The sequence below is a fragment of the Pelmatolapia mariae genome, linkage group LG13 (assembly GCF_036321145.2).
Source record: "Pelmatolapia mariae isolate MD_Pm_ZW linkage group LG13, Pm_UMD_F_2, whole genome shotgun sequence".
NCBI lineage: Eukaryota > Metazoa > Chordata > Actinopteri > Cichliformes > Cichlidae > Pelmatolapia > Pelmatolapia mariae.
In genome coordinates, this window is record NC_086238.1 from 3714156 (window position 1) to 4002513 (window position 288358).

The window sequence follows — 288358 nt, forward strand, 5'->3', positions numbered from 1 at the left end:
CCAGACCTTCGCCCCAGCTCAGATGGGGTGAAAATGAGATTGCCATTCTAATAAACATGTTGTAAACTGAGCTTTGTGTAATGTCAAAGCACAAATGAACATTCTGGATGTGTTTTATGTGGAAAATAAGAGATTAGTCTCTCTTAAGTAATGAATATATTTAGACTGCTCAAAGAGACATAAATGAAGAGGATAGCGTGTCATAGTGGCGGGAATACACGCATTACAAATTAAATTATCATTTTAAACCTTCTGCTTTCAGAAATAGATTTTTACAAAACAGCTTTAAAGAACAGACTGTGCTCACCATCATACCTTTCCCTTTTGGGAAAACATATTTTATTCAAGTTTTAAGAGTCTCATATTTTTAAAATCTCAAGTTAAAAAGCTGCAGATTCCATGTGGTGGAGGAATAATTATATCATTCTTCAAATATCCTAATAGAATTTGTTCTTTGAATTAATTTGATTATTTAAGCATTCTGGTGAAGGTTGGGTCTGTCCTCTGTTATTTTGGTCAGCAGGCTGGTTATATACTGTATATATATATATAAATCTTTGTCAGTTAAATTTACATAATTTTGAGGTCTATCTTAACTGCAAAGTCATTTTAGGTTGGATCTGCGACACTATTATAGGGATATATTTTAATTGTTTTGAAAAGATTTATTTTAACAATAATTTGTTGCTTTGATTGCAGCCACTTACTGACTCTTTTACTCTGTGACTCTAGCCTTTTTTCCTGTAGTCCTGAACTCTTGACCCCAGTCTGTGACAGACTGCTGCATCTCTCCCAGGACTCCCACTGTCCTCAGAGAGATGACTCCTGTATCATCTGCTTCATGACACAGGTGGCCCCTCTTAACCTCCTTGTGCTGTCACACCAGTGAGTCACACAAACAAATACATATACACACATCCAAAGTCACCCAAAATAACGGTGCAGACCATCTGTCCTAAAATATGTTATACAACAGGTCACTCAAACTAAGCTCTGATTGGTCAGAGACTAATACTTCAGTTCACTGGTTGCTATGCAAACATGGACCTTTCCTCCTGTATAAGAACTTACTGTATTTCAGGTGGTTTCATCTTAAACCAACCACTAAATAAATAAAAAGTCTTTACCATTAATGATGCTTTAATGTCCTCAGCGAACCTTATATTACTTATGTAATTGTACAGTACCTTCATTACTCCGATATTTACCAGGAAAAGTGCTTTTTTAAATGTTTAAAATGTAGTAAAAAGTTTAACAAAGCTGACAGTCTATGCCATTATAGCTTCCAATACTGAACTAAAGGTTAAAGTGAACGTGCTACATGTTACATACTCTCAGTGCAAATGTGTTGCTGGTATGTTTGCCATAATCACAATCTTAGATCAGCATATTGGTACTCTACAGTGTATGCTGATTAATAAAGACGACTTTTTTTAATTCCACTTATGTCGAGGGAGAACATGACTGCCACTGCAATCATTGCGTGTTCCATTCAATAGCTGTAAAGAAATGTCAATACAAAGGCCAACCTTGCTGGTAGCAGGATTCATCATCAAGTGATATGATTATTTGTACAAAATGTTGTTCGACCTGCAAAGCCTCAGCTCTGTGTAATCAGTCCAGCACTGAGAAAATTGAGTCTGGGCCAAAGTGGTTAGGTGATGAATGGAGTGACATTCGTATAGCACTTTGTTAGTTTTACTGACGACTTAAAGCAATATGAGTCACATTCATTCATATACTTTACTCTGTGCATCCGGCACCTCTGTCTATCCTGCACAGATGAAATTGGGAAATTTAGGATTTGGCTCTTGCAAAAGGACACTTCAACATGTGGACCACAGAAGCTCAGACTCAAACCACCGACCATGGTGACTAGTGAACAAGCCACTCTGTTTCCTGAGTCACAGTTCTGGACCTAACTGGAATAACTAAAGTGTCCTGAATATTTTGACCATGAACATCTTCATAGGATAAATGAAATTGTGGGATAATGAGTTTAATGAATTGTTCTTTTTCACGTAGATTTATGTTGAATTAAGGCCTTAATAGCAGATAGTTTTTCAGTTACTTTACAAGACCGAACCTGCTTTAAACTCTGAGTAATCTGATAATTCCACTGCTTCCAGGAATAAATCCTTAGCCAAAAACCGCAACTAGCTTATATTTAAATAAGCACATCTTTCTCTTCCACAGTATGTCTTTTATCCTGTCTTCCTGCTCTCACCCCAACCGGTTGCTTGTTGCTCATATAGGGTCATATGATTGTTGGGTTTTTCTCTGTATGTATTATTGTAGGGTCTGCCTTACAATATTAAGCAGCTTGAGGCGACTGTGGTTTTGATTTGGTGGTGTATAAATATAATTGAATTGAATTGAGTTGAGCTGAGTTGAAAGAAAATCTGCATGCTTGTTTGCAATATTTTCAAGGAGTGTGGCGCTTTATTTATTTTATTTTTTCTTGTATCAGGTTTGCGATCAGTCTACATGCATTATTTCTTTAATCCTCACGGTGGCACTCTCCACTGACTGTATCACCACACAGCTTTTGTAGTTCATTTTTGATGAGTCCAAGCCAGCACTCATTCTCCTCGAGGGAAACGTCTGATAGGATGGAAAGGTCCAGGCTTTAAAAAGGACGAGGAGGAGGACACAGAAAAGTTTAACCAAAGTTTGTGAATCTGACATAAGGCCACCAGCATCCTCCATGTGGGAGGTTTGTTTGATGTGATGAGCCTGAGTAATCCTTCAACCCCTCAGCCTCTTCTTGTCAATCCATCTCGGTGTAAGGTGAGGAGAATAGGGAGTGGATTGAGTTTCTGCTGGCTGCAAGATGATCCTTGAGTATTTGAGGAGCAGCAGAGCCAGGGTTTCTGTCAGTGTCACCTTCACGGCTGGTGGGAGTGACAGTGTTTGTGTGATATCTCAGAGCCCATATCTGCCAGCTCCACTGGTGTACTGAAGAGGCAATGTTTTGATCACTTAGGTTTAGATGGCAAATTCCGTGTTTATTTTGCTATGTGCGTCTATGTGCATAGGTTCAGTGCAGTTATGTGTTAATACTGAACATGACTTGAACTGAAAGCCTATTTCCTCACTTTAGTGACAAGTTTTGATAGAAAACACCTTAAAACTGTATATGGCACAAAGCTTATTAGACAAAAGTTCAGTTATAATTATTAGCTGCTATTACAGTAAGTTAACTCTCAACTTTGGTCCAGACTGATATATATTTTGAGTACAATGAAGGATGGAGCCTACTGTCATATTTAATTTTTCATGTAGCACCACCATAAGGTTGACACTGTTATCTTTTACTGAAATGCATTGGATTGCCAATAAATTCGGTTCAGATATCCATGGTGCCCTGGGTTTGAACCCTAACATTAATAACTGCAGACTTTTTCTGTAGCGCCAGCAGCTATAGTCAAACTTATTCTTGATTTATCATGTGAAATATTAAATTGCTTCTCATGCTGAGGTTTATTATAGACATCCATGCTGCCATCAGGATATTGGCAATAACTTTGATGCCTTTCTGGCTTCCTCTAATTTTATCAACTGGTGAAGGCTGCAGATTGTTTAATACTTTGTTTTATGATCAGCCCACTCACTAATGTCAGTAAGTTACTTTGTGAGATGCCTCAGAGTGAAGTGATTTCCCAAGGACCAGCTAAAGCTGGGGATTGAACCTTCAAACTCTGCTTGGTTGTAGAATATGACCCACTCTATTGTCCGGTCGAGGAAGTAGAGCAGTCATAAATTTCAAGGAAAGAACATAGCACATATATATATGATATGTTAGCATTTGGTTAATGTTATGTGTCTGACCATAACATTACTCACCCATGATTTAGGAAAAGACTATATATAAAAGACAGACAGATCCACTTATAACTCTATTTTGTTTGTGGACAAAATTTGTGTTTGAAGACACCACACACTCCTACAGTAGAGATTCTTCAATTGTAAGATAGCCAACCTTAAAGCATGGCTTGCTTTATTGTTTATTTTTCTCTAGATGGGATCATAATGTACAAGAATGTGCACCATGCTTGAATAAAGACAACTTAAAACTAGCAAAAGACATCATAAACTAATCCGTTTATGATCTCTTTTGCTAGTTTATTTAATCAAGGCTGCATTCAAAATTACAAATAATAATAAAAATCAGAAACTTAAATTTGCACCTAATAATATACCAAATCTATACTATTTCCAGAGGAATATATTTTAATACATTGTATAATTTACTTACATAAATTGTTTGCAAGCACAGGATACTATAAACATCCAACTCAGTATACAGAGCTGTACTGACATGGCTGGAGAGCGGCTGAGGCAGCTGAGAGCTAACCTCAAAAATTTTTCAGTTAGTGTTGTAAATACAAAAGTTTTTAATTTGCCAGAAATAATAATTTATTTCTTTTTTTTCAAATTTGCAAATCTTAAAACAGGTCAGATTAGGAAACATGACTCATATAAACATGTCTTTAACTTGCAACACACCTCAATGGAGGTGATACATAATGAGCTAAATAGCACATCCAAAAAGACACATATTGGAATACATTCAACGTTATGTAGAACATAACTGAGTATCTAGTTCAAAGACACTCAAAGACACTCAAATGAAAATATTTTTTAATACAGCTGTACTTTTTTCTTAAAACGTTTTACTTGTGCCCTGTGTTAAATCACTTAGTATTGCCTTTAGTACTAGACCCAGAGGCTAAGGCAGTCTTTGCTTTTAGCTCTAGTTTGATCTCCACTAACACCTGAGAGAATTATCTGGCTCAGCTGCTAAACAAGCAGAGATTGTTTGCCAAACTAAAGTAAAACTTCATAACTCATAGCTTGTAGTCAACTTCTAGCTAAATCAATTTCAGGTGTTGTGAAAGTGCAGTGCCAGGATGCCACACCAGATTTTCATGTTATGTGGACTAGACACATTTCTGTGATAATTTGATAAAAAATAGCTTTCTAGTTGTTGTTGTTGTTTTGTTTTGTTTTTCTATTTCTGTTTTTCTTCAGACTTTTGCAGCTACACAGGTGCATTTTTCACATTTTTTTTCAGTGTTTTAGTGATAATCTGTTTATTCATGACAAACTAATTGTAAATGCAACATACATGCTGTGCCATGAATACTTTTCTTACTGGATAGTACTGCAAGTTTCGGTCATAGTGCAGTAGTACAGAAGACGTGGTTATTTTTGGCAAATATGATTTCCCTTCCATCATGTCACACTGCAGCAGTGCTAGTAACTGAGTTTTAAATCGTAATTCAGACCCATCAAAATGCAAAATTGTGAGTTGTAGTTCTGATTGCATCTGCAGATTTTAGAGAGCCAATGTTCCATTTTTTTTAGCATGTCATCTGTAAGTTTCATTTACATGATTTGCCCTTCGCTTGCACTGACGTCATTCTACTGAACCACAAATGAGCGTATATATTGGATTGTGGATTTGAAATACGATAAAGAGTCTCAAGTGGGTAACTTTTAATATAGAAGGCTCTTTATGTTGGATCATGACTTCAAAATGAAAGTCATATTCAGACAGACTTACACACATACACACATTTCCTCACCTTAGATCCAGCTTAAGAGTGTCTCCAGCTCAAGTGAGTCACTTATTCGTCATCATGAATAAATCACAGCAACTCCTACTCCCTTCTACCCTGCACCACTGCCTTTTCCAAAACACACCCGCATGCAAACACACACTGTTAAAACACACACTGGGTTTGCATGGTTTGCTTGTTTTACCTACACACCAGATTCCCCAGTACTGTCATTCAGAAAGGGATTTTTCCCCTCACTTACACATTATTCTTGACAATGCGAGCCCTGAAAAAGTAAAAGCGTCAACTATAAACTGAACCTTTTTGTAGATTGTTCGTTTTATTTTCATCTTTCATCATTGTGGGTCTTTAAAATGCACTTCTGCAGCCCACATAGTATGTAGAAAAGAATCTATAACACCAGTTTTTGATAGCACCATGTCTTTGTGTCTCCTCAGACAGCTGAGGAAAGAGTACAATCCCTTACTGTCTACTCCTCAAGAAGACATTTGTCACTTTCCATTTTTACAGCCCCTTCTCCCTCTCGTCTCCCTCCTCTTAGTGGTAGAACAGAGTTCATGTCGTCCTGCATTTCCCCGAAACAAACTGATGGCTACACCCAGAGACCTCGACGTACACACACACAAGACAAAGTGACTGCTCCTTTTATGCCACTTTGTTTATCTTGTACTCTTAGACACTGAAGCTTTTTCTGCCCACTGCTTTTCCTTTTTCTTCCCCCCTCTTCTTTCCTGTACCCCCTTGACACTTTAACTTTATAATATATAGTCCTTTGTTTACATGTTCACATTTCCCACAAATCATTTCATCATTCTTAGTGAAAGATGATACTGAGGTAAGAATGAGGAAAGAATCTCCCCAGTGGATGCTTCACTTTCACCATGGGTAAAAAGCCTGTGAAATTACATAACTTTGCCTCCATACGGTAGGAAATGGACTCGTATGTGAGGCATTGATTTTCTCTCAGCATTGTGGGGTGCAGATGGCAGTGAGGTGAAGACTAAGAGCACAGTGGTCAATAAATATTCTCATCACAATTCCGGAAGCTTTCCTTTGGCCGGATAGGTTTCGATGCCATCGCACAGGCAGTAATTGTTAACAGGTATTAAATGAGCTGCGCCAATCAATGAAAGAAAAATTAAAGAGGCTAAAGGATTTATAGTGTAGTTAGGGATAAACAGCACAGAAAATAATCTAAATATTGGCTGAAAAGTTTTAATATAAGTTTGGGAACATCAGAGTAGTTCAACAACAAGGGCCACCCACTGTAGTGAAACGAATAATGTTATTTTCTTCTCCGATAATGAATTTTTTGCAGGATTTATGTCCACTCCCCAAAGATGGGTTACAAAGTGGCTTGCAGCTGCACAACAACTGTGGGCAGGCCAAAGCAGCTGAAACAGAGGTAATAGATGTTTGAGTCTTTGGAGCTGCTTTTGATAGATTAGCTCGCTGCCAGCTCAGTACAACACAAGCCAGAAGGATGTTGCTGTTTATTAAAGAAAAAAAACACAGAGGTTTTATAGTGAAGTCATTTTATAGTCCAGCACTGGTAACCAAGTGTTTTCCTGGCGTGGCTCTACCTGAAGGAAAGAAAAGTATTTAAGTGTCAAAATGTGAATTTCGGGTCAAGAAAGTGCATCATATGTGTTGCATTCTGCGTAAATCTTCCGTGTTCCTGCTGTCAAAACACGAGTTCATGGACTTTTTTTCACAGACTTGTGAAAAGACATCTTGTATGTGAGTGACATAGAGCAGCTTGAGTTGGCTAAAGCTGCTTGTAGGATTCACTTTATTAATGATTCTTCTGATCCAGTGCACGTCCTCATTTGACAGTCTTATAAGTTAAACCCCTGTATAAAAAGTCAGAATTAGTGTCACTCTTTTTTTTTTCTTTTTTTCTTTTTTTTGCTGCTGTTCCTGTTTCATCACCAATATGGCTACATATAGCCCAAGCTATCCTCTTATAAAAGTGCCACCTCGTCACAGTAAACCAAATTTTTGTACAGTTATCTTTCTGAAAATCTGTTGCTTTACAATTGCTTAAACTCTTGGTTGTTTGACATAGTTACCACAAGTACAAAGGTTTATGCTGCAAAAACGTAAACCTCTCTGTCTCTCTCTCAAACTCTCACCTCTGCCAGTTTCTTGCACCTCTTAGAGACAGACTTTTTCTCCACCCACCACAGAAGCTGGCACCAGTTCAGCTCCAGCTTACAAAACCAAGAATAAGCCCCAGAAAAAGACAGCAGCCCATACTTAATGGATAGATAAGACTTTTGGACAAGCTCTTTGAGACCACAGATCTGCCCGTTCTGCAAATGTGATCTGGCTGGAGATTTATTAACTGCAGACTAAGCAGAAATACGAAGAAAAAATCAGCTTTGAGTAAATATTAGTTACAAGGCATTGCTCGAGATGACGGGAAGAAGCTCCTCTTTGTTTATTCTTGTGATTGGTGCAACCTTGTTCTTTAGCCTTGCCTGTCAGGATGAAGACACGTTTATGGAAAGTGTGAAAACAGAGGAGGTTGAAAAGCCCAGGCTACCTCACTTTATCTTCATTATGTTGGACGACCAGGGCTATGGAGACATTGGTTACCACGGCTCAGACATCCACACTCCAGTACTGGACCAGCTGGCAGCAGAGGGGGTTAAACTGGAAAATTATTATGTCCAACCTATCTGCTCACCTTCTCGCAGTCAACTCATGACAGGGCGGTGAGTTTCCTCATTACATGATTATTCCGGCAGTATAATTATTCATTTACAGCTTCTGTTTGCAGCTGAAGTAATTAATCGTATCATCAACAGGCTTTTTGTCTTGTGGTAATGAAGTACCATCTGTGTTTATATCAAGGAGCAAAGAGATTGTTTGCCTTCTGAAATCCACTTTATTGGAATTTTGATTGATCATGTTGGCTATAAAAGGAGACGTGATTCTTTTTATTGACTTTATATCTCTTAGCCCTTACTACATTACCACTAAGGTGTTTTGCTGAAGTATATGATATCATATATATATAAATATATATAGAGAGAGAGGGAGACAGGGAGAGAGAGAGAGAGAGAGAGAGTATCATATATAAACTAAGACTTTAAAAATACCCCACCTTCACTACAATGGTGTGTAGCAGTCTATGAGTATCCAAAGGTGCAATATTGGTTATACAACCTTTCCCAGTATAGCTTCATAATATATGTAGCAATATACTGTAACATCTTTTCTCACACTCTCCCTACTCAATTTTGCCAGCTACCAAATTCACACTGGACTCCAGCATTCAATCATCCGCCCACGTCAACCGCTGTGCCTGCCCCCTGATATTCCCACCCTGCCAGAGCGTCTGGCTGAAGCCGGATACGCCACACACGGTGGGTAAGTGGCACCTGGGCTTCTGCAGGCCAAGCTGCTTGCCAACAGGATGTGGCTTTCAGAGTTTCCTGGGCACATTGACTGGCAGTGGAGATCATTTCTCCTATCAGAGATGTGACGGGGCAGAAGCTTGTGGATTTGACCTGCATGATGGAGACAGGCCTGCCTGGGAGATGGCTGGGAACTACTCCACTCTCTTCTACATAGACAGGTAAGTATCCTGGTGCATGTAAAAAAAAGAAATCCTACAGAAATACAGTCATTAAATTCTTGTAAATCTTCCATTTGTACAACCAGAGTGAAGCAGATCTTGAAGAGACACGACCCACATACACCACTCTTCCTCTATCTCTCCCTTCAGGCCGCCCATACGCCGTAGGAGGTACCAGACCATTTTCTTCACCTTTATGATTCCCAGTGCAATCGTCTCAGGCGTCATTATGCAGCCATGCTGAGCTGCCTGGACAGCAGGGTTGCACAAGTGGTCCAGGAACTAAAGACTCAAGTGCTCTATGAAAACTCTGTACTCATCTACTCTTCTGATAACGGTGGGCAGCCACTCTCGGGGGGAAGCAACTGGCCACTGAGAGGTGGCAAAGGAACCTACTGGGAAGGGGGTATTTGGGCTGTGGAAAGGTATAGTAAGCAGAGCACTGATTCATGTCTCTGACTGGTATCCTACTTTACTGGGGCTTGCTGGAGCCCGGCAGTCCCACCATGGCCTTGATGGTCATGATGTTTGGGGAAGCATCAGTGAAGGTCTTCCCTGTCCTCGCACTGAAATTCTTTTCAACATTGACCCAGTTTCTAGGAAAGCTGGGGAACCATATGACAAGGCATTGATACTCAATGGCTTTGGGATCTGGGACACAGCCGTGAGGGCAGCATTGAGGCTGGTGACTGGAAGTTGTTGACAGGAAATGTGGGTGATGGGGACTAGATACCACCACAAGCACTTCCTGGTGGTCCAGAACGTTGGAAGAAACTTGAGAAGAGACGCAATGAGCTGGGGAAGTCAGTGTGGCTTTTTAATGTCAGTGCAGACCCTTACGAGAGGTATGATTTGGCAGAAGCTCATCCAGAGGTAGTAAAACATCTCCTGACCAGGCTGGCAGAGTACAACCAGACAACTGTGATGGCCAGGAATCCACCAGATGATCCAATGGCTGACCCAGAGCTCCATGGAGGGGCATGGAGCCCCTGGCTGGGCCTGGAAGGGGATAATGAAAAGGAGGAGAGCAGGAAAGAAAAGATGATAAAGATTAGGCACTGCAAATTATGTAAGTTAAAAGCCCTCTTCAAAAAGGTGGGATCATGCCTGCAGAGGAAGGCCTCATTCTAAAGGTTTCTTCTAGTAGCATTAACTGTGCCAAAGGTTCAATAGTGCCTCAAAGGAGCTAGGAAGTGTTATCAACATTTTAATTACTGTTTTCTAAGGACCACAATCATAGATGGAATAAGTTATCTATCCAATGTTCCTCTCCTCTTTTCCGTTCAGTTCAATTCCCTTTTAATTATATAGGACAAATTCACAGTAGTCACCTGAGTATGCTGAGTATATCATAAGGTAAAGACTACAATAGTTTCGGAAAATAGAAAAAAATAGAGTACAAATATTAGTCATTTGAGGGCATAAGGGTTCTGTGACACTATTTCATGATCTGAAAGCATCTTCCCCTTAAAGTATACTTAGTGTGGGAATGAAAAATAGATAAAGAAATAATATAGACAAGCAGAAATGCACACGGGTCAGATAGACTAGACAGACCTACAGTCAAATACTGAAGGTCGGCAGATAAACAGGCATCCTGAAAGACAAAGCAGACAGGACTGTGTGGCTGGCTGAGCAAGCTGACTCACTCGCTGTCCTGCGGCCAAACTGCAGCAGGGAGACTGTGGGTCATCGTAGGACTGCTTAGGGAGCAATGTGCGTGTCACTGTGCATGTATGCCTGCATTCATGAACAGTTCGATTAATAGACATAGAGATGGAGTGCATGCATGTGGAAGTGAGGCCTGTGGTGACCTCTCAATGTCTCATCTCTTAATCATCCGAGAGGACCCTTTAAGGATGCCACAAAAACACCCACAGGGCTTGTTTTTGTCAAATGTCACCTTGTTCTTTTGTTCTTAAGGGTTATACAGATTCACTTCTGCTTAGAGTATACCCCCATGCCTTTGAAAGACCTCACCCCCACACAGTCTTCTGTCCCTGCAAACAAACCAACAAAGACTCCATAGCTGTTGCTTTTCTGGACTTTTAAATGTCACTTAAACACATCATTTTTTGACTCTATTAAATACTTGGACTTGAATTTCATTGTTTCAATAAAATCTCGAATAAAGAAGAAAAACAAGAAAAATGGTGCAGGGATACTGCAGATTAATTGTTTCTTGAATCTTAGTTGTGCTCACATCCAAACCTTAAAAATTAAATCTATCACTAAGCATAAAATTCAATATGTGTGTTTAATTTATACATAAACATTTACTAGACCTGCTATTTAAATTTCAATGTATATGTATCTATTTTTTTCTCAGTTAGTGCCAAACTGAATCATACTGTCTTAGAAATGAAGCCAACCCCAAATGTGGGCAGAAAAGCTATTTTTCACATCCATGTGATGCTTGTTATGGCTGTTCTGTGAAAAACATATTTGTCATTACAAACACTCTGTATCTGTATGCTTGTATTATGTGGAAGACCGAAGATGATTATCAGCAAAAAAAAGATGAATTTGTAAAACCTAAGATTATGAATCCTTTCCAAAATTCTTGCTTTCTGTGTGGACTCTGCAGCATTGTTAAGACGGTGGTTCTTGAACTTAAGGGCAGTACTTCCTGCTGGGGCATGAAGCCATTGCATGTGAGTAATTGGATGCAAATTGGAACATCTGTGATTTAATATAATAAATGCAAGTAAAACAAGCAAGTGAAAATTCCAATTGAATTATTTCTGTTATTGTTAATGGCTGATAAAAAAATTCAGGGATGTAGGTTGTGAACTCAAGGAGAACATGACAGAAAAGCTCTTAGCTAAGGTTAGGAAAATATGATGGTTAAATATGATTAAGAAATAATAATAAACTTCTTTTTAACCAACTTTCTACTGAAAATAGTCAAACTTAGTAGCATAATGTTTGCTGAACTCTTGCTTTAAAAATAATATGTGGTATATAAGAAATTAATAGCTTTGTCTTTTATATTCACTTTGTGCTGCCTGCATGCAACCCAGAGAGTGTTAAATCTGGTATAGGCAATATGATTTTGGTATCAGTGGATAAAAAAAATCATAATAACCATTTAGCATATTGGAAATCCAGAGGGAGCTGTGACCTTAACCTCTTCTGGTTTTATCGTCTCTGAATTTAGACTAGGAGACAGGAGATTTTTGGAAATTAGAGATCTTTTAAGTCCAGATCAGTTGAGCAATAAGCAAGAAAGTCTTCCTAAGATGTAAAATCAGCCACTTTGCAGTGTTTTAAGCATAAGGCTTTCTCCTGAGAAAATGGGGTTTAGCACTTAAAATCAATATTTTCTTTTTCAGCCCAAATGAGGGCAAGTGGCAGATGTTTGCCTTTGGGGTCTTTTTGCTGAAATCTTTATATTCTTTTCAGTTTTCAGTCACGTTTTGGCTCATTTTAGAAAAGATGATAATTCTAGTAAAAATACCAGGTAAAAAAAATTTCAAAAATGTTACTCTTGTCCTACTGTACAGAAACTTCCTGGCAGAAAGTGCTTCTCCAGTATGTAAATGAACATGTGAAAAAGACACTGCGCTGTCTTTTAATTCTAAGGTTTCATGTTAAGAGAAAAATCATGTGTTCCTTAGCATGGTTTAAAAATTCTTGATGCATGCTCAATCATCTGGGTAAGGAAATCCCAAAAAGTTGATTCAGTTTATCTGGACGTAGCGTTTTCACTGGGAGAAATGTTTCATCATCCAAGTCTTGGACCCATTGATCAATGGCCACTGATCAGTGATCAGTAGTTGTTGATCAGTGGTGATGACAAATTGCATATTAATTATGAAGAAACTGACCTAACAGCCCAATGTTCATCAGTGGTGCTAGTTTCAGTCATTATGCAAATATTCTGTTTAAATGGTTGGGGAAACCTGCAGTCAGCTGAGACTGAAGAAATGTGAAAAACTACATTAAATTGATTTCATAGAAATTAAGAGGGTAAGTAAAAGGCAGGTGTTGCTTATCAAATGCACATGATTAACTGATAGTCAGCATCAGCAAATATGACCTTCTCTGTAAAAGCCTAAATCTTGGCAGTTTGGTCATCTTGAGTATTCAGGTGTGTTTTAACAAAATGTTAAGGAGCAACGACTTCAGCACTGGTCTTAGAGAAACTGTTGTTCTTTCTGAGAAGGGTTAAAAGGGTATTTTCCAAAAAAAACCAAAGATGATTCACAAGTGGGAAACATGCAAAAGAGTTTCCAAATTTCAACTTTACCTCAAGGTCAGATTGTGCAATGCACAGAAAATTGCAGAAAACCCATCTCTGACTCTACAGTCTTCAGTCAGCATGTTTAATGTTAAAGTTCAGAACAGTACAAGACTGAACAAGTGTGGCTTTCTTGGAAAGGCTGCCAGCAGAAAGCTGAAAAAAAGAATCAAGGTTTTGCAACAATCCAGTAAAAGTAAAGACCTCGGCCTAATTGAAATGCTTTGTCAGGACCTTAACAGACCTCTGCATAAACTAATGCCTGCAAAGCTTATTGAAATGAAGCAACAATGTAAAGAGGAGTGGGCCAAAATTCCCCCATAACAATGTGCAATGCTGATAAAGTCATACAGAAAATAATAATTTCAAGTTATTGCTTCTAAATGTGGATTTACAAGATACTGAATCATGGTGTGTACTCAGTTTGTACTTTGACTCAGAGTGTAACTTGTATTCGTGTACTTAAGAATCGCCAGTCAATAAGGTAGAAGTGGACCAGACCTTTGTGCCTCACTCCTCATTTCTACTTGAAACTATATTTGTACATTTGTCAAGGCTCCCAGTCATGTTGCATTACAGGTAACAAAGACAGTCTGAAATGTAAAAATCTGTGTTATAGTAGTGTTGTACATCTCAAATCCAGTGCTAAATAAGGGAGGCACTTTTTTTAGAAGATTAGGAAACCACAACAAACCACACAAGTAGGGATTAAAAAAGAAATATTGCTTGAAATAGTATTTACCCATCAGCTAACTCACTACATAAAAGCAGTGGACCTGACTTGTGAGGTGAAGAATCATCCAGTATAGACTTAATTCCTCGAGACACTAGGCTGGGGGAGTCATAGTTTAGCCTCATGCTGTCTGATCCTGTGTGATGTATCCTCCCGCTGGGGCGACTGCCACTGTGTAGTGATATATCTTGATAGGAGCAGATCCGGGATGGTACTGTTGGTCACCAACAGCATGAACATCTATAGACAGCACTGTTTGTGTGCAGCAGCTCACTCTTTGACCTAAGCCTTTAGGTGTGATTCTTAATCTGTGTGTGTGTGTGTGTGTGTGTGTGTGTGTGTGTGTGTGTGTGTGTGTGTGTGTGTGTGTGTGTGTGTGTGTGTGTGTGTAGAAGTGTTTCTGGGTGTGAGTGCTGTAAATTTCTCCCTAGTGGCATAATAATGAATATTCAGCTGTCCTTCTCCTGCATCTCTTCTCCCTCTGGTCAGCTCTCACTCTTTCCTCCTCCTCCCTGATACTTTTATCCCTCAGCTCTTTGCTCATTCCCTCAGCAAACCACCCTCCATGTCTTTCTTTTTCATTTTGTTCCCCATCCTACTCACTTGTTCGTGCTCATTTGGAAGATTGAGTTAGAGGTATTAGCCATGTTTTGCTCAGAGCTCTGTGGCATACCGTTAAATAGAAAGAGTGGAGGAGGGAAGAGAGAGTTCCTTTGAGGCTACAGATGGCTGTCGTGTCTGCAGTGCTTGTAGATCAGCTTAAAAAGCCTTGTTTGGTGAAAAAGCTTCACTGCATAACACAATGTCTTGTTAAAGTAAAATAAAGCCAAAGGATAAGCCTGTAGATATTTTATATGATGTCTAAATTACCTGTTAAACCCATTCTGGTTTCCCTTCTCTCTGGCTTACAGCTCCAAAGCTATTGCAGTTTTTGGAAAATAATTCTTAAGTAGGAGTGTTATACAGACAGTATAGTTTATAGGATCAATTTATAAGCTTTTTGGCATCTGTTGTTAAAAAACATCAGGAAACTCAATAGGGTAGTTCACTGGGAAATAACATGAGTAAAGTGAATTGTTTTTCAATCAGGAACATTATAGTAATGAGAGGACTGTTATTTCCACCTGCACTAATTCATATTCCATGGTATAGCTCTCTTCTGGGAATTCCCTCTGCTTCCATATGCATACATGGAAAGCTGGAGGTTGGGAGAGCAGCAGCAGTGAGACCCCTGCACATTAGATTACATCCTTCTGCATTCCCTTTTTATCCTATTTATATTTGCATCATAGATCAAGTTTTATTGAAAGCTTAATGCTATTAATGCTCCTGCTACTGTTAAAAACCGTGGCATTACACACATAATGTAGAATAAAGTATGTTCTGTGGTTTGGCCTTTTGTCTTCCAGTGACATTAATGAAAAATATTTTATTGTTGATTTATTTTTGTATGTATTTTTATTTGTTATAGCTCAGAATGGTAAAGATGATACAAGAAGCAGAGGTAATGAAGGTGGTTGAGATTATATACCTGGGGTCAACCATCCAAAGAAGAAGAGGGTGGGTAGAGGTGATTGTCAGGTGGTCTGAAGTGCTTGAAAAAAAGGCAACTGGACTTATTTAGAGTTCAGCAATGGTTGTTCATTTCAGCATTAGAAATGAGTACATTAGGGGAGGCTAACTGGTTTGGAGACAAAGGTTAGAGAGTCGAGATCGAGAGGGATATTGGATATATTGGGAAAAAGATGCTGAAGATGGAGGAAAGAGGAAAAGAGGAAGACCACAGAGAAGATTCACATATACAGTGAAGGAGGACACACAGAGGGTTGGTGTGACAGAAGAGAATAAAAGGAGATGGAGAACATTTGAGGCATTGAAGCAGCAGCATCTTGTCCAGTCTGGGGCAGAAAGCATTCTAGCATCTGTGCTAGCTGTAACAACGTGGTAAAATTTTCTTTTACTTTAGGTGCTTTAAAGACTGAAAAATCTGCAGGACTGCCAATCAGAGACCATTTTTATTTTTAAATGAATTCAAGAGAGCTTTCACAAGCCAGGAAAAAGTTTGTTTCCTTTTGTGGTCATTTTTATGTAAACCACTTGGATTCAAACGAATTGAGGCTTTCTGTTCTCAACGAGTTTCCTTTTGCACAGAGTTCATCACTTGTGTATCACCTCGCCAAGGAGCATTGAAGCTGAAGGCACTTCCTCTATATTCGCATATACACAGAAAAAACAATCCTCACAGCATCAAAACTGCTGATGAGCCTTTTGATGAGGTACTGGTGAAGACAGTCGTTAGATGCCCACACATCTGATTCCCAGTACACCGTGATGGCCTGCAGAATTCAGGCACTGTCAGAGGATATAAATCATGGAGGAGGTGTCCCACCAACACACACACATATGAACACACACGGCTGTTCAGTACGTGGGAGGGAGCTGTCATATCCACTGTTGGATAATCACATGAATGTAAGGCTACCTTTCAGATCTTCAGAATTTTCTTTCTTTTCTCTTGTTGAAGTTGTGCAGTTAAACACAGTAGGCTCGTGTTTCTGTCTTAAATAGAACTTGTTATCCTCTTGTGATGGACACTGTGTTCTAGATATGGCTAATGGTTCCACATAGAAAATGAATGCAGTCCTTTCTCTTCACTCATTCAAAGAGAATGGTATCAACGACTCGATTGGGACACACTGAATAGAGTCTCTGGCACCATAACTTGCAGGGCTATTAAGCACAGAAATTGCTCTGATGTGCTATTAAATGCTTACTTGCAACAATGTGACGATCTGGTAATCGGCAAGAAAAGATAATACATCTACTCTAATGGACTATCCATGACAGATTGATCCCCAGGAAACAGTAAAGGTTATGATTTGAAAAAAGACTCACTGAATTGTAGCCAGCGAGCTGTCTCAACAGCAGACAGGAATGTTTGACACCCCCAAGGCTTTTTGTAGACACACAAACACCTCAAAATCTTGAAAGTCTTGTGATATGACAGTGCAAGGGTGGAGAGATACGTAGAGCAGCCACGGGCCGAGCTGAACGCATTCTTGCTGAATGAGTCACTCCCCTTTGGCCTGTGTGGCTCCACAACACTGCTTCTACAGTATCATGACTTTTAGACCATGTGGAGCTGCAGAGGTACATATTTTACCTTGTAAAAAGGTACTTCAGTTCATCCTGCCATCAACTGGAAATCCTGTATTAAAATACACTCTGCTTAAGTGTGTGTGTTAGTAACAACAAAAAAAAAAAACACCTTTCTTTTGACCTTGTCCAGGCAATTTGTCCACAACAGCTTTTCTAGTCCATTTTTTCTAGTCTTCAGGGTTCTTGATAGTTTTGCTATAACTTAATAATTTACATGAATCCCAGTATACCTTTACACAACCTCAACAGCTCGGGGCGCACAGTGCAGAATAATGCACTAATCATAAATGTTAGCAGTGGAGTAAGAAGTACAAGATTTCCATTTGAAACATAATAGAATGAACTGGATATTTTCAGGTAAAGTATACTTACCTTAAAATTGCACTTAAGGACAGTACTTGTATAAATGATCTTAGTTAAATTCCTCTGCTGTAATTAATGTAAAACACTTACCATAACTGTAAACCATTGCTCATGTATTAATGATATACACTCACCGCTGGAGAGTTTATTTTTCCAATCTTAAATAATTTAGAGTCGTATGACGAGAAGAGGCAAGGTAATCCAAACAGGATGTCGGGACAGCAACTTATGGGAGGCAATTATCTCTCTAAAATGGAGAAGTGGATGTGAGGGATTGGAAGCTAACTCTCTAAGGATGTGATATATTTAAAAAAAAAAAGAAAAAAAAAAAGATCTGAACCCTTGTGCAATCTAATGCACGCCTATGCAGCAGCATTTAACATTTTGCTCATTTTTGTTTTTGACATCGTTGTCAGAGGGGTGTGGTGTTGTGGTTACATTTTGGTTTGGTTTAGTTGCTGAAACAATATGACAATTGTAACAGAAAGATCATGATTGGGTGTTTTCTCAATGTGAGATTTTTCTTAAACTCTCAGACAGAACTTGTGTCTTCAAAGGCACTTACAATCACTGGCTACTTCATTAGGTACACCTCTATAACTACTAGCACTACTAGTACAAATATCTTATTGGCCAGTCACATCTTTCGACATGTACACATGGCAGTGATGACCTCCCAAAGTTTAAATTGTGTGTCAGAATGAGGAAGAAATGTGTTTTTATAGTCAGACTGGTTGGTTTGAGTATTTCAAAAATAACAAGGATTGTAATATCTTCCAACTATTTTTAAGAGTTTACTGAGAATGGTCTAAAAAAGAAGAAAGAAAAAATATCCAGTGGCCAGATGTCTTTGAGCTGATTGCGAGGCAACAATAGGTCAAATAACCACTTGTTTTAGCCAAGGTCTGCAGACGAGCATCTCTAAATGTGCAACGCTGAAGCAGATATAGCAGCAGAAGACAACACTAAATGTCACGCCTGCTACAACTCAGCTGCACGAAGGCTCCTCAAAAGTGGACAATAGAATTTTGGAAACATGTTGCCTTTTCTGATGAATCTCAACTTCTAATGTAAAATTCAGAAGGCAGAGTCAGAATGTGGCCTGAACAAGTTCCTTACCATGTGGATCCTTTAATGACCACCCATCTTCTCATGCCTGCCAGGTTATGTGCCATGTCACAATCCTCAAATCATCTTAAAGTTGTGTCCTGAACATAACGATGAGCTCACTGATTTTAAATGGCCTCCACAGTCACCAGATCTCAATCCAGTAGTTATTTTGGGATGTGATGGAACAAGAGATTCACATCGTGGATATGCAGCTGACAAATCTGCAGCAAATGCCTGATGAGATCATGTCAATGTGGACCAAAAACTCGGAGGAGGGGTTCCAGCACCTTGTTGAAACTATGCCATAAAGAATTAACAAAACTGGGAAGGCAAATGGGGGCTGAATCTGGTACTAGCAGACACCAGGCATTTGTTCATAAATCAGCCTGATTTAACGAAGTCTGTGACATTCTGGTGACCAAGATGCATCCCACCTCTTTTCCTATGACAGCTGGGTAGGTGCCAGCCTGATCGACAAAACCCTGAATTAGATAAGCAGAAGATGAATGGATGGATGGATGTTTACCAAGTGTTAAAAATAAGCTATTTGTGAAAACTCTGTAGCAACAAAATGAAACAGGTTAAATGATGGTTAATTAGCTGATTTAAATGTTCAACCCAGCATAACTAGTTAAAGTAACTGGGAGAAGCTATTTACAAGGATCTGCCTGGAAAATAATAGGAAATTTAATAACACACTACTCTAAACCTCATTCCAAAACACACAGAAACTACTCACATTTAGGTGGAATGATATTAAATGTTGAATTGGGTCTAAAAATGTTAACATAATGAGCTTTAAATACTGGAAGTCAGTATTTTTTACTGGTAGAAGAAAGGGGGTAACAGATAACCCTGAGAGGTCGTGACTTGATTAGCAAAAGAAAAATATTGTTATAATGACTTAAAATTATATATACTTGTGGAAGTTTTATTTCTGATTGATTACTAGACGGTTTTTGATTTTCCATCCTCTTATAATTATTCTACTGAAATGAAGCAGTCACCCTACAGGGGAAGACATCTTGGTTGGACAGTTGGATTTCTCTGAAGTTGCAGGGTGAAAAGGATTTGAAAGCTTCATTTTAAGGGGTCGCGAGCCTGATAGTTTGGGACCTGCTGCTCTATACTCACTGTATCCACCCACCATCCAACCTGCCACAGGACTGCCTGTCCAAGACTCATCTGACAGCACATCACAGAGAAACACAGCAATTAATAGGATGGTACCTCTGCACCCTCGCTAATTAGGCTTTCATATCAGAGCGGCTCCCTGTAATTATGGCAGAAACTGGTCGCGCTGCTCTTATGCTCACTGCAAACACTCATTAATTGCCGGCAGTGAGCTCTAAACTCTGTGCCAGATATTCGCTCACAGTTCAGAGGCAGAAAGAACCCATAGTACACATACTGAACATGAGATATACACAGTACTGTGTGATTTAAATGCATAACAACTCCAGGGTTAAATTATTTTCCATTTTCAATTATTCCAAGGTATTTTGACTTTGGAATTGAACTGCAGATGTTTCAGTTTAAATTATATTTTGCAGACTTTGAGTATCATATGGGTGGATAAAGCATGTGTTTTCATACAATACAGGATTATTGTCCATCTGTTATCAATCAAAAAGACTTCCAAGAGGAAACAAACCTAGATTCAGCCACACCGACAAAGGAGGAAGGTGAAAAGGGTGACAAGTTTACACAACAGACATGCTGGCACACAATGCCTGAATAGAAACATTTAATATTTGGCAAAGAAAAGAGGATGAACAGGCCACTAATTTTAGCAGCTAGATTAATGACTGAAAGGAGAGAAGCTGTGAAGAAAGACAGCATTGGGTGATGATGAGCAGGAATTTAACAGGATGACTAGTGGATATGCAATGTTGTGACTCAGACGCAAGCAAAGAACCACAACGGAAAATGTATGATTTTGCAAGCATGCTAAGTCCCTTTGGCAAAGTGGAAAACATGTGAAATTGCTGTTTTTGGTCCTATAGGCCACCTTTTGAATTGCATTAGCTCATCTAGCAGAACCAGACTGCAGCACGATCCACAAGAAAACAAAAGCAATAAATTCTACACCAAACTCACCACCACTACAATAATCGTTTTCACCGCAGTACAAGCAGGCATTTTCTATTATTAAAGTGGAGCCTGTAGTGCATGATGGATAAAGCATCTTTGTGCTTTACTTGTGCTGGGTTCAGTAAGGAAAAGTTGCAGTTGAGAACTTTTTAACATCAGTGTTTACTGATTCATTGTTTATAAGAGTATTTTTAACCCTGTAATTTACTTTTTGTGAAGCTAATGTTGCCTGTGGGGATTGGTGCATATTTGGTGGATATTTTTCAGGCTTAAGTGACACACATTGAGTTATTAAATACTATTTTTTAAAGAAGCTTTTAAAATCTGAGGAGATTGAGATTTCCATCTCCTGATGAAGCTGATGTGCTATGACACATAGATGCACAACAGCTACTAAACTGATTTTGTGCCACCACTGTAAATATTGCACTTTAAACATCGAGAGTATAAAAAAGAAAAATCACACATGACTATAGAAAAATCCACATCATGAAATGTTACTAAGCTCGTGAGCTTATCACATCACCCCACAACAGTGTTGAACCGCTGCAATGCACACATACACGTTTAAACATGCGTGGAGAATATATTAATACCCTTCATGAGATATTTATGAAAGCAATTAAACCTTTACAGCATAGCAGACCATTACATACAGTAACTCGTATATTTCCCCATCTTAGATACAATTCTGCCTCTTACAGCCAAAATCCGTAAAACTGCATATGAGTTGACATGAGTACATTTTATGACTTCTCTCTCTTTCTTTTATATTGATGTTAGTTTATAGTAGAAGTGTTGTGATAATGATTAAATCCAGGTGACAGTCCAATGTTTGCTTGTTCAGTGTTAGGCAGCATAAAAAAGTGATCACTATAGATACCTTATAAAGAAATAACGCAATAAAATGCTAAAAGAACATCATGAAGATCAGTTAATAGGGCAAAGTCTATAATGTATTTCAATTAGAGCTGTTCCTGCAGCATCTGTGTCACTTCCTGCTTAATCCCTTCTTATCCACGTGTAAAAATGAAATTAAAATAAAAAGGAAGAAACACTGAGCATTCTGGTAATAATAATACTTTTGAACGAGCTTTGACAGCAATAAAAAAAAAGAGACCACAGTTGTACGGGTAATAGGATCAATGATGTATTTAAAGCTCTAGCTCCAGTCTCAGATCAGTCTGAGTGCTCCTCAGATATATCAGCAACGGGAAAACATTTCAAATTCTCTTCAGGAAAACGGCACTGTTTCTGCTTCAAGACGAATGTATCATCGAAGAAGATGTTGCAAGCACATGTGCTAAATGAAAAGAAAAATGTCTTGAAGGAGGAGTGCATTAGTATAATAAAATCATAGTGTACGCAGGGAATGGTTATTGTCACCAGGTGCCACATTTTGAAGTGGCTGATTCTCTTTTTCGGAGAGGCCCAGTTACAAACCGAATGCCATAATTTAGTGGGCATGCAGCTCATTGCTTTGTGCCAATATTAAAATATTGCGGCATCGCATCTCAGCGCGTGCCGTGATGGATGCTGCGCGCACGAGCTGTTCTGGTGTCAGCTTTAAACCTCGTGTACGCAAACTCCAAATGGACCGGAGACGTTGTGAAACTGAACCGCGATCTGCAGCTCCTAGTACACCAGAAAAGATCTCGCGTGGCTTGCATCCCACCTCCACCACTACTGCCGGAGGGAGAGAGTGGAAAGAGGTCTCACTCCGCTATTTTTTTCGTTTTTCTCTGCTTTGTGAAAAACCTCAAAACAAAACGAAACGGCCAGAAGAGGAAACATTAATTCAGTCTAGACCACAGCTTTTATGCACCAGTAGAAACATAATTTTGTCAATTATTCCAGTGTGTTCTATAGGGATGTCAAAATGTAACTAGATTATCATTTGTATTATTTTATATTATTAATACATATAATATATATTATGTAATTCGGTTTTTTAAATTACTTTATATTTATATATTCAGACATTAGGCAAAGGCATACACACAATCATTGAGTTTGCTAGCCTATAATAATATAAAATTAAGCATTGATTGCATAGACGCTAGTAGATATTGCTTTTCTTTTTTGTAGAGGCTTAATATAAGTTTGGCATACTATTACCACAGCAAGAGGATGAAGTGTGTCAGTCAAGTATTTTTGATTTGTGGATTCTTTTAGCTCAACCCAATTTTTTCAAGACAGTTTTATTTATATAACACCACAACAACAGTTGCCTCAAGCTGCTTTATATTGTAAGGAAGATACACTGCAATAATAGGTCATGTCGACTGTTCACTGCAGGCCAAAATCAGCTCATGTCAGCTGGTGGAAAGATGTTCTCAAAATTAATTATGTTCATAAAACATTAAGTTATGATTTATCGTTCTTCACCTGATAAAATGTTAAGACATAACTTCCACAGGCTGCTTATGTGAAGTGATCTCCTGAATATGTATATATATATATATATATATATATATATATATATATATGCTGGTTCTGTTAAAAAGGGGAGCTATTGAGCATTTATGAACTCTACCAGAATGGCTATTCATTTTTAAAATCTCTTAATAATGTTATTTTATGTTTTATTTGTTTATTTTTAATTTGCTACAGCAAAACCTCACACAAAAAAACATACAAGAGGGTCCCCACACACAAAAAATACATGGAGAATTAAAGACAATGCAGTTGCCACGGCATACCCTGAGTATCTTGTTTACACATAAATAATTCCTCCATTTGTATAATGAATAAATGCTAAACACACTGGTATTAATGGCAATTTTCTACTCAATTTGAGCAAACACTTTGTTCCTACAAGCCTCATTCATACATTCATACAACCCTTTGTTTAAGCACATTTAACCAAACATTCACATACTCACACTCCAATGCATCAGGGGCAGCTCTACGTTCAGTATTTTGCCCAAGGATACTGAGACTGACATACAGGTTAGAAGAGCCAGGGAATCGGATCACTGACCTTTCAATTAGCCACTCCTGTGGCTCCCGATCAAGTGTGCAGAGGTAGAAAAGGTAAACTTCCAAGTTGGGAGAATAACTTTTTTGCCAAAGCCACTGAAAAATATCTGTCCAAATCATTTATCTTTTACGTGGCCTGTGCTGCCTCAGGTTATCTTATGTCTGAAAAGTTTTAACTGTTCTCCCTTTAAATCATTTTTTCTTGTTTCTGATTGGCTACCGGTTGCAAACACGAGAGATACACAAAACACAAGGTTTGAACGAGAGATGAGTGGGGCTCAGAGCTACAGCTGTGTACCTCACCAGGTGCTCTTCTAACTCATCTACGTGACATTTTGTAGAGGGTAGCCTGTAGCACCTGTGGCAGTAGTTTGAGTTTACCCTTTTTCTTAAAAGAATATTTCGAGTTTAATGTCAAAATAACGCTAATTAGTTTTTTTTTGATGTGGCCCCAAATACGCTGTCATCCTTGACATGACACAGAGCCAAGAGCAGGGAAAAATAAAATAAAAACTGAATAATTGAATCAATCTGCAGCCAGGAGTTTTGTTTCACAAGGATTAATTGCATACTTGCTGAACGTATCTCAATAAAATATATTTTTTTAAAAATGACTAATCTGTCACGCACATGTATTTGCGCACAGTAATAAAGCCTATCTCAATTTTACACTCCCTCGTCGTGCTTTTTTTTCGGCACAGCGTGACTCTTCCTCTCAATAGCAGATCTCCGTTACTACAGCTACCCCTCTCTCTCTCTCCTCCCTCCTCCTACTCCCAGCTCCTCTCTGTGAGCTCGAGCCACTCTTCCCTTTTGAGCCTTCACTAGTTCTCCTCCCGAAACCTGCGCGAGGCGGCCACTGAAGCGCGAGGCGACTTCCCCCCCTCTCCCCTTGACTCCAGTCAACATGGCTACAGTTGTAACCTCGACCAGATTCACAGACGAATATCAGCTGTACGAGGAACTCGGAAAGTAAGCGACCGTCAACGCCGCCGTTGCTGCTGCTGTTCTTCTTGTTGCATTTAGTGTATGCTTGTGTGTATATGTGTGTGTGTGTGTGTGTGTGTGTTTGCACGCCCCCCCTCTCCGCTGCTGCCGTTGTGTTGACAGCGCACGAGAGGGGCTGTCAAAAACGAGAGAGCGAGAAAAAAAACAGGAAAGGGGTAGGCACCCTCCTGAGCAACAAAGAGCTGTCGGCAGGTTCATGTTAGCGCTGCAGAGGCTTGTAGTTAATCCTGCATGTGCGTTTAATTGTGCGTGGCAGCGTTGTGGCTCTCTTTGTAAGCTCAGAAGGTGGGAAACATCCCCCCCCCCCCCCCCCCCGTAGGAGCAACTTGCGAGTCAGTTGATGTGCAGGTAGCACGCGTCGAAAAGTCGTTTGTATGTGCTGGTTGCCTGGTGGCATCTCCGGGGTCCTGCTCAGCTCTGTTTTTGTGCATTTCTAAGCAGACTGCAGGGCTCTTGTGTATGCCAAAAATTAAATAAAATAAAAAAACAGAAGAAGAACGAGAAACGGGCTTTGCTGCAATAAGATTTGCGCTTGCAAAACGTCTATATATATATATATATATATATATATATATATATATATATATATATATATATATATATATATAATGTGTGTGTGTGTGTGTGTGTGTGATCCTGGCTGTATATATATATATATATATATATATATATATGTTCTGGCAGAGATTAGATCACATCTAATCTCTGCATGTGGCTAATAGAGCTGCTCCACCTACCAATACAGCCAGCAGCATGAGGTTTAAGGAGGTATCTGTGCAAAAAAAAAGTAAATAAACTAAAATAATGAAGTCAGGTTGAGAAAAAAAAATGCTAATAACACTTTTCAGTGGCTTCATTCTCCTGCAGCCTTACTCATGTTTCTTCCTGGCAGCTATGACTGGCTCCTTTCGCATTGAGCCCCATCACACACTAGTAGCCGGGACCTCTTGTCGTACACAGAATATCAGGCCGTGTTAATAATGCATGTGACTTCCTTTCCCCTTTCTTTAAGACTATGTGATTCATGCATGCCCTTACTGTGTGTGTGTGCGTGCATGTGTGTGTATGTGTGTGTGTGAGAGAGACAGACAGACAAGTTCAGTGCACTTTTCCCTGTGACACACTCATGTTTGTTATGTTTGAAGTGGTTTTAAACTGATCTCTCATGTGTGGATCTGTCTTGCTTCAGGGGTGCCTTCTCCGTCGTTCGTCGATGTATCAAGAAGTCCACCGGCCAGGAGTATGCCGCAAAAATTATCAACACAAAAAAGCTCTCGGCCAGAGGTGAGCGCAGCAGATATGCATTGTGCAGCTCAGCGTAACAGTCAAGTAGCAACATGAATTTATGCAAAATGAACGCTGACAACAGTAGGCTTCTGTAGTTGCTCACTGAAGTCAGTTTATTTCCTTAAGAGCAGCGAGACAGGCATTCTGTCATGTCCTTGACAGCAGAGATTCCTGAAAAGCTGGAGGCCACTTGGCAGAGCTGGGCTGCCATGGTTTAGGTCGCAACAGAGGGGTTAGCGGGCTTTGGTGGTTGTTCGCAACCATTTTTGGTTTGTTACAGTTACTGCTGATCTCTAGCAAAGGATTGCACCAGCTCCAAGCTTGAGCCTAAAATATCCACAGAGGCATGCACGATGCAATGCAGGGTAGTTTTGGTTTATTTTAATAGGGTTGCCTTTATTGGTGATGATAATGTTGCACTTACAGTCAGCTTCTGCAAAGAGGTCAAAACAGAGCAAAAAACATGAGTAATCACATGACCAGGCAGGTTTTAAAGAAGCCTTTAGAGTGGCCACACTAACAGAGTGACTTCCTGAAATTGCATAAAAGGATTTCATTAGCTCCATTTTCTTAGTCTCTGTAATTGTTACACATTTGAGTCATGAAGCCAGCCTTTAATATGTCCGAGTATGTATGAAGTATTGAATGTCTTAGTTACTGAAAGCAAACCAGTGTTGTTGAGATATTTCAGGAATCTCTAAAGAGTTAGTTCCATTTCTGAATTCAAATTGCCAAACATGACTCATCTCACACATTTGTAGACATTTTATTGTCTATGAAATATATAAAAAAAGGAGAGTAATCGGGTCGATCAAAAAATGTTCTTGTCAGATGAATACACTTTGGATTGGAGTCATTTCTTACTGGATGAAAATACAGTTGTGTCATGAAGTTGAGTTAGTTTTCTCTTTTATGCGTTGTGACGCATTTTGATTGACAGTATATCTACATACATATTTCCAGCTCTTCTTTCATCTGAATTTAAAGTTACGCTCATCATCAAATCAAACGAATCAAACGAGTGGTCCAGAAAAGGTGTAAAAAGCAGATGTCAGAGTACACGCAACTTGTTAGTATTATAAGGAAGCAAAGAAAAAATAACAGCCTCACATAACATAGATCATGTAAGAAATATTGTAAAAGCTGTATGCTGTATTTTCATAGATTTGTGTGTTTATTAGATTAGTGTAGTTTCATGTCTGAGAGGTGCACAGGCAGCAGCAGAATGTGCTGTTTACATGTGAGACTGGTAGGCTGGTCATGTCATGGCCTATCTACTCATTGCGTATCTAATTTTTACCATTCAGTGCTGTCACTTCAAAGATTGAGTTTCACTCAATTCCAATTGACATACAATGTATCACAGATTCTGTTTGTGTTGGGCACATGCACACTGTCTTAGATTAATTATTAACCATTGCATTTTATTAATAGAATCACATAATCATCAGTTCCTTCAGTCATTTTCTTTCCTCTGGATAGACTCCAGCTCTTCGATCATTCACTGATGCACACAGTGGTGATTCTCGTTCTGCTCTGAAGCCTTTGTGAGCATGGTGTAGCAGCCCATGAAACTGGTCTCCACCTGCTGCAGGTTCTGGTTAGAATGGCCCTCCAGCCTGCAGCAGAATCAGGACCATCACTGGCAGCTGTAGTCCAAAACTGTCTTACCAACTGCTGGATGAGAGAGTCACTGGAGAGGCAGCTGAATGATACTGAGGGCTGCCCCAACATCAGCTTACATTAGATCAATTAGGAAACCACAGGAAGGCTAGGACACCCTGGTTAGAGATGATGCATTGCAAAAAAGGCCGATCTATCCAGTTCATTGTGATTACAAGAGCAACAGCATAAAACGATATAAAGCTATTTTAAATACCCAATTCAAACATCAGTGTTAACTGACTGAAGACGGTGAAGTGCTGTACACATACATAGACTATTTTGAATTTAAAAATATTGTCACCAATGGACTATTATATTTGACCAAAATGTTTGTGAAATGAGGGACAGTCAAACAGAGCTGTTAGCAACCCTTGCAGTCTTTTCAACTTTGGTTTTTTAAATGTGGTTACACTGCTGTCTTGTCTTCCAACTGTTCATGTGTCTGTCAGATTCTGTTGCAGTGATCTTGCCATGTTTCCAAACCTCTCTTGTTCCTCCAGTAACGTACGACCCAAGTTGTAAAAACCTGGATTTATTCCTTAAGCTATTGTATAATCTGCAAGTCTGTGTGTGTGTGTGTGTGTTCACATGCAGCAGCTTAACACATGTTGAAATGCCACCACCTGTGTTTCGGTATTTGTGGCAGATTTGTTGTCATCGTCAGCCTGCTCGTGTCAAAGCATTTCATCTGCCATGTAGCTGAATCCAAGCATCACTTGTCTGTTGTTTGTTTTGGTTACCACATGTGTTTGTGTTTTCACATGTATCTCACTGTATCTCACTGGATCTCACTGGATCTCATCGTGTTTTTGTGTATGTCGCAGACTGATTGTGTGTGTGTGTGTGTGTGTGCGCGTGTGCTGCATATTTGTCCAAGTAAGCATCAGACCAGGCCACCGAAAGGTTGAGTGGTGATGTGAGCTGCAGATCAGGGCCAGTTTTGGACTGATTGGTCTTGTTTTTTTCCCCAGGGGATGCAGGCTGAATTGCTCTGTCTCCCCTTCAGTCTCGCTCGCACACCCCCGCCCATGTCATTTTCCTTCTTTTTCAAGTTGTTTTTCTCCTGCCCACCCTCTCCCTTCTCTATAAACAAAAAATTGATTTGAGCAAAGATCTTAAAACTCTTTTCCGCAGCCGATTTGATCGTGTGTGTGGCTGCGTTGGCAGTGGTCCGGAGCTAGTAACCCGGCAACAGCAGGGGTGAAACTCTTCATCCCATAGGCTGTCTGGCAGGGAGACCGATCGCTGTGTGTGTGTATTTGTTGGATGTGGTTATAATTATCATGCAAACATGCACACTTGCAGACAACTTCTCATTTCTCATGACACGAAAACAGTTGCGCACTTTTTTTTCTCACCTCCTTAATGGTCTCACACTAAACTGTATGCATACAGGGCTTCTCTCTTAATAGTTTCACATTGTGACAGAGAATACATAATAGTGCCACCTTCTGTCATTAATCAGGCCTGAAATGTTCACAAACATGAAGCTTTGTATGTGTGAAACCCCGAATCTTAACCACACCATGTAAGGATTTTAAAGAATAAATTTGCTTTATTTGAACTTCTTTTAATTGTTTAGGCCACCATTTCTCAATTTCTTTATGTCAGTAACCACACTTGCCAAATTAATCTGATCTGATCTGGGAAAGCAGCAAACTTCTTGTCAGGAAGGACGAGCCTTCGCCTGATCAGACGGGCGTGTAACCAGTGAATGCTTCAGACAAGGCAAATAGATTTCAGGTGAAAAAGAATTGCAATTGATACCATTTTTGCTCAAACTGTTGTTCTAAACATTTTGCAGATGAACCTGAATCTAGTGTTTGTTTTTGGCCAGAGCCAATAGTTCACTGATTACATTTAATTTAATTCTTTTTAAAACAAAAGTCTTATATACACTTTTTATAATGTGTTCCACAAGAAGCCTTCAGCCAGTCTACAAAGACATTTGTTACGCTTAATTTAGTCAAGTAAAAGAATGCATTCTGATTACACTTCTAGAGCAATTGTAGCAATATGTAGCAAACAAGCTATAACAAGCCTGAATTTAATAGCTAAAAGTAGAATACAGCGTTTAAATCAAAACGATACTGACATAAAGGGTGAAAAATTAAACCTTAATTTTAGTCGTCTCACTGGTCGAAACAAGTTTAATTCCAGATAAAAAGTATAAGATCTCTGATAACGAATCATACAGCCTGGCTGTCTGCCATGAAACTGGCAGCACGTAAAAAGGAAACTTGCCTTAACAGCTCAGTCACTTTTTGGATTGGGTTGTAGAAACATAGATAACTTTTGTTGTAGTTTCATGCCTCTTTACAGTTCAGTAACTTTCTGAAGCCTCTGTTCGCTGTCTACGACTAAACACCTTTGCTGGAATGTGTTTTCAAACATCAGCATGATAACTAGATGTAAATGATATATAGGTCTCGGTTTGCAGTCAATAAACATGTGGACTACTTAGCTTCCCACCTCAGCATCAGCTACCCTGTTTGTTGCGCATGACTTTGCAGACATTTGGACCAAACTTATTTTCTAATATATAATGTTTATGCATTGAATAAGTACACTTAATCTAGGAGGTTGCAGATTGTGCAGTTGTGGCTTTACTGTATGCTGTACAGTTGTATCACTATCCCAGTGGCATAATCTGTCTATACATTGACATGTGCAAGGAACTGCCTTGGTGGTAGTTTCTAATACAGTAGATTACACCAGGACTGCATTTTATAGTATCACACAGACATACACAAACTCACACAGGTAGACTCAAGGTAAACATAATAGCAGCCATCCTGTTGTGCGTGGTAATTAAAGTGTTGTAAGCATGCATCACAATCTTGTTAGTTAGCTTGAGCCTAGTGTCTGACCAGCGGTACGTTGGTGGGTCCATTTCACAAGTTGCAACTTATAAATTGAGATATTGCTGCAACACCTTCTTCAGATTAAGACCAAGATCAGGCTTGTGATCTGTAACTGAAAGGAAACTAGTAGTGCTTTGCAGTCAGCTGTGGTTTATGTAATTGAAAGTATGTACCATTTGGATTTTGTATTAAAAAAAGTTTATAGTAAAATTTAGTGAAATGGACCCTGATCAGTGTCTGTGAAGTGAACTCATGATCTTTTGTAATTTAGGGCGGCTTGTTTTGGTGAAGCAGGTTGATCTCGATGAAGTTTTGTTATTATCATTTCACTCAAGTCATGTCATTTTGAATAATCGTTTAAAGAAAAAAACATTTAATTGAAATGGTGCATGTTTACTGATCCTGCAATGTCTCTACGTTTCAAGTATCTCTATTGATTGAGGTTTTATTATTATGTATTTATTATTGAATTCCGATAAATAAAAAATGAACTCACTAACATCTATAATATTAGCAGAGGCGATTATTATTTTAGGCTGGATGGTGAGCTTGCTATACTTTTAAATAAAAATATTTAGATCGTGTTGCTGAGCGTTGCCTTGTTTGTAACGTTGTCCAAACATTTGCGTTCCTCGTGTCTGCTGTGTTGTAGAGACGTCTCTGTGTTCTCAGATCTCAGCAGTTACCTTTTATACAATGTGAGAATGAATTGCTAGAGGGATCATGTCTTCATTAAAAGTGGACACAGTGCTTGGTTGCATTTATACACCACTGCAGCAGCTAGAGGTTCAGTGCCTTACTCTCTGGATCTGTTCACAACTAGAAATTAACACACACTTTATATATCGTCTGATCTCTGCCTGTGAGCTCCCTCTCAGCTTTTACAGATGCTGACCGTACAGGATATCAGCTCTGATTGTTTGATGTCTGAGAACACGCCGTAGTATTGACTCTACTTACTTGTGTTTAGGCGGCATTAAACCCTATTCTCTGTGGCTCAGCCAAGGCACAATGGCAGTGAGGTCAGTTACGGCTGGATCATGTGGCATCACGTGCTTGCTCATTGTTGCCGTAGCACACAAATGACATGCAGTGTGCTTATAGTTTAGAGGTGCTGGTAGGTAGATTTTCCTTCCATTGGATAGAGATTGGGTAGCACCTTTTTCAAGAATGTACTGTTGCTCTTTGTCATTACTTTTTAGCAACATTTGGCTGAGCCAAGCTGTAATGATGTGCATTTGTGCTACAGCCTCACATTAGAGTTTACCTGCACCGCTGCAGCCCTGCATGGTGATGGTCAACACCTGATAGTCTCCTGCTTTGCTCTTCTGTAGCTTTTTAACTTGTCTGTGCTGGAGACTGTGGAGAAAACTCTATTTTAAAAAGCTTTGTGTATTTCACTTTCAGTACATTTAGAGGATTTCAAGGTTTCAAGGTAGTTTAGCACTTGTGTTCCTGTTCACTTTCATGTCATCCTTATTTTAGTGTTTACTGATTGCTTTAAAAAAAGTTTGAGCTTGAGTAAGTTGCTGCTGATGTGCTGCTGTTCCTGCTTCAACAAGCAAGTTAGAGTCTTAAACAATGTGAAGTCAGTGAAAAGTGGTTCCACACATGTGTAGATTGTCCCCACAGCCCCTATACTGAGTAGGCTACATTCCTTTTAGAAGATAAGAAACTTTAGCATCAGTTTACAGAAGTAGATGATGATGATTACTGGTAGCCTGAGGGAACAGTGAATACCTGATAAAAATCGTAGGAAGCAGAAGCTAAGAGAGGAAGTGTTGCTTTTGCTTTAGTGGGAAAGGATTTCTGCATGTTTTTGTGCACAATTTGATAAAAAGGGGAGATAGGGTGATCTCCACCGCTTTGTGATGAGCCATGGTTTCTGTACATCTCATGTATCGCATTCAGAATTCATTCTGTATCAAAATAAAGTGCTAGAAGATAGTAGTTAGATTTTAAAAATACAGTAGCAAATACATTTATATGATATTTTCATATCTCTTTTATGGTAAGAGGTTCGTTACAATAGCTCGTTTCACTGCCTATCTCAGAATTGTATATTGAGGAAGTAAGAATTTGCTTAACTTTCATCTTTACATACCATTTATAGAGCTCACATTTGTTACCAATTGTTTGTTTTCGTGGGAATCAGGTCTGAAGTTGCAGTAAAGTTGCTAAATCCCCTGTCTGAAACAGTCGTATCTTCACTATCACTGGGTTGGAACTTCATACGTTTTCAACATTTTCAAGTCTGCAGAAGCTTAAGGTTAAATATGCAGAATTAGTGTTGCGTTATCTCAGTCTTTATTTCTCATGTACAAAGAAAACACTAGTTTAAAACCTTTCCCCTTGCATTACATTTTTTCATTCAGACTTGTTCTGCACCGTGAGGGCAGATTATATCATATTCCAAAGTGAGTAAAGGATTTGGTCTGTACTAAATCTTTAGTGAAAAAAAGTCAGGAAGAACATCCCTTTCGCATACGATGGTCATTAAAACTGATAGCAAAACTGATTTTATCTGGCTTGTGAGTGATTGTGAAACTCGGGTTCTCTGTCCTTGATATTATAATGCATATATCTCAGCTCTGCTTCTTTGAGCTCCAGGTAACAGATATCTTTGTGGGAATTTTCTCTTTTCAAAAATGCACTGTCATTTGTGGGGGGAAAAAAAACATAAAGACCATGCGTGAAAGACAAGCTCTCAAAACTGAGCTGTATGGGGCTTAAGTCCTCAATAAATTCAGCAGGTTGATTGAGAAATTATTAGAAACAAAAAGGCTGATTAAAGAAACAGTGTTAAAGTTGTCTTAAAGCAGTGTTTTAAATAGATGTGCTTATGGTGGAAACTGTGCAACTGTAGTATGCACAGGGGTGTGGTTCATGGGTTTTGAGGAGGGCCCTTGTCTCTGTTTTTGCATGCAAGTTTAAAATAGAAGCTAATTATCATAATGTTGCAATTCATATACGGTGCAAACATCAAGTAGGTCTTCAGAGGAAATTTTACTATACACGTATAATAGTTTTAGGCTATATCTAAATATGTCACAATGTGGCCTGAAAATTTACACTGCAGGACAACCACAGTTACCATAAGTCTTTCTCTCCAGCAGAATAAAACTTAATATAGAGTTAACAAACTCTAAATGTGCCAAAATCATTTATCAAATGCTGAACTGCTGGCATGTCACACAGTAAAGGTGTCAAACTGTCACTGTGACTGTGGGAAAATGTGCACGCTAACATTTCCATGTAACCAGGAATTAACTTCCTGGTTGTCTCATACTAAGGGTTTTCGTTCAAAAAAACATATATAATACACGTGAAAACCAGTTTTTAACTTCACTCATGGGATTCACTCAGCACAGAAGGTGACCAGATGCCCCACTTATTGTGGGGATGCACAGCATTTCTCACTTTTCCACTTATTGAGACGGGACATATAAAAGGACAGGACATGCACTCTTTTGAAATCTAGTTTTTACCAAAGGGGTATGAAGAAAATGAGGCGAGCTTCGCGTCATGTTGAAGTGCAGGGTAGCCTGTCTTATGGCACCAATTCTGTGCCAAATGGGGAAACTTTTAAATCACACAGAGTCACAAGTTGTGCATATTTGTTCACATTATGGTGCAGATTATCACAAAAAATGTAAGCTAGAGTTATTTTTCATTTTGCACAAAGTAAAATATAGTGTAAAAAAAAATATGACACTGTATGCCCGAGTTCCAAAATTGTTAGAATTGTGTCTCAAAAGAGATGTGCAAATCCATGGATGCATTCCTACTGAAACCCAGAGATCACTACCAGACATAACAGAAGCTGAAATAAATTTCCAGCATTTTTAATAATTATTGAGTCAGAAGGCAAATAAAACACACACTACATGCTGAAACTTGCAATTGGCTTGCCTTACTGTGTATTTATCTTAGGTTCTATCTCAAAATTTCAGATTGACTCTTACCAGTAGTAACATGTCCCTCATTGTTCTGCATAAACATGCTCTTTGGCTTGTTTCCAGTTACCCAATCTGTGAGTCAGAAGTTATAGTCAAAGTATTAAATGTTTAGTAGGGGAAGAATTGTGAATATCTATAAACAATGCAAAGCACATGAACTATGTTGCTATACCTTATAGTTTAAAAATATAAAAATTCACCTATTTGATTAATATATCATGATCCAACGGTGGCTTACAGGACTCAGGGACAGGTTTTACAACTTTAGAAATGTATCATGGTGGCAACCTCTGTTCAGTAGAGCTGCTATGAGGTAAAATGTAGTATTAGGTTGCTAGTTTACTGAAGAATTTTCCGTGAGTGTGTACATGGAGTTTATATTTATTGACTCATGTAATCCTTCAGCAGATAATGCTGTAAAAGTTGAGCTACCTGTTTTCTTGGAGTATCCTTCATTAGCTTAGCTGATCCTGTCAGGTTGTAAGGAAGAAAAATGATTTTAGCAACCGTAAAGCTACTCCAGGCAAAACAGATGGGAAGATGTGGGTTATATTAGTTTTCTACATAACTTTCTAAATTGTATTCATTTTTTGTTAATGTTAGATTGTAGTCATCTGTGAATCATCCTTAATTACACGAATCTGCGTGAGCAGTGCCATATGAGTAAAGATTGGTTGTTTGATCAGATTAGTATTTAGACCTCGGTGGTTAGGTGATAAATTAAGAGCTTGATGAATGGAAACATGAATCTGTGAATGGACCAATTGTAAAATTCTGAGCATATATTTAAGTCTTTTTTTTATTTGCAACATTCGTTAAACAGTACATTTGCACATACTGAAAGTAGCCTCACACACCCAAGTTTATGCTTCAGCCACTGCCCAAGCCACGTAACGGTTGGCCTGTCGGTATCTATCGGCTGCCTCCATAGTCCCACAGGCTAACGAAGACCAGTAGGACTCCTTCTTCTGGTGGTTTCTTCCATCTCCGGTGTCCACCATCTGGTTTGGGGTTACCCCCACGACAGGCACCAACCACCCAGCTGCAGCTCAGTGCAGCAGCTTGAGCAATGTCCACTTATGGACACCTTTATGTTCAAAATGGTGTTTGTTATGGAAAAACCGTTGTTTGCACAGAAGTCCAGTAACAGAACAGTGCTCGGTTTCAGATCTGGTAGACCATTCCTCCCAGTCACTCCCCTCTAAGTCTCACTGCTGTTGCTCACATGAGCATTGAAGTCTCCCAGTAGGATGACAGTCCTACTGAATCCCCAGGTGAAGCACCCCCAAGAACCCCACCCAGGCACTCAAGGAAGGTCGGGTACTCTAAGCTGTCGTTTGGTGCACAAGTGCAGACGACCGTAAAGCTACTCCAGGCAAAACAAATGGGAAGATGTGGGTTATATCAGTGCAGGTGCAGGGAGCAAACCCTCTAGTCCACTGAGGAAAAACTCTAAACTCCCATGGCAAATTGGGAGTTTGGTGAGGGACCAGACAAAGAGCAATTCAAAAACCCCTATTAGTGTGAAATCTATGGAACAGTTCACCCTTCCCAGGATTAGCGCTACTGGGGTCCCATTCTGGAGCCAGGCCCGGGGGTGAACACCTGGTGGCCTTGCCTTTGCCTATGGGGCACAGCCTGAATAGGGGGCCTGGATCCACCCTCCAGTAGGCCCACCACCTGCAGGAAGCGCTGAGGGGTTTGTGCAGTGTGTGTTGGGCGGCAGCCAGGGTTGGAGACCCTGGCGGACCCATCCCCTGTTACCAAGTCATGTCACCTTTCTGGTGGGAAGGAGCCTGGGCTAGTGGGTGAGGATAAAAGGTACCGACTAGATATAGTTGGGCTCACCTCAACACATGGCTTGGGCTCTGGGACCAGTCTCCTGGAGAGGGCTGGACCAATTTGCCACGGGAGACCTTACCAGGGGTAAGGTAGCGATTCACAAAGGGGATGTATGAATAATTCATCATTACCGTCATAAATGTCATCTTGCCCCATTTATACCTGTCATTATTTGGTCATGTTATCTGTTGCTTGTTGTGTGTGATCACATATCACATCAAAATGTCAGTAAGTTCACATCTTGAATGTAGGTCAGTATTGTAGCGGGGCGTCAGAGCCCAACATGCAGCCAACGTAGCTGAAGACGCAGAATGTAAGAAAATAGACGTGAAGCCCAACAATGCATTTAGGGTTTCACAATATGATTTTTTTTTTTACCAATTGTTTGAAACATTTTCTGTGTAGACACTAAAGAAAAGACTGTTCAGAGTGATCTATCCCGACAGTGTTTCATGTTATTTTTAGCTATAATTATGTGTTGAACTGTGAAGAGAGTGTATTTTTACGCTGTTATTAGGTAAGGCTTGTGATGTCAGGAAAAGAAAGAGGGTAGGCTGGCAGGCGGCACTTGTCCTGCTGTTGAATTATTGAGGCACAAGCATACTCTACTCTTACTGTTCATGGGCAAGAGCTGAGGAATAGACCCCCAGACTCCTTTTTTTGCTACCTTTATTCATCTGATTTTCTTTCATGTCTTATTTCTCCCTTAGCCACCATTTCCTTTCTTTTTTATGCTTCTCTTTTTTGCCAGCTTTTCCTCCCCGTTTCTAGTCATGTCCTTCCCTCTCCGCTCTCTGCAAAGCTGCCGCATCGCAGACCATGCAGGCAGACGTGTGTGTGTGTGTGTGTGTGTGTGTGTGTGTGTGTGTGTGTGTGTGTGTGTGTGTGTGTGTGTGTGTTTTAGTTTTCAGGCTTTTGGTGGGCTTCTGGTGCGCCGCTGCAGGCTGATTGGCAGAGGCCAGATAAACGTAGCAGCGCTGCGTGGTGAATGTTTAATGGGACCAACTGTGAATATTTGATGAGAAAAAGAGAGTGAGAGAGTCTTATATGGAAGCAGAAAGATGTAGATATGGAAATGGAGAACGGGGCGGTCAGCGTTATACTCGCCAAAGCAAGAATAGTTGATGGTGTTAGTCTTTTCACAGCATGCAAACCTTCCTCTTTTCTTATTAAGACTTTGACAGTGTGTGTATATGTGTGTCAGTGTGTGTATCTGGAGGTAGTAACGTTTTCCAAGACTGTCCTTCTGTCATATTCATGTTGCCCGCATTTTTTTCCTCTTTTTTTGCCTCTCGTGCCCATCATTATCCTTCCTGTCTGAATGACATATGGCATCATGTGGCAGCCAACTTGAATAACATTTTCATTCACCATATAGTGCCAGCCAGTTTGGTCTAAAACTAAGAGTAAGATCTAGACTAAGATTGTCACTTTTGAGGAGATTAACTATTGCTATTAGGCCAGTCTAGTCAGTTGGATTGCAAGTGATGACATATGATATTATAGTGCAGATTCTTTCCAAATTTCCAGGAAAAGCCCCCTGACATTAAAAATTTTAGATCAGCTGTGCAGAACCATTGTATATTCAAACTATGGTAATATGTAGGCAAATCCAAGCTTTTTTCAGCAATTAATTTGGCAATTTTGCTCAGAATTATTATTCCATTATTAAAATAGTTGCAAAAAATAGTGAAAATGGTAAAAACTACCCACATCAAACCCAAGGTAAGATCTTTTATGGGGCTATTTTGTCCAATAGTCCAAACTATTGATGGATAAAATGGATAATGGGTCTTCAACCCCTCCTATTTCACAAGCATGAAACCAGAATATCTCAGAAATGCCATTTTGCACTTACAACATTTTTGGAACAAGAGTTTGTGCAGTCGTAACAAGGTTGTGCATACGCAGTAGCCATTTCCAGCTCCTGGTAAATACTCTGCAGACTGTGGTTCCAAATCACATCATCTGCACAACATGGAGGTGCCCATTTTCTGTTATATTTGGTTTTAATTTTAGAGAGCTATCAAGATGTCTGTCTTTATTTACAGGCTGTGGTCCAAACCTTAAAGTCATAAGATTTTGAAATGATGGATCATACATGATCTTAAACTGGCAATTTTCTGACGGCTGTTTATTTTATTGCAGCATTGTTGCCCTGTTCAGTTTGATTTGATACTCTTTATCCAGTAGTTAAGAAGATGAGTAAGTGAGTGGAAACATATGCAGCCAGAACATGAGTGTGCTAGTCTGTGTTTGATGTCAGCTGCATAACTTTGAAGTCACTACTGTATGTTTTGGCATTGTCAAACTAAAACAGTTAGTTGATTATACGATGTGAGAAAATAAATATGGTAATGAAATATGAGTTTTGCAACAATGAAAATGATTGTGTTAATCAGTTAAAGGAATAAAAATTCCTTTAAATTCCTTTAAAATTCCTTTAATTATGCTGCTGTGTTAATCTATGTTCTGTCTGTTGCCATCTGTCCACCACTTTAATTTGATTACGGTACTTTGATTACATTGCAGTGAGTATGCATATCATAGTACTAGTCGCATTCCATAAGGGCAAGCAGGGCAAGCAGTGCTTGTCTGATGAAAAGCAAAAACAGAGATTGTTTTCACTTTTTTTATTGATGTCTATGCTTGCATCTCAAACATCATTCTTTCATACAGCTTCTTATCTTTTTGTATCATCCATTAAATTACTACTGTCTCATGGCCTTCATTGGCTATTGTTTCTAGAATCAACTTTCCTCCGATTCCTCTGAAATGCTCATGGGCATGTCCATGTCCTGTTAACAAAGGCTTGAGTTAGGCAAGCTGAAAAGTCAGCAGCTTTTTCTGTTTTTGTTGTTTCTGTTTATTGTCTGTGCTTGCCTTTCTGTAAAAGTCACCACACACTATTGTGTTATGCATAATTAAAGTAAGAATAATACGTTTGAATAGAATTTCTGGCACAGACTGACAAGAGCAGCAAAATTTAAATGTTTTGTCGATTAGTGGTGCAAATCCCGACATAAGATCTGGAACTTTCAAGACAGTTTCTCATATGTTTCTCACATGTTGATAATATTGGTCTTCAGTTTGTAATTTTTTCCAACCCCTTTTTTATTTTCTGTAACTGATCATTTAACCATTCGTCAGTTAAATATTTGATTAAATAATTAGATAGGCTGGAATTCTTTGACTTTCTATGACCAATTGTATTTAATAAATTAATTATTTTTATTGAAATGATTAATTATTAATATTTGACTCTGGTAGGATTACATCTGGAAAACCAAACCAATTATGTGGATGGATCCACTGTGGCAACCCTGTGACCTCTCTAGTTTTCAATCATTTTTTATCTAGAAAGAGTTAATCTGTCTTATGTCCATCATATCACCTGTTTTCATTGTCACAAATATTTGCCTCAAGGCTTCTGCAAGATTTATTATTATGCTACCCTAGCTCAGTAAGCCATGGCTCAATTCAGAACATTATGATGTAGTTATTAGCAGTGGATAACTGCGATAAAATCAAAGTCCCATATTAAAGAAAGGAGGGAAACCAATTTTTCTGGGATAATCGCAGACACACAAATAGCTTTCTGTTATCCCTACCACACCAATTCATGAACTTGTGGTTTTTTTTCTTTTTTTCAAGTCAATTAACCAAAAAATCTAGGAATTATTTTTTGCAATTTTAAAAAGTCAGAATGGCAAATTGGACTGAAATTAACAGGTGAACCATTTATAAAAAATAATTATTAGTTGAAACCATTATCCAATTCAACTTACCCTACATGTGAGAGAAACATCAGGAAGGCTGTAGATGATTGTTTGTAGTTGTGTGCCAGATATAATGAGATGCTTGAGATGAAGCAGGTACAGCACCAGAGGTGGCTAAATGCAGAATGCGTTTTTGTCAGCGAATAAGGTCTCACACTCATACACACAGAGACTAATGTTTATCTATGTGATCTGTGAAGTAATTAAACTTTATTGGTGAGTAAGTTACAGTAAAATACTGTTTCGTAAATAGAGAGGTTTTTATTGAGATTATTTATAGCCACAATTGAAAGACTGAAAAGGCAATAAAGCAGGGTACACACATGGGAGAGGCATCAGGCAAAAATGTGTGTGATAGTGTGTTAGTCTCTCTGTATATGTGTGACAGCGAGATGACATCAAGCCTCCAGAGCTCTCACGAGTTTTACTTTTCATGTCTTTTTATTGCTTGGTTCACTTCTTCTCTTCTACAAATAAATTGACCTTACCAAATTGATGTTTTTTTGTGTTAGGGATATGTTCAAGGTAATACAAACCTAGAGCTAGCTTACTAGATCCAAGGTGACTCCTTACTGATTCTCAGAATCAGACTGTCGAGTTTAAGCTTAAAGCCCCAGTCTCACAGGGCTAGAGACCAATTGGCAATCACTGACAGCCTCAGGTTGCTAAGGAAAATGTGTATTCCCTGGCTATTTGGCAAGTAGATGCTGACAGTGGGTAGTTAAGTTAAAGTTAAAGTAGTAGTTAAAATTGGGTACAAGAAGTATACGGCACTGCAGCTCCTTTTCCCTCTAGTTTGTATAATACACTATGGAGTAGTGTTGTAATTAGCAAGTGTTTGCAGACAACTCGGGGTCTTCTGTGCAAATGTTAGATGGCCAAAACAATTAGTTTGTGTTGCAGAATCTTACTGGCCACTGATTTGACCTAGCAAGCGACTTTAAACAGCCACTTGCCAATCTATCGGAGAACAAACAAACCTTGTAGTGACCAGTGATTTCCAGGGTGAAGTTTCTGAGCCTGTATGACTGAGGCTTGATCTATCTTATTAGCCTACTGTTCCTGTTACCTGCTTAAATCAAAAATAGTTGAGAAAAAAAACTCTGAAATTCAAGGTTGTGGAGAGAGCTGGAGGCTAAACCACCTGAAATAGGTCACAGGTCTATACTGTACTGTTTGAGCTGAAAATAAACAAGTATTTTTATAGATGAAAGTGGTTTTAATGGTTTACCTTTAGTGCGAAAGCTGGTCCTTTTTGGGTTGTATTGGTGGAGATCAATCACAGGATTTTTATGATGGTTAACGCAGTATATAACTGTACAACTTAGGTTCATTTTTAGTCTGATTTCACAGCTAAACTGTTATAATGCTACAGACACTTAAAGAAATTCACCCTCATAAACAATGCTTTATACTAGTCGGCCTATTGTAATGTACACTCAAGGGCATACTTTGGTAATTGAATATAACAACAACAACATTTGTGTAAAATGATCATGATGTTGAGTAGAGTAAATTTAAATGAAAAACAAAATCTGATTTAACGTTAGATTAATCAGATAAAGTGACTGAAATGGTCATTAATGCTGTCTGTGGGTAAAGTACGTATGTGTGTCTGCCGGCTACTCTTCAGGGATAATCCACTCTTAATCGCATGCTTACTGTCATGCTGTCAATCACACAGCTTTTCACCGTGGTAACAACTACCTTACATTTCATGCAGTCCTTAACACCGGATGGCTAAGATTACATCACCTTTGTCACCATATATTTAATGGTAACTTGGATTGCAATTCACAACACAAACTCCTCAGGCGTGAGGTCGGCCAATCAGAAGGCAGTGCTGTCGGTCAGATTGATGGTTTTCAGAAAATGCATTTAAAGGATGTGACCTTTTGTCCACTTATAATATGACAGCAGCCACCAAAGCAAATTCAAATTGAAACTCCCTCAACAGGGATTGAGTACACACTCATTAACATTCATTTCATAGAACCTGTGATGTCAACACAGTGAACTCCAGGCATAAACTGTAATGGCTCAATTCAAAGTGCTGACATGATCAGTGTCTGTGGCTTTGAGCAAATGCCAAATGCTAATTCACGACATAGAACAATGAGCCAAGAAAAATAAAAGTACACTTGCTCCATATTTAATATCATAACTAGTAGAGAGATGTACCTGCCTGTTGAAACTCTTCTCAACCTCTATTGTGCACATTTGTCAGCATAATGACATGAGGAGATTTTGGCCGTTCATTGAAATCTATAGATTTTGATTCTGTATTCTTTAAAGTGCAATTTATCTCTGTTTTATTTTGATGTAAACCAAATGCATGATGCAGATTATTCTATTTCATAGTGGCGAAACATGCAAGCTAATGCTGCACCATAGATTTGTATTTTTTTGTTGTCTTTTTTGTGGAGGTCTGTTGTACAAAGAAACACTGAACACACAGAAAAAACTTGTTGGAAAGATCGATTTACTGACAAACTGCACTGCACCGTTGAATTCGAGTGGGTTGTGAGGTTGGAGACAGTGTTAAGTAGGTGGGAGAGGAAAATGGGAAGCCCTTAAAGCAGTTGGACAGCAAACAGATGAAGTCACCTTAAAAACATTTTAGGTATGGCACAGAGAGAAGGTTTTTGAATTGCTTAGCCAGTTATGGTGGCTTTTTGATATTCATCCTGCCAAATTAGACTTTTTTTATGAGCTACATATTTCTAAACACATTTATTTCTTGCCTCATTTAACTTCTTTCACCACATTTCACCCTCATTTCAGTTAGTAATCTCCTCTTTAAAGCTGGTTATTTATCCAGGCAGCAGACGGTTGACTCTTCAACACACCACTTTACGTATCTAATTATTTTATTGGTGTATGCTTTTGAGTGCTCGTTTTACAAGATGCAAACCAGCCATACCCAGAAAACCACTCTGACATCTCTGCTAGGCTCTAAATGAAGAAGAAAAAAAGGACACAAACATGCATGCGCACACATAGGATGGTGATCTGTGTAAATATTTGTTCACCGTTGTTGTCATTATCTCCATTTGCACTTAGGGTTCTTTGATCAAGGCTGCTATTTTCCCAGGAGGAGGATGTTTGACAAGCGACACAGACACACACACCCAGAGTAGATCAAAATTACAAAGTCTGTTTCACTATTTTCTATGTAGTGCCTTTTTAGTGCTATCTGTTTAATAGTAACAAATGACACCTGTCCGCAAGTTCCCGGCCAAGTTAAAATGATTAAATAATCCCCACTTAAATCCGCTCTGTAGCTCCAACAACAGCTTGTAGTACTCTAATAAACGTGTTCAGTGGAGTCGAAGGCACAGCCACATCGTTTGGTTGAAGTGTGTCCTCCTTTCGACTGGCACATCACCAGCATGGTTGTTGCGTTTGTGTCTGCTTCCAAGGTTACAATCAAAACAGCCTTTCATAATAAAAGCCTGCTCACAATAAACGTCCTATTCAGGGCCTGCTGCTGCCTTGACACACTTGTGTGTCGGTGTGAGCAACGATGGTTTTGTGCAGCCTTTAATGGAATGAAGCACTCGATCATCTGTGAATTATAATTACAAAATGAGCTGCTATAATATCAGAGCACTTGATGTCACCACTTAGTGCTTACAGTGATGCAGTGAAATTGGATCATTTTAGGTTAAGAATAGTAACTTGTGCATTCCAGTCTTCATAATTGGCTAAAATTAAAGACACCTTGTGCAGGGTTTTGTCCAAGTCAGAGTCTCTTAATCACTTTTATCCTGCAGCATTTTTGGAGTATAATTGTGGCAACATTTGTCAACTTAACAATGATTTCAGTCACTGAGAAGTGGTCATAACATAGTGTGCATGTGAACAAAATAAACCATTCAGACTTGCTCTGCTACTGCAAAAAAAACACATGGAGGGAAATGTGATAACAGCACAGTTAACTCATTGTTTACACAACACTTTCTGAGCCTGTACTGGCCACAGCTGAGCTTTTATGGTTTCTGATCCTGTGTGTTAAGGCTAATCCGTCCATATACAACAAACTATTAGCTCATTGCATCACTGAGCCGTTCACACTTTAAAAATTCCAATTTGCTTAACAGAAAAAATTAAAAATTAACGTTTCATCAAGATTAATACACAGAGAATGTTTACATTTGAACATCATGCAACATTTAAAATTAAATGCCAAAGAACAGTGAAAGTATTTTGAGAAATTTATGTTCCTTATATAAAATGTCAGATTAGCCGAAGTTAGCTGTGGCTATCAGGTTTTGAGTTGGCTGAACAATAAACAGGAAGGTTTTTAACTATGATGAAATTATGATAAAAGAGGTGTAGTTAGAAAATTAATGCTGTTTTTAATGTGTAGTTAAATCATTCGGCTAAAAAAATGAATTCTAGGGTTCCATACGTTTCCATCTATTTGCTATACTAACCTGTTACCAGCTTTCACTTTATGGGTCAGAAAGAGCACATGGAGAGTAGATGTAATTGTGTGCTTTTTGTAAATATTGAGTAGTAGTGATCATGTTATTTGTTTGAAAATACAGTTCAGTTCATGTGTTTCTGGCTATAGTCTTAATTTAGTTCTTTGCTCAAAGTACTTGAGGGTTTTTACTTTTGTTTAAAAAAACCCACTAAATTATGAGCTCCTTATATCAATAGTGCATTCACATTTTGTTAACCTCATGACCTGCGTTAGTTATCACAGTCTGAATAGTTGGTTGTTTAAACTCGCAGCAGGGATGTGTTCAACAGCTCCTACAGCTGCGATGCTGTTACGTGTTCAGATGTCTTTAATAACATGTGGCATAGTGAGCTGTCAGAGTAGTTCTGATAAATCTAATTTACCTTTTAATCTTGAGTTGTATTTGCTTAGCTACGCCACAGTGTAGCTGAGATAACATGAAGAAAAAAACCATTGTGTAGCAATGACTGAAATGACTATTTATATTTAAATGTGCCACTATTTTTTTTCACCATGACTTCACTTTTTCGTTTCTGCTACTGACTGTAAGACTTTTACATGCTGCATAGCTTTCTGCTTTGATCCATTATTCTAAAAGACCAGTGATATTAAGAACATTATTTTGGGGTCACTGGACAAAAATGATGAGATGATGATGCAGCACTAATGATGGGATTTTCTCAGTTTAAGTGATATGGAAGTGAAGGTTAAAAAGGGATTCTGCACGATACTAGAAAACCTTTTTTACAACAAACATCTTTCTTTTTTTTGTTGTTGTTGCAGATGACGTTATTACTTTATGGAGAGAAATTTGCCTCAAAAGTGTTGCATATGCATACGATATGTCCACAAGCGTAAACTAAGACTTACAAATGTGTGCGATGATTTGTGTGTAACTTTTAATGGCCTCACGAGCGAGTGCTTCAATCCACACACAAATACAAAGCAATTTGACTACACGTAAAACTATTTTACAAATGGGTACATCAAAACCTGAAGAAATACTAATACAATTTATTAAGTTCAACTCACAAATCCGATAACTTTACCTTATGAAGACCGTTCTGTGCGTCTGTTTCTAAAAACACACCTAACATCTGTCTCGCTCACTCCAAAACCTTAAATATAAATCGCATAGCACAAATTGCCTACTATGCACAGATCTGTCTCATGCATAGATCCACAAATGTAAGATGGATTCAGTTAACATCTGCCATTCAGTTAACAGCTTCCACTGCATACATGCCCCCCCCCCCCCCCCAGTAAAGTGGACGTTTGTTTTTCTAAGTAAACAGAACGACTCGTAGCAACAAGAAAACACAGATTTACCAGTTATAGATACTACACAGTAGCCTATAAAGGTTAATATAAGGTTTAAATAATCTGCTGGACGTTCTTCTGCTGGGAAAAGTCAGTCAGTGCTCAGCTGCAGATGGGGGTTGTACATCACTGTGGATCATCCTCTGCAGTGAGTATATGCTAACTAATCTCTGTATATTTTGCATATAGATATAAGCCAGGTAAAATGGAATAACACTTTGATGTTAATTTTACCATTCTGTAATGAAAACAGGCTGACATCCTGAACATTAGCGTAAAGAGTAACCCTGAACAGGCTACTTTGTCGTGTTTGTAGTTGGTAAATCTGTGTTTTCTAGTGAAGGGGTTACAAACTGTTCTGTTTATTTAGAAAAAGAAACTCATGTATGAACTGGGCCAGATGTCCCAGTATGACAATGGGACAGAATACATCTTACATTGGTGGATCTATGCGAAGCTGGCAGTGTGAAATTTGTCTCAAAACCCAACGTGGGCTTGCAACGTGATCTGTGCATATCAGGTGAGTGAGAGAGATGTTACATATAGTTTTAGAAACTACTTTTAAACTTTTAAGATTCTGCTCTTTTCAGTGTCAGGCTGACCTGCTGAATGAAATGTTCCATAGTGTTATTTTCTGTTTCAATATAAACTATAAAAAAAGACAGCTAGTGCCTTTTTTATGTGTAGCTGCACTTAATTGTTTAATAGAACATTTACTGAATTAACAAGACATTGCATTTATGAGAGCAAGAGTTACTTCTTTATTTCGTCTGCAAAATCTCTCACACGTGCCTGGTCTGCAAAGTATCATTATCCAGGTTTAAGTCGTTCTGACCCCCTGGTTGCTCAGTCGTTTAAAATTATGTTATTGACATAAATCAGATGTTTATATTTTGAAATGTGCTCAAGATAAACTTGCATTTATGAGAGCAAGAGTTACTCTGTTGTTTTCTGTTCTCAGATGTAGGGTAAAAAAACAGAATAGAGCATTTACTGAATTAACGAGACAGAAACAAATCTGCAAATATTTTTGTCACATTATTTGGAGTTCGAAGTCTGTGTGAGGTTGCAAAGCATTGCCATTGTCAGTTGTGTCTTCTGTAAGTTGGATAACCTAGAAATATTATGAACATATTCAGATAAACTACACCAATCAGACGTCTTGGCCCACTTTCAAAAGGAAGCTGAAAGTTACAGGGCAGACAGTGACACAAGCAATCTCCAAAATGGAGCCTAAAACAGCACAATTTGCATTTATTTTTTATCTCTCTTCTCAGAAACACATTTGGGATCCCAAAAGATCCTCAAAACATTACACAAAATCTCCAAAAATATTTGTTGCATGCTAGGAGAGAACAATTCTGCTACAACTCTACCACATAAAATCTGTGATTTCAGATGTTTAAACATCCTGTGGCAGGTATGTGCCATTTCATTTAATCCCCACCTTTACTTATTTATTTTCAAAATGCAAGCTTTTAGATTTGTATTATAGAAAGTAATCTGCTTTGTTTCTGGTGGCGCTTTTCTTTAAGGAAACGCCAACTTCTGGCAGCTACAAACAAATGGCAGTACTCGGAAAAAAGCCAGTCAAATTTCAGGATGTTAACTGGCAGTCAGTCCCACTTGGCATCAGATTTGTGTCTTCTGCTTTCATTGCCAAAGGCTTAGACATACATATTGTTGTTTACCCACACTCAAGAAACTTGATAATAAGAGAAATGCTCTCCCTTTTTACATGGTGGGCACTGGAGCAAAAACACTAAAACACCACTTCAAAGCTTTTCTGTCCAACTACTGACCTTTGAAATTGTGAAACAAAACTAAATGTCATGAATTAAAGCAGCATTTTATTAACCTAGATTACATGTGCCATTAAAACTACCCCATGACACATCACTTCTGGGCTCAGGATGCTAATATACACATTTTTTCAATGTTGCTTGATATTTCTTTACTCCTGAAAACAGCTAGATGTTGAATAGCATGCCCTGATCTACTGAGCACACAAATGTTTAATGGGTCCTAGCCAATCAAGGTTGCTAGGACCCATTTAAACATTTGTGTGCTCAGGTATACTTTTTTTCGTTAATTATTTTGATATATTTTAAATGTCCCAGTGGCAGATATAATTGAGAAGTAGAGTGATGGGAACTCATTGTCACACATATGTTCAGGATGTGTCCAGTTAGCAAAGCAATTAGCAAATACATTTTTTAATTGCTGGAAAAATTGAGAGAAAGCAAAAACATTTCTTGTGGAGCGTAACTTTAATGTACTCTCATAAAACGTCATGGGAGATCTGTAGAAGTTGGGAGAAACCACTAGCTGAGTTAGTGTAGAGGAAAGAGAAGCTACTGTATTCAGCCAATGAGGCACATTTATGTACACCCATGCTTTTGTTTATTTGATTTCAAAAAGTGCATTTTAAGAGAAAAGTAAAACCAAAAACTTCTGTTGTTGTTTGGGTAGACATCCAGCTACACATATTCAGTGCCCATTTTTCATCCAGCCCATTTTAGTGGAAATATTAATGGGGATCCCTGATATCCTCCATGCCCATAAAACTAAACAGAAGAATTTTTCCACCCGGTCACAAATGTTTAGATGAAACTGCTTCCTCCCCATTTTTATGTAACATATTTCATTAATTTAATGAGGCAGGTCTGGCCTTAACTTTGAACTAGTGCAGTGTCTACAGCATAGCGCCGCTTCTTTATTTCGTCTGCAAAATCTCTCACACGTGCCTGGTCTGCAAAGTATCATTATCCAGGTTTAAGTCGTTCTGACCCCCTGGTTGCTCAGTCGTTTAAAATTATGTTATTGACATAAATCAGATGTTTATATTTTGAAATGTGCTCAAGATAAACTTGCATTTATGAGAGCAAGAGTTACTCTGTTGTTTTCTGTTCTCAGATGTAGGGTAAAAAAACAGAATAGAGCATTTACTGAATTAACGAGACAGAAACAAATCTGCAAATATTTTTGTCACATTATTTGGAGTTCGAAGTCTGTGTGAGGTTGCAAAGCATTGCCATTGTCAGTTGTGTCTTCTGTAAGTTGGATAACCTAGAAATATTATGAACATATTCAGATAAACTACACCAATCAGACGTCTTGGCCCACTTTCAAAAGGAAGCTGAAAGTTACAGGGCAGACAGTGACACAAGCAATCTCCAAAATGGAGCCTAAAACAGCACAATTTGCATTTATTTTTTATCTCTCTTCTCAGAAACACATTTGGGATCCCAAAAGATCCTCAAAACATTACACAAAATCTCCAAAAATATTTGTTGCATGCTAGGAGAGAACAATTCTGCTACAACTCTACCACATAAAATCTGTGATTTCAGATGTTTAAACATCCTGTGGCAGGTATGTGCCATTTCATTTAATCCCCACCTTTACTTATTTATTTTCAAAATGCAAGCTTTTAGATTTGTATTATAGAAAGTAATCTGCTTTGTTTCTGGTGGCGCTTTTCTTTAAGGAAACGCCAACTTCTGGCAGCTACAAACAAATGGCAGTACTCGGAAAAAAGCCAGTCAAATTTCAGGATGTTAACTGGCAGTCAGTCCCACTTGGCATCAGATTTGTGTCTTCTGCTTTCATTGCCAAAGGCTTAGACATACATATTGTTGTTTACCCACACTCAAGAAACTTGATAATAAGAGAAATGCTCTCCCTTTTTACATGGTGGGCACTGGAGCAAAAACACTAAAACACCACTTCAAAGCTTTTCTGTCCAACTACTGACCTTTGAAATTGTGAAACAAAACTAAATGTCATGAATTAAAGCAGCATTTTATTAACCTAGATTACATGTGCCATTAAAACTACCCCATGACACATCACTTCTGGGCTCAGGATGCTAATATACACATTTTTTCAATGTTGCTTGATATTTCTTTACTCCTGAAAACAGCTAGATGTTGAATAGCATGCCCTGATCTACTGAGCACACAAATGTTTAATGGGTCCTAGCCAATCAAGGTTGCTAGGACCCATTTAAACATTTGTGTGCTCAGGTATACTTTTTTTCGTTAATTATTTTGATATATTTTAAATGTCCCAGTGGCAGATATAATTGAGAAGTAGAGTGATGGGAACTCATTGTCACACATATGTTCAGGATGTGTCCAGTTAGCAAAGCAATTAGCAAATACATTTTTTAATTGCTGGAAAAATTGAGAGAAAGCAAAAACATTTCTTGTGGAGCGTAACTTTAATGTACTCTCATAAAACGTCATGGGAGATCTGTAGAAGTTGGGAGAAACCACTAGCTGAGTTAGTGTAGAGGAAAGAGAAGCTACTGTATTCAGCCAATGAGGCACATTTATGTACACCCATGCTTTTGTTTATTTGATTTCAAAAAGTGCATTTTAAGAGAAAAGTAAAACCAAAAACTTCTGTTGTTGTTTGGGTAGACATCCAGCTACACATATTCAGTGCCCATTTTTCATCCAGCCCATTTTAGTGGAAATATTAATGGGGATCCCTGATATCCTCCATGCCCATAAAACTAAACAGAAGAATTTTTCCACCCGGTCACAAATGTTTAGATGAAACTGCTTCCTCCCCATTTTTATGTAACATATTTCATTAATTTAATGAGGCAGGTCTGGCCTTAACTTTGAACTAGTGCAGTGTCTACAGCATAGCGCCGCTTCTTTATTTCGTCTGCAAAATCTCTCACACGTGCCTGGTCTGCAAAGTATCATTATCCAGGTTTAAGTCGTTCTGACCCCCTGGTTGCTCAGTCGTTTAAAATTATGTTATTGACATAAATCAGATGTTTATATTTTGAAATGTGCTCAAGATAAACTTGCATTTATGAGAGCAAGAGTTACTCTGTTGTTTTCTGTTCTCAGATGTAGGGTAAAAAAACAGAATAGAGTATTTACTGAATTAACAAGACAAACAAATCTGCAAATATTTTTGTCACATTATTTGGAATTCGAAGTATATGTGTGAGGTTGCAAAGCATTGCCATTGTCAGTTCTGTCTACTGTAAGTTGGATAACCTAGAAATATTATGAGCATATTCAGATAAACTACACCAATCAGACGTCTTGGCCCACTTTCAAAAGGAAGCTGAAAGTTACAGGGCAGACAGTGACACAAGAAATCTCCAAAAGTGGAGTTTTCTGATCGTTTTCTGTTATGTATTGGGGTCTGAGAGGTATCAGAGTAGCTCAGCCAAAACATGTAGTGACACACTATGTGTCCCTATTTCCCTCATTTTGTTTTTTAATGTAACATTGTCTGTTTTATGATGTTCATCACATGAAAGGGAAATTTCTTTAGTTGGTGTGTATGGCTTACTGTGTGTTACGTTTAGCCGCTCTGTGAAATTTAAGGAGGCCTTAGCTGACCTGCTGGCAGAGACCATTAACATCAGGTTGCAGCACACCATGGTGAATGGAGTCTGTGTCTTTGTGCCAGGACCCCATACAGCGTTTAGTTAGAAAAGTTCTCTTTGACCAATGGGATAACAACTATTACCACAACTTCAACTCCTTTAAACTTGCCCCTGTGGGAAACTTGCAGAAAGGTGTGTAGACTCCCAAAAGCTAGAGGAGTTTGACAGCATGGGAAGAGCGGCACTTTATCATGCATGCAGTAACACTAGTAGGGTTTTGGGATTTCTGTCTTTGTCTAAAAAGACTTAAGTAGATCTATCTTACCAGACAACCTCAGAGCAGTCTTTATTAGTAAAATACACTCACTGGCCACTTTGTTGGTTACACCTAGCTAGTACTGGACCCCTTTTGCCTTAATTCTTTATGGCATAGATTCAACAAGGTGTTGGAAACTGATACTTTGGTCTGTATTGACTCGACAACGTCACACAGTTACTGCATATTTGTACGTCTATGACGCAAATCTCCAGTTCCACCACATCCTAAAGGGGCTCTATTGGTTTGAGATCTGTTCACTATGGAGGCAATCTGAGTACAGTGAAACAAGCTGAGCTTTGTGACATTTTGCCGCTCACTGAATATTTTCTCATTTTCAGACCCATTCTCTGTTAATCCTAGTAATGGCTGTGTGGGAAAATCCCAGTAGATCAGCATTTTCTTAAACATGTTAAAAGTCACTGAAACCATCTTTCTGAGGCTGTTCCATTTATACTTCAGCAGGTCATCTTGAGCATGTCTGCATCCCTAAATGTAGTGAGTTACCTAATCAACCAGAGCCTGGATTGTGAGACAAGCTTTATGTGTGGACATGGCTTAAGGCTTGTTTCTTGTTGCTTTTTTTTTTTTTCATTTTGCTCTTGGCTGACTTAGTGCACTAGGTCAGTCTCTGGGGTCCAGTAGAGCAGCGATGGTGTCTGTTTTTGCCTAATTAGCATAGTGCAGAGGCGGATAAAAAAAGAGGCTAATCAAGAGTGAAGGGTTTTGAGGACTGAGTGCAGTCCTGACTGCCCTTTTAGCTGAAGAGGAGTGGAGAACTAAAACTCCCAGATTACTAAAGTTATTTAGCTGTATGTATCATATCTTGAGTTTCATAAAACTCATTTGTAGCATCACCATTATCTCTCCAATATATTTCTTTCCTCCATGCCCATTATGGGCTTCTTATCGTATTTACATCATTCCGCTGTTGGCTTTGAGTAGACAACCTGATCCTCTGTATCGGCCCACTGACACAACACTGACCTCTCACACCGACGAGATGTCTGACTAGAGTCACCTGTTGTCGCAAGAAGCTAAGAGAGATCTTTTAAAATCAGTGTCAGAAAATTGCATCTGCCTTTTCTTTGTTTCATTTGATTCTCTGTACATCTTTGTCAGTCTGTCTCCGCTTCTGTTTCTCTGTCTGGCTCACTCTCTGTCTCATTGTATTTCTGTCTCTCAGCTTGCTGATGCGGGGCGGGCCAGGTCAGTGTGATTCAAGGCTGTAAGCCGGAGGAGGATTGGATCTATTTATAGGCTTGTCTGCTCTGGGCCACACTGACCCAAAGTCTATGTCTCTCTTTTCTTTCTGCCTGTTGAGTTCTGTCAGCCTGCCATTCAATTAGCTCATCATCAGTTGGTCTACCCTAAAATAGGAAAGTAATGCCTTCCAGAGTTTAACAAGCTCAGTGCCTTTGACAGCAGCAATGTCTTTGAGAGGCTGAAACTTTTTTTTGTTCATTGATCAGCTGATTGACTTGTTTGCAAAAGAAAAAGAAAGAAAATCTAAAAAGACAACCTTTAAATGCCCAGAGTCCAAATTGACAGTTAAGAAATTCAGGTATTTAAATCAGTCTGTTTGATAAATTATTGAGTTAATTACCCAAAATTTGGTTGAATAAAAAAACCCATCTGAATGAAGCAATTGTTTTGTTGTCTTTAATCAAGAACTGTATTTTTTGTTTGTTCTTTGTTGAATTTGTCTACCAAAAAATGCTAAAACTGTTTATTTGGATCTGAGCCACTTAAATAAATCATTGTATTAAAATGAATGCACTCAGGCAGTAAACTGCATTTATCCTATAGTTTGTGTAAGATGAACACACGAAGCTGCTCGCTGTGCATAAGAACTTAAAGAGGATTAGTCAAGTCCACGTTCCTTCTGTCATTGATTTAGTCCTGTTTATATGGACTGTAAATCATAAAAATCATTTAGTCCCATTCATGCAGACAGTAAATCATAACCAGCAGCAGCAATAGAAAGTCTGGAGGATCAGCCAAGAAGTTTAGACTGCATGAGTCACTGCTCTTTTGACTGGACTTCTTAAGACTTATATATTGTCAGCAACATTTGTGAGACACCAGGACGTTTTTCTTTTTCTTCATATTGAGCAAAAATGCAAAGGCTGCTTGATCTGCCAACCTTTCTGCCTGCCAAGTAGAGCTGACTGTGGCTGAAGACGTCTGCAGTGCAGAAGACCCCGACACAGCTCAATGACTAGGCCTGAGATGTATTCATTTTCCTAGAAAAGTGTGGTCTCACCAGAGCCCATAAATGTCACAGAGTGAATAGGAATTTGCTGTGAGATAGAGCGCTACATGAAATGAGGTGTGTGCGTTCAGTATTGACAAAAGATGGCAGGAATAGATTAGTCACATACCTTGACTAATTGCAGTATTTGTCATGCAAGTCCTAGCATGACCGCCACTGCAGGGTGATTCAATAGGAACACATAATATAATGCATAACATAAGGCTCTATAACAGTGTCGACATAACCACAGTGGTGTTAGCATTTTGGCTGCTAGTTAGACTTTTCAAGCTGGAAGTCACCAGAGCGTAGAGTGGGGTTCTGTCAGCTAATACTAGCAAGCTTGGTTAACAAACTGATTTCATAAGCTCTGAAAGGCCCTTTCAGACTGGACGTGTAAAATCGTGTGAATATTTCGTGCATTAGAAATATTTTCACCTATTCTTAATTCCATTGTTCACCATGTAACTTCACTGGATGAATTTGCAGCATTTACTTTTTCAAACCAAGTTTGATTTTTTCGGATGTTTTGGATTCGAATAAACAGCTCAAATTCCGCAACTGTGCTGAATATACAATGACACTGAAACAGTAAAATGATACTGTTTTACCTCAGACACACAGCTAAACACTGCTTCAGCTCACTCGACTCTCTGAAATGATTTCTCTACCTCCCCAGGTGTGGTCCCAGCTCTGCTAACATGACCTAAAACTGCCCCACTGACATCCTGAAATATGTACGAAATTGACCGTGATACAGCTTTAACTCCTAGATCAAACCATAATATTCTTGCTGCTCCTATGTTCTCGTGAGAGTTGGATGAACCCAGAATCTCTGTTTCTTCCTTTTGTCGTTTTGGAACATCAGGATCAGCTCATGGTCACTTCATGTCAGCTTTGTTTTTTTCTACATTCCATTTTTTGAGGAGAAATGTTCGGCAAAAACACAACACATTCTGTGTTTTTACAGGTTATACATCAGGTTCAGATCTGTAAAATTACACAACCCGTTCAGTGTGTAAAAGTCTTTATAGTGCCACCCACAACCACAGATACCTGGTAATTAAGCTGACTAATGCTAACAGACTAATTATATACAATAATTTCACTCAACAAGACTCTGAAGCACTTGGAAGTTAAGAAGTTAAGATCATTTTTTCAGATAATGGCAATAAAATCTTCAAAAAAGCACCAGTACCACAAACAGTTTAATTAGTGCTGTCAACATTAACCTTGTTAAAATGACGTTAACGCCATAACCGCATTAATGCAGCAAATCTCCGTTACCGCGGCTCGCCTTGTGCGTGGGGCTGGACGGCGTCAACGCGTTAACGAGCTAACCGCGCTAATGCGTTGACGCCGTGCAGGTTGTCCTTTTCTAGGACTTACCATGAGAGTTTATTGACTCACTTTTTGAAGGGACTGGCTTCATATTTCCTTAGGGTTTTACTTGAGGCATACCAGATGGGCAAAGGATATGTAGAAACTCAGGTGGACACATTGTGATCCAGACTGATTGCAAAATATCTGTCATAGCTTCTGTTAACCTTGCCGACTTCTTAGTTTGCCTGAGCACAGGATAATATTCTGAATTTTATTTGATTATTAATGCTTGAATTTCAGAATGATCGCTTGTAGACCCAACTGTAACCCAACTTACGATTTATTATCAAGAATGACCAAATTCCCACTAGCCAGTATCAGAAAATCTAGGATCGGCAGGAGCCCAAGGTATAAACATCAATAAGGAGGGACCACACCAGAGTAGACTGTTCACAAATTTGTTATATTTGACACACAGCAGCAGCAAACAAATGTAATGAAAGCAATATTTCCCCCCAAAATAACAAACTAAATAAAAGTGCGCGCATACAGCTTTCTCTACAGCAAATCCTATTCACTTTTGGGTTGGCTCGCCATCCAGTTAACTGGAACTGTGGAATTGCTGCTCCTCGATGGAGGCTTGCTTCAGACTAGGTCCATCTGTCGAGTCATCCTTTTACCAGATAATGAAAAAAACCTGACCGATGACAGGGTGAAACTCTGAACGACCAAAAAAAACTGCAGCAGGCTCACTTGCAACTCCTAGCAATTCGACTTCGGTAACATTAGTTTCTGGGGCACATGGCATTGTATGAACAAGAACGAAAATGGCAACTACGGAAAGTCATGTGATCAAGGTCAACAGCAAGGGTCGCTGGGAGCTCACTGCTGATTGGCCAAGTTATACGACAACAGATAATCTTATTTGTCCACATCTTCCTTTAAACAAAAAAAAAAGGAAGAAATGACTAAATTGTTTACATCATACACCGAAAAATTACTTTCCACTGCTCTTTTTTTCTAGCTGGGCTACACAACGTTAACATACATAGGGTGAAACGTAGCTGTTTAGCCTTACCAAATGCTGCCAAACATTTTAGATTTAAGATCTTCCACCTTCACATGCACTCCTTTACAGGAATAAATATGGCTGTGGTTCAGGACACGCCCTGTGGCATTTAGGTTGTTTGTTTCAGGACAATAAAATTAGAGCATCCAAAAGTGGTCTGTGTGGATTTAGGCTGTGTTGTTTTGCATGTTGGTTTGTGCACAATAAGGAAACAAGGCTGAGAGCCATGCTTTTAGTTGTGCTCACAGCGCTCTTTTCATTGACTTGACTGTAACTTTGCTAAAGGCTTCAAATGGAATTGTGAGGTTGTCTAATGGCTTTGTCGAGTCAAAAAATGTGTGTGTAACAACAGCCCATACACACAGATGCTCTCTCATACATTATACTACTTACAGTAAGTGTAAGCATACAGTGAGAAACAAAAGGCAAAGGTAGAACGTTGTTTTCGTGGTCTCTGTTTTTCCCTTTCACAGTTCATCATGTTGAAGCATAGAAAGTTGGATGTCTTACATACTAACAGTAGGTTCTTGGTGCATCAGCTTTAGAAACATAGTACCTGCCTGTGGGTATTTTTTGGGCTGAAGTTGTTTCACATGAAGAGTCTAATCAGGGGTTCATCACACTAATATCTGTGGTTAGGAAGCAGGTTGTCATGTTTGCTCGAATCATCTGATGAAGAACAATTGTGATGTATTGTTGACTGAGGATGAAGGATCCCTGACAGTCTTGACAGAGCTGCTAACTGACATCTTGAGTACTTAAATACATAATCATAAAATATGTAACTTATGATGTGCATGCTGTTCTACTTGGAATATATTTGTTAAGAGTTTGAAGATAGAACAAAAAGTCAGAATCAAAATGTTTGCCAGCTAGCCATGTTGTTTACTCTCGTTATTGCATCTATTAAAGCATTATCTGTATTCTGCCATGTGAGTGGAAGATAATTGATGTACATGGTCCATGGGGTTTGGATCGTTCTTCAAAAAGTTAATGTATGCTGAAAGATGACATCTATTCTGTCTATCCATTCATCCACTCCCCCTGTCTGTTTGGAGCTTCTAGATGAGAGAGTAATAAGCAGAGGGCTGGCTGGATAAATGAATATGATGATGTGCTGCACTGTCAGGCATCACTCAGTCCAATTGGGCTAAGTGCTGTGTGCTCTTCACTTTGGAGCAGACAGTGTGATATCACAGCATCTCTCTGGGAAGCAGTCAAAAGGGTGGGCTTGCATATGTAAGAGGGTGGGGATGGTAAACTCTGGGGGTTTGTCTAGATGGTGGAACAAACATGCACACGACTTCTTCCTCTATATATGATTCATCATTAGGGCCTGTGCCAATAAGTGTCAATGTGGTATTTTTTTCTCTTTGTGTTAATTTCATAGAAAAAATAGCATGTGCAGAAAATGGATATTTTTAATGTAACAATGTTCAGAATTGTTTAACGCTTTCTAGTCTGTACAAGGACTGCTTCATTTGTCATTAAAACTTAACTCTAACTGTTTTTGTTGTCTTTTGTTAATATAGAGTTGTTTATTTGGTTAACTTTTGTGTCTGTGGCGACTTGGGACTTGGATGGACATGGATTTCACTGTACTGCATTTGTGTCTGTTTATGTTGGTATTTGGTTTATCATATCATAAGTGAAGTATGGGCCGTGGGCTGTGTAGTGATTCAAACCTCTATAACATCAGGGCGACCGTGGCTCAGGGGGTTGGGAAGCTCATCTGTAACCGGAAGGTTGCCGGTTCGATCCCCCTGCTCTCTCTGTCCTGGTAGTTGTATCCTTGGGCAAGACACTTTACCCTACTGCCTACTGGTGTTGGGGCCGATGGCGCGATATGGCAGCCTCGCTTCTGTCAGTCTGCCCCAGGGCAGCTGTGGCTACAACTGTAGCTTGTGCAGTGTGACTGTGAGAGTGAATGGTGGAATTGTAAAGCGCTTTGGGTGCCTAGAAAAGCGCTATATAAATGCAATCCATTATTATTATTAACATATTGTATCTATAAAACTCAACAACTCTTATTTCTGAAGTTAGTTTTTTACTCTAAGCCGCAAAAGGCTGATGGGATATTACCATCTTTGCGTGGGTGGGCAGACAGCGTGGCAACCAAGTTTAAGAATGAGATAACTCAAGAATGTGGTGAGGTAAGATTTTGAATTTGATAGCAATGCTGTACCTGCATCTACTAAAAATCTCAGATGATTTATAATCTCAGTGACCTTGACCTCAAGGTAAAGGGTAGAGGTCAAGTTTTCAGAATCTTATAACACAATAAATTGAGAACAGTGTCACCTAGATTTTCAAAATGATACCGTAGGTGAATCTGCTATGAGACTGAGGGATAGTACTGGTGGCCACCAGTATTTTTTAACTTCCTGGTTTTTGTAACTCTGCTGTTTTAAAACTGTTGTTGCTGTTGCTACAGACATGTCTGAATGTATTCCTACTCATAGAGTCGCCTTTGTTAGACTCATGGGAAACTTTTTTGGTGCGATTGCAAATTGCCTTTCAAGCATACGGAGTAAAACACAACATACGGTTGATAGAGACTTTGTTCCAAGGCTGGCTAGTTATTAGTGTAGTTGCACATGTCTTGAAAGACATTTTCTTACTTCTACAATGGTTCCATTTTTACTTAAACTGTGTGTCACTGCACAGAATTAAACACACTATGTATATGTTTTTCCCATTTAGAAATACCAGATTTAGAGAGTTAATTCTCTAAACTTTAGGTCGCCTGTTCAACTCTCAGAACCTGTATAACAGCCCGTCTGTCTTATTTCTAATGACTTATTAGCTGGTCATGTTGGTTCTAGAAAAAGCCTACAGTTACCTTTCTGTCAGTCACTTTCTTTTCTATAAAATTTGTCTTTTTGACGCCAACTCTTCTCACGTTGTTTTGTTTTTTGCTGATACTCCTCAGTCAGTTTGCAGTGTTTCTAAGCAGACTGGGTGCCAAGCTTGTCTGCCATCACAAGCGTAATAAAGTCGTCATATCAGGCCAGCATCGAAAAATAGTCCTATTTTTGCAAGCAGATCCAACTTCTAAGAATACAACCAGCCAAAATAGCCCATTATGGCTTTGAGAAGAAGGTTGTGGAATGTCTGTAGACTGCTTTGATATTTTCTTTTTCTCTGAAAATGCTGGACTTATCAAAACTTGTGTGTCTGTGAAGTCTAAGCAAAAAGCATAGATATTGAACTGAACAGGACAGGTATACACTGTGTATGCTGTGCAGAGATATGTAGGAGAAACACTACAGCTGACTGGCTTGTTGTTTCAGAGTTGTGGGGTTAAATGTAGGGTACTGTTACATCCCTTACTGTATTTTCCTGTAGTATCTTGTTGCTGACGAGTGCAACAGATTTCACAGGAAATTCATAATTTCGGACCTGTGTGCAATTAAGGAAGAAGAGACAAAGGTTACAGCTTTAAATTATCAAATAACCTGAAACAATTCTCACTTTTTATTTTTATTTAAGCAAGTTAATGTTCATAGGTCTGCAAAAACTTTGAAAATACGAACTGTTTAAAATGTACACAACGAGTCATCTGGCCACCCTTTTCTCAATACTTGGGATTACATTTAAACATTGTTATTAACATTCAGAGGGAATTAAAAAGTTGTATTTTTTATTTCAAATGTATTGTATTGTGTTTGATATACACAAATAAAAAAGGTTCAAGGGGATGGTTTAATAAGTTTTTGTCTGGAAATGTCCAGAAGATATTCATGAATATTTAGGGACTTCAGCGCATCATCAATTATTGGAATTCATGATTATTTATGTTCTTTTCCATGACTGATTGACTTCCTCAGTTTCTCATAGCATAGCTAAATCAAGTCCCGAAGACAAAGAACAGTAGTTTAGCAACAGCAGATATATATAATATTATTTTTTTTGTATATATTTAGTTGAATTGGCTGTATCCATGTAATATTAGCTTTCAACAATGATATTGAAGTATTACTGCTGTCATTTGTGTCTTGCTGTGAGTGCCAAGTCAAATATAGAAGTGTAATTTGATTTCGTAATATTTTGTAGGCACACAAGTCCACAAATTATGTATTTACATGGTAGCCACCGAATTGATTTTCCACTGACTCTACAGTCCCCTCTGTGTTTGCTGTGGAGGAAGGAAGTATTTCCTATTCACTTTTCCTGTAAGTGTTTTTCCAGCCTGTTCTGAGATTTGATCCAACTGAAGCCTTCTCTGACCTCTGAGGTACCTCCACCCTATGAGCTTAGCTCACTGATTACAGCTTTTTGTCTGGTAAAAGTGTGGGGATTTCTGTGTGAACATGCCAGCTGGCACAGCTGATTGACAGTTTTGCCACCAAATCTGCTAATGACTGAAAGTTTACACTATGCTTTCACCTATAGTTCTAGTATATTAATGATTGCTTCAGTTTTCTCCTGACAGTATTAACAAGAATCTTTTGTTGTCTTCTTAGGTTTCCTCCCGTCTGTTGTTGTGTTCCTCTTTTTCTCCCTTTTTCTTTCTTTTTTTCATCTTAGATGTGTCACTCATTGCAGAAAAGTAAGTTAAATAAAATGGAAGCCAGTCCTTGTTTCCATCAGCTACCTTTATAAAAATATGGTGTATTTGAGGACATGAGATAATTACCCATGACATAACAGTACAACTAATTCCTCAACTACAACTGTCTGATGTTAACATGTCATCTTTGATTGGCTTGTACCATTTTTTTTTTATTATATTATGACATGCAACAAACATCAGCATTGAATTTGCAGTTACGTACCCACTGCGTATAATAGGCACAGACAGAGTGTTTTTTATTTTAATTTAATCTTTTGTGTCCTACCTACACCACGCTGTGTGGTGCCATGGTGTTGTGTAACAAGCCAGTGGCTCTTTGTGCAGTGAAATGCAGGAAATGTAATTGGTCTGTATCGCACCTCCAAATCTTTATCATTATAGGGACTCACAGATCATACTTTCCTCTCCTGTTAGTTTTAACTAACGTTGACTGTTATTAAGATCAGTATCAGTAGTATTTATAGTATGTGATGACTTTTCATATGTTTTGACATTTGAACGTTCAAAAATTCATTTTATTAAAATAAAAATGTGCGTCGAATAAAGAGAGATGAAAATACATTGATAGTAGACCACATGAGCGCTTCTTGATTTTGCACCAAACCATTTACTTTGACACAGTGTGAATGCATACGTGTTCCACTGCGAATGATGCATGCTACAGCAGGTATCAGTATGTTTACTCATTCAGGCTCTATCAACATGTACATAGGTATTTTGGAAAGTCTGCGTTTTTAGATGCATTATGGCCTTTCGTTCATGGTTAAACCACATTTTAAGTAACTGGAAACTGACCTTTAGAAAAAACTCTTTCCGCAGTGAGGGTTTTTCATCTGCTAATTTATAACACATGTATTGCTTCAGCATGGCATTAATTACTTCCTTGATATGTTTTTGTGTTTTCATGTGGTGGAGACATAACAGAACTGGAAAATTCCTGTTTTTAAAAAATACCTAAGATGTTCCAACACCTCTCAAAGCTTTGGCTGGACACTGATTATGACAGTCTACCATGACTGACTGGCCGTTAGACCAGAGCATGTCACCTCAAGGTTTTTTCTTTATTTAGTGCATAGATTTACACTCACCATCTCATTTTTTTTTTTAGGTAAATCCAGCTAGTACCGGGTTAGACTTCCTTTTGCTTTCAGGAAGTCTAACCCTGTACTACCCTAATTCTTCATAACATAGATTCATCATGGAGCTGGAAACATTTCCCAGAGATTTGGTGCATATTGATACGATAGCGTCACTACAGATTGATTGAGTGCACATCCATGATGCAGATGCACCACATTCCATAGGTGCTCTATTGGATTGAGATCTAGTCTGTGGACGCCTTGTGAGTACAGTGAATTAATGTTCAAAGTCTGAGATGGTTTGAGCTTTGTGACAGTGGTGTGTTTTTGTAATCTTCTGTTGTTGGATATTGGTGAGTACAGAAAATAGGATAATTACTCAACTATTGCACCCATTCTGGCCTTCTTCAACGTTCAATGTGTTGTTCATTCAGAGATGCTCTCTGCATGCCTTGGTTCTAACAAGTGATTATTTTTGTCACTATTTCTCAGTTTCAGATCATTCTCTGTAAACCCTAGAAATTTTGTGTGAAAAAGTCTCAGTAGTAGTAGTTTCTAAAACACTCAGACCTATCTTTCTTGCAAAACAACAATGTCATGTTTAAAGACACCTAAATTGTATCTACTGTATCTGTGCAGCTGCATACACACACATTTAAAAAACAGCTTAAAACTCATGTTTTTAAACTTGCTTTTGGTTGATTTTTGTTTTTATGTTTTAGCTTCTCTGAAGCACTTTGTGATTTTATTCTCGAAAGGTGCGATATAAATAAAATTTTACTTACTTACATCTTCATTCCGATGTTCGACTTAAATTTCAGCAGGTCGTCTGGACCGTGCTTGCCCTCCTAAATGCATTAAGTTGTTGAACAGATGTTTACAATGAAGTGTCTGGTGAATGTATATTGATAGCCATATAAGTTGGGCAGAACAAGTGGTGTTCACAACAGGAGCCATAGTTCTGCTTAGAGTTGTACATATCTGTAGCTTTTATGATAGAAAACAAATAACTCATTTTTGTTTCCAATTAGGTTTATTTGATGTGTTTATGTAGTGTATATAGTACAACGTTAGTTTCCCCCCGATACTAAATTCGAAGGTTTTCTAAAGGTTTACAAAAAAAGCAGTAAGGAATTGGTGACTGATTTTCTGCTTCAATTAAAAAAGATATTGCCACACAATATAAAGATATATCAAGAAGATAATCTAATATGCAATTAAAAAATGATGGTCAAACTAATATTTTTGGGATTAGGGATGTCCAGTGTCTCTAACCCTCTGTCGCGAACTCGAACCGAAACACATAGGGGCACACACAGAGGTCTGTGCACCCACGTAAGCACTCCATCTGTCCACTGAGACCAGCAGCTGGTTGGTGGCAGGAAAGCCCAACATAAACCTGACCTCTTAGACCCTGCAACAGGACATGCCATCCATTGTATCTACTGTATCTGTGCAACCAATCTGCCTGAAACATGCAGCTGCATACACACATGCATGGACATCCTCCCCTTGCCATTAGAATCATTATCTGGACACTGATTGTATTAAGGGCAGACCCACAAGACTAATTTCACTAAGTGCAAAAAGCTTGTGCTTATTTTGTGTATGTCTGTGTTTGTGTACACTATACAGCTGTTTGTCTGCTTGTGTAATCATGCATTAGTTTACGGTCTCTGTTTTGGCCTCTTACATCATCGGGCTCTGCTACGATGAAGTGTTTTGCTGTCGTCTCCAGTTCAAGTTGATTGATTTTGGTCAGGTTTAGACGAAGAAAAATGATTGTTCTCAGTGGAGTGGGAGGAGCAGGAGAGATTGGAGAGAAAAAGAAATGAAGCATGTTTATATGTTTGTGTGTAACCAGTTCACAGTTGAAAGAACATTTTTAATCAAGTCGCAAAGTCGCTGGTGCAGGCAGTTCTGAAGTCCTACCAAACAAGATATCAACTTTTAATGTTTGCAAAAATCTTTTCTTTAGAAAAAGAAATAAATCATTTATTAGCACTTAAATTGTGAACATATGTTAAAAAGTTCTGCAGAAAAAGCTGTTTTCAAAGCGTGCTTTTGGAGAAGTGATGTTGAACACGGCCTGCAGTCAGTTGAGTGAATGTTATGGCTCCCTTTTTTTGTGTACTTCAGCATTACGCCATTCTGTGTCCACTTACTCAGTGGATTTTGAGAAAGGGGTCTGTTCTGCATGCTGGACAAAAACAAAGTGACTTCTCCTCCTGGTATTATTACTGAGTGTTTACCATTTCCTCTCTGCTCTTTTCTATCCTCAGATCACCAGAAATTGGAGCGGGAGGCGAGGATCTGTCGCCTGCTGAAACATCCAAACATAGGTGAGTGACCTTTGGGAGCCAAGAGATTAAATGATTAGTGGCACAGCTGTGATAATGCAGATGTTTCATGAAAACATCTGTAGAAATTTTGAAAAAAACAAAAGCTACAGCCTTTTTTTTGTTTCAGTTTTATTCAGACCAGAGATCAGAGTAGATCAAAATTTAATGCTGTTGTATTTAATACAGTGTGTTACTTAAATAGGCCGTACATCGTCATTTGCTACAGAGATTTTGCCCTTAAGAATAACTGTATGTGTGCTGTAAAAGTTACGTGTGAGTAAATGCTTGACTGCTTTGATTGTTAGGCATCACCTCAGCTAATTTGAGGCTGTTAACTGGACCTCTTCATCATGTTTGTGTTTTTGGTGCTCATAAATTAGCACCTTGAGGTAACTTTTGTTGTGATTTGGTGTTATATAAATATAGTTGAATTGGATTGAACTGAATATTAGCACCCTTTAGCAGCTGTCGGTGTCTCAATGTTTATTTGAGTAACGGTTAAATGGGTACAGTCAGATACAAATAATGGACCTTAATGCAACAGCCCTGTAATAAATTCTGTCTTTCAGAACTTGTCGTGAGCACTTTTGGATAAATAGTTCTAGAAACAGTTCTCAGTTCACTTTCATTAACATCTTAGAAGCTTCAGTTTGTGAACATGTGTTTTGATAATCATATTCAAGCCATTCCTATCAGGGAGGATGGGCTTAATAACAGAAAACGTGTTACAGCCATATTCACTTCTGGTTTTTCAGGGGCTTTTTGCTTTATACCTATACTTCATAAACGTGAAACATGTTCAGTTGCTTACAGATCAGATTTGGCCAATATGAATGTGAAAACCAACAGTTTCCCTTAAAGCTGAAACCTTGTGGTTGCCCAGTTTTTTATATAGAACCAAAACAGCAACAACAACTGCACCAAAGTTGGGTTTCATTTCAGTGTTGTTCAGTTTAATAATAACTTTGAAGCAAATGGCCCCAGGTGATATGCAAATCAGCCAGTTACCTGGCCTGTCACTGTGTGGGATATTTGCATGGTGCAACTGGCCAGCAGCCAACAAGACAAAGTGAGTCTGAACGCCAACACATGCTCAGTCAGCTGGTCGCACTAATGCGATCAGCGCTGTTTACTTTGTGTACTGTGCGTCATTGTTTTGTGTATGTGACACTGAATAGTTAATGGCCACTAGATATTTCCCTCAAAATTACCACCAAGTAAACAGAGAGCAAAGACACTAAAAATAGTTCTTTATTTGATCCTTACACTGAAGCTTGCAAAAAAAACCTGTATTACCACTTGATTTGCAGTTTGCAAGCTTGATGGTCTTGGTGTGGTAATCTGCAACACAGAGTGAAAGAATCTCAAAACCCGTCCTAAAGAGTCAAACTGCTTTGTTTAGGCAGATAAAATAATTATTTTGTCCCTTAATGTGTGACTCTCATATATCCTGAGATTCATTACATCAGTTTTACTACTACCTTTCAGTTAAAAATCCAAACAAAAAGGCAGGGGCCCTTTTGTTAAGAAAGTACTACTAAATGTCTTATCTTGGTATGCCGGCCAGTGAAACTACACACACATACAAATAGAGTGTGATAACAACAATAACAGGCGTGTTTTCAGCGTTTTATTCGTCCTGCTAGAATTCTGCTTCTTTATCATCCTCCTCTGCATTTTTCCCTTTGTCTGCTGCTCTTTTCTTTTCTTTATCCTGATCTCAGGGAGGCTTAAACAGTAACTCAGTTAAAGAAAGAATAAGAAGAGTAAAATAGCACATTTTGTGGCTTTATTCTGGAGCTCAAGGTCCTTCACCCACCTTGACATGAGCAGATTTTTAATCAGCCTGTGAAAACAGAGTTGGTGGTATTTTAAAACTCTGTTGAATTGAAGTTGTGCTTTTGGTAACACATCCTCGTTTGTGAAGAAAGAAGTTTAGCCAATATGCATATGGTACAGTAATCAGCCAAAAAAGGGATATAGTAGTATCAAACTAATTATAAATAATGAAAACAGGGAGCAGGTCTCTTACGGTTTGTATCCAAAAGGTATTTTGTTTGTTGCCAATCTGCCAGGCGGCACTGTGACTTCAGACTGTACCGTCTCATCATTTCAGATAGGTACCCGGTGCTCCGGGAAGACTGAGACACCTTCTATCACTGACCTTGTGTGTGTTTGCAAAGCCATAATAATATTGTCATTTAACTGTGTATGTTTTCCTGGCTTTGTTCCCAAGCTAGCAATTAATAACTTTCATTATTATCATTTTTATTAAACAAAATAAAAAAAATAGAAGAAGTTTGCTGACTGTCTTGGAAGGATTTGAATGCTTTCCTTGGGATTTATTTAAATATATGAGCATGTCTGTTTAGCCATGCATGAGTCCCTGAGCTGTTTTTACTTTGACCCACTGCTGATGGAAAAAGTTGTAAAACAGGCATCATTGACTCAGGTGAAGACTTGTTGGATAACAGCTTTCAGCCTGCCAGTATGAAAAATGGCACCTTCTGCTGTTCCTTACCTGACTTATGAAACTGATCATGGTGGCTCATATTACTACAGGTGTTACTGCATGGTGCTGCAGTACCTGTATCTTTGGCATAATGAGGCCCCAACCTTTTATTTTATTATTATTATTATTTTATTTTATTCGTCTAATACAATTTTTACTATCTTCTATAGAGTCTCAGTGATGTGTAGAGGCTTTCTGAGCCAGGTTTAGCTGATTAAGGACATTATCAAATAACGATCGACTACTCAGTTTCTAGAACCAAAGTTTCCTAAAGACATCGAGAATTTTTGTAGATTAGCCTACCTCTTTACAAACCTACATCTACATACCCAGGCCTACAGGGCACCCGCTTTTAATTTACTTTAAGCTCCATTTACACAGGCCTACACCACTAAGTGATTCGTGGCAAGCCAAAATCATTATAAACTTCAGCAACTGGTAAATGACTGAAATTCACGTTTTCGTTCACTAGGTGTTTAGCATTGGGAATTACAGTTTTGACCAGGAGGTTACAAACTGGTTTCTAGACCTTTTTGACTTGGCTTATAGTTGTTATACATCTGCAAATGCCTTTGCAAACCCACCTCCAAACCAGCTTCTTCTTTGATGTTTTATTTTTTTATTTTTTTATTTATCAATGCCATATCTGTTGCCATCACTGCATCAGTCCATCTCTGTTGTACCCAGGGGTTTTTGCTGCTGCCTCCCCAACCTGTGCTTTCCACCTAAAGATCAATTCTCAAGTTTCTTTTCCTCTTATGTTTCTTTTTTACGTAAAATCTAGACTAGACGGGTGTTTCCCTGTATTACTCCAACTGAACATACAATTGTTTAGATATATATATATTTTTAATACAGCTGCTATAGCTCCTTACACATGAAATCTCAGCTTGTGGGGGTGATGGTGACGTTTAGGACAAAACTGTGTCATCAGTGGCAACTCATTCTTAGTCATAAATGTTGTGCATGGTGACTTAAAAGCCGTCAGCTGTTTTATACACATTACTTATTATAAGAGAAATGAATAAGTATTGTGATAGCAATTGCTTATTATGGAGATTAATTAGTCACCTGCAGAAGTGCATTACATTACTTGCAGCTGCGCTGAGCACTGTCAAAAATGCTTGGAGACATTTCTTAAGCCTGCACAAACTCATTTAGCATGCAGGCATCTGGACAGTTCAGGGGGGGTTTACTGACTATCAACTAACAAGCCTGAAGTGACTGCATGCAACCTCCAACCTAAACACCTAAAGTTGATTTGCAGATTTTTAATTGATGGCTCTTTCTGTTTCTTTCTGTGTTTCTCTCCCTCACTAGTACGACTCCATGACAGCATCGCAGAGGAAGGCTTCCATTACCTTGTCTTTGACCTGTGAGTTAATCACAGTACCACACAAACACACACATGCACAGATTACCAGTTCAGGCCTTTCTTTCTCTGTTGAGCAATTTTTGTTTATTGTCTAGAGGTAATGACTCCAACTTCACAAAAATAACTCACTTTTTCTCATGTGTTAGTCCACAAATAGCAGTTAATTGGGGTAAAAATGAAAAAAAAAGACAAACTGATCTTTAAAAAAGCATGTTTTGGTGATATTGTCTGCAGTATGCTTGTTTTCCATCTGTGCTGGGGATCTTCACTCAGAAATAAACACAAAATGCAAAGTTTTTATTTTTCATGTATGTTTCCGCAGAGTCACTGGAGGCGAGCTGTTTGAGGACATTGTTGCCAGAGAGTACTACAGTGAAGCAGATGCCAGGTACACTAAGTTAGCACAAAATTGATCTTTGTGCCTTTTTGTTTTTGGTTGCTTTGAACTGTCATAAAATGTTTTGCGATTTGAATCTGTGTTAATGTACTTTGTGCTGTAGTAGCAGAACCAGGGCTTTCTGGCACAACCTGTATACACTTTATTTTGGACCAAGTGACTCAGTCCTTTTAAATTTCATTAATAAACAATGACAAAGTTGTCCTCTGAGTTTAAAACTTATTTTTAGTTTGTTGTCCGAAGTTGAGGTTGGTTTTTCTTCTGAAGCGCATTACCTACATGCCTAAGCGCTCAACCATGACGTAAAAGCTTTCAATCAGTTAGATAATGACTTAAATAGCAGAATTAAAAAAAATATGTCAAAACTTGCAATAGAGAATGTGAAAGGGAATCAATAGAGTTAAGGTAAGTACAAGAGGAAAATAGTACAATAGGCATTATGTTAGATTAGCCTGAAGATAAAATAGGCTCAGTAACACATGTAAAATAATAAATGTCATATATGTGTATGAGGAAGCTGGGTAGGGACAGAATAAATGGCGGGATAAATTTTAAGTCCTGTTGTGCTCTAATTTGAACACTCTTGATTCTCTCTTGCAGAGAGACGACAATACTCCCTAAATCTGTCTCTGTGCCCCCTCCCACTGCTGTCCCTTACTTCACCTTTACTAAATGCCAAGCTCAATTTATTTTAAGAGAAATAATAGCAACTTTAACTGAGCAGAAAGAATTGTAGATATGCATGCTGAGGACAAGCTTACATAAGACTCCCCCCTCACACCCTGCCCACTTCATTTCTTTCGTCACATTCATTTACTTAAAAAATGCACCACATACTTCTTGCACCACTTATCCTCTGCTCCAAGTACATAGAAATGTTGCTCAAAGATTGCAGGTACATTTATAAATCTTACATGGCTCATGGGGGGTTCATAAATAAATCAGGTGTCTAGATTGGTGTAATGTGGGGCTTCAGTCAGCCAAATTGTTGGTTGACTGAACTGTTACCTTCTACCTAATCAGTTGATCTGTTGCTGGGGTGGGTTTGATTATGCACTTAATCTCTAGTTTGACTACATCTGTCACAATGTGTTGAGTGCACTCTACCTTCTAGCCTTTTTAGCCTGATCTAATTATAAAGAGATATAAAAAGCTAGAATATTAAATCATTTAAAAAGTGTTATTTTAAGCAAAAATAACCACAGACTCTGAGCCACTTTTTCCATTTAGATTGGAGAGTTTAGATCCTTGGATGAACTATTGACATCATGGCTGGATACAGTTTACTTTTGAAAATAGTAACAAGACCAAACAACAGTTTCAATGTGTTCACACATACAGAAAGCCTAAAACCTTACCTTGCTCTTAGTTAAGTGCTTTCATCATCGTTTTACAGAAAAACTTCAGTAAATGCAAACATTTTAAGCTGTTAGTCGCTCTTAGATTGGGCATCTACAGTCATGTGAACAGGCAGGTGTTTTTCATTTGGAGTCTTTTCCTCAGCTATCGAAAATAATGAATCAGGCCAAAAGCTGTCAATGCTGCACTTTTCTCTTTGAGAGTATACCCCTGTATATCCAAATAATAATAATTTTTATTGACTTGTGTTTTTGCACCTTTGTTAGATAGCACAGTAAAGAGAGACCGGAAGGCAGGGAGAAAGAGGAAGACATGCAGCAAAAAGCCACGGGTCAGAATCAAACTACTGCATTCAGCCTTGCGGCATATGACTGAGACTACAGCCTCAGTGTCAAAATGAGCAACAGGAAATGATTTCGTGTTGCCCATCAACCACTAGAATGTTGCAAATTTGGTGAAAAAGACCCTGGTTGCAAGGATTTAGTCGATCAGCCAAAAAAAGTTCTGCTGTAAGGGCGAGGTAAATGTGATTTACGGGCACATTTTCTGACAGGGTCTCCTTCAAGGCATTGATAGTGTTTCTCTTGCTGAAGTAGTCGCACAGCAACCATAACTAGAGAGCAGCTCTTTTCTCACCTCTACACTGCTGGTGTGAAGGGGATGTGAATGCCAGTTTAGCATCTGAAACACTCACTCACACACACGCGCACACACACACCCCTACACCCTTCCTGTGTTGCATTGTGGGTGTCTGTTGCCACGGACCCACAGCCACTAATGATCTGACATTTGTAGCCACTTTGTGATTGGCCAGCTGAGCAGAACTAAGGAAGCAGTGGGAGAACAGAGCATTGTATTCCTCTTTGTAGCCCTTTGTTCTCTGTAACAGGTTGCAGTGTCTCTTTAGAAAGAGTGTCTGGAAATGGGTCCCTGTATTTTCTGTACCCACTTTCTTTTTCACCGTGTCATCCATGGGCCACTTGGGATGACTGAGGCCATAACCTGGCTCTTAATGCAGGGTTAAGGCTCTGGGTGTTTTTGGTTGCATATAATAATGGCAAAGCTTAAAGCGCTTCGTAATTTCGTTATGTGCCCAGTGGAAGAGCTGTCTACCAATTTACTTTAATACTGTGACACTATACAGTGTGAACAGCAGAAACCTGTTCAACCATATCCTCTTTTTTATCTTTTTTCTGGCATTTCTGTCTTTACTCGTATGCTCGTCGTGTACGTTAACTGTCACGTAATATGAATTCCACCCTAAACTAGTTTCTTCTTCTTCTTTTTTAAAACTTCTGCTTCAGTCTGCATTTGTGATCTATAACTGTTGTGGATTGATGAATGTGTCTGTCTTGTGCGCCTCATCCTTCTCTGTCTCTTCCAGCCACTGCATTAATCAGATCCTGGAGAGCGTCAGCCACATCCACCAGCACGATATTGTCCACAGGGACCTCAAGGTGAGTGATCGCACACCTCTGGTGAATATGGAAGTACCTTGTATACTATATAAATCACTTGAATAGTGACTAGCACTTTGTTGTAAATGAAGATTAAAGACGTGTGGAAATTCACATCATGTCTGAGCGCTCTTGCACACACACACGCACAGACGTCACGCAGTGACGTTTAGACCAACTTAAGGGATGAGCGTCATCCTTCTGCTCACCGGCTTTCTTCTGCATTCCCAATCCTCTGCCTACACCCCTCCTCCCTTTTATCCGTCTCCCTCTTTCCTCTCTATTGCTCTCTGCCCCCCTCCCCCTCTCCCTCCTGCACTGCTGAGGAGTGACGAAAGCAAACCAGCTGCTATTAATAGCGGGTCGGTGGGTGAGATGACGGCCAGTGACGATTTCCCTTGCAGCAAGTCTGTGCACCCCTGGCAGAAACCAAAACCGCTCTGCAGCTGTGTGCTTTCAAATTTCGTTAATTTTAACGTTAATACAATAATATTAAATAAAGACAAGACTAATCTGAGATCTAAACACCTGGATAATTGTACCAGTACTAAGTTCAGAGCCCTAAACTTTAAATAGGTTACTTAACTGTCTGTCTACTTTTATGTGACAGTGTAAAATTAAGCCATTACTCTGAGGGTAAATAGACGAACATAATTGGACGATGCACAATCATTTTTTATGCGAGTGGTGTAAAATGGACTTGTGTTACTTCTCATTGATTTTTTTTATTTATTTTTTTATTTATTTTTTTTTTAGCTTGCCAGTGGATGTCAGTATCAAATGCACTTGGAGAGGGAAGAGGTTTAGAAAGATGATAATGATGATAGATGATGAGGGCTGTGGACAGCAATGTATTAGATTAGTTGTTAATGTACAACTCCCTTTTCATGTTTCATAACTGCTTTCATGCTGCACCATTATAGTCTTCTCAAATGGTACACTAGCATACAATTATACACTCCGATGACCTGCTGGTGGGGCAGCTATTACAAACCCATTCTTTAATGTCTGGATATTGTTCCAAAATCCTAAACATATCAGGCTGAATTTGCAAATAACTACTTGAAATATTTCTGTTTTATAGAATAAACACTATCAAAACTTGAAGTCTTGGATATTTTATATAGTACAGACTTCATTATATATCACATTGTATGCATTTGGCATGCATTTGCCCAAAGCAATTTACAGTAAGTGCATTATCATCATAGTTGCTTAAATGATGAGCTGGAAAAAACTGACTCAGGGAAAATACTGGAACTGTCTGGCAGAGTGCTTAAAAATTATTTTTAGCCAACTGTGAACCTGTAGAAGTCGAGATTTTTGCCATTAGGGCTAAAGCTTGCATACTGATGTAGTGAATTTATTAGTAAATGATTGTTAATTTCCACATGCCAGTGATTACAGAGCAGCACGATGACTCATCCAGAGTTATTTTAGTGTTGATGAGTGTAAGGCTATTATTCACTATCTTTTAGCTCGGTTTTTGGTCTCTACTATCACACATTTTCTATCAGCAAGTTTCTTATTGTGTCTCTTTTATCCGGGTTGGTTGTGCAGAACAAGTGTTGAGGCTAGCTAAGGTGAGAGAGAGCACCAGACACTGTGGCAACTAAAAATGTGTTCATCACGACTAAAGGGTCCCTTTCATGGTGACACAGTTTCACTTTGATTTGACACATTGTTATTATAAATATATAGATATATTTTTTAGCAGCTGTCAAACTACTGATCTGGAAAGCTTTACACTGTCAGTGACTAATTGCTATCTTAGTGACTAATGTAGTCATGTATTTAACAACGCAGAGTGAATATCAGAATCAAAAACTCCAGTGTCACTCTGCATTTGCTTGATGCACAAACAACTTTTTACAACACATTTGCCATCTCCAACTTGCTGAAGTATTTTCTGTCTGTGCATTTGTTTTTCAATGAAGAGGGTCTTAAAATCATTACAATCCCTGATTTCATCACATAGGAAATACTATGATTTTATTTATTTTTGTTTTTGTTTAGTTTTTTACCCACAAGAGCATCCAGGGGATAGAGCTGCTGAATGCAGTACCTGCATTCAGCATTCGAGCCATAAAAATACCAATAATAGCATTGAAGTGTGCCATGGAGAGGTATGACCTCACTCGCAGACGCACGTCATATTTTTCGCCTCCCTGTCATCCTGGAAGGGCCACTCGCTCAAGGGAAAACAAGAATTCGAGAGAAAGAGTTGAGTGCTGTCAGCTGGTGGCAGGCTGGGTTGTCATGGTAACTATAGGGTGAGGTCACCCGGCTGCTGCAGCACCAGCGTAGGGACTCATTATGCCACCTCCCATTTATCTATCTCTATCTGTCTGTCCCTCTGTTCTTCTGTTGCTTTTACTTGCCCCCTTTTTGGTCTCTTTTTCCCATTATTTCAGCTCTGCCCTGTTGGGTGGGTTGTGGCGTGGTGGGAGCAGGGGTGAGGGGTGGAAAAATACACGGGGAGGGATAGACTGACAGATAAGAAGAGACGGACTAAGAGCCCAGCGACTGCTGGTACAAGCTTCTGACATCCACCCATCCATCCATCTGTCCAGTTATGAGGCAATGAGGACTGCTAACAACTACAAAGACTTCTGCCCTCCACACACACACGCACACACACACAAACATAGACACATCAGGCCTGACACTTGGGACTTGTAGTCTTGAGTGCAGAGCCGCACCATTTATCCTGTTCAGGCTCACCATTAGACCCCAGTAACACCTGGGATTAAGTTGACATTATCTGGATCTGATCATGGGCATTGCTACATCTTGGAGGTTAAGCTTTTAGCAGTGGCATTGTGGTGCAGTGGTTACTGCTGTTGCCTCAAAGCAAGAAGGTTCTGAGGCGTTTCCACGTGGAGTTTGCATGTTCTCTCTGCACCTGCATGGGTACAACTTTCTGCCACAGTCAAAAGGCATGTGTGTGTTTGAGGGTGTAGTTGTACATGTCACCATGACTGACTTGCAGCCTTTGCAGTGTTGACCCCACGTTTTTGCCCAGTGTGAGTGGGGATAGGCTTCCAGCCTGATCCAACCCTGAATTGGAGAAGCAGTTAGGAAAATTGGGGAAAGCTTTACCTGGACAAACTTAACTGTGGTTTTAACTTGAAATGATGAATCAGGTTTCTGAAGAACAAGGTTAGACTGTACGGACTCGTTTCACACGTGGTTGAGATCAGAATGCTGGCTGGATGTGACGTTGCAGTTTCGATTGCATATGTGAAAGTAACCCCTGTGAGTCATAATTTCAGGCTACAGACTCCTCTAAATGCTCTGTTTAAGACATGGGTTATCCTTAATATTGGCCAGGTCTCTCTTGAAAAATAGATTTTAATCTCAATGAGACTTTTTACCTGGATAAGACCTGCTTATCTACGATCTGATTATAAGGCGCAGCCATCAGAATAAAGTTGATTTAAAAGAAGGAAATGATGTGTTTAAATGATGTTTTTCAAACACAGGATGAACTAATGTGCTGCATCAAGGCCCAGTATAAGAATAATGAGGGTATTTTAACTTTAAGTCATGCAGAGCTACTGTTCTAAGCTGGTCCCAGTTAAAGTCTGAGAGGGCTAAAGGTAGATACTGCCACTTGGACAGAGACAACCCATAAATTATGTTTACCTGGTGTTGAGAATGAAAAACCTGAAACAAGTTGAAATAAAACACTGCCAGCCATAATCAAGTAACATGATTAATCTATTTTAAGAAAAGCTGTGACATAAGGGAAAGAGGCAAAAGAGGAAATGAGTTAAAACACACTTGATGCATCCTTATGCTTGCCAAGTCTTGACCTTTTGCACGATAGTGTCATCAGAGGGACCGAGTAAAAATGCTGTGTTAAATCCTGTGACAGCTGATTGAAAAGGTCTTTGCTTTGGGGAAAACCATTGTAGCCAACTTGACAGCATCATGGCTCATTACTACTGTAGATGTCATAATGCTCCTGCGGCCCATTCAGTCATCCAGACAGAAAGGACATTTCTCTAAGTCATGGACATGCTCATCTCTGTTGCCTCTAATCAAGTGTGTTTTTAATCACATAAAACAAGTTTGTTCAAGTATAGGTGTACCAATCTGGTATTATATTCATTATTTTTATTATGTTGAGGAATAGAAATATTTTATCACAGGCTATCAAAAGGTGAGGATTTGTTTGTCCTTTATTTAATAAAGAATACAGTTTATAACTTTTTTGTTTGTCTGTCTGACAAAAATAATAATAATAAAATCAGTCACTAGGGTAAAGGTATTCCTCATTCTAAAGAATTATTTGTGTCTCTGTATTTCAGCCAGAAAATTTGCTCCTAGCCAGTAAGATGAAGGGAGCGGCGGTGAAGCTTGCAGATTTTGGCCTCGCTATTGAGGTTCAAGGGGACCAGCAGGCGTGGTTTGGTAAGAAAGATCATTTATTAAACATAACCTGTAGCATTTCAAATGATGTGTTGTTGATGTTCAGGTGTCATCATAAATATTAGGTTTACATTTAAAACCGCGTCAAACAGGATAGTCTTCAAGTGATATACAGTGCTGTGCAAAAGTCTTAGGGCAGCCCTCATATCTTTATTATTTGCAAGGAAAATTGGAACTTATTGAAATGTGTAAACATACATGGAAATACAGTATTTAATGCCAAAACAAAGTTTACACAATTCTAACAAACTTTGCATTACCACCCTTAGGCTACGTTCACACTGCAGGCGAAAGCGCATCAAATCCGATTTTTTTTGACCCTATGCGACCCATATCCGATCATTGTATGACAGTGTGAACGGCACAAATCCGATATTTTCAAATCCGATCTGGGTCACTTTCGTATGTGGTACTGAATCCGATACATATCCGATGTTTTAGAAAGCGACTGCTGTTTGAATGGTCATGTCGCATTAAATCCGTCTTTTACGTCACTGACACAAGACAGACGCCAATTATCAGCACCGGAGAAGCACCCGATAAGACATCGCGAACACTTCCTGGCCATCCAGTGTAGATGTCAGTGAAACTGTTGGGAAGACAACGTTGGAGAAACGTGAACATTTTATTTATACTGTATAATCTGCAGATTCTGATAGAAATCTGCAACTATCCTTTGAAGCACTGCTCCTCTAAAACAGCAATAAGGATAAATATTAGGTTATTTACATTATTATGTAAATAACAAAATAACTTGAAGCAAAAATTGGGAAAAGTAAAGTCCGAAGTCTTTATATTAAGGGCCATCAGTCAAACAATATTGTTTGCTCTGGGTCTAAACAGAGCGCGTTGTGTGTGACATCTTCTTTTGCGCATGCGGGCCGCTTTGAGCGTTCACACTAGAGCGCGTTTGCTGTCGCATTTTATTTGTAGTATGAACAAGCAGACAAAAAAATCGGATTTGATCAAAAAAATCGGAATTGAGCATTAAGACCTGCAGTGTGAACGTAGCCTTATTCTTCAACATGGTCTGAAATCTCTTACACAGGCTTTCTTGTAAGTTATTTACCTTTTTCAGTCCAGGCTTCTTGAAGGACATGCAAAGCCCTTCTTTGGCTGTTGGCTGCCATTTGTTCCATTCTCTGTCAAGATGATCTCACACTGTTTCAATAACTTTGGGAAGGCCAATCAATGACTGATAGTCTTCCACTGTCACTATTCGGGAATGCTTTAATGCAAAGAATGTAGTAAAAATGAGTGAAAAAGAAGACAATCTCCAAAGAAGAACTTGGATAGCTATTGCTCAAGTCCACTTCACAAAAATACAAGAAAGACTGTCTTCTTGGAAGGAAAATATAAAGAAATTAGGAGAAGATCAAGACTTATGCACAGTTCTGTGGGAGTTAAGTAGCACAAAGAGATGAAGACTGTGAATGTTTAGATCATGTCAGCTCGCTAATTTGTTTAAAACACAGCACTGGCACAAAGCACAGAAAGACGTATGAAACCTGTCATAATGTAGTAGTAGTAATCAGAAGTCACACTGTGTACTGCATATAGGTATAACATGCTTGTATTTTTCTATATTTGCAGGTTTTGCAGGAACTCCGGGGTATCTGTCCCCAGAGGTGTTGAGAAAGGACCCATATGGCAAGCCGGTGGACATATGGGCATGTGGTCAGTCCTAAAGTTTTCAGACTGTAGGCACAGTCATTTCCTAGCAGACCTGTTTTCACCATTTTTGTTAGATATGGGTTCACTACAGCATTACCATGTCTTTCACAACTCATGTGACTTTGCAATCTTTAAGCAACAACTTCATGAAATGTTCCTGTAGCAGTCTTTGCCGTGCAGCAAGTTTTAGTTAAATATTTGATTGAGAGTTATGCTATATTCGGCCGAAACACAACCAGTCAGATTCATAAACGGCAGCCCACATCATTTTAAGTGATAAATGCCCTTAACTCTGCTATAAGCCCAAATAAACATTTTTTTTATTTTAAACTGTGTATGTACAGTATGTTTTTTTACATTTGTGTGTGTCAGGTGTGATCCTGTATATCTTGCTGGTGGGCTACCCTCCATTCTGGGATGAGGACCAACACAAACTCTACCAACAAATTAAGGCTGGTGCTTATGATGTAAGTACTCACATTCTTGTATTAACCACCCTCTCCTTTTGAACTATATTGTCATATGTGCAGACAGTTATGATGCAGAATAATGACTGCATTGTGCAGAACTGAATTCCAGCATGGCATTGTCAGTGGACGGAGAATATCACTTTGACTGTGTGTTTATTTTCTGTATACTGCAGACACAGCCAGCTACACAAACGACACAAGACTTTGTAATGTTTACATTTCCTAGGGAGGGACAAATCCCTATGACTCTCTGTGTCTGCTTTGGATTGTTGGTGTCGTGTTTGCAGGATTCTGAGCCATCAGAGTTACATTTTTTAACCCTAACCTTGCATATAGTTTATAAATATATACTGAAGTACTAGTTGTGTGAACACAAGTTAAGTTTTTAACTCCTCCCAGAGTGCAACATCAGGCTGGAGACACAGTGTTTACAATTATGACATATTAGAGCTGATTTAAAACAAACAGATCCAGCATACACAGGATAACCTTGGCCTAAATATTGTATTTTATATAAGAGTCAGCCGCTTGGTGAGTTAAACACTGATATTCTCTTTTTAGTGCTTTTTCCATGCACATCCATGCTTTTGCTATGCTAAACTATAGATAGATGCCTGAAGGTTTGTTAGTATAATTTTTCAAGTGACAGTTCCTTAGTAATCAGACCATAAAGCTTGTAAAACCTGTATTTAAATTATAAGTGAGTGTGTAAATAAGAGCCAGAGGCACTGTCAGCAGAGACAAACAAATGACGCTCACTAATAAAGGCTGTGCAAACAGACACACTGGGGGTGGAATTACCTGCAACCTGCATATGGTAAAAATTCGGTAGGATATGTATTTCTATAGCACTTTCTCATCAAACTTCAGATTACTTTGTTGCTAGATTCAGCAACTTTTCTTGGGATAAATAAAGTAGAAAAACATTGACAAATCTGTGGTTTACTGTTTCATGATCTGGTCATTGTGTGAGAGAAAGGTACTTTTTTGCTTCTATATTTCTCTATCATTGATCATTTTACTCCTTAAAAAAGCTCAAATCATAGCACAGCAATTATTATTAGGGTGTGTGGTAATTTTGTAGGATGATGCGGTTACAGGATTTGACCCAATCCACGTGCAAAATGATACTTGAAATTTGATCAAATCTCCCAATTTGGAAAAAAATCATAATCTGGGACCTCTTCTCCTGTCTTATACTGTAATCCTTATTTTGAGCAAGTTTATTTTCCATCTGGAGCATCAGAAACTTGGGATTGGGATTTTTTCTTGGTTTTGCTGTCAAAGACTCAGCTCTGCTCCTAGCTGAATTAGCCATTTCATTCTCCACTGTTTTATGTAAGGCATATCCCTGTAACATGCACTTGTTGGCAACTTTATTAAGTACGGCTGTTTAACAGCTTGTTAAAGTGAGTAATTAATCATCCCGTCATATGGCAGCAACTCATTCAGATGTGTAGACATGGTCAAGACGACCTGCTGAAGTTCAAACTGAGGAGAAAAGGGTGAATTAAGTGACTCGGTATGTGGCTTGGTTGCTTCTGCAATATGGGCTGGTGTAAGTTCTTCAGATACTGCTGATCTACTGGGATTTTACAGTCATCTGTGGGGTTTACAGATAACGGTCTGAAAAAGAGAAAAATGTCCAGTGAGCACCAGTTCTATGTTACATGATGACTGACATGCAGCTTCAGGCTGATGGGAAGTAACAAATAACCACTCATTATAACCAAAGTATGCAGAAGACCATCTCTGAACAGAAAACCTGTTGAACCATGAAGCACATGTACTACAGCAGCAGAAGACCACACTGGTTCCCACTCCTGTCAGCTGAGAACAAGGGACTGAAGCTGGAGCTGAAAAAGGCTCATCAACATTGCTCAATGGCTGATTGTAAAAGTGTGGCATGATGTGATGACTCTCAATTTGTGCTGCAACATTCTGACGGTAATGTTGGGATCTGGTGTAACAACATGAAAGTATGGAGCCATTCTGCCTTGTATCAACTGTTCAGGCTGCAGATGAAGGTGTAATGATATGGGGGAAGGGGATATATATATATACTTGGCACACTTTAGCCCACTTTAGTATCAGTTGAGCACAACCTTCCTGAGTATTGTTGCCAACCATGTCCATCCCTCTATGACCGCAGTGTCTTCTGATGGCTGCTTCCAGTTGAAAAATGCACACAAAGATCATCTCAAACTGTTTTCCAACATGCCTATAAGTTCATTGTACTCAGATGGCCTCCACAGATCCTAATCCAGTAGAGCATCTTTGGGATCATTCGTCATGGACGTGCAGCCGACAAATCTGCAGCAACTTTGAAATGAAATGTCACATCAGTATGGATCAAACTCTCAAACTGTTTCCAGCACCTTGTTGAATCTATGCCATAAAGAATTAAGGCAGTTCTGAAGGCAAGAGGGGGTCTTTACTTTAAAAGTACTGTTTAAGAATTTACATTTTATTCAGAATATTACAAAAACCTCATTAACTAGAGCTTCAATAAGCGCTTTAGTCTTTAATGGAACACATAGTTTTGGGCGTATTCAGGTTAGAGCAGGCGTTTTGCATTGTTTTTGTACCTGCATCTATGGAAATCCGACTTAAGTTTCATGACATCTGTGAGGGAATTTGACCTGAATTCATGAAACTTTAATTGTGATACTCTGATCTTCATTTCCTGTTTCCAAATTAATTAATGTGAATTCGTAAATACAAGGCCGGAGCATCGAGATGAGCTCTGCAGGACACCATCACTTCAAGTGTTGTCAAATAACATGCTCTAAATTCTGTCATGCAAGTAATTTAGAAATTTAATTTTAGTTTTTAATGGCTTGCTACTTGGCATTGTATAACTTTCATCTTGCTGCAGAAAAAATAACTGATACACTATGGGAGAGCAATGGGCTTATTCATCAGCTCTCGTCATTGTCCTCTGGGAGATAGGAATTTATTACCCATATTAATTTACATAATTGGAAGCAACCACATCTAATGAATGTGCATAATATGAACAATAATATGAAGTGACTGTGACAAGCACTTATAATAATGTGCACTTCTTGGATATCATCACTGTCACACAGATACCTTGATTTTCTGCTATATCTTTCATCGGTAACTGACATCTGATATGTTTGAAGTAAAAGTCTGTTGAAAGCTTGCTTTGACTTTTAGCAGTAAACATGTCTGCTGACTCCACCCTTTTGTTATACCACTGAAATTGCCCATCAAAGACAGACAAATCGTTGCTCAACTTCACATATTAAGACTGTTCCAAAACAAATGAAGTCAAATTTGTTTTAAAGAGAAACAAGCAAAATGTTCTTTTTCCAGTTTTTTTTTTAAATCACAAAAACAGTCACCTAAAGGTGTTGTATGTTGTTTGTAAGGTAAAGACCCTACAATGATATATACAGACATAAGAGGGAAATAACCGTTCCCCACAGGAGTGTGTACATGTATATCTTATTGGAGAGGTATGTGCTGTTTGTTGTTGCAGGGTATCTACACAACACTTTTGTGTACAATATTGTGTTTCCTGTCTATGTGCGTATGTTCTGGTGCTAACTGTTGTTTGTTTGTACATGTGTGCTGCTCCTTCAACTGTGTACAAGACAAATTAATCCTCAGAGAGAAAACAAAGGCCAATTTAACCTAATCTGTTCATGGGGGTGTTGTGATAGTGTTTTAATATGACAAATTAAAGATACACAAATTACACACATGTCGTGGATGTTATTATGAGGTAACATTGATCAGCTGCTCATAGCCTGTAAAAATTTATGGACATGTTTGATTAGCACAAACAAAGTTATATTTATTAATGGATAAGAGCTGTCTGTAAATCTGCGTTTAGAGTATTACTTTTCATTGCTACAACCTCCCTTATGACTTGTGTTTGTTCCTGGTCTTGAGAGAGGTGTGGATATTTGCCCTACAGAGCTAAAAGTTGCAAGTTGCACAACCTTAATTCACTCAACCTGCCTCTGTAAATATCTTTCGCTGGAAATTTTCCCTACCCTCCTTTGAATGCATTCACAATGAGGAGAGAGCTGCACCTTCTAAATGATCATACAGTTTGCAGCTCTAATCTGTTACATGTTGGGTGCAAACACTGTATGAAATCAGGTTCAGTCATTTAAATATAACAGTCAATAAAAAGAAAAGCTATTACTACCATCTTTTTTGGATCTTGTATCTGCGTAAGCATTCTTCGGGCTCTGCAAACTATGTTTTGGTTTTTTTATTGCTCAGTTGTGCTGGAATGCCAGTGTTAAAATTTAAAATACATGCTAAATATAGAAATGTCTAATCAATGCTAAACAACAGCAAGTTAATCATGGTTTGGAAACATCAGTTTTTGTTTTACCAGTTTTTCAGTGATAGTGATATGTTTCTTCCTCCTCCTCGCCTTCCTTCAGTTTCCGTCTCCTGAGTGGGACACCGTGACCCCTGAGGCCAAGAATTTGATCAATCAGATGTTAACGATTAACCCCGCCAAAAGAATCACTGCTGACCAGGCCCTCAAGCATCCCTGGGTCTGCGTAAGTCACACTTGTCTTTATCTTTGTTTTTTACGTAGTTTTTCTTGCCAGCTTTAAACAAATCATGTCGCAGTTTTTCTTTCTTAAGCACTCTTACATCAGCACAGCCCAGGAACACCTGTCTTACATTGTATTTCATTTCTAACACGGCTATTCAGAATAACAGCACATCTTTGATCCAAATGGCTAGTTTTAAAAACATGCACAGAATTACGTTATATACTAGAGCAGAATTTGTAGTTTTATGTAGGTTGAGACATAAAAGTTTGGGTTTATTTGTCTCACATTTGGACAAGACGCACATTTAAGGAACTCAGAAAAGACCTGTAAAGTCATAAGTCATAATTTTAACACCAATAACAATTTTACAGCATAAATGTAGTTTGTTATCAGATAAAGCACAAGGACAATAATTTCCATTTTTATTGTTAAGGAGTTGAGTGAGGAGTCGCCTAGATAATGTAAGAGCCCCGTAGGCTTATCTTACAGCTCCCACTTCTTAAAGTTTTCATTTATAAGTCCCTGACAAAGCAGGCTTTTTCATTCTGTTTGGTATCACAGAGGAGTTGGAATACACACGAACCGCTCCTGCCTGTTGATGAAAAGCTACTCAGGGGAGCATATCAGAGCTGTAGAGCATTAAAAAGAATTCATTGTTGCAGTTGTACACAATGCCATTATTGTCATAGCCTCAAAATGGTGATTAAATGTTTCTTACCAGAATGCACCTTTGGAGTCACGGCCCCTTTCTCTTATATTTTAATAAGAGACAAAGACATTTTCTAAAGCAGTTCTTCATCTCGTCCCATCATATATCTGTGAGTTCAATCTCAAGTCAACGATACATATACAGGCTCTATAAAGAAGATGGATGCTTACACAGAGATGCTTCAGTGTCAGTGCTATAGAAGAGGTGGTGTATGTGACCACCACCGCCTCTTCTATATCCACTATATTTAGACAAGAGGGTGGAGTGCTAAGTTACCAGCTAAGATTGGTTAGGCCTCAGTCACAGAGACCTAGAGACCAGTCGCTAAGGAAAAGTGTGCATTTCCCTACTGATTGGCAAATGGTTGCTGGCAAAGCGGGTGCTTCATCAAAAACCTCCTTGTAATTGCTTTTCTCGCAGGTGGATTTTCAAAGTCACCAGTAGTTTGCATGGAAGTTGCCGACTTGTACACAAACACTCAACAACTGACTTGGTAGTGAAACTTAAATTGCTATGCATACTGAAAATGGAGAACATTTGCCTTCAGAGTAAATGTTGTGCCCTACTGCTGAAACCATTATGTTTTAAAAGGTGCGGCTTTTACTTTGTTGGGAAACTGTCCCCATTTCCAGTTTCATTACAGCTTAGTTGGCAGGTGTTTGCAGACAAGCAGGCATCCTCTACACAGACTACGGGTGACCATGGAAATCTGCTAGTGACCAAAGCTATCACAAGGAGATTATTAGTGCAGCACCCTCTTTGTGACTCACTTTGCCACCGGTTTCTTTACAAAGATAGCAAGCAGCCTCCCACAACCAACTGCCAACTGGTAATACACATTTTTATTTGACAACCGGTGGTTACCAGGTGGTAACTATGTGATAAACGATAAAATATTCCAAAAGCACAGATATGATTAAAAGGTCTTGTTCAGAATAGCACCGGTGAGGCCTAACAGACAGTGACTGGGTACATCTGCCTGTGTAAGAATACCTGTCTGTCCAATATGGCCGCACCCCTAACTTTAGGTCTTACCAGTATAAAAATGGACGAGTTATTAAAAAAGGGGCATTGACGGTGTAGCAGTGATATACTTAATGTTGCCCTTTCCTCTTTACTTAAAGCAACGATCCACTGTGGCCTCCATGATGCACCGTCAAGAGACTGTGGAATGTCTGCGCAAGTTCAATGCCAGAAGGAAGCTTAAAGTAAGCACGAACACAGTTAAACATACACATACACATAACTCACTAGCTTATGCTTATAATCTTGTATATTATTTGCCTTGACTCTAGGGAGCTATCCTCACTACGATGCTCGTGTCCAGGAACTTTTCAGGTGAGCTTTTGTAGTTAGCTTAAAATTGTCAACACTCTTTAGGAGCGCACTTCTTTCCGGATCCTATCTCTCATAGAAGCCAAGTGATACATGTCACTGTTGTTCTGCTACTGTATCTCCAGTCTACCATCTTCTTCCCTTGGCCACACCGATTGGATTTGATTTTGCACTTCAGGGGTTTGGCTTGGATTTCATCCTCATAAGCAGTTTGATCACAGTGCACTTTTGATTGAACAACCTATTTGCGGGCTGGACAATGGACTAGCAAGCTAATGCACTAATGCTATCGGCCCGTGTTTATATGCCTTCATGTAAGCAAAGCAGCTCCATTGGATTATGTCCATCTACTTTGTAAAGGCTAAGACTGATCCAGACTGAAGTAAGCAGACCAGCCAGACCTCTGAAATGCTTTGTTCGTACGCCTAGGCTTGTTTATTCACTGTAGAATAAACAAAGAAGTAAAATCTAAGAAGTAAGTTGGGGCTCAGGCATTTTATTTCTGACAAGATTTTCCCATCTGTTGCTTCACTTCATCCTAATAAAAATGGAGTTTGGTATTACATAATTTTATTGATTAAATTAAAATGTCAAAAACACTAAGCAGGTCTCTGGGAAGCACAAAAAGTTATTAAAGAAAGAAGAAGAAGGAGACTTTCATGGTTTAGTGGGGCTCTCTCCCAGTACCGCACTGAATTCCTCTTTGTCTAATAGTGGGACGGCAGCACACCAGTCCTGCCGCTACCACCAGCACGGCCGCAATGGCTCAGGAAGGTACGTTTGCTAGAGGGGGTGTTGGAGACGGGCACTGCCAGCTTCGTGCTGAGGTTTTTGGCATGTGGCCTGGGCTGCTTGAACCCTCCCCTCCCCCCGCCACCACAACCACCTGCTGCCTGCACACTGATGGATGACTTTTATGTGGTCATCACTGCACTGGGGCATCTTACAGTCACATATAAACATATAAATAAAAGCCACAGATGAAGCTCAGCTACTGACCTTTCAGTACTCCTGGGCTTCCTAATGGTCTAATAAACAGACCTCCTCTCAAGGACTGGATATTTAATTTCCTGTGTCGAACACAACAGCCATTTAAATGACACCCAGCATGACCCTCTGACCTCCTTCCAACCACCCCAGCTGTCACCAAGCAAAGCTCAGGTTATATATCTTTGCATTAGCACAAATATCACAGGTTGTTTTTCTCTGCTGCATCGCCATTTACATTACCAATATAAACAGAAATTCCAGTATTTAACTCATAACTCTTGCAGCTTTGCCTTCTTCAAATTGATCTGGATCCACAGTACTGATGCCCAGTCGATGCCTGCCTGTGCTCGCTGCAACCTTCCCTTGGCATGGCTCTGGCACCAACAGCCAGCCAAGCATGTTTATGAGCGTACAGTGCAGTTTGCCAGCCTGCATGGGAAGCTGGATAAACAGAATGCAAAGTGTCCTGTGTTAACTATTTTCTTTGTCTCCTCTCTCCTGCCTGCTCTTGTTTTTGTTTGAACAAATACAACTAAAAAGGAAAAAAAATTCAGTGTGCTTCAAACAAAGTGCTTATGCCGTTATCAGGTCATCATTATGCAGATATATATTAACACAAGCACAGCGATATCGCTTAGTGGGGTATCAGCACATGGATGGCTTTGGTTTGTGGTTTCACATTACTGATATTTTTTAACTAAGACAGATCACATTTACAGCTAATGATTTTTCATTTAGTTAAAATCTCCCAATAAACCTTTACATTACCTAAGAGATTACATCTTGTTCTCCAGTGGCAAACTTTTAGCTCTACCTCCGAGGGTGATGATTCAGGATAGCTTTGTTTTCAGGCATGCTCAGACTAATTAGTTTGTTTGAAGCATACTGAACCTTTAACACGTGTGGGTCATATGACAGCGCTGGCTGCTTGCTTAAAGAGGACTTATTAAGCTTTTCTTTCAGCTGTATATTTTTGTTTTTGGAATTCATAGTTAAAAGTTCCTTAATCTTATACAGAGGACACTTAGTTCATCATTTGACTGAAGCTAGCAGCTTTAACTCTTCTCCCTGTAAGACAGTCACTGCTTTAACATTGCTTTCCTCTGATTGGCTGCACCTCACAAACAGAAGTTTGAACAGCAGGTAGGCGGGGCTGCTATACTCAAAAGTAGACATTACTGTATTAGGAATATCCACTCTTTGAGATCATACAAAACCAAATTTAAAACTGAGTGCTTAGAGCTCACTTGTACATTCGCTGATGATACAAGTGATGTGCCACATTTCATAAGAACCCTTGCAACATTATGTAAGTAACAGAAAATAAGGAAAAGTGTAATGGGTCCCCTTTAAAGGCTGGTCATACAGGAAAAAACAGTCTGATTAACAAGAGGATGCTTTGCCAATAAAATGTTAATGACTTTCCCTTTATTGCTCAATTGCAACTGTCAAATTTCTTCACTTAACAAGACGCAGTGTTGTCACATACAGTGTTACTGTGAAGAAATCAGACTTGAATTTGTACAGATGACATCCTGAAGTTAAAGGTTTCTGCTGAGAATGCACCACTCGGCTCCTTTTATGAGGGAAAACTTTGAAGTTGATGTTGCATGCCAGACATTTTGATGACTGCATGAACCATCACCTCTGTGAAAATGATTAAAGAATGCCTTTTAACGCGCAGTAACAGCCTGACAGGTGTTGCCTGCAGTTGTCATCTTTCAGTTCAGATGTTAAGATGCAGATATTAAATACATTACTGTTCTCTTACCTTTTTCATCGCCATCCTTCCTTCTTTTTGAATGGAAGGTAAGGGTGAATCATTGGAACATGGCTCAAATACAAATAATTGTTGGTAAAATGTTTATTTTTAGTCAGTGTCTGTGTGTTAATGCATGTGTTTTATTACATTTCCTTTTTGTCAGGTGGAGTGGTGTCATTTGTGTGTTGTTAAAACTGTCTGGTCAGGTTTTCAGGTTCACATACATGCCTCCTAACATAAACTAGATTATAGGGATGAAGGTGGCGTTTGACGTGGCCAAAGTGATCTTATTAAATAAATTATCAGCAGTTCTGTAATTGACATTAAACATAAAAGTATATTTTCCTTGTTTCAACAAAAAACAAGGTAAAGATAAAAAAAAAAAATGGCTCTTTTACTCATTCATAAGCTTATTCATGTATTAATTCTCATTTGCCCCCTGAAAGCAGACGAATAAAATCAAACACTAGAGCAGGATATATGAAATATTAGAAGTGTTATGAACTGAGCTCAAACTGATGTTATCATTGTGGAAAGTGAACAAAAAGTGTTTATTGTTTAACATTTTGACAGTTTAGAGGATTATTGGACCCAAAATTATGGTTGAGCCAGAAATCCACACAGTACCATAAACAAATGAAACCAAATTTAAAATGAGCTTTAAAGCTCAGAAAATTAACATGTGGTTTTCCTAGGAACTCGTAATGCTGACCTGCTCTCACAATCAGAATCACCTTTTTTGAGTTTTTTAATTGTTTCCCTGTATTAATTTTTTAATGATTTTACTGTTTTAGAATTTGGATTCTCCATGCAATAGTTGTGAATTACTGACATTTATTTTTTTTAACTAAATAATTTTTACAATCTTGGTGTAAAAACTGTAACAATGCAGTGGAAATAAAATGCAGAACTTGCACGTTACTGGGCAAAACAATCTGCATAGTCACTGTAGTGTACATTATAATGAAAAATAATTATGAATGGGGCTACGTCGATGTGTCTGTTTTTATACAATGATTTCAATTTTGCCAACAAGTTATGTTTTTGATTTTCACGTTATCATTTTGCTTTGTCTGTGTCATCACTACTGAAGTCTCTTTAATTCCCTGTTTATCCACAGTGGTTCATAAAGTAAACTTTTTGATGGGATCGTCCGTCATACAACAGCTCTGCTGTTAGAAATATCAATGTGAAGTCAGTTTTGTCAAACCTGATAAACTCTTAGGCCGTCTTTTGTCGTGCTGACTGAGTGATTTCAGCTCTTCTGTTGATTGGACAGCTGTCCCCCTTAAACTGCGTCCTCATCATCTTTTCTCACTTTCTTTCAGCGTGTAAAACCTTACTAAACAAAAAGTCGGACGGTGTGAAGGTAAGCTCTCTGACCCATGAGGGTTTTCTTGACGTGACTTATGTACTTAACTTACTCTCCTTATCTTTTATCTCCTTTTGGTCTGTCCCCCTAATTACTGTCTGAGAACATTTTTAACTGTGATATGATGGAACAAGATCAATTAGATCACCTCTGTGCTCTGGTGCAACATAGTCTTTTTTTCTAAAGTCTGTTTAATGTATTTTAAAGATTTTTGTGACTTAGGGGATAGGATTTATTTTAGAAATGAACTAGGTACTTGATTATGTTCATAAGAAATCAGTTAACTCACATTGAGATTAAAGTAGATCTAACGAGCTTACCTAAAGATTAAAAAGCTTTTAAAATGGTGTTTTTAACCAGCCGTTTTTCTTTGACTCACAGCGATTTTTGTTTTGATCAACAGTCAGCGTCAGTGCATGCAATGAACTGCCGTACTCACCAAGGGCAAAACAAAACTCCCATTACATACAGTAACTTAAACAGTAACTAAACCCCTAAACATTAGAAAATGCACAACCAGTTATTGAACACTAATAAAATAATTCCCAATATTTTTTTTTTTAACCCCCCCCCTTTTTATTTGCAGCTGATTCAGATTTTTCTGAATCCCTTTATCTCATCTTTATTCCTGTGTAAGCTTGTACAGCTGTTTTGTTTTTTACTCTCTTTCTGGGATCAATCTGGCAGCTTCACTTTTTTGTCTTTTTTGATTAGTTCCCGATGAATCCTTATTTTTTTCCCTCCTCTTTTCCATTGCTGTCTGTCAGAAAAGGAAGTCCAGCTCAAGTGTTTGTTTGATGGTGAGATCGGCTCTGTCGTTTTTGTTCATTTTTTTTATTTTTTACTTTTTTTTGTCCGTCTTCTTTGCAAGTCTTTGCCCCTCCAGCTCTCCCTTTACCCTCTGTTTCATTTTTTTTCCCTTTTGTGCAGAGATGCTTTAGGGGTCGTTTATGGCAATTTTTGTTGGATTTTTCCAAATTCATACAACATCCCTGCATTCCCTTCCTCTGGAAGTGCCACCAAAACCATTTAAAGAAATAATACACACACGCGCGCTTCACTATCCAGTTACCCCCTTCTGATGTGTGACTCATTTACCCATGGATCTGCATTTTCGCTTCATACCTGACCATCACCGTGGGACAACTGAATCCCTGCTAATCTCAAGATACCACCATTTTTCTTTTTTTCAGTTGTTGCATGTTTATCGTACCCTCATTATGTTTCATTTAAGTGAATTCTTCTTTCCCCTTTTTACCGTAAATAAAACAGCTGTCTTTGTCACCTGCAGATAATTTCTCCCATATGAGCTAGAGAAAGTGTGAGCTTCTAAATTCTGAATATAAAATAATCAAGTAAAAAGATTGTTTTTTTATTTTTCAGGTCTGTTGATCTGTTTGGATGGTTACATTTTTCCCTCACTACATTTTTTTTCCAAAGTAAAAGTGATACAAAACTAGTTAATAGTGTATATTTATTAGTGGTAGGTTTGCATATCTGTGGAAAACATACCAAAATAATTGTCTTAGCTGCTTTTAAATACAAAGTCCAGTTTATCCTCATCTCTGCCAAAAGGCGTCACCCTTTCAAAAGAACATAAAACTTTATTAATAGAAAAGTACTACACAGTTTTGTTTATTTTTGTAGATGGAAACTGAGGTTCAAGATTTCAGGTTGCACTAAGAAATATCTCAGTTTGAGGCCTAATTAGCATTTTCAGACATTAATAACATGCTGTTCTGAATATTTTGATTCTGGTAAACAGCCTTTTTGAGAAGGCTTGGGGGGGAATAATCTTAAAAGGACCTCATGTTTGTGTTTCTGTGCTTTTCTATTCCAAATTCTGCTCAAGTTGTTTTAATAGCACTGAAGTGCTCAGACTCACCAAGTTAACAGATATGGGTTTTTTTGAAAGAGGAACAAGGCTACATGTCGGCTCATGACCTTGATCAGTTAGGTCCAAACAAAGTGGCTCCACAATGCTGTCATGATTGCGGATCATGTTATGGAAGTATATTTTTTTATATTTGAACTTCTTGAAAGTTAAATGTTTCTTATTCATGAGAAATGTTTCTCTGCCAGCCCTGAAATGCAGTAAAAGATGTCAAATCTGTAATCTGCCTTGTTGATGGTGTCAGCATTGCACATTAGTTATTCTGTTAGAAGTTGTTCCTAGTAGGCCTCAGAGACTGCCAAAAATACTGTTTAAAGTCACACTGGGGTAATTTGCTCTTCTGAGAGTTGCAGAAAAACAGCTAAAAACTCCCAGCACTTTGGCCTTAATCTTTCACTGACGTAATCCATTCGTCCACACCTCTCAACTTTCCTGTGGGAATATTTGTATTCCCCTTTCCCTCAAGTTAGCTCGAGGCCAAAAGGAGAGTCCAGCTGAAACAGTGTTCTCTTGTTCACATCATACATTCCAGCCTCAGTCTGCAGCTGTAACATAACCTATATCTTAGTGATCCAGCGGAAACATTACTACAGCTTTTAGGAGCAAGCGAGTGAAAAATTATGTTAACTCATAAGCAAGACATTAAAAGGACAGAAATATCCAAACGTGTAGTCCTTATGGTTTTTAAGCTCTCTAAACACATAGATCCTACATTTTCCATAATGCAATCAACACCATCTTTTTGTCATACCCTCTCTGCCTGCTGAATAATTTTTTACTGTACCTGGTTGTTTTGTTTTTTTGTTTTGTTTTTGCTTACAAAAGCTAATTTTTGGCGAGTTTTGCAGAACGTTTTTTTATGGCTTGCACAAATCACCACAGTGAAGTAAGAAACACACTGTAAATGTGTCTCCTACCTTGGATTACACTTCATGACTTTAATTATATTAGTAGATTCCATGGACCATGGAGACCAAAGTTTCTGAATGCGATAACTCCAGAATGAAAAAACTCAGGAGCTTAAATTCCCACCGTAGGTGTATTTACTAAAAAAGTTGTGACCTCAACCTTAATGCCATGTAATAACTTGAGAACAAGGCAATGTATGATTTTCAAATTGATACCACACGTGTATCCACTAGGAGGCTGAGGGGGTATCGTTGGCCGCTGTATTTTGTTTTCTTTAAAATTAAAATTTAAATGTTGCTGTGAGTATTTTTTAAATTAGCAGCCAACATTTGAAAAAGGTTTAGACAGATTTCACTTTTTAAAACTCAAAGCCATAAATAGGATCTGTTCAAGATGATCCTTTAAGTAGTTTTGTGGGTAAAATAGGCTTTACTGTTATCTTTGCGTGAGCTAATGAAGGGGAAAAACGGCTTAAACCACATATCTGTTGCATGCGTTCACACAGTAGAGAAAAACCTGCTACCCAAGGCCTTTCACTGCATGCACAGACCTGGACTGCTGAGCTCGCGTTAGATACAGACTGATTTCTCTTTCTATCTCAGCAAATGATTCACATTTTTTTAAGTGCTGGGTAAAAAAAAAATAAGTCATTCACCCTTAATATATGCTTATTGTTAAAATGCACTTTTCTGTTAACAATTCACAATTTTATTAAAGGCATAAAAAGATTTTTGTTTTGGTTACTTTGTATCTATGAGTTCTTGATCATGAAAAGAAACGTTAAAACTACATGCAGAGCAGAAATACTGATGATTGCACCTGCCCTTTAAAATGCAAAGATAGGAAGGTGCAGATGCAGATAAATAAATGAAGTTTAACATCTGCACATACAGCTCTTGTCCTGACTGTGCAGCATATAGTCCGTGTAATGGCTCCATTCCTATATTCCACCTATGATTCCCATAGCTTGGTTTATGGCTTAGTGGGAGGAGTGGGAGTCACTCTGTGTTGTGTTTCTTTGCCCCAGTCGCAGGGAAACAACAGTAAAAACAGTGTAGTAAGCAGCAGCAGCACCAAAGACAGCAGCATGTCATCTTCAGCACCAATGGTACCTCATCTCTATTTGGTTTCTTTGCTTTTAATAGCATCATTTCATTGTTTCCCATCTTCTTATCGTTTAGTTCTATCCCCTCATAATCTTTTTGTCGCTTCCCATGTTAAGTAAAACCTTTTCCTTGTCCTCTGTCTCATCGATCATTGTCTGCCTCTCTGCTTCCGTTTCGAACACAAACTGTGATCTTGGCGGTGAATTTGATGACTTTAAAATTAAATGACTGGCTTGCTCCTTTGAGTTTGTCTCTCCTGGCTTGTGTTTTACCCATACCTCCGTGGACACACCTTCATATATTTACCCGGTGCATAACCCTGACAGGTAGACAAATGACTTTCATTTTCCAGTACAACAGCAGACACTTCAATCAAGTTCTGCTCAACCACATCCTCGTGACTCCTTTGTGTGTTCAACTATGTCACCAGAGCTTTGTTGATGCTTTGCCTTTAAAGTGGAGGTTATTGCCTCTACATCAAAAGATGACCTTTCACAAATTGCTCTTCAATTTCTGAATGGTAAATGATGGGGGCTTCTGGGTAAAACAGCAGCCTGAGTTGACAAATGAAAAACAAGCCATATTTTTGCAAGAGGATGCAGCCCCTGTGTTTGTGGGATCGAGTCATTTATACAACACACAAGAGTTTGTACGATGTTTGTCTCAGGTTGGGTAAATGGAAACGATGGCAACATAACACACGACAAGGAAATCTGCACTTAATGTGTACTTCATTTCTAATTAATACAAAAACTTTCTGTCTCCTGATAGTTTGATCTGGCTACTTGAATTTAAAAAAACCCTAAAATGATCAGAAATGGTCCATTGCATTAGTGGGAAAGAAATAAATATCATGCCTATCATGTCTTAAGCCTAGCATAAGACTGTAAACCAAAACATCTAAGTAACAAAATCTAGCACAAATAGGCGTTTTGAAGACTTAAGAATGTTTCCAGTAATTAACTTTCTCTATAAATTCAAAATGTCATTTGATACTGTTTGTTTTTTTAACAAGATATTTCCAGTCTTTATTGCTAGCTTTTAGTCTTATTTTTTTACTATCTATAGTAAAAAAAAGATTTGGTATTTTATTGTTGTAATTTTGTCATGCTCGTCTGAATGTCAGTGGGATTACTTGTAAAAATAAAGATTACATTAAAACAAAGAAGACCTTTTTGCTAAATTTAGTCCCAAATAATGTCAAAAAGAAGGATGAGGGAAGATAAACTTATCGTACCTTAGCTTGCCTTTTCTTGTCAGAGCCAGCCCTCACACTCTCCAGTTTCAAAACAGAAGATGGCAACAGTCAAAATCCTCAGTTTAAAGCTTTATAAAAGGCTTCCATCATTTATATACAGTATACGACATTTACCACACAAACAGAACAGCATCAGTATTTTTATTTTAATCTGCAAGAATGCATTCGTGTTATTTTTATATATATATATATATATATATATATATATATATATATCTATATATTTGATTCTTATAGAGCCCAGACTGCCTTCCCAGCAACTGGACCAGTCCCCATAAGAGTTTACAACCTGGGACTGTCGTCTCGCTGCCGTTACTTGTAATACTTTAAATTCTGCATAATCCCATATGTCACTGAAGGGGCTGCATCTTCTAAAAGTTGGGTCCAGGGTTGGTGGAGATCATGCAAGTGCTCCTGACTGACTAAACCAGGATACCGTGGGTTTGTTTTCCAAACTGTCCAGTACTTGAGCTATTGAATTGCTTTGTGCTAAATGTTTATGTCACAGGGTCAAGGCTGGGGATGAGGAGTTGTTGCACAATTCACCATTAAACCAGTCTTCAGCCCACATGGGATGGAGGGTTGAGATGTGAAAGATTATCTAGTATTTATCCATTTACTAGCTTAGCTTTAAAGTCACTATAGCTATGTGTAGGTTTTTTTTTAATATGGTTTACAAATTGCAAACCCCTGCTCCTCAGTCATGGCCTTGGCTGGTGGTGGATATGTGTATAGCTGTGTTCATGGCTGTTTTCATCCATTTCGGAGGTTCTAAAACAGCCCTGTAGGCCACAGTGCTGGTGAATGGGGAAACAGACTGATACTGAGCGCCTTGACATCGACAATCATGGATTTTTATCACCATAAATGTTCCACAGCCTCTGTACTGTGCTTTGTTTTGGTGTGCCCTCATGCGTCTGTCGTCATGATATTCCCTGGCATCTTTTGCTGATGCCCACCCCCTCCCTATCATACACTCCCTGCATGGTAAAGTGTCTCCTACCTCCCCCCAGGAAGCCCAGACAACTGTTGTACACAACCCAGCTGACGGCACCAAGGTAAGCTGCTTCTACTCCAGCCTCAAGCCACCAGCCACTACTACTAACACTCGTGGAGGATTTTCTCTAATATTTCTGCATACACCACCATTAAAATGATTATACACTTCATGTTTAAGGTGATATTCTGCTTATGTAAGAACACAGGAATACAACCTTTGATATTTACATATGTTTTTTTTTTATTATTTTCAATCTGCTTCCCTTTGAGATGGTTTAGTTGATCCTCAGGTTTTTTTCCCCTTAGAGCACCTGATATTGACAGACTACAAACTTTTCATTGCCTTTTCCAAACTTGCAAATACTCATGCTACCCTACTACTACTCTTTATGTGAAAGAGAAAATCCTACACGCACTGTATTTAAAAGCAGCACAAACAGACTCTTTCTAAAACAGGAACCAAGTGCCGCACAGCTTTCACTGTTGTGTTGGTGCACACACGTTTGTTAAATACCAGTGTCACTACATATTCAAATGCTGATGGTGTTGCACTATTTCCTGTACACTGAAACTTTTCTCACGTTGCCACATGGGCATGTTTCCTCTCGAGAAGCGGTTCTGCACTAATCTTCTCTTACACACTCCTTCCTGTTAAAAATTCATTTTAAACTGCTCCCACACGTTGCCGTTTGTAATGTGTGGCTCTTTGCGCTTCTCTTCGCTGCTGTTCTGGCTGGTTTGTGCTCCTGGGAGGGAGTCATGTACCCATCCATCTGTCCATCAGGTTGTCTCTGTGTTTTTATAGGTGTCCAAAGCATCCCAAACCTGTCTCAGCTACAAATTAAAAGATGATTGTCCACCTCTCCCTTATCCAACTTTTTCCTCTTCCACCCACTCCTCTCTCTATCCACCTCTCTTTATGTCTCACCCCTTTTGTGTTTGACAGGGCTCCACTGAGAGCTGTAATAACATAGAAGAGGAGGAGATGAAAGGTAGGAAAGGTACTTGTCCAACTTTCACCTACTCTGCATGCCTCTTCTGGTTCACTTTGCATCCAATCCAGATCAGATAGATTTAAAAAAAATGACAAAATATTTATTTCCTCGCTTTATGTTAAGGTGATGCATGTCTGCTAGGTAGAGCTTTCAGGAATCTGTCAACTCTTTTTTTTCCACTACAAAGAGCTTCCGTCAGAGCACTTCAGGCTGGGATAGTCAGTACGTTTTGGAGTTGGAGGAGCATTGCAGGAAAGAAACGCTACGTCTGAACGCTGTGCTGTGCATGTTGACTGACTTAAACAGTACTGCTATGCCAGATAATATGCTTTTTCTGTTGTCTCGACTAATTCCTGTAGGAGGGCCTCAATGGTGCACTCACGTTAGGGAAAATGACCAAAAATATTGCAAGCATGTGAACTTGTGATCTTGTTGGCGTCGAAATAGATGCTATAAGACGGGGACCAGGTGTGTGACTAGTCAGTTGCAGTAAGTTGCAGTCGTCAAAGAAACTTTGGTGTATCAGAACGGCAATGTAATGACAGAGGAGTCAGTCCTGATTGAATAATGTCGGCAATTAAATGCAGTCTGCTTGTGATGATATGGGAGTTAACGGTGACAAGTCGGCACAAATCTGTTGCTTCATACACACAGAAATTCACATTAACTACTTATACTCAGAAGATTTCTCCATAAAGAGAGATGTATTGCTCCAGGACAGATATTTAACTGCAACCTTGCTTTTATAAAGCATTATAACCAGAATACAACCATTTGGCAACCAGTTGATTTGGGTCCTTGCTGTAAAAAGACATGCCGCAGACGAGTTGCGGTCATTGATGCTGACTGACTCAGATTGATGACAATGTTTGTTTGTGAATCAGATGGAAATTATATACACATTTACTAATCTGTCCTGAGAAGGATTGCAGTCGGTCTGAGTCAGAAGCATCCCACCAGGTGACCTGTGCAATCATACGGGTAATCAGTTGCCAAATAAAATTCAGTGCAATGAACCACTGTTTTTTTTTAATTCTTAGTTGCAAGGTTCATATTTCTACTTAAGTGACTGAGCTATAAGAAAGTTAAATATCAAAGCAGGATGAAGGTTTGCAGTCCTACCATTTTTTTGGGATAGATTGTTCTACAAACAACAAATGAAACGAACGTTAATAAAAAACTTAAAAGTTATTTTTTGTCTTTTCTGGAGGATTATCTGCAAATGTTTTGAAAGATGCTGTAATCACTTTAAAGTTCTGCCCTTTGTGACTTTTAATCACAGTTGTATTAGAAAGTGAAAGCCATGGCTTTGGTGAGCAGTACCTCATGGATCAGCGGCAGGGATTAGAAAGAATGACTGAGAGTAAACACTGCTGTGTGTAGAGAACAGGAGTATTCTGCTCTTACAGTAATTACATCATCATCTGAATAAGTCCAAACAAAGGATCCCTTGGTAATGACACCTCCAAAGCTTACTGTTGTATGTTCCAGTATCTTTGCCTCATTTTGATTGTTGGTTTGCGTGAGTGTGTGCATGCTGCCATCAAACACCACTTAAGCCTTTAATTAAGCCATCTTCAGCCTCAGGGATGACCTTTTAAGGTTTCTCAGTTGAATGAAGTAGCACAGAGCTACCTGCAGCTTTCCAGAAAGGACTTAATCCTGTTACTTAAGGCGATGTTCATGGATTTACTACCACTTGATCTTAAAAAGCATCATTACTAACATGCAATCAAGACACCTTTGTTTATCGTGTCTCTATTGTCTTTCTCTGAGTTTGAATGCTTTTATAATTTGTTGGATGAAAGAATCTGCTTGATTAGTGTTAGTTCTTTTGTCTACTCTGGATGTTAAATCTTCAGGTTGTGCGCAGTGGTTTGCACCATCCCTTCACAGCAAGAACATTCTGGGGTTGAATCTCCGGGCTCTTGCTGTGTTTCCATCTGGTAATCTGGACAAAGACATGCATATTAAATTGGCTGGAGTTGTGAATAGTATAGATAGAAATGCGTAAATACGTAGAATAAAGTGATGTGTGACTATGGTAAAATTGACTTGTGGTTTTAAGTGCTTCAAGTGAACAGTAAGAAAAGCTTGTGTCTAACACAAAACACAAGAAGAAAACAGGAAAGGCCTTAAAGATAAAGAACAAATAAAATATATCGAGCAGATTGTGTTCAGATTTCCAATCCTCTGCAACACGGTGAACTAAAACTCTTCACTTTAAACTTAGTTGTGCTGCAGTCTCCTAAAACCAACTGTAGTTAAACCTTTGCTGCAGAATCTTATGCCATTTTGTCCTGGACTTGTATTTGCTGCACATTTGAGGCCAGTAATAAATTCAGTTGTTGAAGGTTGTGTTGTGTGTGATCTTTCTCATTTCAAACTTAATCTCTGAAATTAGACATCAGGCTGCTGTGTCTTGATGCTGAAAGCGCGCTCACTTCGGAGCACAAGTGTAGCGCGTGTGTCATGTCCAGCTTGTGTTTCTTTGTAGTTTCTGGTTTGTGCAGCTGGTTTCTATGTTGCAGATCAGCTCTTTGTGCGCAGCAATAGCTTGTAGTGCCAAAACATTTTAGCCAGCTAAAAAAGAAGTCATTTTGCAGTATAGCATTCAATAAACTTGATGATTTGCTGCTTTCCTTTGGTTTACGTGAGGCTTAAAATTGCATACCTTTCAAAGATGTGATTGACACTGGCAGCCAGTGAGTTTAAGGTGGATTAATGGATGGACAAATGATGAGTTCCTCTCAGATTTTAGGAATATCCTGTGGCCTGCCAATCAGCATGTTTCTGTATGTTTGTTTGTATGTGTGTCCTGTGATGAGTGCAGCGGCCACCAGTGAATCTACCAGTACAGACAGTGCAGGGTTAACACAGTCCAGCACTATTGAGGAGCAGGCGCAGACCCCGTCTCCTCAGTGCCCACCACTCACCTGTAAGTCAGCTGCAGTTCACCTGATTCGCCTCTCAGCTCTGACCTTTCTGTCCTGGCCTTTTCCTGTCGCACCAGACAACAATATTTCAAGACCAAAATAAAACAAGCAACACAAGACATTATGGTGGTAAAACAGCGACACATGAATAGGAATATTAGCTCTTCGAGCCATCACTGGCGCTTGTACCATTTCCAGCCCTACTGTGCTGCCATCTACTGGCGCTCTAATATAACTACAGTTTACTGCTTCCCTTCTGTACTATATCTGTATCCAGCTTCTTCAACCCACTATTTCATATATTCCAAAGTCATGTATATAACCTTATTTTACCGGGATGACTGTATCTACCTGCAGCTGGTCCCCTGCAGGAGGCTGTTAGCAGCCCCAGTGTTCCTGTAGCTCAGCCCAGCCCAGCTCAGAGCTCGTGTCCTGCACCAGAGTTCACTCTTTCACCCCCCACAGGCAGCAGCAACGTGCAGCAGAGTAAGTGACAGGCAGGTTTTGGTGTGTTTGTGCAAAGGCTCTGAAAGCCTTTTGTTCAAACTGTGCGTCATTTGTTGACAGAAGACTTTATGGACATGCAGGTCTGTGTTTTGCTGGACTTTCTGGCTTAGCTGCTGCATGTTAGCTGATGTCAATTACAACATGAGAATCCATAAAGTCTGGTGTGTGAAAATCTCTGCTGGTTACGCTGTGAGTGCGTACATGGAGTTAGTGGCTTTTTGATCATCTCTTCTACAGATTCACTTAATAACTGGTGTTTTTGACGATGATTAACCTTCTCCTGCAGTATTTTTGGTGCTCTCAAATTCAAAAACTGTAGTAAATGGTCGGTTTTGTTTGTGAAATATTTTTGGAATTTCTTCAGTCAAGAGAAGTTAGCTTAGGTGTTTGTTTTAGAGATTTCAGGGTTCAGCGGCCTGTTGAACATTGCATATAGCTTCAAATACTCTTGATTCTGTGTTCAGTATTGAAGTGTGTGATGTGTTTGGGTGACCTTAAATGTCACTGTCATTTATACCAGAGGCAGTGTTCCCGTGTGTAGAGCTTATTTCAAATGTCAGGCAGTAAGTTAAGGGAAAGCATGCGGTGTGGGATGTGCATGTTCAGCCTCCAAATGATCCCTGACAATCTGTGACCTCTTTTGTGTGCCCGCCCTCCTCTTCCTCCTCCTCCTCCTCTCTCTGCTTGCAGCTCGTAAACAGGAGATAATAAAGATGACTGAACAGCTGATTGAAGCCATCAACAATGGAGATTTTGAGGCTTACACGTAAGTTTATATATATATATATAAAAATCAATAGAATTTTGTGTGTCATCAGTGTTCAAGTGCTCTTACAGCTCTGTGCTAAAGTTTTGAGCTAGTACCACTAATTGAGCAATAGTTCTCCAGGCTGTCTTGAGGTCTTTCAAAGCTTAGATGCTTTTTTTCAGTCCAGTATGTGACCATTTTGAAAGGAATGTTTTGGGGGGTGGGGGGTTTTCCTTGCTGTATTAAGCCACTTAACACTCACTTGTGAATCATTCACATATAGTGTCTACACAGACAACTTAGCAGAGAACCAACTGAAAATTTTATCTTTAGGCACTTTGTTTCTGGCAGCCTGTGACAAAAATACAGTTTGTTCCCATTTGTTATGTTGAATTTAAGGAAAAAGCCATCAATAACATAGTTACACAAGAATTAAAAAAAGAGCTATTAGCACAAAGAGCTATTAGCTGCAAATGTGTTGCATCTCAGAAGGGTGTGCAGTGTGTCCATAAAAGATTGATAAGTGTTGGACAAAAACAAGAAGTGGCAAACTTAAAAATGTATCTACAAGAGATGAACAGTATTTGAAAGACCTGACACAGAACCTGAGAGATGCCTCATCTCTAATGGTTTAAATGAAAGGATGGCTGTAAGAAGCCATTCTTACCTCAGAGAAATTGGAAGAAAAGGCTGCTGAATGCCAAATTTCACAAGAACTGGGCTAAAAGTCAGTGCCAACAGCTTTTATGGCATTGTGAATCCAAATTTGACATTTTTGGTTCAACTTGTCGTCAAAATGAATGGAGGAGGTTAGGAAAGAGGTTCAATAGTGAGGCCATCAGAGTCTGATTTAACATGTATTACCATCTGGAAAGTATCTGATTGGCAACAGCTTCATTTGCACTATCAGTGCAGTAAAAGCATACCTGAATAGAAAACACACTATGGAGCACTATCAGCCATGGATTGGCCTCCCCAGAGCCTGGACCTCAACATCACTGAAGCAGTCTGGGATCACCTTGACAGAGAAAGGTACAAAAGGCAGCCAACATCCAAAGAAGAGGCCTAAATTTCCTTCAAGATGCCTTGGAGAACTATTCCAGGAGAAATTGCAAGAAAGCTTGCATAAATGTTCAGGCTATGTTAAAGAGTAAAGGTGGTCATACCAAATATTGACTTTCAGTTGTTCAAGCTTATACAAATTCTGTTTCTGCCTTATACGCTGCATTTATGTACATGTTTAAACATGTAAATGATTGAGGCCATTTTCCTAGCAAGAAATTCGAGGCGGCTCAGGACTTTTTTCACAGTGCTGTAGATTACTGTGAATTTCTCCTTTTATTTTTTGGTCTGATTTGCAGATTTTACTCTGTCATTGTTCACATGAGGATTTTCTTGATTGCTTTTTCCTCACAGGAGAATCTGTGATCCAGGACTAACTTCTTTTGAACCGGAGGCCCTTGGAAACCTGGTCGAGGGAATGGACTTTCACAAGTTCTACTTTGAGAATCGTAAGTTACTCGATTTAGTGGATTTTTCCTTCAGTTCTTGAGCCCTTTGAATCCACAGGGGCATTATAGTTGGCATTTGCTAACAAGAGTTTAGCCTACAGTGATATGTTCATTTACTGGTCAAATGTAACCAAACATGTTGGATCTCTCTACCCTCTAATTTAAGACTGCAATTAATTTTTAAAGTTGTAGAATCTGCAAGCTTTTCTTCCTTTTTTTTCTCTTTTCTTTTAATTAATAACAACATTTTTTGTCCAGTTTACAATCTAAAATCTAGCAGATCATCAGTGTTTTGAAGTGGTGAATCCAGTGAATTAAAGAAAATATTAAATTAATACAAATATATGGAAAAAAATGCAGCTGGGACATTAAAGCCATAAACACTACAATGTGCCAATTCTACCTTTACAAATTAAGTTAATGCATTTTGCATTTTTCCATCATAGTTCTGAGTAAAAACAGCAAACCGGTGCACACCACCATCCTCAACCCCCATGTCCATCTGATCGGCGAGGATGCCGCCTGCATCGCCTACATTCGTCTGACGCAGTACATCGACAGTCAGGGACGGCCGCGTTCCTGCCAGTCTGAGGAGACTCGTGTGTGGCATCGCCGTGACGCCAAATGGCTCAATGTGCACTTCCACTGCTCAGGGGCACCAGCTGCACCCCTGCAGTGAACTGAGAACTCAGGCCCAGGTAAGGTGATGCCACCACCTCAATACGACAGCCTGAAAGGTGCAATAACAGTTCAATGCCGCATAAAAGCATTAATGTGGACTGCAAAATGTCTTCGCACAGGTTATTGGGTTCTTTAATGATTTTTGGTGTGCAGCACCATTCTAAATTGCAAGAATTTTTAATACTTTGACAAAAAGATTTCAGTGCTCCATCTCCCATCTACATTATCACACACTTTAGCATTCAACATTAATTCAAACTACTTTATTTCTGTCACTAGGCAACTTCTACAACTGATACTCAATTATTTTGGTTTTTGTGTATAAAATTTCAACAGCATTGGCTAAAGCTAGATCACCTAAAACTCTAGTGGCACATTACAGAAACAGCCCTGTGTGACAGTTTAATGATAGCCATCAGAGTTTAAAGGTACTCATTGTAATCAGAGATATTGTCTTTAAGAGTTGTTGAGTAAACTGAGTGTTATTAGGCAAAGAGCTGACTCGCATACAATATGAAGCATGTTGTCCATAAATATTATAATAACAATACTTTATTGATCCCTGTGGGGAAATTCCTCTCTGCATTTAACCCATTCATTCAGTGAAGCAGTGGGCAGCCAGTGTATGGAGACCCGGGGACCAGTGTACCTTGCTCAGGGGTACCTCAGGGTAGCCGATCAGTGGATTGGAAGCCGACCACTCTACCTACTGAGTTATCCCTGTAATATGTATAAGTAATGCAATATGTATAAGTAAATGAGAGTAAAAGAAGAGTGATATTCCTTTTACTGTATTTAGACAATGGTGAAAACAAGTCAGTTTAACAGAAAAATTAAGGGGCTTTTTACACGGGATGCCCTGTGTTCCCCACTGCATTCAGTCCACCAGCTGTGGAAGCTGAGAAGGATCCATAACACAGTAAAATATTCTTAGTTTATTTATGTGGCGCTTTTCAAGATAACTATCACAGAAAATAGCTAAAAACTAATCTTTTTAAACTAGATTTTCTACCTGCTTTTTAAAAGAGTCCACAGATCTCAGGCTCAGTGGGAAAGCATAAGCTCTGTCTCCTTTAGTTCTCATCCTCAACCCTGAGACAACTTACTAACCGCAGTGCTCTCCTTTTTCCAGCTTTGCCTGAAGTCTAAAGCTATTGGGAGCATTTATTCTCCGTGGTCGGAGCGGTGGCTGGATCCTGCCCAGGAAGAGGCTGCTTGGAAAACACAAATGTGGGAAACATACCTTACAATTAAAAAAAAGAAAAAGAAAAAAAAGCCACAAACCAAAAAACAATAAAAAAAAAAAAAAAAAAAAAGCATATCTTAGAAGCTCGACTGAATGACCGACCACACCGACCAACACCAATCCAGTCCAACCCTAGCTAGATGATGTTGGGGCCCAGCTGATGTCAGCCCCTTTTTGCAGATGGTGCATGCTTCTGGTGGCAACACAGGGGTGATGCTGTCCTGATCCTTTTCTCCCATGGCCTTCATTTCCCCACTCTTTGTTCGTCTGCCGTGTGGAAAAGTATTAACATGTTCAAAATTATGTATAACAAATGAAAAATAAGTACACTTCGCACAGAGACCGGGGCAGCGAGGACGTCTGGGAAAAAGTGATTTCTGTTCAGAGCGTCTGTTTTAATCCAGTCGTTTTAGAGTTGTAAGGTATTTGTGGGTGGGGTTTATGGGAACAGGAGCAACTAATGTAAAGTTAATATTAGAATTTAACACCAGATTTAAGTGTCAGATTTGAGTATCTGCACACTGTTTTAAAGGGGTTCAGGTGTTACTGAAGGGACCTTTATTTTTATTTTGTCTTTTTGTAATATGTATACTGAAAAACATTGTTTTATCTCCTGAATGAGGGATACTGTTTTAAAGTATTTTGTGTTGGAAAAAATCATTTTTAATCAAGAGGGGTTTTATTTAACAGAATTGTGTATAAATGGATATTTATATTGGACGAAGGGAGGTGGAGGGAGGCATGATTTACTTCTGAGGTGTAGGTAGGGGAGCTGAAGACGAGTGTGATGGTGTTTTCGGCTTTTTCTTTTTTTTTGGTCCCGTGGTGTAAATACAAACATATTCACATGCAACATGCATGCACACACACACACAAAGTCCCTGTGCTCCAGCCTTTGAGGTGGAGCCTCTCCTGAGCTTTAGACACAGCATCCAGGCCAGCTCATCCTGAAGTTGCAGAAGGCCTCCATCTGTCTGCCCTGCACTGTGTGCATTCAAACACTAGGCAGCGCCATTGGTCAAAGTCTAAAGCTCCTCACGTCTCTAAACTACCTGGTCTGAAAGCATGGATGCTCTCAATCTAACTCTTTAGTTGTTTTTCTTTAGTTTAGTTTTGTGTGTGTCTGTGTGTGTGTATTTGATGTGAAGCATGATTTATCTTAACTCTCTGATGGCCTGTACTGTTTTTGCACAGACACTTAAGACTCGATGCTGTTGTGGTCGCTCTTCTGAGGGAGTGAACCTTTCTGCAACTTCAGGTTATGCTTGCCAAAATCCTTCCCTTTCACCCTACCTCTGCCACTCTACTTTCATCATTCCTTCCCTTTTCCACATTTGTCGTGACCTTCGCTAACCAGCCCTTACTACCATCTTAGTAGCACCACGACGTGTGATGATGATGTCACCCTTATGCCTGTCTCTTGTTCTGATTGTGTTCTTGAAATTATTTGTATATTGTCAGTCTTGGCTTGCTGTACTTCTGTGTGAAGTCCTGGCATTATTTTAAAAAAAAAAAGAAAAAAAAGCATGTTTAAAAAGGAATGCAGCCGAGGGAATGGACAGGAGGAAATTTTAAAAAAGGCACGATGGGAAGAGGGCTACACTGGCTAGAGGGCTCTGGGACCTTCGCTGATCAACTGCAGTCAGTGAATTTGGCCCCGTTTAGTTTTGTTTTTTTGTCAGATTCTGTTGTAAATGTTGTAGCTGTTAGTGTTTTGATCTAATCTTTGATATTTTCCATTTGTTTTATGCAGAGGTTAAAAATATTAAGGGTTTGAATTGAATGGAGATTCATCCCCTCACACACAGATCACTGCACACACCGAATGCTGAAATGTTGGGATAAAGATTTCTTCTTGTTAAATATTTTTGGAATTCACATCATGAAAGCACATGAGATCAAAGATTCTGCCTTTTAAGAGGACAAAAAAACAACATATGTGTTTCAGTGGTTAAACTTTGCAGCACTGTTTTTTCACTGTGTCGTAGAAACTTTGTGAGTGTGTGACTTTGTACCAGTGGAGGGGTGAGGCTTGCTATCTGTCCTGTCCCGTCCCGTGTGGCGCCGCTTAATAGTAACTCATGCACCACCTGTCTTGTTGCTGGTGGTCACCTAAGAGCAGAAACCACATCAATGCTTCGGACCATCACATATCTGTGCGCTAACACGGTAAACAGACTGTAAAAAAAAAAGAAAAAGTAAATAAATTGAAATCATATATGAGCCCCACCCTACTGTATCAAGCGCCTGTGCTGTGGACATATCTGACATGCCATGAAAACTGTGTCTCCTCCCACTTTTTGCACCACAATGAATCGTTGTAAAACCAGTACTGAAACTATGTGATGTTTTGTATGGTTCAGTAGTTCCATTTGTGCTCAGTTGTTTGTTGATACCACAAATTGATGAGATGCTTTTCTTTCATTGTGTGTGTCTGTGTGTGCGTGCGTGTATGTGCGTGCGCTCGTTTCCACGCTTATGAGAATGTTTAGATGGAATGGGGGAAAATGCAGTTAGGCTTTAACGATTATCTTAGAAGGAGGGGAATTTATCAGAGTTTGCCAAAGTATTTGGACAGTTGGCATCAAGCTTTTTGGTCAATTATGACAAAACCAAACTAGACTCAAATATTTTGATACGTTGTAGCAGAGAAAGCCAAGGCAAAACCAAAAATATTAAAGCTTGAATTCCATTAGGTTTTAACCATTTCAAGGCCCTTGCACTCACCTTTGGTCTGCTTTTGTTAGGCTGGAAGTGAGCCATCATTGATGTTAATGTGAGCTGCACAGGCTTAACAAATAAGTTTCCAGTTAAACCTTAACAGTGATTCGTCAAAGTTTGTGACCCCTTACAGTGAGTCTGCTCATGACTTTAGTCACGCAGGTGGTGTGCAGATCCATCTGTATCCTGATGCAGCTCCATATTTTTATTCTTGGACTTTTACTGACTATATTATTCAACTTAAAACAATTCTGTCCCATCCCCCTCTAAGGTAGCTTTTTTTCCCTGATTGGCTGCCCCTGACAAACAGAAGGTTTGAACAGGAAGTGGATGGAGCTGCTATGCTCATCCAGACTTTTGTGCCTAAAATATTAACTAGCATGAACCAGAGCTAAGAGCCTGAGATTTTGGGTTGTGCATATGCTTACCTGGTTACTTTAAACTTGGCTATGTTTAGTAAAGTCAGTCAGCTGCCTGATCACTTTAGGGCACAGATTAACTTTGGAAAAAGCACCAAATACATATAAGAGAATAATGATTCCCTATACTTCAAGTAGCTTGCCTGCATTTGAATCCTTTTGAAAGTCCTATTCTGTTCAGCAGTCAGGCTCTCCAAATACTTTGGCAAATGTGTGAAATGTGTTAAGAGTGTACCCGAGTGAACAGAGGAGCTGAAAAGATTTGTGAAATGCTTAAAACAGATGTTTAAAGAGGATAATTTAAAAACCACAATCGTTAACAGCAACACTATATATGCAGTTTTACAAATGGAAGAAATATGCATGTCTACTTTCTGGTAATTTTTCACTGTTTACTTGATAAAGAAATGGAAACCTATGTTATTTGCATCCTCAAGGTTATGAAAAGGCTGAGATGTTAAAATCAAGTGATGTTAAATCGCTTTAAAATGCTTAAAAGATTTTAGCTTTTATGTGCCCCTTGAAAGTGAATTTATTGCATTGTAACCTTACAATAAAAAAGGGGGAAACATATGTCTGAGTTTCAATTGGATGCTGGATTTTTGCATGACCATACAGTTAATAAACATACATTTAAAAAAAAAAACCAAAAAAAAAAAAACTAGTGTTGGTGTGGATGTGATTTTTTTGTATTCAAACCTTTACTGTTAATGTGAAATGAAGCCCATATATACATTCATTTTGAAATTTCTTTTTACAACAAAAACATGTTAATAAACAAATGTGGAAAAAACTACACCTGCAATGAGATTAATGTAATTAACTTGCTTTAATGTACGTGGCTAAAATGTGTTCATTATCCAACCCATTCCATCTATGCTGAGGCGAAAAAAGGTCTCTTGGTAGTTAAAGGTAACATGAAATTACACAGAATATATTGGTTTATCCATCTCTGTACTAAAACCCACTTCTAGGGTGCACCAAACTCAAATTCAGCCTACATCACCTCCCATATGCCCACAGGGGAACAAAGTCCAGTATTCATGTATCTTTTAAAGTTTGTCAAGTTAAATGGGCCCTTGCAAGCATGCTGCAGAAAATTTTAACTACTCTTTGCAGCAGAAAATATGCGACTCGCCTTTAAGCACCATACTTCTGACTCCTGGTCATCCTTCTCTCATGAGTGAGCCTAGATGAGGTTCGATTCCATCGCTGACTTGATGGTTTGAAGTTGGCTGAATGTGAAGACGTTAATATCTCTCCTCTATACAAAGGCAGACCTTCCTTTCTTGTCATTTTATCCATTAATGGGTATTTTATAACAAAGTATGTTACATTATTGCCTTCATGCCTACATCATGATGGTAAAATTTATTGCAGCACTTCAGTACTAGACTGCATTAACTTTTAACTATGCGTATCTATTAAAGTTACAAATTAATGTTACACTACACCAGCTAGGAGGCCAACTCTGACTATTTTTATACATATTTGGGGTATTTAAATCTGACTGTGTGAAGTTACTCGCACACTAATTCTGCTAAAATGTAGTAACGCAGAAATCAAGAGTAATTCAGCAGTAAGATAACCAACCAAGTACTGCAAGAACTACATTTGAGTTGCTGTGTTTTTCACCTTTGAAAAAGGAAAGGACCACAAACAGTAGATCAAATTGAACTCCAACACGGTTAGCACTGCAGCGCTGTTGTATTAGACTACACTCTCATAACTAGGGATGGGTATCGTTTAGGTTTTATCCGATACCGGTGCCAAATCGGTACTTTTGAAACTGTGCCCGAACCGGTGCTTAAAGAATGGAGAACACAAACTTCGTCCAAAAACCTCTCATGTTTTTATTTTTAGCAGTCTCTTTTTTTTCTGCAAAATGATTAGAACTGCAACAACATAAACATCATCTGTGCAAAGATTTATGTTTTTAAAGTGAAACAGTGAAAAATTACAGCGCTGTCAATACATGAATATCCAGATGTTGTACAAAAATGTCCAATTCTGGCACACAACTGGACACCATGCCAGTTGATTTGTTTAGGGATTTAAGAGCAGACAATTAATTTTATTAACATGCCTAAAAATGCTTTTTTTAAAAATACGTTTTTGAAGAATTAACCACACATTTACATGGTAATGGGCCTTTTCTGCCATGGAGCGCTTAATTGGCCTCTGGCCCTTTAAACTCTGAGGGGCTGTAACTTTGGTTTCTTTTGGTCAATTTGTGTGATTGACACCTCTTTTTAATTGTTTGAGCCAATAGAGTCACAGTAAGATGCCACGTTCACGTTAATTCAACCAGTCGGACGTCCCAAGGCCAAATTTACTGCATGTGACGTCTGTCCAGTCACGTGTCTATAGGTGGGTCTAAAATGGAGGTTGTTGACGGAAAACGGCTCTGATGCAGCTAGGTAGGCGTGGTAACTGCTGATAATCACGTGGCTACCGGCTACCGGCGAAAATAACGGAGGAAATCTGGACGGTAAGCCAATTTCTGTCTTAGCGCATTTGCGCCGCTGTGTGTTTTTGTGGTCTTCTTTTGCGACTCATTCAGTGAATTTTGGTCTGATCATGGTGAAACTTGGTGTTTGGAATTGGTGATAGCTCTGGAAGATAACTAGCTTTTCTTTAGCCGTGTACATGACGTCTGGAAAATTTCTGGTTGGCCTTGTTTGTTTAGCGGACTTGTGCGCATTTACATAACTGCTCGTTTAATCATGGCTTGTTTTCGTTGAGTTTGGTGGTTGTAGAAATGGTTTATGTGACATTTTAGCTGAGATTCAGAGGTTTCTGTGGATACCACACATGTCTGGACTTATATTTCTCACCCCGTGTTATAACCGATTAAACGTGATCTCCTCCTTTTTGCTTGCGGTACCAGGGGCATGGGGCTTAAAGCACTTGTTGCAGGCTGCTGAGTTTGCATCTTTTGCTGTGAAGTACAGCCAGACTTTTGACCGCTTCGCCTTGGGCATTTTTAATCTGTAGCTCTGCTCTAAAAGAACGTGGTAAAAAGGTAAAATGGTAAAATGATTGGCTAGAATCCAAAGTGTATGACATCTCAAGGGGAAAAAAAAAAGCACCGAAATGTGCGCTGCTTTTCGGTCTGGTTACTACCGTTTATGTCAGAACCGGTACCCATCCCTACTCATAACAGAGTACCCAATCTAAACATACATGCACACACAAACCAAGAGCGCACACAGGTAGTCTTGATGAATTTTAATTACATCAAATGAATTCATGTAAAAGTGGAAAAGGAGGAAAACACTGGGTCTCATCACTGCCAACATGTTCAACACAACAGAAGTCTGCACATGCTCCGTTTGCACTGGGCAGGTCGCAGGTCACCTATACTCCAGACAGATTTATTAAACACTTACGGAGTGTCTTTTTAGAAAGTAAAGACTATGTGCTTTTACAGTTATTCTCTGAATTAGAGCAGCAATGGAAGTGATAAATGAGATGCTTCAGTGCCATTTGGTGAAAGGAACATGAAGATGAACAACATGTAGGGTTTTTCTCAAGGTGTCTCTCTGCCTTATAGGTGACCTGAAACACTCCCATGATAAGTCTCTACTTCTCTCTCTCGCACTACTTTAACTCAATCAAGCTGTCATGGCTTCCTGTCCGAGTCCATTTGGCATCCTGGCATGTTCCCATTGAACACTGTTTTCTTTGATTGGATAAAGGAAGCGGGATGATTGATTGATTGCTCCATGCAGATTGTGATTCTTCGGACATGCTTCATGTTGTCTTTGTTTGTGCGTTCTGCCCAGTTACAAAATGTTTTATGACCATGGCACTGGGCAGAAGAAGGTCTGTCTCACTGGTTCAAGGCTGCCCTGTTGGCTGTTGTGTGAACACTGGCACTTTGATTTTAGTCCACAGAGACTAGTGCATGTCTAACTGTCCATCACACTGAAGGACACGTGGCAGTGCAATCTGCCATCGGAGTGTTAATGGAAAGAAAACAAATAAAAACTGTCACTGTAACATTTTCTAATAATTTTAAGTTGTTTCCTTGATTCAAGGAAGAAAGAAGAAAACAGAGAAGGAAGCCACTTTTCTCTAATGAAGTGTCCTGGGTTTAAAAAAAATTAAAAAGGGGGGGGAGACAGGTTTTTACAATCTTTTCTCACTGTAGATGGTCTCAGCAGATTCACTCTACTAGGCTTCAGACACACAGCTCCAAGGCCACCTTTCTCTGAGTCCCAAGCAAGCAAAGAGGAGTAGAGAAAATAGGAAGAGAAAGATGAAAAGAAAGTTGAGAAAAATAAAAGAAGGAAAGGAGATGGAAAACAGAGAAAGGAGAAAGTTAAAGATCAGAAGCTGTACCAGCAAAGACAGAGACGTAACAGGGGAACACAGAAGGATGCCTGGATCTACATGCAAGGGGGAAGGATTTGAGCGCTACACCAAAGCCATGCAGCAACAATAAGCAGCCTGCAAATACAGACTTCTTCACTCAGCAGTCGCCAACAGCATGAGATGCTTTATGAAGGAGTGGGAAACTGTGAGCTGCTGGAGCCGAATGGCTCGTCTTGTCGAGGGATTTGAGGACCAAAGGGTGGAAAAAAAAAAAAAAAAAGCAGCATCCACTCAGAGCTACACGGTAAAATGGCCCATATGCCATGCAGACTGGGTCCCATCAGGCTCCTTGAACAGGCGTTTGGCACCACAGTGACAGTGAGGGGATGGACAGGACAGTGAGGGAGAGGGCGTAACAGCTTAGAGAAGCAGGGGAAAGCAAGCGCACAGCAGGATGGACGACATCTGTTACACCATGTTTTAGGTTCCCATGGAGACAAGACTGACCCCACCCCCCTCCCCCCTTTCCTCCCGCTCGCTCACTCACCACGCGCTCACAGCATGGTAGCAGACAGACGAGGGTGGGGGGGACAGGGTTTAGCAGCTTTGCTGCGGCTCCCCGCTCCTGCTTTTAGACTTTCTGCCCTCCACATCTGTAGGACAAAGGCAACGCTTATGTTACATCTGCAGAGTGATGACAGACCATTTTCATTTACTTCATACCTGCGGATACTTTGAATCAAGATAAATACAATATAGCAACTTAAAAACAGCAACTAAAGAGTACGAAAGCAGAAATAAATAAGGACGTAGATACAGGCAGTTCAACTAGTATTGCCACAATATGTAGTGCTCGTCTTTGATTATAACTTAATGATAGCAGTCTATACAAGATAGGTCAGTCTTAAATATCACCTCAAGTTATCCAACTTGTGGCGTGTCAGAAAATACCAAAAGGAATGATGTTTGCTTCATTCACAAAACAACCTCAAACAAATCAACTTACAGTATCGACTCCACGTTCTAAAAAAATTATTAAAATACCCCCAAACAATCATAAACTGCAAAAAACCAAATCAATATTTTCGTGCTGTATTCTGTGTCCTCACCGTCAACTTTCACGTTTCAAACTAAAAATGCCACTCTGATTGTTTTGGGAATGAAGCGTCATCATTTTGTCACCAGCGGAGGTGGTCAGTTTAGATCCACCAGATCATATTAATCCATTTGCAGAGGGGAGCAAACACTCCAATGAATGTGTACACAGCAAAGAAAAACAGAAAAGATATCAAATGTAAAAAACAAAAAACAAACACACCATCATAAGAAACAAACGTATGAAAACCATTTTGATCACAGCAATCCAAATGAAAGTTTCAGGTCAAACAGACAAAACAAAGCCATGCAATTTAGGAGGTGAAAAGTGGGACTTGCCAAGAATCACCATAATAAACAGAAAATGCAAAGTGAACCTATTATCTGACTTTACTATGAAGAAATTGCCCCAGAATGCTTTGCTCATTATCGAAAACAGCTTTTCCTGCTGTTTTTATGATTCCTGGTGTGACTTGAACCGACTTGCTCGGTGTGTTCTGACCTCGAATGAAAGCTTTAGATAATTCTATGTTTCTTCTCATTCCCAAGTTAAGATGTATCACCTCACTCCAGCAGATAATAGTATAATGTTAGCCATGTAAAACTTATCTGATGAGGTAAAAATAATGTGTGAAAGGGTATTGGACGGAAGAACAGTCAAAGTCCCGCATCATAGAAAAGAAAATGGGGGTTAAAAAAATATTAAAAATTAAAGTCACCAATCAGCACCATAGCAAACAGGGAAAAATGACCCACAAACACCACACAGAGACAGATAGTGCTCTGATGAATACATGCAGAGGAAATGGCTTTGCTCTTTATCCATCCTTTTGTTCCTCCCTCTTCAATTCAAGTATTAAAATCAGCAAACCAGAAACCTCCCCGTCATTTAGATACAGCCGTACTCATACCACAGAGACTCCCTCTCCTCTGGGCTCAGTGACTGATCCGGATTATTTAGACAACTCTGATCAACACCCTCGCTGGATCTCATCTGGCCGTTTGATTGGCTGTGGGGGGTCTGGTTTTGGGTGCGAATGTCGTGCGGCACAGGAGGAGGGTGGGTCTTATTTGTAACAGGAGGCCCGCTGATGTTGCTGACTAAGGTGGGGTTAAGAGAAAGGAAGGGGAGGTTTTTGTCTGCTGACTCACTAAAGATGGAGTCCATGAACACAGATTCTACAGTGAAGGAAGGGCCGAGGAAAGACTCAAGGGTGGAGAGGTCAGGGTCCTCCGAGCTATGGCAAGGTAAGCTGACTGACTTGGGCATGGGAGTGATGGTGGTGAGGGGTCCCTTAAGGTTGGTGCTGTTGGGGTGGTACTCACTGGGTGTGGGCTGCGAGCGTAGCCCAGCCCTGGTGGAAGCAGCAGCAGGAGCGTCAACCGAAACGGGCTGCCGGTTGTCCTTGGACAGCAGGTCGTGGATGCTGGTACGCCGTGTGGTACCTTCAGCGGTGGAGATGACACTGCTGGCCCGGGGCAGGGTGGAGGAGGCTGAATCGAGCCGTTCGGAGACAGAGGTCGCTTTGCCCTGTGAAGACAGGCTGGCGCGGATCGGGGCGGAGCCTTTCACGCGTGTGCTCTCGGCCTTCCGCAGGGAAGGGCGTCCTGGTTGTCCGGAAGACCTCGGAGGCCGGTCAGCGCTGACTGGTGCTGCCTTCCCGCTGGACGAGCGCAGTATGCCCCGGCCCTTTGTGACAGTGCGTTCTTTCTGGCCGTGCTCAGAGGAGGTGGAGAGGCGAGGAGAGTCTACAGTGAGGTTCTCCTGACTGCCAGACTACAAAAGACAGCAAACAGCATTAAGGACAGAAGAAATAACAATGGAAACAATTCAAGTCCAACTACAAACGTTATCTGAAATGACTAATAAAGAAAAACATGTTCAATTTTAGTCCACTTCATATGTAGGTTGTAATCCAATAAATCTAAGAACAGCACTTATAGCAGAATTTCAGGCCTCACCTCTGCAGGATCAATACCCTCATCCAGGAACTGCTGCAGGGAAAGCACCTTGCTCCCTGGGGATCCCGTCTTCCTGATCTGGGTCTGGACCGCGCTGCCCGCGGTGGCAGATGGGTCAAAAGATCTGCGCAGCTGCAGGGGGCTCTGGTGGGAGGAGCGTGAGGAGGTGGGTTGCTGGACGGGGCTGCTGCCGCTGCTGGACCACACCTCCTGGTCCAGACTCAGGCTGAACTCGCCGCTGCTCTCGCTGTGAGGCCTGCTCAGACTGCCGTTCAGTGTGCCTGCAGGACGAGGGGAGGCATGGATTACAAGACTTCTGATTGCATTAGTAGTGATCAGACTACCCCACACTTTCAGAACACGCCATGCCATTTAAAAAGCATTATATTGAAAAAAACAATCTCATAATTTTACTCAGATCTAATTTTATTACCATCATGAGTTATAGCTTTCTACCCAATTAAGAAGAGAGAACAGCTTAAAGTTGAACCAAACCAACTTGATCACATTTTTACGCGAGAAAAAAAGTAATTTTTTGAGAAATTCTGAGAGAAACAAGATGAAAGGGAGCAAAAGAAAAGACAAGAGTAATAAGTGGATAGGAGCAGAGGAAGAGGAAAGGAGGAGCATACCTTTGCCCTCCAGAGGAGAAGTAAGGTGGGAGTTATTGTTACTATTACTACTGGTGGTCCTGTTGCTATGAAGACTGGAGGGTCTGGAGGCTGGGTAAGGGACGAGAGGTAAGACACATGCACACATACATTCACAGTTAGGATTTATATCTGTACACGTTTACATGTATCCACACCAACATGCACCAACATGAGGAGTAACACATATACGGACGCCAACACCCTGACAGAACGTCTCCTGCTGGGGGAGCAGATGGCACATGCCAGGCAGAGGGACAGGAAAGGTGGCTCAATGCCAGGCTGCAGCCCCAATATGTCCATTCAATAAACAAAGGAACTACTGACAGAGAGGGCATGGACACCCAAATATAAGGACCAATTTCCCACCAATAAAGGGGAAGTGACAGACGATACAAGTGTGAGTCTGTTAGTAATTAAAGAGGAAATGACAGGCCATGCTGGGAACTGAGAAGGAAGAGAGTAAAGGAAAGGTGTGAAGACAACATGAACTTGCTCTTTCCAGTGCTGACAGGGACAGCCCCAACTGAAAACCAGTGACCGTGAAATCATCTCAAACCGGTTTTCACGACATGCATGACACCAAATTAGAATTTCAAATCAACCCCAACGTTACAGATCAGTATCAGAGTCAGAAACCAGCGGATTGCTTGCGGCCCCACAGTGATCCTCAGTCCCGAGTAACTGTCACTTACTACAGATGTTACAGGACACTCTGCACATAGCGCTCAGACCAACAGCACAACGACGCAAATGGCTGGGGGACATATACCCCTGTGGCCCTGATAACAAACAAAAAAAACATACAATGCAACACACCTAAAGGGTAACATGACAACTCAATACTGCTCAAAAATAATAAAGTTTAATGAAACGCAGATGGAAACAAAAAAAATAATTTACAGTGTCTGGGGGAGGGAAAAAAAAAAAAAAAAATCAATACACGTCTCAAACTACCATTAGTGTCTACAACATCCGATGACCTAATGGCTCATACATTCTCAGCAACATCCGGTGTGTGAGTGAGACTGGGCGTCCTTCTCCAACCATTAAAGTGATGAAGTGGGAAATGGGTCTCAAAACAATATATATATATATGTATTTAATTTTATGAATGCATTCTGGGAACAATATCCTGTGGAACCAGTTTATTGACCATCAAAAGTGCAGATGTTTGCAGCACTTAAACACAACAAGAGAAATCTGTCTGTAGGCCTAGCTTAAGGAATGTGTGCCAGTAGTTTGGTGGCTGTTTAGCAACTGGGTCATCTACATTAAAGCGACACAGACCTGATCAAGTGTTGCCTGGATCCAGATTAACTGCCCTGGATAACACCCTAGCGCATGTATTAAAGTCAATCCTGCTTTCAGCAAAGGCTGATCTGTCTCCCTCTCCCAGTCTCTTTTGCTCCCATCTAACTCTAAATCAAGCTTAATCAAAGTGCAGGAAGGCAGCCCAAAGATTATCAGTGGGACTCCTGAGGACATGACCTGTTTTTTCCCCCTCATTTCTTGTTTAAGGGGCCTTTAGATTCCAGCCTGGTGCTGAGAGACTGCAGGCGCTTTTCTTTGACAGAGTTATGTGCTGATGTCGTGTGAAGCTTTACTCTACCTTGACTCTTGGGATCATCCAATGAGCCGGCGACATCCTCACAGGAGGCATTGTCTGTTGAGATAAAGAGGGCAGTCATGCTACGGCTTCTTTTCACTCTGTTCTGAACAGATTTCGTCAACTAAATTAAATGAGGAAATTAACACAATGTATTTCCATAAACAGGAATCCTGACCTTTGACCTGAAGCCTGTGCTTGGTTCTACTGTGACTTGAACTAGGCAGGGTGAGGGTGGCACAATCAATGGCATTGGTGGAAAAGGCGAGTTCCTTCATGCGCTGCCCGCTGCGCCTGCTGCTGCCCGTCATGTTGGCATCTCTGGCTTCAGCCCCGTCTAGATTCTCAATGCTGCCCGCCCACTGAGCCTCAGGACCGCCTGCCATTGCCATGGTCTGAAGCAGGTCATTCATAGCTAGGATGGATGGGTTGGCATGAAGGAAAAAAAAATTGAGATTAGGCATTTTAATACATTTAATCTTACCTCAAGTAATGGCTCAGGATTTATAGCCATTTTATCTTAGAGAAGTCTCAATTTTTTCCATCTAGACTTTAAAGGCAAACTAAAATCAGAGAAACTGGTCGCTAAAATATCCTTACGAGGGAAGAACAACCTTGCAAAGATTTTTTACAACTTTTTTTTGTACACAGGACACTCATCTAGTACCCTCTTGGAGACAAAGGCTAAATTACCATTGGGAATGTGCCTAGAGACATTACAGGAAACAGACGTGGCCTCAAAGAATCCTTCAATAATCTCTAAAAGGATTCTGTAAAAGCAAAGGTGGTGGTTATCCCACTGCTGCCCCAACAGAGCCAATCAACTGACAAAATGGAAAATACATTAGCCAATCATGTTTAAGTTTCATATAAGAAAAGCACATCTCATATTCATTATGATCATAGATGCGCTGTAATACTGTATCATGAATTGGCTGTGCTGAAATGAGAAGAGCACAGATCATGTGAGAAGTTGTGTCAGCACTGAGCCATTAGCAAAGCTGTAACGTTGTGAAACTGCACAGACAGAACTATAACTTCTCTCGGCTTTCATTTAGATGATAGCAATAAAGAACTGTACAGAGGCTTTTCAAAATGGCTACCCAGTGCTGAGACTTGCCTCTCGAAGGACTCTGACAGGGCAGGGCAGGAAAATGCTCTTTAAGGCCAGATCTAGACTATAATTATCACTGGATATAAGTCAATATTCAATAATAAATTCATGCTATAGAATAACAGTTCCAAGCCTTTTAAAACTCAATGCACTTGCAGGCATACAGCATTATAATAATTTTTTTAAAAGCCAACAACATATCAACCAAAGTGCACGGTCGGTCACAGCCAGACACTTTTTGACATCCCTGACCGTCTCTATGCACTTTGATTACTGTGCCGACAGCAAAGAAGAAGCATGGAAACATGCAAAGCTGCTCTGAGCAACACACAAAATAAATAAATAAATCAGAGCGAGGCAAGCCCATGTCAGCAGAATAAGATCTGAAATGCAGCACGCTGACAGAGAAGAGAGAGAGACAGACAGACGCAGAGAGAGAGAGACAGAATAAAGGCTCCATTTCAAGTCCTCCATGGTGAGTGCGAGCGATGATCAAGCACTTAGTGATTTTCTTTGTCATGCTGTAATCAAAGATGGGAGCACACATTTCACAGGCGCATGAAAGGCAAACCCACAGTCTTTCCCGCTGTCTCACCTGAACACACCCCCTCTCTCTCTCACACACACACACACACACACACACTTGGCCTTTCATTCAGCATACACAAACAAAATAAAACCACAAAGCACACAAGAAAGCTGCCCATTGCACATTACTGTAAGTGACCAAATGACATGGTTTTGGTCCAGAGGTGACAATCAAACAAAAGAAAATAGAAAAAAAATGTTCCTATAGTTTAGCCCTAAAAAAACCACTAAAGTTAGTGTTAAGGTTGTGTTAACCATTCATCTGCAAATAGTGAGAGTAAAGTGACACTACACTGCTGAAAGCCAGTAAAGACTTGGAAGATACTCTACAGGAGAAAGTGGCGGCGGCAGATGTGGCGGCAGAAGTGATGGGATGTGTGGGGATTACTAGGAAAAAATTTTAAGGACAAGTCACTGATGTCACCAGGTATAGCACAGCGGCAGGGGGATGGGTATGGTGACTAAACTATAAAGAATTTAAAAATTGATCCTCTGGTATGTCCTTTGCAGACATCTCTAAAACATGGATGATAAAACTCTGGAGTTTTAAACAAAAATTCTGCAGATGTGACTGAAACCTGAAGTGCCTCAATGCCACCACCCTGACATCAGTGACTGCTCCTTCTTCGTTTCTCCTAGCGCGACAAGAGGAGGGAGAGGAGGCAGATGAAGGCTAGCGTGGCAGCTAACAGAGATCTTACACATGGAGCGCCGGTAGATGGCCTTGGCCTTGTCTTTGTCCTTGGATCTGTTCCTCATGAAAGGCAACCTTTTTATAGCTGTCCGATCACAGCCAGAGACAGACAGGTAGGTAGACAGGTAGGGAGGGAAGAGAGCGACAGAGTAAGGCCAGGAGGGAGGTGAAGGAAAAGCAAAAGAAAAGAAAGAAAAGGAGGGCAGAACAGAGGGATGTGGTTAATGTTTTCACAAACAGAACCAGGGGAGAGAGAGCTGAGCTCCTGGACACCTTAACTGGACAACAGACAACAATGCAACAGACACAACAACAAGAACTATAATATATGACTTTAAAAACATGTGGATTATAATATTGGAGAGCCTATTAGATAGTTAATCAAGTGTAAGGTATTTCAATCTATACAAATACTTTCCATATTATTAAAAATATACACACACACACACACTTTATTGGATGCCCTTTGGAGGGACTGAAATGCCTTCCACTGACTTTCTATATGTTCTGTATTTAAGGGCAGACTTTTGTATATAAAAAAAACGACATTGTGTAAACAATAGAAAAACAGACACATTATGCAAAACACCGTCTCCTGCACACAATCAGCATCATCCGCACATTCTCATGTTAATGGTTTTGACCACTGTATATTACATTCTCATCTTATTTCCAGGCATTACATTCTGTACACAACACAACACATTCCACACCTAGATGAGACAACAAGATGAAAATTATTAAAGGGTGCAATCAGGAGAACAAGAAGGGGCAGGTTAACAGCAAAAAATAGCACTATAGTGTTTCCAGCAAAAACTTTCCCAAGAACCTCAAAGAATGAGAAGTTTATAGCTGCTGTTCCAGCACACTCGACTGTGTAATTTCTGTACTGTACGCAAGTGTTTTAGCAAATGTTACTACATGGTTGTTAAAGGCTACGTTCTCTTACTCTTACCTCCTATCTTGTGTGTTGTGAAAAACATACAAACTCGTTACACTAACTGACAACTTTGTGCTACGTAGCAGAAATATGTGGCTTAGTTGTTACTTGGTGATTACAGTTAATGTCAGTACAACTGAAAACAACCAACCAAGCCAGGTCGCAATAACCAACGCATTGCACCTTTTAATAGCTACGATGCTATGATACAGGACGTTTCTTATTTACGAGTGAGCTGAACAGATCGACAGGTTACCTGAGAGCAAAGCATCTTGGGATTAGATTTTTTTTCCAATATTTAAACCATGAGGTGCACTTGATTCAGCTCGACCTTGAGCGAGTATACCGGCAACGTAGATGTAGTCCAAATTATTCCGCAAATTCCAAGATATTAAATCTTCCAGCTTAGCAACTGACAATGACTCCAATGACACGAGGCAAAAGTCTTAAAGCGACTCTTCTTCAGAAATGGTGGACACCCCCTTGAAAATGTTGTCAGTAACTACATAAAATAGTACTATTCTTCAGTGATTGAGTTTAATAGTATTGGTAACAGCTGACTGAGTGCACCTCAATTTGTTTCAAACACAAGAAATGCTTCTGCATCTTTAACCAGGTCTGAGGTCAAGAGTCAGCCTGCACAGCTCAGCCGTAATCTCTACGACAGCTGAGTGATATGGACAATGGACTCACAAAAACATGCCCTGAAAGACGTCACAGTCGGGTCACAAACCCCTCCCACCCTCCCCATCCGCAGCATACCATTGGAGGAACCCTGCACTTGGGCATGAGACTGCTGCCCTCTCCTCCCTTTGCAGAGAGATATAAAGAAGCAAAGGAGCAGTTAGGAGGAAAGACCCATTCAGTCACTCAGGCATACAAAGCCACACTCACAAAGTAGACCATTAAGTGTCAGTAAAGAAAGTTCAGCATCAAATTAAAGCTGTTAGCAAATGTTTCACTAATTCTGTGTGTACTACGAAACAGTATTTTATGAGTTTCCCTTCTCTTTGTAACAAAAAATATTGTGAACACATTAAAAGTTCCTTCAGTGATGGTCGAAACTATAACTGTGCAATCTTGTGTGTACGTGTGGTTCTTTCAGACTCACTGCTGCTCCTCTTGTGTGAGAGCGTGTCATCTAGCGAGTTGGTGCCCGAGCCTATGGATGAGCTGTCCTGGCTGTCCTGGGGAAACACCAGAAAACTGTCTCCAGACTCTGATCGAGATGGAGTCAGTGTGAGAGACCGCATCCTCTCCCGGCTCTTCGGCTTGATCAGCTTCTTCATCTTTAGAGTAATCCAGTTGCCGCGCCTGTAAAGCAGAGATGAGACAGACACTCAATAACAGACGAACAAAAGGAAATAGGATTTTAAAAAATCAATACATAATCATATAAAGGATATATAAAGGCTAGATGCATTTTAAATTTTATTTTAGGCTTCATTTGAGCGCCCAAATGATTATCAGGGTAAAGAAAAAAAAAAGAGTTTCACTATACAGCTGTATGATACTCTGCAGGTAATAAATATTTGATGCACTCCCTTCCTGATGCTGCACTGCTTTTCCCATCTCAAAATACAAGACAGCAAGTATGCAGAACTTTACCAATTTGACTCAATTTTATGTCATTTAAAGGAAACAAATTATGCACCTGCGTGGAGGTGAAGGGTCATAGAACTTGTACTGGTCCATAATCTTCTCCTCCAACTTCTCCTTCTGCCTCCTCAGCTCATTCAGCTTATCTCTGAAGGTTGGACAATGAGAAGATAAAAGCACAGTAAAAGCAGACAAGAATGCATACACTCTAAACATAAAGGCATCATATTTGCATTTACAAACACAGATACAAAGAAATATGCCAGAACCATGTGAGTTTTACATGTATTGTCTTTGCTCTACGTGGAACAGGTCCTTGCTCTCCATGGTCTGCTCCAGCAGTGTGCGATTTTGTAACATCAAAGTCTGGATTTGATCCAACAGGTGACGGTTCTCTTCCTCCAAGTTTCCCTTCAGCTGGCTCAACAACTAACACAACCACAGACAGATACATTCATATTTGGCTTTAGAAGCAGTGTTTTGAAATATGATACATTAAAAAGGTAGACACCATGAGAAAAACCTGAAGGGAAGAGAAGAGAGACTCATTACCTCACACTGGTTGGTTAGCTTGGTGGAGGTGATGTCCAGCTGCTGGTACTGCTCCTTCAGTTTAGAAAACTCAGCCTCCAGCTTGGTTTGCTCCAGCTTTGCACTGTTCAACTGGCTCTTTAGGTTTTTATGGTCCAGCTGGAGATTTTCATTGTCCTTCAAGAGCTGACGATAGGTGCTATTCAACCTGAGGAGAGAGAAAATAGACTCCTTGGTATACGGCCTCATTGATTTAATTCAGTCCTTTTGATAAATTAGTGCTAATGTGAGCATAATGTTTAAGGTTATGGAAAAAAGGTTGAGCTGACCTATCATTTTCCTCTTTGAGCAGTTTGTACTGGTCAGCTGTAGCTTGGTGGGTCTGATTCTCCAGGGCCATCTTTTCCTGCTGCTCCTTCAGATTTTTCTCCAGCTCCTCCAGCTCCCCCTTTCTCTGCAAGAGCTGTTTGTACCTACATATGCAAACAGACACACACTTTAACACTTATGTCGTTAGGTCCAGGACCTTATTTCCTTGCAAAAGGCAGTCAAACTACAAACTAAAGTCACAAATGAGACTTAAGCTGTAATTAGACTTGAGCATGTGCCCATCCCAAGCTCCTAAACCACATCTCACTTGTCCTCCAAGTCCCTGTGCTGCTGTTCCAGGCTCTTGTGGGAGGTCTTCAGCCCACCGTGCTTCCCGATCAGCGCTTCATATTCAGCTGCCTGCCTCTCGTGGAGCGCTGCCAGCTTCTCGTGATCGCGCAGCAGCAGTTCGTAGGTAGCCCTCAGCTCCTCTTTCTCCCTCAGCGCTCCTTCACGCTCTCCTTCCACACTGCTCTGCTGGCTCTGCAGCTGGGCGTTCTGGGCCATCAGGGATGCGCTCTGTGAGCTCAGAGTTGAGTTTTCCACCTACAAAGAGGACAAAGGCAGAGGGAGAAAAGGACACATTATGTAAAGAGGTGATAAGAGTGATGTGTGGAGTGTGAATAAGAACAGCATTAAGCCCCTTAAATCAAACATCAAAGAACTTGGAAGCAGTAGCTGATGGGGCTTTGGTCTGTAGGGGGCACTCTTCCCTCAACCTGCTCTCCTGCTTCAAAATACTACAAAACATCAGCATGAAAACTGTTTCTTTACATGTTTTCCTTTATGATCACAGCAGCACCCAGTTCTCAAATCCCTCTACAGACATGACTACTGTGTTTATTCACACTATGAACACACACACACACACAGTCCTGGTGTTGCTACAATTTCTACCTTTTTTAAAAAACTCTTAACTACCTCTAGCCCACCCCACATACAGATGTCCTCAAATAGTGCCCAATTCAAAGCAACACAAGCAAACAGAGAAATAGCTACTGTGTAAATCCCTCCACCCTTAAGAAGGGTTTGTATTACTGCCAAACAGGGAGGACAAGTGTAAATCCAGAGCAGAGAGCTAAGCAGCCGGGCAAGGCAAACAGGGCAGTACACAGAGGAGGCTATAAAGGCACAATGCAGTGCCATCCAAGTCAGAATGGCTAACAAAGCTCTGTCGCCTACTATATGCATGGTTGCCAGCTTTCTGCAAAGTCAATTGCTATAGAACCCAAACTCTCTGTTCTCAAGAACAGAGTAGAGAGCTTCATGGAAAGGGTTTTAATGGCATAGCAGCTGCATTCAAGCCTTACTTCACCAAACAGAAAAAATGGTTGGATGCAGTGGTGCAAAGCACTCCACCATTGGACTATAGAGCAGTGGAGGCGTGTTCTCAGGAGTGATGAATCATGATTCTCAGTCTGGCAATTCGATGGATGAGTTTGGGTTTGGCGGTTGCCAGAAGAACGGTACTTGCCTGACTGCACTGAGACAAGTATAAAGTTTGGGCGATGCGGGATTATGGTGTAGGGCTGTTCTTTGCAAGCTGGGCCCAGCCCTTTAGTTTCAGTGAAAGAAACTCTTAATGTTTCAGCATACAAAGACGTTTTGGACAATTTCATACTCCTAACTTTGAGGTAACAGTTTGGGGACGGCCCCTTCCTGTTCCAACATGACCAGTCAGTATCATTCTCTGACTTCACAAATGCGCTTCTGGAAGAAGTGTGGAAAAACTCCCACAAACACACACCAAGCTGTGAGAGGTGTGATGGGATTACCTGTAGTTTGGCATTCTGCGTCTGTAGCGTTGTATTGTTCTCCTGTAAAGAGGCCGTCTGCCTCTGCACAGCCACTATCTGAGCCTGCAGGTTGGAGTTTTGGGTTTCCAGTTGTTTGAGTTGGCTCCTCAGGGCCACCTTCTCAGCCTGCAGAGTAGCATTCTGGGAAGACGATACATGATAGTATATTAGACAGGAAAATATAAAACCAAAATTCACAACATAATTCATTCCTGACAGTATCTAAACTTACATTCCTCTCCACTTCAATGAGTCTGTCTTTGACTTTCAGCAGTTCTCTGGTGGCTTCATGGCTTTCTTTCTCCCATTTACTGACAGCCTGAGGGTCTTCCCCTCCTTTAGGGGGTGAGCTCTGCACCATCCTCTCCTCCTCCTCTCTCTGCCGGAGCGCCTCATAGTTTTTCTTCACCTAGGGATGAAAATAGTAAGTCAACAAAATTAAACATTTTCTTTTCCTGCGACCGCCTGTTCGTGGCTCATGTTTTTTCACAGCTTTGGATTAGATTTGTGTCAGCAGGTTCAAAATACAAACGCCTCCCTGAAGGAAAGCAGACATCTCCTATCGCACATCACCCCTTATAAATAGATAAACTGCAGACAGAAACGAAGAGTGGATAAAATAAATAATGCATCGGCCTTGACAAGTCCTCGATGTTTTCATTGTTTCTAGTGTTTGAGTGTACGAGAAAGATGCCGGGACACGCTGATCTCAAGTGGACAAGCATGCATATTCAAGTTTTTAATAATGGGGTTTTCTTTAATATGGCGATGCTAAACATCTGTAAATGAACAAGTTTTTTATTAAAGTTTTTTTTTTTTTAAAAAAGGAGCCAGTTGACATGGTTCAGGCATCTAGTTAGGATGCCAGATGGGAGGAGACCTCAAGAGACAGAACAGGCTGGAGAGTTCAGGAATGCTTTGGGATTGCCCAGAAAGAGCTAGTGTGGCTGGAGAGAATGACATCTGGAATAGTCTGGTTAACCTGCTGCCAGCACAACCCTACTTCAGATAAGCAGAAGACAGCAGACTCACAGATACAAATCCATATTTTTAAAACATCCATTTGTTGTGTTACAGACCGTTTTCAGCTCCTGGCGAAGCTGCTGGTTAAGGTTGGAGGACTCCTGCAGTCTTGCCTCGAGTGCAGCAATTTTCTCCTCTTTGATCTCCAGAGTTGATTTCAGGGTCGACTCAAGTTTGGTTTCCAGGAGCTTAAACCTGACGATAAAGGTTCAGGTCAGTCCAGATGAGTGTTTGTTTTTGCAAAGTGAGTTTGTCAAAGAAACGCTGATTAAAATCAAAGAACGTAATTTACACCTCACCAGACTTGATTTATTTTAAGCCTCAACTTTAGTGATTGTGCTTTGTAATAATTCTGATTCCAAGCAAGCTGACTGATTTCTCATTTGAGCTGAATCGGAGGATGGTTTAGCTTTTGTATGCAGATATAATATTCACCTGTCGTCTGAGCTCTCGTCATGCAGGAGCCTCTCTTTGTTCAGTCCAATCTTTTCCAACTCATGGGTCAGTTTCTCAAGATCATTGGTCATCTGCTGAGTCCGCAGCTTCTCGCTCACAAGCTCCTAAACACACAATTACATGGTTTTGAATTCCATATTAGCAACAGACATATATTTAAAAATAACCCAATCAAATTGGTTGCAAGGTTTATTAAAAGGGATATAAAAACACATTTTTAATCACAAATTCTTAATTTTATCAATATTTGTTTCAATACACAATGAATGGCCTCTACAATATATAAATCAAGAGGTTTAATATGTTTTGAGATAATATTTGCAGATGTCTGATAGTCTAACAGCTATTTTTACCTCTCTGAGCGTGACAAGGGTCTTCTTATCGATCGTGGCCTGTTTGACCAGCTCCTTTTTCTCCCTTTCCAGGTCCTTGACTCTCGTACAGGAGTCCCTGAAAAAGATCATCTCCTTGCCCATTGTCCGATTTTCCTTCTCCAGGGTAGCGATGCGCTGGTTGCTATCATCCAGCTTTGAGTCGCGGATCTCAGCCTGCTGCCTCAGTCGCTTGTTCTCCTTTTCCAGGAACTTCTTGTCTTTCTCTAGCTGGGAGCTTTCCAACTCCAGAGCCTTGTTCTGGAGGAGAAGCGAATGTAATGGAGAGCAGATGGTTAAATATGATTTGGGATTACTCTTTGTCTAAATGCCTTCTTTGGCTGAACTTGGACAAAGATTTGCTCAAAAGGCCAAAAACGTATACGACAAACAATCTGGGTTAATCCAACTCAACTGGGAATCGCGCTATAATTTCAAAATAAACTAAAAAGAATCAGAGTGGCAGTACAATGCTCCTTAAGCACCAGATCATTTTTCACTTTTTTGATTTATTTAGGACAATTCAGTCTGCTGAAGATACATTTTTTTGAGCCAGTGTGACTGACCCCATTAATCAATGCCAACAAAAGTAACAGACGCCTAGAGCTGTCCCACTAGTTGCCATATATTTGAGCTGGACAAATAACTGCAAGTTCCTCAAAATACTTTTAATTCTGTCATTTTCAGTCTATTTCCACATTTAAGCATTACCTACCTCCTGCTCCAGCTGCTCGAGACGTTTACTGGAGATCTTGAGCTCCTCCAGGTTATGCTGGAGGGACTGATTCTCAGACTCCACCTCTTGCAGCTCTGCCTCCAACTGCTGGATTTTCTTGCTGCTGTTCTCTAAAGCCTTCTGCAGGCGCTGGTTCTCAGTATCTAGGCCCTGGTAGCTCACCTGGGAGAGGAATAGCCAGATTAGGAAATTCAAATCATCCATGAACTAGTTGTGCTTCTCCCTGAAGACAACTATACGTCAGATCCCCTGTAACAGCATTCAGTGATAATAAATTACAAAACTAAAAGGGATTCTTCGCATTCTTAAATAAACATCTTCGTTTGTGCCGAGATGGCTACTAATCTTCATTTGCATATATCTGCTTTATTTCTCAAAGAAATTTATTCCCGCAGTTACATCTCACTGCTCTTCAACCACATATGTACCCGCTGTATGACCTGTATTACCTCTAATCTCTCAGTCTTCTTAGACGAGGCTTTGAGCAGCTCCAGACTGCGTTTCAGTTGGCTCTTCTCGCTCTCCAGCTCCCTGTTCTCGGCCTCCAGCTGAGCAGCCTTAGCCCCCGCCGAGCGGAGACTCTCAGCTGAGCGTCGAAGCTCCAAGTTCTCCTGCTCCAGTTGAGTGTTTTCTTTTTCCAAAGCCTCCAGCTGGAAGGCCATGTTTTTCAGGGTGTCCAGCTTCTTCTTCAGGCGGCGGCCTTCTGCCTCCAGCTCACTATTCTCCTTCTCCAAAGAAGCCACCTAAACACACACAGGAAGCAAAGATGAGAAGTAAAGCATTTGGCAATACCACCAAATTCTTTTCATGTTTTCATGTTACTCCAACAATTGCTTCAAAAAAAATCTGAATGTGAGATAAGATAAGAGGATGAAAACTTGCAGACACTGTCACAAAATGCACCTGACCTTTTCACAGGTGATTCCAAGACTGGCAACTTTCTTCTGCAGGCTCTCGTTTTCCCTTTCCAACTTCTGTATCTGAATTTCCAGCTCTTCTGCTCTCTCTCCTTTCTCCTTCATAACTTCAAGCTCTTTGCCTGCAAAAATAAATGTTTAACAACAACTAGAATGTTTATCCATAACATTTTTATAGCACATGAAGACAGATGAGGGGAAAAAAACAAAACAAAACAAAAAAACTACCATTACTAACTTGCTGTAATGAACCATAAAAAGTAATAAACATGTCACTTACGCAGCTGTTTCCTTTCAAACTCCATCTTATTTAGTTTGGCAGTTGTCTCACAGATCGACTCGTGAAGAACGCGGTTCTCTTTTTCCACATCCTTGACGCGGGCCTCGGCACCCACCTGGCAGCGCTGACGCAGAGACGACACGGTTTGGCTCAGGTGCTTGTTCTCCTGTTCGAGACCCTTCATCTGGAGAGCACATATCAGTTTTATTGAAGGCTAACAGGCAACTTTAAGATAAATTATTTACTTTTGGGTGAATTCTGTGCTTAGTGACCATTTTTGCTACAACTATCTTGGCTGTATGAGTCAGTGCTGGAGAAAGACCTTCATTTAGTTTCTTTTAGTCTAGTTAGATAAACTCATTAAAATTCAAAAGACATCAAGAAAGAAAACTAATGATGTGTTTAAAAAAAAAAAAACAGAGAAACTTATTAGGAGTATGCAAAACTGTTCATGTATTTTGGAACATCACATTAGCCACATCTCATTATGTTTACAGCCAAGTGCATAGATTTTGCAGCAGTAATCCCAGTGTTCTCTCTCTGTAGCTAATCAAGGCCGGATTTTACAAATCAGACACTTAAACTAATCAAAGGTGTCAGATTTAGGTCTAACGGCTACAAAGTCCCTGCAGACGGGCAGCGAGCTAGTGCATCTGGGCGACAGAGTGCCAGAAATCTGTTCAGTCAATAAAACATTAGTGGAGTTTCCACTAAACAGTTTTTTGGAGCCAAACGCAAATCAATTACACAAAGATTGCTTTCAAGAAAACTAGAGACTTCAGTAAATTACACAGCCTAGTCGTGTTGTTTTAATGAAATTTCCAGTAATGAGAGTCAGTAACAGTTTTGTGGAGAGCACAGCGTCTATTGTCAGAGCCCCATTTGTATTAATGTGTCTGAGACTGTCCAATAGACTGGAATGTTAATTACATTTTAAAGGCACAAAAACATAATGCAATTGGTTTTCAGAAAAGCTGCTCTCTAAATCAGTCAGTGAAGTATCATTCTTGAAAAGAGGCGCAAGGGGAGAGATTTAAATCAAAGTCAGGGCTAGCTTTCCAAAGCTAGTTAGCTTTTTAGCAAAAACCTTCCACTCAAGGTTATTATTTTTTAGAAAAATACATTTTTAGATATTTCAGGCACATTTTACCGAGTAGGATGTGACCACTACAAAATATATTTGGATTACTGACTTCTAAAAATTGTGCATCTTATTTTTTACTGATGATGTGTATTTCCTGTAAGCGTGTGCGTACCTGTCTCTCTGAGTTTTCTCTGAGGGTTTCCAGAGTCTTCTCCAGCAAAGCCTTCTCCTTCATCAGGTCAGTACTGAGAGATTCGGCACTGCGGAGCGACTCTCTGTCTGCTGTCAGTTCGCTCTCCAACGACTCCAACTGTAAACAATAATTAAAGCAAGTTTGCGATTTTTGTTCTTGGGAGTTTTTCTTATTCCGTTACCGAATAAGAAAAAGATGCACAGGAAATGGTCTTGCAGCATCAATTGTCTGGACGACATATCATAGTCACAAAGATGGCAATGCAGTTATTAATCCATAACAAATGCTGAATACGTCACCTCATTCTGTCACTACTCTGCAGATAGACACATAGAAGCGGCTGTTCACACATTAAAAGTAAATATTACTGTGGCTCGACTCTTCCAGCAGCTGCATTCACATTTTAATGTGCTCTTGCTCCTCAATCACTCAAAAATCTAACTCTGAATTTTCTCTTTGTGAGAGACGAACACAATTTCATGCCTTTTATTCAACGGCCACAGAGAGAGGCTTATGTTTCTGAAAATAGCTGAGAGACTTCTCTTAGCAAGGGGCACTGGTGTGTCAAAGAGTGGAAAAGAAAAGGCAATGCAGGGCTCCCCGGATTTATAGGTTTGCTTTCAACCTCCCATCCACCCCTTTCTATACCCTCTCTCCTCCTTTCTCTCCATTTCCTACTGAGTGAAAAGGTCTAGAGTCAAGTACCAGGATGATATATTTTAGAGGAACTTGGTGCAATATGCTAATCTGATAAAGGACATAAATTTTAGCCTCGAAAAACAGATGTAGAGCTGCAAATCTATACTAGAACACACACAGAATACCCACTTTATTTCAGTCATAGAAACTAACAGTGAACAGCTCAGGACCTACATGCGAAGCTAACTATATATCCAGTTTTTACTGGGGAGGACTTGGGGTACAAGCAGGCATTTCTCCTTCGAATAACATAATCAGAAGCATAGTCGTCGGAGTCATTCAACAAACATCAGATATGTACAATCCAAACAGAAAACAGGAATTTACTTTCAGCTTGTTCCCAGAGAGAACAATAATAAAATATGACGTCAATTCTTACTTTCTTGCTCAGCTTCTGGTTTTCTTGGTTAGCTTTGACCAGTTTTGTCACAGTGTCCTGACTGGCTGCTGCTCTGAGTTCCTCAACCGTCTTCAGCAGGGTCTGGTTGTCTTTCTCCAGCTTTAGCAGGCGGCTTGACGTTAGCTCATTCACCTCCTCCCCCAGAGACTTTTGAGGGGCTGAAAAAGATGGATTACAAATAGCAAATGTTAACAACTAAACCCAAAGAATTCTGTTTTGATTTTCTGAGCTCCAAGTAAAACCCATTAAAAGATGCCAATCACCAAAACAATACTTGGCAATACTGACGTTACAAGTCCAAAGGAAAAATAATTAATACAAAGCACTATGGTATAACTTTACAGGTCTTAAAGCCTTTAAAGTGCCATTTTAACAAACAAACTCCCACACAAAGTCTTTATCCAGATCCCTGGCTTGTTAAACCTCTTAACCACTCTTATAATCCAAACGCACCGCTGATCTTTCAGGAGCGCTTGAATATTACTTACAGGTCTTAAGCAAGTGGAAAGAAAACCCAGTGGAAGCTGGCAAATGCACAAGGGCCATAGAGAAGACGCCAGGATTAAGAGCCAATGACCACAGTCTGATCTGTCGGGCCATCTGAACCCTTAATCTTGGTGAACTCAGGTGACTGTCAGCAGCATTTTAACTCAACATGCTATTTTTCGACTTTTCAACTTCGTGGCTCTCCTCTAACCTTCTGTTAGCTCTGGTGTCTTTGATAATTGTTCCAGCTCCCATCCAAGGTGCAGGGATTCATCCATGCTCTGTTTCTGGGCCATCTCAAGCACAAGGTTCTCCTCTAACAGCTCCTCCATCCGCTTACGGTCCATGTCCCGCTCCTGGGTGATTGGGGATATAACAAAAGTTTTCATCACTATTTGTACTTTCCAAATAGCACTGATACTGAAACACTGAATTTAAAAATGTATCATCATACCATCTCCAGGTCGTGGATCTTGGATTTGATCTGTAGATTCTCCTTCTCCAGGAGATGTAATTTGTCGGACCGGGTCCTGCTAGCGTCCAGCTGCTCCTCCAGCATCGTCTTAGTCTCCAGCAGAATCTGGTTGTCCTCCTTCAGCTCCTACAGAAAAGTCAGCAGGTAATAAAAGGTGAACAACAAAACTGCAACTTGGACATGTTGTGCTCTCTTTAAACAAAAGCTTAGATTTAAATTAATATATTGCATAGACTGGGCTTACACAGTTTTATATATGCATGAATCTTTATATATGTGAATGGCACAAAATATTAATCTAGAAAAGTGTTTTCTGTTAGATTTATAGTTTTTATTCAAGAGAGCACTAACAATAGTTCAATTTTTTAATTCAAACATCAATATTTATTTTTTTAAAAACTAGCAGTTTGCAGTGAACACAGATATTGCAGTATAAATAAGATGGGTCTCATACTGGTTGCATAATATCACAACACTGCCAACATAAACTAGAGTTATTAATATTTGGCTACGAGATCATGTTTGATCTGTATGTGCAGCCCCGTACCTCAACTCTGGCCTTGTAAAACTCGATGTCATGAAGTCTCTCCTTGTATCGGCTCAGCTCGCTCTCCAGCTTGTCCACACGTATCGCTTTCTCTCGGAGCGAATCCAGCTCGTCACGATAGGCCCGAGCCGACCGAGCATCTGACAGCAGCTGATAGCTCTGAGGGAGTTGGTAAACAAATGCACAGCATGATTATGTGGATTCATGAAACAAAGAGCCAACTGACAAAGAATTTCATGGACAAAGATGCAAACAACCAAAACATGCATTAAAGAAAAAAAACAAAACAACAAAAACAACACTCAGTCAATCTGGAATCTTGTAAAAAATATAAGCTATTAGCAACTTTAGCAAGTTTCTTCTGTTACATAAACAGATCAGGCCAGAACGAACTCTACATCCACACAAACACATCTGGAACCACAAGAATTATCCTCATGCACCTTGTTTACTGCAGTTCACCAGTCAGCCTGTCGCCCACTCCCTATCAAAAGCCATGTGAGGCTGCTGCTTCACTAAAGATAGCTCTAATAGCCTGTAATGAGCTAAGTCACCTGCTGGCTGATTAAATCCTGGCAGAGCTGCACAAACAGAGGACTTAGAAAGAGGTACAAGGAGCAGGTGGAGGGGACATGTAGTCACATGAATGTTTGTGTGTTATGTGTGCATGTAGGTGCACAAGCATGGACGTCAGTGGAGACGTTACCTCTTGCTGAAGTCTCTTGAGCTCGACCTCCATGTTCTCAAGCTCCTGCCTGGTGTCCAAAAGCTGCTCACTCTTCTCCTCTCTGCAAACAAAGCAGAAACGTTGGCAATGGGAAAAAGGTTAGAAACATTAAGCTTTACACTGAAAAATCATATGGCAAAGGGTTTTTGTATTTTTTTTTTTAAGTGTGGATTCCTATGTATATCAGTTCTCGGGATGCACAAGAACATTCCCTTAGGGCTGTTTCCATTTCAAAGCTTTCAGCTACAGTAAATCATTTACAGGTGGAGCACAGAATTGAATATATGAACGGAATAAATCATCAGAATAGTAGTTTCAGTAGGTAGACAGAATGTCAAACTTCTTTTATATCGTGGGCCACATGCAGCCTACTTTGATCTTTAGTGGGCTGGACCAGTAAAACTCCCTCTGTGTCAGTGTAAAGAAGTTTAACTACACATTTAATACCTGAAACACCTAAGTTAATACAACACTAAGTTCCAGTTTTTCTACATGATAAAGAAATGCTGCTTTAGTGAATAAAAGAAAGCATGACTTTACACAAAGTTCTAGAAGCTATTTGCCCATACTGTCGTGTAATTATTAAAACAGGAAGTTTGTTAATTCACAGAAAAGGTTTGACCCCCAAAAAATGTTTTTGGTGTCCTATGAAGGGCCATGGGGGAGCTCTTCATCAGGAGGAAAAGTTGTAAAATAATATGAAAATACAGTGAAAAGTCCAAAATTTGTGCCCTGTTTTAATTTTCAACGCTGCCTATCGGACTGCAGCCTTTGCCGGGCCGATCTTGGATTATGTTTGATACCCTTTAGTCTATGTAATTTGAGAAGCTTCAAGAAGTTATAAGTATTCAGCAACAGGCAGCAGGAATGTAAACCGAGTTTCAGCAGTTAGATCTCTTAAAACCACCGTCAGCTACTTGAAGGCCCCGATCTGTTTCACGTGCTAGTTATGCTCAAATTCCAGCTTTGATTGTTTTTGTCAGAAAAGCTTCTTTGCAATCAGCAGTTACGTAGTCTTTAAAAAAAAATTTATAAAAATCTTTTGATGCTATTAAATCTTTGTGTGACATTTGTCATAGTAAGCAATATGAATCAGTTAGGTATTCAGTCCAAGCGGATGACTGTGCCACATTTAGGAAATTCCTCCCAGGCATTCTTGTAACGTCGTGTCCATGAGAAAGGGAAGAATAACCCAAAATTAGGTTTTCAGTTGTGCCGTTACTGGGACAGACGCATAAAAATATCCTATTGTGCCTGGTGTGTATGACCTGTAGCTGTCAGGAGCGTCTTTCCTGCGTCTTGCCCTAAATTTGGCGACTAATAAACAAACCTATTCAGCTTGACAGCACATTTTGAATAACAGCCAAAGGAAAACAGTCACAGACAAATGAAAAACAGAGTTCAAGAGATTGCATGTCAATCTTTCCCTGAGACTAAAACCCCTGGTGCACTTTGGAGCCAAAAAATAAAAAGAGTGACATAAAAGCTGGGATGGAAACTACAGAATTCAATTCATTACTCTTTTTTTCGCATCAACAGTTGGGTCGATCTACTATCCAAGACTGTTCTGTAACATTTATTTCAATGACAGTGAAGTAGGGCAGCCTGACATTTGCTGTCTGTGTTGCAAATTCTCCCAGCTCCTTCCACAGAGGGTAGCTTTGAAGGAAAGTAACTGCATTCCTGAGATGCTGCTCTGTGTTTGCATGAATCCACTCCACTGAACATTTGATGGACTATTTGATTACTGTTCTCTGGAGTCTCTGTCCATCTGAATAATAAAAATCATCCTTTAATTCAGGCATTCTCGTTCACCTTCTTTCTTCCAAGGTTCACGTTATTTAAGATGCTAGAAAATACTCAAGCAAAATGTTCTTTAACCCATTTCTGTTTTCATTTCATCAATTAACTCCCTGCCCAAAATCAAACACACCTGTCAACACCACCCACGGAGATGGTTTTGGACTCTCATTGTGAATGCATCTGAGTCTGGTGCTTATTCGAATGGTTTAACACGCCATGCATGCACAGACAAACAGTTGTGTTAGTTGCCATATTCAAGAAGCCAAGAAACAAAGAAACCTTTATTCTTAGTCTAACAAATATCTAAATGTCCTCCATCTGTTAGTCTGGTGTTATTTTCATAGCTTTAATTCTTTGTCATATAAAAAAAAGAAGTATACTCTTGTCTAAGAACAAACAAAAGCATTCTCAATAAAAATACAGCTTTAAAATGAAAAGTTAGGACACCAGATATGGCTATGTTGAAAGATTTGTTGTGCTTTTCAATCAATCTATATCATTTAGATCCCAAAACGTAACAAAATATTATTTTAATTTTCAATATTTCTATCTATATGATTCTAGAAGAGTCCAAATTTATATATCTAGGTGAAGCTGTAATACCTCTATATTAAAACTAATACAGAACAAAACATTAACAAAAACAGACCACTGTGGAAACACTGAAACATACCCCCCAGCTCTGACCTGGTCTCCTTCAGACACAAAAAGCAGACACACACACACTTATATGGAGAGACACTGTCTGTGTATGTGCCTGCATCCATAGACACAACAAACAATCTTCCTCTCCCTTAAAGACAGCAACATGTGACCAGACTACATCAGAATGGACAGACGGACCTTTTTGTTCCTTGTCACAGCTCATCACATGACAATAACCTTTCTATCACAGACACAGCAGCACTATAGCAACACTATAGCAACCAACCAACAAAATAAATCTTGCTGTTGTTGTATTGTGCCCCTGTTTAAGTTAACTGAAGAGATTATAAATGTGGGTCAAGGAAGGAAAGATAACAGAAACGCCTACAGTGATTGATGGCGGCCCATTCCAGCACAAGAACAAGACAAATTAGTTTAAGATCATTCAAGGTGAGATGTTTTTAATGTGACAAGGAAGTGGCTGATCTGCACCTCAATCTAAGATACAACCAATTGTTGAAGAACCATAATTTAGTCCTTTAGTTAGGCCTCATACAAACATTTCGTTTAAACAAAGGAAACAAAACAATGCATCCTTCGACAAACAGGAATGTACGCTTTTGACTAATCAACAACCTGTTTAAACTGGAGTGAGTCGACAGTTAAAACTGAGAATGAGTCTAATCCATGAGGTAGCACATTAGCAAATATTGCCTTATATCCAAGAGACCAAAACCCTTTAGAAGTGATAGCCTACATTATACATTAACAAAATGTGAATATTATATAATGTGAGCAGAACCTCAGATCCCAGATCTAAAATAAATATATTTAACATTTCAAAAAGAATACGGACAGCAGCTCACACTGCATGAACAAGCCTGCAATGTTTGTCATTTCTTATGGAGTTCTATCCATGTAAATTAAGCTTTAACTGGTAGGTAGTTGGACTTCTCTTTTTCTATAAATTTAAGAAGTGCTCAGGACTTTCTCTGACTCAAAATGGGTCTTTGTGTAATAGATGGCTGTCATTTCTCTTAATTTGATGAAGAAAACGAGGGTACGCTTGACTAAATAAAACATACATGAACAAAACTACTTGAGTCCTGGTGATTTTCCCCTAAGTTAACCTCTTTGCGGTGAGCTAACATTTTTGTCAACACAGGGCTTGTACTCATTTAAAAGCAGTTATGGTGACAGATTCACTTCTATCCAGCAAATTAGATCCACTCAAGTGTGTAAACAATTTCCTTGACATAGGCTGTTATCAGCCCTGACATAGACTATCACAGGAATCCAATTCATGATTATTTCAGCTGGAACAGAAAACATGAAAATCAACCTCTGTAGAACAAAACAGTTCCTGCAAAGTCGTTAAACAACAACACCAACTTCAAGGCACCAGCCAGTCTGTTAGGACAGGTACAAGTTAAGTTCATTCGTGCAACACTAAAATACTTCCACTTGAAGTGAAAAGTTTTCTCTTCTAACTTATCCATGTCAGCCATTAAGCCTTTGTCTGCTGGAAAATTACAGCACTTTAAAAAGGAAACTCTATTATTCATAAACCACATTTAAAAGGCCTCTAAGGTTTCTGAGAATGACTTCACTTTTTCTTCTTTTGTGTGTGGCTCATAACAACAACGAAGGCTCATGCAACTAATAAGTGGGCCGAGTGGAAATGGACTCTTTGGATAAATATCCAGTTAAACTGTGTCCTTTTCTCATCGTGAAGGTGATTGCTGATCACGAAGAATCTGATGAAGTTCAAATACTGATCCTGATGACCGTGCAACATTTTATCTGCCCAGTTCAGATCACATTTGTGACACTTGCAACAGTAGGAAACAAAAGTGGCACCCACAGAGATCTATTTACACTTCTAGCTACTTTTTTCTGTTTCCTATGCTTAATTTAGATAATTATTTAAAAGGTTGATATGGCAGTTGCACTCACAGTTCCTGCCGAAGGCGTCTTATCTTGGCCTTGGCATCAGCCAACTCCACAGAGAGGTGCTGTCGGCTCTCAGTCCTCCTCATACTGGGAGAGTCACTGGGAGACTGGGTTGGACAGGGAGCCAGTGGAGATAGCTGCACACAGTCTCTCTCCTGGGTAAGCTCTACTATAGTCTGGATGGGAGCAGAAAACAGAAGCAGGTGAGGTGTTGTGTAAATGCTTAGAGGGAAAAACAAAGAGAAGAGGAGATTCACTGATTCAACGGAAGGACTCCCACCACCCAAAAACTAGAACAGAATAAAAAGTGCACACAGTCCCACATATAGCCCATTTTGATCTGCTGCCCCCGACAGGAAATGGGATTTTAATTGAAAGCGGCTGGACTACAGTGATAATCTGGAGGCTATTAGAACCCCCTGAAACACACTTAATAACACACACACACACACACATCAGCTGTATCTGTCATTGGGATCTGCACCCCATGGGTTGGAAACTCAATGACGCACGAAGTCAAAGTCAAATACACCCCCCCCCCGCATCCATGCGACAGTTAACAGTTTCAACCCTTCCTTCCTGAGGTTTCTCTCGTGTGGTAACATGAAAAAAGGAAAAATTTCCACATAACCCTGTTTGAAACTGACCTAAAGATTTTCATCAGCAAATCTCCCCCAACAACAGAGAGAATTTCAATTCATTAAATTTTCTACACTTCCTTGTTCTTTGGTCTGCATTGTTTATGTACTTTGTCATTTTGCTAATAAGCCTCAATAAGTGTATATTCACACACATATACAGTATGTCATTACCTCAAGCTGTGTGTCCCTTTCATCCACCAGGCGCTTGAGGTGGAAAGCCAGGTTTCTGGAGAGGCTGTCCAGATCCTCTGGAGGCATTTCCCCACTTTCCAGCCACTGCAGGTCCACTACATTTTCTTGGTTATGAGTCACCTGAAATTACCATCATATTGTCAATAAAGCTTTAGCGAATAGTGAATGTAACAGTGAACACCAGCTGAAAGGTTTAGCAAGGCTTATAACATTTTCTCTTTTGTGTTTGCTGTGGAGGAGAAATACCTCTTGGATATGTGATGCTATGGCAGCTTTGGTGTCAAAGTCCAGAGTCTGGATACGCTCAATGTACTCTTCCTTTTTCTCACACTGTAAAGCGAGAGAGGAGGATGCAGGGGCAAAAGTTAAATCTCTAAATCTTCAATGAGAGAAGAAGAGCAGCACGATATTTGAAATGTGACATAGTCGATAAGTTTAATAGGGGGTCCAGAGGAGGTTAGCAGGCCAACAACGTAAACATGAGCTGCATTTATTTACTGAGTGTATTCTTATACATCAGAAAGATGATAAGAGCAAAAACAGCTGAGACAGGCTCTTGAACTAAATGAGAAGATGCAAGAAGATGGAAAAATTAATATTTTTAGTTTTAATGAATAATTCTGATTAGTAGCTAGGCATCTGTGCGTTTTAATGCAGCCTTGTGGTAGGCACATTATCAAGTCAGAGTTAAGTGCATGAACACAGGTGCAGCTTCATTTGCATAAAACAATGGAGTTGGTGAAAGGTCAGTGGCTTTATCTGAAGTGCAGTGAGTAAGAGCTGAATGCAGACTTTGTCATAAGACAGAATAGGTCTGCATTGTCATTCATTACACAGCGTTAGTTGTATCAGAATTAAAGCTGGCAGTAAATCAAGGAAGACTGGACTAAACAGACTTAAACTCTTCCAAATTTGATTTTTGGATTGAGAATTAAATTGCAAAAGTATAACCACTAAAAATGGCACAAATAACAATGATATCTATTTGACCTCCTCATAAAATATCATCTTAAGTTGATAGTCGTCTGTTATGAACCTTCTTAGTTCATACTTTCATAGCAGCATGAAACGTGTATCAAATGCACTTATGTGGAGCGTTTAGGTCGACTACACTGAGCTCTTACCTGGACAGCACAGCCTAGTAGCAACAGCAACAGTTTCTTCATCTCGTCCAGACCTTGCTCTGAAGGAAGACATAGGACACAGCAGGGGAATAACTTTAAATATGTCTGCATAAAAACCCAAACAAAATTCCTGTGGAAATCAAAGATCATTTGTTACGCGTGTCTTGTTACTCCCTTTACTTGTCTGGCTTTGTGTTTAGTTTTTGTGGTTTATTAAGGAGTAAAAAAACAGAGGTTTGTTAATTAGTGCTACTGATTGATGTTTTGTTGATAGCAGTGGAAGTATTTTCCGTAGCCTCTTCACCACCACAAGCTCAGATCGATTACATGATGTAGGTCAGTAACTAATTCATAATTAAGCTTTACAAACTGATTTTTTTCAATTAGTAATAAATTTATCTTTGTTAAGGCTTGTGTGTCCTTTGGAAACAGGGCTTCACACAGCCAGATTCCCTGTAAAAATCAAGATGTAGTAGGTTCAGATTAAAACACCAGCTTCACCTTATTTTAAGACAGGAATAAAATCATTCCCACATTTACTTCCAATAAGCCTAAATTCTTGGGTTGTTCCCGTTTCCCCTTATAAAACCTTTCCTCAGATATAGTGACACGATGTTTTCCACAGCGCAGTAGGCTGGCAGGGTGAACACCCAGTACTTCCACATGTCAGGACATATTGTCAGAAACTGCTGAAACCCACAAACAGCTGCTTGCCTGCTCAACAGGCCTGAGCTCATCTGTGTGATTTGGGACTGAACAACAGCAAACCAGGTGGTGCATGTTTGTGTTTGTGTGTGTGTGTGTGTCTCATACACTGACTAAGTGGTATAGCTAATGCTAGTTAAGGGCATCTGTGTCTCTCTGTTCTAAGACTGTTTCCCCAGTTCATAACCAGAGTGTGTGTGATAAGCCAGCTCATCCTGCAGCCCAGGGGGGCTAGCAAGGGCTAACAATGTCCTGCTAAAACGATAATAAATCCAGATTAGTGACAGCATGTTCTTGATGTAGGGTGGTCTGTTTTATGGGCCAATCATCACAGCTAAACAGCAGGCATACACAAGGACAATTTTCACTGACAACTTTAATCTTCGTGGGACTTTCCAAATGACAAAAAAAGAGATTATAATGAGATGAATGAGTGATGAAAGTACTTTTCATGAAGGACTGAAAAGTACATGTTGGAGTGGGTTGGGGGGGCTAAAAAAAGCTGTGGAAAGCAACAACTTAAGGGCATTTCACATACAGTGCGTATACAAACGGCACCTCTGAAATCCATACATTCACACAACCTGTAGAAATGCAGACTGGCAGGAAGCGAGTGCATACCCTACACATAAAACCATAAGTGGCTGCAAAAAATGACATGGTACAGACAGAGGACAGAGGTCAGTGGTCAGCGTTTGCTCAGCCTAGCATCAGCACAGCACATGCTGCTTTCTATGTGAAAGAGCTTTTAAAGAGCAACAGACACTGTTGTCGCTCCAGGATGGCAAAACAGAGACTCCCATTGCAAGTGTCTGTTCAGCTATTTTACAGGTTTCTCTATACGAATCAATTATGCTTCATTCATCATTCTTGAATCAGAGGCACAAAAGTCAATATTATTACCGAGTAGCACAGAATCTCCATGTAACCATTAAGTAACAGGTTAAATTATATTTTAAACTTAATAGCAATACAATAATGAGAATAACTACTGCACCCTAGGTCCAAGACAGAGTCTGTATATGTAGTTTGAATTTAAGGAACAAATCAACAGAAATTTGAAGAGAAATGTGCTGCTGAGCTGCTTAAACTTTTCTGTTTTCACAAATATAATGCAGCCCTGAAGCTTTTGAGAAATTACCAGACATGTCAGAATGCAAATGAGTCAGATCAGATATTAAACTTAATCTCCCAGCCCCCATCTGTGTGACAGCCCCCGCCTCTCTGCCGGCTTGCACGTTGTGAAATATCACAGGTAATAATCCGGTGTGTTCACTGCATCCTGCCTCTAGGATGCTCTCCCTCAGTATCCTTCCCTAAACCAGGTGGAATATTGCCAACACCGAAAATCTATCTTGTGTGCTAACTGCTTGACAATGTCAGGACCCAACTGTGCCAACATTTACAGCATTCATATGTGAGAAAATAACTTTCAGTTATGTTAAATATATAGTGAAGCAGGTCTCTTTTTCCCCCCTCTCTTTTTTGAGCATTCCAGCTAGTATAGACCTGGAGCTTTGCAGCAACCTTTTTCTTCTTTAGGCACTTATAGAGAGGTGAATATTTAAATGTTTCAATCATAATATGGAAATTCTCTTGTAATAGAATTTGTGCTGAAGTCCAACCAAGGAAATGAGTGGTAGGTTGTTGACAACTCAGAGGGACTCTTTCTAACCTTCTGGTATAGAAATCAGTCATAACAAGGTCAGGTGTTTTTCACAAATCCACTGTGCGTGTGACCCAGACATGGCATGATGTCATGAAACATTTTAGAAAAAAAAAATCAACTGAACATTTATGTCACTGCATTTTAATTATATATTATCATTAATTAATAGTAAATACTCTTAACTCTTAATAACTGTCTGTAGAAAATAACCAGTGCTGTTTTAAGTGTGAATACTGAAGAGTGCTTAGTCAGTCACTCATTATGAAGCACACAAAAAAAAGCAAATTTGGGCCTAGGAGGGTGAAGGATAAAACTAATTCTCAGAGCCACTGGGCTTAACAATAGTCTATTAGAGCCATAGGAACCTATTCTAGTCAGGGAAGGGATTTAGCTCAGCAAATCGACTGAAGCAACCAAGGAAAGATAAGGGGCCTCATAGGATAAATAATTTATACCATCAGAGAGAGCAACCGAGAGACAGAGAGAACAAGAGCGAGAAGCGGTAAAGAGGGAGAGATGAAAGGAAGAGACACAAAAGGAGGAAAGCACCACAGTGCACAAGCAACACAAACACACGGGAAGAATATAGAAACACAGAAACCAAAAGAGACAGAGAGCAGGAGGAAGGCAAAGAGGCAAGGTTGAAAATAGAAAGAAAGAAATCTCCCTCCAGCAGCAACAGCAGCAAAGTGGTACCCTTCAATCTCTGCTGGCTTTTTGTCCTCCATCACTCTCCTCCTCCCTTCTTATCCAATCACTTCATCCACCCATTCATTCTTTGCAACACACATCCACCCATCCTTCCTTCCTTCCATCCTCTAACATTGTTATAGATGATCTGCACCTTCTGAGACTGAGCACACTCATCTAGGCTTCCTTTTTCACCACCTTTCCCTCCTCCCTCTTTTATCCTTTAGGCAGGAAACAAAAGGTCAGAAGGACAGTTACCAACCCTTCTTCCTGCAATGCCACAGCAGTATGTGGGAGGATGTGAGTCAATTATGAGGAAAAACAGAATTTGTACTTCCATGCAAGCTCTGTCAGGACCCAATGGCATGCATGTCAGTAATAATACTGGTACATGCAATATGATATTGCTTTGACAAGGTGCCAGAGTCTATTCAACCCATCTCACTGGAGCAGAGTACAGGGTAGAGCTGACTAAACCTTACTTAGAGATCATTTTAGAGCAATTGTGCTTTACCCAGCATTTCCTGCACATAGATTTTATTCAGGCAGGCTACCCATTTATATTAATAGCCACCAATCCCCCAGCTCTCAGAGCTAACCCAACACTGGTTTCCTCTCCATCTACTCTGCTCATTATTGATGCACAAGTGACCACAACATAGTAAAAATAGGCAGAACGTTTTTCCTCAGTTTCAGAGATTTTCATATTCTTGTTTATGGAAAATGGCAAGTTTTGACCAGTGTCATCCACATGCTTAAACATATTAATTCATAAAATAAATATTTACACTATATAAGGCATTGTTGCACATGGTTGTATGCTCGGACAAAAGGTGAAGCAAAGTCCTATTTCAAATCTTATGCAAAGACAGGAAATTCTCACAAATACACAGTGGGTGACACACAAACAGAGGTAAACGTGCATCTCCACAAAATGAAAATATTTCAGCCTCAGCAACACAAATAGTCTGAGTGCTCCTATACAGTGAGGACAGCCAAAGCACTGTGATCGATACCGATTTAGACTTCGAGGAAATCCACTTCCTAACTGATGTCACCGGAAACTACTTTTATGCCTACACTGCAACAGTCCATGGTACTACATCTGACATGCAATTTCTCGTAGTTTACATAGAAGTTTTCAGCATAGAGTTAAAGAGGGTTTCAGATTATGGCGTTCTTCAGTATAAGGGAGCATACTGCAGGGTTTAGAAATAGTCCAAAAACACTCCACTAATTGTTTCCCAAGGCGAAATTTACCTTTAAATTTTGTCTGATGATGACTCAATCAGCTTTGTTTTTGGCTGCTGTCAGTGAATGGCATTTTCCATTAGTAGGAGTGATGAAAAGAGGATTATAACTATAAAAGGCCACTCAATTTGCCCAAGGAAAGCAGCTATAGATTAGCTAAGATATTAGTGATGATAATTCACAGACTTTAAAACAGACTAAACAAAGGAGCTACTCCGTTTTTCTGACATGTGCACACAACCGTACTGACCAGACACTACTTGCATGCACAAGGGAGTGTTTGTCTGTACATATAACCCTGCATGTTTATGCAAGGGGAGCTAGGGTTAAACCAGAGCCTTGAGGGGGGTACTACAGTGCATTCCCACTGTTCACTGTTGTGAAGACACCCCTCCCCCATCCACCAAACACACATGCATGCACTCACACACATGGAGAGCTGTCCCCTGCCCCCCTAATGGGAGCATAATAAAAGCCACATGGCCAATGACTTTCAGCTGGCAGTCACTGAGCCAGCGAGCCAAGCTCCACAGCTAGCACTGGTCTGACTGGCTGCTGCCTTGCTGAGTGATTATCTGATGAGCTACAAGGTAAAAAGCACTAGATGAGTGAAGTCTTCCTGCTTGGTCTGGCCCACTTGCATGGAGCTTCACTCCACTCGTGCAATGGGTCGACCTCGGTATCCTCTTAATATTTCCTTCAGGACTTCTAAAGGCTGCTGCATGAGGCTGTGAAAGACTGCCAAGGTGCTGTGAAAATGGCAGTGATGTATTCAAACAAACAGACAGGGACTGACAAGGATTAATAAACACCAAATAAAAGCAATTATGAAATCTGGTGCCAGTGATCCAGACACACAAAAGTATTCACTACTTGCAGCCTCTTATTGTTCATTTATTTATCTTTCATGCTAGTAGGGGCATATGAGAATTAAAGAGTGTAATTGTGACCACTAAAGAGTGCTGAAAACCCAAAAATAACAAACTGCTGTGATGAACGTATGATAAGGCAGCTGCGGGAGGATGGGTATTTAAAAAGGTACAGATCTTTCAGCAAGATCTGTGACCTGAGCCTGGAAACAATACACTGAAGAGCTCATGATTAAAGCTGCAGACATCTACACAAAAGCTCTGAACCTTTGCGTGGATACTGTTTTCCCAATGTAGAGCAACCAATCCAATGATCTTTTGTGTATCTACTGATCTACACTGGCTGAACACCACCACCCCCAAATGATATATTTTAATACAAATGTATTTCTGCAACCACTACGGCATAATCTTAAATGATGACCTGCTGTTAGTTATATTCTCCTCAGTGGCTTACTTAAGTTCATGCTGGAGTATCAAGTTGGCACTTAGGGCTGGACAGGTCAAGCTACATAAAATATTATCATGTGTTCGAACACTTGACTCTGCACGATTGTTGCTTTTAAGGCGACTAAGACGTATTAAGTTGCATAGCTGAGAGCACCAGGTCAAAGCTTCGATGCCAAGGGGTTAAATGAATTTAACACTTTGGGTAATAGAACTCTACAGATGTGGCCGTGGGCGACTTGCTTGTGGTGGAAAATGTGTGTACAAGTTTTCACAACGCTTTCTGAGAATAGAGCTGCAGAAAGATTGTGAAACCTATAATTGGTCCACTTCACATCGCTGCAAAAATATAATCAACATTTTTCATTTTCTGCTGTTAAGTTTCGATTCAGCGTGGGTTATGAATGACATTTAACAGCTCATTATTGTGCAGAAAAAGAAAAAAATAAAGGCACCAAAGAGAAAGCACAGATGAAACATCAAAGCACTGGATCATTTTAACAGGATTAAATTTGCATTCTGATGAAGTTTGGGGAGCTCTGCAATGTTGAATGTCCTCTTAGTGAACTGCCTGCAATGCACTTACTGCCAGTGCCACTCAGCTAGAGTCAAGTTAAAACTGGCACAGGACAGGTCTGACCGTCAGTCTGTATAATGAAGACGTAATGTTTAGTACACTGGCACTTACCAGAGAGGGGGTTCCGGCCCAGTATCAGCACATTTGGTAAAGGCATCATCACCAGCTGTTGGAGACACTCCTGTCATACAAAGAAAGAAAAAAATGTTCAGCAAGGGAGCGCAATGTCAATTATTTGTTTTTAAAAAATAATCATGAAAAAGAAATCGAAGCAACTAAATCTGAATCAAGCCCAAATGTCACTTTAATTTGCCAGAGTTCTTGAGTATTGGACTCTAAAAAGCTTTAGTAGCGCTACATACGTCTGTCAGAGGATACTACCATCCAAGATCATCTTTTTTAGCATAAATTGTTTATCAATACATGGCTACATAGCAATAATTGAAATATTACAAGAATGATGCTCAGTGATTTGACAGTGTGAAAGTAGGAAGGTGAGATCAATGATGGACTGCAATATCCTTCCAAAGAAAGACAATTCTTAAATTTTTAAGAGTTACACACTGGGTGAGGCCAGATAAATCAATAGTATCTGGCTAACCATGAGATTTCGTGCATTGGTAGTGACTGCATATTTGAAATGATGCAAGTGGCAGTGGTGCGCATGTGGGTTAAATAGCTGGTGTGGTTTATGCCGCAGGGCCCTCTACAGTCACATTTCAATCATCATAACCAAAATGAAACCAAAACAACAAATTACACAGACAAATGCACCAATGTGTACATCTGCACACACTGACAATGTTGGTGTTGATGCTCTCATTTTAGTCAAATTAAAGGTGCGGCAATGGTACACAAACAGCTAGAAACAAATGACTTCAAATCATCATAATAAGATGTCTAATGCCATTTAAAAGGCTATATAAATTTCTTTTTAGAGGTCCACGACCATAAATAGATCATTTTTCACCCAAACTTTACATTGCTGCTCTCTCTTTCTGTATGCAACTCTATTCTAGACACAGTCTCTTTCAGACCACCTGTCAGAAAAGTTCTGTTTGCCTTGCATGGTTGGAACAAACAACAAAGCAAAAGACTACTGTTGGCGAACCGTAAACTTCATGAGAACATGAGTAGCCATCAGCCAGTGGAGCCAGAACCAGAATCAGGCAAATAACGAGAACCTGCAACAGAAGTCACTGTTTGGATGCCCTTACCATTTTCTCAAAGACCTGCATGTTGGATGTTTATCATGAAATGCCAATAAGAAATGCAGTGCTTAGGCTGCACTGCAGCAAAAAAGGCGACAAGGAAACAAACCAACTCCCTCCCAGTGCTTGTTTATTGGTTTAAAATTGGTCTTAAGGTTTCCCCAGTTTCTGCCCCTTGCTGTTAAAATGTTGACATAACTTTGGCCTCTGAGCACATAATTATACCCACATTAGCCATGTAACAAAACAGCACAGAGTATTTTCCTGGTAGTGGTGTGGAAATCTTACTATAATACATGAAATCTCTGTGTCTTTCTCTACCAGCTCCTCCTGGACCATCAGCGGCTGAGCAAAAAATCTGGCACATACGAACTTTTAGGAGCCAAACATCTTTATATCAGATATTAGAGTATTATAATGTTTTCCCAACAACACAAAAAAATTACCTGTTTTTAGTATTTCTGCACCTAAAATGCCCGATAAAAGCACCCTATTATTTTAGATTAATGACATCATCATTTATATCCACAAATGACATATGATGTGATGACGCCATCATGGTGCCCATCAACCACCAAAGTCAAAAAAAGTCATCCATATATGGCATTTAACCAAGACTTGAAGGTGCAGCCTAAGCTACTGTAAAAGAATAAAAATGTTGGTCTGTAGGGTGCTTGTTCTCTGCCAGAGGTCATTAGGCAAATGTATTAACTGGCGATACAGACAAACAAAACAAAAAGCTGGACCCCAACAAGGTGTTTCAGACACCTAACAACAACTAGTATTTTCTGAAGTAGACAATTCCTTTTGACATGGGCTTTGTAACTTTGAAGATATTACACATGCACAAAAAGGAAAAAAAAAATAGTCCCAGTTAACCATTTGGTAGATAGCTGTGTACAGTTTGTAATGCACCAAACTGCCACAGTGTTCATGGTCTAAACTTTTAGAGCAGCATAAACCAACCCTAAACCACGTGTCTGATGCAAAGGAAGAGATGGTTTCTTTAAATAGAATATACATAAAGGTCAGCTAACTTGAATATTTCATACTTACCTGATGGCAGAGAACAACTTGAACTCATGTGACCCTGATAGTCGACTATTCTGTGCAGTGCACTGCTGCAGTCATGACAACGAGGCTTATTTAGTAAAGGGTTTTGCAGAAGTTCTGCGTGTGCAGTAATTAACTGCTCTATACATACTCTGCGACCTCACCGTAGAAGAAGAAAACAAAACTGGCATCACTTGGTGGGTTTGGCTAAAAATAGAACCACATCTGTTGCTGCTTTGAAACATTTCCAAAATAATCAACCAGCTACATTCAGCTGATGAATTCAAAACTGTATCCCTTGTATAGCTTAGGAAACTACACAATAGGATATAATAGGAACTAAAAAACTTTTGGCCATCTTCACGTTTTCAATAATAGGCTCTCTTTACTGAGATATCGCTAAAAGACAGGTGAAAATATGCATATATTTATGTACACACAAGAAATTTCTAGATTTGCTTCAAAATCTCAGTGCAGCTTTTCCCATCTCCATATAACTGTTTGTACACATGGCTGCAGTTTGAGGAACATGTATGGGCCAGTATATCTTTCATGTCAAGGGAAATTTATTCAGTAAGTTGCAAACACAATTTCAGCACTATTCTCCTTATCAGACTCCCGCAGCAGAAGCAGCAGCTCTGACAACCTTTGTCAGCTGTTTGGATTGATGAAGAGAGAGAGAACCGCCGCTTCACACAGGAAGGTATACAGAGGATGGGGTGACAGATGTTCAGTGCATTTCTCACATCTGGTTTTAAACAGATAGCCGCATAGTCTGAAAGACTGACAAATAACGAGCTATAACAAAAAGCTAGGGCTGTGCAAATAATTATATTTAATTATGATTTTCCATTCCATTGTTTGCTAAGGGTGCAATAATTAATAATCAAGATACAAATGACAATAATATATCAATTTTGTCTTCATGTAGTGTGGTACAAACAGAGCCACAGAGGATGCCATCGCCCTGGCAACGCACACCACCCTCACTCACCTGGAGAAAGGGAATACATATGCAAGGATGCTCTTCATCGACTACAGTTCGGCATTTAACACCATCATCCCCTCAAAACTTGCCACGAAGCTCGTCGACCTTAGGCTGGGAACACCAATCTGCAGATGGATTCTAAACTTCCTCACAAACAGGCCCCAGGTGGTGAGAGTTGGTAAGCACACCTCCTCATCACTCATCCTAAACACAGGTACGCCACAGGGTTGTGTGCTTAGCCCCCTCCTTTATTCCCTGTTCACACACGACTGTGTTGCTAAACACGATTTCAACATCATCATCATCAAGTTTGCGGATGACACAACCATCATAGGCCTCATCACAGACAACGATGAGACGGCCTACAGAGAGGAGGTGATGGCACTGTACGAGTGGTGTCTGGAAAATAACCTGACTCTCAACATCAGCAAAACTAGAGAAATGATAGTGGACTACCGGAAGCGACCAGTCAGTGAACACCAGCCCAACAACATCAACGGTATCAAGGTCGAAAGGGTCAGCAGCTTCAAATTCCTTGGAGTCAACATCACCGAGGACTTCTCCTGGACCCTTCACACAGACACTGCTATCAGGAAAGCTCGCCAGCGGCTTTATTTCCCGAGGAGGCTGAGGAAGTTTGGCATGAATGCCAACATCACCTCAAATTTCTACAGGTGTGCAATCGAGAGCTTGCTGACGAGCTGCATTACAGTTTGGTACGGAAGCTGCTCTGCCAGCAGCCGTAAATCACTACAGAGGGTGGTGAAGGCAGCAGGGCACATCACTGGCATGAGGCTTCCTGCCATTCAGGACATTTATCTTCAGCGATGCCTCCGTAAAGCACACAGCATCATCAAGGACCACAGCCACCCAGCACATCAGCTGTTCTCCTTGTTACCATCTGGCAGATGTTACAGGAGTCTGTCTGCTCAGACTACAAGACTTAAAAACAGTTTTTACCATCAAGCCATACGACACCTCAACCACAACACTTAAACACACACAACACAGTCCACAGGACGCACTCAGAAGCTACCCTGCAGCTTCACAAATACTCTGTTTAATCTGCACTGGTTACTCCACTTTATTGATATTGATATTTAAAAAGTGCAATACTGTAATAATTTACTACCACTAAAAAAAACTTTGTACTGTTCAGTTTGTACTGCTGCTCATTCCTGTGCAATATCCCATCGCCCCCCGCCCCCCCTCCCCCCGTCATATTCCTTTTCAAGATTTTCTTTATTTAATCACTATTTTTGTGATTACTATTTTATTTTATTTTTCTTCTACTGTACCATGCTGTTGAGTGACTGTCTTCTGCTTGTAAAACACATTTCATTGCAATGTTGACCCTGTGCTAACTTGCACATGACAAATAAAACTGAAACTGAAACTGAGATACCCATGTGGATACCTGTGTTTAAGGATTGGTCAGATAATGAGTGGACTGGAAATATATCAGAGTAAACAAGTTTATTGCCAAAATCGTTATTTTGCCCTCCCATCCCCTCTAAAGAAAAACTGAAGTAAAATGTTAAACGGTAGCTTTGGAAAATTGTTACAACCTTAACGACGAACATGAACAAAAACAATTGTTTTTCCACTGTGAAGTTTATCTTGAGCCAAGAAAGGAAGCCTTTAATTAGAGGACACAAACCTGCAGAAAAAGCATTAATACTTTAAATGAGTTAATGGATGATGTTCCTTAAGTCGAATATATGACCAAAATAATTGTGATTTTGATTTTTGGCTGTCATCAAATAGCACAACAACATGGTTCACATGGTCTTAGTTTGTTGTTGTCTTTTTTTTAGACTGTAATATTTTAGTTGAAGAACATTAGACTCACTAATTTTCCTTTAATAACTTGATAACAGAAAATGATGCACAGAGACGCTTCACTTAAATGGGGTAAAGGTGAGAGTAGGGGGTCGCAGTAACAGGCAGTAATGGTTATTAGGTCCGAAGCATGGTTGCCATGGTTTCATCCCAGTGGTGATAACAGCAGTGACCCTAGCTGCTATGTCTCTCTTCCTCTGTCTACACTGGTGTCTGAGCATGCACGGAGGAACGAAAGGAGTCATCATACATTTCCAAAGCAATTTCCAGAAAAGCCTACATATAATTTGCATTTCTGAAATTATAACTTTGCGTGCTTTTTGTAAATAGCAATAAATGTTATAGCATTTCACAAGTATATATTTAGCAATAAACAAATGTGGTAATGGCAAATACAACACTGATAACAATGATAAAATGGAGCAATAACAGTGACCAATGTCTGGCTGTTCCAGGCCGAAGCGACCAAACGGCCATAACGTCTGAAGGCTGAGACAGATTGACTCAACAAGCGTCAGACAGAATAATCAGCGTATCTCAGACGCCCACAGTTGGCATCGCACAGAGAGGCATTTGGTGTGCCTGACAGCCAATTCACCATGTAGAACTCATGACAGCCGCTTTGGGTGAAATTCATCTGATTTTAAAGGGCAAAAATAGAAGCCAAAATATGCATCAAAGGAAACTACAGAGCCTAGAGTCACTGTCTAAAATTTGGGGAAATTTTGGGCACTCTGCTTTATTATCTCTTTGGTATTCAGAGTGAATAAGCACACACAGAGCTACACTTCAGACTCACTCCATTGCTGTTTAATATAGTACCACAAGTTCAGCCTGGGGAAAAATATTTTTGCCTTTGCTGCTGTGGAAAGCAGACAAGTCTTGTGCCTTTTTGATGGTAAAACACCAGCATTACATGATTTTTATAAGGTCAACTGAGCATTTGCAAGTACTAACTAACTAACTAAAGAAGCCATTTACTAGATTGACACAAACACACTTCTTTTCCTACAACCACCTGTCCCACTGCTGACCGCTGCTCCTCATCCATTCATGCTCACACCTGTCCCCTTCCATGCTAGCATGTGTTCGCCTTGCAAGCTCTGTTTTCTCGCACTCTCATTTCATGACAACCATGCAAAGTAATGACAACTGAGTTTAGTGCTTTATGTTCACACTTCAAGTATAGCATTTCATTTGCAAAGGCAAACTTTCACTTTTCAAGGACCTGGATTTATATAATCATTTTGTTACTTTAATTTATTAGAATGTTTCCACTGATCATTTGTAAACATAAATAACTATGGAGAAATAGATATTATAAAACAGTCTTATTTGTTAAGTCATTTAACAAATCAACCCACTTCTGGCCCATATTTACAGATAATGGCAACCAAGTCAATCACTGGTATATGTGAATGAGGTTAACTACCAGTTGGTGCGCTCTCGCTGGTAAAGCCAATCTGGAAGTGGTAAAAAAAACTCCAGCATCCCTTTTCCTCTCTTGTCACCCAATATTTGGGACTCACCAATCCTAATGTGTTTCACAAAGTTTGTGCTACAATATGTTAAGTTTGCTATATTAATTATGTCATTAATTTGCAGCTTCTATGGCATAAAACCAGCTAATACTGATGGATTTGTCTCGGTGCATTACCTTTGTCATAGTCTGATACTCTTCTTCATGACCCATGTTGTGATTTGGCACTACAGCTGATTCATTCACTGATTCATCACCCAACTTCCTCTTCTGCTTTGTTAAAGACTTTACAAAAGAATGAACTACACCGTGGACAGTTTTTCCTTCTGTTCTTCCCCCACTGACAGTGAAGAACACTTCGTAGTCTTTGATCTTGTGATATGTCTGGGTGTTAGCTTGGAGCTTTGTCAAAAAAACTCAAGACACCGTGCACTACATCTCTTTAGTAACAAGTCTGCAGCTGACATTATAACTTAGAAGAAAAAAAAGAAGAAGACTGTAGCTTGACAGCATTCACGCAGACTAAATGTGTGGGAAATGTTCACAGTATAACATCATGGCACAGTCACAGTTTCATATATTTTACCCAGACTGTGGGAGGGAGGTGTAGGGTATGTAGACTATAGGTTTCTGACAAGGTATAGATGTTATAGGTAAGATCAGGTCCAGCGCTTTCAAGTATGGTGCTATTTAAATGGACTTTTTTCCCCTCAAGAGCATGAGTAATAGCATAGTTCGAGGATTAAGTAGAGGCAAATAATAAAAACTAAACTACAGTAGCCTAATATGCATCTTGGATTAGCTGGCAAAGGCTTAGCTCACATACATAAAACATGATGGACATGGCAGGAGAGAGACCAGCCATCACAGTGAGCATGTCATGGCAATGTGCTACAAACACCAAGGGATGCATGTGCACACACACTTACTCTCATACAGATTTCACGTGGAAAGCCTTCAGTGCTTTATCCGAACTGTGACAGCAGAAATGTCCTTAGCCGAGTCAATATGAGAGCCTCCAATACTACAAATGTCTAATCATTTCCATTTCACACATGGGGAATGTGGAATAGCCAATCATTTAAACTAAATTTAAAAAAAGAAAAAAGAGACGTTATTCAGACATTGAAGAGGCATGTGTGATGAGGAAGGGGGGAAAATGTCAGAGGGAGAAATGAAAGAAAGAGAGCTACAGCTTTGATTCCATCACTTTTCACTCCAGGCACGCAGTGCTGGGCTCCTCCTCCTCCTCCTCCCTTCTCATCTTTCTTTACCCCACCATCCCCCTATCCTGACACTATATTGCTGTATTATTGATTTCATCAGGATCCACAGCTCCTCAACACTGGCTGCTCTTGCATCCTACAGAGACATTTAGACAGGTTGCTAAAATGAGGTACAGGTTAAGTGGAAGCTTATCCACACACCCACCCCCATGCATCCACCCAAACCTTGGAATATACTCCCTCAGCATGTTCTCTCTGCACACACAGTTGTCATTATGTAGTATGTGTGAACAAAAAGTGGAAATACTTAAAAATATATTGCACTTCCTCCTTCCCTTTGTATTATTGAGCCATTTCCTCTGATAGGTGAAGCAAAAACATCCTCAATTGAAACGTAAGCTAAACCCAAAGCATGTACAATAGAATACATTAAGAAAATTGCGAGGCAGATGATAATTTTGAGATCTGCAGACTCCTCTATTGTCTAAAGCTCAAGGTCAGTGATGGACGTGCTGAGAATGGAGATAATCTTCTTGCAGATGAGATTTGCACCTCGAGCTGCGAAAGCCATGCGAAAATACACATTACAGTGTGTGTGCAAGTTTGCTGTGTGTGTTCAGTGTTGTCCATAGAGAGGTCATAAGCTGGCTGTGCTTTGGTCACACAGGACTGCTCTTTGTTAAGGTAGCCCTCTCAACACTCACACCTTCCATCTCTCCACCCAAGCACAAGTTCCGCTACCGGCAGAGCTTTAACAGGGGACTAATTGTGCAGTATGTGTGTGCTTGTACACATGCTGCCTGAGCCCTGAAAGCTTGAATCACACCCATTCTGCAGAGTGGAGTGTTACCATAGAAATGAGGAGATGGATTTATTCTCCCCATGCTCAAGAGTCTGAAGCACGTGGTACAGTAAATGTTCAGGAGCAGGCGTAAACACACACACACACACACACACACACACACACACACACACACACACACACACACACACACACCTCTGCAGAGAAAAACTGCAGAGATTATGAACTTGAAAAGGTTACGACCAACAACAATGGGAAGGACCATGCTTCCGCTTTCTCTCATATCTAACGCACACACACCAAGCACTTTAAACGCCAGATCACACAACATCCCCACTGACCAAATCAATGCAGGAAAAGCTTTTCCTGTTGTTCAATGTGGTAAAGCCATTTTTACACATTTGAATTAATCCAGTGACATTAAGGTTTCCTCTTTAAGTCTAAATGATCACCTTGGTGATTTAAAACTTATTACAGCAGTGGTCCTGGGTATGTATACATATCACACTGTTACATAGCTACATAGTAACTGCAAAGTCCTCTGAAAACCCTATGCTGTAACCTTTGGTGTAACCTAATGTAGACCTCCCCAGAAGTGCAATGACATGTCAGGTATTTACATCAGTGAGTGTGTGATTAGCCTATTCAGTACCGTTGATTCTTCCAGTGTATTTCTGGCTACTTTTTTGCAGTAGTTTTTGAATTTATCAGTGAGAGAATAGCAATAATCGCCTCAATATAAGGAATAATATTCATAGCATTCACATAAGAACTCAAAAATGTCAGCAAATTCCTGGATGGAGAATGCGCCAACTACAGGATTAGACGTGAAGGGTCAAATGAAATGGAGGGACCTATATAAGGACCTTACATAGGTTGTGTCATAGGTTCTGCAAAGACTACCTACAGAAGTCTAAATGAGGCCTTACCCTACAGTCGCTTTTGGGGAGAAGGTGAAGTTTCTCTGTAGCAAGTCAAACTATTGATGGGACTCTGGAAACCATCAAGCCTTATAGTTTAAATCATCTGCAGTCAGGCAAATGTAACTGTGTGTCATTAGCAATGTTAAAGAATAACACAGCTTTTCTTGATAAGTTGACCTCGTGGTAAAAATTTAAACAGTAACAGTCTCACGGCTGTCGACCAGGGAAGACCGCATGAGATAAAGCTGGAGCTAAAATTCCCAAGACAAACAGGAAAGTCACATCCATCCATCAAGGTATGATAAAAATCCAGACTGATGCGTTTTGCAGTCATTTATTAGGCCAGTTTATTCATAGTTTATCTCTGCTGCTGTCACCGTGTGTGAGAGATGAATGAGTTAGCCGGGGGGAAGTAGATACAGAAAGAAAGAAAGACAAGTTACTTTCAACACACAAGTTTTAATAATAATAAAATAGCTGCATGAATTACACCTCATGTACCATGGCTCACTCTTCACCGTTCTGGCCACGTCTGAATAAAGTCAGCAATGTTTCATATCTCATGTCTGTAAGAGGCCTAAAAGAGCTGTAGGTACACTTAAGAGGTTTGCACCCTCTAGAACAAGGGGCAAGCCAACATAATTCTGTGAGCTTATTGGTCAAAGTAATATTTCAAGAGGAGAACAAAAATAAACTTTGATGGTCTCACAGAGAAACTAACAAGTAAACAGCTTACCTGAACTGACAGCTTATCAAACTGAGTAAAAATCCACAAAAAAGGTTTGAGAATTATTTTTAATGAACACTTTATTAAAATTACTTTACTACTATTGTCAGTGGAGCCTTGCAGAGAGTGATTGCATGCAAAAACAACTGAATTTTAGGAAAGAAATAAAAATCAACACTCACTCTTGGCAATAAAAACTACCATGAAAAGAGCAGCAGTCAGGGTCCACTGATAGCCAGATGGACAGATCATCATTTACATGAAGAGGAGGAGGCAAACGCACCATTAGTGCCCAGTTCCTTTGTTCATTGCTGGTATCCATCAGCTAGAGTGCTTTTAACAAGAGAGCCCCGAGGCAGAACGAGTGAACGGGTTGATCCTGCTGCTTGTCTCAAAGGTGTTGGCAGGTGGGCTGGGGAAGCCCTGCCCCACCACCCACTATCCAGTCATCCTTAGGGCTGTGCTTTACACTGACTGGAAAACTTTGTCTGATGCCACAGATGTCTTTGTAGCAATTATTGCTCTTTGATGCATAATTCAAATTAGCTTGGTTGTTTCTGTTGTCAATTCTGTAATGTGCCAAACAGTTTTGGAGCAGTAAACCTGAGTGGTTGTGTAAATATGTTGCTGAAAATTGAATTTTTGGAGATTTCAAAGACACAGTGGGCTTTTTCCACATTTATGTTTGAGAAAAGTGCAACTGTTCACTGACGCTTCCAATAAAATGTCACTCTTATCTTCAGCAAGTCCAGCAGAGACATAACAGACATGCCTTAGTTCAGTAATAGAAAAAGAAGAACCTAGCTCTTAGTTTCCCCTTAAAAACAGCATCATCTATAAATATCTCCCTTTTAGCATACAGGAACTGTCTCTGCATTTAACTGCCACAAATTCCTGTTATGCTTTATCTTACTAGGCACATCCACAAGCACAAACAAACACTTGCAGATCAATGTGCACGCAGAGGAGCAGAGGATGTCATACTGGCAAGCTAATGTTCAGTTCCCACTGAAGGCTGTGATTATTTGGTGTGATCGGTGAGAGGTTCTGGGTTTAAAATGGAACAACACTTAATACCAACCTTCATAAAATCTGAAGAAAAAAAGTGGGTTCGTTTACTGACTCATGCATCTCAAAATATGGGTTTGTTTACAGTAAGCAGCCTACCAGAAAGCCAGTGGCAAAAGGTGACACCTGGATGACATTCACTACAATATTTCTTTGACATTCTTTGATGTTTGACATTACTCAGAAAACTATCAACATGAAAGTGAAACCAGAAAATCAGAAATTTAATCAAACTTTTATTTATTTTTGAGTATCCTCAAGTTAAAAAACAGTTTCTGGTACAATTTCCGGTAGCTCACTGCTCAGACTGTCCCATATTTATAAAACTGAAATTTCTACTGTATTCAGTGAATGGCAGGAACTTTTCTGTTATTTGTTGTTTTTTTTGTTACCCATCTACTGTGGAGTATAATTTTATTTCAAAGTTAAAAGTCCAAAAATGTATGCCTTCCCTTATATTTGAAAAAGCTGTTCAGCAGGTAGGATTAAGTCTTTGCCAGGCTGATTCTGGCCCCTGGGATTTATGTTGACCTCTGCACTTTCTCTCAGAAAAGTAATAATACCGGGGTTTTGCAAACCTGAAACAACTGCCAGCTTCAATTTGACAGTTGGGGGCCATGTGTAATGTACAGTCAATTTGCTTTTGAAACTGTTGTTTTGAAGACAGGAACCAGGTCTGCAACATCTGCAATCTGTATTTATAAACAGTGTTTTGATATAGTAAAATAACCAGAATCCAACCAACTAGCAACCACTTTTCTGTGAAAAGAAACACTATGCAAAAGAGTTGAGCTCATTGGTGAAGACTGATTCCCACTGTCTGCATTTATAAATGAGATGACAATGTTTTGCAAACTGTTGCTAATCTATCCGAGCGTGACTGCAGTCGAGGACCACAACTATCTGCAGATCACTTGCTTCCTACCAGGCAACCTGTGCCATCAGCTTGCGATCATTGCCATTTTATTTTTACTTCAGTGTGCTGAGCCATAAGACGATGACTGCCCCCTCCCTCCAGTCTATTCACGTCTTTTCTCATTTTCCTAACTCTGACAGCCTCTATAGACAAATTGTTCTAAATTCTTCTGCCCTTTTTCAATATAAGTATGAGCATTTTTCAATATTTATTATCTCCAAAGCCAGCATAACCACCTCAGTGTTGCGCGTGACTGCAGAGAAATGTAAACACCAACACTATCCATTACAGTGTAACCTCCAAGGGATTCAGTGAATGATATAAATCAAGCTTTAGGTTCTTATTTGTATAGTCAGGTAATCTGATTAGCGACTTAATCATGCTGTCTGGCATCTGTCAGTTTTTGAGACTCTTCAATTTTCTTTCAAGTTATTGTTTTGGGAACAGAAAAAAAAAAGAAATGATGGTTTATTTCATGATTTGAGCCAGACAGATCAATATGAATCAACTCCAAACCTTATTACATATCCCTAGAGTGATGTGTGACTGACTGCTACCTGTGTAAGAGTTCAAAAACTGAGCTATTAAACTAACATAATCAACAGGACTTATTCAGAATAGCCAGCATGTGAGTATGCATGACAAAGCACATTTAGCCTGCAGCTACAAGCACATGCCCTAATAAACTGATTTGCTCATGACTGATGCTGAAAGGACTGTGTGAGTAAGTTCAGACTTGGTGAAAATATACAAATACAGTACAATTTCTAGCAGAAAGCAATAAAACATAATCAGTATCTTGAGGCAAAGGCTACGACAAGAAAGATGCAAACATTATCTATCCATCTGTGATGGCGAGTGTGTATCCTATTTGTTTTTCAAGCTTGCTCTGAACTGGTAAAAGAGTATTTTTGTGAGGTTATATATCATCAAGAAAAGGCAGCCTCCAAAATTAAGCAACTACTTAGTAAACCCAATTTCTACCAGGGTTGAACCAAAGCTGTAAAGTTTGATAATGCACAAAGTGTGTGGAAAGTCTGGTGAATTGGAGTATTTCACAAGCATGTTCCCTCAGCTTTGGGGGAAAAAAAAAAAAAAAAAAAAAAAAGTCAAGTGACTTTGTGTTGCTGAAGTCAAGCCAGCCACACAATTTCAAAGGTTTCACCCTTATGCTTTCTCAGGTTTAGCTGATGGATAAAACATCTGAAGCTTGGATTACAAATTCAAACACCAAATGCTCTTTTGAAACAACAGCAAAGAGAAAATGTGACATAAAGGGTTTGAAAGGAGTTTAAAACTGCTGATCGCTGCTAAAGTGCTTACAGATCACCGTTAAACATGCAATGAAGGCCAGATAACTTATCGTGAATTAGTCTGCAAAAAAAACCTTGCAGAGCTTTGGGGCCAGGCACACTCTGCATCAATGGTGTCCTCTGTTACTCTTTAAAGAGTCAAAACAGAGCTCCCAGCCTTTAAACCACACCCCAAACCAAAGCAGAGGCAAACAGGGGACAAAAACACTCTTATTTTCAAATGTAACGTCTAAAACTCAAAGGATAGAAGCAAAATGTGCACTAAGTAAATCAATGCAAGTTCTAATAATTTGTGCCATTTATACATTTTAATGAAAAACTACAAAAGTACATATTTTCCTAACTTGAGGAAAAAAATTATAATCCCTTCCATCAGTTTGAATGATTATGTTTGACTATGAATGACAGCACATGGTGTCTGAGCCAGTTTCATAAACCAGGACAAAGGGATTCACTTAGCTCTGAGAAAAGCCAGTACATGCACAAAGACTTCAGCTGAAGGCTCCATCTTACATCCCACTTAAGAATGCCAAACCAAGGCCACTAAATTAAAAAGAGGCCTGGACTATATTTGGACTGACCATCAGTGCAATGGAAAAGTCAGTGGACTCTGTACCAGGAAAGTTGATATTCTACTCAAAAGCAATGTAATAATTACCAGAATGAAAATTTCCACCCCTTGCTTACTTTGAAAAAAAAAGAAAAAAGTGCTGCTTCAATCACCACGTCTGCTTCTTCACAACATTAAATTCACATGAAAAGGCATGCACACGCACACGCACACACACACGCACAGCTGCTCAACCTTGATATGTTCACCAGATTCTAAAAATCAAAGCCTGAAGCCCGTCTAGACATCAACCTCCTCCTACAGAATCTACTTTACCAGAACAATAACAGAGACAAAGACTCACAAATATGACACGACATTGAAAGACAACCCTTATACTCAAACACAGCCCAAGACAGGGATACTTTGAAATGAAAGCCGTTATTACTGAATTTCTTGTTTGCCTGCTCACTTCTCGCAGCTTCTACACACACGCTCCTAGGATTACATCTCCTAGAGGCAAAGGGGTGAGGAAAGGGACAAAGGAAAATCCCAGGTATACAACTGCCTGCCATCAAAAAAGTTAATAACTGCATTTCTCTTGACACGAGGAGATTATTAAATTTGAACCCTTGCTGACTGACCAAATAAAGTCCTTCCCTCCTCCTTCCTCCCGGACATGAACTGTGCTGCTTATAAAGACGGCAGCACAGTCACCAGGGCACGTCTGTTTAAAAAGCTTCTCTGAACTGCCTTGAGTTCTTGTTGCTGAATTACTCAGAGTTCCTCCAATGCTCCACTACACAGACTCAAAGATCAAGATCAATTTATTGAATCATAGGAAGCAGCCAAGCATGCCGCATCCTCGTCCAAAGTGCTGAGTGCTACAGTAAATATAAAGCTGCTAACACCATTAGCCTAAGACCTGAAAGGTACCATCTTCTTCCATGTGTCTCTAGAAATGTGAAACCAGTAAGAGGAAATGGAGACCACAGCAAGGCCATTTATCAAAGTCATTTTCCTCCTCATTGCTCCAGAAGTCTGTGGCCTAGTGCACAAACTGTGCATGTGTGCAAATATAGTATGATCATATATATTTATACATGGATACATTTTTTGCTGGATGGCTCTGAAACTCTGCTGAGGAGCATAAACAGGAAATATGGTATACGTATGAACTGCTTCTCAATTTCTGAACAGCGCTGCAGGGGAAGAAAAGCCTAGCATGTTCAACAGGTATGACTGTTTAATCTTTAACCCACTGATTAATTTAACATCCAACGTGCTTTCCCACAGAAAAAACACATGCACACATAAACCGTTTAGCTATTATTAGAGATTAAAAGAACACAAAAAAATGCGCTTCTCATTTTCATCTAAACAAATATAGAATTAATCTCATTCAGACTTGACTACTTCAGACTCACTATTTTTTATTAAATACAATACACACAGCCTCATGGACACTTTAGTTTTATTTCTTTTAAGCTGCTAATGAACTAAAATTATAAAGAAAAAAGAAGAAAAAAAACCAAGATAACATATGTCCAAAACCACACAAATCAAAATGACTAAAATGCTCACTTAAATAGGTAATTACATCCTACACATAACCCTTCCGTTGTCAGTTAAATCCCTAATAGGTCATCATAGGGGCAGTCAGACACACAAGGACAGCAGGGAACTTTGAGGGATTTAAGCCTGTAGGTGGTCTCCGAGAGTCTGAGGCTGCAGACACAAGTGGCTGAACAATGGTGTGACTAGGAGGTCAAAAGAACAACACCCATACAAACAGGGATAGGGCTGTGCGATATGACAAAAATCTCATATCCCGATATTAAGAAATCTATCGTCGATATAACGATATAAATTGCAAAAATGTAACATTTCCTGTAAATTCTGTGAATCTCGGGCATCTCGACTTGCGTGAAGTGTTTCCAGCTGGGCGTCGTGTACCTGGAGTCGAGTGTTTTAGCTGATGCATGGAACTATACATTTTTAGACATAAGTTGTAACGGCCACTGTTTTCTTTGTAAGTATTTATTACACAGCATGCTGCGGAGAAAAGTCTGTTCTAACGTTTGAGTCTAAGGTTTATTTTTTAGCACCTGGCGGCTCTTTTTTGCTTCTCATCCGTAAATACTCTGCATCTTTCACGTGACTCGTTTTATTTTGAAAAGCCTCAACAGGATCTTGAGCTTTATTGTGAAAGGTTTATGTGGAAAATAAACAAACGGACACGCCGTGGTTTTACCGTCGTTGTTGCTAACGAAAACGCATAAAAAACAAGCGCTTGTCCGTCCGTAGTGTGGTTATATTAAATATAAGAGAAAGAGAGAACTTTAAGAAATTAATATAGCCACTACAGTGACCATCAAAATGATGAAAAAATATTGCCATAAACAGTTTATTTTGCGACACCACGAAACAAACGATAGCGTAAAATGAAACGATAGACGTTTTTCTATCGTCATCCGATATATATCGTTATATCGAACAGCCCTAAACAGGGATGATTAATCAAACGCCATGGCCATACAAGAGTTGCACTGTTTCCTTACAACATTCACGTAAAGCTAACGACCACACAGATTACACAGTACTATATACCCAAAACAACACCCGTTTACTTACATTATGTTTAGCAAGGTCTTGAACTGAATTTGTGTCATATTAGTGCAACAAATTATCCCACACAAGTAGGCAGGGTTTGTACTTAAATCTGCACAAAAAGCTACATTTTTCAGAAAAGGATTTTTTAAAATTAATATAAATAAGCAGGAAGCACATGCTGCATCATGTGTTGAACACCTTGGAAAAATGACAAACCTGACTACAAATGCAATGTAAAGTAAATCAGATATCTGTATATTGTGCATGCACTCAACTAAATACATATATTTTTAATCTCCCTCCCGGAAGATGGGGGCATTATTGAAGCCCAAATCCAGGATGTTAAAAACAGAGGATAGATTTTGTCACTTCCAGTTAATGTCATTAACCCTTCCTGTCATCTCATCATTCATTTACTCTGCTAGTCATTAATGAACCTCAGAGGAAACTGGCACACATTGATTCTATGGCACATAATTTGGCAAGTCCTTTTAAAGATGCCCACTGGAACTTTTGTGGCCTTATAATGTCAAAGTCTGCACAACAGACTTTACAACAGAAATTAGAAATGGCAGTTTTTTAATGACAAATTCTTACACAAGCCCAGCACACTCACAACCCATGAGGATACAAGTCAATCCTAAACCTGTAGTGTGGGAATTTGTGTCTATCAGGTTGACTGCTTGGCTAGATCAGCATTCCTGAACTCACTGCACTGTTGCAACAGCATGTTGGCCCACACAACTCCTGATTACCATAAACACAGTTCCAGCAACAATGTGAATCATATTCTCTCCGAATCTGTCAACCTTGCAGGTTTCACAACACACATACATAACCGTTATAAACAATACGGAGCAGACACTGAGGAATGCTGTGGGACAGCACGCTAAAAACTACACAACTGTAACAGCAACCTACCATGGGGCAACTTATGCATTTAAGGTTGGGCAATAAATCAACCTATATTACAAAACTGTTTTCCAAAGATTACAAAAAACCAAAACATTTTTAAAAACATCTTGCCACAGGAACGCTGGGTGACACTGGTAGTTTCACAGAAATGCTGATTAATGTGTTCTGTCCTTTTAGATACATGAATTTATCTCAAGTTAAAGAACATCCACTTTAAAAAACAAAAAACACTGAAATTAAGTAACCCTACCTCATCTTAACACCTTAAATTTTAAACTGCATGATACAGAAAAATACATGACTGTCATGCTCACCAGTATTTCTTGGAAACACCGGGTGTCTCAACATATGTTAAAGAATATCAAAAAGTGTTCAGACCATTTTGTGTCGTGCATTAATTCAGCTGAAAATATCATTCTAGGCCAACTAAACTTTATATTATCTGCACTGATAAGCAGAAAAAATGTACACTCTACCACAGAGATAGGGGAGGATTACAGATTCAAATATCTGGCATCCGCACTTGGAAGTGGGCTGCAAACCAAAGTTGTTCGGCACAAATCAACCATGTGTTGTCCCACATATGCAAGCAGTCAAGAGATTATCCAGCGTGAGTATGCACAAATATATCAAATATATCACAGTATTAGTGGGATTTACTGCTTGTGACCAGTTCACCACATGTGTTTTCAGTTCAGTTTTTCAGTTTTGTCAGTCATATGCAAGTTAGCACAGGGTCAACATTGCAATGAAATGTATTTGACGAGCAGCAGACAGTAACTCAGCAGTATAGTATAGTGTTGCAGTATTTGATAAAGTATTTACTAAGTGTGAGCCTTTATTTACTGATATGATCAACTGCAAAGACTGTAGATTCACAAGTAATGATTAACCATGAACGGAAACTGAAATGTATAAAGACCTGATAACATGCTAAGCAGTAATCTACTTCAGTATGCGTAACTTGGTCTACTTATATCAACTTCAAACCTCTGACCAAAGTTTATAAGAGTATCTTTTAGGCAGTAAGTTAGCTTTCCTCATTTTTCTAAGACATTTACACAGATTGAGTCAATATTAGGACAACTGCCTTATTTTTCTCTCTGTCGGATGAAGCTCTCTAAAATTAAGAAAATTGTTCAAGAGGGAAATGGTATATAAGCAGATTTAAGTTAAAAATGTAAAAAGAAAAACAAAATATATAGCAGACACTATAGACGAGTAACCACATCACTGTTTTACATTCCTGACGTCTCTTTAAATTTACTGGGCCACTTTTGACATCTGGATGGAGGCTGATACCACATCACTCACATACACATCTGCAAATACATCTCCGTTTATACAGCCAACTCTTTATGTGGCATGAGCTTGTGTGGACCCATTTAATTCTGTGTGTATGCTGAGCTAAACTTGACGGGTGTGTTAACTGATACATTTTTCCACTGTAAGTGGTAAAGGTGGTAAAAGCCAACTCCTGTTTTAGGCATAAAGGAACATGGGGTATGTATGAAGAGCTAAATTTAAGGGATTTTGACCCTTATCACTAAATCCAAATTTTTTTTATGACATATCTGCAATAAACAGCTCCTAACAATCACTTCACTGTGGCTACTTTTAACTTTGATAAAGCAAAGTAGTAAAATCTTACCTGATAGTAGGATTTAATCTGCCTGATGAGAATAGAAAGGTTCTGGATGCGCAGTGTGGAGTCATTGTTCACTTTCTTGTTGGTGCGCTGCACTGTGGCTTTGGGATTTCTGTAGGAGAAATGGAATAGGGTTTATCAACAATCCAAGTTTGTAGCAAAGATAAATATCAGGTGAAGATTTCTTTGTTTCTAAGAATTGCCATTGTATCATTGCTTTATGTAATCGAATGGGTCTGTATATAAGCCGTAGAGTGACAGTAGACCCTTGCTTAAATAAACAGAGTGCCATAACCATGTTAAAAGAAACCACAATCAGAATAAAAGCAATCACAATAAAACATTGGTGGCACCAAAGTTTCAGACAGTTTCTAGGGTCCAAATGAAAGTACTAAAATTCAAAGCTCTTGAAGTATTTAAACATTTGGGAAACACCACCGGTCCTCAAACTGTGGGGGAAAGTCACTGAGATGGGGCATAGTGGCTCTGTTGATGGGACGTGGACAACCAGAGCGGGGGAGGAGTGAAGCAAAGTTAATTTTATATCAATTTCAGGGAAAATGCACAAACAAGAGCTTCCCTTTACTTTTTACTTCGAACTGGGGAATGTCAGAAAGCATTTGATACCCACTAGGCTACACTGAGGCGTTGCATATCAGCAGTTCTGTGATATTTAACTGTGATCATTGCCTTCATGCTGCCTGCAGAGTCAAGAGGCTGTGTGCCCTCGGTGAGTGTTGCCTAAGGGATGTTAAACGGCGCATGCATGACAACTTATATTATCACAGGTGTCAACACGTTTTAAGGAGCCAAACATTCCACATCCACACAGAACCATTTCACATAGTAACTGATAGCAATCCAAACAATTTGCACATCTGTGAATGTTACCAAGCCTAATCACAAACATTCACCAATTAAGTCTACTGGTAAGATAATTAGTCAGACAAATCCTTAGCAACTTGTAGCTTCCCATCGTTGGAAAGCCTGACATGCTGACTTGCTGTCAAGCTCAGAGTCTGCATCATTTATGGCTAATAATTTCCCAGGTTTTAACAGTAAAGTTCTTTGCTTAGATAAACAACACTGATTGGAGGGAGAGAAAAAAAAAAGTTCAACCAGCTAGTTAGAGGTTATAAAAGATTGATACTATACAAGTCTTGTGTATTTAATGTGATATCTACTGATCCCCTGAGGGAAATTCCAGTTTCCTTGAGTCACAGAACTGAGGCGATGACAAAATGGCAGCCCTTGAGCAACTAGAGAGAAATTCTTAATTTCACATTTGCTAATGCCAAATGCATCTATATATTGCTGTAACATTTGTCTCAAATACTTTTCATACAGTTTATTTGTTCTACTGAATGAGTGTAGCTTTAGATTGGCAGCATTTCCTTCAGTAATCCCACTAAAAGTCCACCCGATGAGTCAATGGCTCGCAGAGACATCTTTACCGGGTTTTTTTATTACCCTTAACTTTAATAATTGTTTTCTGTACGACTTTATCAGTCTCTCACATTCTTGTGAAGGAATTTTGGCTCGTTTTTCTTCACAGCATTACTTCAGTTTACTCAACTGAGGCCTGCAGGCTTTCTTTTATGCACAGCTCATTTTCTGGTATACTCGGGATCACTGTCCTGTTTTTCATGACCCAATTTGGGCCAACATTTAGTTTTGGGACACATGGCCTCACATTTAACTCTAGAATACTTGGTAAACAGAGGAGTTCATGGTCAAGTCATTCACTGCAAGCTGGCCAGAACCAGTGGATGCAAAACACGGCCAAATCATCACCCCTCCACTACCGTGCTTCTGATATGCTGTTCTTGATTTTACCAATCATGGTACTGTGCATTACATCTGTCCAAAGGACATTGTTCCAGACGTTGTTTGTGGATGCAAACCTGAGCTGTGCTGCCATGTTTTTCTGTCAACCCTTCTTAATGAGTAATGCTTATTAAAGTTCAAGATAGTCCAATTAGAAAAAGACTGAATATTTCACATTTCTAAGTGAGGCCAGAGGAGTCGGAGATATAGCTCTGGATTTTTAGCGATTCCTCTGTGCATTGCACGGTCTGAACTTGGAGTGAATTTCTCAGACAATCTTCCATCCCTTAAAAGATTGTGGTATTGTGTTAACGCGCACTTCAATGACGAATAGACGAATGAACTGCCAAATCATCTGCTTTATTAAAAGGTGTTCACACTTGCTAATGATCAGCTTATTAATTGCATTACATCAGCAGCACCTGGATGCTCCTTACTTTCTTAATTCATATTGAAATAGTAAGGGTGTACTTAGTCTTATGCAAAAAAGTTTTCATGAGGCTCCTAAGTAAAACAGAACCACATCAGCTAAGGCTAATAGATTACACAAACATTCAAACAAAAATACTTATGTCACTTTAAAGCGAAATGCAATTTAACACTTTTGCTGATTTAATTTTAAAGCGATAATTAACCAGTTACATTTTATACTAAACTTAACTCATTTTAACAAACTTGCCACACATTCGTTTTGCTGTTGACACAGATAAAAATAATGAAATAATTTACTTAACAATATTTGAGGCAACACATTTTGATGATCCATCAAAATGATGAACCATTTCACCCTTTCATGTGTTATAGCTATATAAAGTAAAATACCTCCTATCCTCCATAAGGGAAACATATCCAAGTAATTAAGTCGTGGTATTTTCCTTACCATCATGCCTTACACCAACAATGCCAGAGAGCAGCTCTGTTTATCGTGATATGCACTTTAAATCTCAGTGTGTATGCTCCATGACCTATTTATGAGGGTCAACATGGCTGCCTTGCGCCTGAGAAGGGTCCTGACTGCTTACAAATGTATGCATGCATGTAGTGTGCAGCAGATGTGTCGTCATGCATGTGTGTGCATGACTGCTTCTGAAACACCCCAGAATAGCAAAGGAATGTCTGTATCTGCACAGCTCATAACTCGATTACAAAGATATAATCAAGATATTTTTTTTTATTTTTCCTGTTTAGGAGAAGACGCTGAATGTTGTATTTATCTTCAGCAACATTCATTCATAGGTGACTGGTTAAATCCTTTTCTTGTTTTACCACTGTTACATTCTCTTTGCACTAAGCACCATTAAATATACCTCTAATAGAAACAAAACGAAGCATACTTGCTTAATACACAGTAATATAAAGACTCCAGTTATCAATTTAGACCCATTTATGCATTTATTTAGAAGTCTTGGGTTTATATGAAAAGTCTCTCTCTCAAATGGCTGCAGTGTGGCTGTGTTAATTCGGCTTTTCAACAGCCTCCACCCTGAAATACACACACACACGCTAATCTAAAGGACACAGGGCTCTTTTTAATACCGTTCTAAATGAAGTCACATGACCTTGCCATCTCTCCCCTCCACATGCGCACACAGCCCCTTTCGAGGTCCATAGTAGGGGGTCTATTTAACCCATTAATTAAAAAGCACAGAGGAAGCTGTAATCCTATCAGTGCGAGGAGGGTAATGTGGTGAACGAGGTGTGTGAGAAATACTTGGAGAAGGGGAAAAGAAAAAAAAAATGTTGTTACTATTCATGCATTCCATCATCATCATGCTCAGCTGACAACATGGCAGTCACCATCTCATGACAATAACATGCAATCCACTACTCATTTCTCCTGCACAATCTCTGATGTTACTAGTCTGGGACAGGCTGACACCCCTGTGGATCAGCAGGCGACTAAATACGGGGGCTTAACAGCAGTTTAAAAAAAAAAGAAAGAAAAAGAAAGAAAATCCAACTTATTGCCTCCCCCTCCCTGTTCCTGCTGATACAATAAACCTAAGACTTTAAATAGACAAACAGATTAAGGATGAACAGGCAAAGCCAGCTCAAGAGGCAGCAACACAGACAACTAGTCAGCAAGTCAGCCAGACGGCCAGTCAATAAGTCGGTTCATGGTTGCCGTCGATAGGCACTGCAGCCTTACGCAGAGCCTGCGGCCACTGGGCTTCCTCCTCTCATCTGCAAGCTTTGACTGGCTGGGTAGGTTAGAGAGTAGTGTTAACCTATATATGACAGGCTACATTACAGTCAACGTGGGCAGCCAGGCACATGCCCATACACACACCAATACAGAAAGCAGCCTAAATGCACACACACACACAGAAAGCCCAGGCCCCATTTGGCCACGTGCTGGAGATGGAGATTGTGAGCTGTACTGTCCAAACACAGCAGGAGGGGTGTGTGTTTGTGCCTCCATGTGAGAGAGAAGACAAACATACATAGGAGGCCGGTGAAAGAAATCTGGGGGATGAGCTCTTATTAGCAGCCGTGTTAAGGCTGACGGTTTGGTTCAGGATAATTTCAGGTCGGCGTTAAGAATTAAGGCTGTCTGACACCGCCCTCGGTTTGTTTTTTCCCACCACTCAGAAGCACAAAGAAACAGCAGAAGCCTTTAAAATGTCAAAATTTTAAACCAGTTGGTTCAAATACCACTGAGGGCATGCAACCAACCCAGTAACACAGATCTAAACCTTATATGGCTTGCAGAACTGTTAACCAACAGGCTGATAGAGAAGATACCCTTTTATTTTCTACCGTTTATCCTGGCTACTTTCAGTGCGAGGGAGTATAAGTACTACTTTGAGACACTCCAAAATTACTGAGCTCCTCCCGAGTCCAAATACCCTTTGGAGGAAGCTCATATTTACCACTTGTCTATCTGTGATCTGAAGCCTCGACTTTCCTTGTCTGTGAGTAAACACAAATCCACTTGAATATGAGCGGCGTAAATTTTGTGCACACCCAGGTGCCTGCCTGTTTTTTGTCCACAGGGAATTTACATTACAATGCACCGACTACGCATCCGCCCCAGGCAGCGCATTTCCAAGGAGGATAACAGGAATCACTGCATGCTTGTTGGGTCTCCAGCTGTCCACGTCCACAATGGAGCATAGTCAAGACTTCATTCTGTCGGACACTAATCCAATATTTGTGGACATGTAGGAATATCGGTCAAATATTAGGGAATTGATTAATGAATAGTAAATAAATAGGATACCTTGATTAAAACATCAAACTTATTATGAAAGCAAAGAAAGTTATTAACAATAATCCATACTAACAAGTCAGCTACAAAATGAGGAAATCAGCACTTATCTTTTGGATTTTGGAGTGTATCATTACACTGACTGCCTTTCCAAACAGAAGCTTTGAAGTACAGTAAGCACAGGCAGGAGGTAACACATACTCTTATAAATCCAATTAATCTCAAATTAGTGAGGAATCAGACGGTGATCCTAGAGCATCATATGTCACTGCACCATTAGGTTATTTTTAACTTGGGCTGCAATGCAAATTATATTACTTTACCCCATTAAAATACTGGGAGTGCAAGATGGGAACAAAGTAGCATCAACCACTCTTTACTGATGTGGACTGCATCCTCTTCTCTCATTCTTCACCTTTTCCCACGGAAACTGTAGTGCTGAAACACACCGAGTTCTCATCGCCCCATTTCCTTGTCCTGGTTTTTCATGGAGTCGTTTCTTTTCTGTCTTTGTCTGTTACCACAGGGCCTCTTCCTGTCTTCCGTGTACCCACAAGGATTGTAGATGAACTCATTCCTACCAATCTGGATTGGAGGTGCTGAGGATAGTCCTTGCAAGGTTAGTCCTCTATCTTGCAGTAGATCTGCATAATGGAGGACTAACTGCTCAAACTGGAATGTGTAGGAGGTGAAGCACTGGTTCCTCAAGGCCTCAGAACAAAGTAAGGTCTAGTGTTGCTACTTTCAGTCGAAGATAGTGAAGGTGGAGTTCTGCTGCAGGACTACACGCGGCTACTTACACGGCTCAGTTATTTATCTGTCAAAAAGTATAAAAAGTACTTTTTTGCAAACACACATTTGCAAAAGAGAAACTTTTAAATAAGATTAATTATTAATTCATTTGAGAAGGGTTCGCACCTTATTTAGACACATCCACTGTCAATATAGAGAATGAATCTTTCTAACATAAATCACACTTCAATCATTCTGCTATGAGTCACTCTTTGGAACAGAAATTTTTTTACCTGGTCGATGATTAATTTTACTTTGCTGCTAATTCTCAGTGTTAAGCTGCTGTTAATGAAACTCAACAATTCCTGCAGATGTTTCACCCCATAAGTCTTTCATTGAACAGAAGGGATTATATCCCTGAGCCGCTGAAGGGATAGAAATAAGTAACAGATGGAGGAAATGTTGAGTTTGCATTAATTACAAATAGCAGCACCAGCAAATTAACAGCTACCTTTAATAAAAATCAGATATAAAGCTGCTAAAATGGACATTTGAAATGGTGGCAAATAGCATCAGTAGTGGAATTCAAAAGTTCAGTATTAAATTGTGATGGGCAGCAATTTATTCATAGTCATGCTAAATGCTATGCAGCAGCAAACTTAAATACTATACTTTAAGAGTCAGGTAATTGTAAGTCAAATGACTCTGCACTGCTAGAGTGAAAAACTCAGAAAATCTGCGTTTAAATTTCTACGATGATTCCTGTGGGGTTAAACGTCCTTGTTTCTAAGGTTTGGAGTGCCTCATATTAACACAGCCTTGTTAAAGTTTTGTCCTCCCAAGGTCACAGCTGCCGTTTCCTTCCTGAAATGATACACATCCCCCTGCTTGCCGGGCACAGAGAGAATGACACAATGATGATTATGGGAGTTGAGATCCAAGGCGGACACTTTCATGTTGAAGGATGGATCCGACACTCCAGCCAGGAGCAGGAGGGAAATCAAACAGTCTAACAACCCAGCAGCACATTTGTCTGCCTCCATTCTCCAATCCAGCAGGAATTTCAACTATGTCTGCTGTAACTAGCCCCAGAGAAAGCTAACAAAGGCTTCAACGTGCTGCTCAAAAGAAAACAGGAGAGAGAAATGAGAGTGAGTGAGAGAGAGAGCAGGAGTGTTGAGGTGTGGACAGAAAAGGAAGTGGAGAGATGAAGATGCCAGCAGGAGGAAAGATGGGAGAAACAGGCTAAGAGCATGTGGTGCAGGATCTGTAGGTGTTGGTAAATGATGCAGAAGAGAGACCGCAGAAGAAAAAGAAAATAAGATGTAGCTCTATTGAAATATCTACCCCTCTTAGACCTACTGGTATTGCATGACTGAGTATTTTTTCTTAGCTGTTCCAGTTTGCTAAGAAGCTAGAGTGAGATGAGCAGAGGTGCAATAACACCTGGGTGTGATTCCTGAGTGAAAATTGTAAAGACAAATATGACAAAAAAACAAAAGACATGTATCAACATGCAACAGAGATTTGTTTCAAGTAAAGCATTAGATTGGTGCACATAAGACTTCACACAGTAAAAACCAGCCAATGCTGGAATTTCCATCCATTTAAATTGTAATTTTAAGTTGATTATCTACGGCAGACCTCAATGGCTGTTACAACAGTACAACCAAAGTGCAAGACGTGGTATGGTGGAAGTCGTAGTGAATCCTCTGCATCTACCAATCCTAGGCTTCAATTAAGACAATCCATTCTGTTTTAACTAATCTATTTTCACTTTCTTAATGGTTTCCCTCTTCAGTGTTTTTGGTGAGAAAAAAAATATGCAGATGAAAATTTTGACAGCTGGTAGTTACGCTCAATTTTCTCACATTCTCCTTCCCATATGTGCACCCATTCAGACAGACTTACAGACATGCACTGATCTGTCTGAATAATAAACAGAAGAACTGACCACAGAACATGTGGAACCGCATTCTTTCCATTTCTCACATATGCTTTACTACTTTACACTTGTAGCTACTTCAGTAAAATTAGCGGCCAGTTTTTTGAACATCTTTTCTAGTTTAAAGTTGTGCTCACAGCTTTGCAATGCTAGAAAAGCACTGACATTCAACATGACAAATGTTGCGCACCTGATTTCGATCAACTGTCCGTCTCACTCAAATAAATCAGGTAACTGCAGCCTGTAAAAGGACAGACTGACCGGTTGACCAAACAGGCCAAGGAGCCAGCACGAATCTACAGACTTGGCAAAAAAGCAAAGAATTCAAATGGACAGTTGTCACTCTGACAAAAATTTAATTGGCGCTTTCTTGCTGGGCGGGAAAACTAATTGGTTCGACAGCACTATGGAGGCGATGTAATTGGCTAGGTAATGTCAGTCACACGAGGGCAGGGGGAGGGGACACGGTGCCATCTGGGTGTCTGTCAGCAAACCGTTAGATAATCCTGGGGTCTCTCAGCTCTTTCTGTGCTCTCCCATGCTGTCCTCATGACAACTGCTGCCAGCCGGTCTGCCATGTCTCCTGCTTTGTGCTAGATAGAGACATGCGCACAGCAATACTAAAGCTTGCTGTACAACAGCTGATGTTGCCAATAAAATACCAAAGGTGTGTAATTAGCCATGCATGTGAAGTGATCACACCATATTTATTAATGTTTTGTTTTCACATAGGAGTATGCCGACTTCCATCCACTCATTTATGTAAGTTTTGTAGTTATATCATTGACTCTTCTAAATGCAGTGCTAACTGTGTTGAACGCTAGTGGGGTTTTTGTTGTTGGTTTTTAATGTAAACAGCAGTCAGCAGCTGGAGGGTAACACCAGTAGAGTACAGCTTTTTAGTGCAGCTGGATCAATTTCAAGCAAAGCAATAACACTCACTACAATATGTTTCAAGCTGTCAGAACAGAGGAGAAAAGGAAAAAACTAAATGTGTGAGTAAGAGTGTTCTAGTGAGAGTCTTCTTAATTATCGCCTACAGGTATTCGGAGAAGTTTCTAAGCTACTTTTAATGAGAGATGGAGCCGAAGGAAGTATAACCACACGCCACGCACTGCTTTCAACCACATTTATGGTCTTAATACTGACTAAGCTCATGTTACATTTACAAAAGGATGACAATGAAAAAAAAGATATAGCTATTATTCAAAGGGCTCTGCAGCAGCTGCAAAGTTTACAACCATGAGGTGTAATATACGGTTGAGTTTATGATATTTCAGTTAGCTGAAGTTAATCCTGCAGTCCCTGTAAAGCAGGAGAGGCCGACAAAGAGCAGTCTTGCCAACACTAAATCTGACCAATACTGTAGCCCTTTGTGTGGGAGGGTGGCTGAACAAGATGACTACCAACAGCTGCCTCAGTCCAAAACCAAATATACAGGGAAAAAAAACAAAAAAAACACAGATACACAAACTCCCACACAGAGACAGAAGCCCTGCAGAAAAGCATGCAGACACACACAAACATAAACACACTGTGCGGGCTGTGACGGAATATTCCCAGCATCCTGTCAGGCGATCACTAAGGCAGTCACAGTTCATTTTAGCATAGAGCTCTCAACCATCCACAGGAAATTTCCTTCTGGCTCTTTCCATTTTACTGCAGACTGAAATCCTACCAATTACCTGGCCACACACCTTTGTGTTAATATGTAGAACTGAGGAATTGCCATTGTGGCTCAGCAAACCAGGGATGTGAATTTGTCTTTTGTGTGTTAAACACTTGCTCTATTTTTGCAAATCTTTCCTGTCATGTCAAAGGTTTTTTTCATCTCTGGCTTTTTGGCAAATCATTTTCTGCCTTCCTCGGTCCTCTGACCCTTCCCTTCCCCCCATATCCTTCCTGTTTCTTTTTCCACCATACTGTGTCCCATAAGGGGGAAAATGCACTAAAAATATAGCAGACTTGTTTGAAGGAGCTATGTGTGGAAGAGGAAAGACGGCCTTGCCATTTGGAGAATACATCAGCATGTAGAAAAAGCCTGGAGGAGGAAAACAAGCATGGGAAAAGAGCTGGAAGAGATAGTTGAAACCTCAAGATAGGCGGCTTAGAGTGATGGGCGAACAGCAAGAGGTCGAGGACATTATAAGAAGGCAGGACAGGAGGAAGAGGAAACCATCCAAAGAGAGGAAACCGTGTGGGGGGTTAATCAGCTCCTCATGCAATGCAGCCACACATTTATCCTTCCGAAACACTACACACTTGTTACTAACGTAAATCTGTACACAAAACAATGGAAAGACAGATTTGAATATCCATACATTTCCCCGAGCTACTGATGTGGCAAGAAGTTGTCACATGAAAGTGCAACACATAATCTCTTGAGAGGTGAAAATCAATTCCAGTGGGAGCAGGCTGGGTTGAATGGTGCTTAGACAGGCAGGCGGGGGGATAAATGCTGACAGTGTGGAGTGTAGCATTAGCGGAAAATATGAAAAATTGTCCTGCTAGCAGGAAGTACCAGCCAGGAGCCAGACAAAGGAATGGAAAGCGGTGTTCTGCCATGTTATATATATATATGACTGGAAAGAGACAAGCTGAACATGAAATTCCGTTGCCTTATCAAACATCCAACCTCTCTCACTATCAACAGAACTCCCAATACATAAGCGGTCCTTCCCTTTCAGCTGAATGTAAACCAAATGTTGGCCTGCTGCATTGCAGTGCAGTCAACATCCAGATTCTGTGCTGCTACCAGGGAGTCTTCTTAGGGCTACTATTTCTAGTTTAATCTACAGCACAGCAGGAAACGTGAGGCTGCAGCTTCCAGGGGCGGGGTGTCTTCCAGTCGGCTGCAGATGACAGTGTAGGGTGACTTAAAAGAAAACACGCACGCATCTTTGCAGCAAACATGCCTGCAGATAATCTGCGGAGCTCTAAAGAACCCCTGACAATAACTGTCTGCAAAGATTTCTGACAGTGCGACCCATCATTGACCCCAATACAAGGTCCCTTTGTGCTTAGCCTACATTCATTTTAAGCGCCGGACAGAGGCTGCAGTTGCTTAATTTGCTCATGAGGGGATGACCCCACGAAAAACCCCCAGGGTGAGTACCACTTTGACCTTCCTCCACACCCACAGACCCCGTTTACTGACCAAAATGCATACATATAACCACACAGAATGGGTACGGTTTAACCATGTAACCCTTGTTAATGCAATGATGGGTAATATTTCTGGATGTGTGCAGCAAACTACTTACATCTCAAGCATTATCTCATTCAGGTAAATCCCATCCACTAATTCAATATATTCCGATAATTTGGTGCCATCGGTCACCGTCGAGTGTCCGACCGTCTTCACCTGAAAAGGGGACAATAGATAATCAATAAAAGAACAGCATGGGGTGATTAATTAGCGAGCTCAAGACACATCTGAATAGCTAATTAGGGAGCTTACCCAGCAGACCAGAGGTGTCAGCATGAACTGCTCCAGCAAAGGAGTGAACACCTCGTTTTCCATATTTTCCTGGCGCCGTTTATTTCAGCAGATATGGATTTTTTCCCTTTTTAAATCGGAGAGAAACGCGTTTCTTTTGACACCGCTCATGTAGTTAATTCAATTAAATCGACGCTCATTGTGGCTACAGGCCACTGAAAGACGTCCGAGGTTCCTTGGGAGAAGGGGTAAAAAAAATCGTTAATCCACAATTTTCTAGACACAAGCCAGCTGTTTCAGATGCCAACGACGGGGGTTCGGCTCCCTCACGGAGAAGGCAGGGATTCACATTTTCTGTTAAAGCGCTTTAAATAAAGATACTCTGTAATGTGTCGCCAGCCGGGCTCGCTGTCTATCTACAAATAAGATTAAGGAGACTCTGAGACCTGCGCCAGGTATGGTTTTATGCTGAGGAACTGGTAGATAGAGTCCAACGCTGAGGGGAGATATTCCTCCAACACCTCCTTTTAAATTAAATATCCAACACGAAGGGAAATCCAGATGTTCAAGGTCCGTGGTTTGAAACCGTCGAGGTTACTCCTCAAATTTATTCTAAGGTCATGTCTAGCCACTCATTCTGCTTCCCCTGTCTGCCTCTGTTCAAATGCTGCACACCACCGAGCACAAGACTTGGGAGGAGGACACGTAGGACCGCCCCCCTCCCTGCCTCTCGCGTGCATCTCCCTCCGCCTCATCGCCTCTGTAGCCCAAGAAAAATAGGGCACTGATCAAAGCATCTCTTTCAGCTCAGACTACTTCATGCTCTTAGTCATGTTTCGTAGAAAGCACTTAGTCATCTAGCGCAGTTAAACTGTCTTAAGATCATTTTAAGTATCAAAGAAGCAAATGTTTGTTTGTTTTTATTGAAAACCAGTTTGTCTGCAGCTTCAGCGTTATAATTTCTAACATGCTGTGGCACATTTGGTTCCAGTTTGTGCTTATTTAATCCACTGGCATGTATAAATGCTGGGGATCCAGGCATACTCTTTGTCTGCTTTTGCAGCATGCAGTACATTAGTGACGTGTAGGCTACTGACACCTGGTGGGTAACTTAAAGACTGGAGGTGTAGTATCTGTCAATCAAAGAAACTGTTCCATCAAATTTGCAACATATGATTCGTTTAAATTTAAAATAATCTTTCTGCAGTCTGTTATTTGTTTGGTTTATTAAAGGAGACTTGTGCTCATTTCCAGCTTTTTGTTTGTTTGTTTATTTATTTATTTAGCATTATTTAGGAAGTTCCTTTGAAATCAAATCTGTTTTGCAAGGGAGACTTGGCCAATGCAGCTTTCAGACATATTGAAAACTTAATAAATACCACAAATACAACAAAAAATACAAGGTCTACATATATACAATTAATATGCAATAAATAAATAACATAAAACATTAGTGGCCTCTAAAAAAAAAAATAATGAAACGTCTCCTTTTCTGCAATCCATACGATGATTTAAATTCACCAATAGCTATAGCCATGTTTAAGTTTAAGGTCTTCCTGTAAATTCCATGTCTAACAAAACACTGTTGTCCCCACATCTATCAGAACTCTAGTCACATCAAAAAAGGCCAATTTAGAGGATCAAAGTTAGTAACTATTGATATGGCGACAGAGAGGCGTCCAGTAGTGTAAAATAGTATCGCTTCATAGAGAAAGATAAACCAATATTGGTTTTTGTAAGTTATCAGAGACTTTGGATTTTTAATAAAATGTAGAGATTCACGGTACAATCTATCAAGATCTTCTTGCTATTCTTGGACTCTAGTCTATTATTATTTCAAAACAATCCCGATTAATCTTATACTGGGCCTTGGTACAGTCCCTCATTTCATCCAGCATCTGTATTTTAGTTCGCATCTACCTCCCTTTAACCCAACTTTCTTCTGATTGGCTATCCCTGATAAAAACACAGGCTCAATAGCAGATGGATGGGTCTGTAATGACAATATTATCTAGACTCAGTGACATCATGCATACTCAAGAGTAGGAAAAAAAGTATGTGAAATGGAGCAAGTTAGAGCAGTCTGAAACTTGAGCTTTTGGCTCATTACTTCTACATATTCTTCTGATTCTGATATGCTTCTATCATTAGTTGAGCATTGTAACATTAGAAATTTAACAGAAATAGACAGGTCTGCTTTAAAGACCATAAAACTAAAAATATCCATAATGATACAGAATGAGGTTATGTCATTTTTATTGGCATTTGTGTTTTTAAAATGACTTACTGATGATGATTTACTAAATGTCAGAACAGCTATAAATGGCTAATTTTGAAGCTCTAAGATAACTTGTGACTCACACTGTTCAGTGAAAGATCAAATGATTACTCAAGGTCAGATTTTGGCAGAAAAAGAATCTGCTGCTTAGATAATTAATGAATCATTCAAATAATTTGTAAAACAAGTTGTCAAATGTCACCAACATTTCTCTGTTTTATAGCAGTGGAAACTGAATTTCTGAGTGGGCTGGACAGAACATGGACACTGATCATGTTAGGTTGGTTTGGGAAGACTGTGAGTAACTAATCAATAAATTCACTGTTGGCAACAAATAGTACAATGACTAATGTGTTTGACTAAACTTGACTTGGTTAGTTTGTTGAATGAAGCCAGCAGTTTTAAGCACACAATATTTTTTTTATTTTGCAAGGTGATGACTTAGAGATAAGTCCACTATAGAGGTTGAAGACACCTAATCAACAAATGATGAATGGCTCTGATGGTGTGCAGAGGGAGCAAAGGCAATGTGGCCAAATAGCCAGTCACTTTTCAATGTTTACATAAATGATATTTTTGATGTTTCTCAAGTACTTAAACTCATACTGTTCGCAGATGATACCAACATATTTTTCAGTAGCAATGACTATACTGATCTTGTAATGACTGTAAACAGGGAGCTAAAATTAATAAAAAAAAATGGATGGATATCAATAAATTATCATTAAATATAAATAAAACTAAAGCAATGTTTTTTGGTAATTTAAAATATAATATAGAATTACCAATTATTATAGAAGGTGTACCCATTGATAATGTGAGTGAAAACAAATTTTTGGGAGTCGTAATTGATAACAAAATTTCATGGAAACCCCAGGTCAGACACATAAAAACCAAAATTTCCAGAAGCCTCGCAGTTTTGAACAAAGTGAAACCATACCTTGATAAAGATGCACTTCGTACTCTGTACTGTACCCTGGTTCTTCCATATTTTACATATTGTGTGGAAGTGTGGGGGAACACATATAAAAACACAACTAATCCATTAGTCACAGTACAGAAACGAGCACTGCGTATTATTCACAAGGCTGGTTATCTAGATCATACTCACAAACTCTTTCTTCAGGCAAAGTTACTTAAATTCCAGGATCTGGTTAATTACAATACATCCATAATCTTATACAAAGCCTTTAATAAACTTCTACCTGCAAATTTACAATCTATATTTGAAATTCGAGAAAGGACTTATAATGTGAGAGGCTTTGGAGAATTCAAATTACCCAGAACTCGAACAACCCGTAAAGGTTTTTGTGTGTCTGTATGTGGTGTGAAAATCTGGAACAGTCTGAGTTTACAACTGAAACAATGCAAAAATATTCATAGATTTAAATTCCTCTACAAACAGTCGGTCTGGTCACAGTATAATCAATGATGGTTTTAGTGTGCTCTGTAATGTCTGTTCTCTTACCAATGCTGGTATGGATTCCAAGGGAAAAAAAAAAAAAAAAAGTGTGTGTATGTATATATATGTACATGTGTGTTTGTTACTTGTAATTATTATTGCCTGTTACCTGTGGTAACGCAATTTATATATTCTGTATGCAGTTATGAAGGTTCTATTTGTTTTGCTTGGTTTTGTTTGTTTGGTTTGCAACGATGGGCGTAGCTGCGGGAAGCTTATTGTTTTTTTTGATGAATGAACATAGGGGTGGGATTTAATAAGTTTTCTTCATCCCACTCCTTTTCAGGTACATTTTGTTTGTTTGTTTTTTTTGTTTTTGTGCACTTATGTTCAATATATGTATTGTTGTGCCTGAAATGAACAAATTAAAAAAAAAAAAAAAAATACAATCACTGGTTTGGGAACCAGAGACCTGAATCACCTCCAAGGAACAGGTTTAAGAATGAATGAATAGCTTACTGTACATATAGTCCCCTAAAACCTTCACTCAGCACATTTCACCAGCTGTTTTGGATAAGCAGAAGTTATAATTTGCATTTAGAATAACTTTCACTGTTGTTGGTGCTTTAGCTTGGGGCTATACAGTATGTGTTCGGGACAGGACTGGCTGTCTCTTGTTTCCTGGAAAAGATGTTTAGCTGAAGCTAATGTAAGTTGTTTAAAGCACAATATTCAGCTGGATAATCCAATGTAAACAAAACAAAAAAGGACTCTATTTATCTTTTACATGGAAGTCTGCATCTTTATGTGGGCATTAGCCATTTAAATGACGCTCTGCTGCTAACAGATGGGCTATGTCTAGCGTACAACAAAATGCTCATTAGATCTAAGCAGAAACTGGTAAAAGTCTGACATGTTTCAAAATGTAATGTCTGATTGTGTCTTTCGCTAATTTGGTAACACACCTGTTTTATATTCAAATGTATTTAAAGTCTCTGAAAATGTCGTTTCATTTCTTGAGCTGTATCAGTAAAACATGAGAGGAAGAAGAACATACTGTTCTTTCTTCGGTGACGATTCAGATATGATCATTTTGTGCTCTGATCTTTAACCTTACAATCTAATTTCTTTAATGAAGACTAAGTGGATATGGTTATATATATGATATATTTTGCAATAAATATTCAATGTTATTAACTAAATTATTTAGACCTTATTTTTAAGGCCAGAAGTAATTGTTAGGTAAGTGACATGAACTAGTTAAATAAAAGATAGCTTAACGTTCAGTGATATGTCCATGCAGGGAAATGCTAATTTGTTTTGTTTATGCAAGTATGTTTTAAGAAGCATCCTGAAAGCCAGGATTCTTGTTTTGTACTTTTTATTAAATCAGTCTCTTTCTTACTAGAAAGAGGCAATACTTACTCTGATCTTACTAGAAACCAAATGTGCTGCCCACTTCATTAATCAATTTACCATCCAACTATCTCTCATTCATTCTGGGCTGTTATAATTCAAAGTGACTTTGTGGAGGACTCCCAAGAATTGCTGATGAACTTCTCGGTCATGTTTGGCATGATCTGTGTACTACATCTGCTGCTACAATTATCCCAAGAGACTCTGACCAACACTGTATTCATTTAAAGTACAGTAGCCTGGAAGCTGGCAAACTTTCCCAAATTAGAGACTCAAGAGTCAATCAATTAATCAATGTCAGAACACAGTATTGTGTTTTGTTCTTTGTTGTTGTTTTAGTTTTATATTATTTTTTAATTTTTGTAGCAATAACTAAACTACAAAAAATGTATGATAGTCATTGTTTTGAATACCCAAGCAGATATTTAAAAATAATAAAGTTCCTTTTTTTGAGTTTTAACGGTTTTCAGTGTTATCAATCAAATCAGCTTTTCAGATATTGAAATGTACATATAGACAAAACAAGATTTACCCTCACACCTTTGCAGTGCTGTAAAGAAGGTGCAAGAAGTAGAAAATAACTGTTTTGGCTGCATGAATTTGTTGGAGGCTCAAGGGTCAAAGTGGAGTAATAAGAACAAGAAATATATATTTGTAGCAAAGTCTACCTAACGATGCAGTCCTTTTTTGTAGCGTGCTGTTATTTTGGACATCAAGATGTGAAACGTGCACAGATCTGTTCAAATGAATCACTGATCACACACAAAATGTTTTTCTGTTTTTTAGGGGACACCATCATGGTAGGTAGAAGCGTTTCAGGTTTTTTGTGGGGTTTTTTCTGATAAAAAAAATGAAAAAATATCACTTTGGGTGAACTTTCATTATCCCCTCCTGCATTTCTACTCATTCACTCAAACCAAAATATTCCAACAATATGTTCCCCGTGCCTCCTGCTGTTCCTTGTCCCTGTTTTATTTTCTTGGGGTACTTCATCAAACATCACTTGCAAGCTTTCGTTATTTTTTTTTCTGTGACTTTCACTGCATCTCTTGGTTTTTTCCTTCCTTATCTTGAAGCTTATACTGCATCTCTTCTTATACGGACTCCTGCTGTTCCTACTCTTTTAGCATTTTTGTATTTCTTTGGAGTGCTTCATCAAACATCACTCGCAGGCCTTCTCTATTACTTTCTTTATAGAGTATTAATGGTTTTTATAGTCGACAATATTTTACGGCAACATTTAATTGATTTTCAATGATCTAATTTAATGTAAAATTGTTGTTTTGTAGAAAAAAAGTGTATAAAATATGTTATTCCTGAAGATATTGTTCTCATTGATCATGTTTCACATCATTTCTAACAGACTGATAAATGAAGCTTACTAATAATAAGAAAATTGGTTTAATTGACATTGTTTTCTTAATTGAATCAAATGAGAACGGGGATTTGCTTCAGTGTCTGTGCAAATGTTTTTTCTTCTTTTCAAATCAAACCCAGCTCTTTTCCTTGGCAGCCCACACACATCTCTGCTAACCCTATCACCTCAGCCGACAATTAAGCCTGACGCAGATAATGAAAACCTTTCACGGTTCGTGTACCGCCTGCTTACTCACACAGCAGCCTGAATACTTTTTTTTTTCAAAACTCATTTACTGTGGGGGATTAGACCTGTGGAGGTTTGGATATTTTGTAAAGCTCAATGTGTTTGTGATTGTGTGTTTGCATTTATTTCCATTAGCGTGGCTTCGTTAACCTCAGACTGAACAGTGTGCTCCTGGCTGTTTTACTAAAATCTATTATTCATGAGGCTTTTAAGAAGTTTTGTCACAAAGCGGCATCCACCTCCACCTAATGACTCAGTGATTTAACAGCACTTCTCTCACACGCTCAGCTATGAAAGTGGAAAAAAGACCCAGTGGAAACCTACCAAAGAGAGCCACATGGAAACTTCTCCTCTAGCTGACGTAAAAGACGCACTGGCAGCTCCTCTCTAAGAAAGTTCTCTTTGACGACTGTAGTTTCCTGTTAGTTATTCCACAGGAATTTACAAGACACCACAAACATTTTGATTTGGAGCTGGGCCCATCTCTTGTGGTCTTGGATGCAGCTTTGAATGACTAAGGCTGCACAGAATTTCCGCTTTCTTCAACTAAAGATAAAATAACTATTACAAAAATGAGAAAGTGTAGTTAGTTTTTCATTAATGAGAAAAGTTTAGTATTTTTTAAGTGTATATTTAACACACGTAGTGAAATTTTGTAATCCATCATTTGAAATGCAAGATTAAAAAAAAAGAAAGAAGAAACATCAGGAATATACCAAAGTAAATGGAAATCTGGCCAGCATTTTCCATAATTCACATTCACACAATGATGGAGCACGGGACTAAAGTCAGGGGGGCTGGTCTGAATATTTAACTCCTGATTTACTTGGATTTTCCCACATAAGCATCTCTAAGGTTTACAGAGAATTGTTCATGTCTTGCTAAAGACAGAGATCGACAACTGCTTCAAGCTGATAGGAAGTCAACAAGAGTTACTCTAATAACCACCAGTTACAACTAAGGTGTGCAGAAGAGTATATCCAAACATGCAACATGCCAAACCTTGAATAAGATGGTAGTGAAGACTACACAGAAAGAGCAGAAGACCACACAGGCACCACTCCTTTTGGCTAAGAAATGAAAATTGAGCCTAAAATTCAAACAAATTGGACAATAGAAGATGGAAAATTGGTGTGATGAATCTCAGTTTCTGCAGCAACATAACAAAACCACAGGGTCCGAATTAGGCATAAACAACATGAAAGAATGGATCCATCCTGCCTTGTATAAATGTTTTGGACTGCCGGTGGTGTGGGGGATATTTTCTTGCCACACTTTGGGCCTCTTAGTACCACGTGAGCATCATTTAAAAATCCCAGTCTAGCTGAGTATTGTTACTGATTATGACCACCCCTTTATGACTACAGAGTATCCATCTTCTGATGGCTGCTTCCAGCAGGATAAGCAAGCAAATCTGAAGCAACGGTGTGATCTATCATGTCAACGTGGACCAAAATCTCTAAGAGATGTTCCAAACCCTTATTTTATCTGCAAAGGATTGACACAGTTCTGAAAGAAAAAGGGGGTCCAACCTGATACTAGCAAGGTGTACCTGATAAAGTGTCCAGTGACTGATTATAATTATCATTCATTTTCAGAACAAATTTAATGGTAATCTGCTTGGTAGTCCCACTTAGCAAATATCACCAGGCTACAGCAAGTAATTTATTTTATCTTTTCATTGTCAGATGAATGTCTCTATCCATAAATGTATAAGAAGGAAAACTGCCATTTTGCTACGTGCGTGTCATTAACATGATATCTCTGTTTTTGTCAACTTCAAATTCCAGTATAACAAAGAATATAACACAGCATCCCAAGATCTCAGCATATCTTGCAAAAGCGTTTTGTAATTTTATTTTTTGCACTGTTGATAAAAATCTCTTTCATCTGGTCAAGTGGACTTAAAAAAAATGTTGCATGTACTAAGACATTTTGAATAAGAGTATTAAGGCATGGGAATGTGTACAAACACATATAACATAAAATAAAATGCATATCTTACAACATTACCTCAGCCTTTCTAGATTAAGTAATTTAAAGATTTAACCTCTATCATTATAGTGGAGGTCACGCTGACCATCCGCCCTGTCTCTGTATCCATCCCACCAAGGAAATCAATGGCACAGCAAATCAATGCAAAACTCTTAAATCTCCAATGTTAATGATTAAGAGCCCCGTGGCACAGTGGAAGCCTAATTGCATAACATTACATTAATAAAGATGAGCATGCCCCAACCCTTTTATCATGCAAATGTGTTGTAAAATGCTGATGCATGCTTTAGCGCTCACAGATAAACTAAGTATTTTTAATTTATTGAGACACTGGAGTACCACTATATCATCATGGTGGCAGTTTAATTTTGAAAGAAGCTACTGGATTTATATTGGTTGATTTTTATTGCTTTGTCTGAATAATTTATCCTGCCATAGGAACAGCACAGTCTGATGTTATGAGGAGCCTTAATGGCTGGCCATAATAGGATGGAGATCAAAAAGTATTCGGCTCTTTGCAGCCCCTTGGCTTTATGTCACATGTCTGTTTGAGAGGCTTTGGAAATAAGTAATGCTGCAGGAAGCCAATATTTAGGAAAGCAGGATCACGATTTCAATCACAACATTTTGGTTCAATTTAATTGAAAAAACAAATGAACAATGATTTTGCTGATTTAGATAGGAAGACAGAGATAACAGAAAGATATGCTCTTTGATCTCTGTACAGGGAAACTCATTGCATTTGCTTATCTTAGACTTTGGGAGCGGTGGGTCACCATTGTGCAACACATGGAGATCTACACTTGCTGTAAACCAGTGGCTTTTTCCTGCAGCACAGTAATGGGAAAATTCACCTGGCATGTTTTTCATGTCATTAGAAACCATAGATTCTAAAAGAGCCAGTGCGAGCACTGAGAGAACAACAGTGCTACCCAAATAATACTATTTTAAGAAAAAAAGTCAAAATGTGGAGATTACAGTTGTTGTTTCAAGAGATACTGCTACAGTTGCTGTACCCTCTGAGTTAGTGAGTTTGTACTTCAGAATCTGTTTTAGTAACAAGGAAGGAAATGATTTCTCTTTTAGCACATAAACACAGAGTGGTGATAATTATAAGGACGTTGGAAAGATGGTGCAGAAAGCTGCATCTGGTTAGACGGGAAAACACACAAATGTGGAGAAGGAAATGAATGGACAGATGCAAGGTTATCGATGGTTACACACTCGTGCAATAAAGAGGATGTATGTTGTGTTACCATACGGCTCGTCAATTTGCTTCACTAACTCATCTAAACAAGGTAATTTGTAGAGGGTATGGCAGCTGTGGCAGTTTGTCTTGAAACAACAATGGTAATCTTACTTTTTTCCCAAAATGATCAACAATATATTTTTTTCTTAATGTGACCCTAATACTCCTTCATAGTTTCCAACCAATTATTATCATTAAAAATAATAAGAATAATAAAAACTGTTGTACACTGTTGTCATGAATCTCTGCAACTGATGATCAGCTGATGACCCGTCACACTCTGATTGGACTGATCATCTCAGCACCAGCATGTTGTGCATGTGTCATGAGGACACTTTTCCCGGTGTTCTCTGAATCATCATTCATATCCAGTAAACACGCACACACACACACACAGAAAGGGGGGGGGGGGGGGTTCTAATCTGCATCGAATCAATAAAATGATCCCAAAAGGTTCATTAATTAGGAGCCATAATGCTGACAAACCCTGCCACTGAACTGTATGCATCAATCGAAATTCATTTCTTTAGACCTTATACATACAGGGTGAGTTTTCCTGGCTGCTGTATAGCAACACCTTGATGGAAGGCATTTACTGGACAAATAGGTGTTGAACTCCATAAAGGATTTTTCTTATAATACAAAATCATTGAATCATTTGCCCACAGCTGCTGTACATGTTAATGTCTTGTAGGAAAAGGAACAGCAATGCAATTGCAATGTTACAAAATAATAATATTAATGTACAATTACAAATTTGCACGAAAGTACAATGTAAAATACCTATGATTCTCTCTATATATAAATATAGTATATATAAATACTCTCTCTCTATTTGTCTTTCTCTTTCATATAGATAGATAGAGAGAGAGCAGTTAAAAACAGTAATATATGAGTCATATTTACACGCTGATGATTATTAACGATCAGTGTTATTGGTTATGGTAGTTAGGATAGGTTAACAGTGGACTAAATGAATCACAGCCATAAAGCAACAACCTTCCATGAGCTACAGTTGTGCCCTGCTTTGTTCTCAGAGTGGGAGCTCCTTATGTGGATCCTTGCCATGTGCCATAATGTAATTATCACGCTTGTGACAAAGCAAATCATGCCTTGTCAGCTCAAGTAGCCAAAAGCTGTCAATACATGGCTGCTGCAAGCTTATGCGTGTCCATATCAGTCAAATCAATTACTGAGCTTTCACATTAACACAAAGAAGGAATGATGAGATGTTTTTAAAAATATAAAGTAAGGACTACAAGGAACCAACACTTCTCTGGTAAAAAATAAAATTATTAAACAATTTAAACAGCAATACTCAATTAAAGGTTTTCACATGAGGAAAAAGATCCTTTCATTGAAGGTGAGCAGGTGTTTGTGATGAAATAGTCTGACTCAAACTGATCGCCAAGGAGCCAGAAAAACCTCGTTTCTCACCCCCGCTAAAGCTCCTGTTGATTCTGCATGTGTGTGTTTGTGTGTGTGTGACAGGGATCAGTGTAGAGTTAATGCAGGCTGTTCTGTTGCCCCCTCCTGATACAACACAGCATGAAAATCACTAAACCACGTAAGCCTCTTGTGTCCTGAAGTGATTGAGAGACAAACACACTCCAGACGCATAAACAAAAAACCTTTTTGCACTTTTATCAATTGCACCATCATCCTACATGAAGACCAGACACTGTGGTTTAAAGTGGTTTCCCAATTTTCTTGAAAGCTGTAACTGATATTATACTTTTACTTCCCCTTTACTTTCCCCTAAATTTGCCCTGTTTGAGTAACCATTGATCAGTCAAATGGATTCTAATTATTATGCAGTTAGTTCAAATCATTTCTAAGGCCACAGGAGTCTCTGTTAGATGGCCAGATGACTTAATGACTGATTGATACAGCCTGTCCGTTAACAGATATCAAACTTTTGTATTTGTCACTAGACATTTACATTTTCTCTCCAAGGCAAACAGCACATTATCTTCCACTGAGTTATTTATATGATCCATGTAGTCCTGTGGAAAACACTGAGTGGTCCATTACACAGTAATAGTTTGTGGCTCTGCATGGTATAAATGAGGTCTCAGTGTGTCCTGGAGCCATGGAAACAAGATAAAACTGGTAGAAACCTTAGTAATAATGGGAATGAGAGCTTATGTGTTTCAGTGTGTGTGCCCGTGTGAAATCCTGCTGCTCAGCCCTGCAATTAGCTGCTGTGTGTGTGCGTGCGTGTATGCGTGAAAGTAATGCCTAGAGATGCTGTTAACACTTCATCTGTTGCCATAACAACTGCACCAGGCTCAGTGTTAGTGAGCTGGCTCACTGACTGACTGGAAGGCTGTAAACAAACTTCAGGACTGATCGTCTCATGTGGAGGCAAGGTCACTGATTGACTGCCAGATGTACTGACTGATGACTGGACAGGGTCCATGCAATGTTTAGTACAAGGTTTCAAGATAAATCACAACAGTTGATACAAAAACGTTACTCTTCCTGAACAAAGGCAACTTTCTGAATATGGATGAGATAGCAACACAAGCAGTTTTTCTTATATGCTGTTATATAGGGTTGAAATAATCTCACCACTTTAATGAAAGTGGCTGGAGGTCGAGCAAACGAAAATATCAGCAGAACTTTTTAAACAAACAAACAAACAAACAAACAAACAAAAACCTATATTTCAACAGTGACGTCCATGGAGAAAAAGGAGAGTGTCTGACCGCTGTGGTAGAACTATATGCATTATATGAGCTTTTTAATCCTGACACCTAGTGGTGAGAATTTAAAATTGCATTTTAGTGACACAGCAAAAACATAAAGTTAGTCTAAGAAATATCACCTTGAAAAATTGTAAATAATAATAATAATAATAATAATAATGAAAAGATATAAATAAAAATAGAAAACAGAGGGTAATCTTTTATAAGGTGAGAACTGGCTGATTTATGCAAATCCCCACAGAAATGTTTGTTTGCTTAAGACATTTTGCATGAGCATATAGCAAATGTTAGATGCAATCTAGATTTTAAGAAATCAGACACTGACATATATTCTGGGAATGTGAAGAAAGAGATTTAAAAAAAACAGCAAGCTTAATACTGTTTTTCCCTTAAACTTTTTACTCAGTCTTAAGAAAATGTGTTTTTTTAATTTGTGGAATAAGTGGGTCAAATATATCAAACCATTACAATCAGATTTCATGGAGGTCTTAAGTGAATGATCGTGTCATCTTTTGTATTTCCTCTCTCCTCTAGCAAGTTTTACTCCTCTTTTTTTTTCTTATATTGCTTTCTAAACTCTCACTAATATTTTTTAAAGTAACTAGACATCAAGGAGATTATAGGAAAATAAATACAAAAATATATTACATACGTCAAACAATCGAAAAATATGCCATACTTTTGAGCTTTAAGATTATAGAGAATCAAGTAAAATATGTAAAATGAAAACCTTATTGATTACTAAAAGCCAATTTGAATACACCTGTTTATTTATTTATTTATTTAAATAGATAAATGTAAAGTAGATCAAGCGGAACTGTTGTTTACTGGATGGCAGGAAACTCCGTGGATGTGACACACTCTCCTCGCTCTGTCCAATCAGAAGAGGCAGCTTCTCTACGTAATTCCGCACATGTGACGAACTGTCATGGTAGCCTCCTCGCTCACATCCCGACTGTAAAGACAAATTGAGCGCGGATATTTTTGTTGTTTACTGGTTAAATATGAAGTATTTGCTCCGGCTGGGGCGCTCATTCGCCCGCCTTCATGTTCGGTTATGTCACCAGAGTGTTTACAGCCGCCATACTAACGCATGTAGAGTGGGAGTGGACCTCGGAGAGAAGTGAGTGGACTTTCCCAGTTTCCATTCTCTTCCATGAACTGTGAAATAAAGCGAGCGGTGCAGGGTCACTGGCAGTTTCACGTGTTGTGTTCTTGTTGTTTTTGCAGGAAACTTGAAATCTCTTCAGGGAGGTTTGCCAGATTTGCTGATGGAGCTGCTGTAGTACAGGTACAAAAGTTCTTCTTTGATTTGTCTTTGCCCTTTCTTTTTGCTTCTTTGTGTATTGTTTCTATTTCTGATTCTGTTTACTACTAATCCTCCTTCTGTTGTGGTAATTCATTATACATCAGGCATAACTTTGTTGGCAAAAGATCTTTATTACAGAATAGTAAAGCATGGGCCATCAGCATGCAGAGAATCGTCACTTATGCGCAGGAATCCCACCAAGAAAAAAATCCTTTCAACTGGTAGCAGCCAGTCTGTTAGTTTGGCTTTATGTCCCGTGTCCCTTTTACCCAGGACGTGTCAGCACAGCACAGCAGAATCTATACTGAGGCTTGTATTGTTCGTGTTCATATATTCAACTTGTAATTCACCTCTGTGGCTGCCTATTAAAACAGAGCACAGATGACTTGTGTTTTTTGTTTTTTTTTAAATGTTGTTCTTTGGGTTTAAATGGTGACCTCCCACCTTTTCCTTTTCCCATAGCTTGGAGACACCTCTGTGATGGTGACCGCTGTGAGCAAAACCAAACCTTCTCCGTCTCAGTTCATGCCGCTTGTGGTACGACTCCATGTTTGTTACAGCCGTGTTCTAAGTGGATTTGACCTTATGAATCTTCGATGTAAGAATATATCTGCTGGGGTTCTTTTGATTTAATATCCTTTTCAACTGACAGGTGGACTACAGACAGAAAGCTGCAGCTGCCGGTCGGATTCCCACCAACTACCTGCGGCGAGAGCTGGGCACCACCGACAATGAGATCCTCACCAGCAGACTTATTGGTGAGTTAAAAAGATAAGCGCTGTCATTATTGTGTGTATAACATTGTTGTGGAGGTTTGGTTTTCTTTGGTGTGTTTAATTGGAGTGATCTGACTAACTTTCCTGTTCGTGTTGCTCAGATCGGTCGATTAGACCTCTTTTCCCTCCTGGTTATTTCTATGACACTCAGGTAAGTTACATTTTAAAGACTTTTCACTATCATGTGGTTATTGTGTTGCCACATTTTTGTTTTCTTGCACAAAGGTGATAATCCTCCCATTCTGTCTTAATGTATGTCCACTTCTAAAGATCCTCTGTAACCTGCTAGCAGTCGATGGCATCAATGATCCAGATGTGCTGGCTATTAATGCAGGTGAGGTAAATCTCAGCTACAGAGATTTCTTCACAAATCAGATTTTTGTTTGTTTGTTTTATATCCTCGAGTAAAACATTATATTCTTCCATTAAAGCTTCTGCTGCCCTGGCCCTGTCTGACATCCCCTGGCATGGACCAGTGGGTGAGAAATATGCATATTGTTTTATTGATTTTCACTTCACTTTCAGTTCCTGGGACATTATTGTTATTATTGTTTATCTCCACCTTGGAGCTACTTATGTTATTGTGTGTGTGTGCAGGTGCTGTGCGTGTGGGTATGGTAAATGGAGAGTTGCTGGTCAACCCCACGAGGGCAGAGATGGCTTCTAGCAGTCTTAACCTGATAGTGGCCGGAGCTCCCAGCAGTCAAGTGGGTAAGTTAATAATCGGTATGTGATAAGCAGCAGAATATCTAGTGTTTATAGCGGCATGTAGTTAAGCTGCTAAGTTTAGAATTCAAACACTTGATCAAGTGTTTGGAATCACTTTGCTGAGGAGATAGTGCCTGCAGAATTATTGACTTCCTGTATTTATAGACTTACCTTTATGTAAATTGTCTTTTTGCTGTCTTTTATTGCTACTCCTTTATGGGAATTTATTCATAATGGCATTTTGTGTTTTAAATTTGACAATTTCTGCTAAACTTTACCTTGGACTTTTTTATCTTTTTGTGGCCTGGATGTGTGGCTTTCTGTAATAATTCAGTTTCTGAGAATCCTACATTTTCCTGACTCCTGCTTCTCATGCCTGTCTTAGACAGCATCACATACTCATGTTTCTCTGTGTTTGCCAGTGATGATTGAGGCATCAGCTGAAAACGTGCTGCAGCAGGACTTCTGCCATGCTGTGAAGGTGGGAGTCAAACACACCCAGCAAATCATACATGCCATCCAGCAGCTGGCACGAGAGCAGAAGGTGACTAAGCGCGCCCCCGTCAAGATGTTTTCACCCCCGACTGACATGGTGGAACATGTTCGGAGGTAAGAACACAGCCTGAGACTGAGAAAGATGAAGGCAAAGGATGCTGGGAATTAAGCAGTGTATTTTGAAATGTTTTGATAAATAAGAAAACAAAATAATCTTGAGGCAAGGGTAATGATTTCATTTAATGGTTTGAGAACATGATGGGCCAAAAATAGGACAAAAACAGAATTTATATTGTTCTAGCTCTCAGAAATGACTTGTTTTTCCTTTTCCTGTTGCAGATTAGCTTCTGAGAGGATCTACGCTGTTTTTACCGATTATACTCATGACAAGGTAAAACCTACCATCTTTATTCAGCTTTCTGCTTCAGTTTATGTATTAGTGAAGTTTACCTAAATAACTGTAATAATCTCATCATAATCTTCTTAGATTTCGAGAGATGAAGCAATCAACAAAGTTCGGCTGGAAACTGAAGAGGAACTTAAAGGTATTACGCCTTCAAAGTTATGGTGCATGGAAAGAATTTACAGTTAAGTTTCAGATGTTGCTGTATTTCCATCTAAACCCTGTCAATTGATGTCGTCGATTCATAGAAAAATTCCCTCAGGCCGAGCCTTTTGAAGTCATTGAATCCTTTAACACTTTGAGCAAGGAAATCTTCCGCAATCTAGTGCTCAATGAGTACAGGAGGTAAGCAATCTGTGTTGTGGGTGGATATTATAATGTTACGTCATCTGGGTGTATAAAAATGGAAACATTGTGTTTTCCATTTTGTGTTTTTAGGTGTGATGGAAGAGAGCTGACTGGTTTAAGAAACATTTCATGTGATGTAGATCTATTTAAACCGCTGCATGGCTCGGCTCTGTTTCAAAGAGGACAAACACAGGTATGCTAAAGCACAAAGAGCCAACAAAAGTCATAGTTTAGTTAATTAAGTTTTGTTTGAAGGGATTGAAGATGTTTGTGGCTGTTTCTTCAGTTTTGAAAGCAAAAGTATCGCAGGTTTGAATACAACAGCAGGAACGCTGAAACTGTAGTCGATTTTTTCCTGGCTCAGAGTAGGCCTGTTTGGTACACACTTAAGCATGATCAGTTTAAATAAAGCATCGTCTATGAGTCTGTGTTACCAGTGTACCATTCTGTGTTTAAAAAGTCCTCTAAACTGGAAAAACTTGGATGTTACCAGTAACAAAGTCCTCCTCTGCTCCCTGTAGGTGCTGTGCAGTGTCACATTTGATTCCCTGGAGTCCAGCATCAAAACAGATATTATCACTACAGCTTTAAGGTAGAACAACCAGAACACATATCCCAAAAAGTTGATTCTGTTCATCTGGAAGTAGCGTTTTCAGCGGGAGAGAAAATTTTGTTACTCATCCAAGTGACTTCTTCAGTCACTTGCAGACCCCTGCAGGTTTCCCCTTAGATCCTGAGACTGAAGAAGTCACTTTGATGAGTGACTAAAAATTTCTCCTGCTGACAACGCTACGTCCAGATGAACAGAATCAACTTTTTGGAATTTCCTTACATGGATGCTCAGACAAGAGCATGACAATAACTGGATATTTGTTGCTCATGCTGATACTGTTTATCATGGATTAAAAAACGGTATCACCTCATATACTTTATATGTACAGATATATGCAGTATGTTAATGTAGTATTGAAAAGGATCATTGTTCAGTAACTTTCAAGGAATGTATTTCAAAAGCTAGTTATTAGTTATGGAGATACTGCCAGCGTCTACCAACATCTGCACTCCTGTGATGCATGCATTTCTTTTTGCAGTGGCATCAAAGACAAAAACTTTATGCTTCATTATGAAGTAAGTAAAATCATTTTTTAAGTCACATAGTTTATCAGATATTAAATATAATTGTTTTAGTTTTCAAATGGAGCTTTAAAGTCAACTTTCCCTTTCTTTTAGTTCCCCCCATATGCAACCAATGAGACTGGAAAGATGGGAGGCCTCAACAGGCGAGAGCTTGGACATGGTTTGTTTGACCTTTTTCATCCTCTGTTTGTATTCAGTCTAATAATCCCTCATTTCCATTAAGAATCTTTTGTGCATTGTTTGTGTTTTTGCAGGAGCTCTGGCCGAGAAGGCTCTGAGACCAGTCATTCCTAAAGACTTCCCTTTCACCATCAGGGTCACTGCTGAGGTGTTAGAGTCAAATGGTGAGTGTGAGGAAGCAATTTTATAAGGCGTAATATAAAAAGTCACAAATACGAATGTGTCCATTGCTTTTAATTTTCAACATATTTCCATTTCTGCATGTCCTCTCAGGATCCTCCTCTATGGCTTCAGCGTGTGGAGGCAGCCTCGCTCTTATGGATGCAGGTACTTTTCAGACTTTTTAGTTAATCCAGGAAAAATCCGATTTTAAATTGCTCTCTGCACCTTAGACGTGCAGACAGCAAACATCAGCTTTTCTTTCAAAGTGACCTGAATTTTGCATGTGTCTGGATACAGTGCTAGTCAGATAATATGTCATATAATAATGTTTAACTAATATATCTAAATCTATGTTGCCAGGTGTGCCCATCTCTTCTGCTGTGGCAGGTGTAGCCATTGGTCTCATCTCCAAGGCTAACCCAGAAAAACCTGCTGAGATAGAAGACTACAGACTATTAACAGACATTCTGGTAAGTCCAGTTTGTGATCAGTTATTTTTACTAACAAGTGGAAGAAAGATTATAGTTGAATGCTCAAAATGTTATTGTAGTTGTTCCTGGGTATGACAGGTGTTGAATATGAGCTCTTAACTGTTTCGTAAACAGGGAATAGAGGATTACCTGGGAGATATGGACTTCAAACTGGCAGGAACAAACAAGGGTATCACTGCTTTACAGGTACTGCATTGAGTAACTTGTAATAAGTGTCCAAGAAAGATCTTTTAGAAGTAAAATTTAATAAAGCTAACTGAGGGGATATCACTTTTTCATAGAAATGTTTTAATATAAACTGTACTCGATGTGTAAAATATTAAAGAAGAGACCAGTATAGTGTTAGAGCTTTATTTTATTATCTTTTTATTATAAGACAACACTAATTTGTCTCTGTAATGGCAAGTTAAGCAGGATTCTTCTTAGTGAAAGTGTTGTTCTGCTTAAAGGACTGTGTGGTGGACACAAGCGAAACATAAATGGCCTTTCTGATAAAGATGAAATGTATTAACTACATTTTCTTTATTTTACCTCCAGGCTGATGTGAAGATTCCTGGGTTGCCACTGAAGGTGGTCATGGAGGCAATCCAACAGGCCACAGGTAGCCCCAAAACTGAGAAATATACTCTTTATTAAAATTTTATTTGCATGGCTGTTTTTCGGCATTTGCCTGTTGTTGTGTTTCAGTGGCAAAGAGGGAAATCTTGGGCATTATGAACAAATGCATAGCAAAACCCAGAGAGAGCAGGAAAGAGAATGGACCTGTTGTTGGTAGGTTATGTCTGAATATTATATATATATAGAAAGATGCAATATTTAATAGACAGTTTTTACTGTCATCTGTTCCAATATGTGATGTTTTCTGTCTTCAGAAAATGTCCGGGTACCTGTCTCAAGGCGAGCTCGCTTTGTTGGCCCTGGAGGCTACAACCTCCGCAGGCTTCAAGCTCAAACAGGTAATGTATAAGTAATAAAGTCTGAAAAAGGCAACTTGGAATGTGATGGTGACGTGATGCTAATCCAGCAGCACACAGATTAGTTTTTTCATAATAGAAACTGTTGTGCAGAATATAAAAGCGTCACCACATTTTCTTCTTTACCTTTAGGTGTGACGATAAGTCAGGTAGACGAGGAGACTTTTTCCGTGTTCGCTCCAACACCAGGAGCCATGAACGAAGCCCAACACTTCATCAGCGAGATCTGCAAAGACGATGTGAGTCTCCCCCACTTGTAATTACCTTTATAATAGCAGTCTGTCTTTATTCAGAGCCTTTCAAAATTTGTGTTAAAATGTGCTCTACAGAGAACCCAAAACAAATTAAAAAAGAGGAATATAGTATAAAGCTTAAGCTAGATGGCATTTAAACAAAGAAATAAGAGAAATCAATACACTTAAAAAAACAGGAAAGCTCTCAGCATGCTCTAATAAAACATAAATATATATATATATCTATATTTATATATTCTAATAGTTTCTTTGCACCCTTTTATGCACATTTATAAACTCAATTGCTGTTTTATATCACAATGCAAACATTACCTGCATAAACAAATCAAAACATTAAGAACAACTGCTTACACATATTACACATATTCATAATTTATGTAGGTGAAAATGGGTGTATTTCTTTGTTTTGCAGCAAGAACAGCAGCTGGAGTTTGGTGCTATCTACACTGCCACCATCACAGAAATAAGGTAAACTTAAACAATGCACTTTTTACCAACAAACACTGTTTGTTTACAGTTATTTCCCCACACTTGGAAACTGATTTATGTATAAATAAAATATTGCAGCCTTCATACAGCTCATCTGTTCTTCTGCTCCTCTGCTTTAGGGACATTGGCGTGATGGTGAAACTTTATCCCAACATGACTCCTGTCCTGCTGCACAACTCCCAGCTGGACCACAAACGGGTATGTGAATTTGTCTGCGTAAACGGTTTTCCTTTTGAGTCTGCGTTTGATGGTAGGATTTCTACTTAAGTCACTTCTTTTATTTTCCTTTTAGATCAAACATCCGACTGCTTTGGGTTTAGAGGTGGGACAGGAGATACAGGTGCGTCTCGGTTACTGCAGACAAGGCATTGCGAATTTCAGTCTGGGATGCTTGTATCTAAACTGTGTTCTGCTAACAGGTCAAGTATTTTGGACGGGACCCAACAGATGGCAGAATGAGGCTTTCGCGGAAGGTGCTCCAGTCTACTGCTACAAGCGTCGTAAAGAGACTGAATGACAAACAAAGCATCTCCATGGGTTCAAGCGACATGCAGACGTCCAGTACAGATTCGTGACACTCCCCCATGATTGCCTAACTTCTGGCTTTTCTGTCAGAGTAGACTTGGACTGAGTCAACTTTCCCTTTTCAAACAACAGATCTTGTTATGAACTATACATAAAGAAGGTTACTCCGCTGCTGAGAGTATGGATGTGGCAAAAATGCTGCTGACATCATGACTCGGAGAATTTGCACAAACAAACGGATAAGACGAGGAGGCAAACATTTTCAAAAATACAAGTGTCTACCCATTTTCATGCTCTGTTGTTTGACTGTATCAAAGTCATAAGATTTTTCTTTCATTACACAACAACAGTGCTTCTGTCATTCACATGTGTGATAATGTTGCCTCTTGAGGCATATTTGGTATCTGCTGTAGCAGTGTGTCCACTAAAGAAAAGAAAGGCAAGTGGGTGACGTGTTAGAGAGAGGTGTTTTCTTAATCTTTATATGGTGTCGCATTTATATTATATGTGAGTAACTAAAATGTAAATAAAAAACCAGCCACAGGTGGGCCACATGCCAGTGTACTCCTAGTGCTGTTACCAACCATGGATAAATAGGTCAGGAAGGGGATCCGATGTAAAATCTTCAAATCTTCATATGTGGCTCATCAAGAATGAACGACTACCAATGGTGCTGTTGACCAGCAGGGTGCTGGTGGAAACTGCTGTGCAAGGACAAAGAAAGAGGAAAGAGGGAGGCAGCAGGAGAGAAGGAAAGGTTTGTAAATGAGAGTTAGGACTTTCTATGTTGGGATTATGGAGACGCCTGAGAGGAGGAAAAGAGAAGCTTCATTGATGTAGAGAAGGAGGACCTGCAGAGAGCTTGTGTGGTAGAGAAGGATGTAAGGGAGAGGGTGAGGTGAAGGCAGATGATCCACTATGGCAACAACTAAAAGGAGTAGCAGTATGGAGACGTAATATGTAAATAAAGTCAGTAATGATTGCCTTATTTATGTCTTTAAATCAACAAAACACCTTCCAACTATGCCAGAATGTACTGAGTCCATGCATGTAACATTTTCTTCATAAAAAGCTGATTTAAATCCATGTTTCAGTGGCCACATGCAGGCACACAAGTACTGCCTCAGCGTGTTTAAAAAAAGACAGTTGCTTCACAATAGGAAAGGTTCATCCAGTGGGTCCTTAAAAGAAACTGAATGGTGGAGATGATAACGTCATTTATCAACATTTATTTAAAACAATTTATTGCATAATATTGGACAGGGAAAGATCTAATAACTCTTTGGAGTCTCACAGAAGAATTAAGTGTTTCTCTGTTCAGCCTTAATCTAAGAGTGTTAGTAGTAATGTGTAGGGTTGCATCAGGAAGGGCCTACAGATCTGGAGGGAGGAGGAATGAAAGTCAGTAGAAGCAAGACAGAATACATGTGTATGAGTTTAAATACCTCGGGGCTACCATCCAAAACAACGGACAGTGCACAGGACAGTATAGGCAGGGTGGAGTGACTGTCGAGGTAATTTGTGGATATATTGGACAAAGGATGTTGAAGATGGAGCTTGCCAGGCAGGAGGACCAGAGGATAACCTCCGAGAAGATTCATGGATGCAGAGGAAGGTTGGTGTGGCAGAGGAAGGTTGGTGTGACAGAGGAGGATGGACTGAGATGGAGGCAGATGATCCTCTGTGGCTCATCTTTCTCTGCAGAATAGTTTAAATTCAGTCATGTTGGGAGGTTTTTTGAACATGAACGGCCTGTTTAAGGTCATGCGTCTAATTTAGGTCCCAACTTTGAATAGACCAATCCCAAACCTTTGTTTTGTTTTTGTTTTTTTGAGACATTCAGTGAAGTTTTGGTGTTTTGGATCATTGTCTTGCCGCATAACCCAAGTCTGCTAAAATTTCAGATGGCTGGACATTCTCATTCAGGATTTTCTGGTAGAGGACAGACTTCACTGTTCCATCAGCTGCATAAAGCAGCAAACCAGCCCCAGACCATCACACTACCGTCACCATGTTTGACTGTTGCTTTGATATTCTTTTAATTAAATGTTAGTTTTACTTACCAAAAAGTTAATCTTTTGTCTCATTAGTCTGAGGAATATTTTCCAAGAAGTCTAGTAATTTATGCCAAAAAACCCATTAAACCTTTATTCCTTTCTCTCTTTCTCTGTAGATCATGGCTTGAAGTGTTGTTTTTTCCAAGACAAATTCCTCGTTTGTGTAAAAAAAAACTTGGCAGTTATGATTGTGATTAATTAGCGTGAAAAACTCTGTTAATCTTCTGCTTTAAGTAAGTATCTGCTTCCTCTATGAATTAAACAAGCTGAACCAAATCACATCTGTACATCATGCCAACATCTGCAAACGGCTGTGGGTGCTATTACCTTTCTCCACCGTTAGTGACGCGGTGAGCTGGAGGAGCCGCAGTTCTGCCATTGGTCGATGCCGCCCGGGGGAGGAGACCCCGCGGCAGTTAGCGCTTGATTGACGTAGAAAAAGAAAAAGAACACAAGATCGGATTACAAGATGGCGGTCTGTGGACGTTAGCAAGAAGGCCGTTAGAGTTGTTGTGTTCTCTCAGAATTTTACAGTTTAATATTAGGCCCCTTAATAAGTAGATTCACGTCGTAATATGTTTATGAAATACCTACTAATATATTTTGCTGCTATTGGGAACTAAATTTAAACATGCATGTTTTATAACATGCGGTTGGAAACAAAGTTAACAGGTCGAGGAAAACACTAGACGGGTGAGGTGATAGCTTGTTAGCAGAAAGCTAGCCTGCTAGCTCCGACTCGTTTAAACCATGTCGGACACTCGGCGGCGAGTGAAGGTATATACGCTGAATGAAGATCGGCAATGGGATGATCGGGGTACCGGGCACGTTTCGTCTACATTTGTCGAACGACTGAGGGGGATATCGTTATTAGTTCGGGCTGAATCGGACGGTAAGTTCCCTGTTAGCATAGCTGTTACGGTGTTTAGCATGCTAACTCCTGGTTGTTCGGAGAGAGCGCTTCGATTGCCCACAGTGGGTACCAGATTACCTTATTAGACTTTTTTTCTACATGTGGGGCAGACTTCGCCGTCATAGTGCCAGAACTGTTAATATTAGGCAGGTCTCTCAATAAATGGCAAATATTTATTGAATAGCTGTTGCTAGCATGCTCATTAGTTTGGTCCGACGGGATCTCGGTAGCATGGTGCGCCTGAAAGTCTGAACGTATAAACTTGTTATTGCTCTTTGTGGTTCATGTATGTGACAAAGAAAGTACGTAACGTTATTACAATAGAATCTAAGGTTTGCTGTAGTTATTTTACCTTTGTGTTTAAGCATTTTAGTTTAATTCGATTGTTTTTGTGTGTATTTGCATAGCCATAACTGTTTATTCCCAGGCAGAATAACAAACCTCGTCTTTAAAGAACCGGCTTTCTAACTGGCTTGAATATTTAGTCACCTATATCTCTGTGCTTTAGGATCACTGCTATTGGAATCGAAGATAAGTCCAAATACTGCATATCAAAAACAACAGGTAAGTTTTTATTATTACCTGAGTCTGGCTCAGCTACAGATAGCACACATATTTAAATAATCCCAACACTGGTTTGAGATTTGCTGCTGGATAGTTACTGTAATCTAGGCGAGACAGTAGAAATTGGCTGACTGATGCAATTGTTAACTTGGTATCGAGTAATAATCGGGTAATGCCGTGAGTAATTACCACACATGCACCACACCTGTTTGTAAATTAAGGTGTCATTAGAATTATGGCATAAATAAGAAGTCTTCCCACATTTATGGGGTAAGTGTCTGAAAGTCAATTTCCACCCTCCTTTAACAGTGAGCTGCTGTAATTGATGAAACATTTAACTAATTCAACTTAACCTTAACCTTGTAACTCTTCAGGAGCTGCACAATATTGTCTCATAAATAAAGAAAATTATTTTCCACCTTTTTCTAAATATTTTTGCATGTCTTTAAAATTACTGCTCTTTGTTGAAGGTTGTTGAATAACTTCCTTTTTTTAGGGTATTGGAGGCTGACAGCAGCTCTTGTTCGGAGGCTGACAGCAGCTCTTGTTCTCAGACATGTTGAGGCGTGTTTTGTTGTTATGTTGCATGGTTTTTTTTATGCATCACTGTTATTGCGATATGACACTTTTATATTACCTAAAAATTTATAGCATTAAGTAATGATTAGGGTCGAGTCTGGCTAACTTCAGGTTTAATCCTGGATTTCCAGTGTTTTGGAGGTGGTTTACCTCTTATGGGGTAGATTACTGTGGTAATTTACACTCCACACCTAATCTCCTCAGGAACGGGTCATGTTTGAGACAAGAGATCAACATGTTTGAAATCGCATCCCATGGAACAATTATTTCTATGAAATAATGCATGGAAGATCAATTAGAGCTTAGTGTGCAGATAGTAAGAGAATCTGAAGTTTGTCTCAGATCAGCATCGGTAAGAAATAGAGATTCTTGGGGGCAACTTTATTGTTGTATAGGCTGTAACACATTGAAATGATACTAAAACAGAGAATCTAAACCTTTTCGTTTCTGACGTCATGAAACATTTGCAAGTTGGTTACTTAACAGTTTGAAATCTTTTATTTTGTAAAATTTTGTTTCTACTTGCCCTTAGACTATTTCAAATTGTGGAAACTGAGTGAAAGAAGCGGCACATCTAAACGTGATTAGCTTCTTTTTATTGTAATATAGTAATGAGGTCGTCCCAGATCTTTGACATTAAGTTTGTTGCCTTAAATTATCAGAATTTGTACACACTTTACTATTTACTTTAATCATTATTACTTTAAGACATATATAACAATACTTTAAAATTACACAGTGCTTTTCTTCTCACACAGACTGACACTGCTGTTTTGGCTACAGCAGTTGTGTTGCAGCGAGTCTGTATTATCTGTTTACCTACTTCATGTTATATAATGCTAATTTTATAGCATGATAGTATTCATAAACTATGCCCCTCAGCTGCTAATAGACCGGTTCATGTTTCTGGTTGGTCATGCTGCCATTGCTGCCTCTTTCATGTGAATGTGGTCATAGCTAGATCGGAAAACCCTTGTTTGACTTAGAGTTGATAACCACCTTGGTGAAGCTAGGTACAAAAAAGATATTCTGCATGTGTTTAGCTTTCTTTGTCTGTTGTAGACTTTTGTTCAAATCATTTTCATACTCTGTGGATAAGTCACTGTCATGCTAGATGAGTGTATTCCCACCAGGATAGAAAGCTTTATCCTTCAGATACACTTTAAGGATTTGCACCCAAATCCTGCCAGCAATACGTACAACAAGGCATAACAGAGCCACAAGATCCTCTGTCTGCAGGAGTTAAATGTTGACGTTTTTATTTTCGTTTGCTGCCTGTGTTTGTGCACACATTTGTAAGCATGTGTTCAGTTAACATACAATTTAATGAAGTGTATCTTGAATAAGTGTGTGTGTCTGTAAGTGCCTCCCGTGAAAGAGTTAAGCGTGTCAGTGTGTAAAGTTTAATAATCCTTTGTCTTTGTTCCAGGACACATTGATTGTCTGGTCAGAAGCAGATAACTATGACCTTGCACTCAGTTTCCAGGAAAAGGCTGGCTGTGACGAGATCTGGGAAAGAATTTGCCAGGTAAAACTCAAACCAGGAACACACAGCTGTTTCGCTGGTGCTAAAATTCCATTGAGCCTACCACAATGGGCAAGCTCTGTTGATCTATTTAATAGTTTGATTACTGGACAAATTACTGAGAAACATTAACCTGTGCAAAGAGGTGACTGTACACATGATACTATCAATTGTCTTCATTTAATAATACCTTTTATTTGTGACTCAGGTCCAAGGCAGAGACCCTGCTCTGGACATCACCCAGGACCCCATTGATGAGTCTGAGGAAGAGCGCTTTGAGGAGATTCCAGAGACAAGCCACCTAGTTGAGCTCCCCCCTTGCGAGCAAGGCAGACTGGAGGAAATTGCCGACTTGGTTACCTCTGTCCTTTCTTCACCCATCCGGAGGGAAAAGCTTGCCCTGGCCCTGATGACTGAGGGCTACATCAAGAAACTCCTGGGTCTCTTTAGAGTATGTGAGGAAGTGGACAACAGGGAAGGCCTCCATCACCTCTATGAGATTGTCCGAGGTGTCTTATTTCTCAATAAAGCAGCCCTCTTTGAGGTGATGTTCTCTGACGACTGTATCATGGATGTGGTGGGCTGCCTGGAGTACGACCCAGCATTGGTTCAACCTAAACGCCACCGGGAATTCTTGACCAAGACGGCGAAATTTAAGGAGGTGATCCCTATCACAGACTCTGAACTGCGGCAGAAGATCCACCAGACATACAGAGTTCAGTACATCCAGGACATAATCCTGCCCACACCATCTGTCTTTGAGGAGAACTTCCTATCCACACTCACCTCCTTCATCTTCTTCAACAAGGTGGAAATTGTCAGTATGTTGCAGGTAAGGATTCAAACCAAGCTATTTATAAAACGACGTTATCAGTTAATTATTTAATCCACTGTGTAGTTTAGCCAGTACATATACAGTATTGCTGTACATGTTGTGACTAATTAAAATTTGTTTGACAAATTACCCTGCTTGTAGATTAGTCCACCAAAATGACTCATGCTTAAAACCAAATTAAAAATTTCTCTTTAAATGTATTTAATTCTCATGTGAAATGTTAAATTGAGTGGGAAACCTCAAATAATAAGTGTGAACAGATGGAAATGTATAAGCCTGTAATGACTGTACAAATAATGTATGCGTAAGATGTGTGTGTCAAGTTTTGTATTGTGATGATGACCAATTAAAACTATACATTAAAACATTTTCAAAAATCTTTGAGTGAATAGGTTTAGGCCCATTGTAACACTTGTATGTGGATTGTAATATGGTGCAAATGTGAGGCATATGTTATGAACAATAATTTTTATACCACACAATTATTTTCATGGTGTAAACAAACAGGACCTTAGAATTCTTTCATTTCACAGTCAGGTGACTGATTTTAATTTTCTGTATGGTTCTAGGAGTCATGGCTTTATTGCTGGAATAATTTGCTTTTCATTCTTGTTGTGCTGAAATTGCAAGTCAGGATTAGATTTTCTGTTTATTTTTAAGACATGTTTCTTTATTGTTCTGATGTTTTAACCCGGCTTTAAATGTGCCGCAGGAGGATGAGAAGTTCCTAACGGAGGTCTTTGCACAGCTCACAGATGAAGCGACCGAGGACAGTAAAAGGAGAGAATTGGCAAGTTTTAAGAAGTTTTTTTTTTGTTGTTGTGTTTTTTTTGGTCATATGTTGAAACCTCAAAAAGTAGTTGCCTTTCATAACCATGTTTGAGAAATGAGGCCAGAAATGGCAGTAGGCACAGTGATTTTTATTTAGGACCGGTTTAATTATTTTGATCTTTGCATTTCTCATTTATGTTGTCATTTATCTATCTCCTTTTTTTCTCCTCTCCTTAGGTGAACTTTGTCAAAGAATTCTGTGCGTTTTCGCAAACGTTGCAGCCTCAAAACAGGGATGCGTTCTTCAAAACTCTGGCAAATCTAGGCATTTTACCTGCTCTTGAAATAGTAATGGTACGTTCTAGTTCTCGCATGAATGTGGGTACCTGAGGTAGTCTTAATAAAAGTCTTTTTTGATTGGTCAATGCTCAGTTGAATTAACTTCTTTTTTTTTCGTTCAGGGAATGGATGACTTGCAGGTGAGGGCAGCAGCTACTGATATCTTCTCTTACCTGGTGGAATTCAGCCCCTCCATGGTTAGGGAATTTGTCATGCAGGAACCTCAGCAGACAGATGACGTAAGCATCTAATCATTATGTTTTTTTAAAAAGGAGCTTTCTCTTTATCCAAAGCAGTGTTTTGGCAGCCCAGGCTCCCTCAGTTTCAAATAGTTCATTACCACATCAGGCATGTAGAACAGCCATAACTGAGATGAAATCTAAATAAGGAAAACTCTGTTTGCTTTATGAACAATGAGGTAAACAAGAGGTGTTTTGTATTGTGACAACAGCCTGTGACTGTTGGGGCTCACGTGATGACCCAGTTGCTCGATTTTTACTACAGAGCCATAACATTTGAAGGCATTTTATTGTTGATACACAATTTACATGTTTGATAAAGTAGTATAAAAACACAGAACTGTTATAGAGAATTGCTGAGACAAAGTTTGATTAACTTTCTTTAGTGTCCTCTGTTGATCTTCTGTTCTGTATACAAGAAGGCTTTTTCTGTTTGTTTTAATACTGTGTTTGCCCCTTTTTTTGAGAGAGACAGTTTTCTTTTCATGTCATGCAAAATTTATTTTTAATCTGAATGTGCTACTGTGTTAACTTCTCCTGTTTGTTTGCTTTGTGTGTGTGTGTGTGTTTGTGTTTCAGGATGTTCTCCTGATAAATGTTGTGATCAAGCAGATGATTTGTGACTCTGACCCAGAGCTGGGGGGAGCTGTCCAGCTGATGGGTCTGCTCAGGACACTCATCGACCCTGAGAATATGTTGGCTTCCACCAACGTAAGCAAAATCAACCAGATTTTTGTTGATTTCTTCCCCTCTCCTTTTTCTCCAGCCATTGCTCAATGTTGATCACTCTGCTTTTTCATTTAAATCAGTTGTTCTCAGACTTTTATTTGGTGTGACATTTCCCCACACTTTTTAGTCATTAACAATGAAGAAAGGATCCAATTTAGTCAAATTAGGGTCAGTGGCGTCTTCTTTATTTACAAAACAAAGTCTACAAAGTCAAGTTTATTCAACTTAGTTTCACGCGTTATTTTTACCCTAGTTGTACACAGCCCACCTGCAGTGGCTCTGCCAGTGAGGCCTGCCTCACAGTTTAAGAAACACTGATGTAAAGCAGCACATTTATGGTGCCTACCTCATTGTTATCTGACAAAATCCCCCATCTGTGTCTCCACATGTCCGTTACCACCGCTAGATTAAGTGTATGTGTCCCCTGAGTGAAACCTTAAACACTTATTAAAGTTTTTTTGTGTTTGTTTTTTCTGCTAGAAAACTGAGAAGACAGAATTTCTGAGTTTCTTCTACAAATACTGCATGCACGTGTTGACTGCTCCTCTGCTGGCCAACACTGCACATGACAAAAATTCAAAAGGTGAGCTGGGAAGTTAAACTAGGGTACATCACACTGGAAGACAGGAAATTTCACTGTTTAATCTATGTAATCACATTTCAGATCTGCAGGAGGGATCAACAAAGGTCAACCCAGTGTGCCCAGGTGGGTGTTATTTAAACTGTCAACCATGAACTACTCAACAGTTAGAAATTTGTGCATTTGAAGTGGCTTGAAAGTACTGCTCTTGTAGTAGACAACATCATTATATTATTTGTTTTTACCTGAACCCTTCCAAAATAAATGACCAGCAGCTCTTACTAAGGGTGTGGTTCTTTTTCTTTTAGAGGACGTGAATAAGAAATAAAATGTTAAGCTAGTCACCAGACTATGGGATTAAGAACAGCTTCAAATTATTAAGGAAGATGCTGAGGATCACAAAATCTGGAATTACTCTTAAAACTATATATTAAAGGATTGTACACTTGCTGTCTGGCTTGTATTTGGAAATGTACCTGGACAGTGCTGCATGTCCTAACACGATTTGTCTTTATTTGTGTAGACAACTTCCAGACAGCTCAGTTGCTGGCACTGATCCTGGAGCTTCTGACCTTTTGTGTGGAACACCACACCTATCATATCAAGACCTACATCATGAACAAAGACCTGCTTAGGAGAGTGCTGGTGCTGATGAACTCAAAGCACACGTTCCTTGCTCTTTGTAAGTTCCCTGTGTTCTGATAGCGACTACATTGTGGTTGAACCTCATATACAGATATAACCATACCAGAGCTGTGTAACTGCTGTTTGTATCCAAGCTCACAGAAAGAATACAGATAAGACTTTGAATCATATCGTGCCTCGTTTTCTTTACAAGGTGTTCTGTTTTTGTCCAAGGTGCTCTGCGTTTCATGCGCAGGATCATTGGTCTAAAAGACGAATACTACAACCGCTACATCATCAAAGGGAACCTGTTTGAGCCTGTCATTAATGCCTTGCTGGACAACGGGACCCGATACAACCTCCTCAACTCTGCCATCATAGAGCTCTTTGAGTTTATTAAAGTGGTATGTAAAAGCACAAAGGCTACTTTAACAAGCCTTTGTTTTTGCATTAAATATATAATGATCCACCTTTTGCTTTCCAGGAGGACATCAAATCACTCATAGCTCACATCGTGGATAACTTCTACAAAGCACTTGAATCCATTGAGTATGTCCAGACATTCAAGGGCTTGAAAGGACGATATGAACAGGAAAAAGACCGGCAGAGCCAGAGACTCAACAGGTCAGAAGCAAGGGTCATTCCCTTACTGTGATCTTTATCACTCATGCACTCCACCACATAAATTTACATTTATATATGCCGACTTTACATAGTTTTCTATTCCCATTTTGTGCACACCCCTACCGAATTTCTGCATGTTTTAGTCAACCTCTGTTAACCCTAGTGCTTGTCATCATTGTTCAGCTTCATAACCTTCATTTATATTTGATCAGAGACGTATTACCACAAGGTAGTAATTCCCCTTGTGTAGACACCTGTACCTCATGAAGCAGTTTTCCCAACTGTAGATATCGAAGAGATGCGCGGTCTTTGGATGAGGATGAAGAGTTGTGGTTCAATGACGATGATGACGATGACGATGGAGAGGCAGTGGAGAAGAGAATGGGGGATGACTTCTCTGATAGCTACGGCAAGTACATGGAAGCCAAAAAAGGTAAGCTATATTCTCTTACTGTATGAATGTCGCTGGATAGTTTTTCCCAGATTGTTGCATGATCCTAGTTTGTGTTGTTGTAGGAGCTGCCAACGGAGCCAATGGTGCCAATAACAACGGGAAAGCTGCTGCCCTCCCACCTGCCTCACCAGCCGTCACTCCAAACAACAGTTCAGCTTCTTCTGTCAAAACTGTTCCTCTTCCTGCCACACCAGTAGTCAAGGTAATATTTCATGTTGCATTCTGAGAAAGACTTGAATTCCTATCCTGTCCTATCCTAATCCTTTGTCCAATTTGGGGACAGTATAACAAAGGACAGTCTTTTATCAAAGGCCAGAAGTTTTCTGTGTTGCACAATAAGTTTCGAGTGGTATCACAACATGAATGCAGATAAAAGTTACACAAGTTACTTGTTGTTTGCCTTCACTGGTCAGAATAAGTAAAATGTGAGTGAAATTTAGAACACTGTTTTAGCTAACTAACAGCTGTCCTGCGCTCCTGCAAAAGTACATATTGAAATGAAACAGTCACTCTTGTTGTTGTCTTAGACTGCTCTGGTTGGTTTGGTGGACTACCCTGACGATGAAGATGAAGAGGAAGATGATGAGGAAGAAGACCAGTCTCCAAGGAAGCGGCCTCGTTTGAGCTCCTAAGGCGAATTGTCCTCTTTGGTCATGGTGGACGGACATTGAGTCCCTTTGAAATCCCCTCCTCTGGTTGTCTCATTGGTCCTTGGCCTGCCTGTGCCACCTGTGAGTCTCACTGAAGAGATGGACAAAGATGAGCTCCCACCTCTCTCAGTCCCTTCTGATCGCTGCTCCAGCTTCTCCCTCGGCAAAAGGAGATGAAGAGTTGCTTTTGTTTTTGTTTAGTTTTTTTTTTAAAGAAAGAAGGATCAATCTGTGTCTCAGCCTGTTTACCTCTTCCTTTTCAACAACCTCTTCAGGGAGATTCCCAAATCTCTTTTCTTCCACCTGAGAACCTCATTGACCCTTTGAGAATTCATCTCTCCCCTCTTTCACTCCTTCCTGCTCTCCTTTCCTGTTCTCACTTCTTATTCCTCCTCACCCACAACCCTAAACACCAACAAGACATTGAAGTTTGAATTGGTGGCACAGCAGTTCCCAGCTCTACAGTGCTAAGGAAGCTGCAGTCCAACAAGAGCCCCACTGCGCCTGTCACCTCTTATTTTAAAAAAAAAAAAAAAAAAAAAAAAAAAGCCCTTCCATACTTCTCAAATCCAAATCAATGAGCTCCAGAGAGAGAGGAAGTCAGATCACAACCAGCCAGTGTATGAACTTGACAGCAGGCCAGTCAGGCTAGCAGGACTAGCCGTCATAGTAATAGAAAGCTTGACTGGCTGAAGCTGTGTGTGCCGCCCTCCCAGAGAACTACTTACTTTAGTCATGGATAGAGGGACATCATAGAAAAATCCCCAAATTCTTAAGACAAGGGAGCTGACCAGTGAGACTGGGATGAAGACTAAGAGCGAGAGGAGCAGGACTCAAACCTTCAAAAGCCATGTTGTCAGTTTGGTCGAGGCACACACACAAACACACACACACACACGATGATACACGCACATACAAGACTGTGTTAGCCAGGAAGTCCTGTATTTCATGACTTTGTTAAAAAGTACTGTACAGATCTTTTTGTTCCTCTTTTTAATCTTTTGCCCCTGACGTGATTTTTGAAAGGGGAGCGAGACCCCTACCTGCCTGTGTTCTTTTTGTTGTCGCACAAAAAGGTGGGGTCACTGTTCACTCTTTAGTACAGTTCATTTGATTCAGTGTAAAAATACAGAGAAGTCCTAAATGCTGGTTTAAAAATAACAAAAAAACTTGCAGTAAAGTTGTTTCTTTTTTTCAGTCAACATTTCGAGGATGTCTGGAATTTTGTACTTAAGTCAAACTTGGCGTCCTCGTTACAGTGTGCACATCATCAGCCCAGTTTGTGTTTTAACAGGGTGGCAAACCCGAGTCGTTCATCCTTCTCCCAGACAGATCTCAGGTTCAGAGTTTAACTTGCATCAGAAACAGAAAGCTGCTCACCTTGTTGTGGCACAGCTGGTATAAAAGATGGATGTAGCCAGTGGCGTCACCCACTGGTTTGTGAAGTCCTGTTATGAAGCCTTGAGCTTAGCCTCTTGTAGTTTTAAAACCAGATGTGAGAAGGGGGGAGATGATCTTGCTGTGAACAAGGATACCACACACTGGATCCTACCCTGACTAATCCTCTTTTCGGATTCTAATAATGACTGCAATTTACAAAAGTGAGCTTCATGTTTTATTCAGTATTACCTGAAACTAGTGATTGAAACCATGAAGCCATAAACAAAGTGTACTGAGGTCATAGGGCAAGCAAGTTGAGGGCCGGTTTCCCATAAACTTCAATTTTTTTTGCAACCAGAGTTGGCCCCATCCACACTGGTTTCACTTTTCAGTCCTGGAAGCTGTGTCCATCTTCTATACTATGTTCTGGCCAGAGTAACACTGCTAGATGGTGAATAATCAGATATTACATATACTGTGGAGACTTCTTCTAATGAGTTTGAGGTGCTAAAGGGGGCTTTTGTTTTCATTTTGAGGGTTCAAAGTGTCGTTCTGCTCTGGTTGAGATCTTCTTACTCCCAACATTTAAAGCCTATTTCAAGTTTGGTTTTTTTTTTTTTCATTTCCTGTTTAAAAAAAAAACAAAAAACAAAAAAGAAGAAAAATAAACCCTACAGATCAAAAGTTAGTTTAAGTCCTTTTTTAAAAAAAAGTTTTCATTGACTGAATGGATGATCTGTTTTTATTAGGTATGATAAATATGATTTACCCCGCAGTCAATGCAGTGAAGTTTTTGAATCAAACAGTGGTTCTTGTGCGTATTATTTCTGACAACACACCGGTGTGATGAAGCGGGATAATTCTGTCGGGTTGGAACATTTCTTTCATTGCTTCTTCTCTCGTGGCCCCAACACAAGCACATAGGAAGATGAAGGGAATCTAAACTGGGTAAAAGAAAAATGCTAGATCAGTTGTTCATGTACAGCAACAAAAGCAGGAGGTAGGAAATGAGAGAATTATTGCCAATGTGCTTTTCAGGAGCAGCACCTGCAGTGAATTGTCTTTCCTCCTCTGTGTTGGTTCCATCCAACAATGACTGTTTCTGCTCTCCCTTGATGAATTTGTACCAAGTGCATTTACTACCACCATCCATTCTTAACATTTGTATGAATTTATTTGATAAGTTTTGAAATTAAATGTGACCCTGACATTGAACTTGTGAATCTAGCTTTGTTTACCAACTTTGTACCAATTGGCAATCGGAGCTGCAAGTGTCCTAGATTTTATATTAGGCATTTTGATTGCTTAATAAGAGGCCAGAAAATATTAAGAAAATGGGGTTTAACATCTGAAAAGTTATATGTGCTTTCTTTTACTATGCACTGTATATCAGTTGGCTGAATTGTGTGGAAAGTTACAGAGATAAGAGCAGGAGAACAAAAAGCCTGCGCTATTGGCCCTCATGGAGAATGGTCTGAAAAAGAGAAGATATCCAGTGAGCAGCAGTTCTCTGGATGAAAATGTCTTGTCAATGTCAGAGTAGCCAGGCTGCTTTGTTACACTGGTAACAGGAAAAATGTGTAACACACTGAATTTTGCTGCAGCAGTAGAAGATCATATATCAGCTGAGAACAGAAAACAGGCTACGGTTTGCACAGGTTTAAAAAATTGGACAAACTTTGCCACAATAATTAGGGCAGTTATGAAAACAAAAGGGGGTCCAACCTAGTACTTAAAAGGTCTAACTACTGAAGTGGGTAGGTTTTTATATATATACATTCAAGTCTAGACTGCAGGTTGTTTCTAAAAAATATATTTTTTATTAAACAGCATACACAATAACAACATTACAAATAAACTGGTGCTTTATGGTTGATTGAAGTGAAGACTCTTGATTGGTTTGCAGATAAATACAGCACTCGTAGAAAGCAGCGCACTGTTCTCTTGGCCCCTGTATGAACACGTGACTGGTCATCTTGACAACTTGCACAGCTCTCTTAACTGCCAACGACGTACCAGCTTCCTTGTGGGAATGCTAACAGTGGAAAACAATCTGTGCACTGGATCCAACTAATACTGCCTTCACCTCAGCGTAGAGTCCTCCCAAATCTGTACTCTCACTGATTCATCACGTCATGGCCAGTTACTGTTAACTGTTGCTAGAAAGAAATCAGCCAATGTCTGAATCCAAATCCAGCACTCCAAACATATTGACTAGTTTCAAAGTAGCAAAATGGGTTTCAGAAACTGTGAAGCAAGATTTTGTGCCATTACTGACGAACATAGTGTTGCATATCTTCTGCTTATTTTCTTAATTGTCTTTCAATTTTAGAAAACCAAGGAGAAAAATAACTATTTGTATACACCCTTTTATTTGAAAAGTACAAAATGTCTAAATATCCTCTTTACCTTGGTATGTGACAAAACAAATATTCAAATCTTCACAATTTTGCTTAAAAATGTCAAATTATGACAAAAATAATTAATACCTGTTTGGATTGATTTGTTGTCCCATGGCTAGACGTTTCTAAAAAGTAGTGTACAGACTGAAAAAACATTTTTTTTATTCCACTTTTTCAACCAATGGTCTACAAATGTAGCAGTTATACAGCACATTTTAAGTAGTAGTGCTTTGAAGCTATACTCAGTCATGCATTCACACACCAGTGCAGGTGGAGCTGCCAAATAAGGTGCTGCCTTGCCATCAAGAAGAAACTGGGGTTCATTGTCCTGCTCACTAAAAACACTTTGGCATGTGGTGGGGTTGTGGCTGCACCACCAAACCTGCAGTTAGTGGACAACCTACTCTTCTCCTGAACCCACGATCCCCAAAGTATAATTAAAGTCTGTCTACAAATGAAAAGCAGAGGTTTCAGTACCGCTGGCAGGATATCGCTTGATATACTGAAGCACACAGCCCCTTGTGCTTTAGCTCAATTGACATTTTCTGAACTTAGTCCAATACAGAAAGTAGCTATCAGACCTTTAAATACTCCAGTGGTCTGTTAAGAGTAATGAGTGTCATTTAAAAACAAAGATGCTCTTTTTGCTACACAGAAAAGAACTGAGAAGATGGAAGAGCCCATAATCTTTGTCTTTAGAAAAAAAAAGAAAAGATTTGCATTATGAAATATGCAGCAGTGTAAAGGAAGCCATGTGTTTGATTGCCAGAGTAAATAGATAAGATATAAGGGAGAATATTGCATTTTGAGGGGAAGTCATTTCTTGATCACTTCCTCTTTCAGCTTGTCGGCAAGGTGCTTTCTCTTCTCCAGCCTCTTTCTTTCCTCAGCAGATATCTCCTGTGAGAAGAGACCAGACCAGGAAGCAGTCAATACTCACCAGCAAAATAGGGAAAGTGGAAAAAGCAGCGAGAAAGGCGACTAAAATACAACCAAGCACATGTGTACACAAGCAAGAAAAATAAACACAGGCAGCTAGTACTGGAAACATTGGCATAGTAATAGTGTAACTTTGAGGTAAACAAGGTGCTGTCAGAGAATCGCATCTAATAAGGAATAGGAACTGAGTCAAGATCGATGATTTCAGTCAACACAAATCAAGATCTGATTCTCTTCAGTTTGTGGCAATAAAATGATTAATTTAGGGGGGAAAAAGATGCAGACCTTTAGTTGGTGATAATGAAGGGAATGATTACTACAAAGCAAAAGCAGATGAACACAAGACATGAACAAGTACAGCTGTTCACATCAGAGGCAGCTGATGGATCACCTTCTGATTGGAGGAGTGCTGTGCTGGAGGAGCACAGTGAGGAGCAGGTGGAGGAGGAGGAGAAGGAGGAGGAGGAGGAGGGGAACAGGCCCCATTTCTCTGGGACTGACCCACTGCCTCCTGACAGGCCAGTCCAGAGCAGACACAAGTGGAAGTGGGTGGAAATGAAGAACAAGAAAAAGAAGCAAATAAAACAAGTTGAAAGGGAAAAAAAACAAGAAGACAAAAAAATTAAATGTAGGTTTAAGAAAATCAGGTGTAATATGGATAACTGGTCCTGGGTGAGGCATAATTCATAACCAGCGTCAAACTTAAATTTCTAATCTCTAAAGATAACTTCGAAGAACTTTAATAAGCCACTATGAGTATTAATGCATGAATGTGTGTCTAATCAAAAACAATGTATTCACTTCAACACAACTACTGCAAATCCCTGTTTCAACAGATAGAATTTGTGCCAAACTGCCTGCAGCAGTTGGATAAGCAACTTTATGAAGTGAGGTATAGAGAAGGAGGCGAGGACTTGCATTTACCGGGGTAGTGCTGGGTGCTGGTGTGGGACTGCTGGGTGCCTCCTCCGGCAAGGACGATTGCTTGGTTTTCTGCTGCTCTTTTCGGAGCGCGTGCAGCTTGTCCCTCTGCTGACGCAGATATGCCGCCCTCTGCTGGAGCTGCTCCTGCTGTGATACTGATAACTCCTGCAGAGAAATGCAGGTGAAGCTCAATTATTATATTTCAACTTCAGCAATTACAGTTGCTCTCCTAACTCCCAAACTGTTTCCACAGTACATCTGCACATTTGATTTGGCACTGATTTTTACACCTCCTGACACAATCCTCACATTTATCCAGGCTTGGGACTGCTACTAGGCATTCTAGCATGTAGAGCTTTAGTCTCCTCCCAGTTTCATTTCTTTCAATCTCTTAGTTACACTCACTGCATGCTTGTTGTGTCCTTTTTAAAAACACCAAAATCAAAACATGTTATCTGCAACATTAGTAATACTACTGATGCTGCTCGTTTACATGACTTCCAGCATTAAAATGTATCTCATCTGACTATGTGGGTTGGCTGTAGCTCAGGAGATAACGCAGGTCACCTACTAATCTGAAGGTTGGTGGTCACATTCACAACAAGACCTTACAAAGCATTGGTGAAATCACTGACAACACCTGTCTGTCTTTTATATACAGTCTATGCATTGGTGTTCCTCCCTTAAATTAATGCAGGTCATAATTTGTATTGTGATTATCTGTATCTGTATCTATTGTACATATTTATGTTAGGTAGGGAAGTAAAAAAATATCTGTATTTTATTTTGTTTTCTTTCAGTAATAGGTAATTCAGTTGTTTAAAACTAAATTATTGTTGTCTACCAAAAAGGAAATATTAAACCCTTCTGTTTAGAGTGCAATTGTGCTTTGGCACTGATCCTTCCTTCAGAATGAGGATGAGGCAAATCGCTTTTTATGTTATGCGCAGATTTCCTGTAATCTAGGGCAGCGGTCCCCAACCCCCGGGCCTCGGACCGGTACCGGTCCGTGAGTCGTTTGGTACCGGGCCGCGAGAGTTGAGGCTCAGGTGTGAAATGTATGGTTTTCAGGGTTTTTATCGGTTTTCAGCGTTATTTTGTTATCGTTTTTATCGTTAACTCAGTTTTCCTGGGTCTTTTCATGTGTGTTATGAATAAATCTTCTTTTTTTCGGTACCGGTACTAGTTTTATTTTGTTGTATTTATCCGCGACACCTTAAAGACCGGTCCGTGAAAATATTGTCGGGCATAAACCGGTCCGTGGCGCAAAAAAGGTTGGGGACTGCTGATCTAGGGGGTAAGTCAGCAGTCTCACAGACTCACGGTATATGGTTTAGAGAAGCCAGCCTCCCTGTGTGCTTCCTCCAGCCACGCCTCGCTTGTAGTCTGGCTGCTGTTGCTCTGCTCCCCAGCATGAGGACTGCTGCTGATGGAGGGCTCACCAGACTTCACAGGAGCTCTCACAGCTGGCAGAACTCGGGATCCCACAGCATCACTACCACGATCTGTGGGCACATACACAAATGACTTTGATGAGCTGCCACTCTTGTGTTGGTTGTGTGTTCAAAATAAAACAAAAGATTAAAAAGCTTCACATGTTATCTGCAACATTAGCAATACTACTGATGCTGCTCGTTTACATGACTTCCAGTAATAAAAATGTTTCTCATCTGACTATGTGGGTTGGCTGTAGCTCAGGAGATCAAGAATAATGTGGTATAGTGGGGTAATTTTATATAACAAGAAGAAAGAAAGAGTTCAGTTGGTCGCAAAGTGTTTGTCTTCTCTTCTAACTTACCTGGTGTGGGTTTAGAGGAGCTACTCCTTCTCTCAGCACCACCTCCTGTAGCAGCTGTCCTGCTCCCTTCTTTTCTAACTGGGTTACTGTTGACCTACAGGTGGGGATATGGGTGATGGAAAGAATGAATAAACATTTAAACTGTCTCCAAATAATGTGCAAAATCCACAAAACACAAACACTTCAAAGCTGCTTAATGATCCAATAATTAGGCTGGTATTTATATCTGTTAAGAGAAGAGGTCTACTACGCATTTTAGTTTTACCAGCATTTTCTCTCTGTTAGCTATTACAGACACAGCTGAACTGGCATTACTGTATTCCTAGTTAGTAAACTGCAGTGTACTTATTAATACATCCCTGATTAAAATCTTACTGCATGGATGGTTCAACTTTATACTACGTTTTTCCAGTTACCAGTGTGGTGTGCTGATCATTAACCCATGCTTTCACCTTGGTGAAATTTAAATAGCACATTAAAAAAAGTGATTTCAAGGTTAAAGGGGACTTCACAATAAGAATTGAGCTTCTGTGGCTTCAAGCACTACATGGAAAAGTAGTTAGTGAGATTATGTGAGATAAAGTCCAACAAAAGGTAACACTGACATGCACAAGAAGCCTCACTAAGATGCACTATTTGGCTGGTCCACAGGTCTTATTTAGCTCATAGTGCTCATGATGCCTCACCTTGGCAGGGCTGATGTGTTGGCTGAGGGCAGAGGAGGTATTCTTGGCTTCATCACACTCTGCCATTAGCTTACTAGAGCAGCCACTGGAGGTGGAACCAACCTCTTTCTCTAATAGCAGCCTCCTGGACATTTCCTCATCATACTCCTCTTTTGACTTTCTACACAGCAATAAGCAGGAGAGAAAAAAAAGAAAGAGTTCAACATAAGCCTAGGACCAACTAACTGTTTAAACTTCACTATTTCAGCCCTGTTGCAAAACCTTCGGTCAAGAGCCCTCTCGAAGGGGTTCACAGTATGTTCAGTAGTTCAGGTGTGATAAGAGTATTGATAATTTAGAGGTAAGCCTGTTCTATTGTCCAGTTAGCCCTTGGCTGACAGCACCAGTAGAAACTAGAAAAAGACAGCTGCGTCAGGGATTTCCATGTGGTAACCACGTTTTGCCCTAACCTGCTCCCAGGCATCACCCGGGAATCACAGTCAGATCCTTTAATTTGATTTATTTAATAGCCTAAATTGTCTCAGTGGAGACTGCTGCAAAGCATTTACAAGTAGGTGTATGGAAACACAGAGATACTGTGACTGGAACTGTGCCTAGTCATAAATCCTGTGAGGATTTTTATAGGTTGATATTGACAGAACATAGATACAATTGAACTGTTGAGGATAAAATAATTAAACATAAACTTGCAGAATTAATACTAGTTTAAGACCCGTCATCAAAATAAGCGTCAGCTTCAGTGATGCAGTTGCAATCAGAGATTACGTAAAACAATTCCTTTATGATGCCACTTATATAGAAGAAACTATTGATAACCTGGAAAGGAGTAGAGGCAGCATAGTGGAACGCTGATAAGGTTCCCTGGTATGACAAAAGGGATGAAACCACCGTTTTTCTCAGCTACTTGTTTAGTGTCAATCCCTCCAACCTAAATTAGCTGGATCCTAAGGAGCTTAACTGTGGTCCCATTAGACTCGGTGTGTTCTACTTGGCCAGGCACTCAATAGCAAAATCCCATTAGAGAAGAGTGATAGGAGCTTCGGGAAGCCTTCAGGAAGTGCAATGGATGCATAAAGAAAATGTGGAAATTTCTTAATGGTATAGCAAGGAACAAAAACCTCATATCTACTATAAAATTAACTGAATTACCTGAAAAGTAAAATTAGTAAACACCTACTGACTAATGTAAATGTGAAATTTCAGCCTAAATACAAAGAAAAAGAATCTATTCAGTTAGGAATAATTGAGAAAAAAAATGGGGATTGAAGGCTGAAACATATTTGCTGCTCTTATGGATTCGAACGTTTCTTCTGTAACTCCTGGTAATTCCCATCAGAGTTGTTAAGCAAATACATTCCAAGTTATTGTTAACTTGGAATACAAATAAATAGAACAGCACTTTTTTAGTCTTTTGTAGAAATGAGCAAAAACTGTTTCCCTGAAATTCCCGTCAGAGACTGTTCAAAATCTGGCTCATAGGACTTCTAAAATATCCTTTCAACAGATGTGCCATAAAAACATGAAGAGCCACAGCATTAAAAAAAAACATTAGAGTGCTCTTAAGGTGGCACAGTGAACTGTGAGGATGTTTCTGTGTAAGGGTGAATGAGATGTCAGGTTCAACAGAACTAATGATGGTCCACAGTCAGTAAAAAACTATGTGGGGAAAGATAGTTGAGCAGGTGCTGGCTTGTTTTGGCTTTCACTGACTGATTCACCTGTGAAACAAACTAGCTTAACCAGACACTCACTAAGGGTTTTCTTACAGTCACATATTAAAATATCAACAATCCCAAATCTTCAAATCGGCCATTTGAATAGCTTTACACAACAACTAAAAGTTTATTTTTGGGACACCAGTAAATGTTATGTCAAACACTGAAGGAGTCAGATACCACAAGAATGACAGAGCGACTTACTTAAGAACCTCCTGCAGGATTTTCATCTCTTGCTGTTGCAACTCTGTCATGACGTCCACACCATCAGTCAGACACTCTGGGAGGGCCCCTACACACATGAAGACATTTAACCTACAGCTGAGCGTTTGGCTCCGCAAGTGTGTGTTTGGATTTGCTTTACATGTTAATCCAGCCTACCATTCCTTTCTTTAATGACCCTGAGGGCTTGGAGCTGCAGCTCCATGTTCTTGTGGACCATCAATGAGCGAAACATCTGGAAGTCATCTGTAGCCAGAACTGGCTGGAATACTGCCTGAAGAACAAAAAACCAGAACGTCAGTGACGTAGTCATCCAGCTCCTGATCCGTTCACAGGTTATAGTAATGTGTGAAATAGTTGTTGTTTTCATTGACTGGCTTTATTGAACACACTACTGAGAATTATTATCTATTGAGAAGACAATGAGGCAATGTCAATGTCATATCCAAGACGAATTTAAACCCTGAACAATGCAAGAGGAGAAGCAATGCTTGTGAAAATGGAAAATTTTCCATAAAACAGCCAATATCACCCTGACCTTAAACATAATTTGGGTGAAGGCTCATTAGGTGTTCACTTTGTGCAAGTTTAGTTTATTAAATACTGCCATGGAAGAGCAGCATGTCCTGTTGATCATGGACAAACCTTACTGGGCCTTCAGTCCAATGAGCTAATAAAAACTATGTAAAAAGTTTATGTTCATACCACATGATAATGAAGACTGAGTGAATTTAGTGAAGACTGAATTTTTGGACATTTTTGCTTTAGTTCTGGCATCTCGTCAGTTTCACCAAAACAGTTTCAGTCTCTCATAGACACAAAAAAACAACTATATTGTGAAGTATTTGACTCAATAACTAAACACAGGGAAAGACTGAAAACACAGTGACTCCTAATGAAGTGCAGCTTGAAGATGATTTCTTTTGATAAGTCTGCTTCATGTAATAAACATTCAGACACAGTATAACACTTCAGGGTGCCAAGGTTGTGGCACTTACACAGAACTTACATTAATCTAAACTAATGTGATAAAATGGAAACAATCATTTAACCCTTCCTTAATTAATGGCTCAATTCAGAACTAAGAAATGTGTTTTCTGAGGAAAAAGCTCAGTTTGACTATGTTTACAGCAATAGATAAAAAAGCAGAAACAAAAGACAAACATCTCAAACTAATTAGGTTATTTGGCAACAAGGTAAGTAACAGAATGAGTATAAAAACAGTGTATTAGTGATGCCAAATCTTTTAGATGACTGCAGATATTCTCCAGTCTGTATAAAAGGGCTTGAGCAAATGTTCAGAAATACATTTGCAAAGAGTTTTCATCATTTTGATATTTAAAACAGCTAAAGATTCAGAAAATCTGGAAAATGACCATGATTTCAGGATTTCAGGAGGGAATATCAGCATGGGATCAGGAATAATTCCAAAACAAACACTGTCAGATCACAACTTGCATTGATAAATGCAGCTTAAAATTATTATGCAAAGACAAAATGTACTTACACAAATCCAGAAACACTTTTCTGGATGCTAAGCTCTTTTAAGGTAAACTAGGGGACAATGAAAAAAAAACACTGTCCTCTGGGTTTTGAAGTTCATTTTGGAATTTATAGATGTATAGATGCTATGCCTTCAGCCAAAACAGAAAGAATCATTTAACTCAGTGCACAGTTCAATCGCCAGTATCTGGTGAATGAGTTTGCATCTGTAAAAGCACAATATATATCCAGGCTTTGCTTATTTCAGTAAGACAATGTCAGCCAAACTCAGCATCTGAAAAGTAAAAAGTACCTGACATGTCAAGACCTGTCAGCTATTGAAAACATCTGATGAACTATGCAGCAAAAAACACAGCAAAGATGGCCTTAGACTGCTGGAATGTTGTATAACGCAAGACTGTGAATGTTTCAAATTAAATGGAAACCCTGAACCCCTCCAAACTCATTTTTTGAAACGTGTTGCTGGCATCAAGCAGTGTAACTGGGCTTATGTAAGCAAATCCTATCCCTGATTCTCAATTCAGGTTAGCTGGCAGGCTGACAGTGGTGTGCAAGCAGGAAGCTTAGAGTACCTCCAGAGCTTTAGACTTGGCAAAGGGAGAAGTACACGCATCCAAAAACTGTTGCTCGTTGATGCCAACCTCCTGCATGTAATTCTCCAACAGCTTCTCCACCTACGAAAGCAAAGCAGCTCACAGCAGTCCATTCTGACGAGTCAGCAATATTAAACTACTACTGACTGATGCTGATGAGGCAATGCATGACATTAGCCAGATTGTAGTAATCACAACTGAACTCACCAATTTCTTATACTGCTCGTGGATTTCTGTGTATGCCAACTTATTCTCATCTTCGTCGTCAAAAACTGAAATATTGAAAACACACAGTTGACAGAAATGAATTGTGTCCACGGAAATATTTTATAGACTTAGCTAGATGCACTGGCTTTAGCACGCAGAAAAGTTAAATATGTAAAACCTGTTTATAGGTCGGCTTATATGCAGATGTTTGTTGCATTTGGTGTCGTAGGATTTGCTGTCGTTGTTTCCGCTCGTATCATATGTAAATGTACACGAGGAGAAAGTCTAGTACTAAACTTGAGTGGATAAACTATCAGACAGCATCGCTGTTACACGTTAGCGTTAGCTTAGCCGCAGCGCTAACGGTGCACAGCTCCAGAGAGGCTTAAAGTCTCAGACTAAAATCACCTCATAACCTGTTTTTACCTGTGCATTTGTTTTCCAAAAAGTCCGTTACAGGAACGACCCATTCGGGACTTCCAAGGTAGCCAACGATGCTTTCTAAAACCCATTCACTGTCGTCCTCAGCCATGTTGGTCGTAGCTGGGGGGCGTAAGCAGCAGCAACAACAACAAAGGCAGCAGCGGCAGCCCTGACACGGTGTTGTTCTTCAGGTCGGCGCGTGCAGCACAGCTCACACAGATGGGAAAACACATCTGGTTTATCGTCCCTCATTAACTAGTCCGCATGAGTCTCGGAGGCTGCTTTTTTCCATTCTGGACAAGGTGAGAAATGCGCAGTCATGAATTTGAGAATGGTGAGTGGTGACGCCTAATTGGTTGCTAAGGTAACCATTACGTCAGTCAGCTGCTCCTTCGGGCCGGACAAAGCAGAGCCCTCCACTGGCACTGAGAAGCCGCTAAAGTAAGCATTAAAAACTCCCCAAAGTCCCAAACCTGCAGTTACTGGAAATATCACAAAAACAAGATAAAACAAAAATGTATTCTGCATTGTTCCCTCATTGTATATAGATTACTGAGTCTTTTGTTTGTCTTTTTTTGTTGCCATTTAGCGTGTGCTATCTGAAAAGGCAAATGTAAGGTGAGCCAAACGTTTTCAGATTCTACTCCCTTTATTTGTTGTTTTTTATGCTTCACATAAAAATGAAATTACATATAGTAGAAATATAAATTCAAATGAAATAAATAGTATGAGTGTTAAATATTTCAAAAATATTACTATGCAGAAATCTCGAGTCACCCCTCATTTCTTTATATTATGCTGGGAATCAGCCTTTACTATTCTTTTCTTTTCTTTTCTTTTCTTTTTTTTTTGCATGGTCTGATGCTGGAATTAATTTGTCCTCTTGTTCTCCTGCACATTTTGCCAACTTATGTCATGTTTTCAACCAATAGCAGTTTGGGAAATACATTGATCATGCAAAAATACTCTTTTGTGTTGATCAAACTATGTTATCTTTGGGAATTTTCATAGATTTAACTAAAGAAATGGGAACAAATGATGGACCTTTGCAACAGGCTAGTGGTAACAAAACACCTTAAATTGGTTCTTTGTATGTTGTCTGTCTACAACAGAGGTTTAAGTGGCTTAAGAAACAACAACAACAATGACAAAAATGTTCCTTTGAAAATAATCAGGTACAAGGATTTGAAATGAGTGAGAAAAAAAAGCCAGTGCAAAAAGAAGAACTATTACTCAAGACCGCTTTAAAAATTAGACCAAAGTCTGGCTCCTTGGAAGCGAAATATAAAGAAATGAGAGCTGACTCAACACTTTTGCACATTACTGTACGTAGATTATGTTTTAAGTTGGCCGTGGTACTAGTTTTAATCTCACATTAGCTTCATCCTGTGGCAAATCTAATTATTATGGTATTATGGTAAATGGTAAATATGATTGTAATTATTAAATATGATTATGATGATTATTGTTATTAGCCATCCTGTAGTAAGGCTTCTTTGATTGTCCATTCTGGTTACACAGGGCCTTGTCTGTGTAACCTGAATGTGCAGCGATGTACTAAGGATTAACTTCTGAGGTAAGCCACCTTACTTAACGAAAGCTAGATCATTAAACAGACACACATACACACACAAACGCACAGAGAAACATAAGCTAAGATGCTTATTTTTTATTAATAGTAAAAATCGAGTGATCACATAATTTAGTAGTGTGCATTGACAAGGATATTCAATAAATATACATTCCTTCTGTATCTTTAAAGGTACAAGATTTCATTATTAGCATCATCTCAAGAAAGGCTCATAGCTACTGTGCACAGTTCATAAAGGCAAGGCATGCAAGCAGCAGAATTGCCGAAAAAACATACTAAATGTAGGCAACATTAAAAAGCTTTACAGGGAGTATTTTGAAATGTATCTCTTGGTGATAGTGCTTTGTTTTGCTAAAATAAGCAGTTCTGCCCTTCTGTGTACAAGAAAAATATGATCTGTTACAGAGTTTTCACTGAAAAATGAAAATTTCGCTGGAGCAATGGACAGGCAGACAACACATAATTCAGAAACATTCCAGTTTGTTTTGTTTTTTTCATTTTGCTCTGACTCTGTAAGTTGCATGTAGCAGATTGTAAACCGCTTAAATCTTGGCATCTGTGTACTCTGTACTGTGTACAGAGCTTAAATAATCCCCACTGTAACTGGAAAAAGATTTGTTTTCCAAAACAGAATAGTTAAAAAACACAAAACCATAAAAAATCTGGGCAGAATGCTGTACCAGCGTTACCGCCCTCCCCATAGGACAATCATAGATAATAGCAGCGTATAGTAGTGAATCTGACTCCAGGTCAGCTGGCAGATAAGCATTACAGTGTGGTGACACAGTGCTTTACACATAGATATTATTATTGTCATATTCTCAAAGTCTACTCACTTGGTATGGAGAAGTTATGCTACAAATGAAAAACGACTGTGTTTGTCATTTAAGGATACTTTTATGAAGTAATTATTATAGATAGATACGTGGCTGTGTCTTGCACAGAAAGGTATAGGTTCTTAGGGTACACATAAGTAGTAAAAAAAAGTTTTTTGCTTTTCAGAATGAAATATTTTTTTAAATGGTATTATTCTTGTTTATAGTTTATACATTCTGGTGTGAAAGAATAGCTCTCAGGATAGAGTCAGTTAAGTGTTATCTGATAAAACACACACATTCTCATGGAACTGCCTGTTATGCATGTTACACATGCATAAAATCAGCAGATGTGAACCAACATGTTGCTTGATCAAGGCTGAATTTTTCATTTAACATTTAATAGCAACTTTTAAGTGAACGCAAGTAACTTGCCTCGTGACATCCACTAGATGGCAGCAGTTACCCAAGTTTCAACTGACTCGATGTTGGCCAACAAACATTTGAAATCCTAAGCCCCTGAAATGAAGAAAACTGGACTTCCTTTTGATCCATGTGCCAATTTAAAAAGATCCAGCTGCCTTCACGTAACATGCTTAGGACTACCATGGCGTGGATGACTGAGAACCTCGGCAGACATTAGTTTTTCAAATGGTACACAGCCTGAAAAATAACCAAACCCCAGATATTGTTTTAGGGATGGAACTAATGTTTTGTTTTCATTACTGATTAAATTGATAATATCTTTATTAGTTGAGTCAAGAAACGTCACCTCATATATTAATGATAGAAAATTACTGTTCATGTAATTAATACATTATCAGAATACTTGTCAATTAATTCTCTCATGAAATCAGACGTAACACTGATGACACATGTGGCGCTGTCATGTTAAAGCACTCCATAGCAACACATATATACATTTTAGACAAAGACATCCCTATGATTTTCTCTCTGGTGGTGTTTTTGCCTTTACTCAGTTAATGGCTTTGAAAGTTGAAAAAAAAACTTCTGTATTATTATAAATCCCACAAGAATCATTTCTAAAAGTTACACTTGTAGCAAAGAGTGTGTAAACATGCAATCATTCGAAATGCAAATAAATGTTGCTTCAAGCTTTCAGTCAAGTATAAACTAAAGATGCTAGATTTGTAGCTCTATCTCCACAAGATAAAGGGAATATATTTTCTGTCACAGGCATGACATTACAGGCCAACATGTCCTTGAGGTTAAAATACAGCAACTGCCTCTGTCAAGCTCTGTTAAAAATTCATTGTATTGATTTGGTTGACAGCAGAGACCCTCTGGCCCCTTTCGTCTTAATGCTACTTCAGTATTTGTTCAATAAGTCACAATGCTGGGTTTGAAAGGATACTATAGATATCCATGCAATCCACCTCTAATCCCAGGATTTGTTTATGGTTATCGATAATGATAATGATCTTTTAAGACCCTTCTGGATCATTAGCTCCCCCTCCTTCCACCATAAAAGACCATAGCTTGCTTTATTGAAAGTAGTGGCTGACGGAGGATGCTAAGCCATCAAATGCATCATCTAATTCAGTCATGCAGTGGAACAATGCACCCGCATTCATACTTCTGGAAATGGAAATAAAACATGGTAGACATGTTTTGAGCAATCCCTTAAAAGGCCCACTTCATCAGCTTTTTTTTTTTTCTAAAACAACTAATGCTTACAGTTAGAGATCAATACATTGTTTGGCAGGGCCGCATGAAGCTGTTTGTTTCTAGGAAGCCGATTAAACTTTTATTTCAGTCTCTGCTTAATTGTTGTTTTTAAGAATTTTGCAATTTAAATAATGTTCTGGTGTGAGTGAATACTATGGGAGAAGCACAAACCTGTTTACTTTAGGCTAACATATTCAGGACCACTGAGAGTACAGAGGCAGTTAGAGATCTGCAACAGCTTAAGGTGTGTGGTAACCTGTGTGTGGTGAATTCTGAATGCCAGATGTAGCTACTGTAGCTACATATGCTAACGTGCCTCCTGTCTCTTCACATGCAGCTGTTATCCCTCCTTTTAAAGGGTGATTAATTATGAATGTTAGCTTAAGTGACATACAATATTTAGGCAATCAGTGCAATTTATTTCCTTTCCTGTGAGATCTAAACAAGGACAAAAAAAGAATATATAAGTTGTAAGGTTGTAAAATATTATTAGCCTATTAATCAGAATTCTAAACCAAAATGATTTGGTTTCATTTGTAAAGAATCAAAAGTGCCAGCCTGCTGTGGAGCATTTACTTTCCTTCCTGAGTTCTTCCTTTTATCAAGTCCTGCAAACCAGATACCTAAATTTGAAAAGTTTCTTTCTATAAAATCACAATAATAAACTGCTACAAAGACCCAGTGTTGGAAGTCCATTGCCACTGGAGGAAAGAAGTTCTTCAAACATGATTTTTGTGGTCACACAAATCCGTTGGCGATCTCTCTGCCACCACTGCTCTCAGCAGACTGACTGGGTAGTTCCATTGGATTGTCGGCGTTACCTTTTACTTCTACCTGTTTTTGGTCAAAGCGACTCATTTTCATTTGACTCCTCTCTTGGTAGTTGTCCATAACTGGCACTAACCCACTAGCAGTGCCTTGTCGAGTAAGTTTGCTCAGTCTGTCGTTACGGTGCCTTGTTTCATCCGGTGTCTGTCCAACAACTTTGTGATGATTTCTTGGTAGTATAGATCCTTTATTATGCTGCCCTTTCCGAATAGGCAGTGGTCCATCGCGTAGCTGGCTGGCTTTGAGTAACACCATTGGTTTGATCTGGTGCTTGTTGCAAACCAGGAATTTATTAGCCTGCAGGGGGATGGTGTACTGTGAAAACCAGTCCCGCTCAAACGCAGCCTGTAACTGCTCCACGACGGTGAAGTTCCTGTCGTCGATATCTTCTAGCTTACTGATCACAAGGCCTGCTCCTGCATTAAAGGTAAACTCATCCCCCTCCCAGTCAAGATTACCTGTCAGGAAATAGACCACAGTGAGAAACACAAATGACATCGCAGTTTTGGGTAACTTGTAGATGGAACTGAAGAACTGAAAAGCATATCTGAGTTTATAGACTGTAAATAAAAGTGGAAATTGTACGGATGAACTCATTTGCAACCAAACAGTGATGATTAATATAACTTGTGGGTTTTATAGTCAACCTGTATAGTCAACCTGCATTCTCTTCACTTTCCAGTAATTTGTATTTGGGGTTGTTATCCTGGCTAGTGATAAAGCTTAAACAAATGAAGCACACATATAATTAACCTCTGAACATCTAAATATAGTGTTTTTGACCTTAGAGTGCCAGTACAGTCATTTCCCCTTGTATTTTTTGTTCATCTGTGTTAGGCAAATTTCCTCATCATATTGATCTTTTATTCTCGCTGTCAAAAAGAAAACAAAAGAGGAAGTATTCCTTTAGGTCCACTAAAAATAGGTCTGCATAAAGTGAGCAGACATATAGGCCACAGTCATAAAGTCTAGTCGATGAGCTCACCTAAATAAATGGCTCTGTCTGTAACCATAAACCTGTTGTGGTTTATTCCTTCGAGACTGACATCCCTCTGGCCCCTGGGGTTGAAGAATTTCTGCACACACGTACACACACATGCACAGTTATGCAGTGAGCTTTGATAAAGAGTATCTGTAGAGATGAAAATAGTGCATATTGGCCCTGAACTTACAGCTTCTAGTGAGCAGTTGGCCTGCTCCATGCACAGACTCCTCAGGGACCAGACGAAGTTGAAAGTTAGCGGATGAGTCTTTTCCGAGCAACTTATCAGCAGACGGACTCGTACATTCCTCAGGATCAGAGCCTCTCTTATAAGGCTGTCAATACGCGACCAGTACCTTGGCACAGATACAAATACACGCAGAATTGGGCATGCAGCTGGTCCGGCACATACGCAGTTTAAACACTTGAATCAAAGCAAGAAGCACTCAAGCCGCTGGTGATAAATGCCTGCCAAGTCACTGTGTGGCAGCATATTTGCTCTAACCTGCTGGTGTTTCTGCCGATGAGGGGCAGGTAATCAGTGATGGAGATATATATGAAATGGTTGGCTTCTTGGATGACCCTGGCAATAGCTTCCAGATCACTGCTGCGATGTTTGGGAATGAAAGCATCCGGTGAGCTCTGTCAACAGAGAATAAGGGAATGTTGGTGTTGCATACTCCTCTTTAAAGATACACACAACAGTGATCACAAGAGCATTGTGTAAACAGATAATTATTACCACAGGAATTTTAGTAAACTACAGAGTTGCCACTGTGATCATTAAAGCTGTTATAATCATAATAACTGACTGAGCTTTCCTCGTTATTATCATTGTAAATGAGCATCAGGGTTTCTCGTTGTGTGAATAAGTGAGGATTAAAGTTTCAGTTTTAACTTCTTGCTGACAGGCACTGTACCCTATGAATGATTAACTTAGAGTGTGTGCTTGAGTGTGCTTTTTGTGTTCATTTTAATATTACTGAAATGGACAGCTTAGCCGAATCAACATTTTTTTTTCTGCTGGATCACCATCACTCTTGTTCAAGAAGATAAGGACGCTGAAAGACACAGCATCCTGCAGAGGACTCTATGAAAAATTAACGTTCCCTCTCCTAAGCTGTCGCCACCACTGCAGGCAGCTTTTACACTAATGTGTACTGCACGCACTTATATTTATGTCTAATTTCAGCAAATATGTATTGTAATTTACCAAAAGTTGGGGTTTTGGACTCCAAAAAGTGTGTGTTTGCTACATTAACCAATGAATTAATTCATTTATAATGCAAACTAATACTTTAAATGTTACTTACAGAAACATAGGCCAAGGCTTTTGTGCCATTGATTGTCAGATTCAGTGGCGTGTCTCTGTTGGATATAGCAAATAGGCGCTTGGACCAGAAGGAGGGAATAAAGTCTTTATACTGGAGACCCCAGTAGAGACTGAACACTTTGTGGAGGTCCAGAGCCAGACAGCTGCAGTTGTACACCAACACACCCAGCTCCTTCCTCTAAAAAACAAACAAAAAATAAACAAACACATTTTGTAGAGCAAAACAACAATTGAAACCGGCAGCATTTACATAATTAAAGATGTATATCTTCATTTTTGCCTTTAGTTATTTGAATCAGCCTTTGCCTATCATCTCCATCAACATTTACGTGCCAACTAATATTAACCTGTTTTTACTGTTTTAACACTTTTATGCATTCATCTACATACACACACACATTTCTCCGATATTTGCACGTCAGGCCATATTGTCCGCATGCCTAATTCAATTTCAAGCCTTAGTCTATCCTGACAAAAACAGCAGGGAATGTAAATATGCCGCAGTGAGCCTTTCTGTTCCTGATCTTCATTCTTTGCTCTCAGTACCATTTCAAAGTGACACTTGTCATTTTTTTGATTCTCACCGTGCATTTCTTGAAATCACCTTTTCTTTCTGTCATTCCACACAACCCAGCAGTGTTCACATGAGTAAAGCATTTCTAATAAATTCTTCTCTTGCAGCTCATGTGTTACTAAAATCTTGCCATTCTCTTTTTAAAAAACGCGAATATATGCACTCCTCAATAGACTAAAAATCTAGTCCATAACCTATTTTCATAGATATCCACAGAAATAAGGAAGGAAAAGAACAATCTCAGTCTGTTTGTTTTGTGGTCTAATTTAAATACAATGTAACATCAATATAAGCCTGGCTGAGAACGCATAAAAACATGCTGAACTGACAAATACTTTTGAATAGTTACCTTGTGCTCCTTGCAGTTCATCTTCCTAAATTAAGGCCCTCACTAACAAACGGTCTCACACTTTAATGAGCTGTCTACCTTTGAAAAAGAGATGAAAGATTCTGGATTCTCTATTTTTGGACGTCACCTCCTGCGCTCACAAAAACATATACACAGATATAAACTGACTGTGTGCTAACTATTGTTTAATATGAACACTGAATGAATATCAGAAAATCTTAGCATGTCACCTCACCACATTCAAATTTACGCTTTATCCCCCCTGATGTACAACCAGCAGACACTCTGTTAGGTACACTTTGCTAGTAACACTTGGACCCACAGAAACATCTACACAGATATAGTTGAACCCCCTTTTGCCTTCAACAGTTGCTTTAGTTCTTTGTGGCACAGATTCAGCAAGATTGTGGAAGGATTCTTCATTCCTCTTATTCTATATCGACATCACAGAGCGGCTCAAACTTCAGCAGGTTATCTTGATCTTATCTACATGCCTAAATGCACTGGGTAGCTGCCATGTGATTGGCTGATTAGATATTTGCAGTAACAAACAGTTAAGAAAGTGTACATAATGAAGTGCCTGGTGAGTGTATATACAGCACTTTCAAAATGTTTTAGGTGTTTAAGTTCTAAAAGAACTTAAGAGTTTTCACACTAAATATTGGTATGATTGAGTATTTCTTTCTAATTCCTGCATTGAGGCAACTGGTGGTGTGAGTCGATGCAGTATAAATAAAATTGAACAGAATGAATTTGTGTAAAGTTAGAAGAATAAAACTATTTGTGTATTCATTAAAAACATTCTAGCTTCCCTCTTGGTGCCTATAATATTTGCACAGCACTCTACAAATACATTAAATCTGAATATTCTTGTTTCATCAATAATGCTGTTTTTAAGCGATACTGGCTCATACCTTGCAAAGTGTAAAGTTTGATCCAGTAGATCATTACGAGAACTTTACATTAACAATACCAAATTTCAATAATTTGTGTTACTATCCTGCCTCAGAAATCACAGAAGTAAAATTTGGTTGATTTTTCTCCAAAGTCTCTGTAAGTATTTCTGTGGGTATTGTAAAGTATGGTGGCAGTACGGTGGCCAGAGATCTCCAGTCCATGCTGGCACTGCCGATGTACAAATGTTTCCTGTCGACCACCCAGAAGGAGGAGTGAAGGTTGCCTTTGGTCAGAGCTGTCATGTTAATATAGTGAACCTCAGCATCTAGAAATGGAGAGAAAAGGGAGTTACATGTGAGACATGGAGGAGAATAAAGACAAATCTGGCCAAATCTTCCAAAAGCCATACCAATAAAGACAGGTGATAGGAAAGATGGTGAGAGACTGAGAGACTGAAAGACTGAAAACGTGACCAGGGGGAGCAAAGGGCTGAACAGTCAGCTCTAAACACAACATAACATCTTACGTGTTATGTCCTAACATACAAAGCAATGAAAGTAAGAGCTAGGTGTGATTACTGAGTTTAGTGAGCTCATCTGAGTTAGCTATTCCAGATGAGATCTTCAGCTGAATTCCTCTTGCTTTCAGTCCCTGCAGGCTGGACAGCAGAGCCCTGCCCTAGAGGAAACAAACCAGCAAAGCAAGACTGTTACATGAAATCCATGCAGTATAATCAGATACACAGAGTTCAGACTAAGTGCTTACATTTTTTACATTCAAGTACTATCATAAGTGATAAATGTGCTATTTGTGTCCCATTCGTTTTTTTTTCAAAGCACTCGTCTGCAGACAGCTACTGTAATCTCTATTTTTCTTTTGGAGTCTTATTTAAAAAAATATTTATATGCCTCTTATGGTTTTCCAGTGATGACTACCTCTGATCACTGTAACTATCCAAAAACATGCAACCTTCTGTGCATATTTAGAAGCACAAATTTTACAAACCCACAAACGATGTATACTGAGTTACTGCTGTAACATAAAATAAACAGCAACCTGTTTGACATAGTTTACATGCATTCATCTCATGTCATTTAGAAACAAGCAAACTAACAATATCTTTTACTTGATATAAAGATTAATTTCCAGTTTCATTAAGTTTTCCTTCATAAAACCGACCTGAAATCCACCCAGAGTACAAGATACTGTTAGTGACTCCTTTCATTAACTACCTTGAGTGATACATGGAAAATTACTCATCCTTCATTAGTTTCTCTTTAGTGATCACTGAACACACATTTTAGGACACAAATGAAGACAAGGAGCATTTTAAATAAGAGCTAAAAGCTACAGTTGAAATGCAAATTTGGTCAATTTGGCTCCATTTCAACACCCAGATCCTGATGTACACTAGGGAAGTTGTTATTTCATGATGTACTAAAACTGTGTTTTACAATTTAAATGAGACATATTTGATTTTACACTTTAAGTCCTGTTAATGCATTACATCGAGTACTGCTCAGGCTTTAAAAACAACATTATAACACCTTCTATGGCTTCAGAGGATTATTTTCAAAGTCTTTTCAATGGTGTCTTTATCAGTTTGAGCTTAAAAGTCACCAGTGCTCTGCTGACTCAATAACTGCAGAGTTCCTAACCTACTTTGGCATTAACATCAGCACAAAAACTGTCCACTGGGAGCTTCATGGCATGGGCTCTGATGGCAGAGTAGCTCTTGTAATGTGTAAGCGATCTCGTACCACTATACTGACACAGAGATTTAAAGATGTATGCCAACCCCACGCATATTTTTGGACTGTGGGAGTATTTGGAGAGAATATTCGAACTCCACAGAGAAAGGCCTCTGCTGGCTGGTGGATTCGAAACCAGGACCTTTTTGCTGTTGTTAGCAACACTGCTAACCACCACCCCACAGAGTTGGAGAAATAAGTGATTCTATAGTTATCTGTGTCAGCCCTGCAACAAACATGTCCAAATGCACCCCCCCAACCACAACCTCGAATTGGATAAGGGGAAGAAAATGAATGGATGGCTCTTAAAAATCTATTTCTTTTGACATAACTTTATTTCTGGGATTTAGTGCATTGTAGATAGACAGGAAATATGTACTAATATAATCAAATGGACCAGACAGACGGGAGACAAACCAAGGATCCAGGTACAGAATGCTTTCTAGCTCAAAATCTATAAGCTATTGGGTCCCACCCTGTTTGCAGGACTGACAGATATTCTTTTCAGTGACGGTTCGTAAATACCCACACTGTGTCTCCAGGATTATTAGCTTTATGTCTGTTGTAGCCACACAGATGTTCACAATATGAAGAAGAAAGCAGAGCACTTCCACCTGCATGCAGTGAAGCTTTCCCTTTTACAGAACATTACAGTTTAAATTTCATATACAGCATGTTAAATTTTTAATTTAACATGTTGTAAAATTTTTAGGTTGGTGCAGACTGAAAGAGCATTAGCTCCTCTCTGGCCTGAGGGGAATGAAAGGTGCAATTCATTTCTGACCATCAGCCTCAGGGTTTCATTAATTCTGACATATTCAATTTTTTTATAAACCGTGTGAACCATGAACTGTGTGTTTTGCCAGGCTGCACACACACACACACACACACACACACACACACACACACACACACACACACACACACACACACACACACACACACACACACACACACACACACACACACGATGGTCAATAACATTCATCCAGTCCAATATGAATCTGTAATTATCAGCAGGAAATATTGTACTTTTTCATGATTTAATTTACTGTTTTACTTGTAAATGTTTATCAAACACACTTCCTGTAACAGTCCAAACACATGGCTGATGCTAGGTTAAGTGGTGATTCTAAATAAGATGTGTTTGCCTGTGTGTGTCAGCCCTGTGATGGACTGGCACTCCCACCTCTCACCCAGTGTCAGTGGGGATAAGTTCTAACCTTTGTAATAAACTGAACTGGAAAAGTGGTTAGGAACATGGATGGATGGATATTGCATAAAGCTACACTTCCAGTTCAATAGGATGATTCACAGAACAGAGCATCAGAGCAGCTGAAATTTTTGTTTTTAGCACCAACTGCATAAACACAGAGTGACTCTAGGAGTAATGGGAGTTGGATAAAAAGCAAAATAACATCAGTAACATTTCTGAAACATGCACAAACATAAAGTCCACAAATTTAAATAAATGTTGCCAAGTTACCAAGTATCATGGTTGACACCCTTTACATGTTATGTTTAGGACATTTTGTTAATCTATCAGTAAGCACAATCTCTTTAATCAAAATGATATTTTTAATGCTAAAATATAATTATTGTTGTTATACTTGAATATCAAATTCTGTTGTACAAAAAGCATAGAAAAATATTAAAAACATTTCTTTGTAATCATCTTGTTTCTGAAAGGATTTTTTTTAAGAAAATGTGTCCAGTAAATGTATTTAGCAATGCAAGTGTTTAAAGGGCTGAACAGTCAAATTATTCAATAACCCACAAGATTCTAAACACAGTCATCTGCTTAAATTTAAAAATGTCAAACGGACTGAGTACATGTAAAGTAGTAAAAATAAGCTCGCTGATCAACTCTTATAAGCATAAAATCTGATGTTATCACATTTGGATAACAAATAATTTACAGTAGTAAATATCCTTTTACTTATGAGGTTTAAATTCAGGATCTTGATTTTATTGAACCTTTAATGTTTTTAAGGAACCAACTTTGTCTTTCACCAGTTTATACAGACTAACACAGAGAAAAAGAGAGAGAGAGAGAAAATGTCACAGGCATAAAATGTAAATACTACTCTTGCAGAATTAAGTCCCTGTTGATTTGCTCTATTTTTACCTGTCTGGCAGCAGGTTGGAAACTGGATTCATTATGAGAGGAGTTAAGGAGCCACTGCGGGGAAACTATCTCTACGACCCTGATAGCTTGGTTCAGTAGGTTGTTCAGCCCTATGGAGAGGGGGAGGTGGGATGTGCTGTTGTTTAAGAAGGAAATGTCTTCTGGGATGTTCTCCACGAGCACGACTCTGTGAAATGGAAAGAAAAACATACATATTTATGTAGGAACTGCTTGATAACAGATGCACAAAGTCACAAAAGCATCATTTGGATGGTCACAGAACCCTGTTAATGGGAAAATGGAGGTGAAATTAATGTGGGGATTATGCTCTTTCACAAAGCAATTATGGGTGCACATCAATGGGAGATCTTGTGGTAGTGAAATAAGGTTATACTCCTTCTCTGTGACAAATTAGCTTACTTCAGCCTTCTTCCTCTCTCTGGATCGTTAGCTTAATGAGAGAAAGATTTTGAGACTACACAGGCCCCTTAGATTCTATTAAGCTTCATTAAATTGTGTACAGGTTGCCTCTGGCAGGGGTTGAGAATAATTGAAGGCTGATATGCAGAGTTGTCAGTAATGTAGATTCAATTACAGCTAGTCAGGGAAAAATGACATTTTTTGCTGTATTGTCAGTGGTTTCTAATATACACTACTCCCTGTGTGGTCACATGGTGCATTTAATGTAAAGATCAGCAGTCTGGGGTTAGACTGCATACTATAGCTACAGCAAACAGAATATAATGATGTCACGTACAGAGGCAATTCATCCTTTAAATGATCTGATTAAGTGTCACCAGGTTATTTCCTTTTCTTGTAAACCCTTATCACAAAGTTGAATGATGGGGAAAATGTTCTCTGTGATTGATTGTTTTTCTTTTGTATATATCATCCAGTGACTCAGCAGTTGTCATTTTCAGATATCCTGACAAAAATAATAAAGGCATTAGCACTGGAGTAAACAGACTGAATTAGCTGTGGCAGCCAGGCCTAGATCTGCAGCCACTCAGAACCAAGCCATTACCAAGCTCCACTACTTTCTCTCCGCGTTTCTGTAAAGGCTGACATCGATTTATGACAATTGAATTTCAAAAGAAGGAAATACAAGGAGGGGGAGCGGCTATTTTCCTCGAGGGTAAACAGCTTAGCTATCAATTCGGCTGCACCTAGGTTGATTAAGTCTATGAAATACATGTTGTCCAGGAAGCTAGCAGAACCACTTCTGCACACGACCTTTATGCACTTAAGTGAGAAAATGGATTAAAGTAAGAATTTGTAAGGTAAATATACTGTTGATTACTTTGGTGGTTTATCCAGGGGGGTGATTAAATGCCGGAAATTACAGGAAGTCAATAACCACAGAGGCCAGGACCAGGGCTCAAACTGCTGACACTGCAGCTGAGAAACAATTCCTCTACTGTCTAAGGCACCAATGCCAGTGATGTTATTTTTATGAGTGCCTCCATTCACAGTGGAAACAGAAAAGTGTAAAATAACATGATAAAAGTTCATATGACATACAGTGTATCCTGAAAAGTGGTGTAGTGGAATTTAAAAGTAGCACATTTTCTGGTAAAAAAACCAACAACAGCAAAAAAACCCCTGTAAACATTTAAAATGAGTGCAGAGCTTTATTTCTATTCTCTCATGAAAAGGTTGATGAAAGGAAAAAATTTACAATAATGAAACATTTATTGATTCATTTTATTTTGGGCAAGATAAGAAATTTCTTCCTGTTTTTTGTTTGACTGTTTTATTTTAGGCTAATTATTGCACCTTCTATCTACTAATGCTGCAAAGCCAGTTTTGCTTTGCTGCCTTTTGACAAACAACCCACATTTTTGCTAGTTTTTAATACCAGTTGTTATGTAGTGTTACTATGTGGTGCATGTGCCAATCATTGGTAATAGTCTTTCCCAGTAGTCTTTCCCAGAGCAACTGTGAGTGGTTGGGTCTGGCAGTTTGGTGTCGCCTTGATGTTACAAGCTTTTCATCACAGCTACCAGTCTTTTTTGAGTGGAAATGCATGAAATCGGCTGTAGATTGAGTGCTGGCACTGGTGGAACAGGGTTATTAGAGCGGAGGAGAATGGTTTAAAATAGAATACAGTGACTTGTGACTCAAAAAGAATGTGTGATAATAAAGGTTGCTGTTTTTGAGTGATTATTACACAAATAAACATCTGTATAAGCTTTATAATAAAGGTGAAGCAGAATATTAAGTATAAATCAGCTTATCAATATTACTAAGAGGATGTAAATAATATAATATAATGATATAATGATGATGTAATGTGATACATGACTCTGCAGTGATTTCTGAGTATCTAATACTTTGCATTTGCATTAGAGTAACACTTTGTTATTGACATGCAAAGTTTTTGTAGCATTGTTTTATTGCATTTATTGTTATAGAATTACAATACGAAAAGCTATTCACTTTTTCAAATTATTTCTACTAACCAACAATGTAAAGTGCAGAAAAACAAACTGATTAGTATACATAGACCTACTTTGAAACAGAGTACCTGAAGCTAAATTGCCACTTTGATTCTTACCTGTATTTGTGTAAATGAATCAGATTCATGCCAAATACCTTTAAAATGGTTAATAAAAAGGAGGTGCAGGGTTTAGAGGTAGGTTATATTTAGAGATGGATATATTTTAACTGTGGAAATATATATATATTTTTAAATTAGTTTGTTTAAAACTGTAGAATGTAAAGAATCACTAACAGCAATATTAAATAAAAGATAGCTATTGCTCTTTTCTTTATTTATATTCATCTGGTTTCGTTTTGGACTGTAGCAAATAAAGCTAATTATTGTTTCCCTGTCCATTTGCGATCATTTGTTCCGTTAAAGCCTAATTTAACCTTTTTGTTTTTCAAATGTCTGCCTGCATGTAGAGTAGTCAGAACATAGGGTCAGCAAAAAAGTGACAGCTCGGGAGCTGGACTCAAGGGCATGCTGGTGGGAGTATGAGCTTCAGGTGATAATGTAGTGGCATCACACCGAGAGGCCAGTTTGCAGTTCACAGCTTGAAAATGTATTCCTGGCTAAAATAAAACAAAGTCAGGGTTTTGGAAAGTTGACAGTGGTCAAACTGTAGGATTCGTTCCCTCGACATGCTGATATCACCACATGGAGAAAAACTGTTAATGTTTAATAAAGCAGAGCAATACCAGTGGCGCTTGCTGAGTTTCTTTTGAGGGATTTAATTCGATGTGTATTCTGTGCTCTGCCATGCACGGAGCTCGAGGACTCGACACTGAGAGTGAGTGAACTGGAAAAGGAATATAGGGAACTGTGATTAAATTATACAGCGTTGCACCTCGCAGTGTACGTAGAGTATCCCTCTTTGTCCTAAATTGACAGCAAAAACTAGGACAGCTGCAGTAAACACCTCACAATGAGGAAAACAAAGATGGATAGGAAAACAGATTGAAGAAGAACAGGGGTAATCTCATTCTGAAAGGAATCCTCTCAGTCCACTTTAGTGGCTGTGAGATATGATGAATAGTGACTCTGACCAGTTTAAACAACAAGACAGGATTTGGTATTAAAAGAGAGGGAAGCAGAGAGGCAGCGGTTGTGTCTTCCGGCAGAGGATTCATTGATTTATGCAGTCTGTGTCGTCCACGGCTGGTTCCCTCCTTTGTTACCCATCTGTGCACTCGTGAGTGTGATTCAGCTCAAGCAGCCAATACCTACGTGGTGTAAACTTCACAGTGTGTGTGTGTGCATACACGAGGCAGTGACACAGAAAGAAGAACGAGGGTGTCTGAATGTAAAATCTCACACTCTGAATGATAAAGGATTTCCAGTTTCAGTGCTGTAAGTGAGAGCAGTTAGATCACTAAAACATATTCTCTTAAAATTATGCTCTCCCTCCCGATGTTTTGCTCCACAAGGGCTGACCATAAGAATACATTTCACACTGTTACAGGCCTGCCAGAGCTGAGACTGGCATCTTTACATGTTAAAGATACAGCACAGAAAAAAGTGGATACATCGTACATCGGCATAATGTATGTAATAAAATCTGTTACATGCAAATGCTTTTATCAGCAGGCGCCCGCTGATCCACACCTATAGTAAGAGCATGTTGATATACCTCAGTGTGCCCGAGTCATTCCTGACATCTGATATAAATTATCCACCCTCTCACGAGCTGCCCTGAGCAGTGGGTGCACAGCAGCGAGGACATTAATATGGGTATCACAGAAGCTGCTGCTGCTGCTCTGCTCCCTGCATGATGTTCATTTTATTTTCACCAGGTACAACCAAAGCGCTCCTGTCACAGTAAACACAGCTAGGATGTTTATTTAAATTTACAGTGCTCCCTTCCTGATTTCTTAGTTGTTTTTTTTGTCACACTAACAAGTTTACATGTTCATGTTTGTCTAATATTATACAAGATAAGCCAAGTAAATACAAAATGCCCTTTTTAAATGATGAATTACTTTATTAAAGGAAAAAAGTTATCCAAACCTGCTTCTACCCCTGTGTGATAAAGTAATTGTCCCCCTTGTTAAATCATGAATTAACTGTGATTAATCCCAATTTTTGGAAAACAGAGTTCAATTTCATTAACCACACACAGGCCGGATTACAGCCAGACCTGGGGACACTTTAGTGCTTCAGGACCTGAATGATTTGTTTGACTGGTGGATGAATTTTGTTCCCTACCAGAAAATCCTGAAGGACATTTTCGGGCCATTAGTTTGTGCCCTGAAGCTCAAGCTCACTTGGTTTATGCAGCAGGACAATGATCCAAAACATACCAGTAAATCCATCCCTGAATGGCTCAAAAAAACAAAACAAAATGAAGGTTTTGGAATGGCCTAGTCAAAGTCTGGGATGAAATCGTATTGACTTGCTTTGGTGTGACGTTAAACAGACTATTCATATTCAAAAACCCTGCAGTGTAGATGAATTAAAACAATGCTGCAAAGAGGAGTGAGCTAAATGTTCTTGGCAGAGATGTGAAAGACTCATTGCCAGTTATTGCACAAACTTGGTGGCACAACCAGTTATTAGGTTCAGGGGGCAATTACTTTAATTTTTTTTTTTTTTTTTACACAGGGCTAGAAAGGTTTGGATAGACTTTAAATGATAAATAATCATTTAAAAACTGCATTTTGAATTTATTTGTATTTATTTTATACCTGTGTGTTTCAGATACTGGTTGCTGATTGGTTCAGGTAATTATTTAATTAGTTCAGCCTTTCATTTTTGGGGACGAGGGTTTATTTAAGGTTTTTGATGTCTGATAATCCATTTGTGCTGAGCGCTGCATTTTGTGCCCTGGAGGGAGGAGCAGCAATTAAAGTTTAAACGTAATCTGGTTTGAACTGAAAAAGGTTATCATTCAGTTTTCACTCAATTAAGCCACACAACACAAACTGCCTCTTATATTGTTATATACTAAATAGCAACACCAATTAAATACAAGTTGCTTGCTTGCCGGTGTTTAACTGATAAGACTATGCAATGATAAAGTGGACATGAAACTTGAAGCTCTTTATTCTGGTGTATATTTTAATTAAAATGGTATTTAAAGGGATGCTAATGTCTTTGGTAAATAGTATAGTATGTGTGGCACAAGTAATGAAAACAAAATAGCTTATATTTTTATCAGTTTTCTATCTTGCTGCTCTATTGTCAGCATAAATTGCTCCCTCACATCAGTGGGTAAATCAGTAACCCACAAACCTTGAGTGTTCCTTTCTGTGCTTTTTTGTGTTTTAATTTTATTTTGGGGAGTTATATTCTCTCTAGCATCTTGTTAGGGCGTCTTGCTTTTACTTACTGTTTTATTTTGTTAGTCCTCTGTTTCTGGTGCCTTGTCAGTAGTTTTTAGTTATTATCTTAATTAGTTTCTTCTGTGCTCTGTTAACAGGTTGTTTCCACTCTCACATCCTGTGTCTATTTAGAGCCTCATTTTGCTTTCTGTGTCCCTGTTGCTTTCCTTTGTGTGAGCGCACTGTGAATTTTTGTGGTGTTTTGGATTATGTATGTTAAAGGTTTGTTTTCTGTTCAAGAACTTGGTCTAAGGAGTCTGTATGTACATCTGCAAACTGCACTTTATGACAAGTCAAATCTGTGATTTGTAGACAACTCAACCTACTGCCTGAGACGCAGCTGCCAAGATGCCTCCAGTGAGCTTTCCTCTGTTTTCCTAACATAAACAATCACAGTAGCCAATCTGATCCAATCATATATGGATATATATATCCATTTTTGTTTCAAATTGTTACTCACACAGTTTTCTGTGCACAGAAAGTACATGCTATTTAACTTTCCCAAAGTCCCAAATAATTAGTTGTTTGGACAGCAGCTACTTTAGAGGCAGTTGCATTGAGATATAGAAACTAGAAGACTTGAAAGACTTCATGCTAAAACCAAGACTTTGTGAACTTGATGTCGCTTGAGCTGTATTCTTAAATTTTAAGGGAGCATACCAATTCTCAAATTCATTAAATCAGCTTATTTAAGAACTTAGACATGGACTTTAAAAAGAAATTAAAACTGAGCTGACTCCATTTAGTAATGAATTTTAAATGTATTTTTTATTTATATTAATAAACTTTTAATTTCTATTTAACTATTTACTAAAGCAGTTTGCAATATATGAACTTTAAATGTGGACTATATGATGTACTACTCCTTTACACACCATGATGCACCATTTTAATCTGTCTTCATGGTGACCTTTTTAATCTTTGTCTGTTCAAGGCTTCATATTTCAGAGAGGTTTGAAATATGAAGCCAGTGTGGAAATGCCGAAAGTTACACTTATTCTCATGGCTGCTTGAGGCTGATCTCAAAGTGAGTCAGTCCCCACAGACTCCGATGTTAAAATGGCAAGTTTTGAAAACTGTGTTTTTAGTAAGGTACAAAATGTTTTTGGCCTCTATGGGTAGTTTCCATCTTCATAACAACTTTAGTACAGGTGATTTTGATTTTGTGCATTGCATTTATAGTACAGTTTATGGCTAACCAAGCCTGCGAGTCTTAGCTAAAAAAGTGTTAGTCCTCTCCTCAAACCAATGGGCAATGCCATGTTGTTAGATCCATATATCATATTCAGATTATCTGTATATGATATCTGAAATGTGTCCGATTTTAGGGATGAGGCAAGCGTGGTTCTTCAAGCGTACTTTCTGCATTTCCACAGTAGCCGATGGATCAATACTAACCTCCTTATTAGCTGTCATGCATGAAGCAATTATAGATGTACACCAGGGATGGATCAGACCCGCATTTGGATGCGATGAGATGAGAGGAAAATTAATGCTCCCATTTTGTTCCAACAACCAAGCAACACACATGCACACTGTTGTATACCTAAGAGGCTTCAAGCTTCAGTGCAGTTGTAGATTACACTGTTTATCATCAGAAGAGGTAGTATAAATCAAATTAATTATGTGTTTGATTATACTGCCAGGAAAACATGAAGCAACTATCTGCGTCAGCGAGGACACAGAGTGGCAGCAACTCCCATCTCATCCCATCCTGTTCCTTGGATGCAACAATTAGCATCATTCATTATGGAGGCCAAAGCAGATTAAAAGGAAATAAACATAACAAAACAAACAGCTGACAAGTCAAAATTACAACATCACAAATAAAAGCTGCTGACAAGTTATTTGGAAGCTCAAAGGGGGTTTTTAGTTAAAGGAGAGTAATGGCTACACAGCATTGAGGTTGCTGGCTCTGTTTGATTGTTCAGTAGTTTCATTTTTTAAGTTAATCACTAGATCGTTTTCAGAGTTTGAACCTTCCATATAAGAAATGCCAGTATGAACCGTAGATGCATTTACTTTGATGAATTTGCTTTAGAAATGTAAAGGGCTTGCATGAGCAAATCTCACCGCAACCCCATTACGAATGTGTCAAACTCACAGTAATTTATCGTGTTTCAGACCTTGCATTGGGACTTGCTTTAAGCAAATCGCTTTATGAAATCATGAATTACATCTTGTAGTCCTTTAAAATGATGCATGTCACAGTCAAAACGTCATCGCTAAGCTCATGCGAAGTAAATAACAGTGCACGAGTAGAAGTCTGACAGCACACATTTCTGGAATTTGCCTGCCGAGCAAACAACATCTGTTCGTGTCTCACTGATTCAAACTCCAAGTCTACCCTAATAACTTTTTCTTTCTCTCCCTCCATCCGGATCACCGTCCCTCAATCATTGCCCTGGCCTTGTATTTATCTCTCATTCTACCCACTAGCTTTAGGGGTCCTTCAGAGGAGAAGGGGAGTCCAATTTGTCTTTACAAGTTGGGACTACACTTTCAGCCTTGAGTGGAAGAGATAGATGCCCGATAGAGTTCTCTAAAGGCTTGTTAATAGCTGATTGGAGGAAGAGGGGGGAGAGAGTAAATGGACACAGACTTAAAGAGAGAAGAAGGAAGTAATTCAAGGCTGAATGTTAAATTGAATAATAAGAGTCTAATGGAGAGGAACCAGTAGGAAGTGGCGAGCAGGAGAACAGGACTGCTGTATCAGCTGAATGCCTGCTGATCAGCCATTTTTACTCTGGACTACAAGGATGTGCTGCAGTGGCTTTTACACTTTTTTTGTCTGGGGATCTATAATCTTAAAACTTGGAACAGACTGTAGAAACTTGCTAAAGTCTGGATTAAATTAACTGTAGGAACAGCCTGGTCATCATTTCACACCCGTGGGGGAGTGAATAGACATTTGTTATGTTCTGGTGCTTTAGGCAACAGTCAATTCACTAATAATGCAAACAATTCCAGACAGTTGGTTATTACAGTTGCCAAGGCCCAGACAAGCAAAAGAGAAGCTACTTAACTCATGTCAACCAAAGTCTCAAAAGATATTCATTTCTTAGTAAATGCTTCGCTCCTTTGTTGTACTTAACTGCTTCTTCTTATATCTTGCATGTCTACTTTCATCTAAACAGCTCAGTGATCTCTAGTTTTGAATGACTTATATAGTTGAGTCTCAGTTTCTGCTCGGGTTTTGATTTCCAGGTGTTTGGAGCTTTGATTTCTGTGGTTTTTGGGGTCCTGGTTTTGATTTTTTTTTTACATTTTATTCCATTTATTTATTAGTTTTAATTCCCGTGCCATCTTTGATGATTTCATTCCTGTTTTGCTTCATGGCTTTGTTTTTGTTATTAGTAGCTGAAGTTCCTTCACTCATCCCCCATCTGTTTCTTCTTTGGTCTTGTGTTTTTTGTCTTCATGAGTCTTCTTGAACCCATGTTTACTAATTTTCCTTGTCTCCTACTTGTTAAGTGTTAGTATTAATGTCTGTATTTCCTGTTTCATTTTGTCCGGTGTTAGTTTTGCTTTCTGTTTGTCTTCCCCTGGTTGTCTTGACATTTGTCTCATTAACCTTCTGTTGGTCATTTTGATACTTTTGATTTTGATGCTTCTTTAGTTTGAAATTCTTCCTACAGTGTACAGCATTTTGGTCCTATCCACATTAAACCCTGTAAAAATAAAGGAATCACTGTATGTCTCATTTTCAAACTACAGCTTGTCAAATTTTATTCAGCTCTGAGGTTTTGTGTGTGTTATTTCCATCTGCTGCTAGGCTGGTAATATCAGCCTAGAATGCCACAGGGATTTTTATTTTATTGTCTTCTTTTTGGTGGTTAGCACTGTTGCCTCACAGCACGAAGGTCCTGAGTTCAATTCCACCATCAGGCCAAGATTTTTCTGTGTGGAGTTTGCATATTCTCCCCATGTTTGCGTGAGTTCTTCCCGGGTACTCTGGCTTCCTCCCACAGTCCAAAGACATGCAGTTAGTGGGGATAGGTTAACTGATCAATCTAAATTGCCCACTGGTGTGAATGCAGGAGTGACTGTGAGTGCGAATGGTGGTCTGTCTCTGTGACCCTGAAAAGGATAAGCGGAAGTGGGTGGATGGATGGATGTATTATTTTTATATTACATTTTATTTTATTTCAAAGGCTAATTTGTAAGTTGCCTTGACTACATCAGAAAATAAGCTCAGTGGGAAATAAACAAAAATGCCACATTTACATTTTTTGATGATTATCATAAAATGTTTTAATTGATTTAATTTGATCTCCACCACTAAACTTCTGTGTTTGGCATGATGCTTTGAATAGCCTGGACCAAGTCCTTGACTTCTGTTGTCTCGTTTAGTTACTTGTTACCAAATATCATAAAAGCTTCAAAGTTCAGGAGAGCGGCATTTACTATTGTTTTGTTGCAGATCTTCTTTTTTTTTTCATCTTTCTGAAGCCTGTGTAAATACAGAGCTCGTTTCAGGCATCCAATCAAAAGCCCATAAAAAATGAGAACCCCAACCCCAAAAACCTGTTGACTTTGTGATGAGGGAATCACAAGTGAAAAATGCTACGTCATTTCAGGGCTGTAGGACTTGCTGCAGCAGCACTTTTTGCAAGCCTTTATTCCTGATTTGTGAGCTCACTGTAGATCCTGTGACCTTACAATGCTGTCAACAGTGCACATGCTGAATTTTAAAACATAAATAAATTCCCGACTATGATATCTACCCGTGCTGATGCAGCACAGATAGATATCAGTGGAAACATTGGAAACTGATGTAACTTTTAAATTCTGTAAATCTATTTATTATCATTTTAAACCAAATTTCCATTATATTTGACTAATGGGAAATGTAATACAATAGAACAAACACAATGAGAAGTACAGGCGAAAGGAAAAAATGCTTGAAGGTCTTATGACAAAAAGTCAAAAGGGTCAAAATGTGATAATTATGAAAAACTGATATAGTTAACAACATAAAATAATGCAGTATTTCTCAGCCTGATTTTGTTTTAGTTTCTCCAACTTTTCAGACCTCTTGCAAATAATTTCCTTGCAATTCTAATAAAGAAAAAAAAAATCAGCTTTAGCTTTTAACTTGTGATGAGGCATAAGCTTGGAAACCACTCTGGGTGTTCTACAGCTGTGTGTTTACAGATCAGCAGTGTTCACCTGCAATCCTTGCTACAGTTCTCCTCTGTGATCCCGTCCTCGTCTTCACCCCAGATGTCCACAGCAGAGAAAATCAAGGCCACCAATACAGCAAAGCAGCACACCAAGGCAAAGATCACAATGCACTTCTGCTGAGACTGCAAGAAAGAATAAAAAACAACAACACTTAAATTATAAAGGCACATTTTCTGCTCTTCATCGCTACTGCAGAAACACAGCCAAAGTTCTTCAACCTTGGCTCCTATTAGCCGTCTGGCTGACAGAAGTGATTTAATGCCCAGCTCAGCGGGTCACTGGATGATAGAGGAGAATTGAACACCAACATGTAAGAAGTATGACCTCGCAAGTTCTGACTTTCATATAATCCAGAAACAGGAATGAGAAGAAAAGAACAAAAGGTATAGAAGGAGGTGGTTTTGTTTCTCTCGCTGTCTCTAATTTTTATTTATTTTTGGTAATATTTATAGTCTCATGAATTTCAACATCCCATATAGCTCAGAAGAAAATAAAGGTCACCTGAACTGTGCAACATGCAAATATGAAGTTTGACATCAAAGAATCTGTTTTGCTTGTTAATATTAATCAGCCCTTTGGAGAAATCACAAAGCCAAAATGTAATTTTGTCCCATGCATTGGTGACCAATTACAGTGTGAAAGGAAATGCAATATCTCTACCTCATCAGCCAAACAGCCCCTCTGGGTGCAAATCTACTCTGAAAAAAGAACACTATCCATTATTGTTGACAGGAGGAGGGAAAGTTTCTTACTAAGAATATTTCCTAGGGGATTTGTCGACCTTTGAAAGACCCGGCAGTAGCAAAATAACTGTACAGTTTTCTGTTTACCTCCTGAAGATAAACACACCAGAAATGGGATAAAATATATAAATAATTATAACCAGATTTGTTCCATTTGCTGTTGTTTAAACATACAAGATCTAAAATTGCATGACCCCCAGGAAGTAGAGGAAATTACATGGTACCAGCTCAGAGATCATGGTAAATGTATCTTGTATTTTGTGTCTTTATATGCCACAAAGCATATGATTTTTGTTTAATTCAACACATTTTCACAGCATCATATTAAATACGATGTCACCTCTGCATTTAACGTGCAGTGAAAGCCAAGATGACTTAGAAATGTGTGTGGTTCTGGTGATTATGATGGATCTATAGAAGAAAACTATTTATGCCGAACATTGCACAATCTTAAAAAATGATAATAGAAAAGACCTTTAAGACCATTTCAGACCAATGAAATGAAATTAAATATGACGGAGATGTAAAATACAATAGCTGTAGTCAACATACACGTAGTTTTCTATATCGGCTCAAAAGTTCCTACATCACGTTCATTTGCTGTCTTCTTAAGCCTTTGTTTGTTTGTTTGTTTGTTTTTTAAAAACCTGCTGAAGGTGGTTCAAGTTTCTTTTTTCTCTTCAAAAAATGCAAATGCATAACAACTGTGCTGTGGATTTTAGCCAAACGTCTCCACTTTGGATGCTAGAGAGAAGAGGTCCCGGGAACCCCTCCAAACAAGCCATACTTGTTCATTCTTTATCTAAATGTATTTTTATAAACTTTAACATTTAACATGCTAATTGAGGCTTGTGGACTGTGAGCTCTTGGGTTTCTGCAATTTCTCTGATCATTGCACGGTCTGAGCTTAGGGTGAATTTACTGGGACGTCCATCCCTGGGAAGATGGTGTTAACACACGCCTGAATAGTTCAGACCAACAACCTGCCTAAACTTTTGCCTTTATAAGCAAACCTCCAGCAACAACCTGCGCTGGGGGTCACATCTGCTGATAATCAGTTAATTAAGTGCAACTGATTAGCACCACCGCTGCTGTTTAGCCCCTTAATTCCTATAGAAACAACAGGGGTGCACTCATTTATATCTATGCCGCTAAACCTATAAAAACTTTACTTGACTATAGACATCTAGAGATAAATATGTAATCATGTGGCTAGTAGGCATACTGTACATGTTTCCAACTTCTTATAGTGTGTAACTCTGTAAAAGTTTTAGTGATATTGAAGAAAATAATTCACGATACAAAAATGAAATATAGAACTGTATTGATTTTTGCTTGAAATCGTATTACAATGCTCTACTAGTCAGTGAAGAAAAATTATTCAAATATTTATATCAGTATGTTAAAGATTTTAATCAACTTTACAACCAACAAGCAGTAAATGGGAACATTATGTTTCTACTGTAGTCTCAAGGTATTGATTCATTTACAGAGAACTGCCATAGTTATTTGTAAAATAATAATAAATGCATCCTGATTCCGAGAAACCAGCCAGAAGAGCCAAAACTAATTACCCTTGAACACTTGCACAGCAGATCACTAGCACAGTCAGCTAAACTCTCTGTCTCCAAAGAGAAATGTCATACCACAGACCATCAACCTCTGCGAGCCACACAAACACAAAGCTTTGGTTGCTGTAGTGTGTTTATTGTAGCTAGAGAGATGAATGCCCACAGGTCCTCAATGTGGGAATTAAATTAATCTTTGAGCCAGTCAATGGAGCATTCCCAGAGAAGCAAAGACACACTAGCTGGGATATTCAGCTTCACACTCTCATGCTCACACAACTATCTATCTGCGCTGATGTCTGGCATAGGAATGGCGTTTTCCACTGGTGGATGAGATATTGCACTGTACATGTTCCATTTAAACCATAATGCAATCAGTTTACATCTTAGACTGACTGGACAAAGAAGATGAAGCAACAGCATACTCAGCACAGACCAACAGGGTAAATGGAGATTAACTTAACTGCTGAACCTCCAATCACATGTGATTGGTTGTGTTTGTTCCTGATAGCAGTGATATGAAAAGGTCACATTAGTGCACACTAGGGACCATGTTACCTGGCACTGGAGCACAGCTTGAAGTCAATGCTCCTTAAATCATAGGAAGTAGCAGCATTTGCTTGACAAATAAAGAAAACTTTAATGCAATCATCAAAAAATATGAACAAAAATAATTGCTAGCTGCAGGTAGTCGTTTTAACATAAGAGCATGAATACCTAACTTAGATTTTTGAAGGGTTATTAATTTCACTAATTTCTTGTTACTGGGCACTGTGTTTGTGGTGGTTTGTGCTTCAATTTGTGAGTGCAGTGTTAGTAGTATTAGTCTGATACTTAGTACTAATCAGCTTGTATCTATGTCTTTGGGATGCAGCTCACTAAACAATCCTTAATGGAATCAAATCAAATCAAATTTATTTCTATAGCACATTTTAAAAGACCAGTGTACGTCAAATTGCTTCACAATATCACCGCAATGCAGGCAGAAACAAGGGACAAATAGTACAATTACAATTATAATGACAATAACATAGTGTAGTGCAAGCCGGATGACAGTCAAAGTAATTTGCTTCAAAGGCTAGATTAAACAGGTGGGTTTTTAAGCGCGATTTAAATGATTGAATAGATTCAGAGGTATGGACATCAACCGGGAGGTTATTCCAGAGTCAAGGAGCGGCAATAGCAAAAAAATTAGCAGTCCATATTCTGGTCTAAATATAACTTCTGTCCCAACACTAACCCAATGGTGGCTGCCAAAATACTAACATTAAAGGTACAGTGTGCAAAATCTCACCACTAGATGTCAGTAAATTGCAGATTGCAGTCAACTGAATCCCAATCAGTTCAAATACATAATTCATCTCAACTACTGTATTCAGGATGACGCAGCAACGTGGCAGATTCCACAAACTGGTGCTTGCTCCTTTGCATCTTTAATAGATTTACGCTTTAATGGTTCCTGAGAACAGTAATTTTGTTGGAAGACATAAATACACACTAATCACACTAATCAATGTACTTATTTATAAGCACAACATTCTTGTTTTGTTTTAAGAAACCCCCTAAAATTACTTACTGTACCTTTATGGCCTCAAAATGTGGAGTTCAAAAAGAGTGAGGGTACATCCTACTTTTACATATAGCCTTTAATATTTTTAATATTTATGTCACAAACCCTCCACAGCAAACAAGACCTCAGACCTCTTTCTCTCCAGCCACGTCCTCCAACTTATCCAGGACAACGCTGAGGGATTCCCAGGCCACACAGTCGAGAGATATAATCTCTCCACTTATGTTGTGGGTCACCGGGGCCTCCTCTCAGTAGGACATGCCCAGAACATCCAACCTAGGAAGCATCCTAGTCAGAGTGCCAAGCAACTTGAGCTGGCTCCTTTCAATGTAGAGAAGTAGTGGTTTTATTCTGGGTCATTCTCAAATGACTGGAGTCTTCAACTTATCTCTAAGGAAGAAGTCAGCCACCCTTTGGAGAAAGCTCATTTCCACTGCTTATATCTTTGGTCTTGTTCTTTCGGTTACTACTCGAAGCTTGTGACCATAGGTGAGGGTAGTGACATACATCAAGCGGTAATTCAACAGCTTTGCTTTTCAGCTTTCTCTTCACCAGGACAGACTGGTACAGCGTCCACATCACTGCAGCTGTGGCTGCAAACCAACTATAAAGACATTAAAGGCAGACCTGGCCCCAGGTGTTACACGTGCTGCTGATTGATATCCATCATAGATCGGCAACAAAATAACAAGCTGAGAGGGAGGCAGGGTACAGACACTACTCACGATAGCAATGTTTGGCAATCCAATCCTGGTGAAATATGGAAAGATTTTTATGGTTCCCATTTAATCCCTAATTTTCCCTGCAAAATAAGTGCATGCATTTTATTCCTCAGACTTCCCCTACACACAATATGCTTAATTTCGTTAATGTAATAGGGGGTTAAAACGGCAACAATTGTTGCCGGTGGGATTAAACGGGTTAATTTAACAGCTGATGATAAAACATTGTTCTATACTTCCCACATTGCCGTTTCACTGAAAACTGAGCGCTGACACTGCCAGTATCATCTCTAAAGCAATAACTCTAAACAGACGAATCCCACAAACAAAATTTCCAGCTAAAATATACAGACTTTTTTTTTCTGTCATCGCTTTCAAGAAGCTTTTTGGCTGTTTACAGTAATGGTTTTTGTGGCTTAAAAATTCCAATCTTATACCATAAGCAAAGATGGCCTTGAGTGACTGAGGGGAAAAAAAAATCATAAATAAGATGATTTAATGAAATTGCTCGCTGGATGTTTTAAAAAGCTCCCCTGAGGCCATCTAAAAAAGCCTGTGCAAGGTGGATGGCACGATGCCAGACTACACACAAAAACAAACACACTCTACACCTCATACTGTCTCCTTGCCTGCTTTTTTGAATGCACAAACACACATGCAGACACAGAAGTAAAGGCCAGAGAAGGTGGATGTTTATAAGTGCAGATCAGAGGCAGATGTTTTAAACAAAACTGCCTGTCCCTTCCCCCTGCAACTATCTGCCAAAGCTCTTCTTAGTTGTTTAAAGTTTGCCCTTTTCTATCTTTTGAAAAACTGGCTTATTCTAGTCATCTTATAACCTTTAAAAACTCTGCTGTAAAAAAAGTTTTACTAAAGTGTGGGGGTTATCTAAAGTAGACACTATCTTTCTTAAGTCCTACTTTTTTTGTACTGCAATGTCACATTATAGTATGCTGAAGAAAAGCAGAAAGACGCTAGAAATATGCAGCAAGCTGACAGTTTGTGAAGGCATATGATCCCCGGGGCTTTGGAAGCACATTTAAGGAAATCTTAAAGTGCGCCTACAGAGAAGCAGAATGAGTTTCTCCACAGTACATCCAGAGAAAAGTGTGAGGGGCCCAATTATCCCTCTTAGGACTGTTTCCTTGTTGTCAAGGGAAGGGGACAGGAAGGAGCCATGTGGCTTAGAGGGGAAGATAAGTTTACACCATACAAACATTGCAACAGAAATATGGGAAAGCTATCAACAACAAATCCTGGTATAATTTGTCTAATGAGCGCTTGGAGTGCCGCAGATGTCGTGGGGATGTTAGGAGAGAGAAGTCAAAGCTCATCACAAGCCTGCAGACATGGTATTTCAAAGGATGTGCAGTTATGTTTTTATCCACTTCAATTCAGTTTTATTTATATGGCATCAGTTGACAAGGTGAAGACCCTGCAATCCTAGAGAGAGAACCCCAATGATCTGAGACATCTATGGTGACCAGCTGGGAGCAGCACAGAGAGAAAACAAAACAGGATAAAACACAAACTACTGGAAAAAAAAGTATGCAAAATGAATGACATACAATAGTGGCATATAAGCACATGGGAAATGAAATGGGGAGCGAAGTGCTGCAGCAGTCTGAGCCTATAGTAGCAGAACTAAGAGATGGATGGTTCTGGGCCACCTGATTCAGCCCCAACTATATACTTTACCCAAAAGGATAGTTTTAAGCATAATTTTTAAAGTAGTGAAGGTGTCTTAACTGAAATTAGAGATGCACAGGAGGAGGCCTGACAGCTGGGGGTCTGCATCTCATTCTACTTTTGGAAACTTTAAGACATGATGGGGCCCGTTATTCAAGGCTTTCTGTCGCTTGGTAGGTGAATAAGAAAACCACTAGACTGTGGAGGCAATAATAAGTGATAAAATATAAAATTTAAAAATATGTTAGTTTTTTGTGGAGCGAAATGATGATAAGTGTCCACTGCAGCCATTGTCTGTGCTTCTCGTGCATTTTCTCTTTCCTCTTCAAGATAACTTTTAAAGCAATCAGCAGCCGATGCAGAGTGTGTCTTTGAGGCCTATGCATTGGTTAAATTCCCACAATCCTCTAAAGCAGGGGTCCCCAACTCCAGACCTCGAGGGCCAGTGTCCTGCAGTTTTTAGATGTGTCTGTGATCCAACAAAGCTGATTCAAATGGCTAAATTACCTCCTCAACATGTCTTGCCGTTCTCCAGAGGTGTGGTAATGAACTAATCATTTGATTCAGGTGTGATGACCCAGGGTGAGATCTAAAACCTGCAGGACAACCCCCTCGAGGCCTGGAGTTGGGGATCCCTGCTCTAAAGTGTCTGACTTTAAGTTCACGATGGAGGTCCTGATGAGAACCTCTAAGCAACCTCTTAGGTGGCCTAATGAATGAGTCCACATGTACTAGACTTTGACACAGAACTTCAGTTTAATCAATGTAGCCATAAATTTTAACATGCCAAGCCGCTTGAAATACAAATGTGAGAAAATACCATTTTAGTAGTAATGCATATTCATAATGGTCGTCTAACTCCCCAAAACAAATAAACAAACAAATAAACAAACAAACTATGACACTATAGTCTCTGTATGATCTATACATATTTTGGGGTACTTTTCCATCACTCAAACACTGTTTTCTCCACATTACACCATAATGGATGAATCCAGTAACCACATTTGTGATGAAACAACTGTCTTAAGTGGGGAAAAAGGCTGTTGTGCTTCAGGCTCATGCCTCAGGCGAAAGCAGATGGTTCACACAGCTGCTGGAAATTCAATAACTTCACATGCTAACAGTATTCACGCAATATACAAACAACTCTCACTATCGTGTTTTTTTTTAAACCTTTTTTTGGTATTTTTTTGCTGACAGGTATGAAAACAGTACATGGATTGTTAAAAACAGTTTATTATTTTGTGGCACGAAAGCTTAACTGTGTTAGACGTCACAATATGAACACCAGTGTCATCGTGCTGTGATAGAGGAAGGTCTGCATGTATTTCCCTGTAGTATAAAGTGTTACCTTATTTTCACTTTTTTTTTTTCAAAATTTCATAAGTACAGGAGAAAGCCACTAAAAACTGCAACCAAGTCAGTTTTACACACACACACAGAGTCTTCAAAAATTGCATGTCTGATAGGCCACTAATCAAAACAAGTTGTCATATGAAAAGTCTAAGCTTTACAGCATTTTTATCAGGCTCACCTTCAAGCAGCGATTCCTTCTGTACCAAAATATATTTTTTTAATATAGCCATATTATTTTTTCTTCCAGCCCTTCAGACTTCATAAATATAGGAGAAAGCCATATGAAATTTCAGTGCTGAAAAACACATTTAAGCTTTTATATTCAATTATATAACCACTCTGCGAGTCAATATCTAAAACAAAAAAATCTTTTTTCTTCTGAAAGAGTTTTTTTTTCTATAACCAATTTTGAGTATCAATCTCATGGGATATAACAGTATATATATATATGTACTGGGATATATAGGGTTAGGGTGGGGGTCTAATAGATTTATTAATAACTGTATATGAAATGACCCTTTAAATAATTTCTTGTATCCTGTGTTTACCACTAGTCTGATATCTACTTTAAATGTCTTTGTCTGTAATTATTTCTCTGTCTTGCAAAATTTTCAAATAAATAAAACAGTAGCAATAACAACAAAATAACCTATTTCTGAAATGTGAATCCAGGATCAACATTTCTGCACACAAACACGTAGTCAGCAGCTTTATGTGTTTGTGTGACGATGTGTGTATTATGTACAGTGGCTTTTGAATGCCAGAGGTGCACAGTGACTGACTGTAAAGAAAAAATAATATCAGACGGTGTACTGCCATGCTCTCCAAGTAAGTGCTGAGTAGGCGACTTTTTATTATGATCGTGTGTTTCTGTGTGTGTCTTGGAGCTTTGAGGAAAATGCTGTCATTTCCAGTCACCTATGTGCTTCCTCTCTCTTTTACTTGCTTCTTTTTTTGGCTCTGTGTGTTGAGATAAGTCAGGTTATCACTCTAGTTGTGTAAAGTCTGACTTGGTATCTTTTTCTGTGCTGTAGGCTCTATTTTGGGCTCTGTTTCTCTTTCTTCTTTTCAGTGTATTCATCTATCTTTAACTTTATCTTTCCAATTATCAGGGGGAAAAAAGAAACAAGAGAATAAACTGTGACATTTTCTTGTTGAGCTAAAAGTGAAAATTTGACAGATTTAAATGTGCTTTCTGATGGAGAGTTAGATGAGGAGGACAGCATCACCAGCGACACAGGCTGGTTGGCACTCATTTATTCTACAGGCAATTAAAAGGGTATGGCCATAAAAATCTAATATCAAATTGCTTGCCTACTTGACCTTATCACAGCCGTTTATGGAAAGCACACAGAGTGCTGAGGCGAGGGTTTGAGCACACACACTCACACATACAGACCACCCATACAAACTGTTATTTGGTCAAAATATGCATAAACCTGGTTTAATGTGTATACATTCTCTGTTTCTGGTGTGAAGAAAAAGCTTTTATTACTTACATTTGTTATTTCACTCTCAACATTTTACTCTTTAACAGCTGTTTTGTAGGACTGCTGGCACAACACAAAACGACTTTACCTAAATCTTTCATTTGAGGCTGGTTGGAGTATTTTAAATTACTGCATGACAGAAATGATAACACAAAAGACAAGGTGTGCCAAACATCCCGGCTCTCCCCTACTCATGCTTATCTTTATTTAAACGCAACACTGTCATGGAGCTTGGTGTCTGTTGTATTTGTTCTATTTGTTACTCTGTTAGCCTTCTCATGTCTCATTTATAGTCATTTCTTTCTTTATTTTGGTAATTGCTTTTCCTGGTGTATCTTTTGCCTCCTCATGTCTCTGAGCTTTTTTTCCTCTTGTGTTTTTGCTTTTTGGTTAAACTTAATTCCTGTACTTTTCTTTACACACTTAAAAGTTAAAGTAACTTATTAATTCAATTCAATTTTATTGAATAGCGCTGTATCACAACAACATTTACCTCAAGGGGTTTCATATTGTAGGGTAGACCCTACAATAATACATATAGAGAAAAACCTAACAATTATATCACCCCCTATGAGCAAGCACTTTGGCGACAGTGGGGAGGAAAAACTCCCTTTTAACAGGAAGAAACCTCAGACAGAACCAGGCTCAGGGAGGGGCAGCTATCTGCCACAACCGGTTGGGGTCACGGGGTACTTAGTATTTATTATTATCAAGTAACTGTCTGTAACAGAATATACTAATACATGGCCATACTTATTTCTGTCTCAAATACCTGTTTTTCTGGTTAGTCGGTGAGTGCTGGTGATTCTAACTGTGCTCTTGACTCTGCCAATTTGGTCAGTATATGAAGGAATTCTGTTCAGAGGCAACGCTGGATAATTTTATGCTTCATTTTTAGGAGGCTGTCTGTCTTCATGAGTGCAATAAGTCTTTTTACTGGTCTGTGCTCAAGGTGACAGCAATCTATTACTTTATGAGATGATGGAAATTTATCAAAGCTGAAAAAAACCCTTCTGAAGCAATGCTCAAAGTCAGCTTTCTGTGTAAGAATAGTGGAAATATTTACACATTTAGAAAAACATTCAGGTTCAAATTGAAAGACTGAGCAACATTCAGGAGATGTGCTGATGTTTTACTGATGTTGCTTTTGAAAAGCTGAGCATGCACATAGAAGACAGACATAGAAAGGAATGTAAACTGACAAGGCAGTGACAGCTAAAATGGACTTTGGTGCACAATATGATAAGCATTTCTGAAAGTCTTTATGCACACTCCTCTAACATGCATTCATAGAGTTCCTTAATAAACAAACAAATATAACGCGAGTGTGAGACAAGAAGCAATTTAACAGAATATTTGTGATGAACATCGTAGGATAATGTAAGGAATAGTTTACTAAAAGCTACATTTCAAAACTAAAATGTGTATTCCCTCTAACAGGGATTGCAGCAGACACAGTTAAAAGGTTAGCTGAAAGGCATGTCTTGGGCAAGCCTTGTGGTAATTTCTTTAAACATTTTTCAGGAAGAGTTGTCCAGGCTTCTTAAAGACATTCAAAGCTCTTTTTTGGATGCTGGCTGCCTTTGTTTTGTTCTATGTCAAGTTGATCCAACACTACTTCAGTAATGTTCGGTTTGGGCTCTGAGAGGCCAATCAATGACTGATAGTGTTCCATTGTGTGTTTTTTTTCTAATTAGGCATGCTTTTACTGCACTGGCAGTGTGTTTGGGATTATTATAATACTGAAAAATGAAAGTGTTGCCAGTGAAATTGTTTCCAGATGGTATCCAGATGGTGGATGAAAATCTGATGCTGGTACTTTTCTGCATTCATAATTGCATCAGTTGTGGCCAGATCCCCAACAACACTGATTTAAATACATCCCCAAACCATGACAGAACTAATGGCTGTAGACACAGTTGTACCGCTTGCCTGATCTCATCTGTACAGACTGAAGATGATTTGAACAAATAATTTTACATTTAGTTTATCACTCCAGTGACTTGAAGTTCAGATACTGTTTATCTGCTGTAGACGGTTTTAGGATTTTCTTTCGTTGTCCTCTACTTGTCCAATTTCCTAAAAGGACATATTGCACAGCATACTGAAAAATGACACGTTTTGGGCTAATGGCTCTTTGGGAATCACCTTGTTGGTACTTGAATTTTTTTTTTATGTTATCTTTGGAATTTTTTATAGATTCAAGAAATGGTAAGTGGCAAACTATGCCTTTGTAACAGGCTGCTAGGAAAAAGGCCTTGTTACAAGATAAAATTGTTTTTTTCCTTTGCAAATTCAAGTGTGAACAAAATACTGGTTTACCGTTTGAGTTAAGTGTATTTTTATGCTTTTTATACTCAAAAAAACAATCTTCTGAAAATAGTCTGGTACAAAGAGTGGATTGAAAATGAGTGTACAAAGCAGCCAATGTCCATAGAACATTTTTGATAGATCTTTAGAAAACCTGGAGAATTGCTGCTCAACACCATTTTAAAAATGGCAAGAGAGTCTGGCTCCTTGGAAGCAAAATATAAAGAAGTTTTGGGCGACTCAAGGCTATCGCAATGTACTAATAGAGATCTGTGATTAGCATGATTGCCCCAAGCTGTCAGTGAACTGACAATGTGTCTATCTGGATAAAATCCACTGGCTTATACAGATCCATTTATGATCCATTTTTGTCTGTTGCGTGTGGTAAAAGGTGTTAAGGTAGACAACTAGCAGTTTTCTTGGTGAAATTAAATACCTGTTTGTTGTTACTTTATTGTAGGTAGTTAATACATCCTTGGAGCTCTTTGTCAGCTAAGATTATTTAATATTAGACCATACTTTGTTGTTTTTTTCCTTTAGCAAGACTGAGGAAAAAGTCAGAGAAGCAACATAATTAATCAGATTTTCTATCAAAAAATGAGTGCTTTCCTTCAATCCTGCTGCCACAGTTTTTCACCTCTGAGCTGTTGCCTGCTCCTGCCTTATGGAAAGTGACATCAAGTGCTCCTCTCTTGGGAGACTGAGTGCTGTTAGAGACTGTCTGCTCTGGTCCCTGGAGTGAACCAAGAGCTCAAAGTGTTCTGCCAGCTGGATGAGTAGTGAAACAGTTCTGCCTTTAGTGAAGCACAACCACAGAAGCTTTCTAAAGATGTTATTTCATAATGATAGAGTTTATGAAGCTCTCTTGTTGTCTAGGTGTTTGAATAAGAGAAATGCACCAGGCCATGCTGTGCAAAGTTGGAAACAGTTTTAAAGAACTAACCATAAAGCCAGAGCACAGAGTAAATTGAGTTAACTTTATTAAAGAGTGCAGTAGCCGGTTGGCTGAGAGCCTTTTTTCCATCTCTGTTCAATTTAAAAAAGGAGCGATCGCCTCAGCTTGACACCTTTAGTCAAATAAAAGAAAGGAATGGATGACCAGATTCTTGGCTCTTGTTCTGTAATGGCTGGGAGACCAGGGGCTACATGTCTTTGAAGATTTTCCACTATCACTCTGTTTGACTGTTCTGTCAAGTCTTGTGCATGTATGGATTTTCTCTCATTTGTGTTAATGTCTGTGGAGCAGGAACTGTTCTTAGAAACACTTCTCGCTTTAATGAATTTAACTGGTGAGACGTATGCAGTCATATGCAAAGGTTTTGGACACCTAAGATGTTTACATTTTTTTCCACACCACACAATAAAAGCAGGACATCATCGACACTGAACTCATTTTGCATTTTGACAGTGATCCCAACCAAACAGCCACTGTCTTAAAGAGTTATTATTTTACAAGAGTCCTGCAACAGATGATGTGCCCCTCAACCCTATCAAGGAAGTTGGAATTACATGAAGCAGTAGAAGCCTTATATCAGATGATATTTGGACCAATCTGCCTACAGGAATCCCCAAAAATACCTGTAAGCACATCTGTGTTGTTTAAATATGTGGCCACTAAATTCTAATTTGACTGTAAGATGTTAATTTGCCCGTAGACTGTTGTTTTTAAAAGAAGAGCCTATTCCAGCTGACAACAGGAAAAAAGGTGTTGTAAATCCTGGACACACTGACGGTCCATTACAGGCCAAACACAGAGAGACAACCACACACTCTTACATCAACACCTTCAGCTAGTTTTGTGTCTTCAATTAATCTGGCAAGAAGATGCTTCTACTGTGAGAGAAAACTGGAGCACCTGGAAGAAATCCACATACTGTAGATGCACGAGAGGATACAACTCAACACAGAGAGGTCTCAGCCAATTAGAAGCCTGCACTATGAAGCAGGATTTGGTGCTTAAATAACAACTTTATAACTTGCTTTTTTGACCCTATAGCTACAAGGAATTTTATATTTTCTATGAACCTTCATATAACAATAATATCTTAAGCTTTGGGCTTATTGGACTTACATAACATTTGCAAATAAGTTTACTTTTAGTTTATTAGTTCACAGTTTTTATTTATAAAAGGTTCTGTAAGCTGCTCTCTTACTCATAAGGGATTGCCACAGCAGATGGAACCACATATTTGATTTGGCATAGACCTTTTACAAAGGTTCCTGAAAAAACCCACCCAGGGATTTGTGTCTCTTCCTGTTCTCAAACTAGATTTACTAGAATTTATTGGGTTAGGCAAACATGTTAACCACTGCACTATTTTTTCCTTTACATTTAAACATCTCCTGCAGCTGTTAGGTGGTGCTACTTATTTTTGGTACAGCTTATCCATTTTTGTTGTTTATCATTGAAACAACTACAATAATGCACTAAAACTTAAATTCATGTCCAAAATAAACCAAACATACAAAATCACAAGACATAATCAAACAAACATGAAGAAAAAAAAGAGAAATATTGCTAAAATATATTTAAATAAAACTAAAATGGTGTAAGGTAAGGTACAAACATCACAGACTGATTTTGCAATTGGAGCAAAGGACTTTTGGTTCTATTACACACTTTTGATGTTTTGTACATGAAGCCTGAAGGAAGCAGTTAAAATTCTCTATGCCACGCATGTTTCTAGCTCTCCACAACAGCTCAGGCCTTTCGCAATACTTGCTGCTCATATACAGCAAGTTACGGTGACTGTGGGAGACCTAATACATTTTTGGTTACCCTCACAACTTTTTCAAGTTTATACAGTCCCTAGGTTTTAACATTGCCAAACCAGGCAATAGTGGAAAATGTTAAAACTGATTCAAGAGCAGACTTCTAAAAAACAAAACAAGACATCATTCTATTATAACTTGCTCTATCTGTCCATGTTTGTGATGGGATATATGCTGCCACTGCTCCACTTTCAACTGAACATCATCATAATTCAATGGGAATCTCTGGGTTGATAACCATCTACATGCGACTACTTATCCAAGTAAGAGGAAGATTATGAATGATTATGAAACTGCACAAGTTCAGAGGGGAAAATCACTCATTTGCCTGCTGTTCATTGCTCTAGTCCAATCACTTTCACACCTGCATTCTCTGAGCCAATCAGCCTCCATTCTGTGTGCTTTGAAGCACAAACCCATCCAAGCCTCCATCTTCAGTGTCTAAACTACGGTGGACTGGTCCTAATTCCTACCATCACTGGGATTCCGTTCTGTCATCAGTCTAATAGCTTCATTGAATTCTGTGTCTCAGTAAATTACATTCAGTTCTTCTACACCATCTCTCCTTATTGAAATGTTGCAGTTGCTTCTTAGTACTGGTAGTACAGGTTCAAACCCCAAACCGTCTTGTTGTAAGATGATAGTGGTAACCGCTATACCACTGTACCCCATTTTAGTACATAAATCTTTTATGTAATCTTATTAAAGTTAATTCATGTCAACAAGAAAGAAAAAAAGCTGCTGAACCTCTGAGGTACTGTAATAACAAAAACACACATAATTTACTGTTACACTGGAAATGCCATTGCTCTTTTGAAGTCTTTTTTTGGCTACCCTGAGTTGCAAACATGATGCATTCATAATGTTCATCCAAACAGCTTGACATTTTGGGAAGTATGCTCATTTGCTTTCCTGCTGAGAGTTACATGTGACGATCAATATCACTCTGTGTCTGTGGGAAGGAGAAAAGTGAGCTGAAACTGCTAGGCTGGCTCTGTCAAACTCAAAGTAACAGGAACAACAATAATAACAGAGCTGTGGGGATTGTAGAGACCACAACATATGAGTACTCTGCTCTGCATTTGTTATGATAATCACTCGATGTCGCATGTCCCTTCATTGTGCCTCTGTTACTGCGTTGCCTTGCTATATGGTAACTACAAACTGTGTCATGCTATGTTGCTGCTTTTTGATCCTGCCAGCTCAGATGTGACTAAAAATCACTGTGGTGCACCCAAGAGTCCAGATGGCCTTATGCACACGTAGCATAAAAATGGATGATGGGATTTTTATTTCTTTTACTCTTATAGCTTTTTGGCAGGAGATGCATGTTTTGGTCAATGGCCTATGGTGCGTTTTAAATACATCTTAAGTAAATAAATACTAGAATAAAGATATCATTGCACCATTATTTTCCTTTATCTGTCTTTCTGCCTCTGTACAGCCGCACATATTCATTTTTGTTTTTGGTTGTGCTAACAGTAAGAGCGCCTGGCTTAATGCCAACTTATGTCTCTTTCACTTTCAGCCTGAATCCATCACTGGGGCCAATCAATAGAAGAGGAACATCATCCATCTTTAAGGCAGGTACACACACAGGACAAGAGCATGATCTGGAATACAAAGTGTGCAGAGCAACAGTTAAATTTCACCTTAATATTTCAGCTAAAGCAACAGGGTCACAATTCTCAAATCTAATTTTCTACTCTAATGGAATGAAGTTGCAGTTGCATTTGTTTCATTAAAGCACAAAGGCTACGTCCACACCAGCCCGGATAGATTTGAAAACGGTGTTTTCGTCTAAAAACGCTCCGCATCCACACTAGCTTTTTCAGTCGTTTTCACAGAGTTGCGCGTCCACATTGAAATGGCCGAAAACGCTTACGTTCCAGTACTGCGCATGCGTGAAACACAAGAAGATTCGACCTGCCTCATTTCTGTCTGCCGCTTATTTACTTTCCGGGTCTTTGAAATGTTGCGGCAAAATGTTGAGGAAAAGCACCGAGTTTTTAAAATGGACTAACAATGAGGTGGAGTTGTTGCTGTGAGTAACACAAAAGTGCAAAGTTGCAAAAGCGAGTGAGAGTTAAAGAAGAAAAGCTATCTGGAGCATATACAAACGGATATTAATCTTTAATATGGCTGTCAAAATTGAGAGCACACAAAACAACTGCTGTATAATGCCCTCCACTATCTTAGTTTAACTGATCACATGACTGCATCATATGACTAACATGCTTCATCGTTTTAGAAAGTCTGCGTTTTTGCTGTCCACACTGCGACGCGAAAGCACCGTTTTTAAATGTCTGCGTTTTCGAGAGCGTTTTCGAGAGCGTTTTCCATGAGCGAAAACGCCGTCTCAGTGTGGACAGGAGGCCAAAAATTTTTTAATGAAACATAAAGTAGTTTAATGAAACACATGCATTAAAGTACACCCATTAAAGTACAGTTATAAATCTATGAGGGCAATTAAACTTCAGTAATGTATTTCCACTTTGTTCTGAATAAGAAGTCGTAATGAAACCACTGTTGTACACTCATCTACTGCTCAGTGCTACCATGAACCACATAAATGAACTCATTATGCATTTTACATTCACTGAAAGCTGGAGGGACAAGTAAAGAGAGAAAACTTTCTAGTCAAACCACAAAAAAAGATCTACAACCCTAATTACAAAAAGTTTGGTTCACAGTTTAAAAAGTAAATGTAATGATTTGCAAATTTCATAAACCCAAATAGGCTCACTAGCTACTACATTCCGGAAACACTGTCCAAAGTGTAGCTAAACCCATTTTTAATATATAAAGTATAAAATATATACTTTTCTAAGGCCATTGTTGGTTATAATCTACTCTAACCCAATCCACTCAAAATTGGGTTAGAGTATTTTGGACAGCGTTTCTGGAATGCAGTAGCAAGCTGATTGGAGAACAAAACAGCCAATTAGAATTTTTGCATCCAAGTCTGTGATTGGGTGGTTTTGTGGCACATCTATAACGGTGTACAGGAAGAGTTGAGCATAGATGTTGAGAGCGTAGCGACACACTGAGAGCAGGTCCTCAGATGTCTGTCAGAACACAGAGCAGAGGTCTGAGCAAGAGCAAATGCCAACAACTTAGCGAGAGTTATTGTGTGTGTATATGGATAATAGCAAACACTGAAATACATTTCTTGCTTGCAGCAATGAATTTTGTTCGCTTTAATTAAGCTTTTCTTCGCTCAAAATCATTTTCTCCTCAAAATGCAGCACTTCTTATTTACATTTACTTTGTTTTTGTTCATTGTTTTTATGTCACATAAACTAGCTAACCCAAACCTTCTTTTAGGAAAAGCTTATGTTTGGGGATTAATGGAATCACTTCACATGTTATATTTTTTTATGTTAACTGAGTGTATTTCATTTAATCTAAAATTGAAAACATTAGACACATTTTACATGCACTTATTTACACAGCAGCGAGAGGTTGTTTAACTACAATATATAAATATAGACCGTAGTAATTAGAGTTTCACAATTTTTTTTATTCCTCACTCTGTAGAAGAGACTGGGAATCATGCTTTAATGCATAAGATAAGATCTGACTTAAATTCTGCTGAACAAAATGCATGAATTACTGAATTAACATTTAGTATTTAAATAATAATCTTTTTTCAGCTTCAACTTTTCCTGCTGAGAAGGGCTGTTATCTTTGGTTACACCAGTTTCTCGTTTCTTTATAACTTCTCTCACATGGAGCAGAGCAGACACGGTGCTCCTCATTAACGAGTTGTGTTTAACACGATGTCATTCATCACATGTTATTCTGAGAGCAATAAAAATGTACAAACAAGTGTCAAATCTAATATAAAAATTAGACATAGTGAAACCTGGTAACACTTTATAACACGACCTGCGAATAACGCACAAGTACCCTGTACTTATGTGCATTTTGCAGGTAGTTTTTGCAAGAAACTATGGAACAATTACACTGTAAGTACCCTGTATTTTATGAAATGCAAGCCATATTATGCGTCACTTGCAAGACCCACGAAACAGTGAAACAATTACACTGTAGCATCCGCGACTAAGGCACAAGTCTCTGTAATTACGTGTAATTTTGTGTAACAAGTTTTTTACTGGAAACAATAGAATAATAACATAAAATTTAATTAAGCCGTTTTAAGAACTGGATTATTTCATGGTAAATACCAGAAAACAAACAATATTTCCTCATCTTAGATCTTATGTACTCTGTAGTTTCACCTCACTCCAATGACACGACCCGCGCCCCAGAAAGTACAGTGTATTTACAATATACTTGTTTCATTGTTTCCTGCAAAAACCTGACTTGTTACCTGCAAATTGCGGGTAAGTACAGGATAGTTGCACCTTAGTCACTCCATAACATGACCCATGCCCCAGAAAGTATAGGGTATTTGTGCCTAGTTCTCAGGTCGCATTTTAAAGTGTTACCAGAAACCTAAATGGAAAGTTTTGTTTTTGTCATATCACTGAAGAACAGTTAAATGAAAAACTATTGGAAACATACAACGAAACGCTGTTAGCTCCATCTTTCTGGCCCTTTGCTGTTACAGTAGCTTCCTCTGTTCAATATTTGCACTTCTCCTAGAAACTGGTATACAAATGGTGAGACATGGTGTGGTAACACTGGAGAGAGAATTATCCTGAAGTCACGCAGTTCAGTCTCGGATCACTATCTGAATGGGATTGGTTTATTGATTGTTTATTTTCTGGATGAAAATGACTAGTTTTCTGTGTGATTCTTTTAGCAGAACCTTTCAAAAGAGCCTTTAAACTACAATAACGTATTAAATGTGTAATTTTCTGAACATATTGCACAAATTGCACAGAGAAAAAACTAACTAAAAAAATTCTGTAGCCTATATACACTGATTCAATTTCTGTGGGGTGACAATAAAAAAAGGCAGATTGTTGCAAAGCTACTGAGACACATGAAGTGTCTTATCCCATTTCTTCATGTCACTTTGTGTTCCCTGATTTAATTTCTATGACAAACGACTTTATAAGTACACAAAACTTTTCATCAGTCGCTCTAAATTGAATTGCTTCTGTTTCAGTTTGCAACACTGGAGCAAGGCCATCCATCACTTCTAAAGAAAGTCTGGGAATGAAAGGAGCTAGAGAGGTAGACAGTCCCAGCAGCTCCATTCTTCCCCAGATTTACTCTGACAGTCTTGAACCTTCATACCTACACTTGGTAAAAAATCTCATCAATTCCCGCTCAGCAGGGAACTGTGCTGCTATTTCTCAATTTGCTTGTTCTATCTCTCTTTTTCAACCTTCATTCTTGGATTAGTCCTCGATTCCTTCTTAAGGTTGAAGGTTAGCACATTTTGTGTTGTTCAGGCCTTCTGAAATGATCCATCATCCAGTTTAATCCTTAGTGTCACGTCTTCAGATGCTGAAGACAGGGTTTTGTGAAGAAAAACATATTTTATGGTTTCATTTGGAGCACACAGATTGCAGAATGTATCCATGCTGACAGTTTGAACCTGAGAGTACATGTTGTGTGAGGGGATGAAATACAACAGCAACTGTGACTGATGCAGCTCTCTGTCCTTAAAACACTAAAACGGACTGGTTTCTCCACCTACTGCTACTGGTTGGATCCGTCTAAGCCTTGGGAATGGTGGATGGTAAACCCTTCACCAGTCCTGAGTGGTGGGTAGGTTTTAAACTCTTTGTTGGCCTAGTTATAACTTACATTTATCTACGTTCATCTGTTTGTGTCAAATTTACAAAAGTCGTCATGGAAAATGCAAATTAATTCTTTTTGGTCTTCAGAGTCCTACACAGCAGAGAAAAGTTTAGGACCAAACTATGTCTTGAATATGCATCTATATGCATCATCTTTTAAAGGTCAGGCAGGTGAGGCAACGCAGTCTCTCTCTGAGCAAAGCTTTCAGCGGACCTCTTCCTTGACCTTTTCTTAACAGACAGAGGTTATTCTCAATCTCTGATAACAAAAGTCAGCATTGGCCTTGAAGCTGACCTGCAAATGATGATGTACACTTCTAAACTTCTGTCTTTGTGCATCTTTGTATAAGTTGTAGAAGACAGAGAAATCATTTTGATTCATAGAGAAGAAGAAACATGACAAGGAAGGACTTGAAGATGCAAAGTGTTATATACTGTTGTAATTCATATAGTCTGTTTGCAGTACATGTTCTGGACACTTGTTTTCGCCTGGACTAATAAGAGGTTATCACATTTAAAGATTTCACATCTACCACAATCATGCACTCAATCTACTTTCGCTCACACTTTCCCTTCATGCCTCCTTCTCTTGCAAAGTGCCTGTGTCTATTCATCCCACCTGTGTTATCAAAATCAATAAGTCATTCGCAGTCCTGTTAAAATGACATAAGAACCCTGCTGACCATGATGAGACTTGAGTCCACTGTTGACCCACCCACTCAGCGCTCTATCTGTTCATTTAATCAGCTTTTATCCAGTCAGCTGGGAGCAGTTGGTTGTTTAGCACAGATTGTAAGGACTGTATGCTTTTTGCTGGTTCAGCAGAAAGTGCTAGGACTTTATCATCTTTGTTTCTTCTTACTGTTCACTGTGCAACTTAATTATATTCAAAGAGCGTGCACTTTTGTTCATCTCTTTGTATTTCAAAGAGATCGAAAGAAATGTGCTAAATTTGGGAAACCAAAAACACACATAGTAGCATAATTTCATCGTTGTTTCATTATATTTCTTGTCCTAGTCTGATTGTTGATATCAGGAATTTTCTTAATTTCTTAATTTCTCTGGTTTTGTTTTGAAGTGTGTGTGGTGGCGGTCATGATGGGAGGAGGGGTGATTTTAGGCAGAAACAAGTCGTGAACGAAACAATGGCTATTCTTTCTAATGTGATGTGGCAATTTGTGGCAAACTCATTAGTAAACAGATGTTGATTTTAGACTCCCAGCAGTCACAAAGCAACATTAAATCCAGTAATCACTGTCTTCTCTCCTTTGAATCTTTTCTAACCTGAACTTAAACACATTATAAAAGAAGCTGCAGTCAGACATTAATTTGAATAGGGGCCTTCGCTGCAAGTGACTCATTTCATAATGGAATTAATATTTCCTATTAAAAAATCTAATAGAAGCTTTGATAAGACACATTGCCTTCTTTGATGGACATGCTGTTCTGAATCTTCTGTATGACTTGTTTTCATCTGGACTTGTTGTGTTGTCTGTAAATCTGGTGATGCATTGATATTTGATATTTAATTATTTATACATATGGTAATTGTTGAAGGTGTAACTGTCTCACATGTTCAACAAATTCATATTTTTTTGAATTTATAAATAACCGCAATGTTGCTTTCTAAGTCATTTTTGCAAATGTGTAGTTCAATGGATTCAGTCCAACCCAATGCAAGACAGTTTCCACTCAGCGCCTGCATGTGAATCAAACTGCATTGTGTTATACCATATTTATAAGTTGTACTATTAGCTTTCTGCAGAGACTCTCCAGCATAGCTGCTCCACCATACTCTCTTACAGTGTTTAATAAGAAAACCCCTTTGAATAATTGATATTCTATCTACTTTTAACACCATTTTATTACCCACATGTCTTATTATTCCTCTTACATTCGCATTACAATTACTGTCCAGAAAGAAAGACACTGCCCTCATCGCCTCCTTCTCACACACAGACACACATAAGAACTTCTAAACATAAGCAATCCACAAAATCACACTTGCAATAAGCTGCTGCTGGTGTAGCAATACAAGCGATATACTGTATGTTTTTGTTGACTATAGTACTAAAGCTACCACGATGGTGCTCTCATCTTACTAAAAAGCAGATGTTTTGCATACCACTGCATTTTTCTCCACATTTCCGACCATCCAACCGGCATTTCCTGACTGTGCTATCCCCTGCATATCTTTAATAGCAAATGTATCCTATTGCCACTGGTCATACCACCGCACTTCACTGTTTGTGCGTGTGTTTGTGACTCTATGTGTCTGTGGTGGAATCAGCAGGATGTTAAATTACACTGGCTCAGCTGGTGTACACAGACACAGAGAATGGTTTATGACTACCCATACACACACATATCCACTGAAGCACTCACATGCTTTGTGCACCAAAGTGTTTCATTAAAGATCTGCCAGTAGAGCTGCTTGGGCACGATCCCCTGACAAGTCACAGGCCTAGGCTAAATTACAACGATGGCAGGGAACAAAGAGGGAGCACTGAAAGAGTGAGTTTCATGAATTGATTCACAATAAGGGCTCATCTCTCTGTGCACTCTTTTTAAAAAAAATTCATCTGGACCTTTGAGCTTTAGAAATGGGATAGCAGCCAAACAACGAGCAAAGTAATATCATGTTTGAACTTTTAGGAAATGATAAGATTATGAAAGCTGAAGACAAACCTTTTTTTCTGTGATAACATAAACTTTTCATGCAAATTTACCCACAAATTACACATGGATTAAATTAGCCATTAAACTCTGTTGATTGAACTCAATTCAGGGCTGCAACTTTTTTTTCTTCCTAGCTTGAGTAATGTGATCACCTTGGGGACAGAGAGATGATCTGCCCCACAAAAGGGGCTTGGGTGCAATATCTGCAGTGCACCATGACCTTTTTCAGAGATTTGTAATGACCACAACTTTTCACAATGCACAGAACCTTAGAGTGCGGCACTATTTGCATTTGGGCTTTGAGTGCTTGTGTCAGTGTATTTGTAATTATAATAAATGAATAAGTAGCAGCTCTGTGACAAAGTGTCATTTAACAGGAACAACACGTGTGAGCGTTTATTAGTCTCTGGTGTGAGTGGATTATATGTCTGGGTGTCCGTGCTATGCTGTCAGACCATCAGTTCTGTGAGTGTGACTGTCCATAGCATTTAATTTAGATATAAATAGCTTAGCTCAGGGTTTGACAAGTAGAGGCAGTGTAAATCTTCAGGAAATTAAGCTGAGTAAGTATGATGTGAAGCGTTTGTATAGGTGTGTTAAAGGACAGAGATGTTTGGCTCTTTAGCTAATTAGTCTTCAATTACTTTCAATAACAGAAATGTTTTATTTAAAAAGTCATCATCGCTGTTTAGTTCTACAGATGACTTGGTATTGAACCTTCTCTCCACACTTCCAGGATGTCTGCAGGATTCACATTTTCAGCGTAATTTTTTAGTCCATAAAGAAATATCTCAGCAAAAAAAGAATTTTAATTTCTAGTTAAAGCTGGCTCCAAATCAACTTTAATGATTTAATGTCTCCTACAAGGTGTCCAACAGGAAAAATACCAAATTTAACAGCAGAAATAATCAGGTTTTTGACTTTGTAGATAATTTATCTCTTCATAACAACTTTTAAAGGGGAAGAGGTATTTCAGTAAGGCGGTTGATGACACAGGTGGCTAGGCTAGGTGGCTAGGGACCATATATGTTAATTCAAGTCATTAATAGGATCTCTTGACCATAACTGTGTTGTAGCATTTTTAATGTAATTATGTCTTGCTGTGAGGTTAATTATACTGCTAACATATCCAAGAACACTGTAATCTAGTTTTAGAATCATCCATGCACTTTATAGATGCACCTTTCTAAGCTAGCTCACAAGCATTAGCAGAAATAATACTCCACCTTCATCTCTAAATATGTCTGATGCCCAGAATTCTCTCATTGAGGACATAGTTAATTCCTATAGCCAAAAATTTTTTGTTCCAACTGTTCCTGATTTCCAGAGAATGAATTCTGATAACTTGTGTGATCACCCGACTTTTTCTATAGTATTGTGGTGGCCACCAGAGGGCTCCACTCATACCCAGGTCGGGAGGAGGGGTTCTGCTGCTTTTTGGCGCGATATGTCCAGTTGTAGTTTGGAGATGAATAAAGTTGGAATGGAAAGTTACAGCTCCTGTGTCGTCTGTACAATACCTCCACAGTATCACACTGCACTTCTTATCGCACAGGATTGGCTAAATCATCATTAGATTTTATAGTCCTTTCATTCTTTACACAAACATATTAGTTTGTCAACGTTTTAGCTTTTTAAATATGTTTGGGTACCCCACTAGAAACATGGATAAAATTGCCATTGCTGCCTGTCTATCTTATGATGTAGAGGACTCTGTGGTGTTTGACACTAATTCTTTTGCCTGCCACTATTTTACTCGGAGCAAAGTTTGTGACAGGAATTTTATTACACGTATGGCCTTGACAGTCTCCCAGCCTTCTCCATCTTTGGCCTTCGATCCCTCTTGCAAGCCCCGGGGATGCTGATGCTCAGAGTAATGAGCCAACACATCAAGAAGTTTAGTGGCAGATTTAACTCCAGGACAGGGAGCTAACTTTAAAATCACTGAGTCTATACTTTTTTTTTGCACTGTTAATAACACTGTCACAATAAACCGTACCTACTGTACATCATCTGCACTCCTGCTGTGGCCTATTCAGATCTGGCCATTAGATCATGTTGAGTTAAACCGCTCTCTCTCTTGCACATGAAGGTAATGGTTATGATTATGATGATTTTCTTTTTTTACATCAGGTGAGCAAGACGATTGAAACTAGAGCTAGATGGTGCTAAATGATGAACACTAGTTGACTGGAGGTGGTGGTAAGTCACTTTTTTTCCTACCTGTATATTTCTGTCTATATATGGATACTATACGTTCAATGACTACTTTATTTGGTACACTTCAATCTACACCTACTGAACAACACAAGATTGAAAAATGTTGATTTATGCTGCAATATTTGAATAATAGGGTCTTCCAAGAAAGAGACTGACAGCTACATTCACAGCTTCAGCCAATTTAGAATAACCATTTAACCCTCCATGCATGTCTTTGGACTGTGGGAGGATTATTTTGAGAAAACTCCAGTACATGGAGAAAAATGGAAATTATACACAGAAAAGCCCCTGCTACTTAGCATATTTGAACCCAGCAATAACACTTACGGACACTCAAAGGTGCGATTAGTAATTTTTTGAGCTTAGAATATAATATAAAGAATATTTTACTCATGAATATACATTAAATAGTGTGTATTTAAATATTTTGGCAAACTAAAGCATTATTTTTTAATGAATTCATTAACTTAGGGCACCGGTTTGTGGAAGCTCCCATGTTTCCCCGCCACCTTGAACATGGTGCTTTTTGTCTAATTGCATTTTATGTGTGTGGCTAGAGACTGGCTGCATACTTTGTATGCCAAAGGTTGAGGAGAAGGGAACTCTTAGGCATTTGCCTGCTGTGCAAGCAAATTTTCATCTGTTTCTAAACTTTATGACTCAAGATATGAAGGCTCATCCCTGTGTAGTATCATCTGACAAGGGGTCCCTTTTAACAAAGAAGCGAATATGCAACGCAAAGAGACCAAAACAACCAGCATCTTGATAAAATGTCATCCTTTTCCTCTTCACCTCAAGCCTCATCTCCTGAACTGAAGTCAGGGCTCTAACACATGAAATTGTGCATTGGCATGCTTATTTATTCCTGATATTATCGCAGTTACTTATTGCAAGCAGATTAGACATGCAGACCTCCAATCTCCGAACAGCCTACAAACTGCTGGCTAAACAACAACATCTGGTTTTAAGCTAACATTATGCCACTACTAATGTGGGGTTCAAGTGTCCTAAAAATAATGCTTTCCCTCATTAGGTTTAGGTTAGAGGTTAGGGGTCTTGAATCTTGAATCTGGAATTCATATGCTTATGCTTCTTCCTGCTCCTTTTTGAACATGAAAGTTATTTGGAGTTTTGGTTGCTCGTTTTCCTTTAGAATTTCATTCTAAAATCATATGAGAGTTTATTCACTATGCATCAATCCAACAGTGTTATATCAACTTCAATAAGCTAATATAAGTTTTTTCCCCCTTTGTATTTTTTAATAGTAGCTTACAGACAGGTTCATATTAACTAACAGAGGCAATTGCAGAAAACAAAGGCTAGCAGCAGCTAACCGAGGCTAACAGTGGCTAGCATCAGCTAATAGCAGCTAAAAGAGGCTAAGAGCGACAAAAAATAGCAGCACAGAATGCACTTAAAGCAGAATAACAGCACTGAAAAGGGACTTCCTCAAACACTCACCTGACTGTAACTTTAACTTCATCATGCTAATGCCATGTTCATTTTTCTCTTTTTATCATTTGAGGAAAAAAGCAAGCAAGTTAGACCCATTCAAGACTTTAAGAAATCCATACTCTTCGATAGGTGCACGAAAAGAACACATCTTCTTTAACAAATTGATCGTCCCTCTGCAGGCTGTGTCACCCTGTTGACTGAAGTGAAGTAGTGACAGGAACTTAATGAGAACTAATGCAGACTGACTGTGTCACCTGTGAAATAGATGGGCTTCCACAACTGGACTGTTTTAGACAAATCAAGGACAAAGTGCGGGTAGTAACTGCATGTAGGAGCAGTGAAAAAACACACAAAATGCTGTTGTATTATTATTTAGTGAAAATTAATCTGCATTACACTTGCCTCTAAGCTATGTAATGAATTAATACTGCAACAATGTACCAATTTATGAAAACAGCAGGGCGCAGAAATGTAAATATATGAAACAAAGAGTCAGCGTCCTCTCCTCTCCTCCAGGTTCATTCATTATTAATGGTTTGTTAAATCTCATTTTCTCTTTCTCTCTGACAAGATCTTGTAATGTTCTAAGAGGTGTTATATGTTTGGCTTGTTAAACCCTTGTTAGTGCAGTGTTAGTGATGAATGATGTGTCAATCAGAATCAGTGGAGGGCAGAAGTGAGGGGACCTGATGTTGTCAACCCACAAGGCCAACACCATGAATTTGGTCTTTCTCCCCTGATTACCACACATACCATCAACCCTTCAGAACAACCTTGAATCTGAAATAAATTAAAGTGGGTGCGACACTCTAAACTTGTGCAGAGCCAGCTGTAGTTTTAAAGGGGATTCAGTAGAGCTACACAGGCCAACTCCTCAATAATGTGGTCTAGTGTAGATCATGCTTTATATCAGTGCATTACTGTTAGATAGCAATCCACCTTTTCATACACAACTAAATGAAAGTCTTCTTTCAACTCCTAGGGGAAATGATTGACACAAAACAGGGGATTAAAATCGTCTTACGGACAAGTCCCAGACAGCTTTCAACTCTATACAACTAAAATCCATCTATCTGTACCAGAGATGGTGCAAACAAGGTTACTGAGTATATCAATATGACATTTCAAAATGTAGCTTTTAAAACAGATTTTTAAAAAACTTTTGAAATGGCAAAGGCTAACAAATTGTTTGAAGAATGCAACCCTCCCAAAAATCATAACAGAAACCAAAAAAATTAATTAGACCTTATGCAGAAAAAAGAAAAATTATATTTAAAATTAGAATGAGATCGCGGATACAAGCGGCAGAAATGGGCTGGCCTCTCCCTTAGAGGTAGGGTGAGAAGGTTGGCCATCTGGGAGTGGCTCAGAGTAGAGCCGCTGCTCCTCCACATCGAAAGGAGCCAGTTGAGGTGGTTCAGGCATCTGACAAGGATGCCTCTTGGGCGCCTCCTGGGTGAGGTGTTCCGGGCATGTCCCACATGGAGGAGGCCCCGGGGCAGACCCAGGACACGCTGGAGAGATTATATCTCTCGGCTGGCCTGGGAACGCCTTGGTGTTCCCCCGGACAAGCTGGAGGAGGTGGCTGGGGAGCGGGAGGTGTGGGCTTCTCTGCTTGGGCTGCTGCCCCTACGACCCGGCCCCAAATAAGCAAAAATATATGGATGGATATTTAAAATTACTAAAAGCACAGTTTAGTCTAAAAGGAAAAAAAATCAACCCACCCACAAAAAGATTTTTTGTCAAATGTGAACAATGTCAACACAAAATTAGAAAAAAAGGAAAGAAAAATCTCTACAAACGAACCGAAAATCAAATCCCCTTTCACGCTATTCACACTAGTATTGAAGTATAACAATAAGTCATGCAGGTCTGGCTACTGAAGAAACTGATGCTAAATTACTTTAAAAATGCTTAAAAATGAACAGTGAAGACACCACAAACTGTAGCTATGTAGGCATCTCCTGCAGTTTTATTTTTTCAGCTTTTTATCCTTTTTATTCCATCTGCGATTATATAATCAACTAAGCGTACTCAGTATGCAGGTAGCAACCTCAGGGCTGTCCTAAGGTGACATCTGCAGAAGAGACATTATATTAGAACGAGATTCATTAATCTATTCACGCGTGTTCTCCACACTTACGCCTCTACAATACTAAATGTGTTCATTATCCCAATTAACTGTAACAGAATAACCACTCTGAGAGTGCATAGTGCTAAATATGTGACATTAATTCAGTAACAGTAAATGCTTGAAGCATTATGAGAGCTTGTCCAGATGATATAATATTGACTGATTTTCTAACAAAGAAACATTTACAGTATGTACACGAACTGCTTTATTCTATCTTTTTAACAATTACAACAAAATAACTAAGAATAAGAAACTGATGAAAAGATCATTTTCCAATTTCTTATCTTTTTTCTTTCTTGAGGTAACCATGGTTTTGAACTGAACTCACTGACACCGAGGATACTGCAGCATGAGGACAGAGAAGCAAGGCTACAACAGTCCAAATAAGGATGCTTGTCATATATTGACTATGACAGAAATTACAGTTAGATGTACTAAATGCATAAATAGCATAACTATGTTGTTTTGTTATTCCAATAATGCATACAGCATTTCTAGACTGAAGCCTACCCCACTTCCTTTGCCACAGTTGTCACAGAAAAATCCTTCTTTATGTAGAGGGAGTATTAATCTGACTTTTTAGTATTAGTGTGCACCTTGTTAGCTAGATCTACCACTTACTGTTTCTCACTGACAATCGCAACGCGTATTGCCAGAGAGGGGAAGACTGCGCGCAGGCAAAATGCAGTAAATCAGACCGCTTTAATACTGAAGTGCGACTAATCGAACCTCTAACCATTAATGGACACATTCTTCTTCACAAAATGAGATCAGGCCAGACTGACCTGTCTTTGTAGAGATATCACTCACAGATAAATCACTGGCTGTTCTGTTTTGGCTAAAATTCAGGAGCTAGTAGTTTGGTTGCCATGGATACCAGTTCAGGTGTTTTGGGGCTCTACTGTCTGTTGGTGCTTTGTACACCATGGTCTGATGGCTTCTGGGTCTGTTTGTATGAGTCCTTGTGAATGTGTGTCTGTGTATCCAGCATATTGATGCTGTCTGTGAGCAGAATTAATTTTTTTTTTCTTTTCATGGCGCATTTATTTCTGTAATCATATTTTCCTCTTCTCTTCTCTTCTCTTCTCTTCTCTTCTCTTCTCTTCTCTTCTCTTCTCTTCTCTTCTCTTCTCTTCTCATTTTTCCCCCCTCCCTCCTTTGCCATCACCACCTCCCTTGTTCTTCTTCTTCTTCTTCTTCTTCTTCTTCTTCTTCTTCCTGTTCCCCATAGATATATACAGAGTGTAGTAGGCCAGACTTGGCCAGTCCAATTTGGCCCAGCAGCCCACTTGTCAGCCTTTGCTATGTGTACCCAGGCTGAAAAACTGATGGCACCAGGAGACAAAGAGAAACAGAGATAGAGAGGAAGGATCAGGGACATAGAGTACTGGTATAGAACATTCCTATAAAGATCCTGGGAGAATTTATAGTTGTCAAAGGTTCACACACACTATATAAAATTTCAGTAAACCACAAAAAGAGGACAGCCTGATATCTGTATGGGTCTGAGTCATGCTCTGTGCGCTAATCAGTGAATCACGGCCAGTGAGAGCTGGCCAGCAGTTCACGGTGAGGTAAGCCTGGACAAGATTAGTCTGGCTGTCCTCCTCCAGCATTCTTTGATTTTATTTGCACTGTGATGAAATCTGCCTTGTAATTCAAACTTGTGTATTCAGTAAACAGGATATTTTGATGTTTAGGGAACGGTGTTATTATGTATCAGGGTTTCTATTGGATGCTTTACCTGCTGACTTTTGTTGGAGAGTCATTCACTTTAATAGGCTACCCATAACTGAGGTCTGAGACATAATAAAAGATAACTTTATTGTACACTAAATGCTAACAATGTAAAAAACAAAACAAACAAACAAACATTAACAAACATTTTTATGTTAATGTATGTTAAAAAAAGCAATATTCAGCACAACTGTCTGCCAGCATTTACTGTAAGCCTGTTAATAATAAATTAAGTATGTCCCGCAATATCGACTAATAACTACTTCCCATAAACAAATAATTGTAAATCGCTACATTTGTAGCCAGTATTATAATCTGAATTCTTAAGCATTCCATTAGCAATATTTTCTAATACATAGATGTCATAAGTCATAATGAGTCATAATGCATACAAAATTAATATGCAGATCAAAAAACATTCGTCGGCATTGAGTAATGTCATTGTGTGTGTTTTTATTATTAGTTTATGTGCCAAGCAATACAACTGTGAATGTAGTCCTGTAGCTTTGTAGCTGTAGCTAAATGAGGGCTAATCTTATCATCCAACTTACCTAAAAATTGTATGTATATAAAAAATAAATCAATTACTTTCTGTGATTCTAATTAGGCATGAGAGAAAAAATGTGGAAGCGTCCTAATATACAGGGTTAAAACTTTTTTCTCTTCTTTTTTTTTTAACCACATTTTGTTGTTACTGCATCGTCACCATTCACTCAGTATGAATGCACCTACTAAAGCCCACCTTGTTACCTCAAAATCTCCAGTGCTTGAAAAGAAGGCAACAGGACTTCTTTATACTTCTGAACCCAAAGACTACCGTGACATGGATGACCGTACACAGATTTGCCTTAAAATATAATAAGATTCATATAAAGAATAACAGAAAAATGCAGAAAAACACATTGAGTTTATGGATAACGTAATGAAAGGCACTTATAAACCCATTTTCCACTGATTGCCAAAGACAGCAGTGGATAAAATAGTCACAAGACCAAGTCAATACAGCACCTTGTATCTAGGTCTAAGTGTGAATGAGTATGCACAGTGCCAAAGTATGGATGATTTCACATTACATGCAATATTTCAAGATATTCTTTGACCTACTTCCTATAAACAAAGATCAGAGAAGAGTATAAAGTAAAGGCAAAGTACAATATCCCACAGCACCACTATCCTTGAGGGCTACACCCTATATTCAAGACTTGATCTTCACACTCTAAGTAAGAAAACAAAAAACAGAAAAAACACTTGCAGCCAAAGAACAATCAGAGCACTTGACACTAACAAAGAGACATATGACTTTCTCATACAGCACACAGGTTGCACCAGATAGATAGATAGATAGATAGATAGATAGATAGATAGATAGATAGATAGATAGATAGATAGATAGATAGATAGATAGATAGATAGATAGATAGATAGATAGATAGATAGATAGATAGATAGAACCACTCACTCACTCACTCACTCCTGCTTAGATTAAACAAATTTTATAGTAGAGAGCCCACCTTCATGACGCATCCCTCTGTTTGTTAGTCCACTCTGAAACACATGTGCTCTTCCGGATGTGCGAGATGAAAGAGACAGAAAGAGTATGTGTCCGTGTGTGTGAGCTGCAAAATCCGCTGCTTCCTCTCTTCCCTGGGAGTCACAGGGGAGGAGAGTCCATCCCTCTCGGCAGAGAAAATGTATGTGTTGGTGTTTGTAAGTGCACGTGCATATGTGTGAAAGAGAATGAAAGAGAGGGAAAGCGCTGCTCCTCCTATCCCCTCCTACAACTGCATGAATGAAAACATAAAAGGACACACCTCTATCTGTCTATCTATATATAGATCTATCTATCTGTTGAACTATCTGTCTTCTAGCTTCCTTCTTCACTTTTCTTTCTCTATCCTTTCCTCCTCTCATCCCACCATATCGCATGTTTGCTCACCTCCTTCTCACTCTCCCGCTCCCTCCCCTGTGCTGTCTCACCACCCTCTCTCTCTCTAATAGAAAGCTCAAATTTCTCCACTCTTCCATACAGACCCACAAAACAGGGAGGGAATAGAGAATAAATAGATGTTCGGACTCTCCTCTCTTTTCACTGTACATCCACTTGCCTCTCCTGCTTATATCGTCTCACCTTACCCTGCATTATTGCGATAGTGAGCTCCTCCACTCTTTCTTTTCTGTGATTAATCTGATTTTTCAGGTCTATTGGTTTTAATACTAATCCAGTTTGTTCAGATATTAAAACAGAATTGCAATACATGATGGAATTGCAGAGGCACAGCATGAATTAAAGTGCAGGCAGTGAGCCTAGTGAAACACAGTCAATGCAACTGAATCGCATTGATTCAAGACATCTCAGTGCAGTTTAGTTCACTGACTGCAAGCAGAGCTATGACAAAGTAATGCTATTTTACACTTCCTAGTATGCAAAAGCAATACATCGGCAGCACATTGAAATGCAGAGCAGATCCTGTTCAGATGCAGGGTATAGATAGTAAATCTTTTAAAGTCTGTCTGCCCTGCAGCTGTGTGCTGACAGAGAAGAGCCAACAGGGGGTGCTAGTACGCTTTTTAAGTTGGCGATCATCGCAGTGCAGTAGGCATAAGAAAATAAGAGACAAAGAGAAACAGGGCTTCGTGATTAGAGCTAAATAGAAGATTAACTATCAGACAATTTCTGTCTCTCCCATATAGATGGAGGATTAAACAATAAATAGATGATCAGGCTCTCCTCCTCTTCTTCCTTTCCTGCTTATCCCCTCTTAGTAACAGCTCACATTTCTGGGATTTCCTGCGATAGATGGGAGTATATATTTTAAGGTCTAGAATCTATCAGACATCAATTGTTAAACTTACCATAGACTGAAATAAAAACAAACAAACAAACAAGAAAATGGCCAAACAGTCGGAAGATATGTGAAACCATTTTTAAAACAATGAGAACACACCAGCAGAGAATGGAGCAGAAAACACTAAAGTCAATGCGCCATTTTTCTTTGTTAAAGCCCTTACAAATACATTACCTTTATGTCTTTTATGGTCCACCTGCAGCTAGCTATCCGATAGCTTTACTGCCCATAAAAAAACACTGTTACAGTACCCAGTCTTATGAAAGGCTACAATGATTATCGTTAGCTGAAACTCACAAAAGCTTAAAATCCATATTAGTAGACATGTTCTTGATTATTTAAATGGAAGATGACAAGACTTGAGAGTCATATAAAAAAGTAAACACAGCCCAAATCCCAACAGTATCTTAAGCAGCAGAGAGTATGCAGAGATTAAAATTTGTTGGAGTTACCATGTCCAGCCACCTGACATGGACTTTCAGTCCTCAAACCTGGTCAAAAAACAAACAAACAACAAGGACAGTTCTTCCCTAGGAAGTGGAAGCTACCTGCGTAGTGACTACAGCCAACTGAAACTGTCATTTGTTTGACGGACAAGCAACATTTATTCCTTTTTGATCGAGTGCCTACAAAGGTGATAAAAACCATATCATTCACTACAGTCATTCAAGACTCTTTCTGTTCGAGTGTAGTATTTCAAGCACATCTCCCCCAGGGACTGGTGCTGAATTTCTACAGAACCATCACCGAGAGCATCCTCACAAACATGATCATGACGCTACTAAAGCTGCTAAAGCAGCCGAGCGGAAGGACCTACACCGTGTGGTGAAGACTGCATACTAAAGGAGCTCCCACAACTGGAAGATGTCTACACCACTCTTCTGAGGAAGTAGACGAGCAGCATCATTTTAGATACGTCACACCCCCGTTACCCTTTGTTTTAACTTTTGCCATCAGGCCGATGATACAGAGGATACAATACTCATGTAAACAGATTAAGGAACAGCTTTTCCCCCCACCCAACCACCCATATGCTATAATAACTTGCACTGACAATAGCTCTTCAGCACTACAATTGCACCCCATATAATCTCTCCCTCAGGAGTATCTATCCATCAATCCATTCTCTTCTGTTTATCCAACTCAGAGTTGTGCGGGGCTAGAGTCTACCCCAGCTGCCACAGGGCTGAAGCAGGGCATAGGAAAGGCTGCCAGTCTGCTGCAGGGCTTACGCAGACAATGATTCACATTCACATTCACATCTGTGGGCATTTTAGTATAACCAGTTAAACCCATGAACTGCATACCTTTGGACTGTAGGAGCAATCCAGATTACCCAGAGGGAACCCACTCAGTCACAGTCCACACAGTACAATGACCCGAATGGCAGCAAGTGCAACATCACTCCAGATGAATGTTTTGTTTTTTTTTTAACCAGGAGAAAATCAATTAAACACTTGTTTATGACTAGTCAGCGTACAGTGTAACTGTAGCACATATAAAGAAGCATGAGAAACTTTATTTGCACAAGCCTTTAAGTCTTTTAAAAGCAGCAAATTAGGTGCTTTTAGTTTCCTGCTTCCTGTCCTCTGTATCCAGGCAGCCTTCTTGACTAAACCAAAAATAAGTGTTTCTCGGAGGAAATGACTGAAAACTTGTTTGACGTAAACTCTCAGACTCAACCACTTATGAAAGAGTGAGAATGTGCAATTATAGGTGGCAAATTATTGTTTAATTTGGGATAATTGTTGTTTAAATTCCTTAAAGAGCTTGTTTAAATACAGAGGAACCACTGAAGTGCAACCAATCTCAGATATAAAGCATTTACCTCATCTGTCCTTCTGCAGGATAAAGGATGCATGTGCTTTTTGGAAGCTCTAAAAGATATGTAATCTGTAGTTGATCAGTTTTCTAAATGTTTCAATAGTACTGTATAACAGTAGCTTTACTTGCCTCTGAAATGTCTAAATGTGTCTTTGTGTTCCACAGCAGGAACATATTAATCTCAAAGGGGTCATCACAGCAGCAAAGCACACCTTAAACAATATTTTAACGACACAATATTTATAGAAATGCTGATCCATGTTCCATTAAATACATTCTGATAGTTTCAGGATCTGTCAGTTTTTCTTCATGCACAAAAATAATTAGAGCATCTGTCACAAGCATCACTGATGCAGTATCAGCACTCAGCGGTGCCATCCATCTGCTGAAGTTGGTGTGTTTTTGTGTTTTGGATGCACTGCAGAACTGTGAGTTTCAAGCTGACTTGGCACTGCGCACAACAAAAAAATCAAGGGAGACTTTGTTTGGCTTTGTCTTAGATTGACAGTTTTATGTCAGATTCAGGTCATTTCACATCCAGCCTTTCGGTATCAGCTCCGGATTTCCTTTGCCACACTCCATGAAGAGGTCAAGTTGCGTCTCTCTTGTTAGTGTCAGCTAGCTGACAATGTGATGCCGCCTGTGTGTGCAGCAAGAGGAAGATGCTGCATTGGTTTTATCACTCACTACTCTCCTATATATTGCTGGTATATCACAGCTGCAGTCTGATAGGAAATTCCACGTAAACATGATACTCAAGTAGTGCAATTAGATCTGGCACTGTCTCACAAATTAGGAACACATGACAGAAATTCCAGCAGGGGGCAGTCACTTTACAGCAACTCAGAAATAAGGATCAACATGAATTTCATCAGCAAAAGAACATACGTTGCCACAACTACACGACTTTAATGCAACTTTAATGCAGAGTTTCATTCATCATCATTACTAAAGCACATCTAACAGCTTTGCTTACGCTAGTCATTTTTTTCTTTATGGTTTGTTTAATAAAACGTGAAACTTGAGGCAATAAACGTACCTGAAAGGAATTACTTAATGCATGGATCTTTCTATGCATCTTTGCAAGCTATTAGAAGCTGCTTCCATCATTTATATGCAGTATGTGTTTTTAAAAATTCTAGATGTGGCCATAGACAGTTCATCTCTCTTATGCACATTAATGTGTGGTTGTATTATTTTGATTGATTAATTATCAAAATGTGTGCAAAACCCTAAAAATACCAACTTTTTAAAAGATTTGTGTTATAAACAGTAGCTTACTGTATTTGTTGCAGGTAACATAAAAATGTAAATAACACACAGCTCCAAGTGGGACTTGATATAAAAAAATGAAGATATATAGCCTGAGGAGATTTGAAAACTCAGAATTTCAGATAAATCAAATAATTATCAAGAAAGTGAATAACGCACAGACCTAATGCACTCCATACATTCATGTATATGTTTTGAACAAATTTGCAGGGTTGCAGGTATAAATTTACCATAGTTTTGATGAGAAGAAAAGTTCTAAAGCTGGAATATAACATGAGCAGCAGTTCTGTTACTCCAACACTAAGAGTCTCTTTATTATCAGTGTAGCCAAAGCAAGCATCCAATAAACTAATCCCTTCTAGCATATACAAAGATATTGCACTTGAGTAGTTTCATGAGCTGTAACCACTCTTATCTCTGCTCTGCTGTATTGAAATTTCCTGAAGCATGAGAGTTCACTGAGCCTCCGGCATTTGAACTATAAGAGCTATGAAGTGTTTGCCAGTGAAATTAAACAGAAAACATTTCTAGAAATCAGTGGAGTCGAGGGGGATAAAAAGAGCATCAAATTAGATTATGAAATGTCAACATGAAAGCTTTCTTTTTAATCTACATTGTGAGCTACGACAGACCAGCAGAGCTTCTCTCTTAAGAGATCTAGAGATGATAGCACAAAGGTTTCATAGAAGGCTTAAATCCTTCTCGACATTTAAGATAATGTGGATTTCACAATTCAGTGAGGGCTCTGTACTCATGTAACACTTTCACAGCTGAAATAATTTCTCATCGTGGTACAGAAACAGAGTCTAATGAGTTTCAGCTAATTGCCTAATTAGTTCAATTCATGAAAAAGCATGATTATGGCTTCCAGTGGATTTTCCCCATTACTCTGTCTCGGCAGGTGGTTTGTGAGGGGGTAGTTGTGTATGTGTAACAGGGTTGGGCAAAAATGACTAACATGTAATCGGGATTATGTATTCAGATTACAAAATCATAAGTAAATCATCTAACCAGACTACCATCAAATTTGATTTTAGTAAACTTGTTAGAGATTCTTTCCATCTTTAAAAATCTGGGGAAAAAATAAATTATACAGCCTTTTTTCCATGATAAGGAATGCTATTGATTTACTTATTTACTAATTTAGTCAGTCACTTCCCCTTCACAGATATGCACTCCATTGTCTGTGCCAAGGGCAGTTTGTCAAACAAAGAATAACAACAGGCAAAGACCTCAAAAGACCTCTTCTGACTTTGAAGACAGCAAAATCTTTTTTATGATGTCCCTGAGTGCACTATCACATTATTCAAGGCTTGAATTGATTCGGCAGTAAATCCTAAATATATAACATATATCAGTATAAATACTGAAGGTTTTTTTTTTTGCAGTATTACAAAGTTGGGAGAAAATATCACGTATTAAAATTTTTGATGTAATGTGTATTTATTAACTGATTATATTTCAAAGCAATCTGATCCAATTTTGTGATTAAAGAGAAAGAGGAAACATGCTGAATTTTGAGATGCCATAAAACAAAGAGAAAAAATGAATGAAAATAAGAAAGCCAGTTAAAGGAGATTTAAAGCTCACATGTAGAAAGCTGACAGCCAGCATGCCTCAAACTGTCAGGTCCTGAAGAGACGTTCAACTAATTAGAATTGAAACAGATGGTATTCATTATCATGGTGCAGTATATAGATCACACACCTGGAAACTGACAGTCTGATGCGTGCAGTGGGCCAAAATGTTATAGCTCCAATGCTTTGAATTAAAAATCTACATCAATTTACACAATGAAGTTTTCATATTAGGTGATAGCTCCCCCTACTGTTCCTGTAGGCTACAAACTATACCAGCACTCGCAGCATCACTAAGGATCAAAATTTAGCTTAAAGGGTTTAGAAAAGAAATCAACAGCAAATACAAAAGTCATGTGATTCACAAAGAAAATAAAATAAGCATCTATCCAACCAGAAAGCAGTCGAACTAAACTAAATAAACAAGGCGGGACTATACAACAGAATAGTGAATTAAGGGTATACGTCTGTGAGTGTATAAATGTGTGTGTGTATGTGTACCAAGCCAGATTTGTGTTAATTCAACCACTCATGAAAGAGTGAGAATGAGCATTTATAGGTAGTAAATTATTGTTTTAATTTGGGATAATTATTGTTTACATACCTTAAATAGCTTGTTTAAATACAGAGAAACCACTGAAACCAGCCATCAACACAATCAAAGTAAACAAGGAATGCTACCCATTTAGGAAAATAAATATCTAGTTCCTAGAAACACCTACTGTATAATGTAGAAGTGATTAACATGCAAGAAATCTACTGTGGATCTACCCACTGTGGTGACCTCTTGTGCATAGGAGCAGCTGAAAGTAGCTTTAATTGAAGTTCTTTCAAGGTTTGTTATGGTAGCATCTCAAGTTTAATTATGGACTATATAGAACTATGTTGTATCGATTATGTTTATACAGTAGTTGCAGCCTAGTACAGTTTAGCTGTAAACAGGCAAGAGGTAAACTTTAATTAAGCATGAAGCCTCCACACAAGGTCAAGTTGATGCTGAAGTGAAATCAGGATGAACTCATGCCAAGCTGTTAAAAAGGAGCCAAGAACCCCGAGCATCAATTTTAATTGGTACTGGGTATTGAACACAGTGAAGAGTGTTGGTGATTGATGATAGTAAGCTGCTGGCCAAAGGTATCTACATACTGACTATAAAGTTTGAATACACTTACAACAACAACTCTCACAAATATAAAGACATCTGTCTTCTTGCCCTCATTTCTGCTGATCTTTAGATAGGAAAATAATCCCGATGTAAATCTTCCTTAACTTTGATCAGTGCTTGCAGCAATTTAAATGTGTTGTCTTTTATTTCACTGGCTTCTCTTTGCTGTTTATCTTCCATCCACTACATAATGAGAGTATTCTGTCTATAATCAAACACCTTTAATCAACCGGTCAACGATTTTACTTAAAATGTAATGTGGCTGCTTGACAGGGGAAAGTGGATTGGTGATTTTTGTTGTTGTTTAAGAGTAAACAATTAGACTGGAACATCTTACTGAAAGATCAAAGCCTTCGAGCAGCATTATGAAGAGGCTGCTTTATGGCTGAATTTAACCGCAAAGAAACAGTTTCAGCACAAACTTCAAGATGAGTCTTTTCCCCTGCTGTCAGATAAAACTCACCAATTAAAAATAAAAGGAATCCAGAATTCTGAAAACATGTCCATCTCTAACTGAAAAAGTAAGGTCTCACTGCTTTGAAGGCAGAGACAATTGCCCGAGGTCATCACCAAGTAATGGGGATGAACGCATGAGACAACAGCATTAATGAGGCTGCACTTTCTCCATGGAGAGCAACCTTTTATCTGAGGGTGGTTAAGGATTGAAAGTGATGACAAGAAATCTTTTAGGATCGCCTAAAGGAGGCAGATGTGCTCCTGTGCCCTAATGATTCATTACTGTGTTTTTGTGAATGTATTTATGTCTGTTACATAAATTGCTGACAGTTTCTAAAGCACGAGTTTTTGTTTAAAAAGAAGGTGCTGTAGAATTTTGAAAGATCTGGAGTCCCATTCACCTCCATTAGGGTTGGATGATATGGTGCTACAGAATATATCACAAGGAGAAATTTGGTAGCTATTAGACCAGGATTGTTATTACAATTTTAATAATTTCTATTTGGCAGTATGGCCTTGTTGTGGGACCTCCATGCCCTGTGTGGAATACCTAAAGACAGCAACACACCATTACTGAACAGCAGGAAATGACAACAGACATTGATTGGGTCAGAAATAGCATGAAACAGAAGAGCTGGCGTGGAAGGTGGGTTGCAAAGCAGCTTGCTGCATAAATATAAGAGGTTTCCCAAAAGGACGCAGGGACTTCCACGTGAGCTTGATTCTGTGACCTGCTAGAACTAACATTATGCTCAGTTTTATTCACCAAGATTATTATTTCTTTCAAATTAATCCGATTTTTAAAAAAATTAATTCTCCTCATTTGATGACCACAGGTTTAGTGTCTCTGCATTTAGTATCTGAAATGTACATAAACAGTTCCACCTTGCAAGGCAATGGAAATAATAGATTTTACTCTGGTTTCTTTCAAGTGCTTAAAATAAATGTATTAGAACACCTTTCTTAAGAACAAGAAAATACAGATGTTTAAAAAAAATGATTCAAAACATCTTTAACTAAAAGACTGAACTTAAAATTACATTTTAAAATTACAAAATTACGTAAACTAAAAGTTACTGAATTCTCATTTTTATACTCAAATTTGAGCCTGGACTCTCTAAGAAGTCAGATCAAGCATAAGTTTTAACTATTAAAACTATTTTTTTCTGTTAGTGACATACAGCCAAAACTGTAATTTGGCATCTTAATAAACAAATGAAATAAAAATGTAAAAGTGATTTTTGGTAATTAAAAATATTGCTGATTTAGAACAGCTGTGGCAGATCCTTACACTGGATGGTGGTCTAATAAATTAGTTAAGCAGTATAAATGTTTCACATATATAACTTTATTTATTATGTATTAAATCTGGAGTTTTATCATAAATAATCATAAGTTGTTATTCAATTCATAGACAGCTTCTCAAATTGATTTCCAGAAATTTTCACACAGCTAAAAATATTTCTACCTTGTCACTACATCTACATTTCCCACTTCCAGGGTGAACTTGTGTTATAGATGGACGTGTCAAAACCTGAGTGTAATCTTCCTACCCCTCATTCTTCAGCCGATTCACAGCGCCATTCATCACTTCCAGATAAAAAAAAGTTGATCATAAGATATAATGTCTAATAATATTTTATACTTTGACTAATGTGCACTGAGAAATCAATCCAACTTTCTTATTCATTTGAGGCAAATAAATATTTTCCCTGAGTTTCATCATCTTCACTCGCCCAGCCCACAAAAATAGCAAATGAGAGGGATAGGGAAAAAAAGAAAGAAATAAACATAATAATGTCACAATCTGCAGGCAGCAGACCGTGTGGAGAGGAGAGTGAGGACCCAAATGCAGACAACGTAGGCAGCAATGAACTTTAAGAAAAGGCCATTTATTCAGGCTGATTGTCAAAACAGCACGAAATAAGAAAACCAAAATGAATGAGGAACTAATCATGAAAACCTAAACTGGGAAAACACGAGAAAGCCTGGAAAAGTAGGAACATGGAAACACAGGGGTAGGTGAAGAGGGGCTTTGGCAAAGGACGGAGGAAAACAGAGACAATATAGACACCGAGGGATGATGAGGGAAGTGGAAACACATGGGAACACAGCAGGAACAAATTTCCACATAACGAGACAGGGAGAGCAAAACGGAACACAATGCACGTGAGACAAGTAGCACACATACCAAGACTCAGACAAGGACATGGCTTGACACCAGGATGGGGATAAACAAACATGGGAGCACATGACAGACAGGGGAGACAAGGATGAACACACAGACAGCACACAGAGGCATGACTGGGATACGAAAGAGAGGGCGAGAGACACAGAGCGTAACAAACATGGAAACATGGCAGACCTAACATGGACAACGCTAAGGACAAAACATAAAGGTGAGTGTAAGAACACAGGAGGAGAACACTAAAGAACGAAACACAGTGACAAGATTAAGAGAACGGGACAATAAACTGATGACCCTAAAGTGACTAAACAAGAAAACCCAACATAATAACATCCAGAAATCAGCTTAATACTCTAAGGCTATGTTCACACTGCAGGCAAAAGCGCATCAAATCCGACTTTTTTGACCCTATGCGACCCATATCCGATCATGGTATGACAGTGTGAACAGCACAAATCCGATATTTTCAAATCCGACCTGGGTCACCTTCGTATGTGGTACTGAATCCGATACATATCTGATGTTTTAGAAAGCGACCGCTGTTTGAATGGTCATGTTGCATTAAATCCGTCTTTTACGTCACTGACACAAGACAGACGCCAACTATCAGTGCCGGAGAAGCGCCCGAACACTTCCTGGCCATCCAGTGTAGATGTCAGTGAAACTATTTGGAAGACAGCGTTGGAGAAACGTGAACATTTTATTTGCACTGTATAATCTGCAGATTCTGATAGAAATCTGCAACTATCCTTTGAAGCACCGCTCCTCTCTAAAACAGCAATAAGGATAATTATTAGGCCATATGTAAATAACAAAATAACTTTACAACTTAAAGCTAAATTGGGAAATGTAAAGTCCAAAACAAGTCTTTATATTAAGGGCCATCAGTCAAACAATACTGTTTGGTCTGGGTCTAAACAGAGCATCTTCCGCTTTGAGGGTTCACACTAGAACGCGTTTGCTGTCACATTTTATTTGTAGTCTGAACAAGCAGACAAAAAAATCGGATTTGAGCATTAAGACCTGCAGTGTGAACGTAGCCTAAGATTAATACTAAGATTCAAAAGTCCAAAACACAGAACACTGGGTCACCAGCCAAGAACAATAACAAATAAACTTACATAAGAGGCTAGAAGTCCCCTAGGCCCCATATAGTTTGACCAATAATACCACAGATATGGGTCTATACATCAGCACTGCCACTATGAAATTGAAAATGCAATCAGCGTGTGGAGCCAGCTGTACTTTCAGCTGCCAATTCTTAAAATTCCTCTGGGAGGTTTGGCTATCTTTCATTCACAGTTAGCCTCCTGCCCTGGCTCTCAGCTGCTGATTCATCTTCTTTAAGACTCCCTTATGAACACACAGTGAACACAGAAGATCCAGTAACTGCCTTAAGAGAAACTTTAAATGGCATTTCACCTCCCTAGGTGCAGTGATGTGCACCTGAAACCAGATAGACGAATGAGTGTGACTACAAAGTGCAGAACAGCCACATGTCTACTACAACAAGAAACAAAAAAGATATTTTTCAACTACTTAGTCTATGATTCTGACCTCTTGTATGAAATTCTATGTACTCATGTAAAAATGCATGTAGTCAATAAACAAACAATAGAGGATCTACAAAGCAGAAGACTGGATAGAGCACCAAGCACCTTCTTCAGCTGATCATCATTCAGATTATTTGCTGAATGATTTGTTTATTTGCATGATTTGTATTTTGTTTGGCGATGTTAGAAATTAAACTACATCAGGATAAGAAGCAAAAGTAGCTCCACTGCGTACTATATCAAGACCCCATCTTCAGTAATGTACTCTTTAAACTTGCATAATTTAATGAAAGCAACCACAGTAAACTCATCTGTTACAAAATCAATGACTCAGCACAGATAAGAGGAAAAGAGAAGTGTAAGAGAAAACACATATGCATAGCTACCGAGTAATAGCTAAGAGCATGAGATTGGTCAAATAAGGACAGAAGATGATGTTTAATCCAAATGCAGCACTATCATACTTTCAAAACGTAGCAAGGAATGAAATTTCACCACACATACTGAACTGATCCGTGCATCTTGCTGTTAGGTGCTCTAATAGTAATCCTTCCCCTTGTGGTCAAAAGGAATTTTCCTGGTTGTTCTTTGATGATTCAAGCATCATAATCAATTTTTAATTAATCAATGTGGAATGATAAACAGTCTTGTTATTCACTGGTACTGTTTTGAGGACAGGGTTGTGCCATAATGTTCACAGATTTCACAGTTTTTGTATATGCTTTAAGAGGATTTTTGGACAACTGCAGAATATTCATAGTCCAAGTTACAACGTGACCAGGTGAAAACATGAGGCTGTAATCAGTCTTTGATTTCTTAGATTGATGACTTCACTTGGAAT

General features: G+C 39.2%; 7 protein-coding genes across 29 annotated transcripts; 4 read left to right on the top strand and 3 right to left on the bottom strand.

Annotated features, from left to right (window-relative positions):
• Positions 1-8003: 8003 nt before the first annotated feature.
• si:dkey-174i8.1 (arylsulfatase I) lies at positions 8004-10302 on the top strand. The gene is given in 6 exon segments (XM_063492187.1): positions 8004-8305; positions 8841-8957; positions 8959-9171; positions 9258-9581; positions 9583-9839; positions 9842-10302. Coding segments are annotated over 6 exon segments (1674 nt in total).
• A 14328-nt stretch (positions 10303-24630) lies between these two features.
• Positions 24631-107499, top strand: camk2g2 (calcium/calmodulin-dependent protein kinase (CaM kinase) II gamma 2). Of its 18 annotated transcripts, none has more exons than XM_063492036.1 (21): positions 24631-24827; positions 26053-26147; positions 64312-64371; positions 68204-68258; positions 68581-68646; positions 71399-71471; positions 75788-75890; positions 77502-77585; positions 77955-78049; positions 82483-82605; positions 84439-84522; positions 84610-84652; positions 85364-85423; positions 88730-88770; positions 92604-92684; positions 94954-94998; positions 95886-95940; positions 100068-100143; positions 101542-101636; positions 102083-102334; positions 103450-107499. In XM_063492036.1, the coding sequence occupies exons 1-20, from the start codon at positions 24763-24765 to the stop codon at positions 102313-102315; spliced, it is 1632 nt and encodes a 543-aa protein (XP_063348106.1). In that variant the 5' UTR covers positions 24631-24762; the 3' UTR covers positions 102316-102334; positions 103450-107499. The 18 variants fall into 18 exon arrangements, with proteins under 18 accessions (XP_063348106.1, XP_063348108.1, XP_063348116.1 ...); XM_063492038.1 differs by having other exon boundaries at positions 95886-95931; XM_063492046.1 differs by lacking the exons at positions 92604-92684; positions 94954-94998 and adding an exon at positions 89541-89573 and having other exon boundaries at positions 95886-95931.
• A 2420-nt stretch (positions 107500-109919) lies between these two features.
• LOC134640327 (girdin-like) lies at positions 109920-176074 on the bottom strand. Of its 5 annotated transcripts, XR_010095451.1 has the most exons (37): positions 175381-176062; positions 175184-175284; positions 164209-164317; positions 145042-145111; positions 138723-138781; positions 137845-137928; positions 137578-137718; positions 136769-136941; positions 132344-132425; positions 131638-131796; positions 131070-131216; positions 130827-130971; positions 130109-130287; positions 129010-129147; positions 127754-127937; positions 127465-127595; positions 127006-127299; positions 126536-126718; positions 125803-126081; positions 125429-125553; positions 125050-125188; positions 124203-124379; positions 123950-124111; positions 122443-122720; positions 122135-122278; positions 121827-122013; positions 121558-121703; positions 121330-121422; positions 120787-120989; positions 120438-120485; positions 118743-118820; positions 116518-116754; positions 116343-116396; positions 114081-114361; positions 113445-113895; positions 111571-111676; positions 109920-110919 (listed from the first exon to the last, which is right to left on the bottom strand). XR_010095451.1 is itself a non-coding variant. In XM_063492035.2 (36 exons), the coding sequence occupies exons 1-36, from the start codon at positions 175441-175443 to the stop codon at positions 113008-113010; spliced, it is 6051 nt and encodes a 2016-aa protein (XP_063348105.1). In that variant the 5' UTR covers positions 175444-176074; the 3' UTR covers positions 111572-113007. The 5 variants fall into 5 exon arrangements, 4 of the variants coding, with proteins under 4 accessions (XP_063348105.1, XP_063348101.1, XP_063348103.1 ...); XM_063492035.2 differs by lacking the exon at positions 109920-110919 and adding an exon at positions 114713-114802 and having other exon boundaries at positions 111572-113895; positions 175381-176074; XM_063492031.1 differs by lacking the exon at positions 109920-110919 and having other exon boundaries at positions 111572-113895; positions 175381-176072.
• Positions 176075-188944: 12870 nt separating this feature from the next.
• On the top strand, positions 188945-198359 carry LOC134639835 (polyribonucleotide nucleotidyltransferase 1, mitochondrial). Its single transcript, XM_063491288.2, has 28 exons — positions 188945-189136; positions 189244-189304; positions 189785-189859; positions 189975-190080; positions 190200-190249; positions 190369-190432; positions 190530-190577; positions 190696-190809; positions 191229-191415; positions 191641-191692; positions 191789-191846; positions 191953-192049; positions 192143-192245; positions 192574-192644; positions 193144-193180; positions 193283-193349; positions 193444-193533; positions 193643-193696; positions 193892-194001; positions 194137-194208; positions 194560-194623; positions 194710-194793; positions 194895-194978; positions 195129-195235; positions 195663-195718; positions 195859-195937; positions 196032-196079; positions 196159-198359. Exons 1-28 carry the CDS (start codon positions 189018-189020, stop codon positions 196312-196314), a joined length of 2313 nt encoding a protein of 770 aa, XP_063347358.1. The 5' UTR covers positions 188945-189017; the 3' UTR covers positions 196315-198359.
• A 414-nt stretch (positions 198360-198773) lies between these two features.
• On the top strand, positions 198774-210339 carry LOC134640475 (serine/threonine-protein phosphatase 4 regulatory subunit 3-B-like). The gene is made up of 16 exons (XM_063492278.1): positions 198774-199213; positions 199743-199798; positions 201807-201905; positions 202111-202734; positions 203450-203527; positions 203746-203862; positions 203970-204086; positions 204666-204797; positions 205296-205398; positions 205480-205521; positions 205919-206077; positions 206254-206423; positions 206504-206643; positions 206931-207076; positions 207160-207299; positions 207625-210339. Exons 1-16 carry the CDS (start codon positions 199072-199074, stop codon positions 207727-207729), a joined length of 2370 nt encoding a protein of 789 aa, XP_063348348.1. The 5' UTR covers positions 198774-199071; the 3' UTR covers positions 207730-210339.
• A 585-nt stretch (positions 210340-210924) lies between these two features.
• Positions 210925-220898, bottom strand: cfap36 (cilia and flagella associated protein 36). Of its 2 annotated transcripts, XM_063492279.1 has the most exons (11): positions 220543-220898; positions 220117-220181; positions 219889-219990; positions 217973-218087; positions 217796-217883; positions 215877-216036; positions 215191-215284; positions 214716-214897; positions 213393-213557; positions 212860-212979; positions 210925-212429 (listed from the first exon to the last, which is right to left on the bottom strand). In XM_063492279.1, the coding sequence occupies exons 1-11, from the start codon at positions 220646-220648 to the stop codon at positions 212346-212348; spliced, it is 1281 nt and encodes a 426-aa protein (XP_063348349.1). In that variant the 5' UTR covers positions 220649-220898; the 3' UTR covers positions 210925-212345. The 2 variants fall into 2 exon arrangements, with proteins under 2 accessions (XP_063348349.1, XP_063348350.1); XM_063492280.1 differs by lacking the exon at positions 212860-212979.
• A 1308-nt stretch (positions 220899-222206) lies between these two features.
• On the bottom strand, positions 222207-276453 carry LOC134640354 (inactive phospholipase D5-like). Its single transcript, XM_063492088.1, has 10 exons — positions 276148-276453; positions 244454-244590; positions 233477-233663; positions 230176-230275; positions 229795-229922; positions 227758-227955; positions 226950-227086; positions 226635-226800; positions 226448-226538; positions 222207-225920 (listed from the first exon to the last, which is right to left on the bottom strand). The coding sequence occupies exons 1-10, from the start codon at positions 276151-276153 to the stop codon at positions 225373-225375; spliced, it is 1698 nt and encodes a 565-aa protein (XP_063348158.1). The 5' UTR covers positions 276154-276453; the 3' UTR covers positions 222207-225372.
• Positions 276454-288358: the final 11905 nt, after the last annotated feature.

Excerpts from the sequence above, each read along its gene's own strand:
- camk2g2 (XM_063492036.1), top strand. The coding sequence starts at position 24,763 with ATGGCTACAGTTGTAACCTCGACCAGATTCACAGACGAATATCAGCTG. Across the intron at positions 77,586-77,954 it reads GGTGGACATATGGGCATGTG|GTGTGATCCTGTATATCTTG; the intron begins GTCAGTCCTAAA and ends TGTGTGTGTCAG. Across the intron at positions 84,653-85,363 it reads CGTGTCCAGGAACTTTTCAG|TGGGACGGCAGCACACCAGT; the intron begins GTGAGCTTTTGT and ends TTTGTCTAATAG.
- LOC134640327 (XM_063492035.2), bottom strand. The coding sequence starts at position 175,443 with ATGGAAAACGAGGTGTTCACTCCTTTGCTGGAGCAGTTCATGCTGACA. Across the intron at positions 130,972-131,069 it reads AGATCCACGACCTGGAGATG|GAGCGGGACATGGACCGTAA; the intron begins GTATGATGATAC and ends CCAATCACCCAG. Across the intron at positions 122,279-122,442 it reads CACAGGGACTTGGAGGACAA|GTACAAACAGCTCTTGCAGA; the intron begins GTGAGATGTGGT and ends TTGCATATGTAG.
- LOC134639835 (XM_063491288.2), top strand. The coding sequence starts at position 189,018 with ATGAAGTATTTGCTCCGGCTGGGGCGCTCATTCGCCCGCCTTCATGTT. Across the intron at positions 193,534-193,642 it reads TGAGGTGTTAGAGTCAAATG|GATCCTCCTCTATGGCTTCA; the intron begins GTGAGTGTGAGG and ends ATGTCCTCTCAG. Across the intron at positions 196,080-196,158 it reads AGGTGGGACAGGAGATACAG|GTCAAGTATTTTGGACGGGA; the intron begins GTGCGTCTCGGT and ends TTCTGCTAACAG.
- LOC134640475 (XM_063492278.1), top strand. The coding sequence starts at position 199,072 with ATGTCGGACACTCGGCGGCGAGTGAAGGTATATACGCTGAATGAAGAT. Across the intron at positions 203,528-203,745 it reads ACAGTAAAAGGAGAGAATTG|GTGAACTTTGTCAAAGAATT; the intron begins GCAAGTTTTAAG and ends TCCTCTCCTTAG. Across the intron at positions 207,300-207,624 it reads CTGCCACACCAGTAGTCAAG|ACTGCTCTGGTTGGTTTGGT; the intron begins GTAATATTTCAT and ends TTGTTGTCTTAG.
- cfap36 (XM_063492279.1), bottom strand. The coding sequence starts at position 220,648 with ATGGCTGAGGACGACAGTGAATGGGTTTTAGAAAGCATCGTTGGCTAC. Across the intron at positions 216,037-217,795 it reads ATCCTGCAGGAGGTTCTTAA|AAAGTCAAAAGAGGAGTATG; the intron begins GTAAGTCGCTCT and ends ATTGCTGTGTAG. Across the intron at positions 213,558-214,715 it reads GCTTCTCTAAACCATATACC|GAGTTATCAGTATCACAGCA; the intron begins GTGAGTCTGTGA and ends ATTTCTCTGCAG.
- LOC134640354 (XM_063492088.1), bottom strand. Across the intron at positions 229,923-230,175 it reads AGATGAGCTCACTAAACTCA|ATGCTGAGGTTCACTATATT; the intron begins GTAATCACACCT and ends CTCCATTTCTAG. Across the intron at positions 226,539-226,634 it reads CCAACTGCTCACTAGAAGCT|AAATTCTTCAACCCCAGGGG; the intron begins GTAAGTTCAGGG and ends ACGTGTGTGCAG.